At 36.9% G+C, this 281424-nt stretch overlaps 13 protein-coding genes and 1 pseudogene across 18 annotated transcripts; 4 read left to right on the top strand and 10 right to left on the bottom strand.

The window, feature by feature from the left end:
• Positions 1–2648: 2648 nt before the first annotated feature.
• On the bottom strand, positions 2649–8195 carry LOC129351198 (ALK and LTK ligand 2-like). Its single transcript, XM_055020061.1, has 6 exons — positions 7475–8195; positions 6898–7259; positions 6716–6769; positions 4765–4845; positions 4562–4644; positions 2649–3481 (listed from the first exon to the last, which is right to left on the bottom strand). The coding sequence occupies exons 2-5, from the start codon at positions 7169–7171 to the stop codon at positions 4580–4582; spliced, it is 474 nt and encodes a 157-aa protein (XP_054876036.1). The 5' UTR covers positions 7172–7259; positions 7475–8195; the 3' UTR covers positions 2649–3481; positions 4562–4579.
• Positions 8196–37589: 29394 nt separating this feature from the next.
• tmem18 (transmembrane protein 18) lies at positions 37590–40484 on the bottom strand. Its single transcript, XM_055019940.1, has 5 exons — positions 40320–40484; positions 40085–40202; positions 38304–38358; positions 38095–38188; positions 37590–37964 (listed from the first exon to the last, which is right to left on the bottom strand). The coding sequence occupies exons 1-5, from the start codon at positions 40410–40412 to the stop codon at positions 37866–37868; spliced, it is 459 nt and encodes a 152-aa protein (XP_054875915.1). The 5' UTR covers positions 40413–40484; the 3' UTR covers positions 37590–37865.
• Positions 40485–41308: 824 nt separating this feature from the next.
• LOC129351195 (required for drug-induced death protein 1-like) lies at positions 41309–43703 on the bottom strand. Of its 2 annotated transcripts, XM_055020056.1 has the most exons (3): positions 43588–43703; positions 43379–43461; positions 41309–41981 (listed from the first exon to the last, which is right to left on the bottom strand). In XM_055020056.1, exons 1-3 carry the CDS (start codon positions 43643–43645, stop codon positions 41844–41846), a joined length of 279 nt encoding a protein of 92 aa, XP_054876031.1. In that variant the 5' UTR covers positions 43646–43703; the 3' UTR covers positions 41309–41843. The 2 variants fall into 2 exon arrangements, with proteins under 2 accessions (XP_054876031.1, XP_054876030.1); XM_055020055.1 differs by having other exon boundaries at positions 43379–43703.
• Positions 43704–44697: 994 nt separating this feature from the next.
• On the bottom strand, positions 44698–58391 carry si:dkey-119f1.1 (Structural maintenance of chromosomes protein 6-like). 2 transcript variants are annotated; one of them, XM_055020121.1, is made up of 27 exons: positions 58311–58391; positions 57818–57996; positions 57020–57155; positions 56544–56649; positions 54896–55032; positions 54743–54804; positions 54522–54602; positions 54245–54346; positions 53743–53862; positions 53535–53633; positions 53175–53321; positions 52518–52606; positions 52262–52426; positions 51790–51968; positions 51475–51676; positions 50841–50955; positions 50460–50620; positions 50080–50215; positions 49772–49852; positions 49492–49662; positions 48932–49069; positions 48121–48266; positions 47854–47979; positions 47561–47666; positions 46305–46457; positions 45893–45990; positions 44698–45689 (listed from the first exon to the last, which is right to left on the bottom strand). In XM_055020121.1, exons 2-27 carry the CDS (start codon positions 57956–57958, stop codon positions 45602–45604), a joined length of 3285 nt encoding a protein of 1094 aa, XP_054876096.1. In that variant the 5' UTR covers positions 57959–57996; positions 58311–58391; the 3' UTR covers positions 44698–45601. The 2 variants fall into 2 exon arrangements, with proteins under 2 accessions (XP_054876096.1, XP_054876097.1); XM_055020122.1 differs by lacking the exons at positions 56544–56649; positions 57020–57155; positions 57818–57996; positions 58311–58391 and adding an exon at positions 55425–56376.
• Positions 58392–59621: 1230 nt separating this feature from the next.
• Positions 59622–74056, bottom strand: ak9 (adenylate kinase 9). The gene is made up of 34 exons (XM_055020033.1): positions 73743–74056; positions 73192–73255; positions 73068–73120; positions 72877–72973; positions 72568–72680; positions 72233–72391; positions 71897–72019; positions 71448–71522; positions 71258–71359; positions 70966–71105; positions 70561–70877; positions 70004–70122; positions 69172–69319; positions 68982–69078; positions 68830–68894; positions 68403–68591; positions 67448–67587; positions 67100–67303; positions 66734–67012; positions 66486–66604; positions 65764–65983; positions 65564–65632; positions 65275–65484; positions 64880–65098; positions 64519–64732; positions 64230–64431; positions 62556–62702; positions 62217–62434; positions 61928–62124; positions 61618–61787; positions 61417–61515; positions 60329–60431; positions 60094–60208; positions 59622–59993 (listed from the first exon to the last, which is right to left on the bottom strand). Exons 1-34 carry the CDS (start codon positions 73833–73835, stop codon positions 59788–59790), a joined length of 5085 nt encoding a protein of 1694 aa, XP_054876008.1. The 5' UTR covers positions 73836–74056; the 3' UTR covers positions 59622–59787.
• A 224-nt stretch (positions 74057–74280) lies between these two features.
• Positions 74281–117321, top strand: fig4a (FIG4 phosphoinositide 5-phosphatase a). Of its 2 annotated transcripts, XM_055020035.1 has the most exons (24): positions 74334–74366; positions 74666–74757; positions 76281–76379; positions 77112–77235; positions 81990–82146; positions 82843–82893; positions 84481–84644; positions 85734–85862; positions 87532–87632; positions 88303–88465; positions 90426–90523; positions 94060–94193; positions 95520–95636; positions 96818–96863; positions 97535–97683; positions 97870–98036; positions 100543–100681; positions 101442–101500; positions 102643–102790; positions 102984–103067; positions 104697–104892; positions 110492–110580; positions 112813–112887; positions 116798–117321. In XM_055020035.1, exons 2-24 carry the CDS (start codon positions 74695–74697, stop codon positions 116973–116975), a joined length of 2730 nt encoding a protein of 909 aa, XP_054876010.1. In that variant the 5' UTR covers positions 74334–74366; positions 74666–74694; the 3' UTR covers positions 116976–117321. The 2 variants fall into 2 exon arrangements, with proteins under 2 accessions (XP_054876009.1, XP_054876010.1); XM_055020034.1 differs by having other exon boundaries at positions 74281–74757.
• A 5688-nt stretch (positions 117322–123009) lies between these two features.
• Positions 123010–125875, top strand: LOC129351199 (G-protein coupled receptor 6). Its single transcript, XM_055020063.1, has 2 exons — positions 123010–123313; positions 124434–125875. Exon 2 carries the CDS (start codon positions 124443–124445, stop codon positions 125442–125444), a length of 1002 nt encoding a protein of 333 aa, XP_054876038.1. The 5' UTR covers positions 123010–123313; positions 124434–124442; the 3' UTR covers positions 125445–125875.
• Positions 125876–135452: 9577 nt separating this feature from the next.
• On the bottom strand, positions 135453–137806 carry ccdc167 (coiled-coil domain containing 167). The gene is made up of 4 exons (XM_055020052.1): positions 137682–137806; positions 137417–137511; positions 136615–136667; positions 135453–136171 (listed from the first exon to the last, which is right to left on the bottom strand). Exons 1-4 carry the CDS (start codon positions 137730–137732, stop codon positions 136053–136055), a joined length of 318 nt encoding a protein of 105 aa, XP_054876027.1. The 5' UTR covers positions 137733–137806; the 3' UTR covers positions 135453–136052.
• A 4376-nt stretch (positions 137807–142182) lies between these two features.
• Positions 142183–194268, bottom strand: wasf1 (WASP family member 1). The gene is given in 12 exon segments (XM_055020029.1): positions 142183–142465; positions 143428–143928; positions 143931–143998; positions 145676–145855; positions 146826–146989; positions 147678–147734; positions 152483–152566; positions 158162–158279; positions 162338–162491; positions 172241–172375; positions 172964–173118; positions 193863–194268. Coding segments are annotated over 11 exon segments (1752 nt in total). The 5' UTR covers positions 173097–173118; positions 193863–194268; the 3' UTR covers positions 142183–142307.
• A 1364-nt stretch (positions 194269–195632) lies between these two features.
• On the top strand, positions 195633–211229 carry LOC129351240 (pre-mRNA-processing factor 17-like; annotated as a pseudogene).
• A 373-nt stretch (positions 211230–211602) lies between these two features.
• On the bottom strand, positions 211603–245780 carry LOC129351216 (probable methyltransferase-like protein 24). Of its 2 annotated transcripts, XM_055020093.1 has the most exons (5): positions 245201–245780; positions 227937–228035; positions 224339–224472; positions 215310–215529; positions 211603–212999 (listed from the first exon to the last, which is right to left on the bottom strand). In XM_055020093.1, the coding sequence occupies exons 1-5, from the start codon at positions 245534–245536 to the stop codon at positions 212646–212648; spliced, it is 1143 nt and encodes a 380-aa protein (XP_054876068.1). In that variant the 5' UTR covers positions 245537–245780; the 3' UTR covers positions 211603–212645. The 2 variants fall into 2 exon arrangements, with proteins under 2 accessions (XP_054876068.1, XP_054876069.1); XM_055020094.1 differs by lacking the exons at positions 227937–228035; positions 245201–245780 and adding an exon at positions 226103–226516.
• Positions 245781–247374: 1594 nt separating this feature from the next.
• Positions 247375–251681, bottom strand: LOC129351217 (uncharacterized). 2 transcript variants are annotated; one of them, XM_055020095.1, is made up of 3 exons: positions 251558–251681; positions 249822–250161; positions 247375–248445 (listed from the first exon to the last, which is right to left on the bottom strand). In XM_055020095.1, exons 2-3 carry the CDS (start codon positions 249861–249863, stop codon positions 247588–247590), a joined length of 900 nt encoding a protein of 299 aa, XP_054876070.1. In that variant the 5' UTR covers positions 249864–250161; positions 251558–251681; the 3' UTR covers positions 247375–247587. The 2 variants fall into 2 exon arrangements, with proteins under 2 accessions (XP_054876070.1, XP_054876071.1); XM_055020096.1 differs by having other exon boundaries at positions 249822–250114.
• A 2727-nt stretch (positions 251682–254408) lies between these two features.
• On the top strand, positions 254409–267251 carry LOC129351215 (solute carrier family 22 member 16-like). The gene is given in 10 exon segments (XM_055020092.1): positions 254409–254452; positions 255763–255823; positions 255825–256240; positions 257549–257666; positions 259246–259807; positions 261332–261459; positions 263930–264039; positions 264277–264376; positions 265627–265678; positions 265681–267251. Coding segments are annotated over 10 exon segments (1731 nt in total). The 3' UTR covers positions 265821–267251.
• A 776-nt stretch (positions 267252–268027) lies between these two features.
• Positions 268028–280202, bottom strand: LOC129351249 (uronyl 2-sulfotransferase-like; the record flags this gene model as incomplete). Its single annotated transcript, XM_055020147.1, has 5 exons — positions 268028–270371; positions 271272–271429; positions 271522–271619; positions 279832–279985; positions 280096–280202. Coding segments are annotated over 5 exons (810 nt in total), but the record flags the coding sequence as incomplete, so codon positions are not given.
• Positions 280203–281424: the final 1222 nt, after the last annotated feature.

Here is a 281424-nt window from a genome sequence, read left to right as displayed (position 1 = left end):
CCTTGGTTTTAGTGAAAGGATCTGGCAATTCCTCAACATACCAAGACATTTTGAACCTTTGAATGCTCCCCAACTTTGTGGGAACAGTTGGATGATAGCTTCCTCTTGTTCCAGCACCAATGTGCACCGATGCACATGAGAAACAGTTCGGTGTGGAGTTCCTTCCCAGATCAGATAAGACCTTTGAGATGAAGTAGAGCAATGGCTGTGAGGTAGATCTTCTTGTCCAACATTAGTGTCTGACCTTCCAAATGATATGAAATAATGGTTAAAAAAAAAAAATCATAAAGCCACTTCTAAACCTTGTGGAAAGCCTTCTTGCAGAAGAGTTAATGTTATTCCAAATGGTAGGATAACATCACTTAAAACCCTACAGTTAAGAAATGGGTTTGACAAACAAATCTTTGTGATATTCTGTTTTGCAAGTGGCTACCGTTAAGATTGTAGTGCCCTGGGATGTGAGCCATATTGTCCATATATATAACGGCTACAAATTTTTGTCTTGTATTGTGCGCCTATAATCCAAGTTAGAGTTTTAAAATTTCTTAAACATTAAAGAAGACAATTAATCACTGCCATTAACTGTCATAAAATTATTCTGTTTTTTGTCAGTCACTGCTTATTCATCAGGGTTGGTGTTACTCCCACAATCTGTGTCTTTCCACTACCGACGCAAATGACCTATCAGCCTCCTCGTGGTAGATTTATGATTTCATCACAGTTGGAGACGGGGAAACAGATGTAAATCATAAGTGGGTGGGGTTGAAGGAAAGATGAACCAGCTGCTGACTGGACGGTCTCCATCCATTGAAAAATGAAGAACCAGAAATACCAGAGATGTTCAGGCATCTGTCAAATCATACATATTAGAGTCAATGTCCTGTTCATATTGGAAATCAAACGTAAAATTACATTTCTAGTCAAATTCTTTTTTTTATGTTAATTTTGACACAAGCTCAATTCCCAATCAGGGGGGAAAAAAATCAAGGCATTTCTAAAAACGGTGGACACCCTCGAGACTGATGCAGCATACTAGTTCAAGGGGAACCAAATAACCTTATGGTGCACCAGACAGGTGTTGTAAATTACAGCCAGGTCCGTCCAAAAGCTGTTGGAGGAAATGTCTTAACACCAAGAACACCTCAGCAAAATGAGCCTAAGGCTGCCACAGGTGCTTATGTTTCTAATAGATTTCACAAAGAATATAACTTTGTTTAAAATACTTTTTTCTTTGACAACTGTTGACAGCATGTTAGATGGCTGTGTTAGCATGGAAAACATTTCCATCCCTGCGCCGTCATTTCTACTGCAGAACATCTGTAGGCTTAACCAACATTTGAGGGCATAAAATGTTTGGTTTTGGCATGTACAGTCTTTGTCTTACCCTTGAAACTTTTTCAAATATTTTGTCACTTTACAACCACACACTTCAGGGTAAGTGAAAGAATACATGGGTGGTATGAGTTTCTCTCAATTGGTGGGTTGCTGGTTCGATACATCCTCTTTATCATGTCTTTGGGCAAGATGCCTTGCTTGCTGGTTGTGGGCAGAGGGACTGGTGGCACCTGTGAATGGCAACCTTGCCTCTGTCAGTCTGCTCCAGCATGGCTGTCTGCTGATATGGATGTGTGTGAATATCCGCAATCAAATACCCAAAGTCTTGCCAAAAGCCAGTTGGCTGTTTTGTCAGGATCTTCAAGTAAGTTCAAGTCTAAATGATTAGTTTGGAGGGTGTGTGGTAGTTTTGACTTAGGGATGTGATTTAATTATTATTTCTTCCACCACTTTTATGAGGCCAAATGCAACTTTATTTTCTTTCTTTACAAAAAAAGAAAAAATATACTTACTAGTATCAATATTATACCCACGAAAACATGTTTCATTATTAAAGATGGTCTTTAAGAAAGTATTAAATGAGAACACGTAGGGTCAAACTTTAGAAAGCATTACAACATTTAACAAAAGATGACTTAAGTGTTCTTGCGTTTCAGATTTTTGTTGGCATCAACAAAAATTTCAGGTGCCACTGCAGGTTGTTGAGGTGTAATTCAACAAAAGCAAATCAGTATTTCAAGTATCATGTAATGAATATTCTCCCTCTTGCAGGAAAATGTATGTAGGGGTTTCAAAGTAAGGGGGCTGAATGCCTTTCCATGCCACACCATTCAGATTTTTAAAAATTGTATCATTCTTCCAACACTTCTGAAGTATTTGATAGTTTGTGTTGGTCTTTTAAAGCAAAAAATACAATGACAACTGCTAATAAGAATAATAATTGGTGTACTTAGTTTATCAAGCCACTACAAATAAAGGGTACTCAATGAGTAAGTTAGCAACCCTTTCAGAAATCTGTCGTTTTACAGTGTCGATGCAATAAAACATGGAAAAATATCCTCACACGCAACCTGGAAAGTGATCGCAAAAAACTGATTTTGAAACACTATTTCAAACGAAACGAGGAAAAAAAAAAATCCACGGCTCTCATTTGAGTTTGAACTTTTTTAGCATCTCCGTCTGAAACAGCACTTGGGAATTTCACCGGATCAGCTGTCCCAGGGCTCAGTCCAGTCATGCGCTCACTCAGGCAGCATTCCTCATTTTAAAATGGGAACGCAATAGAAAGTACAGAAAAGCACAACAAAGACAAATTATTTTGTAACAACCTCATAATTTATTTAAATATATCTCATTTTTAAATATATATAGATATACACTTTTACATATGTAACACCTTTTTGCTAAAGGCCAGCCACGTACTTTAATGGTGGATTCTTTCTATGGTTGTGTTTACCGTTATATACATTACCCTCCTGGTCGGACAGATCATGACCTATGATTTATGTACCGCTAAGCCATTTGACGAGTAAAATACATAAACATGGTCGTTACCACATGGTACCCAGGGTTAGTCTATCCACAGGTTGGCTGTGGCTTAAAGCCACCACTTGTGTTTTGCAGAAACATGTTCTTGCAATAATTTAATGACAGTTCATTCTGAGCACAAGTGGGTGACGACGCTGTCACTAGCTGGGGGTCAGCGAAAACTTCTGTTTTTAGATGGTGATAGTGCAGTCGAAGGGCCAATGTCAACCTAAAACACTCAACAAGGGCAAATGTCTCAAAAGGACAGTGATTCTTGTTTCTTATTTGTTTAAGCAACATCCTTTTGAATTCCAGTGCAGTGGAAGAAAAGCGCCCATTTTGCTTATCTTTGCCAGCTCCTCCTCTCTTCACTCTTCACCTGCTCTCTGTTTTCCTTGCCTCAATGCTCCCGTGTAACGACAGCTAACCGTTGAGGCCCAGCCAAAGTTAGCTGCAATTTTCACCTCAGCAGAAGGGATGCGGTTGAAGCAAAACGCTGTTGCCTAAAGTCAGACAGGGCGGTCAGATTTAGGCTTCCCTCTCACTGTCCAAGGCACTTTTTCACCAATATATCTTGTTTTGTATCTTTTCTTCTGAAGTACACATGTTTGACTTCAACCTGCAAAACAGAAGAGGTAAATGTCAGCATGGCCTTCAGGCAAGCAATGCTATGAAACAATCACAAAAGATAAATGAGGAAACTTGATTTGTAACAGAGCTGAAGCTCTCACTGTGCCCTGACAAGGGTCTGTGTGTGTTGATACAGCCAGCATGTTAACACTAAGAGCAAATGTCTGGGTGTTTCTTGAGCAACATGATCTACAATCTGAACCCAGTTCCAATTCATGCTGAGTTTATGAGCTACACCTGATTGCGATCATTTGCTGTTTATGAGTTTGGCAGCGAGGTGGGAAACATCTTAATTATGAGAAAACCCCTCAGTTTTAGGAATGCTCCAGTGCACATAAAAGGCCTGCATGAAAAACCTAACTGGCTTTGATCCATTCTTCTTTGGCAAGTTCTTGAGTTTGTTTTAAACCATTTTAGCACTAAATACTAAGATAATTTTTAGCTCAGAATAACTGGGAATTATATTGTCAGTGTGTTAATTTGTAACACAGTGCAGAGTGATTTCCATAAATAGTCTGACCAGATATGAACGTAAACACCAGTGATCCATAGTTTTGAGGAGCATTTTAGAAAAAAAAAATTACAGTACAACCTTTTGACCTTTTTCTAGATTGTGAAAAATCCTTGTTTTAAAAATGGACCAATAATCATCTGAACAGACTTTTCACCATAGCAAATTCCAATTCAAGTTATTTATTTACAGATTTAATAGCAGTAAACAAATTGTGGAGGCAGTCATTTATCTGACTTGTATACATTGGTTCAGACGGTTTTCAGAGTGTAATGTTTCAATGCAATTCAGAAAAGTTGAGCAGGAAAGGCTGTTGGTTTGCAGTTGCACAGACAAAAGCAACAAAGTGACTTAACTACCGACATAAAATTTTGATTGTAACATTATCTGTCAAGCTATGAATACCTTCCTCTCTGTGATAGTTTTTTTTTCTTTTTTACTATAGCTGTAACTAAAAAAGTTTGATTTTTAGATCTTTTTACTGCTGAAGGCTTGATCGCCTCAAGCAGCAGTGACTTCTTTAGCTCGTTGTGTGTGTGAGTTGAAGCATTGTAGTACCTTTTGAGTATGCACGCGCTACCCCACTGTGCACTGCGGGCTGCCTGCAAGCCGTGTGAGAAGTCGCGCACATCTTTTGAAGTCTGAGAAAGAGAAAACATAAAGAGAAAGACTGAATCGTTTTCTTTTCACGCAGTGTGTTGACGTTGGACGGTGATAGCTTTCCCTCCTGGTGCATGAGGGTCAGGGCAATCATGGCTTACATGCAGGTATCGTGCAGTCTCTGGTGTGATGGTAAAGTCTGTACGCGTTCTTCCTGCACTGGTAGCTGAACACAAGTGGACCTGGCAGAGAAGGAAAAATAGGGTCTTTGAACACATTTCTAACGTTTGCATCCATCTCCATCAACATCTGCTTTGTGGCTTTAGTCTAACTTTAGGAACAATGCATTTTATGTGGGATAAAAAAAAGTATAAGCTAACATTCAAATTGGTAGATTTGTGGTGTGCAAGTATTAGAAAATTTGAAACTAGAAAATATATCATTTAAAAACATCCTAAGCAGGATCAGTTGTTTATTCTATTTTCAATTAGACAATAAATGTAAGTTTAGCCACAAAAACCCTAAAACTCTATCACCTCATAACTAAAGTTGAACCATTGTATGGCAAGCCATTAGAAGTAACAGAATTATGTAAAAATTGCTGTTTAATTAGCCAGATTGCATTATTTTACACTGGTGAGATGAAGTTTAAATGACTCCAAACTTGATGAGCAAAAAAAAAAAAAAAAAAAAACATAATTTCATCAAGTCACTGAAAGCTTTGTTTTATGTCATGCAGCTTATCAATTAATACCATTTAATGAGTAACAGTAACAGTGGCATTTCTTTTACTTCTTAGCAGCAGAGAACAATGTCATCTAATCAATGAACAGCACTTTTCACATTAAGAAGCTCAACCATTAACACTTAGTTACAAACTGCAGAAAAATAGCCAAATAAAAACAATTTGTTTATCTTTTTTATTTTTTTTTCCTCTCATTAGAAAAAAAAGCTGTTTCATCCCTTCATTGCTTTCTACCACTTCCTCCATAAACAGGTTATTCAATAGGAAGCTGCTTCATATAAAATGCCTTTCTGTTTTTTTACCCTCGACACAGGGGCGCTGCCAGGAACCTTGGGCCCTATGACAAATAATTTAATTGGGCCCCCCCACACAGCTGCTGTTACAATTTCTTGGGTCTATCTGTCCCTTCAAAAGCATCACAATGTTAAAGGCTTGCGACTGCCTTGCCTCGCTTTCTTTGGTCCAATACGGATAACTAGCACAGTATTTACTGCTCATGAATTTTACATGCAACAGTCCACATCCAGTATGCAAGTGCTTAAATGTTTTCTATTAGTTTTAGCTTCCTGAAATGTCTCTCCCCATGAGCAACAGTCAAATACAACATGCAAAATACACATGAAGCAATCCAGACTTCTCAAAAACGCTATGTAGTTGCATTTTATTCAGGCTGCAGTTTATAACTTTAATTTTAAAAAATGTTTCCTCCATATTTGTTAAAGCTGTCACCATGTCAGATAATATGTGAAAACAATCAATCTTCTCCACCTGCTCCCTGAGCTACTATTACTGGCTAAAGTAATGCAGCGGTCTGACCAAAACAACCAATCAGAACCGGTAGGAGGGTCTTAGCGCTGTCAATCAACCCCATTCACTCATTGCTAAATGTGCTGATGGGGGGGAAAAACAACTTATCATTACAGGAAAAATTTTCTGTCATTGGTAACTATGCTAACTAGACTGAGTATTCACAACAGGCTGAGCTAACTGCAGGATGAGCCGCCACCTAAGATTGTGATTGACAACTCTCCTGTCTCTGATTAGTTGTTTCTAGATTGTACTGGGAGAAGGCAGAGGAAATAGATTTTTCACAGATTATCTCTCATGCCATACTGTCACAATATAATGACAGTTTTAACATGTAAAAAATTTTAAAAGTTACATACTACAGCTTTAATTTCTCTTAGGAGAGGGAAGGTGAGCAAACCGGAAGTTGTATTTCATATGTTGGATGAACTGAAACAGGAAGTGCAATAATGGGCACAAATAGCTTGCCATAGCCCCCCTCAGCCCCTCCTTGGGATAAACATCAGTCTCAAACTGAAAACACATTCTAGAAAAGAGGACAAATTTGAACAGGTTCTTACCTGTGAAATATTGAATTATTCTCTCTTTCATTTTATAATCTGTGGGGGTTAAAACTGCGGGAGGAGAGAAAAAGAGAGAAAAGGTTACACAGTAATTAAATGAAGGGTATCTCGGCTAACACCAGCACACAAAAGCTCCACCGTGTTGTTATTTATTTGAGCGTCTTCGCCCTGCCACTCACCCAGAGCCTGGTTCCCTTTGTCCGTCTTGCCGCGAAAGTCCCTCCTCTCTACCGACGCGCTGCCCGCCGCCCGCGGCGTCAGCGGCGCTTCCGTTCTCGCTGCGTGTCGACCCCGGTTATTCTCCACGTGCTTCATGATCTCCACCATCCGCCTCGAACTCCGCGGCGCGTCCCCGCCGGCCGCCGCGGTGGGCGCGCTCTCTCCACAGTGCTCGGTCAGAGCGCACATCAATAGCAGCAGTCCCACAACGACGGGTTTGCGCGGTGCGCTCATAGCTCCAGTGTAGTGAGGAAAGTGGAAAGTGGACTCAAGGAGGAAAAAAAAAATAAAATAAAAAATAAACTCTCTTCTTTTTGGGGACCTGAGGGATGAGATTGAGGACGAATTTGAAATATTGGCTCTCTTAAATGACCAGAAAAATATTTTTAAGGATAGAAGCCTAACATGTCCATGCAATTTTAACGCACGTTTAGCTCAAGCATCTTAGGTATTCAATAATAAAATCAGAAAGTAATCGTAACACTTTTTAATAAGTATGTTTTAAAATACAGTTTTAGTTGTGAAAAGTGTCATTACCTTTTCAAAGTTCTCTTACGCTCTGACTGCGTCCGGTGCGTCCTGCCAAAACCATGCACATGTGCGTAACTTTTCTCCCCCTCTCTGTTGCGTTCCCGTCCGGATCCCGGTAAGTGTTCACTTTTTTAAAAAAGTCGGTTCCTGTTTGCGTGGAGTTAAAGCTACGGAAGTCATTTGTGTGGTCGCCGATGGTTGATGATCATCCCTCCAAAGAAGAAGCAGCTGATATTATCCCGTGTGGCGCTCCAAGTTCCAAATTTGCCCCCTCTTGTGCGTCCAGTCGCTTTTTATTCTATCTCCCCGACGGCGGGGTGGGGGGAGGACTGTCCCCTGTGGACTACTCCACAAATTTATGTGGTAATTATAGGAAACGATACCTGAAGAGGAGAGTTAACACGAGTTGTCCGATCATCCCTTGAATACCGTGTCAAGTTTACTGAGGCCCCCCTCCCTCTCCTCCTTTCCGTTACTCCATTTATCTGTGCGATATACGCGGTTACAGGAAGCGTCCGTCTTCCACTAATACTTCCACTGAAATTTCCAATCAGCCCGGCGTGCAGCGCAGATGCAGCGCATGTTAGTGGAAATGCTGCCACATGCTTCCTAGGATCCTCATAACCTCATTTAGAGCCATTGCGCGCTTTACATCCATCATGGAAAATTCAAACCCAATTATGCACCTTTTAGGGGCAATTCTTTGAAAATTGATTGTTTTGTTTTGTTGTTGTTGGGTTTTTTTTTTTTTTTTTTTTTTTTCTCGACAGAGCAAAGCCTTTGGTCGAGGTTCGTCCTCGCTGGAGATCAGTGTGCACTGGCCTGCTGCTGTGGCTGCAGCAGCTTTCTTAAAAGTCGGGGCGTGCGAGTGGCTCCCACGCCCACTGCTTCCAATCTCACAAACCTGCAAGGGGAGACATCACTTTGAGAAGAAAAGATTCATTCACCCCAACTTCTGTATCCTGCTAAGAGAAAGCAGGATACGTGAGCTACTTGGATTCTTTATGAAACCAACCCAAATATCTGGCGCATAGTTTGCTTTTTTTTATGTCATAATCGGATAACATCATTTTATGAACATAGTCTTGTCATTTCCCTGCAAAGTTCAGCGAGGAAACGACCACAGCGCCTTGATTGAAAGAACAGACTCTGGGTGCTGAAAGGACAGCGCACTGTCACCATCACTGAACTGTCTCAGGGCGTCTGCACAAAGTTCTTGAAAGGTTGGCCACAGGTGGAGTGGCCGACGAGGAGAGAGTTACTCTTTACAAATAGACGATGACAAAATACAGGCGATATCTGGTTTCCTTGCTGATTCATACCGTCATCAGCAGATTCGATCCTGTTCTTATGGGAATCGGTAGTCTAACTTATGAGGAAAAAAAACCCCACCGAGGCAGGAACATATTTGCTCTCCAATGAGCACGCATCAGCAGATTTAGAGCAGAGGTTTGCGTACGAAGAGAGTTAATGGGTTCTGACTGCATTTATATATTTTTTGACAGCAAAATTTTTTTTTTCGTATCAACTGAGATGTTCAAACGATGACAGTTTCAGACAGACAAACAGATTTGTTATTCATTTTGGCCTACGACATTCTTTTTTTTCTTTTTACAAATAAATGAAGAGATTAGCAGTTTCAGCAGAGGGCGTCATTCTGCAGTTGCTGCACACACTCATGCTTTTCACGTTAGTAAATCCTCAGCAGTGCATCTGAGCCAGCATGTTTGAGGAAATTTGACTCATGAGATATTTACATACAAATGGATGACCAAAGTACTGTTGTGAAAACCAGTAAGATCAAATTACACCACCGTCTGCTTCGTTGGTCAGCTGTGTGCCTTGCATCATAACAGATCTCACTCACCCAGGTCACTGTGTAGCGTAGGAAGAGTGAGAGGTTTGGAAAAACTTAAATACAAAATAAAATAAAAAAAACATGTTTGAGACACAAGACCTGGGAACTTCCTACGACATTTTCAGAAAGACAAAAAGAAACCCTATAAGTGTTGGCTTAGATCACAAATAAAGACGAACAAAGTTCATATTTTAAGTTTTTTCCTAGCATTTGGAATGAATGAAAAGAGCAAAAAGGGTTTTCGAATCATGCATTTTGCAGTTCACCGCTGCTGGAAATGTCTGAGAATCCTTTTTGTTTCTCACTGTGCCTTTATCGGTCACATTTTTACATGCAAAAGAAATTATGAAGGGCTTAAGAAAACGTGCCATTTGAATATTACCTTGCTTAACCTCAATAATAGCCTTAGTCAACTTTCCTTTGTGGTCACATGTGAAACAGTGCTCTCTGCCATGTTTCATTCAGTGAGTCAGGCTCATGTGAGTTCAAGTGAACCATGACTGGCAAAACTTTCCAGATCTGATGGGGTTGTGTTGCTTCTTTCAACATCGTATTGTCACACTTTCTATTTCCAAAAGACCTTTCTGCAGTTTATCTGCTTGTCATTAGCGGATGTTGTCATCCTTCCAGGAAGATGGTTGTTTCTTGTCCAATTTGATTCTTTCTCTTTTTGACTTTGAGAAAACAGAATTGTTCCATCCTTTCATAAATGTTGAAATTTATTTAGCTTTGATTCATTCTCTCTCACCCCCCCCCCCCCCTCTTCATTTGTGGGGTTGGCTAAACTCACAGCACTAATGGTTTTGACTTTTAAAGTGAACTCTGGGGTTGAAAACACATTTTCTAAATTAGGTGAAAACAGGAAACATGAACTTTCAGTTTCTCAAAGGAATTGGTGTTTCATCACAAAAAAGTGAACATCTGTGGAAAGAATATTCACATAAACAGATGTTTTTATAATTCATTTCTGTTTTTCTTTTTCTCAAATTAAAAAAATGATGTGAATCATTCCCAATTAATGGAGAACACAGTTAAGTTTTGCAAAAGCCTACAATATGGGGAAGACGTTTCCATATACCCATCATCAGATGAGCTCTTGGACACTATTGTTATCAAAAATCAGAAAGTCCATTTGGATTTTGTTTTCTGCCACGGACTCAAGCTTAAGCACAGTTTATATATTTTGACTAATACTGAGATTACCACCATTGCAGAGACCTAATGCAACCAGTTTTTTTGTCCGGTCCTAATGTTAGCAATTTCTTTTTTTCTTGCAGTGGTTTTGTGATCATTTTCCTCCCAAATTCAATTGTCCACCTGCTGGTTTGAGGTAAATCGCATTTACTGGCATTGAAACACAACTTCAGCATGACACTACCACACTTGACATTAGGTGCAGTGTTTCTTTAAGTTTGAAATGCTCCCTCTGACTCCTCCAAACTTTTTTTTGTCTCATCTAAGATATGTCTTTGTGAAGATATATTTTCATCAAGTTTCCTAGTTGAGTATCGCTAAAGGTCGTGCTCATCCACTCTACCTAAAGGAAAAGAAGATGATAATGAATAACTTGTGCCTCATAATAAGTTACAACAACATGTGATTAACAGCAAACACACCCTGATCCCAGCAATGTTCGGGTGCCTTTTCAACACTTGCAGATACATGTAGAAAAGCAATAGAAAACTTGTTCAGTGTACAACTGGCAGAACAATTGAAATGGTTTTCAAATGCCACACTGGGCAGCGGCCCGTTCAGCACACAGCAGAGCACACAGATCCAAAACACAGATTCAATCTGGTTTAGAATGGATGAGGTAGGATGATGATAGATGTCTGAAATTTTTGGACCTTGTTTAAAATTCAAGTCATTTCCAGAAAACCAAAGAATATAAATAAACTAGATCAATTATGTCAATGAGAGTGGTCTGATATTCTGCCACAATCATGCTAAACTCTTATTGATAGTAACAAGATGGGTTTCAATATGACTTTCAGGTACCTGAAAACTGCATGTAAACTGCTGCATACATCTATATATGGTGGTAATTTGAACATTAACTCATTTCAGCATTTAGACATTAAATATTTTATTTCTAATTTAACTTTTTTTTATTTGTTTGGTACAGTAGCAATTTCTTTTCTTAGAATGGCAATCATCCTTTTCTTGTCTAAAAGCAGTAGATATCTGGAGCTTTTATAGTTAAAGATACTTTCATTAACGTAACTCAATCTTTTCATATTCTAAATAATCTAAATAAATCTAAATCTAAATTGGTTTCACTTTTGAAAACAGTTTTATTATGCTCTGGGATCTCATTAATATTCTTATTAATTTTTTAAAAAACATTCTCAAATACTAGCTTCAATGCTGATGAAAATCTATTATTTTGTCCTACACTTTATAAAAGAAAACATTGAACAGTGTGACATGAATTCTCTGTATTGTGTGACATCATTTCACAATGCTGTTCTGTGCAGTTGTAAATCAATTCTGGAGTCTCTGCTTTCACTTGTGACATCATTTGTCTATTATGAGAGATTTTATTATACAGCGAACTTCCTTGAAATTTTGTACACATTCTTGAATCTTGACCTATGCTTGCGACATCATTGTCTTCCAATGGGTGACATCACAGTATGTTTACATTGACTTTTGCCAAGAAGATTTTGGCTGTTACCTGTAACGTCGCTTTTGACTTTTGCTTGAGACGTCTGTTGACATAAGTCTTTAAGAGGTTTACAGAATTTAGATTTTTAACTGTGACTGGATTGCAAGACTCTTTGGTCATGTTCTTGAATTTTTAAAATTATTCTCGAATGCTTTGATGTGTGAGATCATTCTACCACGGTATTCTCAAAATTTCTGAAAACACTCTAGAAGTCTGGTTTTTACTTTTAACAGTGTTCCTTCACTCTGATGGTTTCGGTATCTTGAAGCCAAGTGTGTTGCTGTTCAACCATGTCTTCCCTGGCAGGAACGATTCTTCTCTGCATGGTTGTATTTTTGAAAGAAGCCAATCAAAAAATAAATAAATAAAAATAGTTAAACTCCTTCTGTTAGTTTTGTGTGGACATATTTCAATGCAGCACTTCTGGTGTGTGTTAATAGAAGGAACTCACACAAGCGCACTGCTGCGTATTTAAAGTCTAATTTGATTGCTTTACACACACTGTTAACATGAACATGAACATGATTCTGTTGTTTATTCCTTGCTTGTTGGACACTCTCAAAGTCTTCCTCACTGCAGCAGAGACTTTTATCCTGAAATATTTGTTGTCTTAAAAGCTTCAATATCTGCACAATACACTTGAAAGCAATTTTCTTTCACATGAGAGTTTTTTTCTTTTTAATGCAAAATAATAATGGCTTCCTGCTTTATTTAGCGATGACTTAACCAAAAGAAACAATCAGTTTTCTAGTTTCAATGTGATCTCAAGCACTTTAAAGACTTTAGAGCCTTGCGTGTGCATATAAAATAATTGCAAAAAAGGAAGAAAAAAAACCATCAACAAAGTTTTGTCGCAAACTTTAATCTCTGCGACAAATGAATCTGTTCATTCTTCTCCCTCATCAAAAAAAACAAACAAAAAACTGCATAATTTCTTGCCATAGAAAATACTTTTTTTCTTTGAATTAAAATCTTAACCATGCAAGACATACAGACAGAAGTTCGTTGCTGACAAACTAACAACCATTTTATGGGCTATGTAAATTAACAAAAGATGTATTTTGTGTGAAGAAAAATAGTCAAAACACTTGACAAAAATTTCATGTTGAAGGAGAAACCGTAATAAATGTTTTCTGCTGATATTTTTTCCTGCTGCCAAAATCTGACTTGTAGATGACGACTGTGCTTATTATCCCAACTCTTATTCTGTATAATAGGTAAAACTTTATATTGTTTTCACACTTCAATAAGTTCATGTCTTCTTTTTATACAGACATCTATAACAATCACAAGCAAATGCCTCGTTGAAGGATGAACATAGTTTTTTTCAAGCTAACATCTCACAAAGTAGCTGAAATGGTGAAGTAGGAGTATGAAGAGAATTATTCAGGGTTAATGTCTGTTTATAGACTCTTTGGATGTGAGCATTCAGGAGCTTCTAAATGAGTAGCTTGTTATTTTGTTTATTTTAACATATTTTACACCAATCTAGAAGTAAATCATTTAAATTCATCCATAGTAAAAAGTTGATTTGCTTTATGTCAGAAATCTGATTGCTGCAATACTGTTAACGTTTTTTTTTTATTTATCAGACCTCCACTTTATGTGTCAAATCAGAGTTTAATCAAAAATGAAATTTAATGGATAGCAGGGAATGTTTACAATTATCTATAAGTTTCTTGCATACTCAAAACTTCCTTATAATGTTAAGTCATTATAAGGAAGTTAAACAGACCTCCTATTTTCACTCTTCTGTTTTCACTCACACCAGGTGATTGATCTTTTGACAACTGTGGAGGGAAATAGGGGCCGTGTTTGACTTATTGCTTCCAGAAAGATCTAAGGTATTTAAGTAGATTTCCCAGTAAGGGTCAATCAATTTCCCAATGTAATATTTGACTAGCCCCATGCAATTGTAATTTGTTTAAGATGTTTTTCATATTCAATAATCTTAAAATAAATGTCTGATGTCAAAATGAAAAATGAGTGTGCATTTTATGATTGCAAAATCACACAGGTTGCAAGTGGTTGTAATTTTGGCATGGCTATGAAAATAAAATTTTTCATCTAAAATGGCCAAATGCAGGCAATGTGCTAATATTTGTCGCAGGGAGGTTAGATTTACAAATACGCAAAGATTAGTGCAACCATTAACACCTAAAATAACAACAATAAACTGCAATGGATATAAATCTTTAAGAGCTAATCTAATGTCAGAAAGTGAGAATGGAACAATATGTTTAAATATCTGTTTTTTGCTCAAAAACAGATATTTAAACATAAAACCCCAATCTTTTAAGAAAAAAGAAAAGTTCCAGTGAAGATTCTGTCAGTGAAATCAGTATTTACCATTAAAAAAAATCCATCTTGTTCTAGTGTTCCCTTCAGATTCTCCAGTGCATCTCTGCAGAATGTTTACACTTTCCTTTTGTTGTCAATGTGTTCCTAGACCTGTTTGCTTGTTGCAAACAGATTTTGTTGCAAATAGATCTGCATAGATCAGTCTATCAGGTGATAGACTGATAAACAGTTAGTTGATTAGTGCTTTGAAGGAAAGGAGAGTTTTACAAAACAGATACACAACTTTCTCGCTTACCACAAGATCCAATTTAGGCTGCATGAAAATTACTCCTTGGAAATAAATTCCAGTCCTTGTCTAGTTGAAGCTTTGGAAATCATCTAGTAAGTCGTGATTACCAATAGCATGTACATGTGTCTTCAAAAATCTCAGTAATTTTTTTGAAAGAGAACATTCTGCTGATAGTCAAACATGGAGTTGGTAGTGTGATGGTGTGGGGATGGTTTGCTAATTGTGCAAGTTAGGTATTCACTGATCAAACACTGAATCATGGCATTTGATTTACTGGTCGGAAGATTCCTATGTTCATTTTGGGACTGCCACCCTGTAATAGTTTTGAAGTAGATGTTAGCACTTGTGACAGAACATGGACATTCATTTGGTTCTGGTCTTTCATGCTTGTCGATGCAGCTGCCGACATTATGCAGCACAAGTCTGGGCCTCATGTTCCCACAGTTTTCACCAGTCAAAAACATTAAGGAGGAAATCATCTCCACTTGAGCCAATATTGTCCCATTTCCCTACTCAGTTGGCTGCCTTTTTCTTTTGATCATTCTACAGTTTATCTTCTTCCGCCCCGGCTTTTCTTTGAATAATCACCCCTAATGTGTGTTTGCCATTATCAGATTATTATCCTGTTGAGTGCATGTGTGCGATGCTTGGACTGAACATGAATTTCTTGCTTGCAGACATGATTGGGATCCTGTCTTTGGCCCACACTTGAATGGAGTATTTGTTTGCAGCATGTTATTAGGGAGGTTTTTGGGGATAATTGCTAAGACATGCTTTTTATATAAATATATAAAAAAAATTTTAAACTTATATTCTTGTCTCTAACTGTAACAAAAAAAATACAAAAAATTTGGGGTTTGGTTTAGATCCTTATTTTCTTAATTATTAAAGTCTTTTAACCAATATTCCTCAATGCTCACAAAATAATTGTTTATAAGTTCACATTCAACCAACACTATCAAACAATGATTGCATATCAAAAACAAAAAAGTTGGCCATTTAGCTGTTTAAACTCCAGAGACCACCTCAAAACTGCAGGTAAACCTCTTGATTGGAGTTAGCACATCTGACGGGAGGAGTATTTTATCCTATTTGACAACTCTTTAACACAATTTTAGTATTACAATATATTAGAAGATGCTGTTTAAAAATAGCAGTCCCTCCACATTGTGTCATTTTAAACAGTGAGTGGGAAATAAAAATGCTTGCAAAACAGACAATTTTAGCAGAAACATCTGCAAACAGTGAGCTCTGTATGAGCTGATGATAATGGCTACACAGAGGCTGCTGACGTTTTGCTACACTTACTCATTGTCATCTCATGAGCAAAGAAAAGGTTTAGCACAGTTTCTCAAATTCCCCCCAAATTTCTGTTTTCTGTTTTGTTAATCATCCTGGTCCTCATCTTCCTCTTGGCATGCCACCTGCCGAAGTGCTTCACTGATTTGCATCCATCCTCACTCCACCAACGCTGCTTTTCCTTCTGGAATGGATTTTCCAAAGTTTTCAAAATGTGACTCACTTGAAGCCAATATGGGTAATCAATGACATTTGGTACACCACTGTTTAACTTTTACCTTTTGTGCTCACCACAGGACTCCATTAGTCCACCACAGGAGGAAGCATTTTACACACAGAGAAACTAGATAATAGGTGTCTAAATAGATAAAAATTATCAGCCTATATAACAAATGGTTTCCAGCCTCCTCTGTCTAGAAATGCATGAAGTTCCTTAAGGGATTCAAACTTAAGGTGTAAACAATTTTAAATCAATTACAGGTGTGACTGCTATGTCTGTGATGAAATACACCTTCAGTTTTGCATTGTGGTCTGTTCATCACAATAAGAATGCACTCTCTGGACAACATTTTCCATTGTGTTTTCTCGTCGTCTGCAAACAATCAAACTGGTTTTCTAATGATCAGATATTTTCTCTGAGGCAAAAGCTTCATCTTTCTTCATCTTTGTTGACAAGCCTGGATTTGGGTAATCCACGATTATTAGTATTAAAGTGGCTGAAAGACAACAAAACAACACAGAATACAGTTTAATAAAGGACCACACAAAATAAAAACACATTTAACAAAACTCAAAACACAATGATGTACAGATTACAGTAATACAAAATATATCTGACTGTATAAAAGTTTCTCAAACAGCTCAAATACTGAAATGATTTGCTTGGGCTGTCTGCTTTTTCTTTGGTCTTTATGCCTTTGGCATAACAGAACCACTGCTTGGCTTGCAAAGCTACAAATCAGCAAGAGGGAGTTAAGTCAAAGTTCTGCCAAAATCATTTGATGTCTCATAAAACAGATGAGAAAAGGCTGTGGAGTCTTCTTGTTTTGGCAGAATTGCAATTCTTGATTTCAGAAAGTCAATGAACTGCTTATGCGTAGCAGTTTTCCAGGCTTAGTGATCACTCAAAGCAAATGTAAAACCATACGCACTGATTTACACACATTCATACCACATGGTTGCTGGAGAACTCTTGAAAATGCTTACTGGGGGAAACTGGGATTCCAACAAGCTTCTTTATTTGACCAACCTCTCATCAAATAAGTGCCACTCCAGTCAACCAGTCCTGGGTTGATTTAAGTTATCAGGTCAGTGTGATTGGTTTGTACACAGGGTTAGTTTTCCAACATGTAATAAAGTTACTTATGTCTAAGGCTAAGGCTACTAAACGGTCAAATGAAAATAAGAGTAGCCCATAATCTGGATTATTAAACTAGCATTTGTTGAGGTTGATTTTTTTATTTATATTTTTCTGCTTAATTCTGATTTTAAAAGGGAGCAGATTGAGGAAAATAAAAACAATAACCACAGGCACGTGATTAACACGTTTCTCCCACAAGAACAATTGGTTCAACCCCCAGCCCAAATTACTCAGAACTGCTGACATGGGATTGATCTAAAGGCCTGAGGAAGAGAGAGAGCAACAAGCAAAAGATGAGTTTGCATCATCTCAACACTTGTCCTGCGAATGTTTGAGAGAGTGAAGGCTTTTAAAATGAAATTTCCCCAGAGAAAATAAGTGGTATTGTTTTGTATCACATTAAAAAGGAAAGTGTCCTTCCTTTGTCTTGCATGCACCCGTGGACATCTGCAGGATGCCAGAGATAGGAAGCAGAGGAAGAAAAAAAATCTGAAATGCTCTCAGAGGAATACAATTTGTATCTGATTTGGTATTAGATCAGAGGCTTTAATTAATTCCTAGAAGCCTCTTCCTTGACAACAGTGCATTCTCGAGAAAAGGTTTCACCATCACTGTGCGGAAAATGCACTCAGGCATGGATCAGTTACTTCAGCGTGCAGCATTCACTGGAACTGTGGTACCATTATCTGTGATGACACAATTCCTAGATTTTCAGCTTTGTGATCTCATAACAAGAAGCAAGTTTATGTTTTAATCTGTAAAACTGACTAGTCATTGGGCAAAAAATTAGAAACACTCTTGGCATCATTTACTTGATTAGCAAAGTGCAAAAAATCTTCAAATGTTCTACAGGCCTCTATGTGAGTGATGAAGGATTCTTGATCTTAAATATTTAAATGATAAAATAAATGGGAGCCAAATAGGTTGATTGCAAATGCAGAACACAGGTCTTTGTCTCTGTGAAAAAAGTAGATATGTAAACATGGATTTGTATATGAAACTATGTTCCAATCTTCATAAAATAAGGCAAATCAAGGTCATTTGCATAGCACATTTCAGATAAGCAAGTCAAAGTGCTTTGCATGATGAAATCATCAAACAACAACAATTCCAGTTACATTCCAGCAGGCATGAAATGAGAAAGTAATAAAAAGTTAGAATGCAAACAAAAATTATTGATTTTCTAACAATACTTTTTGTTTCTAACTCGAAACAAAAAGGTAAGGTAAGGTCTTTTTTTTTATATATAGCACATCTTCAGCAAAATACCATTAACAAGAAGTGAGAAGGTAAGAATAAAATAGACAATTTTTTACATGCTTTGCTCCTTTTAGAGAAAATTAACTAAAATAAAGACAATATTTTCTTCTATGTCAGTTTTTCTTTGCCTAAACTGAGAGAATCATTGATCCCTGTTCCTGGAGAATCATCTGATTCTTTTTCATTTCAAAGTATTTAATGGGTTTTGTGGTTCACCCTTCCCACAGCAGGAACATGAATTATACTGTTAAATATGTGATATGTTCCCATCCCTTCCCATCATCTTCATTTCAGATGTACAATTTCCCCCATTTTCACATGCAGATGCTGAGTTTATGTTGCATCATCATAGTGTTGACAGAATAAAAAAAAAAATTCTTTCAAATCTCACAAATGAAACCAGATATTCCCTGTGGCTGTAATGCAAACTCATACACATAACAGATGATGCAGACACATAGGAAATGCAAAGTCATTACACTCCATTCTGCTGTAGCCGATTTGGACAGCCAAGAGATGCAAACTAAATGCCATATATTTGTTATTTCCTGATACTTTTCTTTCTGTTAAACCTTACAGATGTAATCCCTATGATGTTGAGGTTAAACAAACAAAAAAAAGTAAAAGGGCTTCTTAGAACTTTGTAAAGATATGGGTATTAGTTCAAATTAATGCTGAATAGTTTAGTAAAAGGAAAGCGATAAATATCTCATTGTCTCATCGTTCTTCGTCAGTAACATTTTACAATGTAAGAAAGTTCTTTCACTTAATCACATGTTAGAAACGTAAACAGCTTAATAGAAAAATGCCTTGAGTATAAAAGCAGGGATTAATTAAAAATATATATATTGTGATAGCAATCTCCTTAAAAACATAAACTGCGTGAGCGCAGGTATTTCTGTCAAGAAAAAAGTACGGTAACATATGTTTGACCATTTTATTCTTATTTGAGTTTATGAACGTGAAATTAAAATTGTGACATGGCTTTTGCCAAACTCAGGATGTTATTGTTTGTCAATCTTATGATGATTAAGCTTCTTTAAACATTTGAACAGCTAAAATGCTTCCATGGCTGTACCAGTGAGCTGCATCGCGGCCCACATTCATTCAATATCCCTTCCATCTCCAAGGTGGTCAATGTGACCCCTCTGCCTTCAGGAGACGTATCTCTCAAAGCAACTTGTTTCACATAAAATTGTGGTTATTTGTTGCTAGTTCTCTAAAATGAAGAGTCAGGCTCTGAACAAACTAATGTGAAAAACTCGAGCCATTTTGGAAGAAGACACAATGACCCCCGAAAGCTCTCCTGAAGGGAGTCGATCTCAGCATGTTTAATAAAGTGTTTTATGATCTGTTTGGGAAAATGGAAATTGTTCTTGTCATCAAATGATATGTGAGAAACATAATTGTAAAATATTGCACACCGAGGACTTTAAGAAAACACTGATCTCTTAAAATAGGTTTTAAGAAATAGAGTAAAAGCACAGTTCAACTTCTTGATTTTATGGGTCTTTCTCCAAATGAGAACTCATTCAAACTATGGATGAGTTATTGGAGAAAAGGGAATGTGAATTAAAAGACATTAGATAATTTAACAAATGCCATGTTTTTTCTGCTGGAGAATAATAATAATAATAAAAAAGTTAGTATTACCAATGACTTTTTCATCGCCAGAGAATATTATCCTTATCTCCATTTTCCATTTCACCTTATGTTCCATATTCCTCATTATCACACTGACTTCCTCTGACCTCATCATCCACAGTGGTACATATTCCTATCACTTTTGTGCTCTGTGCTCTATGTCCTGGCTTCACGTTTAGTGGACAATGTGTGCATGTACTGGGATTGTTCATTTTCAACACCTGGATTCCTTGTTATGTGAAATCCACAGTATATTGAAGTGAAGCTACTTAATCATTTGACTACAAACTCTGGTCATTGTTTATGTAACGATTATTTTAAAAAAATCATTAATTACATTTTAAAATGCTTTTTAAGAACATTTAGTACAAATATTTGTGATAACCCGTCGTCAGGTCTAAAAGGTCATAGTGTATTTTATTCTTTTTATTACGCCCTGGTACTCCGTGTTCCTAATCATAGTGATGAACTAATAAATTTAATCAGCGGCACAAAACTCTGGAATTATCTGATCAGATTTCTTTACCACATTACGATTCAAAAGTTCTTATCTCGGCAAGATATTGGTGATATTTTAATGGGCTCATGATTGGTCATTTTACATATTTTTGTAAGGCGTGACACTGTCTTCTTCAACTTTTTGTTTAATGGTGGTTAGCAAATATCTTTATACAGCATCATCACCCCAAGCTGGTATCGAGTGTAGACCAAGTCTTACGAGGAAAAACAAAACAAAATAAACATCCTATCATACATTTACACAGTCTTAGAAATAGAATATAATGTGCAAGCTTTTACACATTATATTCAGACTTAACGTCTTCATTCCCCCACTTAAAATCTGTGTGTTTAACTCTGGAGACAGAGATGCCATTTACTGCGATGCAGCTGGTAAGCTTTAATCAAACCCTAAAAGTTAAATCTGGTATCCTTGTTTAATTTTTTCACTCAGTCATTGGTAAAGAAGTACATTCTCCAGTATGTCTAGTTTAAAGCTTTTCTTAGTGGAAACCTTACATTTTTAAGTGTCACAACCAAAAACATCAATACTATTTATTGGGATTTCATATGATAGTTGAAAACAAAGTAATGTATAATTCAAATCCAATTTTTTAGGGAAAAAAAAGAGTCAAGAAAGTGCTTTGGTTTGCATTTATGTTCAGCCCCCTTTAATATAATGCCTAAAAAATAAAGTCCAATAATTTCTTTCATGTTTTATGTTTTAATTTTTATTGACTTGTGTCTAACTGGGTCTTAGCAATATAAAGTCTAACATTATTTAAGAAGAAAAAAACCCCACAAAATCAAAACCTAATGTCCCAACTTTCTTCTTCTCTCCTGATGATATTTAATTCATTTTCCAGATTTCCAATTTCATGGGAGAGTAGAAATTTAACAGCAAGAAAATTGTGTATCAGATAGATATTGACCTTACTGACCTTACTGACCTGTTCTTTCACTTCATTCAAAAGCCACAAAGCCAACACACACACATGCACACGCACTTCGTCAGAAATGTTTCCTTACAACAATTTGTGGGAGTGCACAAGACAGAGAGAATAGGAGTGTCAAGAAAAGTCGTGACATACAACTCATCTTGTAAATTTATCCTCTTTCACTGCCTTGTCAGCCCCTTGGTATCAAAGGACGTTACTCAACGCTTCTTTCCTTTCAAGCCATAATTGAGAAAATACAAGAGAAAAATGATGACACACAGGCTTTTAGTAAAGAGGTGGAATGACATACAGCAATTTTAGGGAGTAAAGACAGTCACTGTTATCCTGAGTTACTGCAAAGAAAAGCGTGCTCTTAACTAAAAGGCATCATCATTTTTTGTTTTTCAATGTTTCAATTCCTAAAATGAATTAATTAAAAAACAGTGAAATTTTGCTATTTTGCTCATGTTTTTCAAAATGACCTTTCATGAAAAGATGTAAACATTATTTGCATAATGTTGACGTTACTAATGTACACTGACGATAATCAAGACAGCCTTTCTTATAGTTTCCTTCCAGTGAATGAGTTTGAGTGTTTTCTTTAATATGTGTTTTCTTTCTGAAGCTAACTCAGTCCCATACATGAGGGGACTGAGTTAGCATTTTTTGTGAAATAATATGCAGAGTTTAGTGTCAGAAATCTGCCTTGAATTGCTTCTCCAAACTGAACTCAAGCATGTTATCTACCGTGGACAACAAGCTGCTGGTGAAATGTCCACTGTTCATGCTGCGGCCCGTCAGTAAAACACTGGATTAAGAGGAAGATAATGGATGCACAGAATGAGATCCCCAAGATGAGAGAAGATGTAAGTTGCAACCTGTCCTATAAAGGACAGCTTACATTGTCCATTTTAGACCACAGATATGTAAGCTGCCAATTTTTTCTACCAGCCCTTACCAAGACCATGCAGAGACAAATTTTCCGTGTTTTCCTGGCTGATTGATTCAGAATGTGAACTTAAGCTATTTCATTTTTTTTCTAATTAACAAAATTAATCTAAAGATCTCACTTTAGGTGATAAAAAACACTATGCAGAGTCAAACTTCACATTCATCACCTTGAAATGCATCTTTCTAAAATTTCTTCACATCCCATAAAACTTACTGACACAAGAATCAACAGAAATAAAAGTTGCACAGACAAAAACACTTGGAGATAACATCTTTTCGTATTTCAGCAAAGCCTTTTTTAAACTCTATTTGAATTATTTATCTTCTCATAATAGCTGCTGTTTACCTGACTTCCTTAAGTGTTTGTGTTCTTCCATCTATTATTAATGAGGCTTTTCATGGGGTTTACGCTTGTGGGGAATCCATGTTTAAGCTTTTTAATAACCTAAACGTAATCTCTAATACTTAAATTATTCACAATTAATTCAGAGAATGGAAAACAAACTGAAAATATTTATGTTAAGTGCACTAATTTCTTGAAGAAATTTCCCTTGCATGTTATTATGCCTTTTTGGTGGTGGGTGAGTCTCACAAATTGCCAACTGAATGCACAAGCTCAATCTGTTGTCATTTGCAGGACATCAAACACTGGTGCTCTGCAGCTCTGTCTGATGGTAACTTGAACATCGTGACCAGCCTGGAGGCTGAAGAGCTGCCAGTCGGGGTCATTGACGTCCTTATTTTATTAGTTAATGTCAAACAGAAATCTGTCAGCGTCAAAATGGGCAAAGCGTATTTTTTTTCGTAATTTTATTTTGTCAATGCAGACCTGCTCGTGATGTACTTTTCTATGACATCATAGTTTCTGTGGACCATGCAGACAAGTAGCAAAATGGATGAGCCATATTGGTGGCTGAAGTTTGCAGTGTGAGTTAGATTTTTAAACTCAAGACAAACAGAGATCACTGGGGAAAACCTGAATAGCGCTTTCTCTAGTTCAGGGGATTCATTCAATTATTCACCCATTCATGCACACATTGACACTCTGATGGTGGGAAGCCAATACACTGTAGCTAGAGCTAACATTACACTTAGCCATTATACTTTTTGAATGACTGCTCCTGCTGCATGGGGCAAGGGTGCTAGCAGTGCATACACGAGTTTGATTGACACTGCTAAGACATTCCCTCTAGCTTTGATTGGTTGTTTCTGACCAGAAGTGGTGTATTTCTGCAAGTGGAAGTCAAGCTAAAGGAGCTCAATCTTTTCCATAAATTTTCTGTCTCATATTCAACTGCAAGGACATCATGATTGTCTTATGTAAAATTGCATTTTTGTTAAAATTATTTATTGAAATTTTAAATAAAACTATAAGATTCTGATATTATTGTTTAGCATTGAACAAAAATTGTTGTTTGTAATGTAAAGCACATGGAAAAATCTGTTTTCAGCTGACCTTGCAGCTAAAAAGCCTGGGTTTGAATTCTATCCTGTTCTACCTTAGTGGTTTCGTTTCCTGTATGCCAACAGTTACGTTAATTGAATTCTCTAAATTGTCTTTAAGTATGAGTGTGTGTTTGCATGACTGTTTGCCCTCTGTGTTTCTGAGAACATATCCAGTCCCCTTCCCTGCAACTCCAGATAAGCAGGTTTAAACAATGGGTGAATTATTAAAATTGAACTTTTTAATAATTGTAATTCAGGAGCTATCACTGTTTATTTTCCTTCGAGGGTATTTTTGCCTTTTCTCATCGTCAGTGACATTTATTCAGCTTTGGTCATTTATTGATTTTTTTTTTTTTTTTTTAAAGTTGAGATCTCTCTTTTCTGCAAAAATGACATCATCTAAGTGATTCAATTAAAGTGACAGGGGGGAGTGAAGCATAGAACCAATAATTTTGTTTGACAGGATGACAAAGAACTGCAAGTGGAACCCACAAACCAACAGACAGAGACTCATCATGTTGCTATTCATCAGCACAGCATGCTTGCAGCTTGTGTGTGTGTGTGTGTGTGCACAGCTCAATGGATGCGGGTGGCTGATGAATGGGTAAATACATCTCCTGAATAGATACGATAGAATCCAATCTTTACTTATCATTATTCAAACAAATTCTTCCTTCACTTAAAAAGCGGTGCATCCTTTTCTCATCTCCCCTTTCATGTCAGTCTTCATAAGCAGACACCGTGTTTTGTTGGAGGTGTTGGAGGTCACTGATGTTTGCAGTCAGTCTTGTTTTGGGAAATTAACCAGGTGACAGGAATGTCTTTGGAGGAGAACCATCAGGAAGAGGAGATCTCCTCAGCCCAGATGGAAACCTCTGCAAACAAGGATGATGACGCAGGAGGGAACAGCAGGACTCCGACCTTGCAGAGCAAAGCTTAAATAAAGCACTTGCCAGTGCCTCCCCAGAGGTATTAATGGAAGCAAATTTGTTCTCCCTCATAGATGCCTGTTTGTTTTCAACAGTTATTCTATCTGGACTTTAGAACATGGAAAAGTGTTCAGGGTCATGTTTTAAGATGCTTTTTTTACCTGAATAATTAGAATTTTGGAGAACATCTCTTCAGACTATTTAAATAGTATGTAGTGTGCCTTGCCATCATGCAGATATGGCAGAAAGCTCAAAGCCTGAAGAAGGTTTTTGACAATTTTCTTCAATGATACCTTCTTTGGAGCAAAGACCATGACCTTTGGTCACATATACTTGTAATTTGTGAAATTAGTGCATTGATAGAAATTTCTATTGTGGCAATTATATGCAGCGCATACCTTTATGGCTTGAGCATATTCTTGAATTAAGCCCTGCGTTGTTTAGTCTCATTGTCAGTGGTGACGTCATCCTCTCCATTCGCCTCTCTTTTTATAAGTAAGTGTTGATACTAAGTCCAGATGTATGTGATAATTCACAAAAATCAAAATCAGTTCCAATGTCATTTCTTCAAGCTTAGGCTATGTGAAAAGTATATTCATACAAAATCCTAAGCTAGATGGAAAGATATCATAGTGATAAAAAAAGTCCAATTTACAGAATGAATACCACACTGCTGAAGCACAAGAGGAAGTAAAACATAATTCAAATTGGTTAAATGTAAACCAGCTAGTTCTGAAATGATAAAGTATTTTACGTTGTTGTCAGGAAACCAGGAAGAAGTTAAAAATGAAAGTAAAATGTTCAATCACATTTTCACACTCATTGAAAATCTAGAGGTAAAACTTCTTCTGTTATACCTAAAGATGGATTAACAACCAATATCAATAATTGATGGTGAAAGAAACAAGGATGGAGTTGTTTTCCAGGGGTAGAGGAAAGCTGTAAGGAGTTATCAAATAAAACAGGAATACATGTTTTATTTTGTAACGCGGATAGAGGGACCTGGTTCTCTTTAGTGTCATAGTCATCTGGTTCCTGAGTAGCAATATGAATGTGGCATTTTGTCCAAGTTTCAGGATTAGTGTTGAAGGATAAAGATTGCGCACTGCAACAACCGAACTTTATGCTCTTGCCAGACCACACACTCCGTCTCCTGTGGCTTCTATTTCTCATGAGCTATTTGTCAAGTTACCATGCGAGTGTGTTTCTTTTTCATCTGAGATTCATGAGCTGTTTGAGAAAATGCACCTGCAGAAACTCTCGAGGCCAGGCCGTCTGTCTCATTTTGCTACTTTTAATGTCTTCATTAATATCACTGTATTTATTAACCATTTAAAGGTTTGCCTCCTGTGTGAATAATCAGAACCTACAGTAACAGGCCTTCTTATGAGCCTTGTTTTCAGTGACAGGGAGATCAATTATGCACTAGATTTTGTATTTATCAAAATGAAGAACCACAGATGTTTAACCAAGGTAAAAAAAAATGTACATTTATCTTTAATCTCTGAATTAAACCCAATAAATATTTATTGAAGATTTAGTGAAAATCTTGAAGATTTAGTGAAAATCTTCAATAAAGGTCAGATATGTGGAGAACACTCCAAATATTCATTTTGAGTCCTCATGACTGGTGACTCTGGAGCAGTAACTAATTATTATTCATAATGGCCTCCATGATATACAACTTTTGGAATATGAGTAATCTAACCCTGGTTTAAATTTTTCTGCTTACTCGTCTGATGTGTTCCTAGTTTTCATGATTAGGTTTCATAACAATTGTTCAGACCTCTGAAACAACTGCATTTAAACAACAACGTGATTAAACTATTTCCTGGTTGCATGACCTCTAAGGCGATTGGTTGGTTCTATCATTTTCACTGCTGGTGGACTGCGAGACAAAAATCCCAATAAAATGCATTAAGGTTGTGGTTGTAATGTGATGTAAAGTTCAGGCTATACAGGAAAAAAAAATCTAAATGGATTGCATCAATTTATTCATATTCCTTAGAGGTCTGGTGGGGGAAGGGAACAAACCACTTGACACAATTCTGATTGAACCAAGTTATGAAATCCAGCAACATTTTTCATTTTGGATGTTCTGAACTTTGTTGTTGTTTGCCATCTCCTATTTGTTTTTTGGTTCTTTTCACCCCTTTGATTAAGGCCTAATTAGCTGCTTTCTTCTCAAGCAGGGGTCAGAACCCCAAACTTTCTGGTTTTGGTGATAGTTTTGTTATTAACTTTTTTCATTTTTCATTGTTTTTCTTTGACTAGAGGTTTTCTCCATGGCTTGACGTTCCTCAAAAACAAACTCTTTTAATGAGAAACCAGCAGCTCTGCCTGCGGTGCAAAAGGAGTCGCAAACATTATGTCTGACAAACAAATCATGATAAGAGTGTATCTTGTAAAAGTCATATGAAAGAGAAAGTCAAAGTTCTTTTAGAACACACGTACACTAAATGTGTCATTTTTATTTTGGACTGCTGATATTAAATTATTACGTAGACAGAAATGTAAACTCCAAATCAACTTCATGTCCTTGTCTGCTTTCTATTATTTCTGGTTTCGGAGAAACAGACATAATATGATCAATAAATATAATCAATGTACTTTGAGCTTTGGGTACCACACTGAATCAGTTCAGCATGTTAGACGGTCTGTGGCAAAACTTTAAAATGAAACACATTAGGCTTTATGTAAAAAAAAAAAAAAAAAAAAAACATTTGCATTTATTGTAATGAGCACAATGCAAGATCTGGACTTTGTCAAAGTGATCTCTTCAAACCAGGGCAATAAACTATATATTATATCAAAAGTAAAAACTCTCAATATTATTTTTAAGGATGTTCTGCCATATTTTATTAGGTAAAGATTAAGTGAAAATTTTTTAGATGTTCTGTCTTTCACGTTTTAAATGTACTTTGTTAATTCAGCAAATATGTTCAATATGCTGATGTTGGAGGTTCAATGCCAAACCAAACAACATCATGTGGAGATATAAATATGTTTCTGTTTCACACCAGTTTTGTACAGCGCTGCATTTACCATGGGTCTGTCAACTTCATCATTTTCCTACAAGTTGATCACAGGCTTCATACAGACAGCACAAAAACATCACCCTTCTACAGTCAACATGGCTCAATGAAATGAATACTGAACACAAATAAGGAAACATAAGTTTTGTATTATATTTGATGCATGTACACTGTACATACAGAGTGGTCAGGCTTGCTTTGGACAAAGGGCATGCACAAAATCTGCAGACCCCTAAATGGTTTATGGCATTCATTCAAAGAAATGTGTACTTCTCCATGTGGTGGGTTGATTTAAAATGTAAAAAAAATAAATGTAATCTTTCAGTGATTCACCGACAGAAGTATTGCTTCCTCCTCTAACGTCTTAATTTTTTACATATTTAACCTTGTTGTGAACTAAATACTTTTTGACTGTTCACCAATGGGAGATGGTAGATTGCACCAACGAGCGAACATCTGCAGAGAGACTGAGTCAGCTTTGAGCTTTCCATTTAGAAACAAACATGTTTAATCAATTACAAAAACTCCAATAAAGAAAGATATGGTATTTGTGCGTGTGTGTTAATCATTCAATCATCCTGTGAATGTGGAAGTATTTTTTCTTACCGTTGAAACATCACTAAAGCCTTATTTCACATTTAAGTTGGATACAATGTGAAATGTGTCAGCATAAAATTAGATAATTTGATTCATTTGTTTCAAAGTTTATTATTGTCTTGTAATATCATCAGAACATGAAAGTTGATGCTGAAAAGACCTGAATGTCTTAAAACTGAAACAAATGGTTCATGGCTGTTGTCCCCCCCGCCCCCCTCCCTACACACACCCCAGTTTTTAAGCAAAACTGATTTTAAAATATGCTTTTTTGACACACAAAAAAGCTTTTTGTACTTCTCTAGAAATGCAATCATCATTAGCACAAAGAGAGCTGATTTTTATTTTTTTTTGCCACAGATACATTTTCATTTTCTTTTGCAGGTTAGATGAATCAATCTGAAAACTGACTTTATTCAAAAGCAAGAAAAAAAAACTAATATTTTTTATTGCTAAGATAATTTGCTCCAGAGGGAGAAGTAGAAAAATAGTAAGCAAAATTTAATGATTGTTCCTCTTTCCATTGTTGTGTGTGTGATTTTTTTTAGAAAGTCTAATTTTGAGCTGGAAGCCAGTCAGTCCTTTCAGACTTTATTTTAAAGTTGTCTTTTTATGGAAGCTGATAGCTAAGGAAAACGGGATCCTTGGTATGTCACAGATATCCAAAATATCAGCCAAATTACACATCTACTACTATAATCGTGTTTTTTAATAATGAAAACCTATTAAAAGAAACTGGTTGCCCTTTAAATAATCAACTTTCTGGACAAGGAAGATACAAATGTTAGTATAATGTAACTTGGGAGTCTCATTTTCCATAGGAGATTTAAACGATCTTTCTCGTTCTTTTCTACCTATGACTCATCTTGATCTCCATCAAACGTAGATGATCTACAAGTGTCATATTAAAACCTCCAACCACCTTTTTCTTATTTTCACTTGAGCTCTGAGAATCGGACGACATGTTTCACCCCTGGTGACATTTATACATGTACTTTCTTATTATTTCTGATATGTTAGACATGAACTGTAATCTAACACTCTGTATTTCTTCTTAGTCCAGAACGCCTTTAAAATAAAAGTCTCCTCTCATGAATTGAGTGCATAAATGCGATGAAAGCAGGTGGGGTGAAGACAGGGGTTCGGGCTGCTTGCAGACGTTATACCACCTGCCAGAAAATGGACTGCAAAGTATACAGATGTATCTATATTCTGAAATAGCAACTGAAATTCTCAATGATTTATGCTGTTGAATCCTGGCATATAACAGGAATGTTATTGCTAAAGCAGCTTATCAACATTTATCATGGTTTGGTCAAAAAGAGAAAGAAAAAGATTGACAAAAGGAATTTTGTAGAAATCCACAACTAGTATGAAGAAATATCGTTGTGACCTGTGACTGTCTGATCATACTTGGCTTATAAAGGACTCAACAGCTTATAAAGACTGCTTTTTAAGTTTATAAGTCTTCATAAACTTTATAATTTGCGTCATAAACTGACTTATAAAGCAGTTACAGCTTTCTTTCAGGATGGCTATAATCAAACCCAGAACAGAACCAAGACAAGGGAGACTAAGATAACTGAATAGAGATGAGAGTTGACATGAGAACTAGATAAGAAAGAGACTAAAATCTAATTTGAATGAAACATTACAAACACAAACAGAATAAAACCTAGAGAAACAAAGCATGACACCAGAACATACTGCGAACCCAAACCCACAGACAAGCAAGCAAATAAACCCATGGAACACAAAACCCCATCACTAAAACACCAAATATCACGACACTGGAGGCGACTGCTGAGATAATGCTGCCATCGGTTAATCTTTTATTAACTTTTGTCTCTCATGAGCATTTTTTAAACACACTATGCAATCTAATTCAACATTACAAACACAACATTTACAACCAAAATGACCCTCTGGAGACAACAACTTGGACATGACATCAAACCTAAAGCACAAAGGAAGCTCAGTGCGTCAACAAAAAAAGCAGATGTGTTGACACAGAGTTTGGTGGAAAGACTGAGTGAAGAACTAGCAAAATGATAGATTCTCTTCCTTTCTGCTGCTCAGAAGAACTGATTTGGCATTTCTTCCTTACTGACAAAGTCCTATTGCAATAATTGGCAGTGATTCATGCATTTCAGATAGGAGTACCAAATTGGCATAAGTGGAAATGTAGACACTGTCCCCTTGAGTGCACATGTTGACGAGACAGATAGATATGTTTGAGAATGGACATTAATGGGTGGATTTCATTCAGCATGCACACTCCATCCACATCTCTTTTTTTTCTATTCTTCTACTACATATTCTCTTCCAGGACTGTGGGATTGAGAGTAAAGTTGACTGTGTTCATTCTTTTTTTCTGCATGAATGCACAGTCAATGACCTCAGATATCTTTTGTGTGTTTATATAAGGATACTTGTTTAAGTCCACCCATAGATTTATGACATTATGTTGGGAGTTTTAACACTCTTGGCTGCATCTTTCTGGAAGTCGATACAACAAAACAGCAGTTTCCTCTGATAAGCTTGAAGGGGTGACTGAATCTCTCTCTCTATGACATCTAACATTTATAACATTTTGAATTCTTCAGAGTATATCATGACCTCTTTCATACCAAACAAAAAAATGTTTCTTTTTTTTTTTTATGGGTTGTGACTTTCCACATTACCGTCTGATCAACATTGTTTGCATTTTGGACGGGTTTCCTCCTTTCTGCTATCTTGGGGGATCAAACTCTGTACTATACAAAGATCACTGGGACTGGGATGAATGCTGTAGTCTGGTAGCAGTTAAAGAAAAAAAGCATTTAAACATTTCTGAACAAGTGTTTAATGGAAACACGCTTGTTTATTTTTTTTCAGTAAAACAAATACAATCAAGGATTTCATCAGAGTACAATACAACACAATGTGCGAAAAGATATAAGATATAATTTGTCTTTCAACTTAACCTCCCAGTTGAACCTCAATGATCATGAATCATGATCAGGCTGAATTATGTCATAGAGCAAAAGATCTACAGCTAAGGTGAGATATGGGTGGCACATTTGAGTTCAGTTACGATTAATGAAAATGATTTCTCCTCGGGTCTCTTTTTGTCTCTGTGTGTCTCTGTGTTGCCCTGTGTTGGACCGGCGACCTGTCCAGGTTGTACCCCGCCTCTTATGCGTTGACTGCTGCTGAAAGGCACCCGCAACCTGGGCAACCCTAACAGGAGAAGTGAGTTAAGTGGTTAGTTGGATTTTTTTTCTTGCTAAATTCTATATCAATATTTCTGGCAATTAAAGAGAAATTCTAAATTACCAGTATGTTTTCTTTTTTAATCAAAATGTTGTTTTTTTTATTGCACTGTTTTGCGTTAACATGTGTCCCCCAAATTCAAATCCATGACATCATCACACAGACTTTCCTTAAAAAACATAGTTAACTTAAGAGAGAGAGAGAAAAAATTGCTCAGTCATTATTATAGCATTTAACAGACAAAAACTATTTTGGTAATCCTTACAGATTTAAAAAGGAAAATATTTCCTTGGATTTCCCGTCAGACAGAAATAATTGCCATATGTTCCTTATATAGTACATATTTTAGTTGTATATCAAGGCTTAAGCATGTCGCTGAACTAGCAGGACTGCAAACAGTAAATTTTACGGCCAGTACAATGATATTCACTCCCAGCTCCTCTTTACTGCATCTGTTTACAGTCTTGACGATGTAAGGAGTTTATCGTTGTCCATATGTCTGAAGTGGTGCAGCAACTCTCAACGCGACTGGAAATCTGTAACAGAGGGATCAATGTGGGAATGTCAGTGGATTCACAATACAGTTCCTAGTGAGTGGATTCAGATGGAGCTCCAGGGAGAAGGATTTTTGTCATGATCTCACCTAAAATCATAAATCCAAATTTATCAGTTGCTCTGGATTTCTTCCATCTAGCATAAACATGCCGTGGAAGAATGCATGACATTGATCTCACCTGGACAGTAAATCTTACAGAATCAACTTTAGTAAACGTATTTGGCAGGGGGGCGGGGGAGGGGGACATCAATAAATAGCTTTCCTTCCAAGAATGCACATCTGCTTGAAGGAATATGCTGCTGCATGAAGGGATAACATAAGTCTCCCAACTAGAATCACTGGAGAGCACCGCCGGACAGATGGTGCTTCAATATTTTGATCAGATGGAAGGTTTTAAACTTTCAATTCAAAGGATTCTGCACAGAAAACTTCAGATAAAATGAAGGAAAAATAAATGAATGACCAAGTATTTTACAACTTGTTGGTGACGTATGTAAAACAGTAAAAAAAAATTAACTCTATACCTCTTCTTACCGTCATTATTAACGTCATTCCATTTCCTCAATCTTTCAAACCGACATCCTCTTTGTTAACTAAATATTCCTATACATTTTTTGCTTCACTGCTTCCTGCATGCATGACTGTAAACCCCATCATTTCACGTTTCCAACTGTTTGTTTTAATTTATTGTCTTCCTAAAGTTTTGTGAGTAGTTTCGATGTCTTTCTGACATGGCCACTGTTTCTTGACATTCCTCATGATGTTGGAAACAGATTGTTTATCCCTGGCTGTATTTTTTTATTGTAGTAGAGACTCTGGATTTGAGTGATGATGAAAGAAGGTGGTAATCCTCTCTGTGGACTGAAGTAACTGATAAAGGCTGACTGATGACTCACTGAGCATAAGCTTGAGCTTGAGTCATGACTTTGAGGCCTCTGCGACTTTTAGTCTGAATCCTGGAGACAGACTGCATCTGAGAAAGCATAAAAACACATTAGTACAATCGACTGATCGAATTTGTACCTTGTAAATGTCACAGTATGTTGTTTTAAACTATCTTGGTCATAGCAGCTGCATGTTGAATCACATGAGGACAGTGGTTGAACTTATATTTTTATATATTCCCATGTACAAATAATATGTCAACTAATCATGTATATTACACGATTAGTATAATCGTATGATCATGCATATTACACAGACTTATTCACAAGCACACACTGAATGAGTCATCTCTCTGTTTCATCGTTTCATTGCATTACAGAGCATGCTCAGTAACACGGTGACTCAATTGGCGGCGAGACGCTGTTGATATACGACACCCCTTCCAGGACAGCTGTACGTCACTTCCAGTTTTCAACAAACATTAAACTTTGCAAACCCACTTTGAGACATTTATATATTCTGGTCATATTTTTAGAAGGCATGGTTTATGCTCATAAAAAGCGCAATGAGAAATACAGCCACTTAAAAAACCATTATACACGTTTTATTTATGTCTTTTTCAATTCGATTTTTAAAGTTCGCTTTAAGATGTGCACTTTGGTTGTTTCCGATCATCAGAGCCCCTGCTCAAATTTATCATTGGAATTAAAGTAAAGAATGATGTTGTGTCTCTTGTTCTGCAAAAGCATTGATGAACCTTTCATTGGGAATGTTTTAATTGCAGATGACTAAAGGAAAAATGTTCAACATACCTAATAAATGTATGCAAGCATCTCAGTTTAAAGAAAAAGATCCAGCGTTGTTTCAACTGTATCCTTTTACTGGATTTTGATAGTTACATTCTGCTTCCATTTTACAACTTCTTCAAAGCAGTGAGTCACTTTACAAAATTTAGTGTTCATTAACAGAAAAAAATCTTGCATTTTGTTTAGTATTTTAAATAACTTTAAAATATTAAAGTTATGTAAATCTCCTCAGTCATGCAGGACTGTAGATTCAGAGCCGTCACCAGATTTATGAAAAGGCGGCTGGAAACTGTTTTAATGAGCGTAACTCCGAAGAACACACAAAGTCCATGCTAAACATCCACACAAGCTCATTAGAAAGTAACAGATGTTGACATCCCCAATGGGAGCCAATACAAACTCCATCAAAAGAACAAAAGAATGCCTTGACAGAATGAAATAAATGTCTTGATTTCCTCTTTGTGCAACAGATACTCCCTCACATGCAACACTATTGACAATATCATTCAGAGAAAGTTTTCTCCTGCATTTCTTTGGGGGCTTAAATTCAAACTTCACTCAGAGACATCTGCTGAGATGGATGGATGGCTTGCAGGTTTTCAGGTTTAGTCCAACTGAACAATCACCCTTAAAGGAAAAAATGTTTATGATGCAAAAAATAAAAACACTCCAAAATTCAAAAATTTAGATTTATATGCATGAAAAGAAATGCTTGCTGTGCTTTGAGTGACATAATTTATTATATTTTAAACATCTATTGCTTTTCTATGCGAGAGTAAAATAAATATTAACCTTTTTTCACAACATATTTCTGTTGACATGAAATTCATTTACATGTCAGTCAGAAAAAAAAAGACGAAAATATCCAAACACAAAATTCTAAACAAATTAGTCCATTTATGTAGATATTAGAAATGAAGTGAAATTGAATTCAACACATAAATTGAAGAATGTGGAGAAGTCACAGAAAGCCAAGAACTTAGCACCAGGAATGTTTTCTAGATACTGATTTAAGCTAAATGCAAATCAGGATTAGCTGGCCAATCAAAAGGGAAATTTTAAAAAATGTTTCCTTTTTTACCAGTAAAATCTCTGATAGAAAAGAGACAATCTAATGAATTGTTTAAAAAGCAAATGAGACATCACCAGGCTTCAAAATGAAGAAGAAAAAAAAAAAGACTTGTTAAAAGTTTATTTAAGGTTTGGGGCAATATGGCTCAGTGGTAGTGCAGGTGCATCATCTGCAGTCCTGAACACACTTATCACCAGTTCTATTCCCAGTCCGTCCTCTCTGTCTCTTTCTGTTCAGGGCTGCTTAAAATGTTTCATAAATGCAAGGAAAGGCTTTTTTTCCCCACTCAAATGCTACATTTTACATGTAGCTGGAAAATTATATTTTTGCAGCAAGACTTTTGAAAGACAGCTTCTTCCCTTCTCCCTTAAATTTCCTTTATTTTTGAAGCAAACTGGTGACTTACCTGGCAGATGTCATTAGATGTTATTGACATTACCTCATTTGAATGTTGCAGCTTATCTGACTCAAAATTCAGTAGGTCCATAATGTACTGTGCAAAATTAAGTCTGCAGGCCTCCATGTAACAGGTGTTCATGCTTTCATCCAGGTTTTCATCCCAAGTGTTTTCACCCTCGGGACAGCAGCTGACTGGATGTTGTGCAACATACTGCATTACATGAACAAAAGGAAGGTGCGCTAGTGATACATGAACTGATAAATTTGGCTGCCGCTTTGACACCAAATTGTAGAAGAGGATTTTAGCAGATGATGTCTAGTCCAGGTTTCGTAGTGAAAAGGGGAACACATCCAAGCATGGGAAGCTTTATGACATAATTATGCTGGATGTACCCCGTGTGTGTGTATGTGTGTGGTCAGTGATCTGACAGCAGAGTCTGTTTGTGTGTCAACACCTGCTTTTGCGCTCTAGTGTGAGGTCAGGAGGAAGACTTTATGTGCCTAATGTCTTCTGAAGTGATGCGGTCCTCCTCTGAGGCTCCTACATGAGGGATGGAGCTCTGACCAGGCAGCACGCAGGCACACCAGCATCCACCGAACAACAGCCCCATTCTTCTTCCTCCTTCTCCCCCTCCTTCTTGATAAGTTCCAGTGACTGCTGTCCAATCCCTCATGTCCACACCTAATGCATCCTGACAGATGGATTGTGGGTTATGTATGCCTATGCCTAGCAGCTTCATCTGAGAAAACAAATAAGAAAGGAGGGGAAAAGAGCAGGGCAGTCGGGTAAGACATCTTGTGAAATTCCAGGAGATAAGAGGTGAAAAATAGAGTGTGAGTGAGAGAAAAGTTTGCTGAAGTACAGACTGCTGGATCTCTCATGTGGTCTAGCTCATGCTGCTGTCTAGTGGTGCACTATTGTTCTCCTGCAGGACTCCCTCCCAAGCCACAGACACTGTGCATTGGATTTGCATTGCAGCATAATGTTGATAACTCAGTTTGAGAAAATTGCAGGGAAGAGTGTTCCTACATTTACAGATATACGTCCAACTAAATGTGCCGGAAATAATAACCAGCAGGAGTGGGAAAAAAATATATTGTAGGAGTCCAGCTAGAAGGAAAACAAAGGAAAAGGAAACGGCTTATGAGTTTGCTGTCCAAAGCTTCAGTAAAGCCTGCAACGATGATAAAACATCATCAACAATAAACATGCTTTGAAATAAGAAGGAAAATGGTTTATTAAAGAAGTCTAAATGAAACCCCAAATCAATGAGACACAAAATATTCATGGAATCACAATGGAACATTAGGACTGCAAGTTTGGAAAAAAACAGGTTTAACTCGGTGAAGTCTACATTTACCGTTAAATACACTCGACACACTGAATATGGAAGGAAAAAAAACGTACTTCTCATAAATATCACTTTCTCACAAATCTCAATTTGAAGCTGTGGTGGGAGCTAAAGATTAGCGCCAAGGCAGGGAGGCCTTTCAGCCTCCAAAGCTTTGAATCTTCTTGCATGGATGATTGTTCAGCAATTCAAGGGGAAACATAAAAACACCATTTAATCACATAGCCATTTCTAGACGCATTATTTGCATAAATGTAAGAACTACTAAGGTGATGTAAATTGTATATTGGGCTCTTCTATTTTTGGGAGATGTCTGTATCATTTTGACCAAACTTCCTAATAGGATAATAATGACTTTAGAACTTAATCAAATATTACTATTAAATGACAATATTTTTACTAGAACTAGTGATATTGAAATTCAAATTTAATAAAGATAAAAGTCATTACATGGGTAAATAAATGAGTAGATAATACTGGATCCCTGTTATGGAGCTTCAGAGTGTGATCAAAGTCTATCCAGGGTTGATTTGTGGATGGAAGATCTGCAAAGTCAGGAAAGGAATCTCTCTCTCACACACACACACAAAGAAAGAGGAAGTTCTTTATACACTCCATCTTAAGAAGTAGCAAGCTGCCTCAGAATCTATGAGGACTGGATTCCTTTAAACATCCCCACATGACTCCTTACTCACTCGTTTTGTTAAAGAATGAATAGCAACAACATGATCTTTAGAAAAATGTTCTTTATATTTCATTGTAACACACTTTGAGATAATACAAGTAGAAAATAATAATATCCTTTGGTCTACATAAATCCCATTGAGTAACTTCCACTGCTAAAAAAAAAAAAAGGGTAAGGGAGATTTCTGCCCTGAAAGAAAGTAGGTCCTTTTAAAGTCACAAGAGCAAATCTGTTTTCCTTTTCCAAAATTCTGGATTAGCAGGGGAGAGATTCTCAATTCTCCCGGTGAAGGCCATGTACGGACATAGGGAAAGGGATCAGTCGTTTTTCTCTCTCTTCTCTCGACGGGCCCTTCTCTTCAGCTGAAGCGTCTTGAGTTCAGTCATGGTGGAAAAGGTCCTGTAAACCCACACCATCTGTCAGCGAGGAAGGAAAAAGAAAAAAAGAAAAGACTTTCACGCGATCTGAGGTTTAATCTTTTAGAGAGCACTTCTAACATATTTGTTTGATGTGACAAGTTGAAGGAGAATACAGTTGAAAACTTACCACAATGATGATTGCATTGAGAAGGAGAGGAATTGAGTAAACCATTGATATGAACATTCCCTTGGAGTCAAAATACTGGAAATCAGAAAAAGATCTAAAAGATATAAAAAAACTTTACATAAACAATTTTTTGTAGACAAAGTTTTTTTTTTCTCCAATCTGTACAAACATTAATAGATACCTAAATGCACAAAAATATTAAGTCTTACCTCCAGTTCATCGCTGCCAGCTCATTTAGATACTCAGCACTATAAACCAGGCCAACTGTGGAGAGATCTTACATTAACTAATTTATTAATACATAAACAAGTGATGGCACACTATGATGTTATCAATACCATAACATCTTCATCTCTACACTTTTCTGTCCTCAAAATTATGTCCTCTAGTTCAAAAGCTAGGTTACTTTATCATTAACTGTCATGATTTAAAGTCAATATACAAGACAGAGATACAAACAAGATATGGTTGAAAGGTTTACGATAAACACAACTGAAGTATTTTACAATGTGTGTAGTTTACTTTTACATTGGCATTAACTAGTCTTCACCATTTTTCACATCAAAACTTTTACAGCTTTTTACTTAATAGTATTTATTAAGTAAATACCCTTAATAAATCTGCACCAATATTAGTTTCCTAATTAATACATAATGTTTTAAACATATACACTGCAATTTTAATTCATCATATATTTTAAAAAATCTGAATTTTAATAGTTTCTGTGCCACAGTTCATAATGAACTTGCCTCTTCTGTTCATCATGGAGCAGAGATGCATGTTTATGTATATTCTTAACATATCAAGAATCAAGTTGGAAGCACGTTGCTGCCATCTGGTGGGCAGTGTCCAAATGGCATCCAGCTTACAAAATCAAGCAGTATCTTAAATACTTTGATGATGATGATCCAGATTCAGCCACATTGTCTGCACCTATTGCTGCCATTAACATTATGCTCACCTTTTCTTTTCTTTTTTTTTTGTCTTTGTAAAATCTACACATGGCTCGATGTTTCAGTGAAGTTGCCACACCTTCCTGCAGGAGGCCTTCAGCTGAGCAGTTGCTGCCAAACCGTTGGCTTTCTAAATGTGATACATTTGGCCCTACTTTCCTGTCTTTAACTCAGTCTCTCGCCTCGACACATGAGCTAACCACATGTTATACGTTACTCATGCCGTAAATTACAATGCTGGCTCACAGGGCATACCAGGAGGATTCAACTCCATTCCTATAAGGCCAGTGCTCTGCACCTTTCAGATAATTTTCTGGACCTGAACCAAATGGCTGGATTAACTCCTGAGTATGCAGTCGGGTTCTCCAGAGTGCTGCTAATGGCAATCTCAGTCTGAAAGGTCTTGATCTCACATCTACTTACTAAGAGCTAAAACACTTTATCTCACCATCCTAACTACTTATATTGACGGGTAACGTTTATGAATAAAATGAACGCATGCTGTGAGTCAGCTTTGGACCTTGACATAATTAAATTTATCTGTCCAGCAACATTTGTAATCATTCATTTCCTATTTTGACACATTCACTGAATAAAATTGAGTTTTATTGAAATCGTGGCATTGTTCAGCTGCTGAAGGATTACTCGTATAGAATCTTGTATAGTCAATGTTTTGACTTCCAATGATCTAATCACAACCTATATTCATATGGTTTTAGGCCAGTAGAAAGGACAGCCAAAACAACAATAACTCTGAAGAATCCAGAATTATTTACAACTCCTTACATAAGGGGGCAAGAATTTAATACTTGCCCCCTTATGTGGAGCAAGTATTAAATACACCGTTGCTTTGGCGCCTCCTGTTTACTTTTCCTGAGTGTTCCTGAAAGCCAATAATTTGCTGATTTCCAGTATTTTGTTACTTTTGTATTAATCTATCAGACGTAGGATCTTTCTGCTTCAGATGACCCAAATGCACAATCGGTAGTTTTCCAGAAACTGATCTAGACGCTGATGGGATGTTGCAGAACACGTACCGATGACCAGGAAGTGGCAGATCTGAGCTCTGTAAAACCTGCAGGTCACTGCAGTCAGGAACAAACACACCACATGAAATACTATGAGCCCGATTAGCCATGGTTCCGACCACTGCACCTGTGAACACACAAGTCGTTCATTGTAATAAATCATTGTTTTGAGTCAGGCAGAGATGGCTAACACCTGGATTAGCTAGTTAGTCAAGCCATTTTGGCAAAGAAAATTAAAACTTACCGACATTAGAAACGTCCATATCGACGTTATTCTTAAATTACTGAATCCGTCGATGGGTATGGAGCTAATATTCTCTGGTTTTTGTTCTGCCATCTTCACAAACAAGACAAAGCTAACCGTATAGCTTAGCTGAAGGTAAAAGAAAACGGAAATGCGAATGAGGCGGATGAGGTCACAGACATCCAGCCAATCAGCTTCCTTCAAAGTGTACACGTGAACGAGTCTTCATAAGGGTCTGTTTTGATTCGTTTTAATAATGTTTTACAAAAGTTCTTTAAACGTTGAAAATATGAAAACACATTTTGTTAGTAATAAATAATAAAAAACGAAAATTAAGCTAAATATTTTAAAATCAGTTTTAATAGACGACGTAGAGTACAAACAATAGAGACAGTTTTGTCTTTTACTACACAAAATCTTAGTCCTAAAATCTATATTAGCAACATATAGAAAAATACATTTAGTTAATATTGCCCTATACAAAAAAATAAAAAAAAATTTTTTTTTCTTCTATCAGTTGATAGTAATGGCTTTGGAGGACTGGAGCTGTCCTCCCTTTCTCTAAAGCAGACCACAGTACACACTACAGAGCAGCAAACCAATTTCTGAGATCATTATTCATAGAACCTCATCCTTCAGTCATGATCTCTGATATAACACCTCTCCGACTTTGCATTTTCAACTCCTACCACATATCTCACCACTGTTTCACTGTCCTTGTGTATGTTAATAAAAGCAGATATGCTTCGACTCACTTTCATGCATGTCCTGCAACTCTTTGCCACAATTGACTTCAGAGCTCCTCCTAAGGTTTCTCCTGATCTATAAAAATACAGAACATCTTCTCTTCTTCTTCAGGGCCTTCTTCATCAACTTTGCTAAACTTCTCATCTTCTATGAGATTTCCCAGCATGTGAACACATTGCACACTCTAGCCTACCCAAAGCAATTGTGTATTAATGCAATTCTAGGGCACAAATTGCAGAGGTAAAATTGCTCAAATGTGCTATTGCTTATTTCAATATATGGTATCTTTGGTCAGCTGCATGAAGTTATATAAAGCTGTTGGAAAGAAAGAAGTGTCTTCTCACTTCCTACTTAATTAGGTAAGTGGTTTAAAGAGTCTATTCCAGTACAACATGCTGTTAATCACTTTTTTGTACAACTTTTTCTGTTCCTAAATATTTATATTCACAAAAATACATAAATTTTTCAAATGCTACTGCTATCCTGCAGCAGGAGACTTGATTAAACATATGAAACAACAAACTTGTGGGAGGAGGTTGGGGGATCCCCTAAGTATTCTATTCTAAAATATTATACTATACAGTACATTGAAATTTAAGCATAACAAGTCTAAATAGGTAGAATTTATAAAAAGAAAATTCAAAAAAGACAAAACTACTGTTATATATATATATTTTCAAATACAAGAACATAAACAAAATACAGAGAGTTTGGTCAAGGTCCCAAGGTTACAACTATTTACAACGAACTCCAAAGGCGGCATCCTTGAAGCGCAGCTCATGTCCTGTTTCTGCTGGGGTGAAAATCCGGAACAAAAGTTGCTGCTGCTGCAATGGGGGTGGAGTAGGCGAGGGCGAAGTTGTACAGACCAAGCATCAGACACTTCCAGGTGGTGCGGAGTGCCTTCCCAACGTTCTGGATACAGAAGAAAATGATCAAAAAGTTGTTTCTCAACACAAGGGTGTCAGCATTCATTTAGCCCTACCAGTCGCTTCAAGACAAGTCGGTTAAAGTAGTAAAACGACTACACTTAGTTTTCAAGGATGTTATATATATATATTCCTTTGTGGCACAATAACAGCAGCAGGAAGAGAAGCTAGTTTTCGTCCTGACTGCAACATCAACACAAAACGTCCTGAGAACTCCATTGTCTCTCGCATCCTGGACAGGAAAGGGCTGACCGGCTGCAGCAGAAACAGGATGAACTGAGTATAACTCTATCTACAAGTGGAGCTCACAATTTAAGCAGACAATCTTCAGTTTGGATATGAAGCCATCAGGTTTATGTTGATTTTATAGCTACATAAATACACTGTAATATCAAATCTTCTTCAGAGGCCTGATCTGGATGAGTTAATTGCTCAGATGATAAACATCTTTCAAAAAATCTTTGTTTCCAAAAATCAGGTTTACTAATGGAACAATTTTGCATGACAAGAACATTATCAGACTTTGTACGTGCACTCAGCACGTAGCCTTAGCTTGTGACATTTAATGGAGGAATTTGTTAAGCCTTAGTGTTTATTCCATCTCACTATAATTACCTAACCTGTTTATTGTTATCTGTTAACAAACACTGGCACCTTATTTTAGTCTCTGACAACCTACCGGAACTTTTCCAAGGAGAGGTCAAAAGGAAACCTATCTAACTGATTCTTCAAAGACTCCTTGACCTGCACGTTTTAACAGACTGAACAATACTAGTGTTAAATAACTAACGAATTAAAATAAAATTCTTTAAAGAAATAATTACACAATTTTTACTTCACAATCTCACAATGAGAAGTATCTTTTTACCAAATATTGTCAGTTTCTTAACTTTAATCTTGTAAAGTCCTATGGAAGTACAGCTACTATATTTCAGAATGAGGTTACTTTGGCAAAAATAACTCATACAAGGTTCTTCAAAAATTTATTGTACCATCTGATTGCTGTGGGTTTTTTTTCATTTCTTTATTTATTTGATTATTTTTATACATTGCTTGTTTTGATTCTGTCCTTTGAGCTTTAAAGATATAATAGGCCTTATAAATAAAATGTATATCTATATTTATATTGTATTTCTTCTTTTACTTATTTGACTTTCTGTTCACAGGTTTGAGGGCAAATTTTGTAAATTAATCTACAGAGGATTTCTGACCATTTTTAATATATCATCTGATGTGAAAGAATCTTAATGAAAATATGATCAGATTATATTTAGTTGTTGTGTATAGAAATATTTAAAACTTAAAAGTCTGCTGCGCTCTCCTCTTTGTTGCTATATGTAAACAGTAATCAGCTTTAGTTTAGTTAAAATATACATTACATACCTTTTTTACTTTCTTATGCTTTTCTTTCTTCCTCTTTTTCTTCTCTGCTTTAGCGTCATCATCTATCAGTGGTTCATACCTCTCTGGCAAAAAAGTAAAATTTAGGTCTTTTTTGGCTTTCTCATTTCGACTGCTGTCATCAGAAGGTGGTTGATCCACAGAGTCAACTTGTCGTTGATATTTTGCTGCACAACTATTCCTCCTTTCACCTGATATGCCTGATGAATTCCTGTCAAACAGTCGGGAGGGAAAAGATTTGGGCTTCATGTTGACTCCTGGTTGCAGATTTGGGAGAGGTAAGGAGAAGCACCAGTTTCCTCTGGGAGGTCAGCTTTGTTGTCAACTAGTGTTATGTGCATCAGGCTGAAATGCATTCCAGTGGTGTTGGGGGGTATTTGGCACACAGCCCTTAAAGGTGCAAATCCCTTCTCCTCACAGAGCTGACCTTGGAAGAGCGTCAAGTGCCACGTTTTAATCAAAGTGACCATTATTCTGAAGCATACAGACTTGAGGCTATGTGCAGTTAATACTGATGTATGCAAGTAGGCTAATGCATTTTTCCTAAACCTGCCTAAATTCAAATCCAGTAAATTATTTTTTTACAGCTTTTAATAAAACCATTAGCAGCAGAAGAAAAACAAACATTTGCAGCATATCCTTTAAGTAAACTAATAAATGTTTCTATATTTGTAATCCAAAAACAATATACTGGTTTGCCTCCAATGACATCTCTGGTCTCCTACCAGAACTCTGTGCCAGTTTCTTAGGGTTCTCAGCAACCCCATTTCTTAGGGTTGCCAACTTAAAATGGGTGATGTTCCTTTCAACAGAGCATTTCTCAACATAAATTTTGCTTTTATACCAACTTTCACTCAAAATTCAAATTGGGGATTTTGTGTAAAACTAAGAAATAGAAAACAATTGACATTAAGCTATTCCATTATGGCTCTACCTGTAATATTGTCTTTCTTTAAGGAGAACCTCCTCAAGTCTAAATTATTTTAAAATCTGTTTTTCTTCCATTGTCATTTAGCTCTCTTCATTTTCCCACCAATGCTGACCAGTTTCCCCTTCATTCTAACGAAACGAGTGTGTACAGACCAATGTGTCGTTTGTTTTTAAACACAACATGTTTTGCTTAGGGCCAAATAGTTAAATTTTGGTTTCTGACTTTCGGCAAACAGAACAACAAACAGTTATGTCAAGAAACAGTTATGTCAAGAAAATTTTCCACCTCAGTTTTGCATCTCTGTATCTCTTCCAGTCAGAATTATTCAAAAACACCAATACACATTTGCAGAACAATTTATAAACTTTATTGTTGTGAAGCTGCAAAAATATTTAACCTGAGATAAATAACACATCCACTGAAAAGAAATGAGATCCTGAAGAAAATGCTACAAATACGAGAGACTGTTTCAGAATCTGAAATGTGACCAACCTTTTTAACTGATGGCAAAACGATACAAAAGTAGCAGCAATTTTTATTTTATGCCTTAACGTAAAAGTTCATCATTCACTTTTAAGAGCAGCTGTAAGAGAAGTACAATGACCTGCTGAAAGTCACGTTGAAAAGCCTAAAAACTACAAAACTTCTCTCTCCTGCACAATCTGTACAATTGTTAACGTGAAAAGGTCAAAAACTCAATTTTGACATGTAGGAATTTGCCTTATTGCCATGTTCGAAATCCCACCAAAATTGTCTTTAAATAATTGGAAGTAAAATACAAATGAGTAATTAACATTAACATCTTCAAAGTCAACTTTTCAGACAGTTTGCATTTCAGATGTCTTTCTTATATAACCAACATTAGAAACGTGCAATATTGTATACATCTTAAATCAATTTTGCCACTTTTTTAATCAAACAAACCTTTATACAATTTTACATGAAACAAATTAAGTCTTCATGGGTAAAACTGAAAAAATATATACATACTTTTACTAAAAAAAAACCTTTACTTTAGAAATATAAACAATTTATATTTTGTTTTGTTGAGGTTGTTTAGTGGTATTCAGTATTTCACCACTAGATGCCACTGTGTTCCAGTAACTGAAGCTGTAACTTGCTCTGGTTCTAGCAGTTGCATTGATCATAACCTTGACTTTAAAGCTGCAAGCAGCTTTGTGTGGCCATATTTATGAGAATAGACTCTTTAGTGGCTACACTTTATTTATTATTAATGCAGCTGGTTTTAATACTCTTCACTCAGATGAAGAGTATTACTGGTCTTCACTGCGAAAGTTGTTCTGTCCTCGGTCAGGGTCCTTTAGGCGGAGGATACGGATGGTTTTGCTCACTGGAAGAGAACTGAGCAGGAAAGAAAGCAACAAAAATATTGACAAGATTTGAAGTTGCTTTGTGCCTTAAAAGAATGAAACAAAGTTCTTAAAAGTAGTGTCATTTCAGTTAAGCAGTTCTGCCAAACATAATTTAAAACACAAGTAAGACAGTCAAAAGGTGTGGGTGGAATTGATTTGCACTGCAGACAAAGAAATGGTTCTGATGGTTACCTCATGTTCTGGGGTGTGAGGAAAATGAACTGTCTGTAGCGCTGACTGGCAGCTACTTTCAACATCATGTCCATCGATATCCTCCTGTTCACCATGTCCTCAAAGAGCAAAACAGGAACAAAGTCCAGTTTATTTTTTTCCATCTTAGAACAAGTTATGCTGCAAATTCTGGTAAGTTAGGCTAAGAATTTATTTTAATAAACGTAATAATCATTATAATAAAAATTATTATTTTTTTATTATATTAAAATAAATATTTGCATTTAGCTGGAGAAACAAGCAGCCCATCCACTCGTTAAGACAGCAAGCACATGACCCATGTCCGACCTTTTGATGGGAGTCTACACAGCCAATCATATCATAATTGGCAGACAAAAACACAACAAATGTCAATAGAACTGTATGACATTACCATGTAAACATCAAACTCATCAAGGCAGCGAAAAGGCGACTCTGTGATTGCCCAGAGAGAGAGGACAAAACAAACAGTGGAGAAGGAGCGCTCGCCTCCAGACAGAGAACGCATGTCACTCAAATCCGCTTTGTTTCCTTGGCCTGGCTGGACCTAAATAGGAGTGGGAAAAAAAAATAAAATAAAAATAAAGAAAATTCCTTCTCTGAGGTAATTTTATTTATTGAATTTCCCTTTGGGATCAAGAAAGTGTTTTTGAATTAATGACTTAATTTGTAAAAACCAGTGGAACCAAACTATAAGAAACAAAATGGCCAAATACTTCTTCTGTTAACTGTAGTTAGACTTCACAACTGAACTAAACAAAAGTAAGTGCTAACATTTCTTTTTTTAATTTTTATTTTTACTTTTTATAGTTGAATCTAGGTATATCAACCAGGATTAGTGCTGAGTCAAATCCACAGATGTCATGGGAAGGATAAGGGAGTGGGACCAGAGCAACTTGTTCACATAACATCCAGGAGAATTTGAGATAGCCAGGGATTTAGCGGCAGTAAAGGAGGAACCAGTTCAGATAATAACTGTTTTAGGTCAGGCCAACTCCGTTAATTTTCCATCTGCCTTAGAGTCTCGCTGGCACTCCCAAATAGTCAAATCTGTGGTCGTTCCTGCCAAACTGAGCTTATATCTGAATCAGAATCTGAAACACATCACTTCAATGAACACAGAGTGACATACATCAGGGCTTTATTTGTTTATTATGCTAATGATCAGATAATAAAAACCATCACTAACTTTCACTCGTCAGCAGTACCACAGGTTAATCACCTCAATGGAACATCAATGTAGTAAATCATACTTTCAGTAAGACTATGGCTTCTGATTTACAAGAAGTAAAGACTTGAAATATTTCAACCTGTAATAAATCTATGCAACATATCAGTTTCATTCTGATATAGGTGACAAAAAATACTGAGTATTTTTAGATATTCTCATGTTTTGAGCTGTACTTATAAAGATCAGAGGCAACCTCATTCTACATTTGTGTGAGGAAAGTTTCTGGAAAAAAAAGGGGTTTTAAAAATGTTTTAAGACAAAAGCAAAGTAAGACATAGTTGTCACTTGTGACACCAGTGGTTCCCTTACATCTCTGATGCCTAAGTGATTCATGAGCCTAACAAGCAATGCCAATCTCTTGGTGCATCTTTTTCTGAATACAAACTTGAGGCTGCATCAAACAAACAAAAGTTGCTTACCGAGATGGTCAAGGTCTCATTCTTGTGGTCAAACGTCATGCTTCCACTATAGCCTCTCTGAGCCAGCATACTATTAAAGTAGTATTTACAACGGGCTGAGAGGAACCTAATGTGGAAAAATTAACAACTATAAATAAAAAAATGTCCAGAAGAAAAATAACAGTATCTAAACCAAGAGTTAATTAATATTTTTCTTTTGGAAGTACAAAGAAATGCTCTGTCAAACATTAAAATATTTCCATGTAAATGTTGTGCTTCACCGCTTAATGAACAAAGGCGTCGTCATGACTTACTTTCTGAGATCAGCGTAAACCTGGAGTCTGTAGTTCATGACGTTATCCAGACTTCTGATGAAGCTGTTCAGGCTCCTCATTTGCTGAGACATATTTTTGTAGCTCTCTAAAGCCTCATGGTATTGCCTAGACAAGAGTGTAAAGACAAAATTAGGGGTACTAGTATTTTGGTGTGTTGTCAGAACTGCATTCGGTTAAGTAAAAGTGGAAATTGTACATGGCAGTGGTTCCCAAATACAAAGCTATTGTAAAACATGAAGCTATTACCTCACAATCTCCTCACGGTCCCCTTGTTGTTCCTGCTGAGTTGTGATCTTGACTTTGAGACGATTAATCTCACTGTCAATACTTTTGGCAGTTCGACGAACTTCAAGGCGTTCTGGACAAATCTCAGAGGCCTTGGCAACAGAGGCCTGGGTTGAAAAAAAGGCAGCCGTGAAAAAGGAAGAAAAAAAAAAAAGCTGAGGCATGTTGCTTAGACAACCAGTTTGCATACATAAAAACAGAAACGAGAAACAGAAACAAGAAGTTAATATGTGCAACAGGAAAAGCTCAGTTGAGGAAAAACATGCAAGCTATAGTTAAGTGGTCAAGTCAACAGACTAATCCTGCGTTTAATGTGTCTTGGAAATCTGGGAATTATACCACATGTAAATAGAGCATGTTGTAGTTGCGCTTGAAGAAACAAATCAGTGCTGACAATATATAGCATATATTGTCTTTATATGCTATATATGTGTGCCACCGGTTTACAATGATAGTAACAGTCAGAATGTTTCATACGTGCAGCAGCGTTATTGGATATTGGGCTTGGAGTAGGTCAGTTACGTTTGTGTTGATGTAGAAACTCTAAGTCTGTGTTTGATTTTTTTTCCCAACTATAATACTTAAGATTTGCAGTTTAAAAAAAAAAACAAACAAAAAATAAAAGTAGTACAACATTTAAAACATTGCTTAGCTTTTTATCCCTGTGTCTAAACTAACTGTTGTTGAAACTATTTAATTTTATTTTTCACTTTAAACCGTCTCGACAACCACTTGTTAACAATCAATGCCATATACTGACAATCTCACGTACCGCAAGGTTTTCCTCCTTGTTTTTAAGTTGAGCTTCAAGAGTGTGAATGTTGCGGAGATGGGCACTGCGTTTGTCATCGTAGTGTTTCTTGTGATGTTTGCACTTCATCACCTCCTGGTCAGTTTTACTCAGTTCATCCTGTAGTAGAACAAGAAGTGAGAGACAACATGTATGAATTGGCTGATCGTGCCAGATCACAAAGATACACAGTTGATATTTAAATGATGATAATATTTTCATATGCAAAACTGCTCAGAATATCCATTTACTGAGACAACGCATGGACAATAGGATCTCTGTTCCAACAGCTAACTAAGGCAGGTGGAGAGTAAAAGCAAAAAATCCTGTGCAGTATATTTGAAAATAAAGTTTCCACACATGTTACTTTATCTTGAAAGCTCAAAGTTTATTGTTGTGCACAATAAAGATACATTACATATGTAAATATAAAACTAAAATAGTTTGAATTCCCCACCACAAGAACCACATGAAAAGGATATGCGGGTAATTTTTGAAGACCCCTTAAGCCATTTTTGTCTGCCTCCAACCAGAATCGTTACCTTGACAGAATCAGCCTCCTCGGTGATGGTGCTTATGTTCTCTTTGTGCTGCTTGTATTCCTGGTCTGCTCTTTCATAATCTGCCTTCAGGTTGGCCATTTTGGTTTTAGCTTCCTCGTACTCGGCACGCTTGGATGAAATCTTTGCAACGATCTCCTGAAGTTCTTCCTCCTGAGACAGACAAAATATAACAGTTTAAGACCACGAGCCTGTAGCCGCTGGATAACGCATCCAAAGGTTTTTACGTATGTGTGAAGGCAGAAACATGATCTGTTCCTACCAGCGGCCTGAGGTCCTCTGACTGTGGCTCTTCCACATTCTCCAGGTCTGTCAACTCAAACTGGAGCTTTGTGGTCTTATCCTAAAATAAATAAACAAAGTGAGGCATTAAATTAGATACAGCTTGTAGTAGAAATATATTTTAAAAATTAAATTCTGGAATTTATTCATAACAATTGTGGCCATTTTAAAAGAACCTAAAATAAATATCTGTTTTTAATAACTCTAGATTAAAAGCTGTTCATAATTTTCTTGCAAATAATTATAAGAACACAAGAATGAAAAAAAAATATTTGGAAAATGATTTACTTTGGTAGTCCTTTGCTCCATTAGCACTTTTCTTAGAAGTCCCTCATTGTGTTTGATGTCTTCCTCCAACTTTCTCATTTGTTGCTGGAAACGAGCTTCCTGACCTGCCTGGTTTTCCAGTTCTTTCTCTAAATGTCTGATGGAAAAAACAGAAAACAGGAAAGGGAAGAAAAATAAAAGAGGGTATAAGAATGGTAAAATACAGTTTTAAAGTACAGTCTTTTAGATAAAATAGATATAGATAAAGCTCTAAATACCTGGAGTCAATTTATTACAGCTTTGCTCTTTTTTGTATTTTCGCATTTAGCTAAATATGAAGTGTTTATGTTCTTGTATAAACAAAAGCACGCTTAAAGAACATATAAATTTAAGAAACTCACCTGATTTCTTCCTCAACATCCCCTGAGAGGTAGTTTGGTCTGGTCTGATCAGAAGTGTAATTACGGTTGGTGAAGATCTGATCACCATCCTTAGAGAAGGCTTGGATGCAGTTAGCTGGAGGATTATTGCCCTGCATTATTCTTCGAGCCTCTGTGCGATTCTGAAAACACGCATAACGAATGCAAATAAGGACAAACAACAACACTTACCATTTTTTGAAACATTTCAGTTTTAAGGGAAAAATACCAAAACCTTACAGATAGTTCTTTATATAAAAGGATACACAGCTGATGTTTGGTTAGTTAGACTTATTAAAGTCTAACTAAAGCTGCATGCAGTGAAGACATTAGGACATTCACTCCGGACAACAGACTTCTCACCTTAATAAGAAGAATGCTCTCAATGCTTTTTTGATCAATAAGGCAGTTGGCCACAACAGGGTCTTCAATATCCAGAGCTTGAAGCACAGACGGATATTGGGGATGATTCACAGCCCTGAACAAAATAAACCAATGTTTGGTCAATAAAATGGTCAACTTTTTTTTTTAAACATGTCCTGCCTGGAATAGTGTCAGAATTGTGCCAGTGTGAAGGCCGACAGATTTACTTTCACAAGTGGAGGATTACAGTTTTTGCTATACTGCTCCACTTTATAGTATTGTATAATACAAAAAAAGACATCTTTTGTTATAAGATCAATCATAAGCTAATCATTAATCATTAACAGAAACAAAGGAGTGCCTTTGTAAAGATTTTATGTAATAATGACTTTCATGTTTTGATTTGAATTACATTAAAACCTTTTCATGATACTGTAATTTATTTGGCTAGACCTGTATGTTAATGCACAGTATTGGCTATATCACAGCTAACAGACAGGCACCCTTATCTTTCCAAACATCGAAACAATAAATAGCTTTTTTGCCACATTGTATTGCAATTAATGTGGCTTAAAAGCACCATATTTATAAAGAGGAAGAATAAATTAATGAGTTTGTAATTAAATGTATTCACCTTCTTCTTGTATCGTGGACATGGTGGATGAATTGACTGGTGATGATGGTTGGCCTTTGACCAGATTTGTACACTTTGGCCATGAGGCCCTTTAGGACCTTTTCATCCTCATAGTTGTCACATGTGAAGGCCACAAGCAAGTATTTAAGACATACTTCCACAGCCAATGCCAGCTCTGGGTCCTTCAGACCAATAAGGTAACCTGCAGAGCAGAATAAATAAGTAAGGGTAAAGCAGGCTTTCTCTAGTCATTATACTTGCTTTCTGACTTTTAACAATCAAGACAAGCACTTAAAACGAGAAACCAAATTCTACCCAGAGGTCCTCGAGGTTTGTGTCTGAAATGCCCTTTGCTGTAAGCTTCCTCAATAGCACTAAGCAATGCAGGCATATATTCTCCAAAACGCCGAAGTCGATTTGAGCGACTGCTCTTCATTGTCTGTAATTTCCTTTTGTTTGTGTCGATGGATTTCTTGAGCCCATTATACTCCATTCTGGAAAGGTAAAGAACAATTGATTTGAGATGATAAAGTTTTAGACTGTGAAACAAACATATCCAGCAGAATTGATTCCGCTCCAAAAGAAACAGATGTGTCGTAAAATTTTGTTGGAGTTTAACTATTAGCAGGCAGAGGGGTGAATCCAGTTTATTCTATTTACATATATATATCAGGCTGACCTGAAACCCCTACATTAAAATTTGTGTTCCATTTTAGTTCTATTAAAACCTTTACTATACAACATCCAGAAAGAATAGCATAAATAACGTCTTTTTCTGTTTACATACCTCATCTTTTCTTGTTCTTCTTTGGCACGGTTGCAAGCGTGTTGAAACTGGTTAATCTGTTGACCGAGAGTGGAAATGTGAAGATTGAGGTTTTCCTGCTCGGCTTGAATCTGCGCCATGCGTTCTGCCCTTGCTTGGCTTTCTGCTCCAGTTGTTTGGCTGATGCTACAGAAATTAAAAGGTGATCAGAAAGGAGAACAAAAATTAACCCACCAGTCATATGGTTTATTAAAAAGACTGTAAGCAAAGCTCACACCTCAGAGTCAGCTCCTTTATACGCGAAGACAGCTGGGCTTTGTCTTTTTCCAGGTCCCTGAGGTTAGTTCTACACCTGTGGACAGTGAGCTGAAGAGAGGAAAAAAAAAACAGGATGAATTTCCTACATCAAAATTACAGCAAAAATTACAAGACTGTAAGATTAAAAGACTGCTATAACTGATTAGCATAATTAATAGAATTACGTTAGGCGCTAGTACTTTGTTGGCTCCATCTGTGCTTCTAATTAAATAAACATGTAATTCCTAATTACTTCCTAATGAGCTGGATTGGCCAAATAAACAGTGATTTTTCAAAATGCTATTACAGCTCTTTCTTCTGAACCGCTGCAACACAAACAGCTACAGGAGATCCTTCTTGGCCACACGATCAGAATCTACAAGTCTTTGAAGAAACTTGTGTAATATGAGTCAGTCTTGAATTTTGTTTTGTAGCAAAAGGCAACTATGGGAAGAAAATGCACACACATATAGTAGAGAAATAGTTTATCATGAGTTGCTACTGATAGTTCTACTTTCTTTGCTTTTGTGACAGATTTGTACAGCAATAGAGTAGCCATCAGAAAGTCTATTAAAGGTGAGCACCAGTGAAAACAGAAAATACAAAAGTGTGTGCAAAACAATGCTTAGACTCTGACCTCGCAGGACTTGAGAAGGCTGTTGCGTTTCTGGGCTTCAGCCTTAAGCTCAGCACATTTAGGCTGGAGTTCCTGGACTTGCTGAGTGATTCCCTCCAGCTGTTCCTGAATCTGCTTGTACTTTTTCTCAGATTGCTCAACCTTATTCTGTAAAAACATACATGTTGCAAAAGACAACAAGAATGGAGTCAATAACCATTACATTTAAAGACTAAATTATTGATTTAAGTAAAATGAGCAAATGGTGCAACAGGTCATCATTAAGATCCAAAACAAAGGGAAGAAAAAGTTCAGAGACTGGTTACCTTTGACTGGCATTTAAATACTATTTAAAAAAACAAAACAGCAGACATATCCTACCTTCCATTCGTCAACCTTTTCATCATATTTCCCCATTGAACGTTTGTCTGCCTGTAACTTCTCCTTCACTGGTTCTAGCTCTCTTTCCATTTCCATCACCTGAAAGATTCAACTCACTTGGTTAACAACAAATCCTACCAAAAAGCGGAATTCATGCTACTTACACAAAAAAATTATATTTATACATAAAAAAAAAAAAAAAACTTACCAATGACCAAGCCATCTGTTTCTGCAATTCTTCCAGTTTGGTGTGCATTTCCCCAAGTGAAGCTAAGCTCTTGTACCGGTCCTCTTTTTCAAGGTATTTACGCTTCAAGTCTTTCAAACACTGAAAAGAAAACAAATAATAATAATAATTCTAATAACAACAATGTTATAAGATTGTACAAAGTGTTTAATGTTTTGTTACATTTTAATTTAAAGAGGTAAAAATGATAAAAACACATATTTTTTTCACAAATTTCTGAAGATCCTGGACAATGAATTGAATTAGTTCATGGCCCAATAAATCCATGAATATGACTTAAGATCAGAATAAATAACTGTGGAGAATATTTATCTCACTTAGTCAAGAAAATGTAAGTTAAAACTAAACTTTAGCTAAAAAAAAAAAAAAAAAAAAAAAACATAAAAAAAGGGAAAACTTTTTTGACATATTGCTAATAAAAAGTTTGAATAAATAAAAACTTGTAGGTGAAACCGAGCCATACTTCTCCATGCTGCTCGACTTTCTCCTCTGTGACTTGCTTGGTGGCTTTAATATAAATAAAGTCCTCCCTCATCTGCTCTAGTTGCGTAGCCTTCATGAAAAACTTTAAGGAGAGAAAAAAAACAAAACAAAAAAAAAAAACACACACACGTACATCTGTTTTTAGTTGCAGAAAAATAAAATAGCTAAATCAAAATTATAACAAAATTGAGGCCGTTTATAACTAACACTGTGTCAAGACAGATTACTAGATAGAATATTAACTTCTCTAAACAGACCTTATACTTGTCTCCTTCTCCTTTAGAGTGCAGGAAATATTTGCTCATTTCCTGTGTGAGAACTGACACAGGATTGTTAACCTATAAAAGAAAAGCAAATAATAATAATCAACAACACAGATTTTGCTATAACACAGGGCCATCAGTTACACAATCTCACCTGGCTGGAAAAATACAACTTTTGGTGCCAACATTCTGATGTAGTTAGATGTCCAAATTACCTGAATGTTGAAATTGTCCAAGATGGAAATTAGCTCTTCTTTTTTAGTAGAGATGATCTGACCTATCAGAGAATATAAAGCATGGCTTTGAATAATTATATTTTCCTTGCAAATCCAAAAACAGAGAAATCTAAAAACATCTCATGCGTTTACCTCCGTTACTCTTCAGTTTATAGGTTCTCAGTCCCTCCCGTGTTATTCGTAGGTCTATGGTGATGGCTGGGCCGTACACATCGTGCTTGTAAGCATCTCTGCCTTTGTTACGCAAGGTGATTGACACATCAGCAGAACTGAACAAAAGGAAGAAAAAAGTATTCGAAAATTTCTTGAGTAATTTCTTTCTGAAATATTGCTTTTAAGTTTAATATTTAATACTGGTTTACATAGTTTGTAAAACAAGTAAACAAAAAAATCTGACTTTGAAAATCCGATAAAAGATAAAGAACCTCTAATTAGAAAAGACAATAAAATTTCAACTCAGAATAATAAAAAAAACATTATTAAATTCAGTTGTTTAGATAATACCTTTATCTAGGTCATATTGAGGAGTTTTTATAACAATTCAATCTTTAATTTAAAACTGGCAGAAACAATTTATGCAATTGTTTTCAAACAAAATCAGTTATGGCAGTCATTAGTATTTCTAACAAACAAATAAAAAAACAAAGAAGGCCATGGTAACCTTCTTGAGTTCATGGCATCATTGACTCTAAATTATTAGAGTCCATTAGCATTCGGTGGCTTCGGGAGACTGAGCAAGAAGAAATGGTCAATGGTCTACTCCATGGAGAAAAGCACAAACAGTTCGATCTGCAAGACAACTCTGTCGCAGGGCAGAACGAAAATGGCGTAACACTCAACTTCACGTTCATAATGACATCTATAAAGAAAGACTACGTAACTATCACTCAACACTAAAACATGCAAGGAAGGCTTTCTTTGTAGATGTCATAAACAAAAACATCAACAATGCTCAAACTTTATTTGCAACAGTTGACAGGCTCACAAACCCTCCTGTGACGTTTCCACCTGAACTCCAGTCTAATGCTGCCTGCAACAAGTTTTCCAGCTTCTTTTCAGAGAAAATTCAAAAAAACAGAGGATTAATTTGCACATCAACTCTAAAGCCAGAAACATTGCAGTACCTAAACAAAACAAATACAGAAAAAATGACCCATTTTCAACTACTTAATTATAAAACCCTAGAAGAAATTATAAGTCAATTAAGTTCAAGCTCCTGCTGTCTGGATGTCCTACCCACACATTTCTTTAAGAAAGTCCTGTCTGTTATTGCTACTGATCTGATCCAAATAGTAAACTCATCAGTCACATCAGGTTTTTTCCCCCAGAACTTGAAAACAGCAGTCATCAAACCACTGCTAAAAAAGAACAACCTGGACAAATCGCTATTGCAGAATTACAGGCCGATCTCCAACCTCACATTCATCAGCAAAGTTATTGAAAAAACTGTGTGTAAACAATTAAATAGTTTCCTCATGATGACCAACTGCTTTGACTCTTTCCAATCTGGTTTTCGTGCTCACCACAGTACGGAGACTGCCCTCGTAAAAGTATTCAATGGTATCCATATGTAAGTATTAACAGCCGTGGTATCAGTATTTAATTTGCTGAAAGTGACATTTTCTTTCCTCACTGAGAAATGGTATTCAAAAATAAAATAATAGATTAGGCTCTAGGCTTTTACAAAGTAAAAGCCTAGAGTATTTTGTTTGAAAACTCTAGGCTTTTTACTTTGTAAAAGCCTAGAGTAATCAAAAACTATACATTTGGTAAACTTTACCTTTCTCCTTCTTTCACAAAACCCTTCAAGGACGATCCTCTATTTGTAGCCTGTGCATTCCCTCCTAAGGCTACAATCAGAGCTGTCAGAATGGCACTTTTTCCACCTGTTACAGTTTGCATACAAATCAGAGGTTATAGAAAATTAAAGACAAACAGCGGGTTTTGTAAAAAGATAGCTGATCTACATTGTCAAGTTTAAGCCACTGTATGAATTCAATAAGGCTGAGAGACTGTTATTTACTGTCATGTGGGATCAACTCGTGCAGAAACATATACTTGTACTGTCACTTAGGAATGAAATGCTTACAAGCAAAAAGTAACAACAAACTACACATTTAGATCATCTGTAAACCTGGACTTATATCTGGTGTAAAAAAATACTGTCTGAAATATTAATTTTAATTCATCTAAAAAATGATCTCCAAAATATTATTTCAATGAAAGACATTTCAAACATTTTAGTGGTCGACTTACTTCCATTATTACCAACAACAAAGTTGACATTGGAACCAAATGCAAATGGTCCAAGAAGTGAGTGACACATGAAGTTCCTCAGAGTGATGCTCTCCACTATCCCTGCATCACTCACCACATCACCAGAACACTGAAACTATACACAAAAGGTTAATGAGCTTATGGTCTTATTTCCTCAACACTTTGAGAAATATTTCTTGAACTTTTCAACATTTTTTGACCTCAGACCCCCAAGCTTCAATTAATTTTTTGTAGCATTTTATGTGATAGACCAACATAGAAATAAAATGGAAGTAAAGAAAAATGAGTAATGGTTTTCAAAATGTTGACATGCAACAGTCATTTTCAATCTCATAGCATAAAGAAAATCTACTGCAATCAAATTCCATAAGAAAATTTTACCATAAAGTAAATAGTCTGCCATTGTTTACGCTCATGTGTCAGAATAACCCAGTCAAAAGCCCAGGGATAATTTTAAGTCAGAATCTGCAGCAAAATGAATGTAAACTAAATGTTTACAAAAGCTCTCCATGCATTTTATCAGAGTTTAAGAGAATATGCTCAGAATAATGAGTAAAACTGGACGTGGAAGGCTGGTAGAAACATACACCAAAAGATTAGCAGCTATAATTTCTGCAAAAGGTGAATCTATAATGCCGCACTTTTAAGATAATCCACTCCGACACACACACGTCATTTTTAAACTTCTTTGTTAATGAGCTACTTTATGTTAATCTAGTACATACAATTTCCCCCAAAATACATTGCAGAAAAAAAAGTAGCAGCGAGATTACCTACCCGTTTACTCAGAGCGGAATCTCCTTGCTCACTTTCAGCAATATCCTGATCCTCGTCGTCGTCCTCATTTTCACCATTCGCGGCAGATCGGGGACGTTTGTTTGGGGTTTCACTGACAGCTGTGTTTCTTCGCTTAGACATATTGGACGCCCGACCTCACTTTTAAGGGCAAAACGAAACTGAAAGAAAAAAACGACGAGCACAAAGTCAGAATGAGCTTTTATAAGCTTGTCTCATCCTTCCACTGTACTCCCGTTTATTGAGACTCATTCCGACGGTTATTAGGAGTGAAATGTTAGTATTTCTTTTGCCACAGGTATACGTTATATATTATTGCACTCAGTTAGCTTGTATGGCTAACCAACCTTGCCCGCTAAACAAAAACAGACCAGGGTTATCTATTAAAGAAGCAGCTAGGAGCATTGTAATTGACTTTATACTATTAAGCGTGACAAAGGAAAGACGTTAATTAACGTATAGGCTAACCTCTTACCTAGTTTGTGTGGCTCAGCAACAACACACTGGACCGGTGTCCATCGAATTCGCGCTATTTCCAACAAAACATCGCGAGAACAGATCAGATCAAACGGTGCAAGAAGTGCCCCTTTCTACCTTCCAGGTGGAGTTGAATGGTCTGACTGCATCTTACGGCTTTAAATGGCATTTCTATCTGAAGGTATATGGAAGCAGTTAGCTGTGACATAGCGTAGTTTTTAGCAGAATTTTTCAGAAAAAGTTTCTTATGCCATAAACACTGCGGTGCAAATAATTTTTGTTATGACACGCATACAGACCTTTTATTGTGAAGGGCTTAGTTATTTTTTTTATTTTTTATGTTTGTTCAACTTAGTGTTTCTATCTAATTTGTGAGTACAACAGGGTAGACAATAATTTTAGTCGCTCAATTTACAGTGTTGACAAAATATTTTTAAAATAAAAATTTTATTTTTTTTATTTTACAAAATTTACTGCTTTAGTTTTTTGGGTCACATTTCACACAGCCTTTTGTAAAGAAATAAATCAAGTTTATCAAAGTTATTAACAGATTTTGAAATATATTAATTAAGATCTTGGGACTTTCCTGTCTGACCCCCGAGTTGCAATATTTTCATGTCTTAGCCACTTTCTTGCCATTTTTGCATTGTGGCACAGTGTTAGGAAAAATCATTGTGCATTATCAAATTCCACCTGAATCATCGGTCCAATTCTTTTACTGAAGGTAGTGCTTTTATAGGCAAAATTGTAAGCAATCCCACTCCCTTGGATTGAGGCTCAGGCAATTAGCCTTGATTATCCAATTCAGGCTAATTTCTGTCAACATTTCTGTCAACATGAGTTGTGTTCACCTTTTTTCTTTGTACAGTCTTTTTTCAAAACATTGTAGATGATATCAAGGAGTCTTCGTCAGAGAGAATAACTTTATAAATGTTTTTCCAAGAGGCTACTTTTGCACGCATCTTCACAGATGTACGAAACAACTTCTTTCTTCATGCTTTCTTTTTTCACAGCAATTAAACCTCTCTCCTGAATTTCTGCACAAATCAATGAGTTGTTTAGTGAGATGCAATCTTATGAACAGCAACACCCTGGACCGTAAACCTTTTTGGCAGCTATTTCCTTGGAGGGAGCCATATAAGTGAGAAAAAGGATTCAGCTCTTCATTTAATTGCATTTATTCTGTCATGTTTTATAGCAACCTAGACTCAGTTCAAATTGCCACCATAAAAACCAAAGCTAAAAAGTGTTTCAATAGCTGTATTTCTTTCAGACTCTTTTAAAGCTTTTGGATAGAAACAAGATTGAATAATGATTGAAGCCAATGTTTTTTTATTTAAAGAGAAATATGCTTCATTACAGATCGCACATTTCTAAAAGTCATGAATTAAAAATTTTATTGATGCACATACAGATACACTGAACTGCACTACTACTAACTGGCAATGCTGAAAAAACACCCAGAAAACATGTAGCTACAGAGTATCAGTGGCTCCTGGAGACCCCAGTGCCAGAAACCTGTTGAGCTTGAAGTCAAAATCTATGGGACGTTCGCCGGGAGGTTTATAGTCTCCTGACATTGCTGAACTGAGGTAAGTTATGAGCTCACAGTTGTCCTGAAACGATGCAAGTTTTTTCTTGTACTTCTGACGAAGACAGCCAGTGGATTGCTGATTGAAAGCTTGTAAAACACAACAATAAAAACCAAAAACACTTACAATCTTTGTCATCATAAAACTTGATTAATGATTTAGTTCAAGCACCTTTGACAGTCTGCTCACCTTTCAAATAGAAGGCCACATACACAAGAGCTGATCTTTTTACACTGACAAAAGGGTACTTTGGTTTGAGAGACCCAACAGCTGTCATGGCTTTGATCACTGCTTCGGCCACTCCCTAAAGAAACAAACTAGTTAAACTCGAACCTGATTCAGAACAGCAAAAACACTCATAAAATGCATGCACTGAACATTTTAACTTTAAAAAGACATAAACCAGGGGGTCAGTGTGTCTAACCTGCTCCAGGTAGCCCAGTGTTGGAAGAGAAGTGAGGGGAACAGGCTCATCGAGAGGAGGAATCTTACAGGGCAGCTTTTGGTCACAGTACATTTCAGGCATCCTTTGGTAACATATACCAAGACAAAATGTTTAATTCCATTGTTTTTCAGTGTATAAAGAAAACAAAACCTGTAACTGTTATTTTCAGACAAGAACAGAAATACAGTGATATAAAAACAAGTTTACCCTGTTACAGATTTTCTCCAGTTTTTGCCCTCTTGACACACTTGGATATTTTGGATCATCAAATAAAATTTCAGATCAAACAAAGATAACCTGAGTAAATACAACGAGCAGTTTTCAAAAGTAAAAATAACTACTGCCAAAACTTAACTATTTGTGCCACTCTGATTTATTTTAATTCTGCCAATCTGGCGGGTTCTCAAGCATGGACATTTTTATGTTTTCTGCTTTTGTGGATGTCTATCATTGGTCTTATAATAAATTAAATACTCCCAAATATAAGAAATGGTTTGTTAGCTCTTTCAGACTTGCTGCTGTCAAAGACTTTGTTTCTCATTTGTTCTTTAATTTCTTTAAATCAGTGCATGAAATGTTGCTTTGTGAGCTCTTCTAGGCCACAGCTTGCCAGATAGGTTTAATTTTAGTGATCCTTCAACATTTGCAGCAAGATGTTGCATATTTTCTAAAAGGATGTTGATAGTGTCATCTGCAACTCTTATAAGAACATTTAATTTCCCTTTTGGATCAATAAAATATTTTTGAATTGGACCTGAAAAACTGTTCCGCCACCAATTAAGGATGAATATGGATACCAAAATTCAATTTAGATTTCAAAATCATTCATGACTAAAGAGGGGGTGGGAGGAAGGGACTTGTTTTTTCACAATGGGCCAGTTTAGTTTGGGTAGTTATTTTCCTCGATGAACTAAATCACAATTAAAGACTTCTTTTCATATTTACTGAACTTACATTTGCCTGATATTAAATTGTTTGATTATCAGAAATAATTAAGAGGGAGTACATATAAAAATGAAAGAGCAATGAGAGTATGATATAGCAAAAAGTTGTTTTGCATCGTCTACCTCATGAACTTCTCCTGCTTCTCTTGGGTCTCAAAAATGTAAAGTTTTTCCTTGTATTCCACTGCATATTCCATCATTCCTCGAACCAGTGCATCATACCTACAAAAAGAAAAAAAAAATGTTCAGACATATTCACAAGATATGACAAAGCAGCTACTTTTTTATGTATGATGAATTATAATGTTTGCCAGGAATGCATACCTTTGGTTTCCATCCTTGTAAGTGATAGGACAGAATCCCTTCAATTCAAGCTGCTGTGGGAATTTGTTCTTCACCTGCAGCTCTGTCAACTTTCTTGGCAGTAGGTGGGCCTCAGGGAGGTTGTATGGACAATAAGGCGCCAAAAACTCATCAGGATTCAACAGGAATATCTATTGTGAAAAAAATATAATGCAATTATTATCTTTCTTAAGCACAATTTTAGCCATATATTTGATCGTAATTTCAATTCAATACAGGAAACGCGTGTAAAAGACAATGTAATCATGTCGTGTAAATGTCGTACACTGACCTCCTGATGGTTTCCGCCACATAGACGATAATACAACTTCTTGTACTCAACAGCATGAGTCAAGTCTGCAGTTTCTGAGGAATCCACCAGGTGATAGTACAGAGCAAGACAGACAGGACAGTAATGGCCAAACTCTCCAAGGCGACTTTTAAGCTCTTTGGGTGTGATGCACAGCTTGTTTATGCAAGCAGCTTTCCCTGTTAAGAAATAATGCTTGGAATTGAAGGGTTGCATATAAAAAGTTTTAGCATGTTTTTTTTTTTATTTTACAGTTCTTCCAAAAACTTACCACTTTGTCTCCTCTTCAGGTAGGTATGCAGACATTTCATACTGATGTTGACTTGTTGTAAAACATTTTTCCATACCCACCATTTGTTTTTAGAGCCATCGAGTATGACCCAGTTCTGATACTGTTCTTGGAAGTGTGGCCTAACATGTTCAACCTCTTTCTTGTAAGAAGAATCCCAACTGTGCAGGATCTCAGAGCTGTCATGTAACAGGTAAGGTCTAAAATGACGAAAAATAAAGCATGAGAAGAGTTTGTATTGGTTTTCATTTTCTTGCTTCAACCAGCTGTCAGACTTCCAGAATTTAAGGAAACTACTGTTTTTAATAAAGGCTGTTTTACTTGTTGGGGTTCAGCTTGTCAAAAAGGCCTCTCAGAAGGACCTCTAAGGTACTGATTTGGAGCTCAAATACTAGCATGGGGACGATGTTCTGAGACTCCATGAGTTCTGCCTGCTTAAGGGTCATTGGAAAGCCATCCAGTACATACCTGAAACATAAATTACACCAGACACTTGTTTTTACACTTACATAACTAGAAATTGCACAGTTTTTTTCTTGCATAACAAAAACAAATTCTCTTGTTCAAACTTTAGATGACGGAATTAAAAAAAGAGAAAAAACTCTTAAGACTTACAGTGCCTTCTAAAACTATCAATAACACTTGATGTGTTTCAAAATTCATGTTACTACCACAAATGTGGGATTTTGTTTGTAAGATCAGCAAATAATTGTGAAGTAAAAGAAAAATGATACATGTTCTTTTTTTCCTTATTTTTTTTTACACTTTTCTTCACATAAAACTGGGAAAACTGTGACATTATTTTGTATTCAGTTCCCTTTGCTCTGGAATCGCATAAAAATGACATGTAACCCGTTACCGATAGAAGTCACCTAATTAGTGAATATTTCTGCTATCAGTTTAAAGCCAGGATAAAGATACATGTTCTGTGAAGGATTCAGAGGTTTGTTGACAACATTAGAGAGCAAACAGCATCATGGAGAACAGGGAATACAGCAAACAAGTCAGAGACAAAGTTGTGTGGAAGTTTAAAGTAGGATCAAATCATTAAATAAATTGCATGCTTTTGTACATCTCACAGAAGCAAAGGTCCATTCAGCCATCTACCTACAACAATTGGCCAGGTAAGAAGAGCATTCATCAGAGAAGCAGCAAAAATAACTTACAACATGGAGAGCAACAGATATCTGTTATTTGTGGAGAGAAAAACCAGCTGTCAGACTGGTTTTTCACTCCATATCCATAATTTGTCTGTCATTGAGCAATAGGTGGGAGAAAGCCATTGTAAAAAGAAATCCAAAAGCAGTTGTGTTATTACACAATATAAAGATTACACAAAATAATTAGCACTAATGGGAAGATATAAGGAGCAGAGAAAGTGTAGTATTGGATGAAAATCCCATGGCGTTTGCAAAGTCTTAAGAGCAGAGTAAAGGTTCACATTCCTGTAGTGGTGAGACTGAACATAATGCTCGATCTAAATAGAATGATGTAGATAAAAACATATGCATGTGTTAAAATGTCCTAGTTAAAGTTTAGATTTAAAATAAACAGATAATCTGTGACAGGACTTAAAAATTTTCACTGAAATTTAGATCCCATCTGGGTGAGTTTAAGCAATGTTGCAAGCAAGAGCGAGCTGAAATTCAGCACCTAAATGCAAAAAGCTGGTAGAGGTATACAGCAAAAGAATTGTACATGCAAACTGCAGTAAAAGGTGGCTCTACAAAGTGTCAATTAAAGTGGAATAAAATCAGATGCGCCTCTTTTTGAGGACGAGAAGATAGGTGCATTCTTTTTCTCTCAATTCATAATTTATAACAATTTGTTTCTGTGCTTCTGTCTTGGTCTTTCACATAAAATTCTAATAAAATATGCAGATATCTGTAGCTGAAATGCAACAAATTTCAACAAACTGTAAATGGTATAGATACCAAGGTACTGTCATTTCAAAAAATATTGTATGAACATAAATAAATAAAAAAAATGTCTTACCCTCGAATGCTACATACAGAGCTAAGTAGTGCCACTTCCAGACACTGAATAGCCAGTTCATCAGGCACAACAAGGCCCTGTGTGAGATACGTTTTCATCTCCGCAGCCAGGTTGGTGTGCGCCTTGTAGTTCAACACCAGGCGCATTGCTGTCCCAATGGAAAGCCGAGCTAAACCATACTTCTCGGCAAACATTTTTGCCACTACAGACATAATGGTTAACAAAATTAAAAAGTCATTTGACGCTTTCTTGACATATGAGAATCATCTGCAGCTGCCTTGAGACTTACCAGTGGTTTTTCCAGATTTAGGAGGTCCAGTTACTGCTATTTTAATAGGGAGGGAAGTGGTGGGCTTTGGCTGTCGAAGGTATTTTAAGGGGTTCAGTGTGAACTTGCTGCGGTTTTCCTTGGTTCGAAAAAAGTAAATATACGGACCGAGGATGAGGGAAAATGCAGAATTTAGAGGCCAGTGGATTGGATGAACTATGTCCTCTTCATATTGCTGGGTTGTACATGAAAAAAAAAATCAACACAGGCAATCAGTCAGTTTCCAAACTCAAAATAGAAATAAATATAAATGAACATCAAATCATTTTTAAAATCTCTAGAAACACAGCGTTTACTTCTCAATTTCCTTAATTATACTAACCTGGACAGGGTCTGCACAGCCGAAGGCACTATTACTCTTATAGGAGTGGAGCAGCAGACTGTGTGCAAGTCTGTATGCGATATGCTGGCATGATAGGAAAAGTGACTCCCTGTTTATTATCATGGGCTTGATTTTGTAGAACAGGCGATCCTGGAGTTTTTTTAACTTTTGAGATGAATTGAATTCCAGCTTGGGTATGCCATTTTCACTGAGGAGTTCCTGAGATTACAACAACACATGTAAACTCAGAAGACCGTTAACAAATGCAAGGATGTTAGGATCTTCACATTAACATGAAAAGAGAGGTGGAGAAGACATGCTCAGAAGTCATACAGTCTCCAGAGTGCTTATTAGACTTCCACTTATTAGCTTTTAAAAGTTTTCAGTATTCATACCATCACAGTCATAAGGTTTGCAGAATCTTTTTCAAAGCGGTCTTCTATTTCCTCCTCAATCCATTCAGTCGCTGCCTCTTCAGTCTCCTGGTCCTCTATGTCATCAGTGAAGCCTGTTTCAGGAAATTCCACCTCCAATATAGCATCTATCTCGTCCATGTTGACGGAATCATCTACTTCTTCCTCGTTTTCTTTTGCCTGGTGCTTAAACTATTTGTTTAAATATAAAAAAATTAAAGAACATTTAAAATCCAAAGTGAGATAACAAGGTATGGATGAGTTTGCTTACGGTAAATCTGGATTCATCAGCCTCTTGCAGTTCTATGAGTTCAGCCCTTCTCTTGGTGATCATTTCTTCCTAAATCAAAGCAGTAAAAACAAATGATTTAGATACTGGTAAAGGAAATAACAGAAATAATTATTAACATAAATTATTAAAAACTTAATCTGTCATCACACACACACACACAAAAGAAATCACATGCATACTCGATTCTTTTGCCGCAGATGTTTCAGAAGCTTTATCTGTTCTTCATGCTTGTTGTAGAGCATGCGCCACTTCTCAAGGTAGGCTGGCAACAGGCGTCTTTGGACATCTGTTGCTTCAACTTCCATGACAACAACAACATCAGGAAATAGCTGTCGTTCCAACATGTACTCCACCTGCTCAGGATCATGGGGGAAACCCTCTAAGATGAAGCCTGTAGACCTAGAAAGTACATAGTGGTATATGAAAAAAAAATCAAGAAAAAGTGTTTACTCTAACCAAAACTACTAAAGCTGTAAAAGAAAAAGGTGCACGGTGTTATGTACATTAACTACATTCGAATTCAAAATAAGATTCAGAGCATAGTGTTCGATAACTCAGACAGTGCCTAACATAATTCCCCGAAGACATATAGGGCAGCTGAAAATCCAGATCCACACGCTTGCCTGTCACCTGACTTGCATGACACTCAGCCCTGATGTCCCAGAGTGCAAGAGGTCAAGGAGGCTTCCATATATGTCTTCAGGCTGTTTCCAGCCAATCTCGACAATGGTATAAAGCAAGCTCTCCCAGAATAATCCAAAATAAATTGTTATTGCCACATGGGGTTAATAAAATGTATATATGGATTTGTAGATGGGTGGACAAACAAACAGCTTTCGTGTAGTAAAAAAGTACTCCCGTCAAGTACATCCTAAAATGAAGAATGTCTGGTAATAATTACTTGAATGGTTCGTCTTGAAAGTAAGGTAAAAGGATCATATCCAAAACTTGAGGAGTCATTGGCTCTCCATCGGTTAGGTAGGCTTTGATGACTAATTCATCTTCAGTCAAAAACACCTCCTGTTGTGATTACAAAAACACAGAGGTTCTGTTCAAATATTTTAACCTGACAACAAAATTTCTGCTTTTAAAACTTGGAGAAAAAATACGTAAAAGTCAATATCAAAAAAACAAATAAATGAACCAAACCTCCTCAATGTTCATTTTGCCAGATGTATTTTCTTCTTCTGTTTCCTCTTCGTCTCCCTTTTCTGCTTTTATTTGGTTCTCCACATACTCAGTATCACTCTTTAGGTACACGGCCTCATCAGAAGAGGGAACTGGCTGATTTGTCTTGGCCATAATTTTCATTTGCAGTTCCTCTCTGAACTGAATATGGAAAAGCCTGAGTTTCTTTGCAAGCCACTCACCATTAGTTGTTTTGCCTGACCCTCTAGCACCAAGCATAAAGATTCGCAAGGCAGGAGGCTTGCATAGGAGGAAAGCAGAAACACGTAAGTGATTCTATCTTATTCTGAAAAAAATACTTCTTTATTCTTATTCTTACTGCTTCACCTTAAGGAGCTCTCCTTGTGTAACAAATTGGTCAGGCTCTTCAATGAATGACTCTCTGGCCTCAGTGGTGGAGAAGTAATAAGTCCGCTCACGGTACTTGGCTGAGATTCTGTCAGTCATTGGCCACAGGACGTTGTTGTTTTTGAAGGTAATAGGGCAGAAATGCTTGGTGTCGCCTAACAGCCTCTTGCTTGTTGGTTCAAACTGTAACATTGGTTGAACAAAGATGATCTTACAGCTGAATGAAAACTATATCTATCTACAAAATAAAAAAAATCTACATCTTAAACTTTTAAGGTTTCAAGAGATTTGTAATATCAATTTTAAATCAAAAATATTTGTCAGTACATCCTCTTCCTCGTCCTCTTCCTCTTCTGTTTCGTCACTTTCTTCCTCTTCATTTTCAAGTGCTACTAAGGCCTCATGATCTTCTTCCTCCTCATTCAGGTCAAGTGAAGAAAACTCCCAAGCCATATACTGAAATGGTTCTAGAGGTGATGGAAATAAAAATGAAAAGACCTTAATATCTCACAAATTTTCTCTATTTTTGTGCTTTGTCACACTTCTATATTTGAGAGTATAATAAATATCAATATCAGGCAAAGATAAACTTTGAGTAAATACAAAATGCAATTTTCAACTGTTTTGTTTATTAGGGCAAAAGGCTTTCTAATCCAACCTGGCTCTGTGTGAAATAGTGATTATCTGCCATGTTTAATCCAGACTAAATTTAGATTATCCACATTTTCTTTATAGCTTCGTCCAAACTTATTCAAACTATAGTTTATTAATGCCAGATCTGTTCACTGAATAAATCACTTTTAGTCGGTTGTATTATTGTTTTTATGTTTTTTTGTGACGTATGTAACATGTCTTTCTTCTAAATAAGACGAGTCTCAAGAGCGAAAAGGTTATGTATAACTTGCACCTGTCTAACAGCATGAAGTGAACAGGTTGTTCATGATCAAAAACTTTTGCAGAATCCAAAAAGACATTTAAAAAGGATTCCTTGACAGTTTTTTCTTATAAATGGTGGTAGTTGCTATCAATTATGATCGTTGCCAAGAAGGGTTTATTTTTTCACACATGTTTAGGTTGTTTTGGATTGTTTTTTTTCCCCCTTAATAAAGAAAATCATCATAAAAAACAAACACTTTTTGCACATACATAAGTTAGTCTTTGAATATAGCATTTTTGGCAATTTGAAATATTTTAGTACAAAAAAGCCTAAAAGGCACTAGAATTAAAACTGCAAAACCTTAAAAGTTCATTGTGATGACTTGAAACAGGTTTGTACACTCACTTTCCATTTTTTGGACAATTTCTTGAAGCAATTCGTTAGGGTTTTTGCTCCCAATCTCAACATCGAAGTGGCTTACTGTTATACTTGATTGCATTTGATCCCATTCCGACTCAAACATTTCAATTTGCTCTCTATACTCTTTCATCTCTGGAAGGCCGGCATAGTCCATGTCTATGCCTTCTGGTAATTCTACAAATACAGCACAGAGTAAAAGGAGAAAAGGATTCAAATTTAAATCTTTATCGTTGGCGCTTCTGTTAATTTTTGTTCAAACTGTCCCAATTAATCCAAATTATAACAATCGACTGCTTGGTCTATTTTGTCTGTGACTACTGGACAGGCAAAATCAGTATATTTAGGTTCTTCTGTTTATAAAAATTATCTTAGAAAAGGTGATGCTACAGGTTCTATTATGGAGACATAATACCCTCTTCCTCTTCGATAACCGTCAGTTGGTCTGACTGTGTCTCTGACTCTTGCTCCTTTTCTTTGCTGAAGTGGGAAGAAATTTAACATTGTATCAGAAATGTGCAAAAACACTTACTCTAAACTGAAGAAGGCTACTGACTCTGAACTTACAAAACTGTCTCATTTCGCAGAAACGGTTGGTTCTGTAATCTTTTCTCGATGGCTTTGTCCACGCTTTCTTTATTCTGCTCATAAACTCTCTGCAGGACTGTTTTGCACACATATACAATAAAGTGTACACATTAAAGACACAATCTAAGGGGAAACTTGGAAAAAACAAAGGTATGAGTAATGCTCCCACGGTAATTCCTTTCAGTATCTCTGAGACAGATGATTGTGTCTGGCAGGGTTCCGACTTGCTGAAGGACTTCCATTTCAGAAAGATTCTTAGGAAAGTTGTCAAGCACCCATCCTGTTTTGAACTCAGACATGGAGTTCATTTCCTCTATCTGTAACATAAACACTTTAATGCTAACATACTAAGCGGCGAAACTGACAACATAATGAAAATAGCACACAGCAATTAAGAAAAGAATACTCAGATTTACAAAAAAAAGTGATGCATGAGTGGGTTAATTAAAAAATTGAAGATGTGTATGTATTTTGTGAATTAAAAAAAAACAAAACTGGGTAACACTTTATTTGATGGGTTGTGAATGATACTGTCATGACACTGTCATAAACATGACATAACACCTGTCATGAACATGAGTAAGTCTTCATGAATATTTATGACTGTTGTCATAAAGTGTCATTCGGTAAATGACGACACTTTTAATATAAAGTTGACATTATTTAAAATGTCTTTGTTGACATTAGCCAAGAAATTATGATCTGACATAAATTTGTTATAAAAGTATTGCTGATGAAACTTCAGCTTTAATAACATAAAGCTACATAATTTTTAAAGTTTAATCAGTAATACAGGAATAATATATACAGGCTTTTCCTGTGTGCATCGTAGATTTTCTATTTTCCACTTCTACATGTTCAGGATTTTAAAATGTAACACCATTACCCTTATATTATCTTAATATTGCATACATGAAGCAAAAATAATAGATAAGAATAAGAATGATAAATGAATAAAACAGGAAAACAAGCTCACTGCTAACATTGAACTTGAAACTTACCTCTTCCATTCGACTTTTCAGTGCATTAACATACATTTCAAAGGGCGGTATGACCATTTCTTTGGCGTTCTCAATGGCTTGTTGCACCAGAGCAATTACTTGTGGATTATCCATTGTCACTGAAAGCAGCATACAACATAAAATTAAACATACACACATACAATGTATGTGTGTGAACATACATATACATACATAAAATATATTTTGGCTGTAGAAAATGACATATAACTTTATTTTGCAAATACATTTTTGAGATATTTATTTTAAAACAATCATAAAACCAAGCATCATTCTTTACTTAATGATTTTGATTTTGGTTAAGTCTCTTACAGAAAGCAAAAATGCAGTGGCTGTAATATGATAAATTGACAAAAAGTTAATGAGTTATAAATGTGTAAAGTCTAGTTATTTTTTATTAAGAAGATGAAAGCTCCATTTGTTCACATAAAAATATAAGGGTTTAACATATGATCAGTGATAGCTTGCATAAATATCTACATAACACATCATGGATATTTTATGTGAAAATCTGACATCTTAGATAAGGCCCAACTTGCCTGAAGTGTTTTCACCATGCGCTTTCTTCTTCTTGGAACTCTTTGCAGTAGGTGTTGTGAGGTCTCTAATTTTTTCAAACCTCTCCTGGTCAGCCTGGGCTAAAAATGGCTTTATCAGGTCTTCTAAATCGAGCATCAAAGCACCGTAGTGCTGAGCTAGAAGATTACACATGGTGCTCTTTCCAGCCTGAGAAGAGCCAATGATGCAAACCCTGCAAGGGGGTCTGGGCATTGGAGGCAGTAGGTACTGGCGTGGATTTGTGATAAACTTCTGGTAGGCATTCTGAGATGAAAGTATGTACAACTTGTCCTGAAAGCTGTACAGTAGTTGAGCAAATATCCAGTCATATTTGTTAGTGGTAGGCCAGTCAATTTAAGGAGAATAGTTCATTAAAGAACACTCACCCCACACACAAATCTGTCACTCCTTCAATAATGTTGCCCTCCTTCAGAGCAACTGGACAAATTCTTCCCCAGCGGCTTCTTCTCCACCGAAAGCCCGGAGCCACGATTCTGATGGAGTTCATGAATCTTAGAAGATTGTCCTATGAAAGAGAGAAATGCCTGCTAACAATGATTCAAGTTAAATTTGCAGAAGTTCAGTCAGAGAAGGAGTGTTTAAAGACTCCACCAACAAATTAGTAGGAGGTTTTATTCATTAATAAAAATTAAGATAAAACTATGAGGATGGCCTTGCTGTGGCAATGTTGTCTGGTAGTTCTTCCTCAACATGTTGACTGAGCAGGACTGGAACAGCGACAGGCTTTATAGCCATAGTTTCAAGACGAGCCATCACAGACTGTACGGTAAAAACAGAAATAAACTAAAATCAGCCCACCAAAGAAATCAGGTGCCAAACTTTTCTAAATGTACATTTTTAACTTTACCAAGTACAGTTCTTCAGGTGAATCGTTTCCATCTAGTTCCAAAAGGTAGATGGGGTTGTGGTCTGCAATAAAGTCCTGGAAAAATATTAAGTAACACCAAACATGGTATGTGTTCAAAGACGTTTTTATCACTCATGTTGGTTGCATTACTTTATTTTTTACTTAAGTTTTGCAAAACTTTGGCTATGTTGATGCAAATCACAAGTTTTGTCCAGAGTGTACATATGTTGTGCTGAATTCTGATATATGATTTTATTATTTTTCATTAATTATATATAATTATATATATATATAATCAAATCAATATTATTGTGGTGATCGTTCAGGAACATAAGAGGAACAGAAAATATCTGCAGTTCAAAACACACTTCTGTCTGAAATGAAAGGAAGTACAAGACTTTATGTCGGTACTGAGTATTTAAAAAAATAAAAAAGCCACTCTAACTTGCCTCCAATTGTCTAAGCACGATGTTCTTGTAAGTGTTGATTTTAGCAAAAATGTTTTTGGGCAGATTTTCTGGTAACCACACCATCTGTTCAAACATTTCCATAGAGAGAGGTTCCTCCTCAGCCTGAAAAAAAAAAGGAAAGTGGTGCATTCGAATATTGTAGTTGAGCACATTCTGTTCAGAAGCTTGTTGTTGTCTTATTTTATTTATTTTGTGCTAAAATGATAAACCTGGTTGCAAATCCAGGATAAAAACCACCACCAACAACAACATTAAGTGATGTATGATTTTATGAAACAGCAGCAGAAGTAGAAAATGTTTTTGTAAACTAAATACCTCCTCCTCATCATCATCATCATCTTCGTCCGACTCCTGTTCCCTGCCCTTCTTGAGAAGCTCCTCTTCCTTTTGCCAAATATTCATGTTGTGTAGCTGCCCAGTTTCTGGATGCTGCTTCAGACCAGACAACCTTTTGACCAGGTCAATGTCTGAAGACTGTTATAAGACAGGACATATTGTTTATAGACTATATTAGTAACTCTGAGGAGCATTTTTAAGTTATTTAAATTTTCTAAATATGTTCTGTTATTACACTTTGATTATGTAAACTACAAATGAAGAACTATAAAATAACTAAAGAACAAAATACAACTTTCAACTCTGAATTTGACCTTCATGTTAATAATAAAATCTGGCGTTAGCTTGAGGTTTTTGATCAATTCAATCTGATCCTGGATCTCTTGGGGATCTTCTGTTACATATGGGAGGCAGCTCAGCACATAGCCTGTACAGAGAAACGAAATGATCAAAAGTTGGCACAACATCCATGCTGTTTTAATGAAAACAGTGTTTTTCTGCTTGCTTAGGTAATCCCATACATTCTGGTTGATAATTATTGGACTTCTTATTATCAAAAACGATGTTTGGTGTTTAAAGAGCACAGTACTAAACCGTTTTAGTTTACTATTAGAGTAGTTTACCATAGTGGTGAACGTCTGGCTTGTTTATTCTGTCAAGAATCATCTGCAGTACCACGTCGTTTGGGACACTTTTCCCTTCGTGCAAGATGCTCAGAAGCTGAAATGGTTTAAAATTACAACATGGACATTATATTAGTTTTAAGATATATATAACCGCATTAATAAAAAATAATAGAAATCATCTTTCTTACCTCTTTTCCTTCCTCAGTTTTGTTTCTAATGTATGTGTTGATTATATCAGTAGCTGAAATGTTTTGAAATGTATTAGGTGCCAAGCAGGCAAGTATGAAAACAAAGTATCTGAGAAGAACATACCATCAATTAGAATACACCTCCAAGAGTCTGCAATATTTTTGGCCAATGTTGATTTCCCAACACCCTGTCAAGAAAAGAAAATCAAAAACATTGAAAATGAGATCAAGGATACAGAATGTCTTGGAGTTTGTAATTGTATTAATTTTGAGTAGTTTTTCTTCAAAAGCTTAAATGTGATTTCCTGCAATAGCTCAAACTGATGCCTTATGTACAATGATAAATGAGGTGAATTCTAACCATAATCATCTGGAGTAATCAATTTAACTTTTTTACATGAGGAAAACACCATGCCTATTTCTTCCTCATCGTTAGTTTCCTTATTTTATGAGTTTGTACAGATAAAACTACTTGATCCATGAATCATTAATTAACTAACATTAACATCAACATTATTAAGAGTGATATAAATTGCCGTTACAGAATTCTAGAAACTTTGTGGAGATTTTAATCTATTCTTTATATTTTATGACCTGTTATCATTAGAAAGAAGCCTACATAATTTCCAAAGGGTCCACGCAGATAGTTATCTGCAACTGTCTCATAGAACTTACTGGTCGTCCAAATATAATGAAACAGGTGGGTTTAGCAAGAAGACACTCTCTCTCAGCTTCATCTTCTATTAGGTTGTCCACCAAAGCGTCCATTTTAGCTTGTCCAACGGAGAGACTACCGAAACATTAAAGTGCTTTCAAAGAAGACCGTTTCTTTTTTTAACCATATCAACTGTCACACATTCAACCGTTTGTGCTTAAATCATCGAATGACTCCTTCTATGTGTATTAATTGTAGGTAACGAACACGGTCGACGTTGCTTTTGGAGAAACAAAATAGCTGTCTGCTGGTTGCCATAGAGACAAGCTTAAACTCAGAAGAAGGGAACAAGTTGCTGCATATTTTGCTAGCCTTTCGATACGTTTGTCAGATTATATAAATATATATATGTGTGTGTGTGTGTGTGTGTTATTTCCTGAACACACACAGATAGATATAGATATGAAAGTATAGACATGAAAATGGGGAGCAAGTATCTTCACGCATTTTCGCCCGTTGGAACTTTTGACTTCGCCCTTTTAGTGTTTTGACTTCGCAGGGCACCGTATCAGCTGATAAGCGACATGACTGTCACATGACTACAACGAATTAATTTAGCATGTTTCTGGTTTCTGACCGCTAAGGTTCACATAAATATATCTGTTAAGATTATTTTCTAAAACATTTGCAACTGTAGTTTTAGCAGAAGTGAAAATAAGATTAATTCTCAATGGGAGCGACTGTTGTTGTTGTTTTTTTGCAGCTAGCTAGCTAACTCATTGGGGAGTTATGTTAGCTCGTTTGGGAGATTTAATTAGATTTTCTATAAGACAACGATATGAATTAGTTTCTTAATCAGGGTTTGGGTTTAGGCGTATATTGTATAGCTTTGGACTTATATGTTTATTTTCGCTTTGCAACTCTTGCATTATCTCCTCTTCAGTTTGACTTTTTAAGGCCAAAGGACCAAACATGCCTCCAACAGCGGCTGTCATCAGTGGGATCCAGAGGATGGTTTTGTACGAAACAAGAGCAGTAAGTTTAAATTAACTGTATAAATTGTGTCCCATACAGTAAGCCTATACAGCTTACTGTATGGGTTTCTTACCTCCATGATGTTGATTTTTCTTGAGATTCCTCCTGAGCAAGGATGTGGTGACAATCGAATAAATCAGCATAGAAATGCTAAATGCTCCCAACTCTCTGTTTGTTGATAAATTGATTTATTATTTATAATGTTGATATTGCTCTGAAAATCGACCAATGTACAGATTCAAACTGAAATACCTACCAAGCCTTGTGGTATCTTAATTATGAAAGTAAGAATTTACGTGTCATTAGGTAAGTTACTCTGCTGTAACTAAATGTTAGGCTGTATTCATATTGAATACTGGATGATAAAGACAATAATTAAAACTCGTAAACAATTATCACTTAAAACTGCACTTGTGTAAACTACTGCATTAACATCAGTTGATTGATATGAGTTTTAAAGGTCTTACATTTTCTGGAGCAGTATGAAATATGATTTTTAGTATTTTCAAACTTTGAGAATGTCTATTGTTCCTTCTATCTCGCTGTTTCTGTTTCTGTTTTTTTTTCTTTTTTTTTGTAGGTTTCATATGCAAAACCTCATCGCTTTATGGAAAATTTCCAATGATTTAATCATGAACTTTTGCAATTATTATGTAAGAATGGACTGAAAATGCCTGAGAACTGAAATCTTGATTTTGAAAAAACATGGTCATCAAAAATGTTGAGGAAACATGGAACGTGGAGAGACACTAGACAGACACTAGATGGCAGTAGATGTTTACTTTGGATAAGTGTCACAATCTTTCACGCTTAATCAAAATGTACAACCTTTAGATAGTTTTAGGTAAATGGTGTGACTTTAATTTCTCATGTCATATTGCTAAAAGGAAAGTAGATATTTTAATTAATTTCTGTGTTTATCACTCATTCAAAAGTGGAACAGGACAGAATAGGTATAATAGTCACAGAATGTACAAATGCATGACTTTTTAATTTTGACACTTCTTACTGGCCTCTAAATCTTAGGCCATTTTGCCACTGAGTATGACGAGGAAAGGAAGAGACATAAATGGAAGTTCTGTTCAATATCTTATGGTATAGATTTGTTATCAGATATCTAACATGTTCAAATTATTCAGTACTGGTTACTTTATATTTTCCATACAGTGTATTGATCAATATATTGCTTAATAGAATGTTATTATATATAGTATATCAGGCCTTAATATAATCTACTTTATGATTGCACTGACTCCAGCACTGGTTCATCATATTGATAAGTCAAAATGGCCAATGCTGTAGAAGGGAGGAATGCCATGTATTTCTATGAGCTGGATTTATAAACTCGCATGTCTTTTCTTTGAATTTTATAAATGAATTTTGTGATGTGGTAGAAGAAAATAAATATACAAATTGATTAATGCGTATGTTTTTTAAATTTTTTTTTTTTTTTTAAGTATGTGTTTGTGTTCAGTGTGCACTCAGACGAGGCTCCTCATTAATGATTTATTTTTTCTTCCCAGAGATACTTTTTGGTTGGCAGCAACCATGCACAGACCAAGCACAGAGTCCTGAAGATTGACCGCACTGAACCAAAGGATCTGGTGATAATTGATGATAAGGTAAACTGCGACTTTTCTTCAGAGCCAGTATCATGTTACTGTATATGCATATGCAACACAGTGCTGTGGGCCTCTGGTGACTTTGTTCAATCACTGAGCATGTCACAAATGTAATATCGACGACTTCTTCCTATTTAGTTGCCAGCTGTTTATTTCGAGAATGTATGAGCTGGATGTTGATAAAACTTTGGTCATGTACTTGTTTTCTATTACGTGTGCGTTATCAGCCATGATAATGCAGCCATGACTAAAGATGTATCATCTCATGCTTTCAATTTTGAATACTCAAAAACTGTGACGATGATGCCATTGGTTGCAGAATTTAATCTTGAAATCTCTCTATATTGAGCTTTCCTCCAATGATGACAAACCTTATGTCATCATTGTGTGTATATATATATATATATATATATAATATATATATATATATATATATATATATATATATATATGAAAACTTAATAAATATATATATTAAAAAACAAGTCAAAAAACAAAATAAGAAGACTTCTCTGACTGAAAATAAGTACAACCTATGTACTCTGTTTCTAAACTCACAGAAGCATTTTCTTTACACAATTATGGGTAAATAAACAGGCTTTGTAATGGTTTCAGATTTCTTAACAAAAATATGTTTCATCAAAGGAGTTAAATTCATTCATTCAAAGATAGCAATCTACTCCCAGTAGAATAAAATTTGTATTTTTGCTTTGTATGTTTTTCTGTGTGTAGCATGTGTATAGCCAGCAAGAAGTTCGGGAGCTACTAGGCCGTCTGGACCTGGGAAACCGCACCAAAATGGGTCAAAAGGGCTCGTCTGGTTTGTCCAGAGCTGTCTCAGCTTTTGGCATTGTAGGTGAGTAAAATTTGTGCACTTGCCCTAACTGGCATTACTTTGACTATTGCTTTGTTACACAAAGTCAACAAGTAGTTTATTCTAAAACAGAAACGGTATGGGGTGACCTGGTTTTGCTTTTATGCAGAGGGAATTGAAAGGACAAAATGAAAGGAGCATCTGCTTGTGTAGTGCTGTTAACTTTACATAAATAGGCAAAAAGCAAACACGTTGAGTCTCCTGTCAGGTCAACACATTCTGCACCAACACATTTTGTGCAATAGACAAGATGTCTTATTCAAGAATAGTTAAGATTTTACCAAAAATGTGGGGAAAAAAAGAAAGAAAAAAGAAAGATCAATTTAACATATTATAATGTTGTAACATGTAGTTCTCATTTTGGTTTAGAAGGTTGCACAACACAACATAGTTAAATTTACACAATAATATGTGTTTATGTGTTTTTGTTTAGATGGTCTTAATGAGGTAGGCCTTGTCCACATAGCTTTTTTTTTTTTTAAACCAAATTCTCAAGTATATTAACTGGCTCAACAAAACATTACACTACATTACAGCATTGCAGTAATCCAATCCCCCTTAAGCTTTTTTCTGACCTTTTTCTGTGTATAGAACTACTTTATGAGAGAGTAAAAGGCCAACATTGCTGCAGTAAACAAAAATACCTCGATGTTTGGGTGAACTCTTCCATTTTTTTTTTGTTTTATAATGTCGGGGTTTAACATAATTCTGTTTTTTATGACATCGTGACTTGTTGGTTTGCATTGTTACCTTGCAGCAAAAACATTATGGGTTTGTCTTGGCTTAGGGATTGTCAAGAGTTTGCATGTTAAATACTGTTTTTTAAATGTCTTAATATTCTGAAATAACTTTGTGATTTTACATTTTAAATAAATAATGTTGTTCAATAGAAAACATTCTCAAATTGAGATGCAATGAGTTATGGACAGAACGGGCCAATTAGATTGTCTCTGGTTAGTGATCATAAATAAAAATACGAGTATATTTATTATTCATTAAATGCATAAAAATGTTGAACTTCTATCATTTAAAGGTTATAACTTAATTAACCATAACCTTCAATGCATCTTTTTCACTTAAATGAAAAATCAGATCAAGTTTATGGTTTGAAGCATTAATGAGGGGATAATCTTGTCATTATCCGTTGGATGTAAAACTGCAGCTTTTGATACGACCCCATTTATTCTGTATACAACACAACAATTTGTGTTGAATGACGTTAACATTTTCAAAACTTTGAGAAATTCATATACAAAATGACCCACTATTGTATAGAAAAATATTTATGTAGAAAAATAAATAATTAAATTAATGTGACCTGTGAGATGCAGCTGTAAAAGCATTCGTTAATCGGCTTGTTATGTTACACAGAAAACTAATTTTCCCTCTCTATGGTTTTCATATTGACCTACAGACCTACTTACAGTTTATTATAATTAATGTTTTTCACAGCTTTAGAACTAACCACTTTTTCTTTAATCAAAATCCAAAAGAAGCTTCTGTAACTCACTGCATAATAAACATTTCCAGTGTCACTGAGGTGTGAATTCATTCGTGGGATTGTGAAGTATACTTATCTCATCCAGAGTAGAGTATAAGAACATGTACTACACACATCATAATGGATGTAGCTCTCGGTAAGGTATCTGCATCCTGTGACTCCATGTGGGTCTCCAGGACCCTATAATGTGATTCATATTTGCTTTGATTGAAATCACTAAAGATTGAGAGCAATGTTTCAAAATTTAAAGTTAAATAAATGCTAACTTCAGTAGTTTTTCTTGGCATTTGTATGTAATAAGTGCATGGCATTTTCCACAAAGAATGAATAAATGCTGCTTGTAGTTTCATGCGTTACAGCTAAGCTGTTCAGGTTGTGGAGAAGTAAAATAGACCCAGAAAACTGCAATACGACCACCATCGTTGACTATGGGTTAAAGTTGCCTTTTTCTAAACATTGTCAAATGCCAGATGTTGTAGGATGTACACTTGTGAAATGTGCCACTTTTGTCTTATCAGTTCACTGAGTATTTTCCCACAGATCTTGGGATTTATTTATTTATTTATTTTACTTTTTTTGTGGTTTTGGCTTTAAAATTCTCTGAAGGAAATTTTTGGAAGATCCATTTGCTTTTGTTTATTCATGAACCCTGAATTTAAGTGATTTAAATTAAACTGGAAATACTTTATATGTTTTGGGATGATATCACTTGGAGTAATTCTGTTAGTAATTCTTGGGAAAATTTCAAAACTGTACCATTGTTTGTTCATTTAAGGATAATGGTTCTCACAGTGGTTTGCTCAAATCCCAAAGCCATAGAAACTGATTTAATGCAAACTGACAGATGTCAATGATCTTGTTTTCCGACTCATCTTTGATCGCTTTACATTGGGACAAAATATGTTGCTTTTTGAGATCAATAGACACTTAAAAGATTTTTTTTTATTTTATGCCAACACTGCTCATTGTTGGCATAGTTACCTTGAAAAAGTGACTGATTACTACAAATTCTTTGATAAAGTGACTTAGTTGCTGCTCTGATTTAATAAAAAAATGCTGAAGTACTGAAGTTGGATAAAACGTTATTTTACTATTTACACTAGTTACACACATGGATAGCAGAAGGGGATCATGTTTATTACGGCACAAAACAAAGACGAGTCAAACATATTTCAAGGCAGATAATTCTCTAATAACTATTTGACCAACTTCTTCAACTCGCCACCACTGACTGAATTTTCACCGAAGTCCAGCTTTTGTTGTTTGGGTGGTGGAGGACCTAGTGTCGGTTTGCACCACCTAGCAGGACTTGCTCTCTCAGTTCGACAGTGTTGTCCTGTGACTCCAAATGTTTCTTTGAATTTGATGTGGTATTTTTGATGCCAAATAGAACAAACCCAAGTATAGTGCTTGTTTTTTCAAATAGAAAATATGCATCTCTGTAGAAAGCAACAGAGCAAGTTCTGTTGCTTATGTTTGTGTCCAGCTGAGTGATGTTACACCAGGGAAATTTTTATATGTTTTAGAATTTTCCCTGTAATAAATAAAATTTTAATTTGCAAGAAAAGGCATTTTATATTTATTCAAGCTATCTTGATCTGTAGTGGGGCAAATATTTTGTCCACAGCTCTTTATACATACAGTAGTATCTTATTTCTTTAGCATGAACAAAAAATGCCCCCAGACTAAAATTTGATTTCTTATTTTAATTTCTGGAAAATTTTCTTAAAATCATGACAGCTACTTCTCAAGGAGAAGCAATGCATGGATGATTATTTCTTTATGTTGCACTTTTTATCATTTTAAAGTATCATATTAAATGGTCAAACTTATTCTAACAAGTTCTGTTTTTAACATTTAATTAGATGATCTACTGGTAATTGTTTATTTTTCACCTTTGTTCACAAACCATTTTTATGCCCTTAATAGTATAAGTGATTCACCCATGTGGGTTGCAGTGCCTCTTAGGAGACGCTTTGACTGGTACAGTTCTTATTATAGTATTTATTAAGGATTGTCATTCTAAGTATATTTTCATTCAGTGTCATTTGCTGGGCTTGTCATTCTGACCTAGTATCCTGGTAACACAACAAAGCGTTCTGAAAGAAAGAGAGTTCTGAATTAAGCAATAACTATTTAAAAACAGACATTATTAGCTTATTTAGAAAAAAAAAACTATTAGCATAAAGCCTTTTTTTTCAGGGATAATTTTAAAATTGCATTATCAACTAATAAAAAACCTTGAATGTCTTACAGAAGACCAAATTATTTATTTTCAGGGTTTCTAAGCCATTTTTAGAAATAGCATGCAAACACGTTATGCATGAAGTGTGATATTTGAGATCTAGGTGAGCCATGTCTAAAAGCAAATTATTAACCTTGCTGCAGGTCATATCTTTGAGAGATTTCAATTATAAAAGCGTAAATGCATCAGTAGTCCATACTTAAAAAGAGAAATGAGTCATAATAAACCCCTGGTAATGGATTAAATAAACTGAAACATTGACATACGTATCAAGATGTTGAGAGTTGGTATTCAGCTGATAAATTTTAGATACTCTCATTGAGAAAGAAAATCTATTTGCAAGGAACCTAGTAGTCCCTAATCCTTGCTGATTAGTAGTCCTTAATCCTTGCTGATTAGGGACTACTAGGCTCCTTGCAAATTTATTCCAACCCCTTGAAGTTTATGACATTTTTGTCTGAATATCACTGCAAACGGCAATGTTTTAATGGAATGTATGTGATACAAAATACGTGGATTCAAACCCTTTCACTCTGATATGCTTAATGCAGTTCAGTGACAGTAAACAAGCTACAATGAAATGGTTTAGTGCAAACCATATATGTGTTAGAATGACCTTGTCAAAGTTCAGTCTTAAAACGTAAGAATTTCTGATAATACTTAAAACTTGATATTCACAGATACTTTTGTTCATCCAGTTTAACTGAGCTTGAACAAAATAGTAAAGACTACTGTTTTCATCCTACCAAACATGTGCAGTGGTTGTTACAGAGAAAGGTACTTCACCAATATATTGAGTTAGGAGTGTTGAACACAGATGACTGTAACACTTTTTACAGTTATATAATTATGCACTACTTTATATTGGTCTATCTCATAAAATCCCTATATATTACCTTAGAGTTTATGTTTGTAAAATAAACGTGTTCCTTAAAAAAAAGCTGTACTTATATGTGTGTTATTATTTTTTTTCTTTCTTCTTTTTTGCAGGGTTTGTGCGTTTCCTTGAAGGGTATTACATTGTTCTCATCACCAAGCGCAGAAAAATGGCCGACATCGGTGGCCACTCCATTTATAAAATAGAGGACACCACCATGATCTACATCCCTAATGACTCTGTTAGAGTCTCACATCCTGATGAAGCAAGGTGTTGTCTCAATCACTTCATCATCCCTTTTTGTGCTTTTTTAAAATAATGAGTGTAAATTAAGATGTCTAATACTAAAGGAAAGTTATTGATATGTTTTCCTATTTATGTCTTTATAATTCTAGATAATATCAGCTGGATATAATAGACATTTCTGAAATGCATTAATGTGTTTTAACCTTTGGCTTAAACACAAAGATGACCACCTATAAAGTTAAACCATGATTTGCTTCTAAATTAGTGTTTCCTCTTAAACTGTTATTTAATAAGCTTTCATTAATACGAGTTCATTAAGATGCTTTGATAAGTTCGAAGCAGCAAAGCAACAATTTACTAATTAGGTTTCTTTTGGTATTTTCCGGCATCAAAATGCTTTCCTTCACATTCTGTCTGCATTTCAGTTCATTCACACCTACAAAGAAAGTCATGAGACAAATAATATTCCAGCTTGATGAAACTTCTTGAAACTAATCACTCTTTATCGGGTTATTCCATATGAAACAAGAGAACTTCATAAAAGTTATACTTTATAGATCCAACAGGACATATACCCATATGCCAATTTCTCCACATTTAGACCTACATGATGTTATTAGATTTGATGGTTATCTCCTGAAGCTTGTAAATAAGTACATTACCTCGTCATTGTGTTAAATTTGGGACAGCTGAGTTGATGACTGTGTTTTCATGTTAAAGGTACGTGCGAATCTTTCAGAATGTGGACCTTTCCAGCAACTTCTACTTCAGGTATGACAAACCTGAGTTTAAATTCTTTAAAACGTTCTTGAATTTAGGTATGTATTAATGGGAAATTACACATCCAGTGCCATACACAGTATTAGTTTGTCAAAAAAAGATTGAGTCTTAATTTCAACAAATTAGTTGCAGTTTATCACGAGTGAATTTTTGACTCAACTGTTTGAATTAACATAAAAAAATAAAAAAAAAAAAAAAAATATATATATATATATATATATATATATATATATATATATATATATATATATATATTATAGTGGTTTTTTTCGTTTTTTTGACAAGGTGCTTCGTAAAATTTAAAAAAGTAGCTCAATTTGTTTTCATCAAACTGAAAGTAGAACCTTTACAATATAACTCGTATTTGCCTATTTAAGACAGTTAGCTCACAAACATATTAAGATGGTGTCTTTTGAAGGAGCAAATGCGTGTTTTTATTTCTTTCTGTTCTGAGCTTTTGAAGTCTAAAGATAGGAATGAAATTTGCATGCATCACTTTTAAAAAGGCAATGTTTTAATGGAATGTATGTGATACAAAAATACGTGGATTCAAACCCTTTCACTCTGAGATGCTTAATGCAGTTCAGTGACAGTAAACAAGCTACAATGAAATGGTTTAGTGCAAACCATATATGTGTTAGAATGACCTTGTCAAAGTTCAGTCTTAAAACGTAAGAATTTCTGATAATACTTAAAACTTGATATTCACAGATACTTTTGTTCATCCAGTTTAACTGAGCTTGAACAAAATAGTAAAGACTACTGTTTTCATCCTACCAAACATGTGCAGTGGTTGTTACAGAGAAAGGTACTTCACCAATATATTGAGTTAGGAGTGTTGAACACAGATGACTGTAACACTTTTTACAGTTATATAATTATGCACTACTTTATATTGGTCTATCTCATAAAATCCCTATATAAAAATCCCTATATATTACCTTAGAGTTTAGTTGCAGTTTATCACGAGTGAATTTTTGACTCAACTGTTTGAATTAACATAAAAAAAAAAAAAAAAATATATATATATATATATATATATATATATATATATGACTGGCTCATATATGACTGGCTCATGTACATACATATATATATATATATATATATATATATATATATATATATATATATATATATATATATATATATATATATAAGCGTTTTTTTTTCGTTTTTTTGACAAGGTGCTTCGTAAAATTTTAAAAAGTAGCTCAATTTGTTTTCATTAAACTGAAAGTAGAACCTTTACAATATAATAACTCGTATTTGCCTATTTAAGACAGTTAGCTCACAAACATATTAAGATGGTGTCTTTTGAAGGAGCAAATGCGTGTTTTTATTTCTTTCTGTTCTGAGCTTTTGAAGTCTAAAGATAGGAATGAAATTTGCATGCATCACTTTTAAAAAGGTTTACCTCCGCTGAGTTAACAAGTCATTCTTGTTTGATGTAAAACGTGCTCGATATTTCTTACTGTTCTAATCTCTATTTCTGATCAATAGCAAATGGGTGAAGATAAATTACGGGACTGAACAGCCTGTTCTTTCTTCACATGACACTGCCATTGTGCCCTGCAGCTACAGCTACGACTTGAGCCACTCGTTGCAGTACAACCTGACATTGCTGCAGAGACCTTACGAACTGTGGTCGGCGGCGCCCCCCCTGACTAAGGAAGAGGAGCACACACAGGGCAAGCAGGACAGCTTTGACATCTTTGAGGATGAAGGTTTGCCTACACAAGGTGAGCAGAGGTGAATCACTGTCACTTTTGTTGAATATCTTACCTCAAGAATACCTGGGTGGCCTCTTTTAGTTTTCATGTTGAGGCCATACTGTTTGGTACAAGATAAGGCCAGCAGAATAAAGGCAGCAGATTGCTTGAAGAATAATTAGATGGAGGCGAGCCTGAAAAGAAGGAAAAATTTGAGCTAGAAAAGCTAATTGAATGACAAATACAGCGTACTTCAGTCACAGTACAAAAAAAGCAAACATCCACGATGTGATATTAATAAATGTATTCACTATTTTAAGTATATATTGGTTGTAAAATAATTACATTGGCGATCGTTTCAGGATCTCAGAAAATAATTCACTGAATTAGTATTCTAATAAGATAAGTTGTTGCAGTAACCAAATGTAGCACTGTAAAATTATGTTTTCAAATACCCCTATCAGCCTTTTTTTTTCTAGTGATGTAGGAATGTGCATGGTTTTCACATGACATTAAAATATTTTCCACCACTTTCTGCCTATAAACACAATCAGCAAAATGTATTTTGTTTCATGTTTTTGTTTTTAGTTTAATTCAAATCAGTTTAAGAGTAGCTGTAATGCTGTAATGACAATTATGACAAATTTTACTTATAAAATTTGTCAAATTTTTTAAAACCTTTTTTAAAAAAATTACATTTAAAAAATTTTATTGACATGTCACACATCAAAGAAAAATGGATAATTCACAGACATAAACTGTAAATTTTTTAGTGAACCTGCAAGATGTAATTGTAAAAACTTTTCTTTAGTTACAACCATTCATTTTGTTATTTAAGATAGTTACATTTTTAAGCTCTGTCGTCTTATAGATACTGGTACATCAGAGCGGATGTACTTGTAAATAAACAAAAACATTTTCTAACAAGCCACTGATGACATTTATATTGCAATACACACACATTTCATTTTGTACCACCTTTGCAAGTTTTTAACAGCACTTCATAGTTTATGATGCATATTTTCCTTTGAATATGCAGGTTTCCAGAATATTATTTGGACTGAATCCATGTCAGTAAAATGACCCGCTTGTTTTATGTCCTCTGATTTTCCGCCACAGTGGTTTATGGTCTCCAGAACGAGCCGTACTACAAGTACGTGTGGAACGGGAAGCTCCTTGAGCAGATCAAGGACATTGTGCATCCTGACTGGCTCATGTACATAATCCATGGCTTTTGTGGCCAGTCCAGTATCCTTTTTAAGAAAGGGAGTAGTTTTGTTTGGTGTTTTTTGTTATTTTGATTTCTCTGATAATTTTTTTTCTCTCGAGCTTAACTTTCCTTTGTTTCTACTGTTGTTAAGAAAAACATGAAAGTTTATTGCTAATACATAACACACAAAGTATCTTGGTGAGACTTTGAATGGAGATTTAAGTGAACACACATACCCAGCAAACACAGTTGCATTTGTTTTTGTCCCAATTTCTCTCTTTGTTGAGCACATAGATCTCACTGAGCTCCAGCGTGGGAGTCAGAGTGAAATTTGCAGGATTCGGTAACTAAACTGAAGCAAAATAAATTTGATGGATTTTAGCAAAGGTTATCAGGTGTAAAGACACTGGTGATTACATAACCTCTCCTTCTGTTAGTGGCTAGGAGCAAGTTAATTGTGCATGTCTTTTTTATTTATTTATTTTTTTCAGCTCAAAGGGAAAGTCAGTGTTTTGACCTAAGCTTTTGCACCTTTTAATCCAATCTTTCTGAATCTTTTAAATAAATATATTCTGGATGCAATTGGTTCCACATGAATAATTTTCTCTCGACTTATGAACAGCTTTGGTTATAATGATTTATGATTTATTCTAACAAAGCATCAGGAGACTGATTGATTCGAGTAGCAGTCTGCCTTAGGCTCAGATTAAAATTTCAAGTCATTCACCATCAGCACAAATCATATCAAACCGAGTGAAATGTGTTACTTTTTTATTAATATTCTTTTCAGCTGTGACTGATCCTGAACAAATAAATATTTCTAGGCCAGCCTTGTTTGCTCAGTAGTTCTTCATTAAAAGTACACAGACTGATAAGAGAGTAAGTGCTTTTCTCAGCATCTCAGTATATATTCTTTTTATGAATTTGCACGTGAGTTTGTGCTGCCACACGCTGACAACGTGTGGGTGAGTTTAGATGATTCCTAGAAACTGCTTGGCCTTCACTGGAGTTTCAGTGCAAGTGACAAGAGAGCCAGATGGTGTAATGCAGCGAGATTCAGTAGATCGGGTATATCTAAAAGTATGAAACAAAAGTAAGAAAAGTACATACTCCAAAAATAATGTGCAAGACAAGACACTACCTAATCTTGTTGGTGTTGCATATGCTCTATTTAACACCCCCTCTTCTTTCTCTATAGCGTGCATACACATTTTAAGATATTTGCCTTCACAATGATATGCTTGTTTCTTTGACTATAAGACATGAAATACAAAAACATTTATAAATCAAAGCCTGTATAAAAGCATAACATCAGATTAGAATAAAAGTGAAAAAAAGTATTGGAATATTAAAAGTGTGTCCCGATACCGTGTAGTACATCGTCTCTATAGTTGGTTAGGTCGCCTCTTGAATGATTTATGGCATGAATTGTGGTTTGGAGGTAATCATTCTGAGGCTGCACTGAGTTGTTCATGAAGGTTACTTTGATGGCAGCCTTCAGGTCGTCTGCATTGTTGTGTCTGGAGTCTCTCATCTTCCTTTTATCATATCTAACATGAGTCTTCTTCAGGGTTTGAATCAGGCAAGTCTGATGGTTAATCAAACACAGAACTTCCATGATAACTAATTGATATATTGATATTTTTGTTGAGAACATGAGATCAGCCAGCATGCTTATTCATTTAATCCTTAACCCACTGACTTCAGAGCTTCTGATCTACGGTCGACCGGTTCACATCACCCTCATTGCCAGGCGCTCCAGCAAATTCGCCGGGACCCGCTTCCTGAAAAGAGGTGCCAACTGCGAGGTACAACCGTTTCCGCGGCAACGGGGGCAATTGATAGTGGAAGCAAAGATGAGGGCTATGAGTATGATTGAGATGACTCAAGTTGATCACAGGGGGTTAATTGGATCTCCTGCCTATTTCATCAGTATGCATGAGTATCTGTGTCGGTGTTTTGTGGAAGGAAGGATGAACTTAAGAAACAAATTTTGTTTTTCATCTTCCTGCTTTGGACTGTTTTAATTTAAAAAAAAATGTTTGGGATTTGCAGGCAGTCATATTTTTGTGGACATATTAATGAACATGAATGGATATGTGTATAGATAGTTGCAATCATTTAAAAAAAAAAATCTATCATCAATTTTAGAAAAAAAATACCTATATCAACCTTCACCTTTGCTTTTTGCTTTTTCTGTATGAAAATGAAAGAGGATTTTTGTCCCATACTGCTACAGAAGCAAATGGTTCTGCAACTTATATGTCTTAATGTACTTTCAAGATTGTGGCAATTTCTGAATAAATTTCTGAAGATCATTGTCAGTGCACATACCATAGCTGTTGCTGTACCAGTATTTTTCAATATTTTTCTTTAGATTCAAATAAAGCGCTAAAGACCATCTGCTCTCTGTATTTTAAAATGTCTTCTTTTTAATCCTTTGGTATGGTTTAATTAAGTTTTTCTTTCCTACACCAGGGGGACGTAGCTAATGAGGTAGAGACCGAGCAGATTGTCCACGACGCCTCGGTTATGTCTTTCACAGCAGGAAGCTACTCCTCGTACGTCCAGGTCCGAGGTTCTGTCCCACTCTACTGGTCTCAGGACATTTCCACCATGATGCCAAAGCCACCCATAAGATGTAAGACTTATGGGTATCTCATGCACTGTTAAAGAGAGTCTTTTTCATTATTCTGTGCATATATATTTAGCTTTACTTGACAAGAAACACAGACTACTTGTCGTCTTAATAAGTTACAATCTCCTTATCTTTCGTTTTTAAAATATTATGAGGTAGCAGTGAGGTATAGGAAATAAAAAAGTGCCACTGTGAATTACATTTTGCTTCTCAAAACCTAAAACGACCTGTTTGGGAAATGACAGTTTTATATTAAAATAAGACTTCGGTTTCTTACGAAGGCCTTTCTGTTTCCTGTACAAGCCTACGTAAGTAGGATTTAAAAAGATTAGTAGATAAGGGCAGGATGACCCCCTCATAGTTTCCATATTTGTATCCGTCTCATTACGAATGTAATAAAATCTCTATAATCTCAACCAATGGGAGGTGATTGGGTGAGACTGATGATACTGGAGACTGATATGGTTTACTGTGTATGTGTCATCAGAAATACACTGAGGCTTACATTAGTACAATGCCTGTATTAACTTATAATCCCTTGCTCCTCTGCGAGGGCCTCTTTTTCATCCTCAGATGACTTTTAGTTGCTATCCCTCAAAATCCCTCTTGGCTTGTCTTATTGTCCTGGTCCTCCTCTGATCCTAAATCCTTATGTGACTTTTGGAAATCTAATCTCGGCCTTGGACAGTCTGGTTATATTCCATACTATATGTTTGTATATACTGTCAGTATATTTGTGGATTCTTGATACTCTGTTTTGATTCAAGCGAAATCTCATCTTATCATTGAAGATGCCATAAATTAATGAATTAATAATTTCTCACCATTTATGTTTTTTATATTTTGGAATGTTATGCCTTTCAGCTAAAATATCTTAATCATAAAAATTGAGAAAAAAATTCTGCTTGTGTTTGTATTCTGACTCTTAATAGCTTAAATATAGTGCAACCAATTGCTGTCACAAAATACCTAATTGGTAAATAGTCTACCAGTGTGAAATGTATTCATATTATAAATATCTGTTCAGTGAAGGTTTGTTAGAGAACATTACTGAGCAAACTGAAGATCATGTCACACAGAAAAGAGTCCAGGGTTCAAAGCTGGTTTAGCCAATAAAAGAATTAAACAAAGTTTGAACATTTCACTGAGTACTGCAAACCTAACAATACATTATTGTCCACCGAAACTGTCAGATTTAAAAAAAATAGCCTCTGGTTATTCACACTGCCAGTGCCAGTGCTTTTCATTAAAAGCTGAGCTGCTTATTCAAGACAGCACTGTAATTATTTGGTTTTTAGACCTTATGAAACAGCTTCCGTCTTTGAATCAAAAGAAACTCAAAGATAATTAGTGTTTAAATGAACCCACTTTTAGTCATATGCAAAGAATCTTAACTAAGTAATCTTTCATACAGTTTCTTTGTATGTGCTTCTGGATAAGTGTTGAAATGGGTGTGACCAAACCAACACAGATGTAATATTTAACTGATCCTGCTGCTGCCTGACATCTGTTAGAAAGAGCTAGGTCAGCGCCATGGCTGTAAATGCATACCCATCCATTTCTTGCTATAACATTTTCAAAATGACGGCAAAATCTCTAAATTTGCATCTGTAATGTAATGGGTAATGACTGGATTAAATATGGCATGGTAGTGAAGTTGATAGCCTGAAGTTGGAAACTATGAGCTGTCAATTTTAACTTGCACCAGTTTTCACAGTTATTGTCCTGGTGTAGTCCTGTAAATAGAATGAAAGCAGATCAGGCAGTACTATAAGAATTGTATGTCTAAATTCCCAACATCCTTAGCACCGCACTTGTTACCATATTTGGAACAAGATAATAAGGTTGAATTCCTTTAAAAATGAATGATCAGAGAAGGATTTTTTTTATATTCTTGTAGTGCATCCTATCTCATTCTGATCTATTTTTTGTTTGTTTTGTTTTTTTCCTTCTCTTTTTACAGTGGACCAAGCAGATCCATATGCTAACATAGCTGCCCTGCATTTTGACCAGATGCTGCAGCGGTTTGGATCACCCATTATCATCCTCAACCTGGTTAAGGTGATAAGCATTTACAGAAATGTCCCTCTGAGATCCAAAATCTCATGTGAAGGGGAAACCTAGCTAAGGTGGTACCCCACTAAACCATGTCAATAATTGTCCTCACCTTTATGTAAGGCCAAAACATATGCAGATTAGCAAAATATAAGTGTGGTAGTTAATTGGTGACTTAGATTGAAAATATACAATATAGGTTTAGCAAAAATGTCTGTACTTCCCTTTTAAAATTAATGCACATTTTAAAATTACACATATGGACTTTCATGGCTTGCACATTGCTGAAGTATTTTTATGGTGATTTACAAAAGCGATTTGTATTATTCTTAAACTGAGCCAACAACTTTGTTATTATAGTATATAAAGCTTTTTGGACCCTTTAAAAATTGGGTTTTACTTTCTTCTGTTTGTATGATGAACAGTTTAATTTGTTCAAGTCTGCAAAACTTTTAATTCTCAAAAGCTTATGGAACAAAGAAAACACAGAGAAAAGCCCACTATGCTTTAGATTCACATTATAGATACTTGGACACCTACAGTAATGTTTGCCCTGAAACTGTCAAAGAATCTGACAAACTCTGGAGAATAATTGCACAGCATTTACAATTCATTCATGTAGAGTAACTTTCATTTACCACTTCCTACACTGAATAAAAGACAATTCACAAAAAACTTATTAAATCTATATTCACACATGTTGATTAAAGCAGAATGACCTTGCTTATGGTAACATAGCAATGTTGTGTTTAATTTACTAATTATGTTCAGGATAAATTAAAAGTTATTCATACTTAATTGTGCAAAAAACATTAACTCACAGGAACCTTGATAATTCTGTCATTTTCACTCAATTTTAAGCACATTCACTATATGAGTTGATTCCGATGCATACTGAGTTTTATTTGCTGGTGTTATTAGTATGGATGCATGGCAAGATTGATTTAAGCTTGGAACTTCTTTTCAGTGATTAATCCACTTGTGAATTTTAGATTAGATGTATTTGATCATAAAACTTTTAAAACTTTGATTTCTCAAATATATCTGCTCACTGTAAAAGAAAAAAATTAAATAAAATCCCTCCCTTTGTTATTTAGAGAACTGGCATTTTACTCTGTGTATTATTCAGGAAGCAATCAGGAAATATTCTGTATTCTTTAAGTATTTATTTTTTTATCTTCTCTGCCTGTGGTATCACTTGACCGGTGTAATAGAGCAAGGTGGAATGTGTAATTTCTGCGGTATTCAATTGATTGCTGTTCATTAGCTGTGAACTATTATGGTCACAAGAGACTTTGTGAGACTCAGTGGTTTGAGATCACCAGCTGTGGAAATCCTACCCAGGGCAGTGGTAATATCAGTATTTGAACTACTCTTAGTTTTAAAGTAGGGATTCCTGCTATAACCTTCCCCTCCTAAAAGGGGAGCAAACAGATTGAAGTGTGCATATTTCACTTTACTTCCACCCGGCTGTCCATCACATTGTACAGCTTCTGTTGGCTACCCAGACATATGATTTGTAGCTTGGATTTCCAGCTCACGTTGTCACTGACAAGGGGAGCTGTGACATGAGGGACCAATCGCAGGACACCAATGTCCGCACAAGCAACAGCCATGTGAAATCTGCAGACCATAGGGAATAGAAGAGAGATTTGCCTCCTTCTTTCAATGTACACTCCCTCACTTAACCCAGAGAGACAGATTGAGGGGGGAAAAAAGGAAATTAACCATAAAGCCTCGACAGCCGGCCCCCCTCAGTGGGGACGAAGGGGTCAGCAGGTATCCTGCAAGTCTAAGATATGTTTTAGAGGAGGAAGCACATGGCCAAGCATGTGAATGACTTTTACTATAATTATATTGGAATAAAATGTTTTAAAATGTCAACTGTGTGCAAGAAAAAAATATTTTTAGATAAGATAATAAAAGGTAATTGTTTTAATGTGATCACAGTTATTTGATTATTCACACACACAACTGAACTGGTAAAAAAAAAAAGAGAGAGGGGGGGAGGGGTGAAACGTGTGGAAAAATACGCTTTTGTTGCCTCAGAATTCAATTTGACATAATTACTCCCATTATCTACAGCTTCCTCATGTTCACACATGTGCTTATTTGACTGCTGCAGATTCTGGTTTAATGTCAGAAGCTACAGCCTCATAAACCACTGACCGTCATGTTTTTCCATTCAAACATGTTAACACTTCATTGGGGCCTTTGTGAGTGTGTGCACTTATATAGGATACTTATAGTATCTCATTTGAGTGTAGAATCTGTGATTGTGTCTGACAAGCCCTGCAGAGTAAGTGGTAGGAAATGCTCGGGTAAGTTCGCTGGTTGCCATGTTACTTTGCTGCTGCTGGATGGTGTGAATGGAGATGTGAGCCTGCTTAATGATGCATCCATGACAATTATCACCTTTATGAGTGAAGGGTCATAAAGGCACAGTGTGGGGGCACACAAATAACTTAATGGATGGTCTAAGTCACAGAGACAGACTGACTGCATTCTTTTTTATTGAAATAAGTCATTATCTTAAGGCTCGAAGCACATGCCGTTGAAATCAAATGTTTACGTAGACTGCAAAAATAGAGAAATAACTTTTTTTTCCCTGTCATCTTACATAAATTTATGTAAGATGTAAAGTTTTCTATTTTAGAAAAGCACTACAGGCTTTTATATGGGCTAAATGCCAGAATAATTTAATCATTCTTGCATACTGTTATAACTTTCTTCTACATCAAAATTTACATACATTAAATTTGACAGCATTGACTTTAAATTATAAGTAGTTTGCTGGGACTTTGGCCTTTTCTTCCTTACTATTAGAACTGATTCAGGTTTTAAGGTTCAAACACAAAATGTGTTTAAATTTTCATTTTTCATTCTTTCCCACTAATTTCTAATAGGACTGAGATCAAGGCTTTTCAATGGCCTCTCCAACAATCTGAATTTGTTTTCCTTAAGCCATTTTGGGGCCAATTCTGTGGTATGCTTTTGGTCGTTAGCCAATAGGAAGTCATATTTTTGCCCAAGTTTTAACTTCACGGTTGATATCTTGAGATATTAAAAATGTGCACACAATGTCTATATGATTCCATCTATTTTCTGAAGCACACAAGTCTTCTATGTACCGATTCCACAATGAATTATGATGCTACCAACATCATAAGTTGGGACAGTGTTCTCAGGCCTTCAAGTTTCTGCCTTTTTTCTCCAAACCTAGCAATGGTTATTGTGACCAAACATTTTAAAAATGTTGGAATAAGGGCTTCTTAAAGGAAATATGGAATTCTAAGATAATAAAGTTTGATCTTTTTCTTGCATCAAGAAAAATATATTTTGTTTTTAGCTTTTATCTGACATCAAAAAAAGTGCATCAAGTAGATGTAGTTGGTTCATAGATTGAAAAGCTGCCTGATGCCATTTCCATCGAGTTTACTTGGGCACTCTCCATAAAGTCACTTCTCAGTCTTATTTTATCTCTCTGGTGATGATATCTGTAAATGATGTAACCTGGTGTACATCTCTTTTGGATTCTACAGAAACGTGAAAAGAGGAAACATGAGAAGATTCTCAGTGAAGAACTCTACCCAGCTGTGATCAACCTCAATCAGTTCCTCCCTCCAGACCATCGCATTGACTACATTGCCTGGGACATGGCCCGCTACACTAAAAGGTAATTCATTTAAGAATGTAAAATAATTTGTACCATACAATTGCCCCTCAGTGGGGAAAGTCACAAAGTTATAGACAAATAGAAGCTGCCAGGGTGCATGCTTATAAACTACAGATAAAATGAAAAAGTAAAGAATGTGTGTTAAATTACACATTTAATAGTACAATTATTCAAAGATTGCAATAATGTTGTTCTTAGAATATTTCTGTTGAAACAACAACAAACACTGGATGATTTGGTCATACTTAAATTAGATACATGGGGAAAAACATATATATAATAACATATAATCTGCTGAAGACATTGAGGTTACATGAAATTAGTTTTATACAAATAAATGTCTCAGTACTCTTCATCTTCAACTCCTGACTTTATTATGAGGCCCTTTGTTTATAATCCATTTATTATAAATGAAAATTCCCATTTTGGACTAAGCTAGACAAGATGTGCCTTTTTCAATAACTCGATCTTGTGCCCATCTAACTGCACAGCCAAATCATCTCAGTCTGCCCAGGCACCTTTATCAAAATGCTAAATGTGAATAAGAGCATCAAAACAGATAAAAAAGAGAGAACGGATTTTCAAGTTAAATGCGTACTGAAATGCCCTCAGTAGAAATAGTGAAGCATGAATGAAAGAGCTTGCTTTGCAAAATATACACAATCTGGAGTGTGTGTATGGAAAATAGCAATATCAAATGACAAGTCATCACCAAATTAGGCCAGAGTATTTGACCCCGACATTTCCACATCATTTAAATGTAGACAAGCCCAGCTGTCAAGATAAACTTGCTTCCCTTCATTTGTTGTCTTATTTAAAAAAAAAAAAAAGAACCGTGAAGAATCCCTGTTTTTCCTTGACTTTTCTAGCTGGCAGTTTGAGGTGATTCTCACACTTCAATGTACCTGCCAGGAACAGTTTTCAGCTCCAAAAGGCTGTGACAGGTTTTGCCAGGCATCACACATGACATCTTGTACCTGTACACAGGTAACACAAGCCTAGGTGACCATTAGTTTTCTTTCCTAAAGGTGAGGAAAAAATAAAGGGACTCTCCTTTTTTGGGAAAAATGTTGCAACTTTTGTGTTTGTTCAACTGATGAAAGTAGAGTATGGAAAGAAAACCCAAAGTAACAAAGTAGATAGTTTTCAATAAAACACTGAATTAAAACTTTTTTCAGAAGAATTTTATAATTTTTTAAAAATTTATTTACATTGAAAAGAATCCAGTTAAGATATTCTGATATAAAAATGTATCTTTTGAAAATCTTTTGAACAACTTACCACTTGTTTACTGACATGGGCATAAAAATCTTTTCTGTTTTCCAGCAAATTATGCAACGTTTTAGACCGTTTGAGCATGATAGCAGAAAATGTGGTGAAGCGAACAGGTTTCTTCATCAATCGCTCTGACTTCTACTGCCACACCCTGAGGCCGGATGACAGGTGAATCTTTGTTTTCACACTTTCTACTGGTTATTATCATTTTCTTTCAGTGAAAGCAAATGTAAAACAGACAAGATTAACACACCCAGATTAAACAAACTGCAAACGTTTGTCAGGAATTTTTTACTTTCAAGTCCTTGCGAATGTGATCAATCTTTTCTTCTTTATGCTGGGTCAAGTGTAGGCCTATTAGTATTGCTTGGATTTGAAAGATATTAATTTATAATGGAAATTATGCCTGATGGCAGGTCTAATGCAAGGAAACTTTTGCTAATAAGCCAAGTAGATTGCCATCTCTCCTCTGAGAGTCTGGTTCCTTCACCGTCTGCATATTTTAATCGCTTTCAGCCGCCATTACCATCCTGTTATGTAACCTAGCAGCCATACCCCGGCCAATATTTATTACCCTTTCTTCTGCATTACACAATGCTTGCCCACTTGCTTTTTCACTCATATGCAGGCACATGCAGCCACGATTCCTCTGTACACACACATTGCAGTGGATGAATGACTGATGGCACCTGTAGTCTTCATCTGACACAAGTTCATGTCTGAGTTTTTTATTTATTTATTTATTTTAAACGCCTTGCTTTAGTTTTATCGTTGCTTTGGGATATATTATTAACCACATTAGCCAATTCTGTCTCAGTCTGAATGAAGTCATTGAGTTCATCCAGTGACACGGTACACTTTGTATTACAACACTCCTTAATTTCTGTTGTGGTTGTCTTAAATCTTATTTTAAACAGTACCCATTCGTTTTAAAGTGCCTCGTTTAAAAAGCAGATATTGAATGATCGTATTTAACCTAAGAAAATATATACATTCAAATACTTTTTGGCCTTTCAAAAACAGAGGTGAGTAGTTAGCAATGGCTTTTATTCGGCTACATTAAATTGAGTAACTTTTTGGAAAAATTTACTTTACTTTGTCCTCTTCATCGTCCAGCAGTCCAGACTTTTAAAACTTGTTGGTGAAAATCCACATATTGGTCACACCAGGCAGTGTTCAAAGTATATTTAAAAAGTAGTGGCTTATAGATGACAGCATTTTATATATTGAAAATTACTAAAACTTTCCTTTTATGAAATTTTATTTAATTTTCCCTTGGGATCAGTAAAGTATTTTTGAATCTGAATTAGAATTTTTATCTATTGATTTTTTTTTATTTTAAATTTCAGGTGGCGAGATGTTGGAGGATCTGTTACATCCACTGGACGACTACAGGTACATCACATACTGGTAGTTTTGGTGTAACTTTGTAAATGGTAAAAACAACTTTGTCGAGCAAAGATGTATTTAAATGTGACCTAAAGAGATGAGATTAAAATTTTTTACTACTGCTAGGGTTTTGTTAACTTACACGTATGAATACTGTTTTAAGGATAGCTTTAAACCATAATCTGAATGGCTTCATAAATATTTATCATTTAAAAAATATGAAAAAAAAACATTATAATAAGGGTAGAAAAGGCTTCTTGCTTCATAAAACTACAACAAAACTGAAAGGAAAGTAAAAGAAAATGAAATTGTTATTGAAAATAATTTGCAAGATTGGATTTTTCAAGCATGAAAGTCATTGGCTAATTAAACCCTCTGTCTTAATAGGTTTGAACTGAGAGGATGAGCTTTAAAATTGCTGAAAGAAAGCAGAAAAAACATCCTTGTTTTGTGGATGGCTAGTTTAAAAGATACAGTATAAAACTGGTCTGAAAGCAGCTCACAGAGAAAGTATTGCCTCTTAATATTTAAGACTTTGTTAACTAAATTACCCAATAACTATTTTCTTATTTTAAATATTCCTCTCCCATTACCAACAATTCCATTACCAATATTTCAGTTTTGGTTTTTGAAATAAATAAACTTCTTGTAGGTTAATGAAGACTTTGTTTTTGCAGACCGGTGTGTTGAGAACCAACTGTGTGGATTGTTTGGACCGTACCAATACAGCCCAGTTTATGGTGGGAAAATGTGCACTGGCTTGTCAACTGTATGCACTGGGAATGATTGATAAGCCCAAGTTACAGTTTGATACAGACTGTGTCAGGTAAAGCTAGTTTAATACTTTCACATATTTACCATGATTGTAGATTGTACTTCAGTAAAAGTGTCAGAGCCACATCATTTTACATCTGTTTAGCAAAATAAAATAATGATAATAAAAAAAAACTGTTCTCATGTATAATATTTTCATCTGACCAACTTTCTTTAATCTGTCACCTTCTTACTTTAGGTTATTTGAGGAGCTGTATGAGGATCATGGAGATACTTTATCTCTGCAGTATGGCGGTTCTCAGCTGGTCCACAGGGTGAAAACCTACCGCAAAATTGCACCCTGGACCCAACACTCCAAAGACATCATGCAGACGTTGTCACGGTACTACAGCAATGCTTTCTCGGGTATGTATGGCATTGACACATGCAGCTATGCACATATTATTATCAACATTATTATTATTAAGAGCTTTTAAAAATAATTTTCTTAATTACAACTAGAAAAATACTTGATTTGTAACACTTCACTGTTTAAATTAGAACAAGTTTCTAACCAAGACGTGAAAGCCTATGAGTTCTCTCTCATAACAAAATGGTGCTCTTACTTGTGACTCATGATAACATAATTAACACCCCAGTTTGTCACATGTTGGCTACAAAAACACAATTCTGACTTGACAATGGTATTTTCATGACACCCGAGTGAATCAACCAGTTTTAGGATGGTCGGGTGTAATTTCAGATAATCACAGCTGCTTTAATTTACTTGCTTAGTCAACTTCCGACTTTGTGTCTTGGCTTTTATTCAGGTCAGACAGATATTTTACAAATCTAGGTCAGCTATCGGTTATGTTTGTCAGAGTGAAATGTCTGAGACTGTCCGTTAGCCCTCTGTCATGGCAGCGCAATGGCAGTGGCTGATTACTGTCTAGGGCCCTCACATTGGCTCAAGCCCCGGGGCCCCCAACCTGTAGTTGTGTTTGCTTTACTGCTAATATGTTTTTGTTTATGACATTATTGTCATATGATTGCTTAGTCAATATATTGACACTTTTCGATTCATACTTGTCTGTGTGGACTTCATTTTAAAATTTTTGTCATTTATATTTCCTCCCTATCTGCCTGCACATGTTCGCAAGGTTCAACTTGGTGGGGTTCGGTCTTTCAGTCATACACTTTTCTTTATGAACCTGCTGTACGTGGGTCTTGGAAAATTATTCCAAAGGTCATGAAAAAGTCATTAACTTATGTACTAGGTTCTCTGAAGCAATATCACAGAAAGTGTCCCATTTCTTTAAAATTATTAATTTGATAATTTCCAGGAAGCTGACAAAGATCACAGAGGAACTAAAAGAAGTTCTATGTAGATAATAAACTGAAAAATGCCTTGCTGTCCCCACTCACTACCTGGTGTCTTCACTAAGCCTGTCTTCTAAAAGGAAAACATTAGATTACTATGTAAGCATGACGCCCTTTATTTTTTACTTGGCTTGCAGACCAATTACATCTCATCAAACTAATTGCCACTAAGAGAGCTCTAAATAGCGTTGAAATTGTGCCTTTCTGTTGCTCAGTGACTATTAAAAACACATCACGATTCAAGGCCCTTTGCCAAAAATGTTGTCACTTGATCCATTTCTAATATTGAAAGGGAAAAATTATTTCTTTCTCTAAGTCCAATTATTGTTCACCTGCTTTTGTGGTTGTTGCTGGTAAAATGTTGGCCAAGAAAGTAAAGATGTTAATAATAAATTTAAAAAAAATTCAACTAGATGTATATATATATATATATGTGCGTGTGTATGCATGTTCTTCTCTTACTGAATGTATTTTGTGGATAAAGTAGTCTTCAATTATTAAATTTGATCAGAGAATTATCTTATTGAAAAAATATTTTTAAAACAAATTTAGCAGTTTTAAAGTTAAACTGCAAGTTTTGTTGAAAAGCTTGATAAAAGATTACTCTTGACACATTTTCTTCAGAGCTGCACATGAGAAAAGAGATTTCTACTTTAGTTATCACATTATGTGTAATCTTTATTCATACTGCGTAATGAACAAAGATTCATCATGCTGTGATCTTCTACTTTTACATTATCTGGTACAGTTTGTCTCTCTACCACGGGAAAAATTGGAGAAATTACAACTGTAAAATTTGTGCGAACAGTTTCTCAAGGATTCCCTCCATCATGTCTGCACATAAGTGCAAAGACGTGAGCCATAAAGGCATAGATGGTCGAGTTAGCTGCAGAAGAAATTGATTGACTTGCAGAGTCCAGGTCTCACCCTGACATAAAACCTTTGGGTTGAATTTGAGCATGTGGGCCAGACCTTGCTGTGCACATCAGTGATTCACCAGTAACTCAAGTCTTATCATTACCTGATAGAAGCTAACCAGCCTTTTTTTTTTCTAATTATCCACTCACACTGCTGGAGCATTATGCACGTGACTTCGCAATTGAAAGTGGAATAACTGGCACCAGACTGGGCAACATGCGGAACATGTGCCTCAGGCTCAGCATACAAACCGTTATTGGGATTATGCTGCAGCTGTACAGCCAGAAATCAAACTGCTGCAATTTTTATTTTTTTGTAAGGTTGTTAGGAGATTGATTTATTGTTGTTTGATTGGACAGCCAGAGCGATTTATTGGGAAAAGAAAATGTTCGTTAAGATTTTTCTACTCATATTTATAAACGTTTTGCACCTTTTTTTTAAAATAAAAAGATAAAAAAAAACATCTACAATCATGGATTTTATGCTATCTGGAAAACCACTGAAAATTTACAATTTGATTCAAGCATTTTTTAAAAAATATTTAAGAATTTCTGGACAGTGAAATATATCTCTGTTCTCCCTTGTTTATATTTTCTAATCTTGTGTGACTGATGGTTGTGGTTGGATTCTTCAGATGCAGACAGACAAGACGCCATCAACTTGTTCCTTCAAGTTTACCAGCCGTCAGAGGGTAAGGCACATCTGTGGGAGCTTCCCACTGACTTTTATCTTCATCAGAAGAGCACCATGGCCCTTCAAAACAACAGACGCAGGTAATGAAATGACTTTAAGCTTTTAAGTATAATTCCACCTTCATGTTACACACAGAGACATCAATCTTATGGTTTAAAATACTGGGAATTGCTCATTAACACAGAGAGAGTGTCTTGACAACAACTCAATACATAAAGGCATCAAACATGACAGTAGCGTCAGTTATTCCTTTCTTCCAAAGAAAGGAATAAGAAACACATTCTTGTTTAAATTAAACATAATAATTTTAACAAGAATTCACCTGGGTCATAAATAAATTTGTGCTTAACTTTGTGCAGTGTTCCTGTTTTATTGGTAACAGGGATAGTTTCATTTTTGAGGTGATGACCCAGTATCACTTGTTACATCTATGTGTATTCATGTTCTATGCTTTCTTGTTGTTTTCATGCTTACAAAAAAGTGGACCTAATTTTCTTTCTCAGACCAGTAGCTTCTGTAGCAACAATGACCCCAGAAACCAGACTCATTATTCCAAGAAATTAGCATGACTGCAGCTATAATCAGTTGAGCTGCCACTTATTGTCCAGTTTCTCTCTGGCTAGCATAAGGGGCAAATCACATGGAAAAATCACAGTGAATGCATTTCTTCTTTCATAATGCTGAAAAGGAGTCGAGTGTATTCAGCACTACAGTAGGCGGTCATGACAAGCCAATTTCTAAATCTGGGTTAAGTAAAGGCTCAGATGAGTGCAGTCAAAAAGAGAACACATCAGTGGTGCTCAGAAGAGATAAATAAATTTTTGTCTAACTTGTTTCCAGCTACACATTTTGGTGGTCAGAGGGAGTCCTGTCCCACCTGCCTGTACCTTATGATGAAGGTAACTGTGTCTGTGCATTCAACTGATCTCTTTACTTTCTAGGCTCCACATCATTTCCAAACGGCACAAAAATGTAAGAAAAAAAAAGCCAGATAATTTTTTGGAATTGAAATTGTGTTTCTAGAAAAAGCGCCCTCTGAAAACTTTGGCAAATCTATATCACCCTTGTTTGTTATGTTTAAAGCAACAACAAAAAAAAAATAATTACAAGTTGTGCCTTTTTAGACTATATCTGGATTTGATTATATGATTTTTTTTTGTTTTATTTCTTTCTACTCTTTCTGTTTCTTTTTTGTTTAACTTTAAAACAACATGTGAGGATGCACAACAAAATCATGCATCAACAAACATATGCGAGATTTATAATAAATAAAAAAGAGAGAGCGAGAGAGGGAAAAAAAGAAAGAAAGAAGCCAGAGGGGGCTGGATGTCATGCTGAGATCCTTTGGAAAAGCCAAGCATATAATAAAATTGTGGTTTTTAAAAACTCTAAAAACATGCTGTGAAAAGACCTGAAGCATGCTGTGAAAAGACCTGAAGCATGTTTTAGTGCTTAAAAACCTTCCAAGCGGTCTGAAATAAAAGATAAGATTGGGACATAATTTTTTCACAGCAACACAAAAAACTCTTTTCCTGATGGTAGTTGTTGCCGTCACGTTGGTACAACAACGTGACGGTTATTAGATTTAAAGGACAATTACTTTTTCACTGTTTCTATTTATTTTTTTTAATCCTAATTAAAAAATAATATTGTGAACTTTGCTTGTATTTATTCTTTTTCTATTTTATGATCTGTTTTATGATCTGAAACGTGATGAAAACATCCTCATTTTAATTTATGATTAAATTACATTGTTAACTTTACAATGTATCTCATTGTAGATTAACCTTTTTTTTGCTTCACATGACAAACTTTTTACAATATTGCTTTTCTTATCAGCAATATTCAATTGTACTGCAAGAAACCATCCACTTTTAACCTCATTTCACATAATTATCTTTTCAAATGTTGCACAAAGTGCTCATTAATGTGGCACATAAGAACTCTTTATGTCATTTTCATTTTGTGTCTGGCTGTTAATGTTTCTCTGTATGTGTTTTGTTTTGTGTGTGTGTGTGTGTGTGTGTGTGTGTGTGCGCAGTTGCTTGTGAGAACACAATGAAAACCGTTAAAGTAAGGAGGATGAACCAGTTTGATGAAAGTGTTGACATCTACACAGAGTTCTTCAAACCTTATGAGCTCTCTTCCTTTGATGACACTTTCTGCATTGCGATGACCAACTCTGCAAGGTACATGAGTACAAACACCAAAACAATGAAGATTTTGGAGATGAAATCGATTGTAACATACTGAGTTTACTCATTTGTTGATGTAGAAATTGCAAATGAACCAATTTCAAATTTTTGATGAATTTATTACCTGTTTATTAACGAGATAGAAAAGGATGTTGAGTGATTATATTTTCTTATTTTTTTCATAAAGGGAATTTATGCCAAAATTCGTGGGAGTGGATCCAAGTCCATTCACAGTCCGCAAACCAGAGGAAACTGGAAAATCAGTGCTGGGGTGAATCCTTCTTTAACTATGTCCATAGTAGCTCACTGGGGATGATGTTATTGTTTTGCTTTTTTGTAAGGTGAATCCTATGTCACCATGCCCTTATGCACACACTCACACACGCACAAACACACACAGCTTCATTAATCATCATGTTCTCAGGTTACCAGAAAATACGGTCTGTCCTTTTCCGTGTTTTTGTTGAGCGGACACATTGATGAGCTCTGTTTGTGAATGCATGCATTTCTGATATCAAAAGCTTAAACAGACAAACATTACTCAGAAAAAGAATAATGCTTACAGCTTTTACGGTCATCTCCGCATTAGTTCAGCGCAACGTTACCGTAAGAATATATTTATGGGCTGTCAAATGTTCTGTGTTGAGTCATAGTTTGACCTCAAAACAAAATATTATGAAGTGATTGAGATAAGTGGTTACCTGTGTGTGTACTTTAATCTCTGTACGAACACAACTGTTTTTAATAGCCTTACGGTAACTTTGGAGGACCAGTAGAGCTTGACAGCTCATGTGGAATAATCTATTGACAGGACAGAAATTAAGAAAATTGTTGGTCTTTATAAAATAGTGGCAAAATGAAAGCTGTTGTTGTGAGTTAATGATAAGCAGTCCCATATGAAGTTGTCACAAGTCATGCAGGATATATAACGATCATGTGCTTTCTAAAAAAAACAAAACAAATCTGAACTTTAAGCCCCAGAGAACCCTGTGTGTAGGGACAAAATGGCGCTTCATTTAATCTTGAACACACCATCCTGTCTGTGACGCATAACGTGGTCGGCATCACTGTGGCCATCTGCAGCAACCTGAAAAAGACAACTCTATGTCTATAGTCAGAGCTAAGATGAGACACATGTATCCTTCCCTTTCCATGCTACATATCTTTGATGTATTTACCCCCAAAACACATAAAAATTTGAGGAAATACAAATAAAGAATGAAGAATTTTTCAGGGTCTTTGCTTCTTAAAATGGAACAATATGCGGTAGGTGCTCTAGTTGGAGCACAGTATTCTTAAACTCAAAATCATGGTTTTAGAGGGAGATACTATTTTTTTTCCAGACACATAAGAGCAAATAAGAACAATTATTACATATCAAAAATAACTTGCATCATTGTCCTATCAGATGCATTGAAATTAGACTCTTTCTTTCGTAGAAGCTCTTGCCCTTTCTGACAATCCCCCTTTCAGGACAAAATCAAAATCTCCATGATACAGTTTACAACCATTCTTAGGAGCGTTGGACTGAGAAGTAGCATCAGTAGGCTCGCATTCAGCCAGGTGTCTGCTAATTACTGCTGTTGCTAGTCTGCCATTTCTTGCATTTTATTTAATTTTTTTATTGAAGGGAGTTACAAGCTACAACCTCAATTTACAGTATAATGGATACAGGCATTTTTAGTTGATTAAGTAGGACTTAAAATGGGGAGAGATTGTTTGAATTTATCTAAATGTTTCTTCTGTACCAAGTGAGAAGATACTTCAGAGAGATTACTTGTGCATAATAAGAATGTCTCATCATGGCGTCTTTGTACTTGTTGGTATTTGAGACATTTACTTACACCTTAATAAAGGTTCAAATAAGCATTTCTAATAATGTGTTTTCTTGTTGGAACAGCAAGAGCAGTAAGGAGGAAACCATTCTCCAAAGGAAGACAGCAGCCAGTGCACCTCCTCCCCCCAGTGAGGAGGTCATCTCTAGTACGTCTGAGGACGACTCAGAGGAGGATCGGGACGATGAAGGGTCTGTTTCACAGCGCTCTACTCCGATCAAGCTGCTGACAGAGTCTGGAGAGAGCGGTCGCATGCAAGAGGTAAGATGAAGCCCATTCCGACAAAATAAGTCAATGGGAAATATTACTGCAAACAAATGTGACTTCCTCTGAGATCTGATGTGTTATCTACTAAATGAGACCTAAATTACATCTCCTACCAACTGAATAGTTTTATAACTGTTGTGACTATTTTTTTTTATGATGAAGAGACAATTGCTTCCTTCCGAGTGGCAATACAAATATAAATAATGGCTCCTAAAGGCCTAAGGGAAATAAATGCAATGGTAACTGCTTGTATTTTAGGCCTTAATGGCATTCTGCCTTGCAAAGTTACCTCTCCTTATTTCCGTGTTTTGGAAACAGGCATTTTTCCAAAAGGTTTAAATCTCTCACAAGAAAATTATTCCCTTTGGTTTACATCAACCTGAACTGGAAGTATCAGCCTAGTCACTCTCTGTGAAACAGCATGAAGGTCAATAAGGTGAAGTTAATGTTAATTTTCACAATCCCAATTAATGTAATTCTCTTTTTCCTACCCTAAAATGTCAATAGCAGTGTTGCTCGGTTGACGTTTCAGCCTCAGTTTGGTGCTATAAGAAGCCTCAGATAATAGCATTGCCAGTATGGGACAGTCTAAAATGACACACATGGTACTTTTAAGGATACATAAAATAAATTCAAGCACCATGAGCATTTTCTTTTCAAGGCACTATATTTGGAATGTTGATGACACACCAAACCAGTTAGTCATATTGTTTATGGTCTACAAAATTGCAGAGGTGATGAAAGTGAAGATTTCTTTTAGCACTTTTAAGTTGTTTATGCGTTTTTGTGTGTACCATCCACACATTAATTGGACTTTTTTTTTCATGGGCTTTCAAATTAGGGGCATTCAAATTACACCAATCAATTTCTGTCATGGTCACAACTTTTGTTCTTTTTTCTTTTTCTGCTAAAGTTTGATTGTGTCATTGATTACTGTCCTTCAAAGTTAGTGTAAATGAGTCCCAGCAGACCTCTGTGTACTGCACTGGAAACAGCTTGACAGATGGAATCAAAAGTCTAGATTAATCATTTACTTTTCAGTAATTCATAAGGTCTCACATTATGAATTATATGAGATGTTTGATGTTTGTTCATCATAGTGTTGATGAACAAACACTATAGAGGACGTAAAACAAAAATATGTTATTTTACAATACCAAATTAATTTGTAGATAAAGTATTTATTTGGAATTTTATGAATAATTTAATAGGTATTATTGTGAAGAAATGGTTGTTTGAAGTTTTTTTTTCAGCACCTTACGTCTCTCAGAGGGAGTGTGTCACAGTTACATCTGTTTTCTCCTTTAAATCAAGTTGTCTTTATGGAGTCTGAAGCATGTAGGACACGTGCAGTGGGATTTGTCTGCTTTTAGTATATCAGGTGAGAGTCACATGCAGGTGCCTGCTTTTTTAGGCTTCACTTCACTCCCCTCGGTTGATTTCTTAGCTTGATTTTGATCTGGCTCCTGAAATAATATTAAAGTAGGTTAGAGTTGGTTGTAATCCTAATTCACAGATTTAGGATTTTAGATTTATTGTGCCAAGGCTTTGATTTGGTTTCTACAAGTGTAGTTCTTTTTCTTTTAGATAGTTCAACCACTGCAGACGTACTTAAATGGAAATCAGATTGAGACATCCATTGGTCCATCTGTCCATTCATCCATCAGTCAACCATTCATCCATTAAGTTTGTGTGCAACTCTGGCCATGTTTCCCTCCATTCATCAATCTCATTTGTCCATCCATCACTTCAGCTATCTATCCATTTTATCATCTGTTCATCCTTTCGCCTGTCAATCCGGCATTCTGTCTGTCCATCTTTCAACTCTTCTATCAGCCTGTCTGTTTCTCTTTTCTTTCTTTCTTCCTTGCTACAGTTTTCGGCTTTTACAAATTACATGCTGGTACATCTTTTAGAAAAAATATCTATAAAAAAAAAAAAATATATATATATATATATATATATATATATATATATATATATATATATATATATATATATATATATATATATATATATATATATATATATGTATGAGAATGTAAAAAGTTGCGAATTCCATTATTTTTTTGCCCTTGAACCTGAAGTACCATCAGTGAATCTAAAGTTCATTGATTGTCTGAGAGTTTTAATGAGATCATTAAAACTAAATTTTATCTGAAGAATTGCTTGGGACACAAACAGGATTTGCAGCATTTTTCTCTAAAATGTATAGAGATGGAAATTCAACTTTCAATGTAAAGTATTAATCTCAGTGTGCGCATCATTTGAATACTGTTCCCCATCAACGCTTTCTGAACCAACACTTATAAGTATATAGGTTACCATATGTTGGCTGATTGCGGAAGCCATGAATCTGTGAATCTGCCCCGTCTATATCCGTATCCGTTTCATGCCCCGTGTGAACTGTTCGCTCGTTTCCATCCTCCCATTGACCCAGATTCTGTATTTCTGCAGGAACATCTAGCACAGGTAGAATATCACTGTGTCAACAAGATGGATCAAATGTACTATGGGAACAACATTCTTCAAGAGCACTATTCATAAGAAATGCATTAGACATATATTTCAAGAGCAAAATACAAACAAATTAAATCCTCTTCATGGCATTCATGACATCAGCTCACACTCTATTCTCCTGTCCTCATTTACATGTAATGAAGCTGTGATTCACAGTTTTTGAGATGAGGTCTGAAGTGCTTTCTTGGCTGGTGACTCAACAGCTGTTGAAGGATTTTGTCGTGTCAGACATATGCCCTCTGGTTCTGTTGTATACAGAGGATTTCTGCCCCTACTTGTAAATAGTCTTTATGTCTTATGAAACTAGTCCTGCTCCAATTTCATGTCACCATCAACTAATTTCTTACATTAAAGCTTTACTTTTCATTGGCATATGTAAAAGTACAACTGAGGCCAAAATAATTCATAATTCCTGCCAGATTTAGATTCAATTATTAGTTTCAGTCAATCAAAAAGTTAATTTTTTATATTTTTATTTGATAAGCATCTCTTAGGTACAGTGGAAAAAATTAAAAAGAAATAGAAAAAGAAATAATTGTTACATTGTATTAACACTGGCATGTTAAAAATGAGGACTAAATAGTGAGCAACAGTTACTTGAGCTATTTATAAAGTTCCACCGATTAAAAATAATTGTTTTTATTTGAGTCAAGTGAAATTCCTTGAGAATAATGAAAAGACTCATACACTCATCCATTCATTCCTGGGTCTTTGTGTCATGAAAAGCAACAGGAATTTTCAAAGAAAAAGGATTTTATGCACTTTATTAGCTGATTCATATACACTTGAATCAGCTAATAAATGAAGGACACTTTAGAAAATTATTTCTTTTTCAGTTGTTTTTGTAGTAAATTAACAAGCCTCCTGCTTTGTCATTTCATATATGTTTTTGTTTTTTTAGCTCATTACTAAAAGTTATCTGAATTCTTTTCAGATTGCCTTAAATTTCATCAAAAATCCTAGCTCAAAATATGTTTTAACATTATAAAAAAGATCAAGAATACAGTGTTCAGATTTGTTTTTGTATCTATCTCTAGGAATGGGCTGGCATGTAATAGCTTTATGTAAAAATAATGGGGGAAATGGTAAAGCTACACTAATAGTAATGTAATTGATAAAATAGAGTTGAAACCAATTGTTTACATACAATGGATAAAGACACACATAACTATAATTACTGGGGTTTTTTTAAGTCAAAAGTATACTTACATTATTAGTGTAAGATAGTCTCGAAGCATAAGAAAGTCCACTTAATTAAATATCTAATTATTTTGACATTTACCTAATGGAAATTATTTGGTAAATCCAACTGACTCAAAACATATAATGTCTATTCTAATTTAATTTAATACAGTGAGAAAAAGGTAGATCCTTTTTAAAGAATGTATGTGTATCTGTAAATATGGGACACCCTTGTGACATCTTATGAAAGCTTGTAGAAGATGTTTGGACACAAAGATATATACTATCAATTCTAACAATAGAATTGAATTAAACTGAGATAAACAAAAATAAAAATAAAAGCTACTTAAGAACCTTGTTAAAAGAAGTTGAAATTAGGTCACTCCCTTGTGTATTTAGGAGATTTGTTCCATTTTAATCTGTCACTTCAGGTGCTGAATAGCTGGCATTTGAAGTGAGAGTTTACACACAATTTTGGTGAGCCATTAACTTCAAAGTCTGCATTTAGTTAAATGGATTTTAAACAAAAGAAAAGCATTGTGCTCTTTTCTCTCTTTTTATTGACTACTTTAACACAATGTCGATTAAAACCTTAAGATTAACATTTTCTGAGCAGAGGAAGTCTGCTTTGAGAAATCTCAACAGGTCTGACTGTGATTAGAAAAATGCCTGCCTCTTTTCTCTCCATCCATTTGTTTCCAACATCATGAGTCATGATGTATTGTTCTTCAGTTTTCTGTCTTGTCAGGACCTTGAGCGATAATCCAGTCATGAATAAATGCATTTGGTGCTGGACATGGAGCTCACGTGTCAGGCGCACATTATGTGTGTTGCTGCCTGCAGGCAGTCTCTGAGAATGGATTTGGTGCCAGCACAACACATGAAAACGCTGAAATATTTAAACATTAGATCATTACCGCATTTGCTGTTAAACTATGTTATTTTTTCTGCATTACTATGGATGTATAAGTCCATGTTTGCCCTGTAGTGCTTGTCCTAAATGTCTTAAATGTCCTATTGTTGTCTCTGTCTGCTTTGGACAGGATCTGTGGATCTTTGTTTTTGTGCCGATATGTTTTTTGTGTTCAGAGCAGCTATTTCTTGTTCATGGGCCCCTATCTGTGCAACTCATTCACCTGTCTATGCAACTCACATTAATACAAAAACAATAAGATCAAAAGCATCGTGCTGAAGCTATTGCTGCAATACAAAGAAGGATATTGGCCTTGGTTGCTGCTTTATGTGTTGTTACATAAGAAGCCGTCTGCTGTTTCTTTAGAGGCTCCTTTCAGTTTGAAACGAAGACATGTAAATCACCTCCAGTTCATAAAACAATTAAGTGATATATTTCTGAATATGCTTTTTTGTCTTATGTACACATTACAGATCATAAAACAAGTTTCAGCAGATTTAAAGATGGATAAAACAGCCCTCTGTAACCTTTTTTCAAGTGGCATAACTTAACTTTAGAGGTGTAATCGAGTTTATATTCTGGTGCGTCATTCTTTTTAGTTAGCAAAAATGAATTCTTGCAAAAGATTAGACAAGTGGTCATAATTCTATGGATATTTTGTGTTTCCACGAATTGGGCACCATGTCAAAGAACCCCAGGAGGCCACAGGACACAAACATGAAGAAACCTAAAACTGTCTCATCAGACACCACTAAATTACTGTTAAAGCTGCCTATATTAAACTCCGTGGGTGGCCGTAATTGCTGAGGAAGTTGCACAGGAGCATCTAAACTTGATGACCTTGTCTGAATGGGTTTATGTTCTGAGAAGAGCGTCCTGAACTGGTCTTCTTTGTACCTCTTTGGTAACATTGATGTTAACGTGTCAATAATACTTCAACACATTTATTTTCATTTATTATTTGTCTTACCTCTGCAGGAGGTTCAGCCACTGCAAGCAATGAAGGAGCCTTATGGTCGGATTCTTGCAGAGTGTCCCGCAGAGGAGGATTTGCTCATTTATGAAAGGTAAAGGTTATTGCTACAGATTACATTTGTGGACCCACCTTTTTGCAAACTGTCCACATCAGAGGCAGAGTTATTATTATAGAATGACGTGGTTTATTAGTTTTTGAGGAATTCTGTTGTTGGATGCTTTTATTTTCCTCTGAACAGATTTTTTTCTTTTATTGAATGAAATAAAAAAAGATGTTTGCGTCCATCTAAACAGTAGAAAGGGAAAGAAAACTGTCGAAATATGGTTAAAAAAAAGTAGCTTGGAGTTGATTAAAGAGGCTAACCTGGTTTGAATTTTAACAGGACCATGGAGCAAAAAAAGTATGCTAATTTTATGGGTGGGTAAACAAAACTAAGTGCAACTCAACCTTATAATTGTCATAAAAATATGTTCGTAGATGTCCAGTGTTCAGTTTTTTTTTTTTTTTTTCTGTCTGCTTATTTCTTGCCTCATTTGCATCAGGTTTTACTGATTATTTCAAAACACAGCTGGAGAAGCTCGACAACCAGAAAACCCCTTTACACCAGATTAAGACAGTGAAAAATCATTTTGGCCATTCGTGGTTTTTGTATGCATCATGACCCATCACCTCCGCAACTTCAAACAACAGAATCTGACCACGCAATTTAAGGTTTTATTTCCCTTTATATGTCCCCAAGTCAGCAAAAGATGAAACAAGGAGTCTGTGTCATTCACTCCCTCAGGGCAAAATAATAAATTTTGATAAATGGACATAGTCATATTTGCCCTGCTCTGTGCATCACACTCCTGACCTGACTGTTCTTTATCCACCTTTGTCCCCTCATTCACTCGTCTGTTTCTCTTCTGTGTTACATCTTATTTTTTGCTCCAAAGTGCACCCAGCAGTGTTGATAAATAGATCCCCACAGGCTTCGAAATTGAACATAATTATTTCTTCCTCAAAAGCTAAATTAATATTTCATGATAGCTTTAATAATGTCTTTTTCAGACACAGCCTTCTCATGTCCTTGGAAGACCCTGAACAGTTTGGAAGTTAACCGCTGGGCCGATTATTTTTATTTGTTATAGTTGACTTTTTAAGTGAAGTAAAGGTCATCTAGCTGTTTGTACTTTCAGGACGAACAGCCCTGAGGTCTCCTGTAGTTTTTCTTTGTTTTGAGTTCATCAGACGTTTAAGCGATCGCATATCAGAATCAGTCTGGATTTTTTTTCAGCACACTTCTTCCTTCCTTTTCAATGCACAGGACAATTCTTAAGCTAACGTTTAGTAGTTTCCATAAAATCTCCATAAATGTTTCCTCTGCTCAATGCATGAAAATGACCGAAAACTCCTTAAACAACATCTTTTCCCCAACTAGACGAGATGTTTCTTTTGCTGTAAAAACTGAGAAGCCACTGATTGCTTAATTTGGGGTTAAATAACTGGTTGCCAGCTGACAACGGTGTGATTACCCAGTAGGAGGTTCATCCTTATTCGCTTAATTAAACCCAGGTCACATGTTTTATTTAGGCCAAGGATCATGTATATACAATTTATTTTGTAATGTATTATAAAACCTATGCTATTTAAGGAAAATGTTTAAAGAAAATTTGTCCTGGGTTGACTATTTAATATAACAGTTACATTGTTGCAAATATTGCTTATTTCTCTGTGCCTGGTGTGACATTTTTGGGGAAAACACGTTTGTGGGTGGGGGCGGCACATTTCACTCGGTGAACTGCCCCGTCAGAAACTTGCCCAGTGCTCTGTGCCAGTGGTGGAGGCGTCTGCTGTTTCTTCTCTAGTGCCGACTGATTCCTTTCTCACACATATCGCTATGGTCTCCCCGCCCAGGCTCTGTTTTGTATTCCAAACACCTTCAGTGCTTTCTGTTTTCTGTTTCATGTGACTTTGATGGCAGACACAGATGTAATTGGAGCAGGGAATTGGCCTCCAAATTGTCGTGAAGACTGATGTTCATATCCCTCATAATAAGAACAAAATTGCATTCATTATTGAAACTGGAAGTATCAACAGCTCTAAAGATGTTAGTGAAAGCCAGAGCGCCACTAATCAGTGCATCAATAATAAAAATCATAAGCAAGAACAAGAAATCCCCTTATGATTTTGCACATTATTGCCAGTGGGGGGAAACAACCTGATGAATAATTAGAAGTAAAAAGAAAATAACATAATACTAAAGTGTTAGGAGTTACAGTTTACCTTTTGGTTTATTTTAGAAAGTAATATTTTTTTTAATGTTTCTTTTTTCTTTCTGCAGGTTTGCACATCTTGGTGAGAACCAGCACAAAGTGGAGAAAACAGAACGCATAAACTTGGCGAATATCATTTGCTTGTAAGTAAAACATGTGAACCATAAACAAAAAGAAATGATGCCGCTGTCTAACAGTTCAGCACAATGCCAGAGTTTGGCGTTTTTATATCAAAACATAACATGGTTTCAGCTTTTTTATATAAACCTTATTCACTGTTTTTCACTGGATCTCATTGTACTGATGCTCTATTTGACTCTACTTCTCCTTTCTCTTGAGCCTGTGGTGTTTTTAGGGCTGGCTGTACAAGCACAAATGATCTAAATCCATAACCTTTTAGGAGAGCCCTTTGATTGGATAAAAATGGTCCAGAAATACTCAGAAAGAGAAACACAGCAGAGGCAAACACACAGAAAACAGCAGAAATAATGTTGACTCTTAATTTCAATGCTTTTGCCTTCTAGCTAATGAAAATCCAAGTTCAGACTCTATCAAAATTTGGATATTAAAGCTTTTTAAAACGTATCATTTTGTATGTAGCCTATAAACTCATGTGAAATACGGTTGACTTAACCATTGTCCAGTAGAAACTTCTTGAAATCTTCCACAAGGACAGAAAGCCACACATAGTCTTTGCTAAACAAGTTAAAATTTTCTGATTACTTTTTGAATTCAAACATTGTTACGATTTGTTGAGATACACACGAAAATACTCAGACATGTGCAGCTTAGCAGTTCAAACTCACGTTTTGTTAACCGTTGTCATATTAGCTTTTAGTCATAAAAAACACTACAAATACAAATTCGTCCCCCAAGTCTCCTTGGGAGAAGAGCAAAACTGAATACGTTGCCGCAAGGCCGCTAGCTGTGCACTCATATGGTACTTACTTTATTTCTTTTCATTCCATGCTTGGTCCAGCCGTCTTCACGCTGCGACTGCAGTCGCAACCCAGCAGGAAGTGGAGGCATGATGCACAAGCACACGTGTAATTTCAATATGCAGCCATAGAAAAACACTTTTGACCATAAATGGAAGCACATATTCCATCCCAAGATGTAAAATTTCTCTGCCTATAGATTAAAAAGTAAGAACATCTCCACTCTCCTATTTTTTCAGATGCAACTTGAAAGCCTTAACATATTTTTTTAGTAATTTTAATGTTTTTTGTAATTTAATTATTAAAATAATTTGCCTAAGTATAATTATAATTAATTGACAATATGAGGCATTAGAAACAAAAGGATGCATGACTTTAACAGCCAACTGAGCGCCAAGATAAGCAGCCATCACATTATTTATCTTTTGTCGGGAGCAGAGTTGATCTAAAATGGATTAAATGCATTTTAATTGATGGGCAAAAAGGCCTTGGAATTTTCAAGCATTAAATACAAAAGTTGAATTCAACATTTCCTGCTTAATACTTTCTTTCCGGCAGCCGTAAAATGCAGTTCGAACAGAGGTGTCAATTTTAGCTTTTTAAATTTTTAAAAGCAATTTAATCTACACACAGAACATCTATGGATGGGAATGTGACGAACACCTGGCCGGAAAATAATCAGGCATTCTGGACATTGCAAGTTTTAGTAGAATGGGGAGGAAACTGCATAAAAGAAGTTCACATGGCAATCCTTTTTTACTTGTCCCGCAATTGTACATTGCTTTGTGAGGACAAAGGCTGCAGAGCATGTGCCGTTGAATCACAGTTTAACAAATTGCAAGAGATGACCCTGAAAGAAGGTTTTCTTCTTTTCCAGACCTTTCTGAGCAAACCTACGGAAGTTAGAGGTTGAGATATTCATAGATGGTACAATTTTTATTATGACGTTTCTTTTGTATTTTTATTCAAAGAATGAGATTACCTATACTTGTAACTATTCACTTTTAGACCTCCTGAAGAATGTTGCACTTTCTGTGGTTAGAAAAGGCATTGATATTGAGCTGCTGATTTACACGCTACTATGTCTTCCAATAATTATAACATAAAACTTCAAGGGTATAAAATAGATTATCTTGGAGGCATCTTTTCAAGATCCTTTTTTCCTTCGTCTGTTCTTTTTCCTTCTTTCCTTTTTAATTTTTTGCACCAGTTCTCTTTCTTTCTTTTTTCTCTATTTCTCTCTTTCTTTTCTGTTTCCATGTCCACTGGTTTTGACATAAATCCAAAGTAATTTATATTAAAGTTTTACATTGATCACATCAAGCGCCAAACCGTAGCGAAAGCCATAATGCTTCACTAGTGAATGTACATTTATTGTGGCTTTTCATTGGTACTAAGATAACTGATTGCTACAAGTTAGACAAGAAAAATGATTAAAAAGGAAGTTTTCTATAATATCTGATTGACTATTCCTTTTTTTTTTTTTCTTCACCTTTCTTCTTCTCCTCCTGTCTGGTCCACAGGGAGTGACAGGTGTTTTGGCTGTTGCGCAACCGGGCTATTCTAAGTTGTTACGCCACCCTGAACGTGTGGTTCCTGTTAGGGGCGCATTATTCATTCACTTCCCTCTGTGCGGTTCCTCTATTGATCCATCCAGAATAGGCAACTGGATATTGTCTCCATTGGTGGAGATAAAAATGGAAATTATATGAATGCTATTACCAATTCCTGTTGTTGGGCATTAAAAAGACGAGAGTGTGAATTTCATTTTCAATGAAAGTCACTGATGTGAATTACAGTGCAGACTAACATGATATACAGGAAAAGAATCATGTGTTCAATTAGTGTCTGCACACAGAAAATATCGTTAGGAAGTATTTATATTTAGTGGCCTTTTGCAGCTGTTTTCTCTGTAAACAATGCAAATGTCACAAAATTGTAACACTTGAATATACTTTGATTTAATACAGTTTTTAAAACCAAGAAACATGCCCAAATTACACACACATAGTTTGTTCGAGATGTAGATGTAAATTACAAATTGCATTTGTGGCGAGAATTGATTCAGTGAATTTCACAATTAGAAAATACAGCTCTTGTTCCATTTAACTGAAGATTTCTGAATAGTGCACCAAAAAGTTCAAAGCTATTAGAATCTAAGTTTTGCAACTGAGAATAGCTCTATATGATGCTCTTTGTGATTTACATTTGACATTACACACTTAAGGTCAGAAAAAGTAAAAAAAAAAAAAAAAAAAGTTGGAAAATTATACAGCATTCTTAATACAGGTCCTGATCCCATTCCATTAAATGTGTCTGTGATTTAAAGCTGAAAACTCTTTTTGTTTAAGAAGATGCCAGAATTCTATATGTAGGAGTTATTTTAAGCAAAAAGAGAAAGAAAGTTGGATCGTTAAGTATAAAATCTCTGGCCTTAGCACAATGACTTGTAATGTGATGCGTTAAGTCAAAGCTCAACTTAATTTTTTTTATTTCAACATTACGTCCAGACATCAATTTCACCTTTTTCATTCTTTTTATCAGAAAGTTTTGCTCCTAACCTGTAGCCAGCAGTTGCTTTATATTCTTGAATTCACAGCATTGAGTCTAGTTAGAAGAGCCGATGTTTCCAAGAGTTTCTTACATGAAGGCATGCTTTTGTGTCTACCTGAAGTTCTGTCATGGCTTTCAGAAATCTCATTACTGGAAACTCAGTTTTGCTTTTTTTTTTTTTGTTCTGCTCCTGTATGATAACCATCTGCTGTCAAACTGACTGACTGAGTGGACCATCTGACAAGCAGAAGCTTGTTAATCCATTGTTTGGATGGAGAGACATGCTTCGGTGTTTAGTTTCTGAGAAAACATGGCAAAACATCTAATATGCTGCTGAAAAAGTGTACGTCTCCACAAACCCCGTGTTGCTTTCATTATCACTGTGGCCATTAGCTGCTGCTTTAAACACGTGATATTCACAAAGTTTTTTTTTTCTTGGTAACACATAAAAAAAGCTTCTTTTTGCTAAATATGTGGAACGTTTTTTTTTCCACTTGTGCTAGTCTTCTGTTGCTAACTGATTGGTCTGACAGTTTTTATTCTCTTACATGTCTACTTCCAGAGAACCAGTGTCTCACTTCAAGGATGACAGCATCTATGCCGTCTCTCTTCCTCAAGTGGACAGAGGCAGTCACGAAATGTTTGTGAGCCATGTAATGACGGGTCACGGTCAGGTGAGGCCGCTGTGCCGGGAGGATATGTTGATGTACAGGGAGTACGTGAAGAACAGATACATGTGAAATGTCTGGAACTGCATGATGACAAAAATGTTTGGTTTTTTTTTTGCTCGTAACTTTGGTAAGTTGTATGCATTTCTCCTGACCATGTACAGAAGACCTTACACAGCTGAATTTTGACTTACAAAAATAAAATCAAAAAAGCCTTTTGAATATTTTCTGTTTTATAAGTTTTCAACTATTTTATTTTTTCAAACCTGCCTGTTACAAGGCTGTAATGGTAACAGGCATATAAAAATGGCATTTATATATATATGTGTGTGTGTGTGTGTGTGTGTGTGTGTGTGTGTGTGTGTGTGTGTGTGTGTGTGTGTGTGTGTGTGTGTGTGTGTGTGTGTGTGTGTGTGTGTGTTGTGTGGAGAGAGAGAGACAGAGAGAGAGAGAGAATGAATAAAAAGCAAATATAAGTTGTGCGATTTGATGTAAATAAGTTGCTGTAAATAATTTTGCACGAGGAGCTGACATTGAACCATCTATAAAAATATTGTTTGGAGTCAGTTTGTCTTTTCTGACTAATCTGTTGTCTCTTTTTAAATGTTTTATTTTGCGTATGTTTATCATTCCAAAAACATGTCTGCTTATTTTTGAAAATATGAAGTGTTTCTGTAAACATGAACCATAAAACTATCATAGACTGCAAAGTGGTATACGTTTTTAATGTTTATTATTTTGTGTTGAACATATGAGATGTGTTTCAATAAATTAAACACCTAATTATCAAACTTATATGAAGGGCTCCATTGTGAAACTGTTGTTTTCGAGGTGCAAATGCATAACATTAATGCACAAAAACTGACCCTAAACATTCTTAAGCATGCACAAATGTGCCCTGTGCTATTTTGACCAGTGCTGTTGAAAATCGTCATGTAACGTTAGATAAAATCAATATTATTTTAATTCGGCAGACTGTTCACTTGAGATTGTCCAAAATGCAGAGATAGTGAACATGTTAAACATATTAAATGTCTACTGAAAATGTAAATGTACAGGTTTGATACAATAACATTTCTGTTTAGCCTTCCAGATGAAGATGAATGTACCCTAGGGTTCCTCTTTCTCTTATACTCTACATGCCCTCCCTTTAGCTCAGACTATAGCAAATGGTAATAATAAGTACCATAACTATGTAGGTCAGAGATGTCACACTCATTTTCAGTTTTTTTGTCCCATCCTCAAAGGTTTGGTTGTGATGGGATGTGATTTCATGTATGTTTATGTTAGCCAATGAAGCTTTATATTGGTGGGAACTAGTTTGAATTAAAACATTATTTTCAGAGACTTGATGCATTATTCAGATAACAACTGAAGCCTCCATATTGTATTTCTGATGGCTTTCATCAAGGGTGCGATCTGGTCTCTAATTCATAGATCTAGTATTTTACCTTTCATGCAGCTTTTTTAAGTGTTAATTTCCCCCTATCATTAGATCCTTTCTCCTCTTTCACGTCCTTGCTGCCCTTACACTTTATGTTCCCTCTCCCCTCACACTCTCTCAGTACTCAGCTTTCAAGCGCAGGTGTCAGAAAATGTGAAATGTTCTCTGTTGTAAACGCTCAGTCGCCATTCAGACTGACCACCAATCACTGCCTTAGTGCCACGTGAGAGTTGGGGAGGAGGAGCAGGGATGAGCATGGTATGCATATGATGTGATGAATGAAGAGGTTTCTTTTTAAATGTGAATGAATATTTATATTTTTTGACACACTGCAGGGACATTTAATTGCAAAGAGTACAGATTGTATTGCTTATGTCAGTAATGACATATTTCACCCAATGTGACAAGAGCCTCTTGGTGGACCCAGAAGGCTTCTTGTCCTGCCTTGGTGGAGATGCTTCAATGATTTTGGGTTGCGTCACGGCCGCAGGGTTCTCATAGTTTCTTTGTCGACTGCAAAATAGTGAGGTGATGGTGCTCGCAACACCTCGGGTGTGACGGCATATCTTGCACCATGCTCTTAATAGGTAAGACTACATAGGGCAGAAATTTCTTATTCCTTTATTTAAGCTCTTCTTTGGAGGCTGAAATACAGGGAGACACTGAATTCATTCAACATGTAGCTTGAAAACCAATAAAGAATTGTCAGTTGTAGTTATTGGTTGCGTTTTCTGTAATTCTGCCCAAAATGCCAACAATGGGACAGGACTCCTGTGAAATGGCTCCTATCAACTCTTATTAGCTGAATGTCTTATTTCAAAGTTTTAACCCTTGTTAGACATATTTTCATCGAGCTCCATTTCCAAAAACGTTCTTCTGCTTGGACAGCTGCACTTAAATGCCTCATATCAGGCAACTCTCATTATCCAATAAAATGCAATGAAATGTAGAAGAGACCAGTTTTAATGTGAACATAGTTTTCTCTCTTTGTTTTACTGAATAATAAGAACCCGCACAAGAACTTGTGGAGAAGCTTGGTGAAAATAGATCGTTGATTACTCAGGATAAGCCACAGGTATAGAGGCGGTAGTGTGATTATACGTAGCTGCATGAATTTCTGTTTGTGTACAGGTTGAACTGTTCAGCTTTGAAATAGAACAGTTGGGTCACAAAGTTTTCCTTTGGATAAAGAAAAGTCCTTGAGATTACCGTTCCGTGAATGCTTTGTTTTTTGTTTTTTCTTCTTAATCCTAAAACAAATATGAAAATAAAGGCAGACTTTCAGTCTTACTTCAAACCTCTATGTGTTTTTATATGATAGACTTTTACATTTTGCTCTGGACTTTGAATGGGCCACTCTTAGATGTTTGTGATCTGTTGTTGTCTCTTTGCATGTTTACAAGTCTGCACAAGTGTCATATCGTTTCCACATCTATACGGATGTCCCCGCTCCAGAACAATTATGTCCACAGCATGATGCTCCCCCCACCTTGTTGCAGTGTGTGAATGGTGTTTTAAAATTATGCAGAGTATGAATATGCAGTGTTTGCTTAACTGGCAAAGCCACCTTTTTTCTCTGAATCCGAAAGCAGAACTTCTCACAATTATTATTATTTTTTGGACGTTTTTTCATAAAGTTTGAATTTGTGAAGTTCACAACAAACGGTTAACAATTACATTGAAGCTGCAGATGTTTGTCGTTCTGACAGAGATATCATGGGCTCTTTTGCTGCTTCTCAATCTGATGTATTATTTTCTTTCTGTTTTGCAATTACTCTCTGCTTTGTGTTTGTCCATCATGTGACACCACAAATTTAAAAAATAAGGGGTTTTTTTTGGTTAAAATGTGTTCAAGAGTTACAAATGCTGTATCCCATAATATTGTAACCTAATCTGAAATTTCAAAAGTTTACTTTGTCATATAATGAAACAAAACTGTATCAATACATTTTGTACACTTGTGATGATTGTCCTGTTTCATACATTTTCCAGTTTTGAAAGCAGACTGATTCCTAACCTCAGACAGATGAAACTATACAGAAGGAAAATCGGCGATCCAGACTTTGAATAACAATAAGCACATAAAAACTTTGATTAGCAAGAACATAAAAGGGGAAAAAAATATATATCTTCTTGTTCATAAAAATTTGTTTTACAGGACAGCTGAACATCCACTGTGATCCAAAGACATTGGTGGTCTTTGACATGGACCATATAGGCAGTGAACCATGGGGGGTGTTAGAAAGGATGCCACACAATATAAATAAAATATATATGTATAACTCGTGTTTGGTGCACCTCAATAAGTTTTCTATTTCTTTTAAGCATTTGCTGTCAATGGAAAATTGCTGCTGTCAATTATTTCAATACTCCCAAAATTTAGATGACCCCCCATGTTTTCAGCAACTAAAAGAGAGGATCTCAAGGGGCCATTCATGCAAAGACTGTCACTTTCCACTGCTTGTGCTTAAAAACATAAACATTATTTACTTATTTCTAATATCTGCACTGTTACTATTACTGGTTAAATGATGGAAATTCTGTAGAATTTGGGTCAAGATAGCTTTTACTGTAAACTCACTATTGAACAGTGGGTCAGGATCTTTTATCTAATTATGTGACATCTCTAGTAATGGAGGCATCCAATTTGTATGACTGATGTGTTGCATAAAGAGCACCAGTTTCCTTGGGTGAGTGCAGCAGCTCTTCAGATAGGAAGTGGGTCAATTTTCTGACAGAAATTGAAGTGTTATATCTCTGCTGTGTCTGTATTTAGTCACCACCGGCAGATTTTTGTTTTTTGCCGTCTCCAGCAACCCCATTTCTGCATCTACCTGTCCATGCAATTTAGTTTTTACACTAAATCTGTTCACCCATTACTTAAGCGTAAACTTATCATCGGCACACTGAGTTGTCTCTTCATTTAAATTTTCTGAGGGAGCAGGCTCTTGTTATTGACCTTTTCGCTGCCTATTAGAGACATACTCAGATTCTGCTTTTGTTAAATATCACCAGAAGGGCATTCCTGAAATGAGGGGGGAGTTACTGCCTTGTGTTTACATAGACAGGTGTTTGCCCCCTTGTACTGTTCTGCTGTTTGTGTTTGCACGCTGTTGACAGGTGAGCTTTGCTTCCCAAAAATGGACTGTTTTGACGGAACGGAGGCTTTTCATAAAATAGTCCTATTTTTCTGATCCTAATGGCAGATGTCTCATTACGCTGAGAACACTCTCAGAGCACATTGGTGTGGGTGAATAAATGCAAACAGCTATGTTTTTTTTTTTTTTGTTTTTGTTTTTTTTTTAGCTCATTACGGGAAGGCCCCTCTAAAATAGAGCAGAGGTTGAATATTTGGATTTAGCAGTGGAGTTCTTTGGTTTTGGTGGCATTTTAGCCCATGTAGCATTCTAGCAAGGCAAATAAAATGACTTGTTTTGTTTTGTTTTTTTATCCTGTTTGGAGTTTAGAGTCTTTGATATAAAATGTCACATGTTTCATGTGACTACTCAGCTCATGAATAAATATTTCTGCAGCCCCCAAGCTTGACAGTGGTTGACCAAACCGCTGTTACCAGGAAACCAAGGCTAGTTTACATATTGCTTTACTGCTGCTTTGGTTCTCTTTCCATTCTCTCTATTTGAATTCAGCGTTCACTAAAAGCTCAAACACATCACTGATTAGCTAGAAATAATACACTCCTTTCACACAATGAACGTAAAAGCATGTAACTGTTTGAATGTATGCTATATTCTATGTAATATAATTTCTGCTACATATAATTAATGTATAAACTCTATACGAGGAAGAACTGAAAAGTTTATTTTACAATACATATAGACACACTTAGTGGCCACTTTATTAGGTACACCTTGCAGCTACAGTTACCCATAGTTACAGTTCTTCATAAGATACATTCAACAAGTTTACTGGTTTAATTTCCATAGTGTGAATGTGCAGTTCCACGCTTGCACTTCCCTGAAATAGAATAAATATTCCAACTAATAAAGTATGTATAATTAAAGTCTGAAGAAAAAAAAATACACAGGTTTGTTATTGAAAAATTAAGTAAAACATTTGCATGAACAATTTTTTAAAAAGTATTTCCTACTTGACTGTTACAGAGATGATATTTTGAGACCAATACGTGACTGATCCATTCAAAGTTAAACCTACTTCGATTGGTAGTAGGTTCAACTTGTCAACAACCGTGATAACGCTGAGTACATTTTATTTAAAGATTTTAGAATATTGTGATTTATTCATCATGGTTTTACTTCAATACACATGACTGACTTTAAACTTTTGTTATGTTGACTCAAAAACAGCAGGTAATATAAACAGTTTGAGCTATTCCTTGCTTTGTGGATTCCTTATTTTTAGTAGTACGTTTTATAGTAGTTAAAGTAAGAGTGCATTGTTGTTTTATAATAAAAAAATGACATGTACAAATGGATTTCTGTTGCTTCAAACAGGATGGTCTCCACAGAATCTCTGGCAGAGTTGGATGCAAAGCAACATTTTAACTGCTTGCTTCAAATCCGATATCCATCAGTCTCTTCTAGAACCTGTCCAGAGTTTCTTACATTTGCTGGATTAATGGAAGGGGACGGACAGAGAGCCACGTGCTGAGTTTCGCTCACTCTCTCTTTCTCTCTTCGTCTCCCTCCCCCTCTCTCGCTCGTTCGCTGTCTCCACATTTTGAAGCGCTCCTTGCATGACTCTGTCTCTCCCCTCTATACTGCTCCTCAACCTCCTCCGCCTCCTCACACTCACCTCTTTCCATCGAGCTGAACAGCAGCCAATGCTTCACAGCGATCCTGCCCTGGGTGTGTGTCCCATGCCTGGGAAGCACAACAAGATCAAGGGCTTCACCTGAGAGGGACCCAAGCACCTTCATTCTCCACCTCTTTATGGTTTGAAGCTCAATTTAAACGAAAATTCTACTTCACACAACTTTGTCAGAAAGGTAGGTTGTCTAAGCCTTTTATAAAGTACCAAAAACTGAAAAATAGAATCCTTCTATCATCTTTCATATTATTGTTTTGTCTTCAGATAATATGAGAGTAAGAACTATGGGAGTTTAATCTTTTTAAAAACATAATGTAGAGAAATGCAAGCAGAACACACCAGTTTTATTTTTCTGAAATTGAAATATTTTTTTTTTTTTTTTTTTTACTGTCAGAGTATTAAAACATTTCGGAATATTTTTCATAAGCTTTAATCTTTAAGCTAAGAAGTACCCTAACTTTTCGAGACTGATCTTTCAGGACCAGGGACAGTTCACTATGAAAAGATATGCCAAGTTTCAAGTTACTGTTCATTTTAGGATTATTTTTCTTTGAATTTGAAAGGTTAGTTTATATAATTTACTAGAAAAGAATATGATAGGCATCTGCATGTCTTTTAGAGAGTACTCTCAAGCAGCTGTTTTATTTATCTGTAAAGAAAGCATTTTGGAGTGATTTAACTCAAGGCTTTAAATATAAAGAGCATCACAAAAGTAAACTTTGTGGTGAAATTTCACATTACTCTCCTCTAACAGACGGTCTATTGTGCATGTTCCTATTATCACTTTGGGATTTGCTTAGTTCAATATTTGCTTGTTCTCTACATATACTGCTGGATGATTGATTGTGTTCTTTGTTAAATTTAGTGTAGTACTCAGCTTGAAGCACTTTATGGCTTAGTATGAGGGATTGCTGCATAGTTAGTGACTAAATGCAGTGAGCTATGTTGCCTTTTCGCCAACTACCACTTATTTGACCATCAGAGTTTTTACTGCATAGCATTAAAATCAGAATTAAATTGGAGTCTATGTCACATAATTTCAATCTTTATATGTGATTTAATTTTGGGGGGATTAAATTGATTCTACATTTATGGTTAGAAGTTGGATCTGTTTGAAAGGGGCATTGAAATAATGTTTTGTAAATTAACAAAACTGATGTTGAAGCACCTTTTAAAGCCATTGCAACCCTTTAACGAAAATCTTTCATTTTGAGCTTCCCATATTTTAACTACTAAAGGTAAATTCATGATAAAGTGATAGTTTCCTTAAGAACAACCTTGCTCTTCCTCTTTGGCAGTGTGGAGCTATGAACGAGTCCCTGGTTGTGAATGACTCCTCTGCAGCCGGAGAATCCGTCCCATGGATGGAGGCTGAGTCTTTGGACCAACACAACGCCAGCTTAGAACTGTCCACTGCTCCCTTACAGTTCCCTGTCAACCCGTGGGACATCATGCTGTGCATGTCAGGCACCGTCATCGCCTGCGAGAATGCTATTGTGGTAGCAATCATCTTCTACACTCCCACCCTGAGGACTCCCATGTTTGTGCTGATCGGGAGCCTGGCCACAGCAGACCTGCTGGCTGGCATGGGATTGATCCTCAATTTTGTGTTTCAGTATGTCATCTCCTCCGAGACCATCAGCCTCATCACGGTGGGCTTTCTGGTAGCATCTTTCACGGCATCAATCAGCAGCCTCCTAGCTATCACTGTGGACCGTTACTTTTCCCTCTACAATGCCCTGACGTATTTCTCAGACAAGACGCTGCAGTGCGTGCATCTGATGCTAATCGTGACCTGGGGGGTGTCCCTGCTGCTGGGTCTGCTACCAGTGCTGGGCTGGAACTGCCTGCATGAGCCAGACTCCTGCAGCATTGTCCGCCCTTTGACCCGGAGCAACGTCATGCTCCTGGCAACGTCTTTCTTCGCCATCTTTGTGCTCATGCTGACCCTGTACTTTAAGATTTGCAAGATTGTGTGCCGACACGCACACCAGATCGCTCTACAGCAGCACTTTTTTGCCACATCCCATTATGTTGCCACCAAAAAGGGGGTGTCCACTTTAGCCATCATCTTGGGGACTTTTGGTGCCAGTTGGCTGCCGTTTGCCATCTACTGCCTTGTCGGCGAGAGGGAGTATCCATCAGTGTACACCTATGCTACGCTCCTTCCCGCAACTTATAACTCAATGATCAACCCCATTATCTACGCCTACAGAAACTCTGAGATCCAACGCTCTATTTACATGCTTATGTGCGGCTGCTTTCAGGCCAGCGGATCTTATCGCTCTAGGTCGCCAAGTGAGGTCTAAAAAGGTGCTTCTGATGTGTTTGGAGGAATGTGTACATGCGTGAATGTGTTATAGAAGAGATAGAGCAAAAAGACAAACCAGACAATTGGCTTACTGCCGACAGTGAATGCTTTTCAGACACAAATGAGGCGTGGATATCGTACCTGCACTTTAATATGTCTCGAAACAAGTTCAGAAAAGTTAGAAATGCTGTGAACAAGAATTCTTGTTATTAAAAAAGGACAACAAATCTGTGAATGTATTTAACTGAGAGAAAAAAGAAGAGGAAAATATTTTTGCACTTTATTGAGTGTTTTGTTTTTAATACCAAAGCAGTATTGTTTGACTTTGGATGTGTTTAAATGTTTTGAACCTGTGTGCATCCTGTGCCATTTTTTCTATTTTGTATTGTATTGTCAATGAAGTCCGTTTTGTATCAAACAAATAAAGGAATACAGTCCTGCCTTTTCGCCATCCTGTGTTTTCACTGTTGCATGTTTCTTTGCTTCCTGTGGCTTGTTTTTGTCTTTTTCTGCCAGGTGGGTCTGTTTGAATAGACTAATAGCCCACTGTGAAAGCAAGTCCTGGAAAATAACTTAAATTGACAGCCAGACACATTCAAATCATGCTTGCTTAGTGTGCTTGTGTGTGAACACGAGTGTTTGAGGCAGAATAACCCAGAGAAATATAAGAACTGAAAATGTGCTATTTGATAGAATCTGCAGACATTTGCATTTGCATCTAAATATATCAAACATATCTAACTTAAGTCAGACTGGCAAAACATTTAGTACTTAGTTGAATTTATGAGACATGATCCACTCAACATGGCTGCACATCATATAATCATTGAGGGAGTTTTATGTTTTTTAAACTCTTCTCATCTCTAGCATGTCCAGCTATGACTCAGGGACAAGTGGGCAGCAGGCACGTGGACGTGTGTGTGACAAAGCAAGGCCAGCAATGATAATAAGCCTTTTTGCCTGTTCTAAGAAGACTGTGCAGCCACAAACACGGTGGTTTATCTGGCACGCTGTTTAAACAGCAGAGAGGCATCAGTGTGCCAAAGGGGGTCGAAATCACTGCTTAACAGCAGGAGAGCTGAAATTTATTCCTCATAAATGTTTTTACACCTGCCTTTATCAGACTTTATCTAACACAATTCAGGTCCCAGTAACCCTGAAGTTGAATAGTGAGAAATAGGTAAACTCTGCTTGAAATGCTTGAATTCAATAAAGTCTTGCTTAGCAATAAGAATGAACAAGTATGTGGGAGGATTTGATGAATCTTCTTTTTAAAAAACATCAGCAGCCGTCTAAGATTCGCTTGGTAAACACAGCAACTCTTTAGACAGAACATTTTTACTCCATTTGTTGCTTCAAATCTGTGAATGTGCAGGAACTGATCTCTTAATTTTTTTCTACCATATATTATATTGTTTTGTCATTATGGTACACTTAAAGTGACTTGTAAAAGTATTAAGGCTCCTTGAATTTTCACACAAATTTATATGGCATACAAACAGCTACAACACGATATTGTGAAGTGGAAGGATAATAATACATGGTCTCAGACTATCTTCACAAGTAAATATAACAAAGGGCTAATGTGTAGCCTGTCCTTTTACTCTGACACCCTTAAATACAATCCAGTAAAATCAAACTGCCTTTAGATGGTGTCCGTTGAAGGCCTTTGAGGTTTCTTGTGACCATTAATGAACAACTCAAACTTGCCATTGTTGTTTTCATTCCTTTCTTTTCTCTTTCCTGTAATTCCTGTTTAATCTCTGGCGTAAAGTACCATTTTAAATACATTTTAAACTGGTACTTTACACAGAGCTTTAATAAATATCTCCTCTGTAACAGCCTCCAGTATCAAAGCTGCTTTCGGTCAGTTCTTGGCAGAACATTAGGTGGGAGAAAGGTGAGGGACACTGAAGGCCACTAATAGTCCATAAACGTAGGTCTAACCACTCAGAAAGGTCATGTTTATTCACTCAGTGTTTTTTTTTTTTTTTACCTCAACAGATGTCTCTTTTGATCATCCACTGAATCAGATAAAAACTAGTTCCTTCACAATGCTTTAAAAGTAACCAGTTGAACTGGCTGTAGTATGATTGCGCAGCTACTCATGCCGGTTTTAGTTTTGTCTTGCTCCAACACAGCTGGATTAAATTGGTCCAACTACCTCGTCAAAGTTCTGCTGAGCCCTGCTAATGAACCAGTTGTGTGAAACATTAAAAAGTGGTAAAACATGCAGGACATGCAGTTATAAGTTGTCAATTTTCAGAAATTTGCTATCCTGATGTTATTATATAGGAGAATCAAATGAAAGCATAATATGGACATAGAATATAACATAAACCCTTTAGAACCTATCAAGGACATTTTCAGGAAAAAGTTAATTTAATCAGTTTTATTCTTTGTCATATATTATGATTGAAATATACAATGAAAGAAAAAGAGTTCAAACTAATTCTATCTTATGTAGTTATAAGACCTCTGTACTACTAATTCAATCAGGGTAAAATCAGAACTGGTCCAATTTATTGACAATATTTTAATTGTCCTTTTTGGTATATGACTCAAAGTTTTTTAAAAGGAAATGTTTCATGTTCCTTAATGTGGTCATATGACCCAAAAGCAGTCTTACTCAGTTTCATGTGTTTTTTTTTTCTCAATTAGTCACAGTTGAAATCCAACATGGCTGCTGCATGATAAATGATCTTGTTTTATTTTCTTCTGCTCCAGATGACTTCTGCAAGCAGAGCAGCCTTTCAGCATTTTTGCTGCATGACCTCTTAATATTTTTTCTGATCCAATGATACAGAAAAATAACCACATTTATTATTGGTATGTAGAGGTCATAAATCAGGTACTTCTTGTACATAGCATCCATTAGATGAAACAGAAGCTGGTAGCTGTGTTTGAATTATGTAATGCTGGACTGGCTGAGACCTGAGTGACTCTTTGGGCAATCACCAAAGTACACAGTCAAATGATTCCCTCATTAATAACATTATTACAGGGCTGCAGCAAATGTTCTCCATAGAAACATTACTATTACTGACTTCATCATTGGTTTGATGGAAAATGCTTAGGTGTTATGGATTATGTAATCCCTTAAACAGGTGCTTTTACTCCCTTACTGGTTTTTCTTTTCCTATTCATATGAATATGATCTCCCAGGAAAGTCACAGAAACAAGTGATAAGGGATAACACAGCTGGAAAAGAAATGTTTGCTCCAATCTGTAATCTCTTTCTTCACAAACAGCCTTCTGAGAGAACCACAAAAAACATAAGAGTGACTCTCCAACTCATATGTACATCTTTGATTTCACAATTATCTAGGCACATGCGTAAACATAAACAACGTCAGAGGATATAAGTTAACAATTGCAAAAAAAATGTCTTGATTTAACTCTAAGTGGGGATATAGAAAACGCTTATCTTTACAGAACAGCTTGAACTCAGCTTACTTTTCACGTAGAACCTTTTTACACAAGGGCCAGGTTGGCCTGGGTGGCTTTTCTTCCCTTAATAGATCACGTCATCATTTGTACACTCCTTTTTATAATCCTTCCAGCTAACTTCGACTAACACTAAAAGTTATCAGACGAACTGAAGTGTTTAACTCTGAGAAGAAACCTTGACAGAATAAATCTATGAGCGCAGGAAAACTTTTTAACAGCATTGTATTTTGGTTCAGTTATAATCATAATTTTTAGGTTTTGTCTTCAGCAAAAGCCACATTGAAAACTACTGAGCATAACGATCTGACTGAATGATCACTGTATAAAGAAAAAGATATTCACATGCAACAAATTCATCTTAGACCATTTCACAACTTTTGAATACATTAAAGTGAAACATATACACTACAAAAGAGGAAGCAACCCTTTTATATATATCTTCGAATAACTGGTTTGAAATATTACAGTAACTCCTTGAAGCATTTAGTTTCAAGAATTCACCTCAATATCAAAACATGCTTTTTATCCCCTAAACAGGATGACAAGTCACCATAAAGGGCCCCAAAATGAGTAATACCCACGCCCACCAGTTTACAAATCCAAAAAGCTTTGATTGAAAAACAGATTTTATGCTTCTCTCAGAGGCATGTTTCTGATTGCCAGTAGATGCCGTTTGCGTTGTTGTGTGTGTCGGTGTGTAGGCATAAATTAGCAGAGGACTGAGTCGCTTGAGTGTGCTTGTTAGCAGCCTGGCACCTGCAAAGATTTGTCATTACTGAATTAGCAGACTGAAGGTAGGTGTGTATGTGCTGCCTGAATCCACTCTGTGTGCAGCATGCAAAAAAAAGCGTGTAAAGATCAGAGTATGTCTGAGAAAAAAAAAAAAAGAGAGAGAGAGAGAACGCAGCAGCAATAAACTGTTCCCTTCAGCTTCTACTTTCTCAGAAAAACACTTTGTGACGTAATTAAGAGACATTTTTCAAGCTACACTGAGCTTAAGTATTATGGGCACTCAGCATCACGTTGTTTAACTACTGCACTCTCTGCTCCAAACTATGTTTGTCTTAGAGGTTCAGCTACAAGTAAAGGGGCAAAAGGTCTTTCCTAAATAGATTGTTCTAGTAGGTATAAGTGTTGCTCTATGTGGGCTAAGTTTGGACCACATTAGGTCTCTGTGTAATGACATTTGAGTTGACTGAATCAAAAAAAACACAACAAACAGCATGATTAACAGCATCGTTGTTTTGTGCTATACAGGAACTAATATTTGATTAAAAAGTGAAAAATACATTTTATTACAACATATTTTTTTTATTTCAATAGTAAAAGGAAATCTCCAAGAAGAATATGTGCAAAAAAGGAAAAGAAAAAAAAAATCCATGTTTTGTCAATAGGTGGCGCTGGTATCAAATATAGCAATAAAAAAAAAAAAAATTGGGGTAGGGTCAAACAGGAACCCCTCCCATAAACTGCAGACTGCAGCTTGAGGTTTCTCTCTATTTTAGTCAGTGTTTTAACATTTAGTTCTCATAAATGTTGTTGGTAAACTATCATTCAAAGCATGTGAGAAAATATTTCAGGGTGCAGAAAACAGTTGTGCCATTGTTTTCACATCAAGCAAACACAAAAGCAATACAGGGTTGACTTGAAGAGGGGTTTTGATGTCTTTTAAAGATCCTTACACACTACAACCTGATACTTTCCAAAGTATCAGGAAAATTCTGCAAGTGCTATTGGGTGCACATCCAAGGCTGCACAGTGGCACAGTTGGTAGCACTGTTGCCTTGCAGCTAGAAGGCAACAGGTTTGATTCTTGGTTCGGGGTCTTTCTGCATGGAGTTTGCATGTTCTCCCTGAACATGCATGGGTTCTCTCCAGGTACTCTGGCTTCCTCCCACAGTCCAAAAACATGACTGTCAGGTTAATTGGTTTCTCTAAATTCTCCCTTGCTGTGAGTATTTATGTACATGGTTGTTAGTCCTGTTTGCCGACCTGTCCGGAGTGTACCCCTCAGATAGGCACCAGCACCCCTCTTGGGACAAAGGTGTAAAGAGGATGGATGTAACATCCATTGGCAGCAGAAAAAAAGAGTTGGAACAGGGAGAAGATTGAAGCTTCAATTCTGTCTGCAGTTAGTTTATTCAGTTCATTTTATTGCTAATTTTTTTCTGTATTTTATAACATTGTCTCATAACTCATTATATTTATTTTGCTTGTTTGGACATAGCTTTTGTCTTTTTCACAATTTTTTTTGGAAGACAGCCCTAACTCCCTGATTGCTGCGACTCTACGATTGTCGTCATTGTTTCCAGCTGTGCCTGTACACCCGGCTTGTTTACCCAGCCTCTGTTCGCCTTGTCTGTGTCAGCCGTAGATAATAGACCTGTTTGCTCATCATCAGTAATGTTTGATGTTCTTTGGATTTGTGTCCATATAGAATTTTGGGCTAATTGAACCTTGCCTCACATGACCTTGTGTTTTTCACATTCATTGAAGTTTCTGGTACTTACCTGCAGGCTATGTTTACATTTGGGCACTCTTAGTCCTGCCTGCTCAAAATACATAAAAAATATCAACAACAACAAAAAACAAATTCTGAGGAATATTGAACTCCATCTCAAGTTAGAAAACAGAAAAAACTGGAAAGCAATAGTAATAGTAATCAATAGTCTTCTTATTATCTGTACCAAGTTGTTAAAGCAAGCTCTTTGAAAAAAAAAAAATCAAATGTATGCAGGACCTAACAACAAGTTAGTTTTTTCCCATCTGGTGTGTATGTGCAACCTTCGCCCCTATGCTACTGCTGCCCTGGGAAACTGCCAATTTGGCCTATATCAAACACAAAATCATCCACCAGCAACAAAATACAATCTGACAACTGTATCACTACCTCATCCTCACAAAGCATTTCAGAATTGTTTTAATGCTCTTTTTGTAGTGTTTGATAAAATGCCATTGGACTGGTTCATTGCACTTGGTTCTCAGGTTCATTGTGACTGAAATAGAGGGAACTTGAGCCAGCCTTTGTCACAAAAATTTAAAACATGATGGCAAACTGGAATAAGTAGGGGGCTTATTCTTCCTTTAGTAAAGGGATAGGAAGCGGTATTTTTCTCACGATGGGGCAGATATAAAAGGGGATTCAAAATGAGGTCTAAATTTCAGAATAAAAGTCAAATGTAGTGGATAACAACATTTACAATCTGTTGAAACCAAACTAGATCAAAGTACAATTTAATGTTGCTTCTACAAAAAAAAGAAAAAAAAAGAAGAAGAATATGCCGTTTTGTAAGCAAGAGGACAGGACAGAAGAAACACAAGCTAGTCAACTTGAGCTGCACCGCTTCACATGCATTGTTCTTCATATTCTACATAACATCCATGAAGCGCTCCCAATCTGGACAGCTTCATTAAGATTCAAGACTTCCTCTCTGACTCATCATGTTTATGCTCCTGCTGTTGTTGCAAGCTTCAATTCTGCATCCTTGCATCCACCTATCCAAAACGTTTTGCAATAAAGATGTTCTTATAACTTTTCAAAGTGTCAAGAAGCATGATCAGGAAGGGGTGGGAAAGCGCATTCTCCAAACTTGAATTACGTTCTTCAATAAAGATCTATAAATATGTATGCATGAGTTGTCAGGCAGAACATCTTCAAATGCCATGATGTTTTCCATCTGTTGGGAGAGCGGCATCTGAGCCAGTGAGTCAAAAAATATGAATAAAAATTAGAAATGTCTCCTGTGTTCTGCTTGGTGCTGATGCTGACTATGGAAAGGAGAATGTTGCAAAAACCTGCTGAACAACATGACATAATGACGTCTTCATTTATACTTCACCAAGAACTGAAAATGATTTTTACAAATGTATTTATCTAATGGAGAATCATATATTGACTTTATGACCTTAATTACCCATACTGCTGATCAACTTAAACATTTGGATTTTCATTCAACCAAGAAATTTATTCTTTGTGACACAAATGTCACAAAGAATAAGAGCATATAAGTAAATATTGATTAAAAAAATAATCAATTTTCATTCATTTTGGTAAATTGTTTAGATGTCAAATGTTTTACCAACAATTTTCTTCAAAATTCAATCTTCAAAAGAGGAAATGCATGTTTAACTAACCAGAGTACAGGATTTCTTTGCTGAGGACAAGGCGAGCAAGTAACCTCTGTGACCTCTAAACACTGAGATCTTCATTCTAATTATTACCTGCTGTGTATCAGCTGCAGTTCTCAGACATACAAAAGAAAATCAAAAAACTTAATCACCTGCGCAAAGCACAGAACTTCAGAAAACATGCAATCAATAGTTTCTCCCAGAAGCCCCATTAAAACTCCATTTCCCAGACAAGCGTCAAGCTGACCAAAACACCACTGTAGTTTTTCTGCCAAATGAAGCAAACCTGAAATACTGAATGAAATATCTGAATTAATGTAATGTGTGAAAAAAAAAAGTCAACTTGACCGGCAAGAACATAAGGTTAAAGAGATAGAGTGAGAGCTTTCATTCACTCACACCTCACTCCCAACATAATTACCTGTCATCAGTTTACTTTATCACACCCTCCTTTGAACCTTTAAAGAACCGTGCAGAAAAGTATGCCTCAAACGTGTGCCTCACCTTGACTTTCACCCATCACCCCGATATCCTCCACGATTTACTAAACCCTGCTATCATCCAATTTTAAGGAGAAATTGTTGGGAGATTGTTCCCTTCACCTAACTGTAGCGATGATGACTAATGCAGAAATTAAGCATGGAGGAGCATATTCAACCACAAGCTTCGTGACACTCTCATGAATATGACTTGCATCACTCCCAGCGCACACAGACTTAAATATTGATGATTATCTGCTGTTGCAGCTGCTGATTTGAGAGAAATTAGTTTCAAATGTTTGTACATGTCACTCTGGGTGAGTCTTCAGCGTGAGTTCTTTACTGATTATCTGCGGCTTGCAGGCCTGGGGCATTACAGTGCCTTCCAAAACTAATCACATGTCCACAAACGTCAGTGAATTTATGAAGATCTTGCAAGTTGAAGAAAAATGACAGTTTAAAACTTTTGGTGCTAATACAAATCACAAAATGATGTCAAAGATTTGTATTCAGTGCCCCTGGGTCAATGCTGTGGAGGACTCCTTCCTTTAAGTCTCTTCCAGCTTTGCATGACCAGAGATTTTTTTAGAACGGTAATGAATTCCCTATAATTGATATTTATACAAATATAAAAATTCCAAGTTATCTTTTCTTTGAAAAAGCTCATGTAACATTTGTGGCTAAAATGTCGCTTTGGATTCTAAAGGTTATAGACCCCTGTTTGATTTCATACTGTGTAGCTCTATGAAAGCAGTACAATACATTTTACTACTCTGTCAAACTTACTGAAATATTGTATTTATTCATTTGACTGCTTTCTGTCTTCACATATTGAATATTTACAGCAGAGATTAGACTTCCAATTTTCAAGGAAAGCTTAAGCATCTTTCAATACTAGAGAAAGACAAATTCGAAGAGACAGAAAACAACGTAATACAGTATTTATTAAGTCTTATTCCTTGTCAAACTTCATTAGCTTCAGTCAATAAATCATGAGTTTCTGAAGTGAACATGGAGACATGATGTAGTTTAATTGTATCGACAAGTAATACGGTTGGTTTGCGTAAAATGTTTTTTATAGCAGTCTCCAGCCTGACATCAAGGTGATTATTCAAATTAATTCAGGGATGGTGACAACAATAATAATCTTTTAAATCCCACAGAAGGATTGCATAATGGGTTTGTTGATATTTGTTTTCTCTGGGAATAAGAGAGCAAGCAGGCAGAGGGGTGACAAAGTCTGCGTTGGTGCTAACAGAGTGTAGGAGGGAGGGCACACAAATATTTCCCAACAAAATAAAAGATCTCCCACGGGAATAAACTGAAAATTTGCTCTGACCAAATATTCAGATTTTCAATATTTTACATTATTTTCATTTTGTATTTTTCTCAACAGGAACTCCATGAAAACAGTATCACATATTAGCCGGCCCTATCATTTTTGCATCATGTAATGAGGCTTGCATTCCTTAATTCTACAGTAGACTGAAACATTTCAACTCAATTTATTGTGCTTTTTTACTCTTCTAATATAATCATAATGAAGCTGGATTTAATATTTATTTTCAGAAATCTGTTCCACAACATTCTTCAACCTAAGACTGTCAGAAAGTCCCCAAACTTCTTCCTTTTGTGAAAAAAAATTCCAAATACTTTTATATATTAGAAATATATATATATACGCATCTTTAAAAGGGGGAAAAGTCATGTTGATACTCAATGACTTACTCATAAATACAGAACAGCAGTTTAAAAAGAACAGTTTTGCTCATTTATGACATTTTTGCAGAGATAAAATGTTAAATTAGACATCAATATGCTACCAAATTTTTCATAAATGTGCTATTGTAAAACGTTCTAAGACTCAATAAATATGTTACTACTAAAACAACATGATCAGAAAGTAGTACACAGGAGGTCACGCAAAAACTGACAGATGACTTCCAAAACTGGATAAATATGAATTTATTTACAAAAATGAATTAAATCAAATCCATTATTTTATATTTGAAGTAAACATAACATTTTTTCTGTATGTTTGTCAGTTCTTAGTCATTTTTTATGAAATGCATACAGGAAGCAACAAAAAGTCAAGCACATTCACTGATAGGTGTAGTTTTTGAAAGGCAATCATGCATTCACTGTAATTAAGAACTGGCTTAGATAAGGCAAACTTTACATTCAGTGTGCTAATTAGGCTGCCTATGTGTAATAAGGGTTTTCTAAACAAACACAACAACAAACAGGCCAAGGAGTATGTTCATTCATTTCACAGGCAAATCTGTCCAACAAACTTTAATATCACTGTTGGTCCACAGGATTCAAAAATGGTACAGAATCTCTAATTAAGAAAGTTCGGTAAATTTTGGCAACTTTAGGGCACCATTTGAGAAACTTTACATGACAATGACGCCACCTGGAGGCATACCAAAAAAAAAAAAAACAGTCCTTAGTTGTTTTTTTTTGGTAGGTGCTCAGATAATGATCCTATTCCAAGGCTGAGATGAACTTGTTAAGAGCAGCAGCTTCCTCTAAGGTTCTCTGTGGCGTCATGTGTCATCCTCATTGTAGAAAAAGACGTAGTAGAAGAGAGCACTGATCGTAAGCAGGGCCACTGACAGCACCATGTTCCTTCGGTTCTCTCCTCTCAACATCGCAAGCTCTTTATCTAAGGGGAAAAAAAACGTAACAAATTAACATGTAATGTTAGGCAACCCGCAGTCTGCAATGTAACTGTGACTGATTAGTGTTATTGTGGTTTTTTTGCACAGAACAGTAAAAACTACCAACATTTTTTTTGAAATAATTCGATGAGGCTTTTCATTATTTTAATTTGCCATTTTGTTAGTAAACGTGACCCACAACTCAACTTTTAAGTGTTAATTAAAATGTTGCTAGCTATGGGTGAGCACTGCTGCAAGAATACAAAAGACGCTGGCTCTAATGTAAGGAATGTGAAAAATGAATCTAGAATCTTGAAAAGTTGTGGTCAGGGAGTCCCTTAGCTTCACTTTTTAACAATGATCATATATCCAAATCATACATTAACATAGTTCAGTAATCAAGTGGAGTGTATCACCAGGAAAAAATATTTTAGATGTATCAGCTCACCGAGCTTTTGCACCCTCTCATTTATTATTGCCATTTCGTTTTCCAGTTCTTGTCTGTGGATAAAAGTGGAATGGGAAAATTATAAGCATCCATTGCTAATACAAAATAAACAACCAAATATACAAACATACATTCCCAAAAATAGAGTGTTCTGCCAACATATTCATACCTCTTAAGGCAAAATGTAATGTTTCAATTATTGACTGAGTGTTCTATGATTTTTGCATGATATAAAGCACTTTGAGTTGCCTTGTTGCTGGCATGTGCTGGACGAATAAACATGATTTTGTAACATTACACTCACAAACAGTAATGTTTCTTACCAGGATTTTATGTGATTGACAAACACCAAGTTGTGTGTAATGATGAAACGGAGTTGAAGAGATACATGGTCTGGACAGTTTGATAATATGTTTACATAAGTCATTTCTGATTTGCTATTTTTTGAGTTTAGTTTGTGAATGTTTTGGTTGACGGATTGAAAAGGAAGCTTCACAGAACAGCATCTCTATCCAATGACCTTTTGACAACACTTGAATGGTATGAGTAACACTGATATTTAATTTCCATTTGGGACAAATAGAGCCTTTTTAATTGAACTGAATGCAAGCTGATGCTTTTATGCTCATGCTTTCTTATTTTCTATCTGTTTTGCCTATGAAAATGCCCTCAGGTGGCCTTGTGTATGAATGGTGCACTGCAGCTGTAGAGTTTAATGTCTCCAGTTTGACTGTGGTGTTATTTTTCCACAACAGAGCACTTCGCAGACACGGCTGGACACCTCCACCTCCTCCACCCTCACCTCTCCTGCTCGGACAGCTTCGCCTTCCTGCTTTTAAACTCCGCCCTCTCCAGGTTGTCGTGGCAGCGCTCCCGTCTTTCCTCCAGCCGGTCAATCTTTACACACACAGAAGCATCAAACGACGTTACTAACAACGTAACGAAATTAGAAAGAGAACGAGCAGAACAGTGAATGAATGACAAACACCGTCTGGGATTAAAAAAATATATAATTAAACAAAGCGACTGACGCATAAGTTCCGAAAACAAAGGTTGGAAAGTTTTACCTCGGAAGCGATGCTGACATTTTCTCGTTTCTTGTCTTTCATTTTAGCCATTCTGCGACAAAAGCCACAGAAGGCAAAGTGCAAGTCGCTGCTGACTGTGCGGAAGTGTTTCTCTTCTTCGTGATGTTTACCTTCCCGCTGTGACAAAAAGCTCTGCTGCCCTCACTTGGTCAAAACTCATTACTACAGAACCACCACCTGCCTCACTTGATCTTTTTAGGATAAATCAACGTCAATAATACGGAGGAAACCTCGATATTTTTACTATCTGACACCTGTTGTCGTACTATAGTTGAGAGGATACTTTAGCAGGAGAAGAAGAAAGAGGCCAGCTCAGCATCAGCTCTGAGTTTTTATTGTTTCATTTGGGGAGAAAAATATGTCGCTTTTCATAAACAGGGAGCAAATAGTTGCACATCAAGTCCAGTGAACCTATTGGAGCACAACCTGAGGGCAAGTGCTTAATGATGATGATACAGAATAGAAACACTCATTTATCCGTGATTAGTTATCTCCTCGGACATTTTTGATATAACGTGATGTGGAAATACTTGAAATAAAGACGGAGAAAGTTGTTTGTAATTTAAAGCTTGCTGAGGTAAAATCACCTTAATAAGAATAAAAATAACTGCTAAACGATTTTCATGCTTTACAAAAGCATCCACATCCGTTGACATTCACAATTTCATGTGATAGAGTAGAATTGTGAAGTTGATTGAAAATGGTGCTTGGTTTGAAAAATCGTGACAAAAGAATTGAAAAGTTTGTGATGCATTTGTATTCCTGAATATTTTGTAAAACCACACTTGATATATTACAGCTGTTTTGATGTGGTCCTATAACACAGATATTTATTTTTCACTATGTTCAATAACAATAAAAAAGAACATCTTTAGGAAACTATAAATTATCTTTATTGGATTTTCTATGTACTTAGTTTAAAAGTTTGTATTTAGTTATACTTTGATTCTAGTGGCATATTAGTTCCAATAGTAATAATGTGCAGAAACATGAAAAATCTTAATTCTCACTCAAAAATGGAAAAACAAATAAAGTGAACATTCAGTTTCCCAATACAAATATTTTGAAACTGAATTCCCCATGCTGTCCACCAGGAGGCGATGTCAAACTGCTGGTGATGCTGTGTGTTTCTCAGACACAGAGCCCACCAGATCCAGAAGGAGAGACCCCAACACAGGACTATTACTCAGAAAGTTAAATGATGTGCTAGAGGAGGAATTACCTCTGAAGATAGTTTGCATGTTATCCACTCAGGATGAATTTGATTAAGCGGTTTGCAAAAAAAGAAAAATTGTCACATACAATCCAGCACCTTTTTAAAACAAGTAATGCGACGCTAATCAGTGATCATATTGTTTTTAACATTTAAAAATGTTTCTTATGTGACTAAACTGTGAAATGTACAGAAATCAAGACCTTTACCAGAAACTTTCAAAGGATTTAATTTACCATCTGCTGACTAGCATTAAGTATATATTGATTTAATTTTCCAGCTGGAATTTTAGCACCTTCCCACACTACCAAAAGTATTTATACCCACTTTAATGAAAATTGTTAAGCTTGATTGGCCTGCAAACTACTCTGATCTAAATCTCATAAGGAATCTATGAGGTAACATCTGGAGGAAAATTAGACACATCAGACTCAACATTGAAGACAAGCTGATGGACAATAAAACTTTGATGACTCCCTCAGTAAATCTGATATTGGAAAGATATCCTTCACTTTTCCACAGCCCTGACTAAAGCTAGATTCCTGCCTTTTTGGTTCAACAGTTGGAATGAAGAGCTATTTCCAGAACCCTAGAGACAACTTTCCCAGGTGTTTGTTTCCAGTTACAGAAAATACTAATGTTAACCAGCGTTAATTTAATTTGTCAGTTTCATGTCTGCTAATTTTAGGAAATATTATTCATTGTATTATGAGTAGAATACTAAACTGCATGTGGCAATCTGATATTTCTCACCACCTGTTTTTAGACAAACACATTTTTAATTGGCACCATGTCAGCGCTCAACAAACCTCAGTGAGATCTCCTCACAATGGATCTTTTTTTTTTTTTTACGTATGCGGTTCTGAAGCTGACAAGTGCAGATGTGATATGCCACGCTGTGATGAGCATTAAAATGTTGAACGAATGATTTCTCAACATGACGCTGGGAAAAGTCTAAAATGATAATAGGAGAAGTCACAGGATAAATGAAAACAATGGAAGCATTTTGTGTTTAGATAAGGGGAGAGAAACACCTACAGTAGATGTGAAAAGATGAACAGAATGAAAATCACAAGATAATGCATGAGCGTGACGGCACATCGAGCAGCAACTTTTTTTATGTTAACACTGGCATCTTTAATTTTGGCAGACCAAAAAAAACAGACAATTTCTTACAACTTGTGTTATTACTGGAGACCAAGATGTGGCTTCACAGAACTTCTCTGTGATAATCCAAAGTATTCATAATTTGCCTTCTTATGGGATTTATATGTATATTTAGGAAAATTTCTCTTCAGCATTTATGAGCGAGGGAAAGATAGGAGTAATGTGCAATTAAGGCGAAGTTGGCAACAAATACAGTAATAGCTACAAACCCAAAACTTACCCATATGTTACAGTCAGAGGAATGCTTTTGAAGTTTAGAATGGTGGCATTCAAGACTGAACGAGGACAAACTTTGTCAGCATCTCTGTGGACATCCTCATTCGTCCAGATCGTGATCGTTTTCCAGAAGTTTTAGTCTTGCCACATGCGGGTTAGAAACTCACAACTATTTTAAAACTTAAAACTACAGACTAAACTTGCATTCCTTTAGACTAACTGGGGACTGCATACAATTTCATGTTACAAATGATGTCTTTATGCAGTCACTGTTTTTTGTTTTGTGAAGTATGCAATTATCCAACCCTAAAAAGACTTTTAAAGCCTTACAAGGTGAAGCTCATTTAGGCATAATTTCAAACTAAAGGCAAAAATGGATCAACTACTGCAAAGTTTACAGAACCTCATTTAAAAATCTTCTGCAATATCCCTTCCAATGTTCCTCTGGTCTACCGGGAGCTTTAGAACAATTAAAAGTGTGATAGCAAATTTTTTTTGTAAAAAAGGTGAAACTGAGCCTAAAAAGAGGCATGTAAAGTATGGGGAAGAAACATAACATTAGATTTTTATTAATTCAAGCAAACTGTTACAGTCAACAGTTAGATAAGTTATGATATACAGTAATGTTCTCATCTTTTTCAATTTTTCTTTAAACCAGGGTTTCTGTCCTGTTGTGCCCCAAAACATAGAAACAGCAAATCCAAACAAGCGCAGGCAAGTAAGTAGTAACAGCACAATACATTCATCAACTCAATACGTTTTGTACGAACAATAAGGCAAGTTGAAAAAAATGCTAAACAGAAGAAAAACAACCAAACTCAGAGCGATGACGGACATTTACTTTGCAATGAGCCAAATCCAGGCATAACGCTTCTGTTGTTCCGTTTTAGATCTTGCAAAGTCAGCAGTGTGCAGATTTTCCTCTGAACAACAGCTGCAGAAGCAAACGAGAAAAGCTCTGCGGTTTGGTGGGCTGGTACATACTAAAGTGGGAAGAGGATCTGACAGAAAAGCTGCCTTCTGTAAGACTTAATGGTCTGTACGTGGTGCTGCTCTGGTTCGTGCACATGAACAATAAGAAAGGCAGGAACTCTGATTCACTTTCAGAGTAAAAAAATCACTCCCAGAGTCATGAAAAATTTTATTCTACTTTAAAAAAAAAATCAATGGCTTAGTGTTTCTTTTGTGACATTTCCATTATTTGTTTTATAGAGGTCAGGAATGGCAGAAGTGGCTCCATCGAACCTGGACAGACAGAAAAATGCAACCTCTTGTCAAACATTTCCCCTGGATTAAAGGTAAATGGATGGATATGCACACATGTCGTCACAGCAGCCATATGCTTCTTCATCTTCACTTTAAAACAAACGGTTGTCTGTTTTTGCAGTAACGTCAGTTCTGATTTAAAAGAAAAGAAAAAAACACAACCCAACGGGTGTTCAAACTGTTAACGTAGTGCTCGGTACTGGAAACTACTGGCCTGCTAAATTAATAAATGTTTTAAGACTATAAAAGACAATAAAACAAAAGCAGCACTCACTCAATGCCAAATTCCACCACCAGGTGGCAAAATCATATAGGAGAACTTAAACGAGAAACATGCCTTCACTTTTCCTTCTCATTTTGTCCAACATTACTACTGAACAGATAAAAACAAAAGTCATTATTCAAAGTGTCATTTTCATGTATACCAGTAAAGATGATACAAACCAGAAATTATTACTGCAGAAATAAATGAAGGATAAAAAAAGAAAGAAAGAAAAAAAATCTTTTGAAACATTAGACAGTCCGATGAGAGTGGAGTCTCTCCACCAAAAACAAGCCACAATGAGACAGAGATATGAAGAGATAAAACAAAACGGAAGCTCGATTGTGGAAGTGGGGGTTGACCAAAAGGCTCCTCTTCTTTGATGGTGAGCCAAGGAGCGCTGATGGAGCATGGGACACCTGAACATGTTTTATAATCAATAACCAGCAAATCTCTTTTTCCCCACCCCCAATGCGCTCTGTCATTCCATCCAGTCCCCTTCATCAAATTCGGACTCGTCCTCCGAGTCTGAGTATTCCACGGCGATGCGCCGAGAGAGGATGGTGGCCACGTCGTTCCCAACTCGCTCGTGCTTAGCCTCCTGTTCTCGCTGCTCTTCCACTTTTCGCAGCTGGATTCCTGCAGCAGGAAATTAGGAGGAAACCTCAGTATCTGAATACAAAATGGTCGCAGCAAAATGCAGACTCTCAGCTAAACGAATAAAAGGACTTCAGTTGCAAATTAAAGACATTTCGAGATTAAAAGTATAACTTCTCTTTGGGTAAGAAACAAAAACGAGAGATATCTAGACATACTAAGCAGGGACATTTCTATAATGACCTTTATATCTAGTTTTGTTTTGTCTTGAAAAATAGGTCTGTCCATTATAAGAAGAAAATCTGCAATTTCACATAACATGAATGTGTTATTTCAATTGGTTTTCACCTTGAATTAGCTATTTTAAAACAGAAATACTTAAGTTGTGGTTGAAAGTCACTGTTTAGGTGCAAACACCATGGAGAAAACAAGTAGATGGACTTAAAAGAGTTTTCTATTTCATGAGTACATGACAGGATTCTGAATTCTGACAGGATTTTAGTGTTTCGAAGGTCAGTTTATGTCATAATCAATCAATCACTGTGGTTAATTACATACAGACTGTTTTTTACCATATAGTCTCTTGGAATCTCTCTGTCTAATCCTGGTTTATTAAGCCTCCAAACTGCTGAACTCAGACAATAGTTATGTCTTCCTTATTATATTAAATCTTCACTTGACTCAAATTTGAGCAGAAGACTTTGCTATCAATATGTTAGTGTTAGCTAAGCATAGTGTTATGCACTGATCATTCAGTGTTTCAGGAACATTATTCTACTTTTGCAGCTTTGGTCCTTGCTGGTTTATGCTTGCTTTTCTCTCGCTTTCTTACATATTTTGTTTTATTTTTTTAACACAATTGAGAAAGAGAAGTTGTACTCTAGTTATATATTTCAAAATGTAACTAGTGTAAAATAAGTGGATGAACATTTTACAGCTCTGAAAAACAGAAATAACTTGTAATTGCACAGATATGCAAGTTTTGTCCATGACACACATCTGACCTTTCCTGATAGCTTCCAAGAGCACGCTCCGCGCGTCGCTGATTGGTGGCAGGTTGGATGGATGGTGCCGCTTGGTGCCCACATCGTGCATGGCATGAGGAGGCGGGGAAGCCATGGCTCCTGCTGAGGGAAAGGCCGGCACAGGTGGGGGGCCCGACTGACAAGGCGACGAGCTTCGCACTCCAGGGAGTGGCAGTGGAGGTGGTGGGGGGGGAGGGGGCAGGATGGTGCCGTCTGACAGGGTCCCAGAGCTTCCACCCAGGCCCTTGTCCTGGCCGTGCTGGAGGCGGGCCGGGGATGAGGAGTGGAGAGGCGGCGCGACGGGCGGTGGTACCGGGTGGAGCACCCCAGGCGCGATCTGGAGCGGAGCAGGGGGAGGAGGGATGGCTGGAGGCTGATGCTGGATTGGCAGAGGAGGAATGGGGGGAGGAGCAGCGCCTCGCAGGCCCATGGAGGGCAAGGGAGGAGGAGGTGGGGGGAGAGGGGGAGGTGGTGGAGGGGAGTACTGGAGTTGAGGCCCGCCGTCCTCGCCGGGGACTGAGGTCTGCTGTCTGAGAAACCTGAACTGGAGCTGAAGGGAGCAGAAAAACAACAATGTGGTTCATTCAGCTAAAGCAGATGTTCCTTTCCTTACATACAGTTCATCTTTAATATGATGATGACTTTTTACAGTGAAGCATCAAGATTCCCAAACATTCTCACAAAATGTACCCACATTAATTTTTTCAAATTTTTATTTTTATTTTACAATTGCAGGCTGGAACATATTTTGCTAGGATTTTATGCTGAAGATCAATTTTAAGTTAGTGAACCAAAGTTTTTTTTACCAATGAAAATCTGGTTCAGTCCCTCATACACAGCTACTATTAAATAAAACTTGGTGCATTCTATAGTATTTGTATTTACTTAATCTTGGTATAAATATAGATGTTCTGTAAAACACCATCATGAAAACCAAAGAACACAGCAGGCAGGTTGGGGACGAAGGTGCATTTTCTTGCATGGGAAGAGAAGCTGTTCACATTCGATTAGACCTGGCGGAAAATCCTTTTAGACATTGTGAAACACTTGAGATAGCAAAGACAGAATGGTGCAAAAAAATGTTTGATTCTACATGTGCAAAGCTGTTAGAGGCATACACCAAAAGATCAGGGAATGCAAATATAGGTTTCATTTGTACTTGCTTTCAAACCACAGGTCTTTTTGCTTCCAGTTGACAATTATACACTATTTTATGTTTGTTTATCATGTGAAATCCCAATAAAACTTCACTGAAATGTGTGGCTATACAATAATAAAATGTGAAGGAGCTCAAGCTGGACGAATACTTGGACCCTCGGGCTTTGTAACCAGACTGCAGCTGATTACATCATCAGTGTAATTTTGAAAATCCAGCTCAATCAACTGATTATATGCTGTGGGAAAACTAAAATCCTTCCTCTGGGAGGAAGCAAATGTCAACATCTTTGTTTGTTTCATTCAACTAAATCACAGCTCTTCTTAATTAAAAATGAGCAATAATGCATGAGCAATGTGGACTGAGCATCCTTTCTAAACTCCCCACTGTTATCAGACTTCCATCAGCATTTACCGACATTAAAGGCAGAATGCTAATCATGCTGGCCATTCACCGACGCTGAAGCTGTGAGGGTAAATATAGCTGTGAACCACAACACTGCAAAGATGGAAAAGCTCACAATAATGTTTCCTCCTGCAGAGAAAATTGCACTGCAGAAAAAAAAAAACAGTAAGAGGCAGAAAATAGCATAGAGCATATTTTCTACAAACACACTCGAATGAAAACTGAAGGAGGTGAAAGTGAGACACAGAGCACATCAAAGACAATTCATGAAGAAGACAACACGGCAAAACGTCAAGCAAATGCTGAGAGGGAAATAAGCTTTTATGCAGGACCGGTGTGAAGTGAGACAAAGCAGGGGAATGCTTATGGACAACTGCGAAAGAAAAATGTTGGTTGTGTTTAATCAATCCGTTTGATCCATAAAAGAGCAGTAGAAGCAGAAAACCAGCAGTTAATATGCTCTATGACCTTAAACTATTGATCATGGCCTTCATCTTTGACCAGCTGAATCCACTCTCTATCCCTGTTAACCAGGATTTCCGTGGCATGAAAATAAATCTTTAATTTGACAAACCAGAATATAAAATGGTGAACAAACCGATATATGTTGTATTTGTAATAGTGCAGATGTTAAAAACAAACTTCTGCAAAAACGTCAGAGCCGACCTGATCACAGAAGGGGGCTTGATTTCACCCAGTGGGTGTCCAGGAGGAGGCGGGGGAGGAGGGTCGTGGGGTCGGGAATACATTCTGTCCCCGGTGCGGTTCAGCAGCTCGTTCATCTGGGTGTAGGGCAGCGCTGCGAGCGAGAAGTGCCCGTCCAGATGTTCCATGTACAGGGCAGTTCTGAAAAAAAAAAAGCACTCATTATGATCATCAACACCACTTTTATTTTATTGGAACCTTTTTTATGTCCCACCCACCATTGTGTAAGTATTTCTCACATAAGTTTTTGTGAATAGAGACAAAAGAAATGCCGGTTCTCTAAAATATATATATATTATACACTTCTATCTTTTTTCCGTTTTTGTCGCATCATGATTGCAAATGTCTCTCACCTTTTTCTCACATTGTTAGAGCATGATGCAGCCACCACCAAACTTCACAGGGTGGTGCTGTTTTGAGGACATTTCTATAGCATCCCATCTCACTTGCTTTCAAAAATTAACAATCACTCTCCAGTTAATGACCAGATTTTTAGAGTTTGTAGTGTCAAAGTCCAGGTCTAAATTCAACTGAGAATTTGATGTAAGACATGGAAGCAGTGGCTCACAGATGCTCTCTATCCAATAAGACTGAAGAAGAATGACAAAATTTTTCAGTGTGTGTGAAAGCCATGTTTCCATTTCAGTCCATTTCATCACCACGCTCTACTCTGTATGTGTCATATTATATTCCAATAGAATACCTTGAAGATTGTGGTTGGAAGGTGACATGTGAAAAAAATGAGGTATGTATGGGTTTCCAAGTTTTTGTATAAAACGGATGAAAATTAGAAGTATTTCTTACATGTTTTCAAGGTTCACATTTGCATTAAATGTTTTCAGACTCAAATATCCAGGTGTATTGAATCCATTAATGCCTATTTTAAAGAATAAAGTATCCATCTGCCAATTCATCTTAGAGTGAATAGACGGATGGATACTTATTCGGCTGTAAAACTATTCACACTATTCCAGATTTTGCAGGAACTCTTCACTCACCGTTTCTATCAGAGGAAACATCGCTAGACGGTACGTTTTCCAGTCTCTTTGAATTGAGAAGGGGAAGTTCACTCAGACAACTTCCAGCTGGAAACAATGCATCCTGCACTCACCTGCTGTCGTGGTAACCAGTGGATCCGTTGGCCTCCCTGTGCTTGTCCTCAGGTGCGTCCTGGGCGAGCTCCGGCCCCTGCGCCAGCTTCTGCCACTCCTTCTTCCGATCGTGAGGCTGCCGTGGCACCTTCTCTGGCTCAGGCGGACGGTCGATTGCCTTCAGCTGTGAAGGAGCGGGCGATGGAGGGGAGGGAAATTAATGAGGGAACATGATGAATGAGAAGGGGGTGATTTAAATGGAGGACAGAGCCACAGCAGATGAGGATGAGTGAAAGAAGATGAGAGGAAGAAAAAACAAAACTTAGCTATTTGGTAGAATTGATCACAGCTAATATGTCAAATAAGGAAAAAATAAAAATCAAACCGTTAAAGCTTTTTACACACAAACAACAAGCAGCAGTGAGATTTAGAGGCTGGCTTATAAACAGAAAGAGAATCACAGTTATTATTATTCTAAATGCTGGGAAGCCTTTCAAATTTAACTTAAAGCTCAAAAGTATGTGACTTTTGTCCTGCTTAAAACTACCATTGCAGTTGTGTTAATCAGAAAGTTTGTTTATTTAGATATGCAATAATAGAAATCAGTTTTTTTTTAAAGAAGTCAGTAAAGAAAGAAAGGGAAAAAAATCGAAAACTGGGAGTGCTCATCGATCAACTCAATCAAAATACTCAGTCAATAAAAAAACTGAATAATAATGAAATATCTGTCTGAATAATCAGCACTCTGTCCCCAATACTAATTAATGTATGAAGAGCTTAAGCACAGAGTTGTAGGGAAATGAAGCAGCAAGTTGCTAAAGCAGAAATCACACACATTTCAAAAAGAATCAGTTATTTTTTCTTTCACATACCTGCCCTGGAAGGTCTAAGTACCTATAGACCTGATCATACATGCGGGGGTCCTGCAACTACAAGAACAAAAAACAAAAGCACCAGGGGTAAGGGGAGGGGGCTCAAATAAAAAAAAAAAATGGTACAGCGACGAGCATAGCACTGCCTCACAGTCAACAGGGACATGGACAATATTCGTGTGTGGTAGGTACAAGAGAAACAAAAACGAAACGGTAGAAAAAGAAAAGTGCTGTTGAACAGAAAATGGCAGCACATGCATCCTGGGGGGGAGGTGTTGTGACAATGCAGATGGGTAGTAGAGACGCAAACAACCAGTCTCTCACACACGTCCAAACAAACGCGGGGGGAACAGGGCTGAGCTTCACCCCTCAGAAAGAAGGCCAAGACAGAAAGTGGAAGAGTGCACTGGAACTAGCGAACAGAACTGGAAGAGTGGGCATTTGTGTGAGAGCCAGAACAATTCAGAGCAGTAAAAGACAGCACAGGCTGAAGACGTGCACAACCAAAAATGCATAAACATGCTGACCAACTTATAATAAAATGGCAGATTGATACAAAATTAAGGACAACAGAATGCAGCATTTTAAACTGAGCAACACATTAAAGTACCAAGCTGTCTCTTGCTAGGCAGTCTGATGAAATGCATTCCTGCTGACAAAAAAAATATATCACAAGACCTAAAATTTCTTCTTTCATTCAAATATTTCATGATATTGTGGAAATGTAAATTAGAAACAGCCCATCTCTTACCACTTAAAACATAAAACAAATCATAGCCATTATAACAAACAGTTAAATGTCATAATGTCTTACAAATGTAGATCTATATGGTTTGTGGTAAGATGATGTTTGCTTGAATAACATTATTGTAGGTTTGACTGTACTCATTGTAACAAAGGAAACTGACATTTTCTGCAAGTCTTGTGAGCATCAGTTCACTTTTATGGGGATATTTTCACAAACAATATTAAATTTCTTCCAAGTCAAATCAAATCTTCTGCAAGGACTGAGATCGGAAAATGAGTGAAGTTAAAAAGCCTTTATCCGAGAAGAGAACCAACAGAAGTTGATCTTTTAGCTGACCTGGTAAAAATCAGCTAGCAGTTTTATGCTATTTGCTTTGTACAGAGGGTCAGGACTCTCGGCTACTGAAAAACTATTGCTTCTGTTGAAGTTTAAAATTTTACCCAATTGCTAATGTTTGACTGTGACAAATGTGGTGAGCAAGTTCAACACTGTGAAGCTTAACAAAAATTGCCTGCCCTGTAAACATCTGTCCTCTGCTGCAAAGAGGGAAGTGCTGAGCTGAATGAAGGGGTTGTTAATTCAATATTTGGAAGCATGGCCAAAGTGGACAGAATGGCTTTGTTCATTTCCTCCACTGGCATTTATAAAACAACAGGCAGACTGCAATTCAAAAATCGCAGAAAAATCGATGTCATCCTTCATGACTTTTCCTTCCGTTTACTGATTAGCCCCGGTTGAAATTGTATCAGAAGAATCCAAGTCAATAGGAGAAAGCTCAGACAGAGCTAAGACGTGAGATTTGAATTGAGCGCATTTGTGAAGGAAGGCAGTAACCAGGATAACTTTCAGCAGCACAAGAACACTAAAATACAGCAAGAACCTTAATACAAGGGTTAGGATTAAAGCAAATTCATCTGAACACAATTCAGTCTGAGACTCTGTGGAGCAAATATGAGTTATGAGTTATCTTGCAAAGAAAAAAATGGGCCATAAAGGATTAACACAAGATGCTCAACACATAAATGTACCCCATACTTCTCAGGTAGTGTTAAAAAAAGGGATGTAACTTTATTTTTTTTTCATTCCATAATTATTCACTGCTTTGTGTAGGTTTATCACCAAAAAGTGCAATCACTGTCCACTGAAGTTTGAGTCTGTGAAGTGACAAAATATGAAAAAGTTAACATGTGTGAGGCACTATACATGAAGTAGCTTAATGTGGTTTTATTGTCCGCAATTTATTATTGCGTTTAAATTCTACTCGATCTTTGGCCTGCCGTGCCTAATTAATAACTGTGTAGATTTTCCAATGAAGCACGATATCTGACAGGCGGATGATTCAACGGCATGGGCTGAAGACAAGCAGTTCTCTGCTAAAGCTAAATAATGTTGACTTTGTCCGTCCACTGCAGTGGCTAGCGTGCTACGAGGGAGTGCAGGGATCACTCCTAATGCATATTGATTAGGTTCTCATTTATCATTGCACATTATCAACTGATGGGGTGGTTCCTGAAGGAAAGTCTCTGTGTTCAAAACACACATACAAACCCACAGCTCAGACATGCACCATCTTGTCATGTGCTTTATGTTCTACAGAAAACTGTATGTCAAAAACAGACGGTTATTCCAGTGTTCACCCTTTGCAATCAGATATAAAATTTCAGACAGATGGACAGTAACACTTCAAGTGTAAGACGAGCTTTTGTAAGTTATGTGTGGAGTTTTATAGTGCAAGTTTTATAGCTGCATTAAGAGTGACAAAATTTGGAGACACAACAAAGAGGAGCGAAAACAACAGAAAAAAATACGTTTCGTGTGAGTGTATCCACATACGTGTGAACGTTTGTCACATTAGTTTTAAATGTAGCCAATTTCACGGAGCTTTGTGGCTCAGATGAACTGTCATCTTTCACAAGAATGGACGGGTAATAACAGAGAGAGCTATACTTGTGAGACACAGCAATTCGATTTATGCATTTCTGTGTGTTTGAGAATCTCTGCACACATACGCACCCACACTACAGGCGTGCGGACGGCTTTGTGCTCATGTATACAATAGTGACAGACTCAGCAGAACTGCTGCTATCTCACCCCCCTAAAGCAGGCCTGGGGAGGAATGCAGGCACTGGACCACCTCGATGCTGACAATAACACAACATAAACCCGGACAGCTGCTGCTGATCTGCTGGGTTTCAACTGAGTTATATTTCAATTAAAAGATCTACAACCATTGGTAGAACTTTTATTAGAAAGCTCCAGGTTGATCCACAGCATCCTCCACACATACAGAACTGTGGAAATATATTAACAACTTCTTGTTTTTGTAGTTGTAGAGTGTCACAGTGACTACTTGTTTTTTTTTAGAACATTTATTAAGTGCGGGAATGGGAAATAAATATACAGATAATGTACACCTGAAATATTTCAATCCCCACTAAAAATTTTGTTTATTATCAAAATGTAAAACTGTTTTGAGCACTTCAAATTCATATGTACATTCAGTTTAAAATCCTTGGTGACTACAGCAGTCTAAAAGTTATCTGATTCTAAAAAATTCTTTATGAAAGAGAATATTTAGAAATCAGGTTTGGTTTCAGGTACACCCATTAGGGGATCTTGAAATTGAACATCTTGTGTACTTGGACTTTTGACAGCAACATTATTTTGCATGAAAAACAACTACAGACCAAAAACAGTTCCGATGTAGTTATTGTAGCTGAATCTCAACACTTCTTCTGCACAGAGCTTTTTTTTCTGCACGCTGTTGGACATATGTTGTGTGATTGGACAGAAACTGGTTGCTGCACTGACAAACACAGCAGTACGGAGGATCTACCTCCGAGTTCTGCATCTGAATTTTTGTGAAGTTCTTCTGCCAGACACTGCTGTCTTGCTATAAATCATTTAGCTAATTACTAAAGATACTTGTCAAGAAGATGTTGATTTGCATTTTAGTTTTGAAAAACTATGTATAATAATATTTGGGATAAGCATTCTAGGTTGTTCTATTTTTGATATTTACAGTTCTATCAAACTGTAAATAGAGTGTATATCTTCCCATAGAACGTAATTTATAGTGAGGGCTGAACAATTATTGGTACATTAATTATACATTAAAACCATTTAAGAGTAATTCATGACTTCATAGTTTCTTGTAAAATGACTATAAGAAAACTGTGCGTATTTTTCTTCAAGTGATGATTTAGTTAAGATTTCCATGTAGTTATTCACCTAAACCTGTGCAGCTGGGACTGTGACAAAAAATAAGACTATAGGACTCGAGTTAACCTTGTCACCATAAAGTGGGGCACAAGACACGGGAAGTGCAAAAAAAGAACGGACAAACAAAAAAACATTTCAAGATTTAATGTAAATATGGAAGGAGCGGTATGGAAATGTGATCAGAAGAAGAAATCACTATTTCATGTTAGTTTTTCTGAAAACCAAAAGGCAGGAAGACGTTGATAGCAAAACGGGGCGGAAAGTTAGTTTGACAAAATAAAAATCTGCTAGAATTCACTCGTTGTTTCTAATGAGTTTATCTACTGACCGTATCCCAAATACACCATTGCATGTTCTGACCATTAAGTGTCCAAGATCGATAACAAATAAAGGTACATTTCGGATTTTTACCAATATTTACTTTTCTTTACTTTGAGACTGAAATGTGAAATAGTCATTTTTAAAAATAAAATAATGGGGTATGCTGTGTTTAGGCCACAGCTCTCTGCATACTGTGCCTTCACAATGTTGATAACATCATGGAAGATTAATCACAGACAGCAATCAATGTCTGGAACTGCCAGATATTGGCGATCCCAAAGGTAGGACTGGGATGCAGGTGTGCTGAAAGACTGTTAGTGTCAGACTGAAAGTGGGCAGCTTGCTTGCTGGGAGCAAACCAGAAGGTGGAGGCAGAGGGGGTAGTGGGTAGTTGTGGTAGGGGAGTGGAAATTAGTGGCAGTTAGTGGTTGGAGAGTAAAGGCTGTAAAGGCTGCAGGCTGCTGCACAAGAAGCAGATGCTCTGACAGAGTGAGGAGAAGGCAGACAGTCTTACCTCTGGGGGAGTAAGGAAAGGAGGAGGGGTTTCAGAGAGTACTCTTATAAGACTCTTGGGGCACACAAGATAAGGCATTTCCAGCTGCACAGAGTTAGATACAGAAAAGGGTAAAAAAAAGAAAAAAAGATTGGAAGGAAAGAAAATAGGCGAAGAGCGCTCTGAAAGCAGTAATTAAGGCTATTTTTCAAACCACTGATACCTCATAACTGTCACATAGTCGCCTTGTGGTGTGAGACATCACTAACAGTAACACTAAAAACAAACAACAAAAAAACACATGGAAACTGAACTGGTTAAAGTATCGAGAGCTCAAAATGTGTAAGGTTTAATTTTTTCTTTTACATGATTTTAGGGTGAAGAGAGGAAGAAATTAAAAAGACAACTGACAATCGTTTGAGCATCTCAAGCCAATTAATGTATCTAGGTGAAACAATTTTCCAAAATTTGTTATATATTGATTTACGTCCATCTGTCAGCGGTGACAAATTACACCACTGAATATTTATGCATCTCAGCAAATAATTAGAAATTTTTACAGTTCAACAAATTCACTTTTTCTCAAGTACTTCCTCTTTGCAACAAGCTCAACAATGTTTGGTGTTAGAGTCTTAGTGGTGGAAACTTAGAATGGGCAACTTTGAAGGTGTCCATCAATCCTACTGCTTCTGTGCAGCATCTTATTTTATTTGTTTATTTTGAACATAATAGAAGTATAAAATCACACACATGCACAAGCAATGCAAAAGACATATTTTTGTACCACAATAATCTTAACATGCCTGTTGTTTTACGCTGCCAAACACTCACACCACATTCAGCTTGGAGGGGTAGCTGTAGACCGTCATTGGGGTGAAAGCAGAAAACTGTGTTGGACCAACTAAATTTTTTTATTAGCCTTAAGTGTGGTGCTACACTGCTGTTCTACAGAATAAGCTCCATATAAGTGTGTGCATGAGATTTTTCTACGGTGACATCGAATGGATTATCCATCAGTTCAGACATTGTTCTCTTTGTGCTTCAAAGTTAGCAAAGTACAGTATGAATTAACTGCAAATTTTCACAGGGAAACACAGAAGTACTGACTTGATTTATTGTTCCTCTCCAATGCATAAAGCAATATCACTTGTTTCATATGTGTGTTCAAAAACTGTAGTTTGTTTACCCCCTTAAAGGCTGTTGTTGTGAATTATGCTATATGGAGTATATGAAATTATCTATTGGGCAGCATATGGGTTTGAGATTGATGTCTACTCTATAAAAGATCATCACACAGCAGACAAAATCAATGTCTGCACATTTCAGTGCTCATAATAAAATATTGTATCCTAAACTTCTTTAACAGTTGAGAATATTTTCAGAACTACATTGTAGTGCATGTATTTGATTAAATAAACAGCCTTTCTTGCTCTGTTCAGATGTCTGAATATATCACAAACCATTTGAGACATAATTTTAATTACCAGAATTTTATTGTTCAGCTGATATGAATGATTCCCATCCATGTTCTACAGCAGGAGGATAATAATTTTCATCACCATGACTGCACCAAGCTTACCCATTAATAAAAGGAAAAGACTTCCCGACGACTAATGATTAATAGTCCAACATTATTTTGAGATTAATTTATAATTGCATGGGAGAGAAAAAGCATCAGCAAAACTAAACTAGCACATTTAATTTCCTTATTGTCATTTTTTTTTAACAATAGCCTTACCAGATATTTTATCAAGTAGAATTTCATGACAGAAGTTGTGTGAAACGCCTTACTACTAATTGGTATGACTGCAGTAGCTTATTCTTAGATGGTTTTATTTTCACTTTACTTTTGTTACGGTTCTAGTTGTTTTAATTTCAAAATAGGAAATCGGGGATTATTAATTACCGCAAAGTCTAAACTAAACACCTGGTTATGTGTGCTCTGACTAAACAAAGAGGCAAGCTATACCAGCTCAAATAATTGCTTCCTACAAGATTATTATTTTTATGTTAAGGCTGTTAAATGCAGGTTAGAGCAGAAACCAATTTCTTCAAAGATTCAACAAGATGCTGATGTGAGCAGATGTATAGAAGACAAAATTAAAATGTATTTTAATATGCATCCAGTTAAACTGCAATCCAACTGGATGTAACTACGCACTAAAATCGTAATTTTACCTTAAGTAAAAAATTTGATTCTTCCATAATTATGCAGAAAGAAAGCTCATTAGTAGAAAACAGTTGGCAGCCACTTTTAATGATAGCTGGCAAATGCTTTTTTTAGTTAATGATGGCCCAATTGCAGAAAACGTCTGTCTCTTGTGAAAGTCAATTCAGGGAACGAAAACAATTTTAGTATATTCCATTAGGTTCCCAGAGATGTCTATATTACATTGGAAATCAGAAAGGAACAGCAGGGGAAGCTCAGCAGCGATTCAAATGTCAGACGGACATAACAAAAAACTTGCACCTCAACGCTGAAGTCAAGGAGATTGAATATGATCTTTGTCCTCCTGCTCTCACCAGCCATTCTTCTCTCAGTCCATCCTGAGCACTTGACTCTGAGCATCTTTCTTTTCTCTGACTCACTCAGCAGTTCGTCTGCTGCTAATCCACTGAGGATGAGGCTAACACAGAACCTAATGAGATTAGGACACAGCAGCCGTCTCAGCTCCTCGCTCTGTCCTGTGCTGTTTCTCATTTATTACTGGCTCTTAACGCTTTGTGTCTGTGGGTAACGTAAATCCGGTTTCAGACTAACTATCAGTAAAGTGACTTGGTTGGAAATTAGCTGGTTGCAAAGGAGAAGGAGTGCTAAGAAAAAAAATGACATGGAAGTCTCGCTGTCTGCTTAGTAGGAAAAGTAATTTAATGATTGCAATCATTTTTTAATTATTCAGCAGTTTTCATGCTGTTGTCTTCAATGACTTAATCAACATTCGCACAAATATTTACATTGACTAAGTTATTTACTAGCAATAAGGCTAGCTAATTACATTTTTGATGTGACACCTGTTTTATTTTCAATTTTATGTAACTCACAATTACAACTGCAGCACACCCTCATTAGGAAGTTTTAATGTCAAATCACAGCATTTAATGAGAAAACTTGTGTTATTTTAGTAATAAATCTGTCAAAATATTTCAAATCAAACCAGATTTAAGTGTCCAAAACATTATTGCCACTAACCACAACTGTATATTCCAATCTCATAAATTAACTGTACTTCCATCCATCATCTTCTGCTTAATCTGGGATTGATTTCATGGGGCAGCTGCCTAAGCAGAGACCCAAACTTTCCTCTCCTCAGACACTCGGGCCAGCTCCTCTGGGGGAATCCCAAGGCTGTCGCAGGTCAACCGAGACACATAGTCCCTGCAGCGTGTCTTGGTTCTTCTTCTGGGTCTCCTCCCAGTGGGGTGCACCTAAAACACTTCATCAGAGAGGCGACCGGGAAGCATCCTAACCAGGTGCCTGAGCCACCTCATGTGGCTCCTCTCAGTAGGGAGGAAAAGCAGTTCTACTCTGAGTCCCTCCCAGACAACCGAGCTTCTCACCCTACCTCTAAGAAGAACCGGGACACCCTGTGGAAAAAGCTCATTTCAGCTACTTGCATCCTCAGTCTCCTTCTTTCAGTCATGACCATAGAAGAGAGCAGGAACATAGATCTATTTGTAAATTGAGAGCTTCGCCTTTTGGTTTCAGCTCTCGCTACACCACAGTACACAGTATGGTGCCTGCACCACTGTAGCTGATGAACCAATATGTCTATCAATCTCTTGCTCCTTTCCCCCCCTCATTTTTGAACAAAACAGTGAGATGCTAATCTTCTTAACTGTGAAACCATGCATGTATATTTACTTCATTATTCAGATAGTTGATATCAGTATTTCTTCATATATCTATTTTTTTCATCTGTAAACTCTAATGAAAACTATATCAATGTTATGAACCCTGGTGCTGTTTGTGTCATAAGCTAATTACAATGCAACCCATTTTTGTTGTCTGAAGCATTCAATGTTATTTTGAAAGGTGGGAATTTACAGTCACGCAGCTGTTGTCACAAGAGTACAATTTCTTGGCTCATCATTTTAAATTTTGAGAAGAGGAATTGGTGAAATAAATAAAGAATAAGAGAGCTGGAACATGGTGTGCCATTAAATGTGCTGGCAGCCAGTTTCGGATGCAATCACAGTGACTGACAGGTGTTGAGGCATTTCAGGTCCCTGACACTGCAGCTGCATGGTACATCATAGTCTATTAGATCTTTTTAGGCACTCATGCGTGCAGTCATGCCCCTGCGATGCTGTTTATGTGCGGTCTAAAGTAACAACTCAAGAGATGCTACTAAAAAATGTGTCTGGAGTCTCCTAAGATAATCAAATGGAGTACAAAACAGTCACAAGAAAACTAATTGCAGTGGCTGAAAGGCGTGCTAAGATAAAAGCAGTAGAGTGTAAGGTCAACACCCTTAGATTCAAACAATGCGATTTTGTATTTCTCACATCTCTCTTTTACTGAGTAATTTTGAATGCTTTCTGTGAAAGACTCTCTACTACGCATTTGCACTGACCCTCACTCTGACCATTTACCCACCATGATGGCTACACAAACCACCAGCTATGCGCACATAATTCCCAATTGGTCCATTTTGACCCAGTGAATGTCTTGCAGGTCTTTCCATGGGGTCTTTCTGACTACCACCTCCCACTGCGGCGAGGAGGGGAAATGAACATGGCTTTATATGTTGAGCCCACCCGGGGCTTTAATTAGGATCAAGTCAGAGAAATGAGCTTTGACTCCAGCAGTGACATCAACCCAGTCCTCTAAAGCAAATGGGGTTCACCTACTGTTGGAAATTACCTCCAATTTTGCTTTTCAGGCACTGAAGAAAATAAACATAAGGGCAGACTAAGATACATTAAATGGATCAACAGGAAGGTAAATCATTGCATTTACCCTCAGACCTGGAGAAACTTCTCCGTCCTCTCGTTGCATTTCCCACATTCATTAAAAAACCTCATAACCGTCCAATTTATATCCTGTGTGCTCATATAAACCCTCAGTGGAAAAAAAACAAAAACATTTGCTTTGCTTCTTGCTGACCATGACTGTAATAAGCTCTGATTGACTGCAAGGGGCAAAATGGGAAGCCACTTCCCACGCAGGGAACCGCAAGCTGGAGTTGATTAGCGCTCCTGGTGCAGAGGGTGGGAAACCCCTGGGTTTTGAGCTCCTGCAACCGGTAAGAGACCAAAGCTTCTTCAAATACTTCAGCAACCCTTCATTTAATCTGATTTTGTCAGAGGAAAAAAAGTCTAGTCAGATTGGAAACCCTTCTTCATGCATGTCAGCAGAAGGCAGAAAGATGACGCACAGTGCGGGGGCATGCAAGAAGCAGATGCTCCCATTAATTAGATCTAATGATCACACAAGTAATAACTAACGGGGCTGACGAAGGGAACCTTTGATTTATCTATGAGTGGTGAATATTTAAAGGAAAAGGCAATGCGGTATGAATCAGAGCTGCAAATCTATTAGTGAGTCTCCCTGTCGATAAATTCATGCAGGGCTAGAAAATACAAGAAGCCTCTTCAATCACTGAAAGTCATTCTAATTAAAAACTTCACTACTCCACAAAGACTATTTAATCTACTGCGGCAATATGGAAAAAAAAAATGGTCAAAGTGGAAACTTACCTTCTGCTTCCTCCTCTCTTTTCTCTTGTCCTCAGTGTCCTGCAGCATCTTTTCCCTCCACAGGTCAAAGAAGTATGACGGATCCGTGTAGAACTTCAGACCCTCCTTACCATCATCCCTGCAGATACACAAAAGCAAAGTCGTCACATCTTTTTCTGTGGAGCTATGACATGGGCTTGTTGCCTATATGTGAAATTTTCAAAACCTTTTAAGTTTTTAACCCGACGGATTACGTCGGGTTAATCTGCGAAATTTTGTCTGCTTACAGCAGACTAAAAAAGTCTGCTGTAAGCATCACTTCAATGATCTTCTTGTTTATCTGAGGTAAGTGTTAATGAAGACAGGAATGTCGATATACACCCTGTTATTCTAAACGAATTGAAATAGCAGAATTGTTGTTTTAAATGTGAATGATTCCCACCGACTATCTTTTTCTGTCAATCACTGTTTCCACTGAAAAAAAAGTAATCATAATTAACTTGCATCAAAAGACCTTTATAATCAGAGAGACTGTTTTACCATTGAGGTTGATTTCCTCTAAAGCAGGTTCAAAAAAGTCCACAAGTTTGTATTGAATTTAATTCCACAGACAAATACAGAAACTATTACACATTTTCATGTTGTTCCAACAAAAGAGCAAGGCTTGTAACTTAGTTTGCCAAATTTTTCCTTCCAATTCTGCCTCAACATGTTTCAACTCAATGCATTTGTCACTCTATCTTTTCCTAATACTGTTAAATTTTGTTATTTCAGGCATCATTGTGCTGGACACCACAATAAACATCTTTGTCATTCAGTTCCTGCAGCTCAGCTTCCAAAGCCTCCATCTTTTTTTCCATGCATGGCACTCACTCCCTCTCTTTAAAATGTTCCGGTTTTACCTTTTCCACATGTAAATGATTTAGTTGTTTCTGAATCTGGAAACACTGCCTTGAAGAGGTGTTGCGTAGAGTTTAGCTCACGCTTAAAAAAATCCAACTTGTCCAAGTTGGGCAATTTCTTTTGAAAAATTTAACCCATTTTCTGATCCAACACAACTAATTAACTCTAATTAGAGGCCCAAACTTTTACTGTTTTGGTTTTTATACCACCGTTTAAGTAAGAAGCTTAACTTATTCCATTTTTAGCTTTTGTTTGACATCTCAATTTTGTTGCTTGTAACTGAAGAGTGATTAAAGTGCAAATCCACAGGGGTGTGTGACTGATAGAAGCAGAGCAGAGCAGGGCCACATGCACATTAGTTGTGCAGTGCACTGTGCTTACAGTCTAACTTATGTTTTTATTTCCTCAAGAGAGTAAACCATGATAAGTGTATAAACACAACTTTATTATCAAGTACTCTAGTTTAGTTTTCTATGTACAATTTGAATTCTAGGCTTATTAGAAAGCCTTATGCTACCTGACCATCGAGCATATAATTGTGCAGTGACCTTGCACAAATTTTGTCTCTGGTATTGTCTGCAGTCAAGCTGGTGCTGCTCTGATTTTCCATAGGAAAAGAATGGAGATTTTAGCTCAGGGTTCCCAAAGAAAATCTGCTATTTTTTCACATCAAAAGAAGTTAGCTGGCGTGGTTCAGGTATTTGGTGAAGATCTCCTTTGCAGGATTTCCAGCCATGTCTCACTGGGATGAGACTCCAGAGTAAAGCCTAAAATCAGTGGCAAAAATGTTTCACTTCCAGCCTGGAAATACCTCAACATCCTCCAGAATGAGCTGGAAAGAATTATAACTGGGAAGAGGAATGTCTGGGTTACCCATTACTTTTGCAATCCGGATCTTGAATAGATGAAAATTGATGCGTTAATGGATTGAGAAAGAATAATAAATTCCTTCAAGAAGAAACATGGTCAGTCTCAAATAACTTGGCTAAGAACAATTTAACTTGAAAACCAGAAAAACATTATCATGATTTAATGATTTGATCAATAATCTTCGGTGTCATTTTTTAACACTTTGGAAGATAGGTTTAATTCTCTGGTGTATTTTCATCTTTCACTATATTAAAATTATTTTCTGGACAAGCCTGGAGGGCACACTGCTGCCTGTTTTTGAGATCCAAAAAAGGAAAGATCTTAATGCTTCTTGGCCGTTGAAACTTTAATCTGCGAGTATTTCCCTATATCCAGCCTTGGCCTCGTCTTGGGAGGCAATTATATGGCAATGACACCAATAAGAGTGAACACATAGAAGATGAAAAGACTCCACTTCAAACGGCAGGAGTGGAAAGTTTAATGATACATAGCACAACAAAGGAAACAAAATTGAATTTAACAAAGTGATGAGAGAGAACAGAGGGGAGACCAGTTTAGTGAGGGTTTGTGTTGCAGCAGGTACAATTTGACTCACTAAAAACATCAAAGCGTAATGATTTATTTAGTTTGGATTGTGTGTTTACATGGTCATGCATAAGAAGGAGGAATAAAAAGGATCATACATATAGAAACTAGGTTCTGGGTCCATCTAAAGAATGGGACCCTGGGGAGACCTCCAACAGAGATTCAAGGTGTAAAAAAGTAGAAAATAGAAAGAAAAGAAGACAGTGGGTGACGAGGATGAGATGGGATGAATTAATGAACAGCAATAGAACTAGGAAGATGACAAAAATTCAAGTTGGACTTTGAATCATTAATCAAACGCATAAAATCATCACCCCTGATATGCCCAATCATCCATTCAGCACTGATGAACCAATCAGCTCAGGAGGAGGAGCTGGGAACTAAAATTCAGACGGACTCAGAGAAAACCAAAAAGTAGAACATAGCAAATTGTGATCTTTATAATTACAGAGATTCTGTCCTTGAATGGAGTTTCTTTTTACTTCGTGTTTTTTTTTAAACTTGGAGAAAATTTGAGAAAATTAATTCCACTGAGCATCAACCATGAACATCATAGCGGAAAACTAGGTCACATGCTGGAATGTGCAAAAAATTTAAAATCATCCCTGATTTCTCCATATTTTGTTTCCAAAAACCAAGATTTAGTACATCTTTTGTAGTGATATTGTTTTTTTTTTGTGTGTGTTTTGTTTTTTGCCTTTTCTAAAAGTTTCAAAAAAAATATTTCTTTTGGACTTTTGGCACCCTCCATCCCCACATAAACCACATATTTTTGGTTTGCTAAGCCATTGACCTCTAAGCATAAAAACCCCTCTAAATATTAGCCAGTGTTGTATGGAAACATAAAATACAGGACATTATTTAATTTGGCTTTTTGAGCACTTGCAGCCTGTCACAAAGGCACAATTTGTTTTCGTTTCTCAGGCTAAATTTTTGAAATATAGCCAAGATAACGTAGTCTGATCACACAGTATATTAGCAACAAAAAAGAACTAACCCAAGGAGATGGCTTAAAAACGTTGAATAAGACTCCTTCCACAAGAACAAAAATGCCTTAACAGAATTACAGCCTCTGGTTTATTCTGAGACAATTTAATTACACAAATCACACTTCTTATAGCAATCTGCATCTATTTACAATATTCCAGTAAATAGATGCCATGATATAACCATCTCAATTGATCAGTATTGCTAGAAAGCAGCGACATTTATGAAGCCATCTCCATCTCAGTCAACTAGGACCTTATCAGTACAAGAAGTAAAAAACAGACGTTAACTTTTAAAGCAACATTTTTAAGCAACATCTGGCTATCTTAAAAGACCCACAGTGTTTAACACAGTGCTTAACTTCATGGATTCAGAAAGTTTTGTATTCAGGGAAGTTCACCAGATTTAAAGTCAAAGACATAAACACAAATGGGATAAACACGAGGTAGTCTAAATATTTATAAATCTGGAAACTATTTTGCAATAATGTTCAGGCCTTGTGACGGGAAGCGCTTCAAAAAAATGCGATCTGAGCAACTGTACTAACTTCTTAACCATTCAAGGTTGCAGCTCTCTGTGGTTCGAAAAGTTCACGCTGTGAGATAAAGAAATGTTTTGAAGAGTGAAGGAACTCAAAACAAAAAAAAAAAAAAAAAAACAGAGAGCACTGTTTACTATTCAAGGTCATTTGAGTTCTACGTGTTAACACTGTGACCGTTAACACTCATTAGTCATTTACACCATTTGCAGAGTGTGCATAAAAAACAACAGTTAAAGTCAATTTAATTAGCTTCATGCTGGCGACGCTGATGAGGTGAAATGTGGTTTTGTGCATAACAACATTATTCAGACCTGTAAGGTGTGAGGATGTTGAGAGGTGGTGGCTCCTCACAGGTGTGGAGGCTCTCCTGCAGAGGGACGGGCAGAGACGTGCGGTCAAACAGCTGCTGGTCCTGAATGGTGGAACTCCTGAAGGCCTTCCTCATAGTGATGTCTTGAAGAGACACTGCAGAGAGACAGGACAAATGGAGGGCGCTTGGTAATGGGGAAATTATGGGTTTCACTTATTAAATGAACCTTGCTCTCAAGTCTTTGGTACATATAAGCTTGTCAGGAACGTCACTGATGAGCTTGTGATTATCAATTGGTTCTGTTCCATCAGCATTCTCATCAGTTGTATTGACATTAGAGCACAAACATGCGTCATAAACAACTCGTCCTCCTTCCTCCTTTGGGTTACTGCCGCATTTTCGAGGTTCATTTCAGTTCCCCTTGAGGAAACCCAAATTTGATGACTAAGATAAGCTAATTACTTTCCCTTTCCTTCATATGAAGGAAGAAAAAGACATGTAAAGACAGAAAAAAGAAAAACAAAAAATCAATGACGCTCAGCTGAACCTCTTGAAAGAACAAGTAGGAAAAAATGCCCTGAAGAGCAGGGAGGTGGGGGTAGGGAAGGGGACTCCACTAAAGGCAACTCTTGATGTGGAAAGCAAAAGTCTTGAGAGAAAAGCCAGAATGTTGCAACCATATGTGAATTATACATGAGGGAGAGACAAATAGACAGTGCAGCCCAGGGGAGGACAGAAGGAGTGTGGCAGGCCTAGAATCATTCCGTTAGTTCCCTGTTATTAGCAGGCTAGCATTGAGGAGTGACAACATCAATTTAAAGACCAAAATAAACATGATTTCACCACACAAAAGCTAACAATTTCACCTATAACTTTTTTTATTGTACGTATTTTATCATGATTATATGTGCTATGAGACGACGGTGGCGACAGTGGTAGGAGTTCAATCTGCAATCGGTGGGTTGCCAGTTTGACTCCCGCTCTGCATGTTTCCATCGTTGTGTCTTTGGGCAAGACACTTCACCTTCCTTGCCTTGCTGATGGTGGTCAGAGGGCATAGCGGTGCCAGTGCATGGCAGCGGCGCCAACAGCGTGTGTGAATGGAAACCGGCATCATCAGACAGCCGGTCCGAGAAGCACCGATGTGATGACATGCTGAGGGAGGAGTGTTGGAAAGGATACAAGGTTCTTAAAGAGACAGAGGCCAATGTCAAGATGTCGGACCAAAACTGATGAAAATCCATTCGAGAATCTGTACTGGACTTGAAGATTGCAACTCACAGATGCCCTGTCTTTAATCTTGTGATGATCAGAAAAAAACATTCTGTGTTCCTGCAGCAAAGACATACCCCCCAAAAAACATGGAGGCTGGACATAAATGCATGGCAAAATTGTAAAATTTGTGTGTTGTTAAAAAAAAGACCATATATCATTTTCTTTCAACTTTCAATTATGCATGAAATATCTTGTACAAAATACACTGACATTTGTTACTATAATATGACAAAATTTTAAAAAGTTAAAGCCAGTTCAGCTTGCTCATCTGGAAAATCACTTCTGCAGACTCAGCATAGTAAGTGATCAGCCACCTGAAGCATGGACATGAGAGATTTAACAGTACCAGAAGTTTGGAACATAACATGACAAAAGTTAAAAAAAAAAAAAAAAAAGAAAAGATAAACAAGATTATGGAGACAGTATACAGATAGCAATCAGGAATGAGTTGGAAGGACAGAAATATTTGCATAAATTGAAATGGAAAGTAATGTGCAAGTAAATACCAGAGTAGTGTATACAGATACATAATTTTAATGACAAAAACAGCAACATATGAACTTCTCTTGGGATAAGTCTTGTAAGCTGAACATAGCCAGAGGGTGGATTGGACTGAAAAGCCATTAAACAGAAAAAAAAGAGACCCAGGGATGGAAAACAACCAGAAAGAATGAGATTTCTCATGCCTACACATAGATCTACCTGGAACACAATGAAGGGGTAGCAGAAGACAGAAATTTAATTTTCTTTCTGTTTCAAAAGGTGGGAAAACTACAAACAAAAAAAAAGGTGAATAAAAGACCAACATGGTACAAGATATTTGTCATAAATTTTCACTCTCTACCCACAAATGTCCAAAAATACATTCTCAGAGAGGATTTGATGCCAGGATTCCCTATGCTCTGTCTGCCACTTCTGGTGAAACTATTTTCTATGAGCTTGGTCTATATCATAGATACAGAATTTCCTGGCAGGATAAGGAGCAGAAGGTTTCTGACAGGTTAGTGTTGAGAGAAGAAAGTGCTGTGCACACTGCTCAGATGGATTTAGACACTTCCTGGGCTGTCACGTGGTGCAACAAGTAGGCCGAAATAAGAGACAGCAAAAAAGTGAGCACCCAGTTCTGAGATTGATGCACAATGAGATGGTTTTAAATATTTACTGACTGACATCGAGGCATCAGACATAGACGAATATGTTGAAAAGATCTTTTACTTAGCATAAGATTTAACTCAGCTATAAGCTGCCTGTTTTAGCTTAGATTGAAAGAAGAAATGTTGATAAGTAGCCCAAGACAAGGATACTGCAAAGGGGACTGAGTGTATTAATTGAATAAATTAGCTTAAGTACGTAGGGTATGCTTAACATGGACAAAGGTCTTCATAAATCCAGAAGTAACCCTATGAGTGTTCACGCTGGTTGAGGCAGAACCAGGTGTTCCAGCTGTCTCTGATCTCAGGATGCATCTTATCAACAAGATGTCCTAAACAGTTTATTTCTAGCCTACGCATCTTCCACTTTTAGACAGATACCATCTGGCTGAGAGCCTTCAGCTACAGTGAGGTGAAGAAGTTTTTGTCACCTACATGTACCCCCTGGCTTCAATAAAAGAAACTTTCCAGATTTGTTTTTCCTCTGGTGTCCTCTTTCTTTATACTTACTATCTCCTAGCTGTTCTAGTGCACAAACAGCGTAACAGATAGGAAAAGCTGAAGGCCAAGTTTTACCATGCAGACACGGCTCTCTCCCGTTTTACTCTGATGCAAATGCTGCCCTATATTTTTGCCTATTGCACACTTCCTCCTGCAACCTTGAATCGGTTCAGTCTTCAATTCAGCTTTGCCTCTTGTCTTTGTTTTTGCATTTGTTGCAGAGGTAGTTGTTTTATTCTAGATACACTGAATATCATAGGGTCTGATACTTGCATGAAAAACTCAACACATGGTGAGCAGAAATAATGAGAGTTGCAAAATGAAAGTCTTCATTTTCTGCTTTTAAGCTCCATATTATTTGCAAAAACAGCAGCCCAATGGCTATTTTCTAAAAAAAACCGAACCAAACCAAACTTGTGACCTCCCACACTAAACTATAATATTCTATTCTACGAAGTTAATGGAATATAAAGTCTCTCATATTATTAAACATATTCGAACTAACCATAGGGATGCATTTAATCATCAATTACAGACCTTCATAAGTCAGGACATAACCACAAGTTAATAGCGCCTTTCTTAATCTTGCTTAAAGTTTCAAACAAAGAAAACTCCCCTGATGACTTTAGTAAGCTGAGACTCAAAGTTTATACTGCTGAATTATAAATCTTATCTGAAATTTTACATGGCTTATAGCAAATAACTGATTTTGTGCGCGCCGTCTTTTTTGTCAAAGGGGAAACTAAGACGACACCAAATACAATTTTCTGGGATAAAATGAAACCAAAGACCATTTTTAAAAGTATGTCAATTCAACGGAAATGACTGAATGCAGAATTAGATTAGGAGAACAGAGCCGCATATCCCGAAGAACATAAAAAAAGATTGAGATGTTGTAAAAGCACCATCAGCAACAGAAGTAGAAACCGTTTAACAGATAAGTTCAGCAATGAACATATCCTGAAGGACTGAAAGAGAAAATAAGACAGTAGATAAAGAAACCAACCCCGTTGGAGCCCCAAAGGGGTTGGTGTGGCTTCATGGCCTTCCATAATGGCCTGCAGCCTGTCCAGTGATGTAACAGTGCTATTAAGTAGTGGATACAGGCCATTAGTTTGGCTGGCTGAAGTAAGGGGGGAAGAGTGCCTGACACAACACAAATGGCATCCATGCAGGATGAAGGGAAAGCAGAGATCAATCAAAGATATGAGAGCAGGCTGGAGCGGACAATAAAAAACAGATATAGGTGTGGTGAGGTAGTTTGTGGATTGAAGTCTAGGAGGGGGTGGGATCCTAAAGGACAAAGTCAGGGGTGATACTCTTTGAAAGGTCAGCAGAGTACAGAAACTGTGCATCCATTCTTCACATGTCACACTGGGCAGTTATAAATTATTAGGGTAGATAAAGCCCTTGTGGTTCGATGACTGGATGAAACATTGTGGGCCATGCTGTGACCTTCAATCATTTGTTAAAATGTGTTCAGCAGCAGAGTGAACCCATTTCAGCCGGGTGTGTCAGATCTTTGTGTTTTCTTTGAATGCATTTACAGATGCCTAATTTTGAGCTACTCACTCAGATTTTAACACACCCAAAGGGTGTTAAAGAATTATGTTTTATCTTGAAAAAGCCATTACTGTCAACTTACAAACAGTACTTACAGGTATATGTCACAAAGATCGATGTCTTAGCCTCAGTAAAAGCTGACAGTTTCATCAGTGTTGTTTATACTGCAGGGCATCTCTTTGTTCATTGTATTTTTTCCTGCCACAGCAGCTTATTGTTACACTGTCATCCTTATAGGTGTCTAAATCAAATCACCTCAAAATAGCACTGGATATTTCACCGCACTGGCTTCCACAAATGCTGGTATCCTCCCTGTTTCCTCCTTGCTTTGTAATTTTACTTTGCTTCACCTGAAGAGAAAATCCATAACCAGATGAGGTTCTTTCAAAATCAAATGCTGTAATTTTTTTGGTTTCTAATCTCTTGATTAGCATCATCCCCCTCCAAAAAAAAAAAAAAAAAAAATTATCAAATTTACATCGGAAATCTTTTTAATAGTACAATTTTTTTAGAATAAAGAATCTATCTTGAAATGTTATTGCTAAGTGTTCTTATAAGTACTGATAGACATGTTTTTAAGTTTGTTCTTATGATTCACAAAAAAGCTTAAAGTATAAATATTGCACATACAATAATCGATTCAAACTACTTCTCAAAATAAATTGCTGACAAATTGCTTCTCTTTACTTATCCGAAAATTGTTGGCATGCAGTAATATGTTGAAAAGAAAAAGGAAATTGTGATAAGTAAGCTTTAACATAAAATTTGTTTTGCAATCTCAATGTTTCCCTGTCAAAAAACAGTAAAATCACAGCCTGTTTGCTGAGATTTAGACATATTTTCCTACATTTTCTGCTGGTGTTACGCAACGGGTAACTACACATGCACCGTGTTCCAAATTATTATTCAAATTGGATTTAAGTGTCATAAAGATTACATTTTTTGTTGTGCTATTAAATTTATAGACAATATTGTGTTCAATCTCTATAATTAACTTCAGAGAATTGGGTTGATTAGTTTTTCTGGTGAGCTAAATTAAAGAAAATCTACATAAGAAGGATGTTCCACATTATTAAGCAGGCCACAGGTTTCAAGCAATATGGGAAAGAGAAAGGATCTCTGCTGATGAAAATCATCAGATAGTGTAGTGCCTTATGACAAGATATGAAAACATTAAATATTTAACAAAAACTGATGCGTTATCATCGTACTGTGAAGATATTTGTGGCTGATTCCGAGCAAAGATGGCTTTGTACAGAAAAAAAGCATAATGAGGAAGGTTTCTGTTAGACAAATTTATTAGATTAAGAAAGCAGCTGTTAAAATGCCCTTACAAAGCAGCAAACAGTTATTTGAAGCTGCTAGTGCCAGAATTGTGCAGGTGATATCAAAGAAGGGATTCTATGTTAACATGTAAGTCGGTCTGTTAAGATGTTTTTGATTGAAATAGATTTTGATTTTAATACATGTAACCACTTAATGCTGCACATTCAAAGAATGACTGCAGTTCTTTATACTTCATAAAATGTTTAGAAAATCCGCTGTGCATAATAATTTGGAGCAGTGAATTTTGCATTTTTTTATTCTTGAATAAAGGAGCTTAGTTCAGTAAAATTTGATTTATACTATAATAGTTCATAACTTGAAAATTATACTGACCATCATTTGCATTGACCATTTGAGAAAATATCATGTGCATAATAATATGGAACACAATCAATTCTTGAACCTCTTCTTCCAATATATTTAATACGATAAAGTGGTTTAGAAAACATATCGAACATAGTTTCTTTTTTATGGATTATATAAATAGAGAGCTGAATATTTTCTTTTACGCCACTTTATGTGAAGAATATCTGGTGATTTTAGAAAAGCTAGACGCTTGACAGCTTGTGCAGGAATGTCTCTGCTCGAGACATTCACCACCAATCACAACAATGAAGATGGTGGCCAAAATCAATAAATCTATGTGTTTGGTGTGTGTTTTTAGATCAGCTATCAAAGAGTTGGATTAGATGAAGACCCTGGTACGAAGATTATGATGCACAGCATTAAAGAGAGACAGATAAACTGCTTCCATTATTAAGATCAAGAACAGAAACAAAATTAAAAACAAATTCCACCCTACGTGCACCACATGAATGTGTTAAATTGTGTGATGCTGATGCTACTATAATAATATAAGAGCAAGGTAAAACTCCTGGAAACTTAATTATAAATACTACATGTAGTCGCCGTATGGTACTGCCAGAGCAAAACAAAACAAAAAAACGGTGAGTTGTAAGGATAATGAATTAATCCCGTGCTTTCCAAAAAAAAAAAAAAAAAACACCTAATGAAGGGACATTAGTGATTCCTGCTATTCTACATAATACCTTTAAATTAAAGTCAACTCCAGCCACAAGAGATAAAATTGGGTTGGTTTGTAACTTATCAATTTTAAAGTGATAATCTAAGCTTTTACAGCTGCAAAGAACTTTGTAAGACTTGCAGCCTGTTCATCTATAAAACAGCCATTGTCTCTTTCAGCCTCCTCCTTCCTATACCTGACCCTCATCTTCCCATCTTCATCCCTCCAGGTTCCTGATTTATGGCCCTATTTTGCTTGCACCAATTCTCCTTCTCCTTCACCCCTCCACTCATGGCAACCACATAGCCACACAGACAATTACAAGGAGAGTCTTAGAGTAAGAGCATCCACTCTGACAGCGTGAGGGTAAAGAAAGGGTTGAGATGGAAGATGTGGGGTGGCAGTTACTGGAAACAACCCCTCTGGTGAACCCCTCCCACAGATGTTCATCTTTGTGTGAAATTCAGTCCACTGGAGCCAGACTGCTGTATTGTCACACGATTGTACAAACTCAAATAAACAACAAATGAAGTGTGATTTTTTTTCTTCTCCCCATTTTAAACACTTTATCAGGCCATAAAAGAATATAAAGAAGGTTTGAGGTCTGAGCAGCAGAAAAGTCTGCGGTACAATCCTTTTACACTCCACTGCTTTTGCTGCAGTGCCCTGTATTAAGCACCCTTCCCTTGAACCTTCCATCTTTCTTACTGTCCTCCCTCTTGACACCCCTCTACCCCCACTTCTTCCACCACTCACTTAAACTGCAACTGAGCTGATTCTTATCCACAGTCTCTAAAGCCAACTCTTTAGGCAATGAAGGGGGAATAGTCAGGATTATTTATGAAGTCAGATAAAGGCACGGACCACAGGCACAGATGCAGACCCAAGCTTAAAATATAGATTTGCAACAGCACAAATCCGCTGGAGCACCGTGGCTCGATATATTTAAGTAATAAAAAGCAAACAGACAAATTGTTGCCAAAAAAAATCCAAATCTCTTATTGCAACTTGGTTCAAACTTATATGAGCATCTAAAATACTGTACTTGACATTCAAACACTTCAGAAAGATCTGTACACTGGTACAACATTCCCCCTGTGAACCAGACTTCTAAAACTAGATCACAATTGTAATTGACATCTGAGATTTATATACACCAGATTAACAAGTGAATATTGGTTAGATTTTTTTAAGAGAAACTTTCTTTCAACTCCAAAGTTTACTTGCATTTCGTGACACTCCCTTGACAACTTCAGCCAGCCTCTTCACATAAGCTTCTGCTTTTATTTGGAAGTTGATTTGCATATTTTGCACCAGAACACATTGGTGCAAAAACATGGACAATGTGATGGTTTGTAACCTTAGTGGGTTTAGACATCTGAAAATAATAAATTTCCTCCATTTATTGAGACATTTAGAAAATAGTAATTATTTTGTTAATGACAAATGACCTAAAACAGGAAATGTTCAGTTTGATTTAACGTAGGACAGTGAGAAAAATTGCTTTGTGGCCCCTCCAGCCATAGTATGCAACTTTCTGGTTTAAACTGAATCCCTGTGGGACTCAAAACAAGGGAAAGGAAAGTGATACAGGCAAACGTGCAAAATCTCAAACAATTCATTGCCTTGTGAAAAAGGGCTACCGATGCCTCTGGATGCATTCAAATAGGCAATAGCCACAGAGCATTTCACTGTTTGCCAGTGACAAGGAAGCAGTTAAAGTAGCATTGTACAAAGCCTTAAACACACTGCAGGCCCATGGGAAATCGATACAGTGCCTTGAAGCGTGGTATTACACTGCTGTGATTCTCCCCATGTTTTTTGCTGTACATTCTCTGCTGACTCTACCCGATGCTCTATCTTGTCGTTCTGCCTCTCCTCTCTCAGGATAACCTGGCTTACTTGACAGAAGACACAGATTATTGCATTTTCTTTTTATTGCTCACAACAAGGATCCCAAAGATCGTCTTCACACAAGGAAAACACATTTATCAAGTAAATGAGCAGCCAGTCAAACAGAAACTCGAAAGCAATGTTACTAAGGGGAGCAAAGGTTTTACAACTATGGCAGCTGAAAAATCTCACAGCTACTTGTTCCTTCACCAAGAGCCTTAAAAACTCATGGCAGACCGGGGAAATATTATGGAAAACCAAAGGAAGGAAACATTTTAATGTGGGTTTCACATATTCAAATTCTGCTAATTTCAATAAAACTGATGATTTTTTTTTTTTTTTAAGAATAAGTGAATGAGTTGTGCATATATTATTTCGTTTTTTTTGGAATTTTAAGCTCAAACACCAACATTAATATCATCTTTAAGTTGAAGAAAAATTACACATAGGTTTCCCAAAACTAAAAAATACAAACACACACACACAAAAAAAAACATGTGGTGAGCATTTGTATTCAGGCCCCCTACTCATACAACTTTAAAGTTAATATGAAATTACCTGATTTAAACAGAGTCTACCAGCTGGTAATTTAATTAGACTTTAAATGCAGCTGTTTTATGAACCGATAATCAGAAGCAGGAACATGAAGAAACACAGCAGGCAGGTCAGGGAGAAAGTTGCGTAACAAGAAGCTCCTGGTAAAGTTTGCTACAAACCATTTAGGAGAGACAAAATCAAGTTAGATGTAGCCCAACTGAAAAATTTGACTTGCATTCAAATCAATCATGTGTGGTAGAAAATTAAAACTGTAACACCACTGAGGAACTTAGTGGTGACAGCATCATAATATTGGGGTGCATTTCTTTCCAGTAAGGATAAGGAAACTAGTCAGAGTTGAACAGAAAATTGAAGAGCTAAAATACAGGATAGTTATGGAGGCACACCCAAAAATACAACTTAAGCTATCTAGAATGATTTTGACTCATAGGAACTGAATGTAAATGCATGCAAATCATCTGATTTTTTTTTCCTTTTCCCTTAACAAGTGTGCACTATACTGCAGTGGTACAATACATGAAAGGCAACTTAAATGAAGCTTAAAAATGTGACAATGTTCAAGGGATTTTAGTCATTTTTCCTGGCTCTGTATTGACATTGGTATGAAACTCACACTCTTCTTCTTTGGGGTCCAGTTGTGTGACGCTGATGGAGAGTCGGTCCACCCTCTCCTGCAAGGAGTTGACCCGGAAAGAGAAGGAGTGGGCTTCATTGAACAGCTCTCCAAAAAGGTCCTCTGCATATTTACCTGCAAACACACAGGAGGAAAAGAAATAATTTTACTCTTCCAAAAGATCCAAAATAAAATGGTTAGAAACATTTTACTGGAAGATATGAGCAGTTATTTAGTGTGTGGGGCAACTGCTTGCTGTCTAAACCAATAGCTAGCATTCACTCTATTGTTTGAAGTAAAACATTTTGCTTTTGTAGAACATTTTTGCTTATATGTAACTGTCAGTTATGGTTACTATCAACTGTCTCTGGAGACCTTGGTAGTTTGCAACATGTACAGCAGATCTGTTGGTAAGACAACTCAAATGCTTTTGTCAAACACAATCAACGCAAGCCTTGCTGCTCTTCCTGTCACAGCCTTTTACTGAGATTTGAAGAAACAAAGTGACGACTGGGTGTCTGTAGTAGAGCAGGCCAACTTCTAACGTTTGGAGCTGTGTGATGTAGACAGGTTTGTTAAACAACAGTGTGCCTTCAGGTGTCTGCTCTGTAAAATATAGACCTTCCTTTCCTGAAGTGAGCTTTCTATTAAATTCTTCAAAACCTGCAGCAGACGTTTTTATGCCAATATAAGGATATGAGTGTATTTATGAGTGTCACTGACTGAGGCTGCTGAGCTGGCGGATGACATTGGCCAAGGAGATATTGGTCACACATTCCAGCTCATTCTTGATGTTCCTTGGCAATACCGTGTGGCACAGGTGCCTGGGCTCGATGGTACGCTTAACCAGCGGCATCGTTTTGCTGCAACGACACTACCTATAGGAGGAAGATGGAAGAGGGAGATGGGGCAGATAGGGAGAAAATTTCATTAGAGTACAAAATTATAATCTTGATTCTGCACAAATGTAAGAATAATGCGTCACTCACACCAAGCAAAAATTCTTTCCACCCAGAAGTAACGCACTACAGCAAAGAAGAATGAATTTCATTTGTTTACAAACTGGAAGCATTCAAGTAGCTTAACTTAATTAACACAATCTTGTGCTCATCGCTTAACATATACAATCTGTTAACATATCACTGCACTTTGTCTATTCACTCAGCCATGCTAATTACATTTAGCTGCATTACAAGGTTTTCAGAATCAATTCTCTTCCTTTTGCAAGAACACAAAAAAGAAGAAACAGAAGGGCAAAACAAAATATGTGTACAGAAATCAGACCACTTGAGGTGGGCACTATTGTTTTCTAGACAGTCTTAATGGATTGAGAAAATGCTGAAAATGCTGTGCATTATCTATATTTACCAGGACTATTTCAACTTGCAAATGAGGACTAGTAATGATACATTATTGGGTGAATCAAATAGTGCAACTTCACGTGTCATGAGCTTGTTTTTGGGTTTCTTGATGGTTTTTAGTTTCGATCCTTTGGATTCATGTTTTGTCTTAGTTATTCTTTGTTTTGATCTGCTTTGTTTTTCTTTAGATCAGTCTTTTCTTGCATTTAGATATTCTTTGTCAAGTTTTGATTTATGTTTTCTCAGTTCCACTGTTAGCGTTTACTTCTCCTTGCTTCCCTGTGTCAACTCTTTCTCTCTCCCTCAGCTTGCCTTCTCCTCTACTCCCACAGCTGCACTCAGTGATTAGTCTTGGTACATTGTTCCAGCAATCACACTCCCAGTATTTAACTACCTCTCTTTCTCATGCACCTCACTTATTCCTTACTGGTTCTGCATGTTCTCTTCCCAGTTTGTAAACAGTTATTTTGTATTTTTATTACAACTTTAATCATATACCTCCGGGATTCTGGGTTGCATTTTGGCCCACTTCATACATACAATATGTTATTGTTTCAGATTTAGCTTACTGATGTGTTTGTACAGTTAGAGCTGTGAGATCATTACCCTCAAATGGTTGTGGATTAGGTTTCTACATACAAATCTAAGAAATCACAAGACAACTGCTGCATCCCAAAAACAACCCAAGAATATCTTCAAGTCTCTCATCAGCCACTGAAAGACCCCATTCAGTGCTGAAATGCTCAATCTAGCAAACTATTTTGACATGCCACATGATTGTGAGAAATATGCGCAATGTGACTGAAGATGTGAAGAGAATAGTGATAATTAGTGGGAAGCAAAGGTGAAAAGAAACACCAGGATAGGAGGAGAGCTAAAACATCTTCCAACATGACTCCCTCTGCGACAGCAGCAGTTAATGCTGCTAATAACACCGTTTCCCTGCTGCTGGCTTGTGCTTAATTAGAGCAGGCATGTGAAATGATGTGGAGATCAGGTGTTTTGATGTAAACTTACTCGACAGTGATCACAGCTTCGTTAAAGCATTGATTAAGCTTTAATTGACGTCTGGCATTTTAATATTCTACGGTATTTTTTGTGCTGGCTCATCTGATATGCAATAAACATGATTATTGACCGTATCCTAAGAAATGTAGGGCAAGAAAAGGCTATTCTCAGAAGCTGGACGGCGATAGGATGGTGACTGTGCTGAGGTGAGTCATCCTGGAGGCATCTCAAACGGGGGCCATCAGTGACAACACGCACCTCTCTGAGCTTGTGTTGAAGCCGTTAGAGTGAAATCTGTCGGCAGTGTTTATACAAATAAACCACAGAATGAAATCCCTGTACCCTTTTTAAAATAGAAACATGTTCTCTATACTCTATTTTACTTCATGAGTCTTCCAACGGTCAGCATATTACTTACACATGCATATACAGATGCTCATCATCAGTGCTCAACACCACTTTTCATAACAACCAGTGATTTCTGTGCTGCAATACAATGATTACAAGTCAGAAATAAAGCTACAAAGTGGACTAAACTATAGTCATAAACGCTTGATTTGTTTTTGTGGTGGTTAAGACTAAAAGCTTGCAGATATTTTCTTGATATTGATCCATCCTGTATACCTTTAAAGAGTAATTTCAATAATTAATTTTAATAGTTGACTTCAACATCAAAGACAACCAGATTTTTAAAAAGTGTCTGAACTACTAAACCTTTGCACACTACAATTACAGACAGTATGAAATTTTCTTTTGTTATAAGGAGTATAAAATAAAGACTCCTTGCACATATTTCTGAAAGCTTTCACCTAGCTTATGACCATAGTCACATAATTCCCCTTAAATCTTCCCCTTATGCAGCAAAGACAGCGAAGAATTTAAGAAATATTCTGGGTGGTAATGTTTTTTTGTCAGTCATGGCTTAGCCACCCGAAAAGTTAAGAAAAGCTAAACAGAACCAATCTGAAAACATGAAGTATTCCTGGACCAAAGCATCTGTGTTTTGTGATTAGCTCTGCTGCATGATGTTCTATTATATCATAATGACACATGAAAAGAAAATCAGATGTAAAGATCTAAAAACAACCTTAATCCAAATTAGGTCCTTTAAAACATTAAGCAGAGTTTATTTTCTTATTGCCATATTATAAAAACTTTGAAAAAGATGGAAACCCAAATAAAATCTTTCAGTCATAACTATTTGTACATTCCAGATGGGCCTTCACGGTAGCCAGTTTACAAACATGTTCTTAAACTCTTTGTTATTATCCATAAAACTCAAGGCTTTTCTCCTGTCTGTTATCTTGATAAAATAAACTTTTCTCCTACGCATAAGTCCAAACTAGGTTTGTATTTGTCTGCTATCGAGAAAACGTTACCCAAAGGTTGAGGGGGTTAATGATAACGATTCCAAAAACTGAACAGTAGTAGCTGAAAATGAATTAAAGGAAATCAATAAAAAAGGGGAAAAAAAGACATGAAATAGATCTGCAAGTGATATCTTTTCTAAATGTGAGTTTTTCAAAACTTTGTCAGAGGGGCTAATTACATATAAGTATATGTGTTGGTACAGCATGAAAAAGTGATGACAGCAAAGCCTTACTTTTTAACTTTTCTACTACAGTGAACTTGTTCGGTATGCGATGAACAACTGCAGGACACATTTACAGCCTCAGACATACAAGCACCCCTGCCTACTGAGATTTCCAAACCGAGGTTTGACATGATAGCATGTGACAGCTGTATTCTCACAGGGAAAATGATGCATTTTCTTCTCAAAAACCCATTCAAAGCTTCCTACATAGCTTTACAGATGTGACAGATTCTATCATAGAAGAAAACTAAAATTTTTCACATGGCAAGAAGAGCAGCTCCATAAAACACAACCTCATTTAGACTTACAAAAATGAACTACAAACAGTTTCATACAAGAGCAGAGTCATCTTACTCTTTTATACGTGGACTAATACTTGGAAAATATCACAGGATATTTGAAACCATCTTGAAATACAAGTTTTTCTCCATAACAATAAACTCAAGATATTCAACTGTTCCAGTAGCACTTTTTTTTTGTTTTGAAATCTTAAAACAAAGCAAAGTTATTATTTAGGCAGATAAGAGATTATATTCTGAATGTTATATACTTTGATTTAAATTTTACCTTCCATTAATTGGGATGCATCAACATAGCATTTTGTTTAGTTTTTATACATTTTAATATGCATATAAAACAAAAAAGCTCATCTTAAATGTCTGCATCAGAGTTGAATAATTGGTGTGCATCAATTATTTAACATACCTGCTTTATTTAATTTTTCTTCTCCCATCTAATGTGTGGCTCCTTTCTTTTCTGCTCACCCCTTTCTGCTCTGTTACCACTTTTATGACCCATTCATCTTTGGTGGTGCTTCCCACTGTCACCAATCACCATGGTAACGGCTGCAGTGGGATGTCACTGGTCACTTTATATCATCCCAAAAGACACATAGACAACAATGAGGCTTTAGGGGGCAGGGGAGCAGCAAGAGTGAGAATAAAAGAGTGGGCTACGCTTGAAGTCAAACATCAGAACTGAGATGGTGAGTGGAATGAATACAATATTAAGGGACAAATCAGGGATTGCTTGTCTATTGTGTGCAAACACAAAGCAGGGTGAGGGATGGCACGTGCCAGAGGGGGGGCAGGGAGACCTCAAGTGGTGCAGATCTTTGCACTCTGAACAATATGTCCTACTAGAAGCTTTAATGAATCCTAATAGAATATTGTCTCACTCACAATGCAAATCCAAATCGTGCAGTACGGTGGAGGTCAGGCGTCTTTTATCAAGATGGAAAAGCTGATATCTAAAACTATCAGGTTTTTTTTGTTTGTTTAGCATTGTTTTTTTTTAAGAATATGAATTATATATGTACATAATACATGTGTTACAGCAATACAAAGAAAATCATCTTTCCACTGCTAAAACAGTTTTTGACCTTACGGGGTGGTATTGTGTATCTTCCAGGCATACAGTGTAATTTCATAACACAATTCAGTAACTTTTACTTTCAGTTGTTATAAAAATTACATATAAATCAAATATGACTCATACATGGTCTCCGTCTCTTTAAGAAGCTCCTACTCTTTTTCTCTGCCCTCAGCATGTCATCACAAAAATGCTCTTCCATTAAGCCATTTACAGCTGGTCTTATGAGGATTGGATATTTTGAAATATAACATTTTATGATAGTGAAAGAGAATACAATGCATTTTGTCCCAAGTCCAAGCCAAGTCTTGAAACCTTTTCATTGGGAGGCGAGTTGAAAATCTTGTTTTTCAAAAATAAATGTACCTAGTTTATCCACACAACTATAATTTAATACTTATAGGTAGATGCTTATTGATATTAAACATGAACAAACTACAGTAAGTTTAACTAATAACTTTTACAACGAAAAGTTATTAGTTAAATCACATTCATGTGGACATTTGTTTATTGCACTTTTCTCTCATACTATAGATCACTATGAGACAGTGTGTCCTATCTTGCAGATGAAAATGTAACAAATGTTGTCCTTCACTGCGGAATAAATTACAACTCATACATTCATAACTGTTTTGAGGGAAAATTTAGTTTTTTCAGACCTTTAAAAGCTCTTTCCATAGTGCTGCATAACCTCTATAAAAGCAGCTTTAAAAAACACTTTCGGGGCTCAAAAATAGTCAATAATTGTTGCTTAAAATCTACATGTACATTGAAAGCCGTGAATTATTTAGCAGACACTGTGCATGTTCCTTGAAGACTAAAGAAAACAAAAAAGTGGAAAAAAAGTGAAAATCGGAAAATGAATTCATAATAGCACATCTCTGCTTCTTTTTCTGATCTCCCTTCGTGGAACTAGTCCCTCACAGTGTCAAACTGGCCTGAACATTGTGTGCTTTGTTCTCTGATTTTGGAAACGTAACCTACATCTGTGTACTTGTAATATTTTCCAAACCATGAGTGCAGGCATAAAAACAGAGACATCTAATCAGAGACACTGGCAAAACTGGAAGAGCCAGTGCCAAGGGCAAACAAGCTGGTAAAGCCAACAGGCACAGGTGGTTTGAATCAACAACAACCCCTTTACCCCCAGAGCTGGGGGTAAAGGGGTAAAAAGAGCCCCTGTACATGTAAAAAAAAAAAAAAAAAAAAAGTCAAGCGTCCACCAGAAAGACAAAATTTCATTTCAGTCAAAATATATTTTGTCCTTGCAACTGGCAACATTCAAATCGACACATTTTGTTGGAATTTATGAATGTACTCACTTTGTATGTCTATTGTTATTGCCAATGAAACTGCAACAAGTTGGCATCTCAAAACTGATGATAAAAAAAAAATCTGGGATCACTTTTTGCAAGAATTTCAAACATAAGTAAGGAAAGATTTCTCCCACAGGATCTAATTATTTCATAATTCATTAAAAAGACAAACTTACCAAAGAAGGGGACTGCACATATAAAAATTTAACATAGCCTCTGGGTATGAAAAGTGAGGCCAATATTACAGTGAATTAAACCTGAACCTAAGTTGATAACCAGTGGGGGTGATTTCTTTTGACATGATTTAACACCTGATGGTATAAGATTTTTGATGAAAAAATTACCTCCATTCTCACTTGATGCCATATTTAAAGCATTCTCCACAACTTCTTAGAGAAAGAAGGTGGCTTAGGAGGTCAAAGTTTATCCTGTCACTCGTGAGTTGTCAGTTCAAACCCCCAGTTTGTCCACCTCAGTCACTGTGTCCTGCCTTGCTTGCTGGTGGTGGTCAGACGACCCGGTGGCACTGACAATAAGACGACCTGGCGGCACAGTCTGACTCAGCGCAGCCATGGCTACAATGCAATACCACCATTAAAGTGTGTGTGACTAAATGTAGTGGGAAGTGTTTTTTAGAGTTGTTTGAATTAGATAAAGTTGTGTACAGGCCATTTTAAAATGTACACAATTAAATTCGATGAAACTGGACAAACGTGTCCTTGGAAAAACAACCTCTGTACAATCATGAGGAAAAAAATAATATAAGGCAATTTCTAATGAATTTGAAGTCCATCATTCCACAGTAAAAAAGATTACTCACGATGGAAAACACTCGAGAGACTGATTTCACCTTAACTCTCTGAATAATACAAATGCAGAAGACAAAAGGCATGACATGTTAAAAGGTAAAGCTCATGACAGGACAAATAAAATAAAACTGAACAAGTAAGGCTTGCTCAGAGAAATAAATTGCAGCGTTGCATCTAAATAAAAAAGACACCTGAAACATTTTCCTTTGGACGGCTGAGACAAAATTAGAGACATTTGTCCACACTGCAAAGCAGTTATTTATCAAATATGTATTTGCCATATTACTTTATAATATTTTACCTGAGGTAGTAAGAAGTCATAATATGTGTAATATCACAATTAATAAACCAATGTCATGCAGGATTTGATAGGATGCCATATTTAAAGCCCAAATACTTCAATTAGAAAGGAAACGGCCATTATTACATTGCTACATGAATGTACCTCTACTCTCATGTGAATAAAATTTCTGGATTGTCTACCCAACTCGAGTGACTTTCATGCATGAAGAACAATCATGTTTTAACCAAAAGTCCACCAGTCCACCAGACACACACCTATACTTTATGGTAATGTGAGGCTCTTTTTTTGTTTTAAACACACAAGCTTTGTTACACACAAGCTTTCTATTATTTTCTATCTGCTGAGGGAAATGTACAAGTGCCGTTACAAAGCTCACACAAGTGAGTCACTGCCATGAAGTGATGAATGGACATTTTAAGCCATAACTATCTGTCACCTTCAGCAGACATTTCATTCATTGCAAACTTAACTCAACTTTAAATTTGTAGAAACGTGACCTGGAGAAAGCTGGGCAGCTCATTGGTCAGGTTGTAGAAACTCCTGTGAATGTGCCTGTGACACACTAGTGTGTGTGGCCGCAGGTGGGCTACAGGTTTTGCTTAATGCAGGGTTGTAACTGTTTCAGGGGCCTAGGATTATATCTGCAATCAGATATCTTATGGGAATTAATATTTAATTTCAAAACAAAAAAGACCTCTGGTCAAACAAGTTTTTAGTTTTTATAAGTATAATTTTAAGGACCATGCACCTTGCAAAATACATGTGTTACAGCAATACAAAGTCATCCCATCTTTGCGTTGATCAAAATCTCCTCATCAAGTATTATACTCTGTCAAAAGGCCATAATTAAAGCATTTTAATGTTGTGCTAAAATAATTATCTCAAGTGTTTCAGCAAATTTACAACAAAGTGACTTAAAGTAGAAAAGAAAAGCCCTGCTCAGTCAAAGTCCAAACTGGAGAGATACTTTTTTTTTCACATGGAGAAAATACATTAGAAGTGAGAGTTTTGTTTTTTTTTCAATCAACTCCATACCTAGAATTTCAACAATAAACTTCACCTCCACCAACATATATTTAAATAACAACCCTCATTCCCCAACACCACCTCCCGAACCAAAAGTCACAACGGAGCGAGCTTGCAGAGTATATCACAGCATAAACCTGTGTTTCTTCCTGCCAATTAAAATGTTGTACCAGCTGACGCCCCTTAGGGAAGTGCGATGACACCTTGCTGGCTCTCACCAGTGTAGTGCCATTAAAATTTATGTACAGACACATCAACCTCACACAAACAAACATAACCAGAGCCCACTTTGGCCTAAAAATACACCTGCAGCAGTGTCAGGGTGGTTGGAGACAGCTATGCTAACTAGTTTCTCTGTTTGGGGGAACTTGTGTCAAGGCATATGAGGGGAGATAAACATTATTCTAAAATTGTGCCTGGGGCCTTTCGGGGCCCTAATGGAGAACAATCCTACTGCTTTGCTCAAGAGTAAGAGAACCGATAAAATCAGTGCCGTCTCCTTTTTACCAACTTCTCACAAAAAACCAACAGCAAGTTTAAATATTTCAATCAGGAATGAGAAAGAAGTTACTGTGACCCCCCACTATGATTTGCCTACTCCCTATTCTTTATACTAGTAATGAAGCTCACAATGGCAGAGTGGCGGGAGACAGACCACACTGTATTTTGTAAGAAGATTGAATCCTTTTAAACATTCATTTAGCAATCAGGCTTTATCCCACAGTAGATGAACGAGCCCAACTAAATATTCATGGGCATCTGTGTGGCAACATCAATGAGTAAAGTGTCTGATGAACAAACACACTCACAGAGGTTTATCTGCTGAGCACATAGAAACCCACTGGTATGAATAATGAAAGCCTGCTGCTCAATAATAAATGCCTGCATGCTTGCACTGTGCAGCTGCACTTGTTTGGCCTGTGAGGGAAATTCTATTACACTAACTCCCTTGGTGTTCGTACAGATGTGAAGGACAAAAACTGAACCCCCCCTCAGACTCACCACAAATAGGCAATAAACAACAAAATAAAAAAAGAATGAAAAAAACAATAATAGCGACTTTGTGACAAAATCAAATCTTCCGAAAGCAAGGAAAAAGTTACAAGTCCAATGTGCTTCGATCAGTCTAATGGATTCATGTTAATAGTCAATATTAGGGATTTAAAACATAATACACATTGTGCAAATAAAAAACTAGAGTAATTATTAATTGCTCCTGCAATTGAGCAAACTGCACTCACCATCGGACATGATTTTACTAGAATATCTATTTCAGTTTTTGCCATGAAAAATACAATTGTACAAAGTGAGGATGTAACAATCCATCCAGTTCATAACTAACTAGGTTTAAGAGAATTACACAACAATTGAGGAACATTTTTCCCCAAAAAAGCTCTGAAATTTGAGATTTTAAAAGAAAAAAACACTTTAATATTTGATGATGAGCCATAAATCTGCAAGAAACAAATTACTGCTTTTCAATAAAGTCAGTCAGTTTTGACAAGTAAAGCTAAAACTCCTCAAAGATTGATGTGGTACATGGAAGGGATGCGCATCTGGATATTTTCCAAAGCGTAAGTGGTAGATCCAGACATGTCACAGGTTCTTCTTTCCCATTTCAGGTGTGTATCCTGGATTCCATTTGAGATGTTGAAGAGTAAGAACAACCAATTGTTTTGTTTTCACTGTTATTCGTGGCATTGATTTTGATGAAGCATTACATCTGGACTCTGTATCTACAAATGCCAATGTTTCTTTAAATTACTTAGCATCTGTGACAAAAATTCTTGATTGGGACATCTCTAAATTAGGTTGAAAACAGGAATTTCTTGACCAACTTTGCTTTCTAGGTCATCTGACACACAAAAAATGTCATCACTGTTTATAACCCACTTTAGGGATGTCTTGGGAAAGATATGTTTTTGTCCTAGATACCAAGCAGAGTCATTTAAGAATGACAATTTACAGATGCCCAGTCAAACTGTTCAGAAGGAAAAGAAATTAATTGCCAAATATCTACTTGTGATGTAGATATTTTGAAGCTACTAAGCTGGAGCTTAGTAGCAGGAAGTTGCAGCACTTTGAGGGACTTCAGCGTGATTGACACCGAGGGGTTTGATATGTGGGGAAGACGAACAAGAAGTGAAGCTCGCTGAATTTATTGGATGAAATGGACCAATTAGCCAGTGCCCAGGGCAGCTGTGCATGCTTCTCACCGGGCGTCTTAAGTTTGAGTGCACTCTCACCATAGCTCTGGATTTGTTCATAAGCGATGGTTGTGAGAATTAAAGCTCCAGTAGAGCAAAGCACTGATGGTCAGAGAAGGTGCCCTTGCTGTAAGGAAGCCTAAGGCGGTGCCGGTTGGTACAGAACAGCAAGCTGGAGCAGTGGAACGAAACTAAGTGGCAGCCTGGTCAAGTCTAATCATGCTAATCTAATAGGATATGCATTCAATCTTCACATCTTATGTTTTATGTGCTATTAGGTACTTTAAAGCAACTATATCAAATCATCTGTGTATTTATCACACATAAGCAAAGAAGGGGGAAATGGGGACTTCCAGTTGCAAATTGTAATAAAGTCATACTTCCAACAGTTCGGGAATAAAGTTCAGGATATCAGTTTTCTAAAATGACGGAACAGAGTTTTCATTGCATTACTCCCGAACACAAACAGTACCAAGCTTACAAATGGCATGTCTGTTTGATAACTTCATTAAATTTGCACAATTAGGGGTCAAAAGGTCAGTTGCATGGTTTAGTAAACTTGGTTCTCATGACCCTTCATGAACTTCACTTTGGCTCCATTTTTTGTACACTTAGCTATACTTAGAAATCCCACTGCATTGAAAAGTGGAGCACTTTTATTCTCTTAATGTTCAATTTGTAGGAGGGAAGGGGGAAAATAATCCTTTTTCCAAGTAATAGGGGCAAAATAAGACATTTCACTTTTTACCAGACCATTTAAGAATCACCAATAACTTCAGTTGTTAACTTAGTCTGACATTTTGTTGAATTGTGGTCCAGGCAGCATTTTGCCAAGCTCTGCTGTTCATCCGAGTACTGAGAAGAGAATTTTAAATCGTGGCAGACAGTTACTAAAGGTGTCTGCTCAGTTCACTTTACTTTATTTAGATGGAGACTGAGTGCTGTAAATTTAATGTCCAGAAAAATCACAGTGGAGTGAAAGTAGACTTCCTCCCCCCCCACACACACACGTGTCTAAACAAGAAGAGGGCAGGAAGCCTGACAGTAGCATATTGACTTCTTTTTTTTTCTTCTCATGTGTTTGTGTCTACGTGGCTACAATCAACACACTTCCAACAGTTCGGGAATAAAGTTCAGGATATCAGTTTTCTAAAATGACGGAACAGAGTTTTCATTGCATTACTCCCGAACACAAACAGTACCAAGCTTACAAATGGCATGTCTGTTTGATAACTTCATTAAATTTGCACAATTAGGGCAATCGTGTTTGTGTCTACGTGGCTACAATCAACACACTGAATGGACGTAAACCCAAATTCTTCCAATAGGTAGAACTGTTCTCTCTGGAGTATTCTCCTTTTTATTAGTTTGTACATATGCAAATCCAAGTTCTTTATTAGGACAGAAATGTGATCTTGTAAGGGCTAAAATGGACTAGTAATGGAAGAAGATGAAATCCATGGCAGCTGCATTCCTAGTCTGACAGTTTTTTATGTTATCTGTCTCAGTCAGATTGACTCGTCTGCTGCCCCGTTATCACTTTACTGTTGAGAGTACAGAGGTGCCAGAGTACAGAGGTGCCAGAGTCCTTCTGGCATTGTCAAATACAATAATTATCAATCTACTACTAAGAGACCTCTAAAGCTGCTTTCACAAAACACTTTCACATAAAGCTTCCATTGCCTTTTTTCAGTCGGTGCGAGTTTTCTTAAAGGACTAAAAGTCCTAGTTCAGTGAGATAAACTCAGTGCAAAGACAGTCTACCTCAACATTTTCTAAACAGGTCTTCAAATCAGTCACAGCTCATTTATTTATCATGCCATTAGTTGATTAATTCTCTGACTGAGGTAAAGAGGCAATTCACGTAATTCAAGAATGGAAGCCAATTATATTATATATGAACCAGTTATGCACCAGTTAGGCCTTTAGAGAACAGTATTGGCCAGACATTGATTAATTGGTTCTGATCAGTAATCAGTAGGCCAAATATTGGGAAAATTTGTGTTTTTCTTCCAGGGCAAAATCCATAAAGTGCACAGACAGCTCAAAAAATATTATCAATATGTATATTAATGTTAATTAACGCAGTCAAAATATCCTCCTAGAATAAAACCATGTATGGAAATTCAGAGGCAATACATAAACTTTTTTTTTTTTTAGATAATCTGGTTTGGATGAAAGTAAAAGACAGTTTTTAATAAAGCTGCAAAGCATTCTTCTTATCCTTATGCCTAATATTTGCCCCATTTGGGATTTGTTTTAAGCTCTGGGCAATAGCAGTTCTGATTGTGGTGTACTTATTTAGTCCTGATTACCCTCCAGTGAACTCACTGTAATTTTGCATTCATAAATGAAACAACAAAAGTGAACATCTTTTCCGATGTGGTTGATGTTCAACAAAGACATACTTCTAACTGCAGTATAGAACTTAACTTTTTCACTGACTATACTGAAAGAACATCAGTATAGTCAGTGAGCAGCAGTCGCACATAATAAACTAGAAAACGAAACCAGCCTTGAATGTAGAAAAGTAGAATATCTGCTGCAGACCCAGAGGTGTGAGCAGGCTACATTCCCAGTATCCTTCTTTTTAAGTTAATATCTCACTCTAACGATGGAACACAAAATAAGCATGGTTAATGATGTTCTAATTCTTTGCATCACAAACATCTGACTCTTCAAACAACCTTTGTACACGACTGACATCACCCTGACAGTTCAGGTTTAATGCGACAAACGTATTGCTCCAGTCAAACCCTGATTTAATTTCAAATTCCAGCTTTTCAAATGGAATTTTGTTCAATACAGATAAGCCAGGGGTTGCATTGAATCTGACGCATAAGACTGCTATAGCTGAAATGATAAACTATTCCAGTAATGACAGGTTTAAGCAGGCTGAAGCTGCTATTAACAGAGCTGAGTATATGAGAATCCAAATAGATCAGTGATGCAGCCAGCAAAACACATAACTAGGGTGCAAAGAAACAGTGTTTCTCTGAGGTAAAAAGAAAAACGGGAAAGCATTTCATGCTTTTGAGTAAGGCAATGTTATTTAAACATGTGATAACATAAGTGAATGTTGTGAGGATTATAGGTCTCGGATTAAAAATGATAAGTGTAAGTATACTGCGTTAATGAATTTCTGCTTTGGGATCACTAGTGCAGACTTCAGATAATGATCAATACATAATTTTTATTATAGTAACATTGTTTTAGTGGAAAAAACAAAACATTTGTCTACAGCTGCTGTAATTAACGCTGCTTTGTTGTGTGGAAATACAGTTTCTTACTCACTTCACCACAACATCTTAAAAACAGTCTCTCCAGCATTAAACAAGTGCCACCAAAATGTTCACTGGTATTTAGAGCAGTAGAGTTGGAATTATTTACTAAAGTCCAATCAGTATCCAATCAGTATTACACAATATCGATATTGTGCAATGTGATATTGGCATGACGATAAATTTGTGATCTACTCTGCATCCCTACACATAGCTCCTTTTGACTGACTGCAATGCAAATCACTTTATTGAATTATTCAGACTACAAGCCGCTTCTTAGATCACTGTCAGTACAATTAGCTGCAGCCTACTCAAGCTATGCCCAGTAATCAACTGCTCAGCCAGAAGTATTTAGGTTTGTAAAAAGTGTATGGTAGCAATCGGCTGGGTCAAGGGGACGTCAGTTCACAGGCAGATCTTTCAAAGCAGCTACATGCTGACCTCCAAGGCAATGAATCACAGTTAGTCATCCACCATCTTGAGCTTGGGTCAGAGGCAAAAAAATATTAAGCAGGGTACGTGTGATGTCATGCATGATATGCAAACATTGACACATGGACGAAGACACATTTACAACGCCACACAGTGAGAGATGAAGAACAAGAAGGCGATAAGAGAGGACAGAGTCAGAGTCCAGGAGTGTGGTGGATGTATGCGAGAGAAAAACTGTGTTTTCCCTTTCTTACATAACCCAACCATACAGTAGCTGTGGGGATGTGCTTATAAACGAAAGACAGTTATGTAAGCGACTATTGTGTCTCAAAGCTATTCCTACAACTTGTCATGATGGACAGTTTTAATCTTCATCAATTTGGTGAAAGCATTAAAAATTATATTGTCCACCCGTTTTTCAATCAAACGTGTTTTTCTATTAAGAAAATTTTGACCTCCATGAGATCCAGCTAAATAGTACAAACAGAAACGCTGCATGATGAGTTAACCCAAAAGAGGCTGCTGAATAAGGATGAGTACCATAGATTTTCTTGCTGAATATTTAAAGTGAGTTTCGTATTTTCTTGTAATCATCAAACAAAAAAAGGCGATCTTGAAGAGGCCGAAACTTACACTTGCGGCCTCTGCTTGGCTTACGTCCAGCACAAATCAGACGAGCCCCGTACTCGGGGTCTCATGCAATTCAAAGCAGAGCTGGGGTTCTTGCTGAGAGCTGCAAATGAACAGCCAAACACTGGTTCCTAATTAAAGACAGCAGTTGTGTGCACAGGCATTCCTGCTGTGAAAACAGTGGACAAACACAATAGGACACTAAGAGCCTACATCCTTCCCTGCTCCTCTTCCCCTTTCTCACTACTTTATTATGCCTTTTATGTGTAGTGGCAGTATTACTTGCTTTCTTTAAAGGCTGTTTGCCCTGATATTTGTCTGGTTTAATTTGCAATTGGCAAACATGTCGAAGGAAATCAATGAGAGGGAGTTAAGCGCAGCTACAACGTTGAGGTGATTAGAAGCCAAGTAAACTGTATTGCACATAATGTACCAGAAATAAGTCTTTTGCTTCGTTCTTGTATCAAATCCCACAATGTTTTTTTCCCTCTGAACATCTTACTTGCAATCTCTTCTACTGTAACCAAACACAAGGACAAGAGCAGACAGAGAGAAAATGAGCACTGATGAAACCTAATAAAAACTCAGAGTCTGTAATTAGAGTCAAATGCAGAAAAAAGACAGCAAAAAAAGGATATAGACAACAGATTTAAGCTGTGGGTTTGACAAATAAGCTGGCCCAAGTTTGATTGAGATTCTAAACAGAATCAACTACAACTTGTTTGTGGAAACAACAAAAAAGGAAATAAGCAACCGCCATTTTACAATTTTTGTGAATGATTACAGAAGACCATGGCTCACAAGCGATTTGGGATTGTGTACTTCAAAACAAGAAAACGGAGAGGGCACAGGAGAAGAGGTGGTAGGAGATATGAAACAATGCACCATGCTGCTAGAGCTCAATGTTTGCTTAACTTTGAATATTAAAATCTATTCAAACTCATTGAAGCTCTGAAAGAAACATCAGTATAGTCAGTGAGCAGCAGTCGCACATAATAAACTAGAAACGAAACCAGTAGTAGAAAAAAAAGAAGCTCAGTCCAAAACTCCATCATTGTTGACATCTAAATATGCAACTTGAGACACGCCTACCGACAGCTGAAAGCATCCATGTATTTAAGTCATCCCTGGAGCAAATCAAGGCTGCATTGTCTCGAGAAAGAGATCAGACTACATTTACCTAAGCGTACACATGACACCAGGGGAGTGGCTTCAGTACCCTGCAGTTTACTCCATTGTGCAGCTCACTTTGGCTTCCATCTGACGGTTTTGGCCCAGTTAGTGACAGAACTTTGGCGCTCAGCATCTCAAATTACTCCCCATCACAGAATGACAATGAGTGAGAGATGTGTTATTCAGTTTGCAGCGTGCACTCATGAGCTCAAGATGGAAAATGAGAGTCCTTTAAAAATATTTGTGCAAACTCAGCACATTTTTATTCATATGCTTAGTTCTACTTTTTTTGATTTGACAGAGCTTTCTGCCATGTTAATTTAAAGTAAGATACTTTAAATTTGACTTTTAAAAAAAAGGGGAGAATATTCTTATAGACGGAGCAAAAGAGCATGTCCGTCCCTTTCCCCAAGCTGCAACTGACAGATATGAAATCCAGCTAAAGGAAGAAAAATCCTTTCCATAACTCATTTGAACCTCCAGTGATGTTTTGAATGACTGACCCTTTGGCAGAAGCTGTGGTTCAGCTTGTTAGCAGCAAGAGGGCTGCATCTAATAAGAGCATGGCCATGCTGTACATGAAGGCAAAATGGGTGAAACAGAACAATCAAACAAGAAATGTCAGCTACTGACATTTTTTGCTTGCAACGTAAATAGATTAGATCAATGTTAAAATGAAGAAATGAGGAATCGGTGTTGTAAACAGGTCACTCTGATGCCACTTGGGACATTTTGTCTTTTAGCCATCTTGACAGAGACGGTCAAGCAAATCTTTTCTGGAGATACCATGTCAAGTAATTTGAAGAGCCTGTCAGCACCCTCTCTTCCTCTGGATGAGAACTTGAAATAGAGAGGATGAGGAGACAAACTGGATACTGTACAAGACAAGAAAAAAAAAGATAAAGCTGACTACAAGGGTGCAGAGGAAAATGAAGAGTCATTTCTCTACCAAACAGCTACACGCATAATAATAAGCATAGATTGTGATGGTGATTTATGCCTGTCAAAATGTGAATGAGGCTGGAGTTTTATTTCTCTCATTTTTATAAAATTACTTTAGCAATGGTTGCATTTTTACAAAGATTTTTTTTAAAAAGGCACTAATGACATGTAGAAAAGGTATATGACTTCTGCCATCTTAAGTGTAAAGGAATAGCATTAGGTACAGTGGAGTTCAAAAGCACTCAATTTATTTTGTGTGCGCAGTTGCAGGCCTTTAGGGGTATATCTCTACCAACTCTGACATCTAGAGACTGATGTTTCTCCTTATTCTTCTTTGCAACACATCTCAAGCTCAATCAGTCTGGACAGATTGTTCTGTGAGAAGCAATTTTCCAAGATTACACAAATTGTCAATAAGATATAGGGTTCCAGTTTTGACGTGAGCCATCAAAAACAGTTTGATCCAAACAAATTTCACTCTCCTCCTGTTTGTGTGCTGAAGATTGTTGTGGAGAAATTTGAACCTCTCTCCCAGTCTTGAATGTTTTGCAGCCTCACCAGGTTTTCTTTCTGTATTGATCTGTGTTTAATCAAGCTTTCAATCAACCCTAATAAGCGTCCTTGTATATGCTGAAGAAAATACGCCCACATCATAATGCATCCACCACCATGTTCCAACATCAAAATGGTTTGTCCAGGGTGGGGTGCTGTTTAAGTTTTAACGCATAGAACTCATAAAATGTAATTTTCATTGTTGTAATGTCACAAAATTTGAAGTTCAAGGATAGTGAATACCTTATCAAATCATTGTAAAACATTTAATTTTATGATTTTTTTTTGCAATTTTGCTACCTATTTCAATAAACAAAGCAATAAAATATTTCAAATCTTTGTTGTAATTTTGATGGTTATGACTTATAAAAATTAAAACAAAATTCAGTTTATCAGAAAATAAGAATATTGTGAAAGTTAAATACAGTATTCATAGAAAGTTGAGTGGAAGTAAAAAGTCAGGTGCACACACGCCACAAGGATAGCTGTAGCCTTGTGTCTCACAAAATCAATTAAACTATTTGGAAGAGATTCAAAGAAGAGGATGGAGTCAGTGGATCAAGAATCTCTATGCATAGACACATTTTACAAATGGGCTATAAAGGTTGCATCTTTTTTGTGTAACGCCACTCCTGAATCACAGACAACTCAGATGTTTCTTAGCTGGGCTTAGTGTAAAAAGACAGTTGCTCACAGTTCCAAAGTCCTCTTTTCAAAAGAAAGTCAAGTTTGCATTTCATTTGGGAATCAAGGTCACAGAGTCTGGAGCAAGAGTAAGGGGTAAAGAACTCACGTTGAGTCCATGTTTATCTGCTGGTGTTGGTCCACTGTATTTTCTGAAGTCTACAGTCAACACAGCAATCTACCAGAAAGTTTCAGAGCACTTACTGCTTGCTTCTGCTGACAAGCTTTATGGAGGTGCTAATTTCTCTTTCCAGCAGGATGTTGCACCTGCCCCCACTCCTAAAGGCACCAACAACTGGTTCAATGATCATGGAGTTAGAGTGCTTGATTGGCCAGAAACCCCCCTGACCTGCACCCCACAGGGAATCTCTAGGAGAAACAGGAGAGACACCACCCAACAATGCAAATGACCTTGACACCTCAGCAGAATCACAATGCAAAGCCATAATAATCAAAACTACAAGAAATCAAGGCTTGAATTTCTTCGCTCTGCGTGATGAATTGGTATCACCTTCTGAAATGAGTGACCAAAACCATCCACAATTTTTATTCCATTTCATTTTTTAAGCTGTGCTTGGAGCCAGGAAAGCATGGAAAACAACTAAATCCTACTTTGATGAATTCTATTTCAAAAAAAAAGAAGGAAAAGCACAGAAACTCTACCTTTGCCTCCTCCCACTTAATTCTCGGGAGGTGGTAGATACAGCAGTAGTAACACACACAGCACCAGTCAGGCTAATCCATGCACTGGTGTCTCTCTGTCAGACCAGTTCAGTCAGAGGACAGAAGCAGCATTATTGAGCTGTGGGATTGGCCAAGAGGAGGAACAATAGCTCCTGTGTGCCGGACCCTCGGGAGCATCCGAGCAGCTGGGAGATAGGAGGTCCGTCTGTGAGTCCACGAAATGCCACGTAAATGGGAACTGCAACGTTGCTCTCTTTGACTTCACCAGAATCTCTAGCACACTTTCTCAGCTTTTAATCATCTTTTCGCTCCCCCTCTGGGCATGCTCCGTCGCTCTCTCCCTACAAGTTTATGCCTCCCCTGTCGCCCCAGCACACCTCAGAGGAGAGACAGAAAGGAGAACGACAGAAAGGGAGAGACTGTTCTTGGTTGCATGAGAAACTCAGAGACTGGCAAAGGATCAGAGCAATGTCAACAAACAAGAGAAGTCCAAAAAGCCTCTGCAGGAGGCTTGCCAAAACTGTTCTCTCACAAAGAAGAGTGCCAGCCAAGCAAGAATTCCATATCTCAAAGCAAAAAAGGTTCACAGGAAACATCAGATAAACATGGGAACAGTCCGGTTCAGTTGTGGGAATGAAATCAGTTTCAGTGCATCTAAAAGTGTTGTTGTGGTGTCATGATGCTCGACCATAATTTAACAATGTCAGACCTGATTGGGAGTGATTGTGGCATCTACACTTCTACACCCAACTAACATGATGAATATTCTAGTCACGTTCTCCTTTCAGACACATACATCTCTGACCCCATATTTATTATTGATATTGATGAGGTGTTTAAAGTTTGAGACCTAATGTCTTCTGAAAATGTAAAAAGCTGATCTGAGCTGAATAAACTGATTATTGGGCAGTTGGTGAAATGATTAAGTTCTTTCATATTATGTTCAGCTACAATCCCAGCTAAAAATAAATTAATAAATAAAAAAAATAAACAGCTTGTGTCCCTGTTGTATCTTCGTTTCATTTGATTGTTTCAGTTCATAGGAGACACAACTTATCCATCGTCATAAGAAGTAGGACACCATGATATCTATCTGCGGACAGATAATTCATTCATTGTAAGTCATAGATCTGAACCTAAAATAACTTTGCACAGGGTGTTTTTGCTTTAATATTATGTTGTGAACAAAAAATATATATTTGGTTATGCGTGGAGCGGCACAAGCAGAGGCTCTGCATCATTTATACAAGTTTTGAATACGGCCACTCTGTTGGTTAGGGGGACCTAAGCAGCTGCCAAGTTCACATATGGATCAAGCTGGCTTTGATTCACACAATATTTAACCCTTCCATAAGGTTTGAAAGAACATGTTTCCAAAGATATTCTTGATAGTTGTAAAGAGAATACCGTGAAGGATCACATCAACTGGATCATTCAGTGCAAAGGAAATCTTACAGTTGCACGAAAGATTTTTTTTAAAAAATGCACACAAGTCACAATAGGACTGGGTTCAGTGTGCATGCTTTTCTTGTCGTACTTCTAAAAAGTACAAAGACGGTTTCAAATTTCAGAAACCATTATTTATTTTTTTTTCTCAGTGAGCTTCAACCTACCATCCCCCCATGACAGTATGCAGACCGAGCAGGCTTGCAGAAAGACCCCAGCCCCTCATCGCGGAGAAATTCATTCCCAGCGGTTTGACTCCACCGCTCTGAAACTCTCCGTCCACCATTCCCCGGCTACTGACATAGCAGCTGGCGCATATATCTCAGGACGTTTCTATCGTGTCTGGAAATTTGCGCAGCGTCGTACATATGTGTTCTCCGGCTCTCTTGCCAATAATTCCTCAGACTGTACATACATGTCAAGACACTGCTGCAGCGGGAGCTCATGCAGATGTGCGGCTGAAATTGATTACCCAGCAGTCCCTTTATAAAGCTGACCTTTACTTAAGCAGCAGAAACACGCATTTGGCACTTTTTCGACAATTGGATCACTTTGGAATCGCATCAATGTCACGTTTATCACCTGTATGTGGGGTTAAAGTGGAAGTGGGAGTCACAGTGTTGAATTACCAAGACCGTTATGAGTCTAGCAGTTCCAGTTCAGGTCTAATGTTACAACATGGTGACTCTGTTCTGAGCCAGTAAGTTCAGCTGAATGCTGTTGAGATCCATTAAGGTCCATGCAATGTTATAAGAGCAGGGTTTAAAAGTGGCTGCAGCATTACACGATGTTCAAACATTACCTGATAGGTTGGTTAAAAAATCCCACTTATTTTCTTTCCATCCTCACGGAGCTGCACAGCGTGCCACAGAATCCAAGTATTTAAATCTCCGGGTCAGATCCATGGCCGCAGCGTCTCTGATATCAAATGAGCTCGTGCTGGAAGAGGCGGCGGCGCAGAACAATCCAGCCACTTTTTTTTTCCTGCAAAGGGTTTCTTTGGCAAGATATCGCTTAAACTGACATCAAATGTGTTCCGGTCCAACTAGCAGACAATTTTGTAACATGAACCCGTTTTCGGGTTTAATCCCTTGCGACAAAGGTTGTCTCGGCAAAGTAAGGAGAGTTGTGTTAGGTTTGTTTGGAGGAGAATGTCCCCGCAACAATCAGCGCCGATGGTATGAGCCACTCCATTGTTGGGGCGCGAGACAGCGTCCCATGCTGATGTGTGATCGTGGGAGGCTCGCGGACAGCGCGTGCGCTCGCAGTATTGGCTAAAGTGCGGAGTCGTCATACTGCGCTGTCCAATCCATCCTGCTGTTCAATTTATTCGTTTCCTATCCTTTGGATTATTATTTAGTTAATATATTAGCCGTATAATACAAAATATAGCCTATATATATTTTAGAAATGACTGAATGGAGCTGAGAGATAATTGTAAAACTAGTTTCATTGATTTCATATATGGGTCATGTCTTGAAGTGCTTTTTCAAATAGCCAACATATTTTAAGCAAAAATTCCAAATCAATAAAGAATATATATATATATATATATATATATATATATATATATATATATATATATATATATATATATATATATATATATATATATATATATATATATATGATTACAACATGGTGACTGTTCTGAGCCAGTAAGTTCAGCTGAATGCTGTTGAGATCCATTAATGTTATTAGAGCAGGGTTTAAAAGTGGCTGCAGCATTACACGATGTTCAAACATTACCTGATAGGTAATGTTTGAATTGTCTGCTAGTTGGACCGTTTTTTTTTGTATAAAGAAAAACTGAAGATAATTGTAGCTTGGCACTTTCAATAAAATACAAAAAAAGTACAACTGTATGAATAAAGGAATATTCCTTTATTCATTAAAGGAATATATAAACAGGTCATTTTTATTACGACCAACGTGGGTCTTTAATAATGTGTAGGAAACTTACTGTGAAATAAGCAAATTAAATTGTGTGATAAAATTTGGCAAGATATTGCACTTTTCTATCATGACCCATCCGTTTGTTTGTTTTTTTCCTACTCCCTTTTAAACATATCGTTCACAGCATGATATATTAATAATGACTGTGATTGTTATGATTATTTTGTCAATTCCGTTTTGATGTTTCAAATAAAAAAAAGAAGTTAGCCGAACAAAAATGTGCTTAAAGCTACTTGTTTAAATAACTAAATATAAAATCTAGAACTCGCTACAGACTGTTTTAGTAAAAAACAATGTGGTGACAAAATATTTGTAACTTATATCCTTAAAACTCTTGAACTCTAGTCTTTCTTACCTTAGGTTACAAAAACCAGGCAGTTAGTGATCTGGAAATCGCATTTGTAGCAGCTTCTATCCATTTCCCATGCTTCACTTTCAGAAATTTTCTGAATTGATTCAGCTACTTTTTACCTGATTCTTTTTTTCCAACTGAGTAGAACTATTGTAACAAAATTAAATCACAAGTTTCAAGTTTTATTTGAAACTTTTTTCCTCTTTCTTTTTTCGTTCAGCGGATGTCCCGCCTCCTCTTTCCGGTGACTTCACAACATTCAACATGTCTGCCGCCATAGCTTCCCTCGCTTCGTACGGGAGTGATTCCGACTCCGAAAACGAGTCAGAATCCAAAACCAGTGCCAAGAAAGTTGATCCGAATGATCCGGATGCTACGGCTCACCTTAAACCTCTGCAGTCTGAACCACAATGTCTTTGGCTGTTCTTAATTCTGCCCCGGAGGTCGCTGTTAAGGTAAGCTAAGAGATGCAGGCTAGCTAACGTTAGCTTGACGTTGGCGGATTTGTATTTAAGCTATAATACAGCCAACTTCATCTACTAAGTAGAGAATGGGTTGGAGAGGATAAAGCGTTGAGCTGTAGCTTAGCTTACAAGTTTACTATTGTTGCTTTTTACTTTTCGGATAGAAGTATCTGGAGGTACTATTACAGCATTGATCGCTATGCAAGGTTTAGTTAATCGCATTTTTTTCCAAATAGAGCACAAACTTTCAACTTCTAATTGGTTTAATATTTTATAGCAGTGAGATTGGTTGGGTAACATTGTTGGCTAATTATGCATGTCTCCATGTCAGGAGTCTGTTGAAACTGGCGTACACTTGGACCCTTCACTGAAAGAAGTCATTTATAACCCAACATATGAAACGATGTTTGCGCCTGAGGTAAGTTCATCAAATATATTATACAACTACAACCTTACATGTTTGCACGAAAATGTACACATGAAAGTGAAACGAGCTTCATGACTAATGTCCAAACTTTTAAGTTATAATTGAACGTTGAAGCAGAGACCTGGTAGTAGCTTTGTTTTAACACCATTCTCCTCTATGCGAATGCTCAGTATGCATTGATGAGTTCACTCACCCCAGTCTTCTTAATACTTAATGTGACTAAGTTATTAATTCAGTTAATTAATATGCTGATTGACATACCAAATAAAAAAGATGATGTAACTCAACGTACATCTTAAACTTTAACCCACTGTAGACCTCCTACACAGAAGAGAGTTCATTACCTACTGAAACAGGACAGGACATGGTGTTCCTTCAAAAAATACTCATATAAAACTCATTTTTAGATATGTCAACATATGTGGCAGGATAGTCAGTTTTACAGCAGCAAAATATCTTTCTAATTAGCTGGCTTTTTTTGTTTCTGTTCTCATTTTTTTCTGCTATTGATCATTTAATGATGTAGCAATCAAAAGGCAAGATTCTTTTTGTCCTTTAGTCCTGAAAACGTGCACCTTCTGTCAGAGCAGCAGTGGCAAGTCCTTGGAAAATTGCATGTACAAAAACAGTCCATATTGAATTGAGCCAATGTGCTGAGCTTTGCTGTAACCACTGTGAATTATGAAGATAATATTTTCTTGGGAAAACATTAGTTTTATTGCTGCACTTTGAATACAGTTTAGTTTATTTTGTTCTCGAAGGCAAGATATTTTTGAAAAATCCTTTGGTTGGATCATAGCATCTGTTTTTTTTTTTGTTTGTTTTTTTTTAAATCTTGTTCATTTTGACATCTGAAATGATCTTTGTTTCTGACCCTTCTGCCATCTTAGTCATTCATTTTCTCTTCTGTATATTACAAAGTTGGTTGCTATTGAAATCCATGTTATTTTACAAAAAAAGAGGACGACTTGTTCTAGAAAACCATTCGGTCAGAAACGCATGAATTTTCTTAAATCAATAAAAGCACTGTGCTAAGTGTTACCAAGTAACACGAGAAACAACACTTTTTGATGATAATGATGATGATGATGATGATGATAATTGTTGGCTAATTTCATTTTAGTTTGGGCCAACGAATCCGTATAAGTCCCAGCAGATGTCGGCCCCAAGGAACATGCTGTCTGGCTATGTAGAACCTGCTCACGTCAATGATTTTATGTTTGAACAGCAAAGGAGACTTTCTCTACTTATGGTAAAATTATCTATATTCTCTATGGTAAGTAGCACACCATTATTTTTAACAATGTTCTTCTGTCTGCTTGTAGGTTATGCTTTAGATCCTTCTGTTGACACACACGAAGCTTCCTCTTGTAGCTATATTGGTGCTGTGGAAGAGGCTGAAAAAAACAAAGGTGTGCATTAATAATGATTATCTTTTACATTACTTTGTTTAATAACTTGATCTAAATATATGTTACCATTAAACAACTGTAATACCTCTGATGTAATCCTTCCTTCCTCCAGGACTGACTGTCTTTGAAAGTGGTCAGAAGAAGCCAGAGAAAAGGAAGAAGGTCAAAGGTGGGGACGCAGGAGAGATTGACAACTTCCTGGGGCCGTGGGCGAAATATGTGGACGAAAAGATGTGGCCAAACCGACAGAGGTGAAATATTGTTTCATGTGCTAGAAAACATGTTAATGTAACTTGATTACTGGCTTACAGAAAAATTTACCGATCATTTATAACATAATAAATTATATGTGATTGTCTTTAAATCACAATTATCAAGCAGACTGTCTGTACTTTATTCTTTAATATAATTCATAGGAGGAATGCTGAAGTTAAAGACCTTCTAACAGGACTGTTTTTCTGCAGCTACTGAGAGACATCTGTATAGGCATTTATGTCCAGTCTAATGTATTTTTGTACATTAGATCAGACATTTGGTGCAGCAGATGCTACTTATCACTGGCTTTGTGGCTCCACTCGCCCACACAGCCATGTTAAAGCCCTCATAATCGAGCATTCATTTGAGATTAAACTGATTCACTTTGCCGGTCCTGTCTTTGTAATTATATAAAATATAACAATTGCTGGATTGTTTCCTCATAATTAATTTTATTGTACAGGAAGAGCAGAAAGAACTCAATGAGATCACTGCTAAAAGGCTGAAGAAGGGAAGGAATGAAGATGAGGCTCCAGGAGAAGAGAAAACCATTCTTCATGGTAATTAGGATGCTTTTGTGTTTTCAATGGCTTTTAGTGAAATTAATCAAAAATAATCTTTTTCCACAGTTAATGACTAAGAGGAGTTAAATTTTCTCTACGTTTTTTGAAATGTGTTTAAAACATCACATTTTATGTCTTTCTTCCTATCTGCAGTCAAAGACATGTATGACTACCAGGGCAGGTCGTACCTCCATGTTCCACAGGATGTGGGCGTCAACTTACGCTCTGCAGATGCTCCAGATAAGTGTTACCTGCCAAAGAAACAGATTCATGTCTGGTCTGGACACACCAAGGTAAAGAAAAGGAGAACATGGGGGTTTGTTGCTAATGAAGTAACCTCAAAGTGAACTTTGTTGGTATTTTCTATGGTTTCTTTCTTTGAAAATATAATATTGGTACTGACAAATACTATCATAAGAAGGAGATAAATAAGTAAATTCTTTCTTTCCATGTCTGTTTATTTCCAGGGTGTCAGTGCTATCCGATTATATCCCAGGTCTGGTCATCTTCTGCTCTCCTCTTCCATGGACTGCAAGATCAAGGTATATTATCAAATTATCTAATAACACCAGAAGGTAATTTAAGCAGCACAGACTCTTAATACCCTCAAGATAATAGATGTTAATAATTGTACTGTTACATTTCAAGGTGCCTACCTATGTTTACGGTCTTAAATATGTTAATTCGTGGTGCTCTAAGAATGCATTGGACTGAATGTAACATTTGTAGATGGGCTTGTTTCTTTCACAGTTTAAAGACATCTGCAGTTTAATTAAATGTGTTTAATTGTGCATAAGAATGGAAATATTAAAAAAAAAATCAAAAGCTTTGATTTTATTTTAATATTCTTAAATCAGTTTTTTCTGTAAATGTAAGGTTACACTAATTTCTGTTTAGATTATGATTTCTAGTTTGGGTTTGGTACATCACAACACATCCAGTGTCCATGCACTGTAATGTACTTGTGCAACTCAAGGTAAACTGTATTCTAATCTGATGAACACACATTCATTAAAAAAAAATCAAAAAATGCCATTTCATAATATTTTAGGCCTCTAGACACCTCAGTTATAGACTGTCCCAGTGTTTTTAATCTGGGACAGTCTATATAGCTGGCTATATTTATTCATAGCCAGCTATGAATAAATATTTACTTTACATAATTGTAAAATTTATATATTTCTGCTTACACATGATCTGCATTTATCTTAGGATAATAGAACCCACATTTTTCAATATAATATATTTCACTTATCACTCTACTATGATGTTGAATCAGAAACCAACAATGTTGGATGAAATGACTAGAAAATAACAGATGTTAAAACCAAACTTATGTTTTGTGCATGTCCATGATGTCATTTTATATTTATTGAAAAGTATAAAACATTGAGTATGAGTAGAAAATGTTGGAATGGAAATACTGTAGGAACCCAAATCAGAATATGCATTTGTTTTACCTTCATCCAAAAGTGGGAAATTTACTTTTTTGTGAAAATGTCAAACTTCCACTGTTTTGATCTATAAGCACATTAATCAGAAATGTGTGTTTGATTCACTTTTTTGTATCTAATGAACTATTTAAGGTCATTAGATACTTTGATGTGCTTTGATGTATAAATGGGGTTAATTCCTTTGTTTTCTCTTGGATACAAAAAAGCAACCTTCATCAGCCAGCCTGCAACACATATTTTTCTCATGTGGAATAGCTATTAGTTTCACCCTGGAAAAACCTGATCAGTGCTTTTGATTATTTGATTGACTATTTTAGTCAAGACACAGTTTTGTACAAATATGCACAACATTGAGCACATAAATGCTCTGTACTAATCAGGCCATGTTTTGATGTGTCTAATTCTCTCTAGCTATGGGAGGTATATGGAGAGAGGAGATGTCTCCGCACATTTATTGGTAAGTAAGCATTTTTTGTTAAATCTGTTTTATTTTGAAGTTGTCAACTGGTGAAAAATCTTTTTTTATGTAAGTTTGAGTGCTGCATCCCTCAAGAGTTCCTGAACAATAGCATGTCATCTGCAAATATGCTGACAGAAAATATGCTCAAGCTCTGAATAAACATAGCCTGTAGGGAAATACACAGCAGTGACACATATGAGCTCAGCGTAACCGGAACATTTAAATCTGCTGACCACTGACAGAAATGCTGTGTTTTAAATTTAATTATACATACAGAGAAATATTTATTCCAGGTTGAGTGTTTTTAGGCTAATGCATGCAAGAGACTCTGCTCCTCCTCCCTGACAGCACACTGTCAGGATAGAGATTGTTTGCAGCTTTGGTTCTGCTTGTCAGCTCCTTCACAGAACATGCATAATTCAGCAGCCCAGGGGCTGAAGGGAACAAGGGGCAAGGGAGGGCATAGAACATGGAGAGGCGGTGTGGAGGGGGAGAGAAATCCCAGTCATTAATGAATGAAATAACAAAAGAGTCAATATGTAAGGCAATACTGATAAAAAAAAAAACTATATATATATATATATATATATAAAATTTATCTAATGCAGTTTTAGAAGTATTTAGTTATGTTGCTGAATGAATATTAACATTGCTCTGCATTTAATGATCAGCTATGTAATATTTATTTTTATATTCTAAAGCTGTAATATTTTTCTGAGGGATTGGACTCTTTCCAGTACATGCACATTTACCATAAATTAAAATATACGACTTACTGGCCTTCCATTTTAAATGCACGTGTCGCTTGGTAAACTTCTGCTTGAAGTACCCACTTTGACTGAATGCTGCACAGAATGTGGACTGGTTTGAAGCACCCAACCCGAAGGATCACTTAGTAGAACAGGGAACAGCGAGGGTAGGGAAATTCATGAATATCAATCAGTGATATTTTCATATTTTAATTCAGCCTGGGACACGGGGGATATTTGCTTACTTGTGTGACCTGTTTTCAGTGGTAGTAATGTATGTGCGTTTCTGCACACATCATCAGCAAGGCTTTCAGCGGCGGTGCTGTTGCCTTTGGTCTGCCAGCAGGCCTGGTTAGAGGAAGAGTGCAGACAGGTGCTTAGCCTCAGTGGGCTCTGTTATCACTGTGGAAACAGCATACCTCTGATAAAAGCTGGTTTTAACAAGGAGACAGCTGCAAATAGTCAGACTGCAGGGATCTCAAATCACCTTCCTGTATGAGGAAGAGCCAGACAGTTGAAGACAGGAATTGGAAGAAAAATAGCGCATGCAAACATTGAAGACGTAATTATGGCTTGTAATTTTTGTTTTAGCCTTTCCTCATTAGGCTCTGCTAAACATTTGCCCTTCCTCATCTTCCCCATGTGAAATCATGAAATAATTTTGCCACAAAGCAATAAGTCATCTGAGGCAAAATTTGCCACATTTTTTATTGAGGGTAAAAATATGATTTTTTTGCGGTAGTTGTATGCTTATAATTGCTATGATTTTGTTGTGTGTTAGGTCACAGCAAAGCTGTGCGAGACATTTGCTTCAACAACAGTGGGACTCAGTTCCTCAGTGCTGCATATGACCGCTACCTTAAACTGTGGGACTCTGAGACAGGTAAGCTGCATCTCTTACATCTCTGCACACTTTGCTTCTGTTTACCAAGATGCATTTGGTTCCTTCAGTTTTGTTTCGGGCCGTTCCGATGTGTTAAAAATGTATTAATGTCGACTGATGTAGACGCTAGTCCCAATATATTGTGTATTCCTAATTTAAATCTTGATTAATCCATGGATTTGAGGGAATCAATGTATCAATTACACAAAGAGAATAATGTATTTTGTCACAATTTTCTTTGACAACCTCTTATTGAATTCCCCACAAGCAGAATTTAGATTTTGGCACTTGGAATTTAATATCCTATCAAATGTAGGATTTGGTAGAATATTAAATTCCATATATAAAATTCTACCAAGTCATTGTGACTCTGTTATTGCACACATGGATATTGTGATGACACTGTGTAGCCCTAAATGAGATGTAGTAGAAGTATAACAGCCAATGTAAAATAAATAATAAAGAAACTGACATAAAAATAGGTTGACCGTCTTGGTCAAACATGTAAAAAAAAAAAAAACTACAACAAACCTTCCAAATTTTTCAGAAAGTGCAATTGTGAATTCTAAATATAATGTAAAATAAATATTAAAGCATGCCATTGTTCAGAGCACTAAGCATAGAATTAGACTGAATAGATCTCTCCTTACAGATCGGTCACACTGTCACTGATATCTAGAATTTCTTACAGTATCGGGACCAATACAGACATTAATATCGGATCGGTGCATCTCTAATTTGTTGTTTACTGACCAGTCTAAGTGTTGATTTAAGATGGCTGAACAGACATGTTGTTTTGCACACATCGCCAGAAAGCACTTATTGACATTTATTGGTGTGAAATGCATTTCGTCACCTTTACCTTCAGACTGAGTCTTGATTCAAATAAATACCAAACGAACAGCTGCGTTTGTCTATGCCTCTGTGTAAAATAAAGCTTTTTCTTTACGTCCTCCCTCTGTTCTGTTGAAATTTGACACCCTTTTAAATTGAAGAATGCTTCTCCAGCAGAGGGCAGAAAAGAGTTAAATCCCCCACTTGTTGATTTGCTTAAAAAATCATATTTCTTAAGTTGTTGTCTGTTTTGTTGATTTTTGTGTGATAGAGATCATTTACCTAACTCTGTCCCAGTAGCAGGTAGATTTGATTGAAAAGTCCCCATTGCAGTTTTGTATTCCTTCATATTCCTCGCAGAATGAGCAGAAGTAAACAGCATTTTCTGTTTTCCAGCTGACTTGTCGCTCCTCTTGCAGATTGAGCTCCACAGCAACAAAAGTTGCAGACTGGGTTCTCCATTAAGCTTTAATGTGCCTTAACGGAGAAAAGAAAAAAAGAAGAAATAATGGATTTTTCTGGAACCCTGACTTTCAGTTTGCTTCCCTCTCCACAGGCCAGTGTATCTCTCGCTTCACAAACAGGAAGGTACCTTACTGCGTCAAGTTCAATCCGGACGAGGACAAGCAGAATCTTTTTGTGGCCGGGATGTCGGATAAGAAGATTGTTCAGGTAAAGGACAGCAAGCAGTCCACTTGTGTCGGCGGGGCAGATGCATTATAGTTTTTATGTTTTGAGCCTGAGCTCACAGGAGCATGAAATACACTTCTCTCTCAAACTTCTGCGCTTGTGTATATATCTGTGTGGGACTTCCAGGGGGATCAGTGGATGACAAGACTAGAGCAAGTCATTAATCACAGGCTGCACACAAGCAGTGAAGAAAACAGTGTAATGTAGTACAACCATCACATCACATAAAAGTTTGTGTGGTCATGACATCCAGAGGACAAATGGAGCTGAAGGATTTTATCTATTTTTCTTCTAAGAATAGACTATTAAAAGATATATAAAAAGAAAGCACCAGCTTTGCTCCCTAACTATCGGTATGAACTGCATTTGTTATCTCAATCAGGGCTAACGTTAAATCATGCAGCTGTCCTCTGGGTGATGAGCACAGATGGCTGCTGGCCCCAAGGGGGGATTTAAATAAAAGAGCACAAATGAAATTGGACAGAAATGCATGTATGTTTTGTGTTTGTTTTTCTTGCCTGGGGTGGGAGCATCTGTGTGGAAACTTTTTTACATCTTAATTCATGCAAGATCGTCTCCAAAAATATATTTATGTTCAAATCCGGGGCCAGTTTGATTGCTAATCGCTGTCATCACTTCACTGTAGTTGAACAATTTCTCAGCGCTGACATAGATTGAATATTTCCTCCAAGGAGGAAACTCCCACAGTCATCCATCTGATCTTCTCTTAGAAAAATGAATGCTGACACTTTTTTATTATGGTTGATTCTTTCCTGACTATTCATATCATCTTGTTCGTTTAGACTTGTTTGGGGTTTGAGTGTTTACTTCCCTTGTTTCTGTTTTGCTTTCTGCTCATGTTTGCTGGACAGTGGGACATCAGGACGAGCGAGGTGGTTCAGGAGTACGATCGCCACCTGGGTGCTGTCAACACCATCACCTTTGTTGACGAACATCGGCGCTTTGTCAGCACATCAGATGATAAGAGTCTGCGAGTCTGGTGGTGGTGAGTAAAGACTAAAAAGTAAAGGATGCGGTATCTTTGTCTTAAATGCTCCATTCTGAATATTCTTAAGTTTTATAAACTTTTGTTTATAAAATCCTATCACTTTTATTTTCGCTGTTGCAATGATAATGTGTCCTGGTTTGTTTAGTGTCAGCAGACAGTCAAGACACACCACCAACAATGATATGTTTATTGGTTCCACGGTCTATGGGGAAAATTAACAAGCTCTGCTGTTTCCGACTCACAGATTGTAAATATTTATGTAAGGCTTAAATATTTAGAATAAGGAGTTTTATCCTCTGCTTTATATTTTTAACGCTAAGAACCTCTTCTTTTTTTCCCAACTGCACAAAAAAAGTCTTATATTTTAAACATTCAGAAACAGAGAACAAATGTTGATCTTGAAAGACCAGAAGAAGCCAATCAGCTGTAGCCTGAGAGTTTGTTTTTCACGTTGTCTCCTGGGACACAAAACCGTGGGAGTAAATCAACGAGTTGTTGACCAGATTAATTCCCTGACAATTATTTGAATTGTACAGAAGACAAAGTATTAACTGAAGAGAAAGGTTGGGCACAGATTTATAGATTAAAAATCCACAAGAGATAAATACCTATATTTATCTAACTCTGTCCCAGTATCAGGTAGATTTGATTGAAAAGTCCCCATTGCAGTTTTGTATTCCTTCATATTCCTCGCAGAATGAGCAGAAGTAAACAGCATTTTCTGTTTTCCAGCTGACTTGTCGCTCCTCTTGCAGATTGAGCTCCACAGCAACAAAAGTTGCAGACTGGGTTCTCCATTAAGCTTTAATGTGCCTTAACGGAGAAAAGAAAAAAAGAAGAAATAATGGATTTTTCTGGAACCCTGACTTTCAGTTTGCTTCCCTCTCCACAGGCCAGTGTATCTCTCGCTTCACAACGCTTCAACGAGTTGTTGACCAGATTAATTCCCTGACAATTATTTGAATTGTACAGAAGACAAAGTATTAACTGAAGAGAAAGGTTGGGCACAGATTTATAGATTAAAAATCCACAAGAGATAAATACCTATATTTATCTAAGTTTACATGTTTTTTTCCATATATTTACAGACATCAGATGTGTCTGGGAAATAAATTAATCTAAAGCAGTGGTTTATTATTAGGGAATAAGTATTGATGAAGGTTTTTAGGATAATCAATCTAAGAGCTTAGCTTAATATTTGTTAATATGCACCTGAGGAAAAAAATAAATTTATAAAAATAACTGTAGCAATTTATGGTAAAGAAACTTTCCAACCCGACTTTTACTATGGACCTGATCCTTGTAAAAATCATGTCTTCTCACTGTAGACACGTTTATTAGTCAATAACATCCCTTAGACGAAAAATGTATTTGTTGTTCCATTTCTCTCTACAGTTCTACTGCAGGACTTCAAAAACTTTACTTGCTGAATTTAGTTTGAGTCCTGAAAAACCTCAAACTCCTTTTTATATTTCCAGTACTGTCATAAATTATATTTTAAGAATTTGTTTTTATACATTTGAATATAAATAAGTAAAAAATTAAACAGGCAATAAAGTTCTATTTCCTAAATGTGTTATTTTTATGTTTAGGGGATTAAAATCAAATGTTACATTGATTATCGATTCATTTGTCATAGGAGAGTGTCTATTTCTGTGCTTCTTTTAAATTGCTCATGTTATTAAATAAGGTAAATATTAGCTGACACAATTAAGTTCTGAATTCCTGTAGTTCTTAAATTATTATGTAGTAAAAGTCTTAGAGTTATCTTCCAGAAATCTGCAGAAATAATGTTTCCCATCTCTTACTTTCTTATTTCCTCTTATTAGTTTGTTGAAACTGCTTTCATTTAACTCCAGCTGTCCCCCGTCACGTTAGAAGACCGACGTAACTCATTGTAAACAGATGGCAGGATCAGTTCAGGATTAAAACTCTTAAGCACACTTCCGATGCAAATGTGCTGAGAAAGACACAGAGACATTAGTGACATTGAGTAACTTTATTTTTGAATACGTCCCCCAATGACCGAGCAAAGCCCTTTCCATTCATAATGATGGAGACAAACACAGAGAGCTGTAAATGTGAAAGATCTGCTTCAAACCAATTAAAATCAAATAGTTGCACATCTCTGCCAAAGCAGGCAAACAGAGAGAACATGAAAGGACTGGCGACAGTGTGCGGAGAGAAAATAAGGATTTCGTAAATAATTGGTTGCTTGTACAGTCATGGTTCAACATCAAAAGCTTTCAGATTTTATTCAGATATTTACATGCTCTAACTAGACCGATAATTTTGCTGTTCCACAGCTGCTGTTTTGCTGTCGGTGTTCAGTATTTTAAAACTTACAGACAGAACAGCAGAGGTTAACAGAGAGGTTTATTAGCTGTTTCCCTTTGGGGTTACAGAGGCTGAACCGATGTTTAATCCGTCGTCATATGGGATCACTGGGCTTTGTGTCTTTTTCAGGGACATCCCTGTGGACTTCAAGTACATCGCTGAGCCAAGTATGCACTCTATGCCAGCTGTGACTCTGTCTCCCAATGGTGAGTTGCCTGATTATTGCAAAAAAATAAAAATTAAATCTCAAGCACACAAACTGCAGCATAGAGTGGAGTACTCAAGGGAACACAACCTTTATTACCACACTGATGTAAATTCATACTGCCCAAGGTTGGCCATTTCTCAGAGGAGTAAAACAACACGAGATCTGAAGAACATGTTGCATAAACTGAGCCAGTCTACAGAGTTTCTGGTCTGTATATTGTTGGTTGACTGGATTTCTGAGGTTCTCAACCTGAAGCTTCCCACCTGGTTACAGCTGTGTGAAGTGCTATAAATAAAGACCTCTGCATCTGTTGCAAACTATATTATTTGGCACTGGGAAGGGCCGTATGTTTTGTTCATTTTCATGATTATGAAATGATAATACCAAAGTGTTATACAATATTACAGAAGACTGCTGACTGTCATTTGTCAGGCTGGCGAATATTGAGACTGGGGCTGGACGACACGGCAGAAATCACAATAGATGTGTTTCATATCTGTCTAGATTGATTTGTTTTGTATTTATTAGTTTTCTGCTTTAAATATATGAACTGGTGATGCCACCTTTTACGTTTTATCTACAATTTTCTTATGAGCTGTTGCACTCATTTTCTCCTTGTCTTTTCTGTATAAGCACTTATGAGGTCTGGCTGCACAGGTTACTTAATGGGCTGTTGCTAGGTTACCAATGAGTGAGTGACTTAATTGATACCACCAGAGGTTGAGCTACTTAAGCTTTTTCTCTGACTACATCTCCCAGAATGCTGTGCGGTTCCGTCAGTGAAATTCTATTGGAAATATTTTCTTTTTGCATTGATGACGTATTTGTATCATAATATGTTGTTTTTGTTTATTTATTGCCCATCTCTAATTGATACCCACTAAAAGAGGCTAACTCTTGTATTCAAGCATAACAGTAAGTGAAAAGAAAACTTGGGTTCATAAGCAATGGGGATGGATGCAACCCAGGCTTCCTTAAAACCTCAGCAGAACCGCAGGCCAATCACCTCTTTGTCACAAAGTATGGCGCTATAATTATTCATGCAGAACAAGCCCTGACTAAGTAAACAAGTGCTTGAAAAGAATCATTGTGTATGCAATGAATCTATATAACAGGAGTTTCACTTTAGAACTTAATTACAAATTAAAGAAACTTTAAAATGACTCTCTGATTTATTAAGGTCCACCTGCACACCAAGACATAACATCGTAAAGCATTTCAATACCAGATGTACCCATCCACCTAAAGCATCTAAACCAGAAACATTTGAAAGTGCTGATAGGGAATTTTTTTCAACCAACAGACTCAGGCCTGCTGCTTCTCTTTCTCCCCTTTTTTCTTTTTGCAGTGATAAGCAAACTGCTTCCTCGGTTTAGCGTCATAATTAACATACAGTTTTGAATGCGTTATTGATGTTCCCATTAAAACATGCCAAGGAAGTGAAGAAGTGCGTCTTTCCAAATGTCAGTCTATTCCTTATGGGCAGATCTATTGAGCCCAGGCATGTTGGAAATTATTATTATGATTTATGTAGCGCAGGCTTGCTGCTGGCACTGTGTCTCAGTTGTACTGAATATTGATGTTGTCAGATGCTTATTAAGAACAGATCAAGATGTGTGACAAGGGCATTCTGGGTTATTATGCAGATTTTGCACTCTGGGTTAGATTAATCTTGCCTTTTTCTATTTTGTTTGCAAAGCTTTGAGTGGGAATAGAAACTGAATCTGACAGCAACCAAGTTGCATAAGGAACACTAACAGAAATGGACATTCCACTTTAACTCCAGCTCTTGGTTTTCCAATAGGCTCTGTGTTGCAGCCCATCATCTTCAACTAGGGCCTTACTCAGCTTTTTCTCTCTCCTTTCCACCTGCCTAAATCCCTTTCCACTCATGTTCTCTTTTACTCTCTTCCCTCATTCTGGTCGACGTTTGTATTTGTCCCAACATGATTTGTTTTTCCTCAGCGTGTGAATAATGAATGTGTTCTCAGTGGGAAACCATTCAGTTTTCTCTTACGCCTAAATGACACCCAGACCTCCCCCCTCGCGCCACATCTGCAGTCTCTTGTTCCCCGGATCTTCCTATTTTACTAAAAATTGTTTTTGCGCTCCTGTACCTATTAGAGTAGACATTTCAGGGCTTTTTAAAGCTTTTTTTTTCTGAAGAGGGTTGTAACATGCACATACACACCGACTGGATACCTTGCTTTCATACCTCATTAATAATCATGTTCCTGTTAAGAGGTGCAGTGAGTTGTGTGATGCTGTGAAAGTGATTTACTGCTTCCCTTTGCTGTGTAGTGACTTGAAACTGTCGTCATGTCAAGAGCTGAAACACAGCGCGAAACAGATTATAATTGAGCACCTAATGATGAGAAAGCCTGTGCATTTTTTCTGAAATTGCTTCAATCTTTCTAATTTAGTGAAGGTAGAAGGATGGGTCCATGCCCTTCTTGGGGAACTGTCCTCCTTTTATTTCAAAAGTTTTCTTCTTGAGTCAAGTTTCTGCTGTTTTTCTAGCTAAAATGTTTGAGTCCTGAATTTAGATGTCAAGTTTACAACTCGACTGGGAGCAGCATAAAAATATGACATCAAAGATCTCAGTGTGTGCTTGTTAAACCTCTGGCTGTACAGAGCCATGCAAATGAGCCCAAGTAGTGAGCTAACAGGCAATTTAAAATGTTCTGTACAATCGTGTCGCTTTAATGCTGCTTCACTTGATAATAAACATTTTTTCCCCTCCATTTTTTCCCCCTCCCTTTTAAACATCTTCTGCTGCATTGCCGACACTTTTAAATTGTGGTCGGGAAAGACGAGTTTCTCCCGTTGTTTACACATGCTGGTTTCTAATTTCAGGTAAATGGCTGGCGTGCCAATCCATGGACAACCAGATTCTTATCTTTGGAGCCCAGAATCGCTTCAGACTGAACAAAAAGAAAATTTTCAAGGGTCACATGGTGGCTGGCTACGCCTGCCAAGTGGATTTCTCCCCAGACATGAGGTAGGGTGTTTTCTGATAGAACGCAGCAGTACCCTCACGGAAACCAGAGGAAGTTTTTACAAATATCAATGACAAACAAAGCCTATGATTAATGAAAGTACAGCAATAAATTAACAAAAAAAACGACAAAAACTGTCATGGTAATGTTGAAATGTACTGCCTGTCTAAGGACAGAGAAAGTAGACTTTAAGAGAAATTTACTACATGGCCAAAATACTGATATCTTGGCAAGGCTATGAAGCCTGTAGTAAGCTTTTATGAAATCACAGTCTACTGAAATTTTCCATCATGCTGTTCTTGCAGTTTAACTGATGCTATTGCTACAAGAAATCCTTATTTTTTTTGTAAGAGCTTCCATTTACTGAAGATCTTAGAATAAAATAAATCTATAATTGCATGAACTTTGGCAGTCCAGCTTCCTTTTCATTTAATTTTGTCCATGTCTCACCCACCACTGTCCACATTGGTTTACAGGTGCTCCAACGTCCTGTCATTATTCATTGCATCCCCACAACTTCTGACAGAAAAAAAAAAGACTAGATTTTAAAGTCACGCCTTCCACCTTTTACTTCCAACTGACCTGTTTTTATTTTTCCAGTTATGTGGTATCGGGGATGCAGATGGAAAGCTGAACATCTGGGACTGGAAGACCACCAAGCTCTATCACAGGATCAAGGCTCACGACAAAGTTTGCATCAGTGCTCTGTGGCATCCGCACGAAACCTCAAAGGTCATCACCTGTGGCTGGGATGGACAGATCAAACTCTGGGACTAACTCTGATGGCGTCTAAAATTATGTGCAGAACTCAGTGATTCTTGGACTTTATTAAATAATTTTGAGTGAAAGCCCACAGGCTGGTATCCAGTCTATTTGTTTAAGTGTATTTTTGTATCTTGAGATAAGAGCTCAAATATGTACATATTATATTGTGTGTGTACAAGAATGAGCATATTGGAATCGTTAACAATGATATGGCGAAAGAAACATGATAGGGTCGACACTTTTTTTTTCTATTTGTAGTAGTGTTCTATGTTCTTTTTTAAATGTCTTGTTCTACAAAGTGTTTTTTAATAATCTAAACATCCTTTTGTGGAAATAAACATTCTGCCCATTACCTATTCTAGACAACAAAACTGATTTGTGGTGCAAAATGTATTTCTTTAACCATAATCAAACACAAAGTCAGAAAAAGATATATAAGCTGAGCGTGTGCAGCATTTGGTCTTATCCTCACTCAACAGCAGTGTGATTTGATGTGTAATTGAAAAAGGTGCGCATGCAAACAAGAACAATCACCTTCAAGAATTTTTGAAAAGTGGAGCTGCAGGAGGGAGGCAAGCTGGCTGAGGCACTTAAAATAACAAAACATGAGGTCTCACTCTCATGTCAATCAAATTCCTGAATTGGTCTACTTTATTACAGGTAAATATTTTCTGATCCTTAAATTTTTTTTTTTTTACAAATGAAATAAGCCAGTCAATATTTAATTAAATATCAAAGATCTTGCCATAATGTGTTCAAATATATCTTGTACATCAGAAACTAATATGATTTTACAGATGAATGCAAGTTTATTGCAGCAGAGACTGAAACAAACTTTAAATCAAAGATGCCTGCCAGTTCTCAGCACTCAGAATAATGTTGGAAATTTAATTAATTCATTAATTCTTTTCAAAAACATTGTCACAATATATTTTGAATGATTACACAACTGAATGCATCACATATTAAACCTTGAAGCAGATGTGCTGCTGCCTCAGATGGCCCTACTAGGTGATGTTCGCAGCCTGCTAGAACAAGAATTTGAGGCTACGGTTTGAACAAACTCGCCAAAGAGAATAAACATCAGACCACTTGGCCTTTTACATTCAGATGGTAGATGGTCAGATAACATAGAAGTAAGATTTCACCTTCCAGGTGGTAGGAGGTGGATGACTTAGTACCACATGGCCCAGCTAAAACCCTCCCAGGCCGGTTTCTTTAACAATACTGATCTTGGTTTACTCCACTGACTGCCAGTCACAGTCCAGCAGAGCACATTTGGGATGTGGCAGAACGAGAGATTCCTATCATGGATGTGCAGCCAACCACTCAGCAGGATTTGTGTGATGCTGTCATGTCAATATTCAAGAAAATCTGTGAAGAATGTTTCTGACACATTGTTGAATCTGTGCTCTGAAGGGAAAAGGAAAGATACTAGCAAGTTGTACCTTATAAAGTGTCTGGAGAAGGATTGTATTCTTCTAGATAGCATACTGCTATGCTATAAATTGCTTCTTTTTTATATTCACTTATTTTCAGAGTGGCAGGTTCTTTCTTTTACCTTGTCCTTGGAACATTATGTGTGTTTTTATCCACTATACGAGCTGTGTGGTCTTTTGGCCATAGATGTTTATGAAGAGGGAACGGCTGGCTGTGAGCCAGGCTTCAAGAATGTCTAAATCAGGCTGACCTGCAGCCAACAAATACAGAGTCGCTGGAAGTAATTACTCCATCTGTGTGAGAGTTCATCACAGACCAGACACCGAGTCTAAAAAATAATTTTTTTATGTTTATGTACCATCCATGAAGGCTTCCATCTTATGTTCACCCAGCTCACGGTGTATGCGCTGCTGGCATTCAAGATGTTCTTGTGTAAAAAAAGATGAGGTTTGTTCAGATGGTTGTGGACATGAAAGAGGCGAAAACCGGCTCGTTCGAGCTCCTTCAGCAGGCTGAACCAGTACCGCACCACAGACGGGTCATCGCCGGCCACCTCAAAGCCCGCCCAGTGCAGGTGAAGTTCCAGCAGCAGCTGACCCACAGACTCCAGGACTCCTTCCAGAACAAGGTTCTCCAAAATCTTCCACTCCGCGCTCTCCATGTCTGCTTTTAGTACATCCACCTAGAACACAGGGATACAAAAAAAAAAAAAGATTTGGAAAAAATTTTTTCACACCTAGATAATAAATGAGTTTTATTGTAGCTTAAAGGCGTAACGAGTTATTGAATTCAAAAGCTATTAAAGGATGTAAAAGGAGTAAGTGAAGCTTGGCCTCGGCTGTTGCTTCAGCAGTGCTGATGATGGATTGAGCCGAGGCACAACTTGACAGAGCTTGCTGGGATGGAATGGGGAGGAGTTGTTTCCTAAGATGAATGTTAATAGCACCCTGAGGTCATATTTATGTAAATAGACTCGTGCATGCTCAGTGCTTAATGCATCTCTCCAGGACCTTGAGTTTGATCAGAGGTTTAGCAAACTACTAAAGTTGCCCTGTTTCTGACCTTTATGAGTTTAAATGTTAAAGATAAGTTTTTGCTTTGAAGAGTAAATTAGACATTATAGATGCACCAAAGATGACATTTGTGCATTTCTTAGTGTAAAATAGAAAATTTCATAAGTATATATATAAAAAAAAACTGTTATAAGTGCTCTGCAAAAAAGTGTTAAACCGTCTTTTATATATATAAGCTTCAAACTTTTTTGTAATTTTTCAAGGTAGTTATGACTGTTCATTAAATCTTAACTTTAATAATGCTTTTGTCAGCATTGAACAGAGAAGTAGTATTTTTAATAAGTTCCACAGTTCCAACAGCGGTTTGCTACTTTCTTCTGGCTAGTCTGAAGGAGTTGAGAAGTTGTGGGACTGGTGTCCCTCCAGTCTATAGAGTTGTGGTGAGGAGTAGTGCTCGGTCCCACCAGGCGTTTTGCACAGCTTAATGGTTGCCACGGGTGATAAAAGGATTTCTCAAATATGCATGGAAGAGACAAGGCAACACTCCAGATTTGTTTTTTATGAGGGAATAACATTATAACCTAATGTGAAGATCAAAATGTCGATTTTACACAATACTGCCCATTTAAAGTTTGTTTGTTTGACTTTAGTTGGTTTTTTACCCTTTCTCAGTACAGTCCTTCAATTTGAGGAGCATGTTTTATAATGAGGACTTAAGTACAAAAGAAAAAAATATAGAAAGTAAGGTGGAATACCGATATATTCCACAAATGAATACATTTGTTGAGAATTTTGTCCCACTGAACACATCATCCCAGTTGTTCTACATGATGGTGGCACCTCAACTGTGGTGAAAAGCGGCAAAGTTTGCAAAGTGTTGACTATTTGGACCGCCTTGCACATTCACACCACACTTTTCAGATTTTTATTTTTAAAAGATTTGAAAACTGTGTACCCTTCTTTTCACTTCACATGTGAGCTGCTTGGTGTTTATATATTGAATTTCAATTAGATCTATCAAAGTTTAGGGATATAACATAAGGACTGGGCAGCCCTGATATCGGGATTTTATTGGCTTTTTGTGCAGTACATTATCCAATATGCAGTTCTTTTCTCCAAACAAGATGCAACATTCGGCAACTGACATTTGTTTCTTTGTGAGTCTTTGGGAGTCTTTTGTCTCAGTTGGTAACCAGCGCTACGTAAATAAGTCATTTGGAGAACGTTTTTTTTACCCATTGCAGATCAATGCTCAAGGCAGCACAAATGCAGGCGTTAACCTTTCTGAGTGACTGTTTCCTGTCTGAGGGGCCTGGCAGAACCTTTTGAGAGGAAACAATTCTGCTAGTGCCTTTGCTTGCTCCATTGGCACACTGAGTACTCACATTAAAATCTCATTATGAGGGCGTGTGCATGGTCCCGCATCTAAAATAGGTTGACTACTGTCTTCAGTAAACCAGCACAGTGTGCCCACCCACACACTACGCACAACAATGTCATATTTGTGCATTTCACAAACTGAGTCATTCCAATACATTGGCAGATTCCAGAAAATTGGAGTTGAATTAAGATAAAAAACGCATCTATATTTAAGAAGAGGCTTTCTAGACAAGAGTCATCTTTAAATTCGTGTCTTTCAGCTGCCAGCCTAAAAAAAAAATAAGGAGGTTAACAGAGTTTACTTACTTCATAATACAAAAGTACCAGCATGAGAATGCAATATGCAATTTATTTGTAATTAATATAACACTACTGGGATTTCAGCAACACAGTGATGTGAAAAAGTATTTATTTGTCTTCTGGCAGATTTCTTGGTGAGGCAGAATTATGGACAAAAATAGAGAAAGTAAGATGGAATACCACTGTTTTCCATAAATACATCGTGGAATACATCCCACAAAGAGTCAGTACTTGCACGCAATGCCCAAATAACATTGAAACAACAAAATGATTAAACACAGGTCTGTGTTGCCACTTACGTCTCTGTGTCCAAAGTCATCAAGAATGGTGGCCAGTTTCTTGTTTGCTTGTCTTTTAGGGACAGTTGCTGGACTGGGGTCCCTCCAATCTATAGAGATGCTGTGGAACCACATTTCAGCTCTTTGTAGGTGAGGTTGCTCCAGGCTGGGATCAAAGCAATGGACCTCACAACCCGATTGTGCAAGAAAATGCTCCATGGAGTGATCATCCACTCCCAAACTGAAGACCACAGGAACCAAAAAAAAAAAAAAAAAAAGAGAAAGATTTACAATTACTACTAAAAAACATTTCACTGTGATGGTATTTTGACAGATCTGCAAAATAGGGGATAGCTTGAATGGCAGATTTAAGACCTAATTTTACACTAGATGTAATGGGATGCACTTCTTCACAATGCATTTATATCTTTCTTTTTGGTCAACACAATGTTTTCCTAAGTCTTATTAATGTTTTTATTATTATTATTATTATTTGCAAAATGTGAGTGAGGCCATATTGCTTTTTTTGGTCTATCGTCTGCCCTACTGCTGCTGTTTCTATAAGTCTCTTGTGGCCGATTTACATATGAGTGCTATATGAGTGATGTGTTAACAGTACAGGTCTAAAGAAAATTAAGAGAAAAGCAAAAAATAGAGGAAACCTATCACGAGCTAAATCTCTTCATACATCACTGTATTGACTCAATAATGTCAAAAGAAACCAAGATGTACAAGCAAAAAATTACATAAAAAATTGGAAATTAGAAAAGCATGACATGTTTCTGTTAAAATGATCTCTAAAGCATTTCTTTCTAAAGAGGGCAAAACTGTCTGCTCTTCAAAAATCATTTCAACACACCCAGAAATGACTCATTTAATTTTTCGTTTAAAATCAAAAACATGGGGACAACCCATAAAATGACCATATTTCCAAGGCCTTATTCTCTGAGGATCAGAAACATCTGTACTAAATATTGTGAGAAGCTAAAAATTTACGAATGTTTAGGATTTTTACAGCATAACAATCCACTAATTCCTTTCCTTTCTTAGACCAAATTTTAACATCATAAGACAGTGGGAGTTGATCGTACTAAAGCCCAGTTCACACTACACGACTTAAGAAAAGTCGGCCGATTCTGGAAACGTGAGAGACCACACCTGTAAAATTATAGGTGTAACGGGTTCGATCGCAGAGTGTGAGGATTCACTCGGAGACATTCTAATTCCAGATACGAAATCCCATCAAAATAAAATTCTGCGCTGCCACACCTGAATTTAGAGTAAACAAGCAAACATGGACAACGACGTTGAAGTGGTAACTTTAGTTTGCGGACATATGTTAACTCGAAAAGAACGTAACCAAAAATCAAAGCTGGATCGCGAGCAAGAACTGCTCTTCTCAACCAGATGTACTCTGTGCAATACCCCCGCCCCGCCCCACGGGTGCGGGGCCAGGCCCGTACTGCGCATGCGCGGGGCCAGGCCCGTACTGCGCATGCGCGGGGCCAGGCCGTACTGCGCATGCGCGGGGCTGGGCCGATACTGCGCATGCGCGGGGCTGGGCCGATACTGCGCATGCGCGGGGCCAGGGTTGAATGTGCGCATGCGCGGGACCGGGCCGGTACTGCGCATGCGCGGGGGCCAGGGTGAATGTGCGCATGCGCGGGGCCAGGGTGAATGTGCGCATGCGCGGGCTGGGCGATACTGCGCATGCGCGGGCCAGGGTGAATGTGCGCATGCGCGGGGCCAGGATGAATGTGCGCATGCGCGGGGCTGGGCCGATACTGCGCATGCGCGGGGCTGGGCCGATACTGCGCATGCGCGGGGCTGGGCGATACTGCGCATGCGCGGTGCCGGGCCGGTACTGCGCATGCGTGGGGCCGGCGCGGTACTGCGCATGCGCGGGGCCGGGGCGGATGTGCGCATGCGCGGGGCCGGGGCGGATGTGGCGTTTGTCAACTTCCGGTGGCTATGGGGTTAGCATTAAAAGGCTAGGAAAATGGCTCAGTCTCGGCGCAGTTGTTTTTCTTCAGTCCCTGGTTGTTTGTGGAGCAAGAAAACAGCTTTATCTGTCATATCATGCGTTCCCGACGGACACGGACCAACGGAGGCAGTGGATCCAGGCGATCCGAAGAGACGAAGGTCCGGACTTTTGCATAAAGTCGGGGAGCACTTTTGTATGTAGTCGCTACTTCACACCGGAGGATTTTGTTAGCGGATCCACCACCAGCCGCCTTAGAAGTGGAGCTGTTCCTTCCCTGTTTGCCTGGAATAACTTCTCTGAACCGGCAATGAGAGAGTCTGCTTTCGAGAGGACTAAGAAACGGCAGTTTGTCCTCTCAGAAACTAGCCAGGCTGAAGATTACTGCGGACCATGACTACACGGCACATCCACCCGCAGGTAAAATATAGTATATTGTATATATTTTCCATGTATTTTAGTGAAAGATCATTTCACTAAAATATAACTATTACTATAATAACAATATTATTATTATTATGATCACATAATTATGAGATTATGTGGTTATCTATATTGTGGAGAGATTAAGTCAATGGCTGTATACATACATGCTCCGACTCACAACATGTATTGATCTTCACAGAAGTAATGTTTCAAATATATAACTAAAACTTATTGCTAACCGTATTTTGCTATTTTATTTAGTGGTTTTACAGGTGCACTTGATGAAGCTCTGGATTATATCAAGGAGTTGGAGGCCAGACTTCAAAAAGTGGATTTGTCTGCCACACTTTTTAGCCGCTACTGTGCCTCTGATGACCAGATCCGGCTCTACACCAAATTTCCATCTGAATGTGTGTTTCCGGATCTTCTGGGAGTCCATTGCACCCTCTGCATCATGCCTGGTGTTCTGGACCAGAGCACAGAAACTTGGAGAGGAAGCATGTGCTGAAGCCAGCCCTGCCGCTGCATGCCTCTGATTGATGAGTTCCTGATGTTCTCATTCAGGGTAGCAGTGGGCATGAAGGAGCAGCTCATTGCTGACATGTTTCAAGTCAGCATAGCTACTGTCAGCCAAGTGACCATCACCTGGGCCAACTACCTCTTCATTGTGTTCTCTTCCATCAACCTGTGGATTAGTCGTGAGAAGGTAAAAGCCAGTATGCCTCAAACATTTCTGAAGTTCTCTCCAAATGTCCGTGTCATCTTGGACTGCACAGAAGTTGCTCTGGAAAGGCCATCATCCCTCACCTTACAGTCTGAAACATTCTCTGCCTACAAGAACCACACCACTCTGAAAGGGCTGATTGGAGTTGCTCCCAGTGGGTTGGTGACATTTATTTCAGCGTTGTACACAGGCTGCATCTCCGACAAAGAAATAACGAAGGTCAGTGGAATCCTTCCTCTGCTTGAGCTGGGACATGAAGTCATGGCAGATAAAGGCTTCCTCATTCAAGACCTCCTTCATGAAGTTGGTGCCAAACTCATCATTCCACCATTTAGGCATCCTGGTTAGTTCAGCAAGGAGAGAGAAGAGACCCAGACCATGCTCGGCTGCAGATCATTGTAGAGCGAGCAATCGCTAGAGTAAAGTGCAACCACATCTGGGATTCCCTGGTGCCTCTCACTTTAATAGGAATCAAATCTGGCACAGCTGTTGTGTTTTGGTAAATTATCAAGGCCCATTTTGTGTTGCAGACTAAATTATTTCTGCATGTTAATTGTTGTAATGCTATGTAAAAAGTTAAATGTCTAGACTTTTGCAAAAAATATTCAATTAAAACACTTTCACTTGAATTGCAAGGAAAACAAATCAAGTACAATTTACAATATCTAGTAAAAATAAAAAAAAACATAACTATTTCATATTTTATAATTGTACACCATACATTGATTTAACAAAATACTTAAGACAACCTCAAGGAGAAAAATTTTAAAACATAAGTTTCAAGACAACTGCAGTTAAGAAAACACATTTTTGTAAATTATCCAAGTGTGAACTGGGCATAACTTAGCATTTTTACAATAGCATAAATTAAGTGAACAATACTCTAACTATAATCTCAACTGAATATTTTTGTTACAGTTCTTACTCTTTTACCACACACGAAGATATGGGAAGAAATAAAAATGTGAAGGATGTTTATGGTAGAGAAAATTTTGTCTTGGTTACTCCTATTTCTTTAGTGTTACTTTTTTGTACTTGTTGCAGCTTGATAGGGCCATACATTACTCATTTTCTCTCTCTGTTAACCTCCCATGCTGTCATGTGTGCACATGGTGGTCTCAGGTTGTGGGCGGCATTTTGTGTGTGGTAAGCGTTATGAGTTTGAGTGTGTACAGGTGCATAAAGAGGACCTGGATCTTGTGCTGAAAGTGAGCAACTTTCTGCTGAGGTTTCTTCAACCCTGTTGGAAATGTCATTACTTGGCCATGTGAAATGCAATTATCAACATAAGTGTTTGTTCTTTTTTAAGCTTGTGAAATGGGCCAATAAAGTCCACAATGAGAAATGATGCAACTCATCTTGATTATACACACTCTGCCTTTGGTGATCTATTTAAGGTTTATATGCTGCAGTAAAGCTCCTTAGATCATCTGTTTGACGTGACTTTGCCTTTATTTGGAAATTACTCCCTTCTCTAATCCCACATTATTCCTTTCCTTTTTCTCCTAACTCAGGTTCTCCTTCTGCATTCCCATGTCTCCTGTTTGTGCTGCAACTTTACCCTGTAATTGTGGCAGTGGGAATACAATTCACTGACGGATGAAGCACCAGATCCCTGAACTCATCCCACTTGCAGGAAGATGAGAGATGAGTAGATGCGAGGGACTGAAGACGATGTCTCTTTTTACACCACTAAATGTGTCATTGACAGCTTCCCATTCTCTAGTGTGAATGACTGCAGTAGCACTGTAGATGATGGGTATCACCCACATCCCAGCAGGGAGTAAAAAGGGGGGCTTACACTGCAGCAAAAGCCTTTCTGACTGATGATAGTGAAAAACGCTGTCATTTCTTAACATTAGAGTGGCGTGCAAGAGCAGAGACACTCTGGGAGGAAGGTACCATAAACTGGTGCAGTGAAGAGAAAATTCTTTTAAAAAGGCATATTACATATTTTTTGAAGTAGTTACCTCCTGAAGTCTTAATTTATGAATTTCCGAAATGCTGTTTTTATTTCTGTCTCATTACTTTAAGATTTTTTTATTTATCATAATATTGTTCATGGTCCTCAACAATTTATTTGTTTTAGAATTTTAAGTTTTTAATATAAACTTACTTAAAAAATTCTGACCTTAAAACAGATTTAGAGATGATCAATGAATTCTCACTGAATGTTTTTTTTTATAGTAGGAAGCTAAATAATCATGTCATTTAATTCTACCTTCTCTTACACTGTTTGCATCGAAGAAAACACTTTGCCCCATTAACTTGCTTTGGATTCAGTGATAATAATTACAGGGTTATATAGCCTGTACACAGTGTGTTAGAAACTACATTTCCTCAGACAGCAAACATGGTCCATTCATAATAAAGTGAAGGTATTTTTACTTCCCTGCTGAAGAGCTAGCCTACATAAGTGTTCTAAATTTGTAGCTGCATGGCCTTGAATCTTCAAGGACGGTTGTGCATCAATTTCAGGGAAGAAGCATCTTTTCTGCACTTCAAGACAAGTTGATCGTAGTTCAGCAGGAGATGGTGAACTCTGATGAAAAAAATAATGACTGCTTTTGTAAACGAGGTGGGTCTTTTCATACCGTGGTAAAGGAATGGAAAAACCTCCTCATATTGTAATGTAAATTATAAACCGAAGTGACAGAGCTCATCAGCAGAGTGACATCTAGACTGCTGGCACAGACGCACACAAGCTTGGAACGAAAGAGGATTAAAAATTCAAACACAGACAGACCACAAATCTGTCTCAATCAGTCCATCTGTTTAAAAGGACATAAGGGAGAGTGCTCTATTGACCAAACATGGAGTCAAATGTGCCAGTCCTTCCACTGCAGACATTAAACAAGCGGCAAGATGAAAAATAGGCATACGCTAGATTTCTGCTCTCATTTTGTTGAGCCCACCAAAGGTCACACATGTCACTGAGGTTTTCATTCAATCATGACCAAAAGACTGTAAAGAAAAAATAAGTATGGTACATGCAGCATAAATCCAGACTTGTTTGCACCTCTGATAAAGATGAGTAAAAGGTGGTGGAACAAATCAAGCTCCTCGCAACATATTATCACCTTGAAAAATCCAACCTTTAATTTGAGTCTGTTTATCGAGGATGAAAAGAATTAAATCTCAATTAAAAATTAAATTTTAGAAAATTGTGGTATGACAGCTACAGTACCTTTACTGCTGCTGGAAACACTTCTTGATACAATGTGTATTCTACTTCTAAGACATTTCACAGGGTTGGGTCATAGATAAGGGTTGTCTCTCACCAGTCCACCTATACAAGGTTTAGGTCTGGGGATGAGAATAATTAATTTTTTTTTTTTTTTTTTACAATTTCTGTGTATATTTAGCCATATTATTTTGATCAACCTGTGTAAAGACACAATGACAACCTAGTCTCAGTTTTTTTTCTCCGAGTCCACCAGATTTTTATTTTTAACTACCTTGTGTTTCCAAGTTCATGAAGTCATACCCCAACAAGGTTTAACAAACTCCACATGCTTATGTTTAAGATGGTAGTGCCATTGAACATAACTGGTAGATATTTATATATCATCTAGTGGTTGTTAAAAAGCCTCCATGACCTCCAAATGTCAATCTTTGTGCAGCCTTCTAACAGTAAGCTTTGGAGATTTGGCTTCACTTCCTTACTTTTGTTCTCATTGTGTGCAGTGACAAGATAAACTTTGGTACATTCTTGCTTGTCACAGTTCAAGTTGATTCAAATGTGACTTATTGCTCTAACTTTGCACATGGAGTAGCTTTGGCAAGGAGCTATTGTCATATAGCCATTTCATAACAAAGTTCAATACACATTTGCCTTATTTGAAAGTAATGTTCTCTTGTATTTTGTATTTTAAATAATGTATAAGAGAAATGTGTCTCTGTGTCATATTAAAAATGCAAGGAAATAGGATGTTATAGATTATTAATTAGAGGTTCCTGACAATTATTGTCATAATTGTTGTCAGTAATGATGCAACAAACATGTAAAACAAACACGCAAAAATACTGTATAGTATTTTTCTCCCATTGACTAATTGTATAAAAATTAAAGGCAGTATACTTTCTCAGAATTTTTCAGTATGAGATCATGCTACTGCAATAAATAAGGAATTTATTTTAAGCAGTTGTAAAAATGAAAAATGATGCTCATAAACTGAAGTTGACCTTCAGTGATCAAGTCTCTGCACTTCCATTCACCTATTTACATCCAACTCTTACATCTGATTATCTGGGCGACACTTTTCTTAGACACTATGCAAGAAAGAGCTGTTTCATTCTCAACTAGAAAACATCAAGTCAAAGAGGGAAGTGTAGGAAGGTTATGGAAAAAAATGAACTCTAAATATAAATAGTGGGGGGTTTAGAAGGTGGATAAGTGATCTTTCATGTGGAAAAACATCCTGAATCCATCCCTCTCCACACACAAGCGATAAGCAGCCGACCAATTAGAGGGCAGCTGCTCATCTTGTCCAGACACAGCTGCCTTTAGCTCATTATCGACTGAGCAAATGAGGTCCATCAACTGAAAACAAACGGGGCACAGCTAGTAAATACATACTCCGAGATGTGATGACTTCAAGGCTGTACACACAGACACCTGTGTTTTGCATTTCTTTATAACCCAGCTCTATGTGCAGCTGTGAACTGTAGCTTGAATCTAAATAAAGTGGTGGAAACCAGTCCTGATAGCAGGATGTTCAGCATGCCTGGCTTTGTGTCAAGAACATGACCAAGAACTCGGTTGGTGTGTGCATAATAGTAGGAGGTCAAATTGGGAGCATATCAAACAGCACGGCAGAGTGAAATTTTCAAGGAAATTTCTGTCGTCGTCTTCCTTTTATTGCCTTCATTGCCAGAGTTGAGGAGTGACTTGAGCGTATTGATTTCATCGCAAAGCTCTCCAAGGATTAATTGGACTGCAGAAAAAAGTGAAAAGAAAGTCTTTGTTCCCTTAAAGCAAAGAAGTAGTGACTCACATAATATTGCCATTCAGATTGAGTATCCAAATGTTTTCCATTGGCTGTTTTTCCAGTTATTGTTTTACTTTTCTGTCTTATAAGCTAAGCCTGGTCCGCTGTCTACTAATATGATCAAAATATTAGTTCTTACATTCATTTGCTACTTTGTGCTAGCTTAAAATACAAAAGGCAAAACAAGTTTGTGATTTAACCAGACGAAATATTAAAAAGTTCAAACAGTGTGAATATTTTTACAGAGCATTGTCTTTTCTGATAAATAGAGATTTTCATCAGTCAGCCTGAGAGTGTCACCATCTAACTTGTTTCCTTTTTTCCAGTGAGAACCAGCCATGAAGAATCAGGAGTGAACTGACCCCATTGAGGGTCTTTGTGTCTTCATTCCAGGACACCTGTGCTGTCTCTCAGTAGTCAAATTAATAAGCTCTCTCACTGCAGAAAACGCCTTTCAGGTGTCTGTTAACCCCAGCCAGAGGGAGGGCAGGCAGGGCAGAGCCCGCCAAGATAAGATGATCCTCGACATAATTCAGCTGGGAGGATTTAACCCTCAATCCTCAGGGAGGCCAAACACCTTAGTGATTCGGTGGACCTCATTCAAAATGACTAGATAATAAAATAAATCTTAAAAAAGGTTAAAATGATTAAGTGTGATTAAATCACATTCTTTTGAGGATATAAATACAAAATATGATAAGAGATAGACATGGGAACAATTCTTTATAAAGAACTAAATAACTAAAAAAAATAAAAGGGATCATATTTTTGGATGACAATGAGTGATGTAGAGATGGTTACATTATTTTTTAAATATCTATATGTATTTACACATAAGGAATAAATCATTTTGCACTTTAGCTTGGCCCCTTACACAAATATATTAAACATGCACAGCATGGATGAGTAAAGGTTTTCTTATACCCACCCGAAAGAGTACACTCTACAGTTCTTGCTCTTCATCCTGTGGGTTATGCTGAATTTTGGATCGAGGCACACAGCCCAGTCACCAGTGGATGCTCCTGTAGTGGCATCATTATTAACTGCTGACGCACAGGTTACCTGGATACAAAGACACACAATATGTGCAGTTGTCGATTTGGAACAGTTATTAGTTTTAACATGAGAGTATTTCAAATACTGAAGCATTGCAAAAGCCGTATTCACAAAGCGAAAGCAGGCCCTGATTTGGAAATTAGTACTATTGGCTCACTTTTGAGTTTATGTTGTATTAAAATAAATCATCTGTTAACAGATAGTGGAAAAGAACTGATGACTCAATCTATTAATCTGTGATCTGTGTTAAATTATACAACATAAATCTTCCTATAAAAGTCAACAGTGGCTGTTATATTAGTATTGAATCTAATATGAGTTTATTGTGTGTGTATTTGCATGCATATGGAGTCTTGTCTCTTTTGATTGAACATACTAATATCAACATATTTTTTTATTATTGCTATAAATAACTGCAAACGGCTGGAGAATTTGACCACAGCAAGTGAAGTGTGACCTCTGTAGTTCGATCTCATTATGATAATACTCCACATGACGTACAGCTGGGGTTGCAGCTCAGAGATTGACTGACATTTCTTGGTCTTCCAGGGATAAAACACAGCAGGACAGCAAAGATGATGAGAAAGACATCAAGATTTCAAGGTTTTTATATTCCATATAGTAATTCATTCCTTAAACTATGATGGATCATTTTTCTTTCTGGCTCTCATGACAGAATTTGAAGCCAAATTCAGTATTTAATGTCTTAATACATTAAATACTGAAGCTTTTGGAATAAAAAACTAACAGGGTGTTTATAAATATGTATTAAAAAACCCTCGAAGAAATATTAAAAACATAGATCGTTAGTCTATAGATCGTTAGTTAGTCATAGATCAACTGTTTTGCACATAGCTGAGGTTTTAGCATGAGAGCAGGTTGTTCAAGCTAGTCTCTTAGTTCTTCAGCTTCAGTTTGCACAAGGAGGAACCTTGTTGGCACTCACATCATGATGCGGAGCTAACATCTAACTCTGTCTTACACTGAGTGCAAACACAACGGCATGCCTGGAGATATGTGTGTGTTCCTTCATACTCTGTGGTGTATAATTAGCTTAAAGTGAACAATCAGTGTTAACATGCAGAAAAATGACTGAGAATGTGGGTGTGATTAGCCCTTTCATAAAATAAATGACTTGCAATCTCTTACAGTCACTTGTAAAATTACAGCCATTGTTGGCTAAAAACTGACATTTGAAGCCACATTATGTATGTTTGCATCCGCTGCCAAAATTGACATGTTTACAGTTTTGAAAGATCACCTTGCTTTGGCATTAAAGAAATTCCAATCATGTTGTTCAAGCAGAGACGCACCAGGTTAGTCAGGCTTCCTGTCATCTCTACCTTCAGGGTGTTTTGTTGTACCTAACATTGAAATAGCCCTGGTCTCAGGTATTACTTGAATTAATTTTTGAATTTTAAACATGCGCCACAATGTCCGACACTGATAATGTGCACCCAGCTGCAGGCATCATCAGCATATAATGTTCTGAATCGGGAACTGACCTGCTGACTTACAAGCATTGTAAGACAGAAACATCACTTAGAAAAAGTTATTTTTTTAAGCTTATAGTTTGAATTGAATACCAATTTCTGAGAACATACGAGGAAGTGTCCCTGCGGTGTTTGTTATATACCTTTCAGAGAACGCTTTCTCCTCTGTGTTTCCCAGTGTCTGCTTAGATGCTGCTGACTGCTGTTGATTGGACAGTTGTGTTGCAGGCCATCTCTCAGAGTAGCAGCTTCACCAGATATTGTGTCAGTCAGCATTACAGCTGAGGATGCAGAGGATTCCCGCATAGACAGCTTCCACCCTCGTCTGTCACTGTCAATGACGGACAGCTCCCTTTCACTGCTTCCCACAAAACACACGCTATCTTCCTTCTTCTTCTTGCCATTCTCTCTTGCTTTCCCCACATGCAAATAACCAAAAAGTACCCATTTTCTCTCTCTCTCTCTTTCTCTCTCTCTCACACACACACACACACACACGAGCTGAATCTGTACTTTGTTGAAGTTATAAAGTGATGATTCTTAGTAATTTGGACCCAGACTCTCTTTGTTCCTGCTGCCTTACAAAAGAGACACAGATAAGATTCCAATTTATCTCCAAGACAAATTCATTAAAGTGAAAATGCCAAATTTAGTTTTGGGTGATGAAAACACAAGTCTTCAAATGGGTTTGGTGTGGGAACAAAGAGAAAATTATCTCTCAGTGCCACAGGCCTACAGAATTTCTTTTTAATCATGATGCAGAACATCTCTATTGATTTGCTGTAATTGATACTGATATAGAAGAAAAAAACAAACTACAGCATCTCATTGATTCGGTCTGAATAGAGGTGCTGTGAGATCCATCTATGTTGTAATCAATAGAGTAATGAATTACAGTGCACGACTGAGTGAGACAAATAGCTGAGCTGCATATAGAAGAGATCTATGTGTCACTTAACTGTAGCCTGAGTGGTACAACCTTGTTCTGGTGTTAATTATATGACCTGTTTCTCCTTTAGCACTAATGTCGCATTCAAATATCTGCGTTGGCAAATAACCAGAGTCAAAGCTGCCATTTTGTGTTTCTGAAAACCACATATGCTCTCAGCATTAACAAAATCCCCAATTTTTAGTCTTCTTCAGGTGACTCAATGGATTTTCTGTCGACTCTGAGAAGGCCATCAGACTCTGTGATGCTAACAACTAAAATTCCTCTTACTCACCTTTCTTGTGGACACCTACAATATCAAATTTGGATTCATCAGGCCGTGGCACATTATCCCACAAGGTTTTAGCTGTGGAAGAAAACACCTGCCTTGCAACTGTGCACCTTGTTCCAGATATATGGAGAGGGTAGGAAATTGTTATTCCATGTAGAAGGCAACCATTGTTTGACAGAATTTCTTGAAGCTCTCTTAGTGTTACTGCCGACCTCGTGGGAACTTCCCTGACAAGTTGGAAACAGATTCTTACAGGTTTTAATTTTTTCCTTCCAAAGGATATGTTTGTTTTTTACTTTTACTTTTAAAAGATAATTACCACAACACAGAGATTCATTAAACTTAATGATATTATAGAACATTTATTTTACTTTAGTAACACATTTCATTAACATGAAATACATCATAAAGAGAGTTGCTAATTGTTTAATTATTTGATAAAAGGGTGGTATATATTTTTGAAAAACTGAGATTAGTAGCAATGGATTAAGCAGCATTAGTACCTCAAAATAAGATTGAACAGTAGAAAGAATTCAGCAAGATAAAGCTGGGTCTCCATATTGTGCTGCTTTGTGTTGTATCAAGAAGTCTATACTTTATATGCAGTCTTCTTGAGTTCAACAAAAAGAAATAAGAGTGTCTCTTGCTGTTAATTGCTGCTATTACTAAAGAATCACATGTACATAAAAAAATAAAAACTGCTTCATCCTACAGAAAATTATTTTAGGCAACAGTAATCCTTTGACCAATGATTCACCTGTGGGGTTGTGATGTAGCTGAGGAACCTTTTAGCTTCATCCTCCAGAGAGTGGTGCTCACTTGCCCAGGGCTGGAGATTTATATGCCAACGCAGAGCCTGTAGGTAAAAACACAAACATACAATGTGTGGGGGACAAAAAGAGAAAAAAAATATAATTACATAACCTAAGTGGGGCACGCTCAAGACATTCACTGCAAGGGAAGGGGTAGAGCTTGATTATTTCAGGTATCATAACCCACTTGTGCATACCCAGTGATAGAACTGGGTCATAATGTACTCTGAGAGGACGTGTAACTGCACGTACATAAGTAACAAACTCTCACCATTTGCTACCAATGTTATTTTACTAAAATGATATCTGGCATTTCTGTGAGTTTACAGTCTTCACAGTCCTTGAATTTTTTTATTTTATGTTTTTCAAATTATAACCACAAACTTCAAAGTACATTTTGTGATTACATGTGACAGAAAAACCAAAGGGAAAGAAAATGATATTAGTTGTTTAAAGGAATGTGAAAAGTTAGACTCTGCTTGTAGAGTATTTGCTCCGTCTTAAGTCTTTTGTAGCCTGAAGCAACTTTTTCTTCCCCAGGATTGCTGTGTATTTAGGTAGTTTGCAAGTTTGTTGAAAATAATCCACCTGGTTAGGAGTTTAACAGATTAAACTCCAGACGTCCTAGGAAAACTCACTCTGGGAAGACCTGACACAGCTTGATGCTGCAGTTGTCACATTCCAGAGAACTGGTAGCGATCTTCTTCATGGCCTGCTTTATTTCTACTGGAATGTGTCTGTTTATGATTACAGCAAAGGCTGTGCACCAGTGAACAATCTTTAAGAGAAGGAGCGAGTTATGATGTATTAGTTGCTTGCACAATCATTTTCATGAGCCAAAGGTGCATTAGCAGCAGCGGTATAAATTATCATGTCTGATTTTACTGCTGAAGACTTATTCCTTTCTCCAAAAGTGATGTTTAGATACTGCAGCCCAAGTAAAAATGTTCTAATATTTCATATAAATGGTTTGAAACGATCATCCTTGAGATGTATTTGACATATTATTTGTGTTTCTTTAGTTCTGAACAATATCCTTTAAGGCCACTCACTGCCTAGTGAGGTAAATAATCGTCTTCTGGGAATTCACTTGAGGTGCCTTTCTTGCTTTTCATTCAAAGCACAAGGATGCATTAAAAGCCATGACACTTTAATCTGTAATCACCTTGAATGCACCGAAACCCTGTGCTTTCTGCTGATAAATTATCTGACAGCCCCATATGTGTCATTTCTTCCTCCAGTGGTGCTGATCTGGAATCTGCTAGGGCACAGCCTCAGCTATAAAGAATTAATGGCTGCAGAACCTTAGCAGCCATTTGGCTTTTTGGCATTTAGTCTTAAGCTGATCTCCAGACTGTCACATTTCTGAAGACATGCCACTTGTCGTTTCTCCCCCCCATCTGCATTTTATCCATTACTTTTTGTGATTCTTTAAACTCTGTTCCTCTTCAGCTTATCCAGAAATTGTGTCATTATCTGAACAAAGACACAGTAATAAGTTGTTGGGAGAAAAAAAAAATTACTGTATATGGAGCTTTTTTAGACAAATCTAATTTAGCAAAGGTTGCTGATATCTTTTATGGATATCTTAAGTTTTAGCCTACAATGAAGGAAAGAATTGTCCACACAACTGGATTGTTGAGTACATTATAAGTGTTAGGATGTCAGATTGTTCTATAGTTTGATGTGATTCTAGTTTCATTATTATTCTGTTAGTTTCTTATTTTCATTAGATCAATCTTGTTTCTGCTTTTCTTTAGTTCACTTCATCCTGAGTGATTCCAATTTATTTTTTTTGTGTCCAGTTTTTCCTGGTGCTTTAGTTTAACTATGTTCCTTATGCCTACTCATTCTTTAGTGTTAGATTTATTTCCTAGTCCCCTGTGTACTCTCCCTTGCCAACTTCACTTTCTCTTATTCTCTCTCTGTCTCGTTCTCGCCCCTCACACCTGCAGTCAGTTAGCCTTTCAGCCCAGGTTCATTGTTCCACATTCACTCTCCCCGCACTTAAACACTTTGGATTCTCTCTTTGCTAGTTTCTCCTGCTATAACCTGTTATTGTCCCCTGTTTCTTCCCCGTATTCCCTGCTGAAATGTACAAGCCAGTAGTTTGGATTTATAGCTTTTTTTCTTCCCTGGCTCCCTGTGGTTTTTGTAAGTTTTTTTTTTTTTTTTTTTTTTTACTCCAGTCACTGATGCCTGTCATTCAGCTTTTCTGTAAAATAAAAATTCTAACTGCAAAAAATATTTGAAATCTGTCTGATAAAGTTGACACTGATAAATAATCCCTTGCAAAAACAGGGGATGTGAACCATTGGTTCCAAACAGAATTGCTACAAAGAGACAGTAGTAAAGAAAGAGCAGTTGTACAGATGTAGAGTTCATGCATAGGTAGACAAATAACATCCACTTGTCAGTTTTCTGGGAACGCAGAAAGCTCCCAGGCCTCTCCAATTCTGAGCTGCCCTTTTCATCTGAGTCCTACATGGACTGCTTAGCTGTCAGATCCTATACATCACTGGAGTACAAGGTTGGAACTGATCAGAGGGCTGCTTTCTGGGACAAATGACTCTTTGCGAGGTTGGAATATAGGGTAAGACACAGTTCAGTAGATATGGAGAGGAAAAGGACAATGAGATTTTTTTTATCTGTTTCTGCTTGCAGTAAATACTTGAAAGCAGTTTTCCACTGTGGGAGTCATATTAACCCAACAATTCATCCAAAGCAAATATTCTGTACAGGGTTCAATATTTGAAAATCTGATCCTATATTTATTCAACTGCAACTTCCCATTCTTAAGGGATTATCATATTATAATTTTGTCCAGGCATGCATTAAACAATGAACGATTATTGGTTTTCATTGACTGAAGAATCATCGGTGAGCTGTGATGAGATTTGCATTAAGACACCAAGTTCGTTCAGGCGACAACAACTCATCAGCACCTCTGGAATGAGAGTGTTAATGAGCAGCGTTAATAACAAATGCACCAATGTGTGATATGAGCTGTGCTAATTCTATTATGTTGGAGTTTAATACCTAAAGTAATTGCAATTACCAAAGTAGAAAACCTTTGCACATCGACTACAAATACACATAAATGGCAGTGGAAATCGAATACCAAGAAGCAAAATTGTCAATTGTGTTTGCACAAAGTTTATTTGCTTGAAACCATAAAAAAAATTACAGGTTTAATTTGAAATTAGAAAGCTAAGAGTGCTCAAATGAAACATTTACAGATATGAGCTTCAGAAAGTCATATGTCAAAGGAGGTGTAGCGAGACATTCAGAAGAAATTCAGAGGAAATGAAACATCTTAAACTTCAACTGAGACGGTGGTGATAAATTGAACTTTAGGAGCATGGTAACGATGCCGACCAAAAAGAATGGTGTGCCATCTCAAGAACATTAATCAGATTAAGTACTCACTGTAGCACTTTCTCAATGAAAAATTGCAAATAAAATCCATAAAATTGGGCTGTAAAAATATTATTGACCAGGTCTTCAAAACGTACTTTTCTGTGTGATTCGTCCTATTCTTGTATTTATGTCTTCTCTTTTAGCTTATTTTTGAGAAAGTGTTCATAAAATTTTTATATGTTCTGTAGTGGTGCAGTTAGGTTTTTACCTTTTGGCAAGTGCTTGGTGTAAAAAACCTCTGTAGACTGTATATAGCTGTATTTATCTACAGTTACAGCTTTTCTGGCAGTACTTGTTTATTTATATGTTAAGACATTTCAATGAACCATATTCTTGGTAATCCGATTGGTCAGTGTTACTTTTATAATACTGTGTAATCTAAAAACTTGCACAGAAAGATACTTCATCTGTCTTCTTTGCATGTTAAATATTAAATAAACATGGAATCTGGCCTTCTGCTCAATTTGCATGTTTGGATGAAGCTGTTTTTGGATGTGTGCCTTAGAGCCTGGGTGTGCAAAGGTGTGAGAAGCTAGGCCAAGCATGAATAATTCCCCAAAGACAGAAGGACGGATGAGTGAACATGAGAAGGCTGGATAAAACAAGACAGGACTGTTTGCCTCAATGTGCCAGGCGGCTAAAAAAAGGAGAGAGAAAGGTGAGGGGCGGGGCTAAAAATAAACAAGACCGAGATGAATGCAGAAATTCTGTGAACAGAATGATTTTTGTTGCTGGTTTTGGATTTATGCCAATGACAAAAAAGCCTTTATGCAATGATAATGTAGGATCAGCGAAATTGAAGGGACAAAATCAATGCTTGCATAAACAAATTTATATCATTTTGTCAAATTATGTGCCGAATCAAGCCACAGGTGAGTTGACTTTAGCAGGTTGGGAATAATAAAACAGGGATCGCTGCCAAATCTGCTCTGTGAAATGGTTCAGAGCCAGAAAAAGGGAGGCTCAGAACCCCTGCTTGTTTTTGGCACTTCTCTGTTCCCATCACTGTCTAGAAGCTTTTGTTTGACATGGCCAAGCTGCACTGTTAGGACAGCGGTCTGTAACCTTAATCATCAAAGGAGTTTTTTTTTTTGGCCTTCTCACAGTCTGTCTGGAGCAAATGCCTCTCTGACTCATAGTAGGCACATAGGAAGGCATCTGTTCAAGAGGGCGAGCAAATTAGAAAGTTTTTTTTTTAATTTTTTTTACACAGAACTAGTTTCTATTAAAACCATGAAAGCTTTCTGAGAGAATGTTGATGCCTAAGATTTTCCGGTAACAATTTATTTGACGGGTTGTGGATAAGACTGTCATGATCATAATCTGACATAAATTTGTTACAAAAGTATTACTGATTAAACTTTAAAAATTATGTAGCTTTATGTTGTTAAAGTTAAAATGTAATCAGTAATACTTTTATACCAAATTTATGTCCGATTATGATTTCTTGGTTAATCACAAGTTGTCGTAACAAAGACATTTTGAATAATGTCATTTTCATATTTAAAGTGTCATTATTTACCAAATGACATTTTATGACAAGTCATAAATATTCCTGAAGACTGTCATGACAGGTTATGACAGTCTTATTCACAATCCGTTTAAATAAAGTGTTACAGATTTTTCCAACAGATCACAGAATATCAATGCTAGAATAACCTGTTTTTAATGCTTGTTAAAAACAGCTCAACATACCAACTTTAGTAATATACAAAAATGGATATTATGTTGCAAAAAATGGTTTGTCAGTCATATTTTTTGTTCATATCTCTAACTAATGTAGTGAAAATGTAAAATTATATGAAAAAAGTTTGCTTCTGAAACCTAATTATTACAGATTAGGAAAAACTAGGATTATTTACTCACAGCCTGTACTGAAAGATACTTATTAATCATAATATAAACCATAATATATACTATGTTTTTTTATTTTTTTTTATTTAAGGTTACATTGGTTTTTGATTCTGTATAATAAGATTGATAAGCTATTGGATTCTGCTGGAACTCACAATATAAAAACAACATTTTTCTTTAACATGCATTGTTTTCAAATTATCTTAATTGTTTTTCAATGACAACTCAGTAAAAGATCTGAGTTGTCAGCACTGTAGGCAGCTCTGAACCTTTAGGATTCTCGTTCATGTGCGTTCATAAAAAATGCGTAAAATCTCAACCTCCTAAGATAAAGTTTTTTGACTCATTTAGGTGATTTAGAGGCTGGCTGTCAAACCAGATATGATTCTGCATTGTGCAACGTCATGGCGGGCCTGACTCATCAGCCTATTCCAGCTCACTGTCTCTCATTGAGTTGAAGAGCTCATGGGATGTAAGAGAATTAAATCAGGGGATTACGATGATCCTTTTTTCTTATTAAAGGCAATAATCCTGAAAACGTTAATCTCAAAAGAAGAGAAAGATTTTGAAGAGCTGAAAAAGTGAATGAAATGCAAACTGGAGGCGAAAGAAAATATTTGCATAGTTAGAGGCATTGATGTTTGGTTGGAGAAGAAAGAGGTCTGTCCACAGCAACCGCTGCTTCTCTTCTTATGAACGTCTAACATACACACAGACAGTTTATGTAAAAGAGAGATCTTGAAAAATGTCACAACTGAAAAGATCTTGGCTAAATAATGAGGGCCAGCACAAGCATTTTTTGTCATTTAGTCTTGCTTTGTAGAAACAAAACTACTGCAGGTTAAAAGGCTAACTGACAAGAAATATTTTCCATTGGATTAAATGAAAACTGAAATGGAAAGTGACAAGAAGAAAAATGATGTAGCAGCATTGTTTTAATTCAACCCACTTCTGTCTTATAGATGATTTAATCATGGTTCATCATTATTATTATTTTTTACCAGAGATGGAATCCTGGTAATCCATGTATAGAGCTTTTATTAAAGACTATAATTTAAAAAAAATCTATATTCTGAAACATAACTTTTTCTTGCTGTTCCTGCTTACATAGAAACTACTGTTTTCATTGCTTCTGAGCCAGATTCTTCAGAAACTTTGTTACTGGTTTTCACCATTTGTGATGCCAAGGACACTGCACCAATATAATACTTTTTCCAAGAAGTTTTATCATTCTAGTGTTTGGGGAACATTTCAAGCAAAGACAATGACTCTTGTTTTGCAGACCTATGAGGTACTTCATGGTACCATTTGCTCTGTAAAATGTTTCATTCAAGTCTGTCCCATGTATTTGTGACATAACGTGTGCTATTTGTGTTTGCAAGTTTAAAACTGTCATTTTCTAAACTCAAAACATAAAATAGAATAACCCAAAGAAGTCAAAATTGCAACATGGAAAGATGAAGTTCGCATAGCAACCATGAGATAAGTTTCCAATATGGCTTCCACATGTGTGAAAGTTTGTCAAAGCAGCAGGAATAGATATTTTCTGATTCTGTTAGGACAGTACAATCTTTGTGCTAACTGCATTTTGTATTGTAGTCAGCACCAGCATAAAAAACATTTAGATCCCAGTGATCCCAGTGTTTCTATAAACATCTAATGAATTAGATGTTATACCCAGATCTGTTTTTTATGTCTGAGACAAAATGAAGATAACAATAATGCAGCCACCTGCTCCCTCAACACACTTCTACACTGGTACATTCAAGTAGATTCAATCAAAGCTTGTCTCTGTGCTTTTGCATTTGCTTAAATCTCTACGATAGCTTCTGCCTTCGAAGCACATTGCAGTTCAGAGCGTCATATACAATTAGACACATGAGATGCTAATCATCGCAGCACTGAATTGAATGCTACTATGCCAGATGCAAAAATATGATAAATATGAACCAAGCTGCTATTGAAAAGCTGTTCTGCCCTCATTGCATCTGGCCTCCTTGGCCAGTATCTCTCGAGACAGATGGGGGTCTTATTGTTACCACTGTGCATCCCTCTGTGCAAAGCTTTCTACTCAAGTGTTTGTTCGGCTTCCTGGAAAATATCCCAGCTATGAGATCTGTCTTTGATGCCTTTTTGGGAAGAGCAGAGGGAGCACGCTGAGCACCATCTGACACTTACTTCCTGAAAAGGAGCTGAAAACAGAGATCGTGTCACAGACTGACAGCCAGATGGACCGGCCGAAGGAGGCATGTAAAGTCAATGCACGGCTCATTTTGTTACCCCATCCACTGCTTTTTTTCTTCCCAATATGTTTTGCATTTTTACATGGTTTATTGTAGCAACTGTAAACAAAAACTGAAAGTGGCAGCAGTGGTGTTCAATAAGTCATTATATGAGAAAATGTTTTCTTTAGTGTACTTAGTATCAAGCTGTGGTATCTCTAACAGCACTCAGCTGGGGTTTTTCTACCATATGTCAATTAGTCTCAAATCACTTACTGTTAATCTGATTACAGAAAGGCTGCACATACAGGATGTAGATTAGAAACATCTAATTTGTTTTCAAAAATAGACCCAACAGATTTAATTTAAAACATCTTCATCAGTTACTCTTGCCTCTCTGATTTATTTTAATCATATATTTATTAAGCCTGTTGAGCTGTCTCGCTTTGAAGTCTTTTATAATAAAATACAAGGTAAGTGTTTGTATGAGCTGTGTGTCTGTAGCAAATTAATAAAGTCAGGCTTCTCATGCTGTGATGCCACTGTGAGTTTTATCCATCTAGAATTGTGAGATTAGACTTGCTTTTTTGACTTTCTTGTTTTAGAGTGACTAACTACTCTAAAATACTGCAACTACTCCCTAAGGTATCTTAGCTTGCCACTATATTACCACCACCTCATTTTACTGTCACCTTTTTCAATCAGATACAATTTCATATTGGTCATGCAGTGTTACTACTTCTTCATTTGCTTTGTGCAACTTGGATAACTCAGCTTTCACACTTTACCATATCTCTCTTTTGAGGTCAGGAAATGATTCACTCTTAATGAGATGCCTGATAATCCGTCTTTTACATTGCTGTGAAGTAATTTTGATGCAGAGCCTGTTTAATCTCAATCCAGATTTAGTGAAGGCCATTGCAAATCGTTCCCCATGGAACACATTAGTGCATGTGGAGGGTATAGCATATATAACCATGAGTCTTTTCTTGGCCAGCTGTTGTTCAAGAAAGTTGAAGGCAGAAAGCTGCACTGTAGGAGCTTGTACAGCCTGTTTTTGCTCTGACTACCCAAGAGCTGCAAGAACAAAATTACATCATTCTGGTTTTACAGATGGGGTTTGTGCATTTTTGCAGCTTGTTTTTGATGGATATTCTGGGCAGAATTATTTTCTTGAGTGCAATCCAAGAAATATGAAGTGGCTGTGCTGCAGGGACTTATGGGAGGGACCCATGAAGAGTTCCATGCTTCAGTTGTGAATAATGAAATGTTTTTGCATACATTGTTTTGGGTGATTAGGAGTGATCTCAAAAACTGTCAGAATTAGGTAGAGTGGATGATGACATGAAAAATAGGATTAGACAAAGAAAACTTAATGAAATTTAAACTTTGTAATAAGATCAGCAAACTATGCTGAGTGTTTCAAGTGGAAAATAAGGTGCAGTTGTTAGCCTTCAAAGAAAACCATTTGTTTGTAAACAATTGCAGTAGTTTAACATTATTTGAAGGGAAATCTTTCTTAATGCAAGTCAAAGACCAATGAATGCAGATTGTTTCAAAAATACATTCCTGCTTTCCTGACATAATGAGTTAGAGGAGGAAGTGATGTTTTGTATGTTTTTAATAAATTGCCATTACATTTGTTATGAGAGGAACTGAGGCCTCCAAATGTCAATGTTCTCTTTCATATAAAGGAAGAAAGAGGCCCAGAGCTTTTGGGAATGTTTCAGACAAGGCGGACATGTCTGAAGGGAGCATTGTGTGATTTGGACTCTGGATCTGACAGCTTAACCCTTTCCCTCCTACCTTCAGTTTAAGTCTTAGCTTTTAGCATACATAATAAACCAACTGTTCCTTAAAGTGGACACAAAGCATTTTGTTTTTCCGCTGGTAGCATCTGGTTGTGATTTCCAATCATGAAAAAGTTACAATTTTTCTAGGAACAAGATGAAAATTATGCCTAGCCTCAAGATGTCACATTTGAGCTGTTTCTGTGAGCCGTCCAGAGAGAGAAAGATTAATTGATTAACTTAAAGCTTTCTTTGTGCTGCTGCAGCCCCCATAACTTGGCACAAATTCCTTTCTGATCATCTCTTGGTCAATAAATATAAATATATTTCAATAAAGTGACCTGAAGGGGTTTTAATATAAATGTCCTATTTAATCATAATTTGGTTCAGTTTACAACAATTTGATGCTGAATTGACAGTTGTTGTATTTGACTAATGAACAAAACATTTGCATTTGATTAGGTTATCTTTCTCTCATGAAAATCTACAAACTTCTATTTCAACCAATAAGCTTTGGGTCATTGCCATTCTTGAAGACCCAAACATAATCTGCCTTAAAGAGTTCCGACTGAAAACAACCCCCTCTTTTCCAAGATTTTAAACTCTGCAACCCTCTTTATGTATGCTTTTTTGCTGATCAGCGAAACAAAACTTTCCCAATCACCTGCTGCATATTTCTCCAAAAAAATACCAGATATTTCTTTTCTTTCTTCAAGAGATTAGAGTTAGTGTCAAATTGAGCAAGGTGCAAAGATGTTTACAGTCAGCCATGCAAGAGCTTCATCTGTAACTCAAGAAGAATTTTCACAGGCACATGTTTGACACGTAGCTTACAGAAAACAAAACAACAAAAACAACAGGGAATGAGAATTAAATTTATCTTAAAAGCATAGAAAAAAAGTTCAGCATAACAGTTTGACAGTAGCAAGCACTGTAGTTAGCGTGTCATTTCAGAGCAGGGAGGGGGTGTTTGACCCAGGCGACATGTCTGGATTCTAAGCCACTAATTTCTTGTGACTCACTGCTTCCATAGTTAACAATAATGTCCGCAAACTAACTCCAGTCACACCTTTGGGATTAGATAAGTCAACCTCTCTCATTCTTTTCTAATAGTCCTCTTTCTGCCCCCATCAGTCGATATTTATTGACCAAGAGACGATCAGAAAGGAATTAGTGCCAAGTTATGCTGATTCTTCTAGTACCTGGAGAAATGGTCACTGGGTTCTGTTTTATAAATTCCACTAGGTGCTCACATAGCTGCTTGACTGTTACACACAGTCCAGGGCAATCTATTTCAGAAGAACTCTGGCACAAAGACAATGACAATGTTGTTAGTTTAAAAAAAATATATACATTTAGCAATAGTTCTGCAAAAAAGAAAAATGGATGCAAATTAAAATTTGCTAATTAAAATGCTCATAGTTTTTTACTTTTAGTTGTAAGACAGATTTATTTAACATAAGTTAAAATAATTCAAACTTTGCATAAATGTGTCCACTCATTTTAAAAACATTGAGGCATTGAATGACATTTGCTCATTGCATCACTACATGATCATTTCCGTGGGCTGTCACTATTTGTCATGTCAGAATCTGGAAGGCTGTCTTAAAGAATCCATGGTTTCACTTCGTTTTATACTTCGGATCTCTGCACTGCTTGTCATTGGTCTTTGAAGTTCAGCGCATTTGACATGCGAATGGCATTTAGATTATCTGGGAGAAATCTCAGGGAAAGAATTCATGTAGAAAAAAAAACTTTGCAGTGTCCACGTTCTTGCAGTGCTTTTTCTGTGAGATAAGACTCATGACAGTGAATGCATTTCAAAGGTTTTTATATGAAGAAAATCAAGATTGTTAAACATTTTTTATTGATAGATTGTGAAGCGAGTGTCATAGAAGAAGCGTAAATTAAGTTGAATAAAACATGGGGACTAAAATGTTGTATACTATTTTAGGTACGATTAGTTCTTTGCAAAATCTGTTTAATTTCAAATCTTTTTTCAGATGAGTTAAACTACTATGCAGGAGAGAACCTAAAAATTCTGTCTTTGAAGACAGACAAATAAGTCATTTTTAGAAATGTCTCATACTGTAAGTAGATTCCATATCAATGATGTTGAGAAAACAAAATACAGAGAATTAAAACACTCTGCAGCATCCAAGAAGACAAAGAATCAACTCAGTGCAGTATTCTACGTGATGCAGAAAACTTTGGAGCTGAACCGCCCTTATCTAATCATTCATTGTGGCTTGTAACATCTGACTTCCTATCTGGCATCATCAATTTAAAATCTGAAAAATCCATACCAGGCTGGTTCTCCTTTTTCATTTGCAACCTTTGAGACTTCAAAGGTTGCAAATGAACCTGTTGCATTTTGTCAAATCACCACCACCTTCAATGTTTTGCTTCAAAATTTTACATGACAGAGCAAGATGAAGTATGGTATAAATTGTGGAAAATGGCACATCGTTTTTCAAAGAGTATTCAAATCAAACGTTAAAGAGTGAAATATATTTTTATTCAACCCCCTTAATTCTGTAATTTAAAAGGAGCTGCAAAGATCCTCAGCTCAGCTGACAGAATCTATTGACTGGACAAGCTAATTTTGCATTTCTCAAATCTGGGCTATGAGGTAAGGAGAAAGCCCTTGTTGAAAAGAAGCTGAATATGTCTTTCTTAAAGTGTTCACCACATTAAAATCGTCCATCCAGTCATTCTCTGTACACAGCCAAGATAAAGGAGTGACCTTAAAAGCAGTTTGTTGGCTTAAATCCAACTAAGCATTTCTGGAAAGACCTGAAAATCTGTTGATGCTTCTCATCAAACTGTACTGAACTAATGAAACTCTGCAGAGAAGAATGTTCTTCAATATTAAGTCTTGGATGTGAAGAATTTTTGCACCTATTGTTCATGTTTTCTTTAAATACATTTTCAAAAATATCTGAAAACATGTTTCACTTTGACATTACGTGCTATTTTGTCTCCATGTAACTTCTGTTTCATTCATATCAGTTTTAGAATGAGACTTACAGAGGAAGTGAATGGGTATGGTTGCAATGTGGCACCATGTGTATGTGTAATACTAACAGAAATGAGAAAAAGAACAAAACTTCCAAGTGTAATACTAGCAAGGGTTAGATACAAACGTAAATTTAGATATTGATCACTCAGAATGTCTGCTCCACTGATGTAAATCAAATCCTCCACTGAGCAGAAAGGGGATGTTGAGCTGCTGAGACAAAGGTAAGGTTCTGCAGGAGGTTGTCAGTGTTGAAGCTGTTCATACTTTAGTTGGGGTAGTCATTGCTTTGATCCAGGATACGGTTTTTGGAGAGAAAAGAATGTCTCAGCACAGACTCCACGTCAAATAAAACAAATACAACTGGCAGCCAGATTTTATATGGTGAAATACAGAAGATCTGGAAGAGCTTAAGCATTTCTCTCATTAAATAAGAGTGGGGATTTTTTAACTACTCAAAATCCCCACCAAATAGGGTCATCAGACATGATAGACAGAGATAGTTTTATTTATACTTCCACTGGTTTCATGTTATGGAAGAGGAAAACTTTGCAAAATTCAAAGCAATCTCTTACTCTTCTGCTGATAAGTTCCATATAAGGCTGAGTTCGGTAGCGTTGATCCAACTTTGGCTCATGAAAATAAGCAAAAAAAAAAAAACAGCACCTTCTCCAAAAAATAACAGGAAATCACCAAAAAAATCATATACTTTCCCTCTATTATCACAGGAAAGGACTGCCAAGATGGTACTGATCCCTCAGTTTGTTTCTATTTAAATTTATTGCATCAAAAGTTCTCCTAGCCGCAAAGCAGCGACTAAATCCCATTTTCATGGAGTGACTGGTGCCTATTTACATTGCTCATTGGAAAAGAACAGACCCTCTAGATAAGTTTCCAGTCCATCACACAGCAATACTCAGACACACAGGACCAACAACTATTCAACAGTGTCTAATCAACATAAGTGATATTTTTGAACAGTGATGGCAGGACACTGAAATACCCAGAAAACTCATAAACATGAGCAGAAGGAACGTGGAAACTCCTTACAGAATTTAAACCTTCTACTTGCAAGGGAACACGGATCTACTGTATATCTCTCAATCAGATAATGTTCATTTTTGTTTAACGTTATTCTCAGAAAGACATCCAACCACTCTATTCTTCAAGTTCTTTTGCAGTAATAATCTCACATTAACATATTCCTAATAAAGTCTGGCTTTTGTCTTTAGAATGTATTTAAATGAAGTTATTTTAAAAAGAATTTCATTGGATTATTCTACGATGAAATATACTATCATTAATCAGTTACTTCACAGCTTATAGAGGCATTTTATTCCTCATGTTTACCTATGTGTTGTGTATCAAGCTGTATATTTGTTTCCACCAAAGAGTACTGCAGGCATTTAAATGTACAGGCAAATACAGCCTCTCTTGTTTCTTTTGGTCCTCACTTCCCCCATCAAACAAGGGTAAGGTTGCATCTCTATACCTGCTGTTGGCAGAAAGTGACAGCAGTGCAGACAAGGAAAGCAAAGGCCTTTAAATCAAGATGTCATGTGGTCACTTCTCATGACCCTGTAGCTTCCCAGCAGCTGTTTCCTTTCAGGCTAGTGTTTCATCCAGACCAGGAGAAGTTCACTGAAGTGTGTAGGCACCATATTTTCTAAGTGTGTCATTGCGTGTGCGTGTGTGTGTTTCTGCAACGTTAGAGCAGCACTCTGTTTATCACTGTATATAAGTCAGCGGCTGAGTCATCAGCTTCTCTTCTCTTTTTGCCGTCTCTTCTGCTCCCTTTCTTTCCATTGTTGTCGCTGCTGTTGGGGCCAACACATCTCACGTTTGTCTATAATGTCCCAATTCATCCCTCTCATCTTTCCCCAGTGTTTAAGAAAGCCCATGTGAAGTAAATGATTAAAGAAGACGTCTTTGTATTTATTTGAGTGTCTGAGAGCTAAGAAAATAGATTTCCTTAAGATTGATTTTCTCAAAAAAAGAACCCCATAGCAGTCTCTTTTAAACACACACATACACACACCAACACACGCAGAGTTCATTATTGAAGACAGCATTTGTCAGCTCAGCTTGTCCTGTCATCTTTCAACGCTACATGCTCCAGAGTGGAAGTTTGAAAATAAGTTTTCCTGCCCTATTTTGTACAGGTCTGCTGATGTTTTTGGAGAAGCAGTTACACATTGTATTTTTATTACATATGTGTATAAGTACTGTCAATCAAAAAGCTACGCATCTGCAGTAGGTATATAATATATCTGATAACTATACTTTCAATATATTTAAATGCGTTTACTTAAATAAGCATATTAATCCTCAATACTTTAGCAAATTTTTACAGCCATGGAAATATACTTATCTTTCTTAAAACAGTGTATCTAAGTAAAAGACTTGTAAGATTTCTCAAATTCTTTTGCACTTATGCTGCCGGCATTGTTGGATTTTATGTGGATTTTTTTACATAAATGAATGTATTTATTGCAAAAGCATTTGTCCCTGTTGAACTTTATATTTTGTCACCTTACGCAAAAGACAGACATAGAAAGATTTTTATTGTCATTCAATTGTAAATTTAATAATGTACACATTGGATTTTATTTGGATTTCATTTCGTAGAGCAACTAAAAATGCATTGCAAATGAAAATCTGAAAGATGTGGTGTGAATTTAAAGCCCTCTTTAATCTGATTTCCCTAAATAAAATATAGTGCAACCTTCAGAATAATATATTTAGTACATAAAATATAGATTTGTGTATTTTAATCTCAGCAGATGTAGTACATTTCAGTAGTGCTGCTGTTATTTGAAGGAATAAAATTAGGTTGAATCTTCACATTCAATCCTTAAATGCCTATCATCCTCCTTCCAAAACATCAACTTTGCTTTGCAGCTTATTATTTTATCTGCTATGCATGAAATAATGGTGAAGAAATAAGAAGTGGACACAAAATGAGAAGTGTGTTCCCATGACACAAGACTCGAAAAAGCAAGAGAGAGGATGAGAGTGGGGAGTGCTAAACATGGCAGAGCAAAAGAGGTGCTGTGATCTTCAAGATGAGAGCCTAAGGGGAGTGAAGAGAAGGAGAAATGAAAGTAGTGAAAAAGAAACACTTAAAGAGGAGCAACACATGACAGAATTTCTTCTGAGGCCCCTCCGAGGCATCTTACGAGGCAAAATTTGAGTTAAGAATCAGAGAAAATCAGCATATGGCATTCTTGTATTATTGATGGCGTGTGCATGTGCTCATCTCACATTGCAGCATGATAGCCTTGCGGTGATTTTTGTGGCATTTAAAACTCACCGTTGCTCATGTGTCTCGAGGTATTTTAGGTTGTAAAAGATTAAAAGGCAAAACTCGAATGGGTGGGGAATGCTTTAAAGAACATAATAAGGAAAAGCAGTGGAGTGGAATGAAAGGAGGCAAGATCGGGATAGGGCAAGGGCGAGCTTGCCATGTGTGTTTGAGTGATTGTGCATCTTGTGTGAAGGAGGATGGGACGGGAAACCAAAGGAAGATGAATGGATGAGGAGATTAAACAATCACATAAAAAGACATGAAGAGGGTCTAAAAACAAAGGAGTTCACGTCTCACAAAGTTACCAGGTTCAACCTCCTGAAGTTTGTGTGTGTGAAGTTTGTGTGTGTGAGCTGTTTGTTCCAGAAGACACTGCATTTTAACAGATCTTTACAAGGGATCTTGTAGCTGATACACAGTGTATGAGTTGCATTGTTTTGCAAGAAATGCTCAGACCGCTTCCACTTTTTGACATGTTACTGAAACTCACAATGTTTGGCTTAGCAAGGTTTTCACAGAATAAAGTCAGGACAGTGAATACATTGCACAGTGGAGTACAATTCATTCAACCCCTCTTTTCTATGACACCGCTGTTTACAATGGAGGAGAAAAACACAGCCTTCAAAGTCACAAATGAGGGCTATTTGGAAGAGTGGCAAGAAGAGAGCTATTGATAAATGATAGGTCATAGTATGACTGATTTAAAATTTACCTCAAGACATGTAGGAATAATCCAAACACGTGCAAGAATGCTTTCAAATTTTATGCAAACTACTATGTGAGGTTGAAAACTTACACTAAAAATTCTTCTGGACACTCCGTCACCGCAAACATACCTGGAGCAGCATCATGCTGTGGGGTTTTCTTTCCCTTAACAGGAATAAAGTGACTGGAAAACTTGAGGCTATATGTATCAACACACCTAAATCCAATGAAAAATTTGTGGCAAGCCTTAGAAAATTGGTTTTCTCAGATGCTCTCCAATAAATATGACTGAATTTGGGCTATTTTACAATTGAAAAAATTTAGCTTCTGGTTGTTCAAAGCCAGTAAAAAAGTTCCCCTGGCAGACTTGCTGCTGTTATTACAGCAAGAGGAAGCTCAATAATACTGACTCAGCAGAATTGAATACAAAAGCTTCACACTTTCCAGATTTATTTAGAGAGAATGGAAAAACATAATGATAATACTTTCATTGTCTAACCCCATAAAGTCCCAGTGAAATACACTGAAATTTATTTTGGAATGACAATATCATGCTAAGAAATTCAAAAAGTATAATTGTGCAAAGCTATTCATGCATGCTAATCCATACCTGTTTAAGCGCTGGACATTTCTCAACAAAAAAAAGAAATACTGAGCTTTGAAGTAACTAAAAGCAGAATGACAAACCCTTCCTTGAAGCTTTTCTAAGAGAACATTGAACATGCATTGATTCTGCTGACTGTTCTTCCTTCATCATCGCCCTCTTGGGATTAGCAAGTGATTCACAGAGATGAAGCAAATAGGCCCACACTGACCCACTTGTTAGATTGATAACACTGAATTAGGATCCAATGTGGTCACAATTATAATCTCACTGCAATCAAGACCATACCTTTCTGTGAGGATTGAGAGGTGGGCAGCATGGTGTCAGCAGCTGTTCTTTGTCCACGTTTTGCTTCCTGACCTGACCGTCCTTGATGAGTGCGTGGAGATAAGATGTTCTGCTTTCAAAGTCTTTATCCTGTTTGTTCCCTGGGCCATGTTTCATCCTGGGTTGTTGGTCCTGGTTCAGGTCATGCTGGGTGGGATGTCCCAAAGCTGAGGGTGGGGGGGAGCTCTGCCAGCTGGTTTCCAGGTAAACGATGTGAATGCACCAGCACAGTGCTGTAAGCAGAACAGCCAAACGCAGGAGCAATCCCATGTTCACTTTCTCTCTGCACATGCCCATCTCTGGTCTGTCTGGTTCTATTTACTCCATCTTTTTGCTTACTTTTTGCTGTTTTTATCCCATCTTCCATTCCCCTCTTGAGATCTCCGTAAAAGAGTTATTGAATCTCTAACAATTCAAGATGACTTCTGTTCAGACTCAAACTCACGCACAAGTATGCATCCTCTCAAGCAGGACCGTGTTCATCTTAATGACGCATTCCTGAAAGCAGATTCTGTTGCACATGTGTGCAGTCCACTGAACGTTTTGGTACCTCCCTCCTCAAGTTCACAAGCCCCACTTTTAGCAAACACACACCCCTCTTCTTGCTCGTCTTAGTCTCACTGTCAGGCTACCATCACATAAATACACACACAGACACACCTCTGTGTGTGCCCCCTTCATGGAGTTTCTTCTCCCCCCCATTTCATCTCGGGTTTCTTAAAAACTCCAGATATGGGCAGGGCCAACTAATCAGCTCCAGCTTTAAACAGGACTTTCTCGGCCTCTGTTGGTTGTCCCGTTGACTGACGATGGCTAGTTATTGCATCACATTCCTCACATTCATTCTCAAGTTTACTGTTTTCTTTCAGGCACATAAATAAAGATGTAAGTTTGATTAAGAATGCATTAAAATGTGTTTCTTGTTGTATCACCCTGAGATTTTGTAATTAGAGAAAATGAATCATTTCATCATAATTATTATATGTGCTTCTATCAATATATTTTCTCAAAATATTTTTGTTCTTCTGTAATTAACCTCCTCGATGAAATTCAATATGCATTGGTTTTGCAGTAATAGCAAAACAGAATTTATAGCTTTAAGTATCTCTATATATTTACAATTGTTGCATTATCTATTACTATCATTACTGATGTTTTGTGTAGCACCATTAATAACAAAGTTTTGCACTGTTTCTACTTGTGGAACTAGTTTTAAATGCCCGTATGTGAAGAACTTACTAGGGCCTAAAATAGAGAATTATGTTTTAGATGGAGGAAAGAACCTCCATCCAATGTATATTTTTAATACTTCTGGACTGAAATCCAACGAGGTTTGTGCTGACAATAAAGTTGATTTGCTCCAACTGTTAAAACTCACTGACTAACTTGATTTTGAACATCATCTCACAATAGCTCTTTGATGCCCCCTTGAGGTAGAGGAAAACATGTCCAACAAAATCATGGTCATGATAACTCCTCTGATACATTAGACTTGGAGATCAAGCTGAGATTTTAATGTTTGATTGAGATTAATAAAAAATGTTTAGCTACTATTTAAACAGAAAACATGACTAGACTATTATGCAGTTTGAGATGTAAAGAAAAGAAAGCAAGTTAATCAATTTGCCATATTCTTAGTGATCTTTATTGATTACATTTATCTACCCTCCTTCTTGTGGTGTGTAATCATCAAATAGACTACACATTGTGTGGTTAAGCTCCATGCAAACTACATATGGCAAACCATATGTAGTTTTCAATTTTACCTCTTATTGGAGTTTGGCATAATGCAACTGATTTTCTTCTATAAAAAATGACAAGCTCTGCTGCCACCAGGTGTTACAATGATAGCAAATTTTTGCTCCCATATGGAATGCATTAAAACATCACTTCAGGTTGTAAATGTCCAATGCAATGCAGGTCAGCCCAAAAACACAACAGATGATGGACATTTTTCTCCTTGAGGTTGTCTTAAGTATTTTTTTAAATCAATGTATGGTGTACAATTATTAAATATGAAATAGTTATGGATTTTTTTGTTTTAACTAGATATTGTAAATTGTACTTGATTTGTTTTCCTTGCAATTCAACTTAACACAAAAAGAAAGTCAAGTGTGCTGCTAAAGTGTTTTAATTGAATATTTTTTTCAAAAGTCTCGACATTTAACTTTTTACATAGCATTACGACAATTAACATACAGAAATAATTTAGTCTGCAACACAAAATGGGGCTTGATAATTTGTCAAAACACAACAGTTGTGCCAGATTTGATTGACAGTTCCTATTAAAGTGAGAGGCACCGGGGAATCCCAGATGTGGTTGCACTTTACTCTAGCGATTGCTCGCTCTACAATGATCCGCAGCCGAGCGATGGTCTGGTCTCCTCTGTCTCTTCCTTGCTGAACTGACCAGGATGCCTAACTGGTGGAATGATGAGTTTGGCTCCAACTTTATGAAGGAGGTCTTGAATGAGGAAGCCTTTATCTGCCATGACTTCATCTCCCAGCTCAAGCAGAGGAAGGATTCCACTGACCTTCGTTATTTCTTTGTCGGAGATGCAGCCTGTGTACAACGCTGAAATAAATGTCACCAACCCACTGGGAGCAACTCCAATCAGCCCTTTCAGAGTGGTGTGGTTCTTGTAGGCAGAGAATGTTTCAGACTGTAAGGTGAGGGATGATGGCGTTTCCAGAGCAACTTCTGTGCAGTCCAAGATGACATGGACATTTGGAAAGAACTTCAGAAATTTCTGAGGCATACTGGCTTTTATCTTCTCACGACTAATCCACAGGTTGATGGAAGAGAACACAATGAAGAGGTAGTTGGCCCAGGTGATGGTCACTTGGCTGACAGTAGCTATGCTGACTTGAAACATGTCAGCAATGATCTGCTCCTTCATGGCCACTGCTACCCTGAATGAGAACATCAGGAACTCATCAATCAGAGGCATGCAGCAGGCAGGGCTGGCTTCAGCACATGCTTCCTCTCCAAGTTTCTGTGCTCTGGTCCAGAACACCAGGCATGATGCAGAGGGTGCAATGGACTCCCAGAAGATCCGGAAACACACATTCAGATGGAAATTTGGTGTAGAATCGGATCTGGTCATCAGAGGCACAGTAGCGGCTAAAAAGTGTGGCAGACAAATCCACTTTTTGAAGTCTGGCCTCCAACTCCTTGATATAATCCAGAGCTTCATCAAGTGCACCTGTAAAACCACAAAATAAAATAGCAAAACATACGGTTAGCAATAAGTTTTAATTATATATTTGAAACATTACTTCTGTGAAGATCAATACATGTTGTGAGTCGGAGCATGTATTTTTTTTTTATATGCGAACAGTATACAAAGACTCGTTGAGGTACAAAGAACATTACAACATAGGTAAATAAGAAACAAAGAGAACAAGGGGCTAAAAATACAGACAGAAAAAACAAACAGCAAGGCAAATGACTAAAAAACCGAGCAAGATTCAAAACAAAAGAAAAGTAGAGATACTGTCAGTTACTTTTTTGCAAACCTAAAGTTTCAGGGAAATGTAAAACAGCTTAAACTGATTAATAAAAAATCAAAACAAGGAGTAGAACCTCTCCATTTACAGCAATGTATATGATACTTAACAAGTAAGAAAACAATATTTACCACATCAGATATTTGATCATCAAGGTCATCAACATAATACAATATGTGGGTGATATTTATCTCAGGGATGTCTTCAATTTTAAGACATAACCAATTTTTAACATCTTTCCAAAGTTTAAAAGAAAAAGGACAGGAAAAAAAAGAGACGACTTAGAGATTCTTCTGCACATTCGCAAAAGGCACAACATGTTAAATCAAATTTAAATCGTTTGTGCAAAAATTCAGCCACGGGGTAAATATTGTGAGAGATTTTGAAATGAGTCTCTTTCACCTTGGGTGAACCGGACATTTAACATACTCAGAAAACGCTTTCTCAATTAAAGACAAATTAGTTGTTACCAAAAAATTATTATTGTAATTATTAAATAATTTAGATTTGAAAGCAGTCACAAGCATACCATTATTACACTTTTTATCAGTCACAATATATTCTCCAATTTCGAGTTGGACCATGTATGTATACAGCCATTGACTTAATCTCTCCACAATACACTCCTGATCAAAATGTTAAGACCAGTCAAAAATTGCAAGAATTTGCATTTTGCACTAATGAATCTTAAGAAGGTTCTAAGTAGAGCTTCACAATGTTAAAAGAAAACAATCAGTGCAAGAGACAAGAACATTGAGCAGGGAATTTTCTGAAAACTGCATTTACACTCAAACATGATTTTTTCAGCTGATCAAAAGTTTAAGACCATAGCTCAAAAAACCCCAAAACCCCGAAAACAGAAATCAAAGTGCCAAAAAAAAAACCCTTTTTTGACTGGTCTTAAGATTTTGATCAGGAGTGTATACATAACCACATAATCTCATAATTTCATTATTATGTGATCATAATAATACTAATACTAATAATAATGATAATAATAATAATATAGCAACAGTTGTATTTTACTGAAATTATCTTACATGGAAAATATATACAAAATGCTATCTTTTACCTGCGGGTGGATGTGCCGTGTAGTCATGGTCCGCAGTAGCATCTTCAGCCTGGCTAGTTTCTGAGAGGACAAGCTGCCGTTTCTTAGTCCTCTCGAAAGCAGACTCTCTCATTGCCGGTTCAGAGAAGTTATTCCAGGCAAACAGGGAAGGAACAGCTCCACTTTTAAGGCGGCTGGTGGTGGATCCGCTAACAAAATCCTCCGGTGTGAAGTGGCGGCTACATACGAAAGTGCTCCCCGTCTTTATGCAAAAGTCCGGACCTTCGTCTCTTCGGATCGCCTGGATCCACTGCCTCCGTTGGTCCGGCTCCGTCGGGAACGCATGATATGAAAGATAAGGCTGTTTTGTTGCCCCACATGAACAACCAGGGAATGAACAAAAAACAACTGTGCCGAGACTGAGCTATTTTCCCAGCCTTTTAATGCTAACGCTATAGCCCACCGGAAGTTGTCCAACGCCACATCCGCCCCGGCCCCGCGCATGCGCACAACTGCTACGGTCCCGCGCATGCGCACAACTGCTACGGTCCCGCGCATGCGCACATCCACCCGGGCCCCGCGCATGCGCACATCCGCCCGGGGCCCGCGCATGCGCAGTACCGGCTTAGCCCCGCGCATGCGCACTACTGCCCCGGCCCCGCGCATGCGCACTACCGCCCCGGCCCGCGCATGCGCACTACTGGCCCGGCCCCCGCGCATGCGCAGTACCGGGCCACCCCGCGCATGCGCACTACCGCCCCGGCCCCGCGCATGCGCACTACCGCCCCGGCCCCGCGCATGCGCACTACCGCCCCGGCCCCGCGCATGCGCACTACCGCCCCGGCCCCGCGCATGCGCAGTACCGGGCCCCCCGCGCATGCGCACTACCGCCCCCCCCGCGCATGCGCAGTACCGGCCCAGTCCCGCATGCGCAGTACCAGCCCGGCCTCACGCATGCGCACATCCGCCCCGGCCCCGCGCATGCGCACTACCGCCCTGGCCGCGCGCATGCGCACTACCGCCCCGGCCCCGCACCCGTGGGGCGGGGCGGGGGTATTGCACAGAGTACATCTGGTTGAGAAGAGCAGTCCTTGCTCGCGATCCAGCTTTGATTTTTGGTTACGTTCTTTTCGAGTTAAATAAGTCCGCAAACTAAAGTTACCACTTCAACGTCGTTGTCCATGTTTGTTTACTCTAAATTCAGCTGTGGCAGCGCAGAATTTTTATTTGATGGGATTTCGTATCTGGAATTAGAATGTCTCCGAGTGAAACCTCACACTCTGCTATCGAACCCGTTACACCTACGATTTTACATCGGCTAGTGTGTGGTCTCTCTCTCACGTTTTCAGAATCGGCCGACTTTTCTAAAATCGTGTAGTGTGAACTGGGCTTTAGATGAAAGGGACGTCAGAGTGTCTGACGTATGAAGAGCATCAAACTGTGTTTCTGTTATTTTATTTTTTTATGGAACACAGTCGGGGTTTTCTGTGGTGACAGATGAGTTACACATATTTCAGTGATTCCTAAAAATGTAAAGCCAAAATCTGCCACGTGGAATACATCTGTGCCTGTTTTTTTTCTTCTACTCCTTCAGAGAACAGATGTCATATAAACTCATTCATCTTGTTGAAAAAAGTGCAAAGTGTTATTACAGATGAGTCACAAGTTGGTTTTTAAATCAATAAACTATTTAACTAACACAGAAACTTTTTTTTTTCTGTCTAATGCCACTTGAAAAAAAAAAGTTGAAAACCCACCTGTTGAAATAGCTGTTTGGATTAAGTGAGATACACTGATGATGTGTTAAAGAAAGAAGGAAAAAGGCAGGGCAACTCTATTGAAGTTTAAAGAAAAAGCAAAAAAAAAAGAAAAAAAGATGAGTGTCTTCCATGTATTTAAAATGGAATCTAAATCTAAATGCAGCATGTCCTGCACTGTGCCGAGGTTCTGTAAATGGTTAAACTGGAATCAGCTTGACTAAAAGAGCTCAGAGTTGAAGCTACCTCACAGCTGGTGGCCACACTGCGAACTGGATGAACAGTGTGACGTTTATCCTTTAACCTGCTGCTGCTGAAGTGGGAAGAGACCAGTTGTGACAGGAGCAGGTGAAGGTTAGACAGTGTTTGCGCTCCACTGGGCTCCAAGTTATCACTGACACACACAAGTTCAAAGAGCTATATCCCCACAGAGGTACATGCGCTGATGCAATCTGAAACTAAGCCACACATTGGACATTTTTGTCAACAAAGCGTAAACAAAATGTTAAAAATGAGTAAAGCTTCTCCAGCACCTTTAACTTTTGAACATTTGTTATTTTTCAAACACAACCTTTAATATGATTTATATAGTTTGCATGGCGCAAACTACCGATGGTGAAGAACAAGGACAATTATATTGTGCATGCTTTTCTAATTGTTTTTGCAATAGCAAATCAGAAAAGGTGTGACAAACATTTTTATTGAGTTGCTTTCACTACGACACTTTTGAAAAACTGTCATAGCAGCCATTTAAAAACTGTACTTATAGGAGGATGCACTGACTGTATGGGTGCTGTTTTTACAGAAAACACATAAACAGAACAGGAAAATATCACAATGAGGTCAGCAAGATTTACCATAACGACATGCTGACATGTCACCGAAAAAAAAATATGGAGGAGGAAGTAATTTTCTACTGCTGAGAAAATTACTTATCAGATGTGATATATAGTGTTGCGGTGCTGTGTATGTTTCCATTTACTATTTCGATGTTACAACATTAATGTTGTAAAGCTCTATGTTTTAGAATACTTTACTTTTTCATTTATTTATTTTTTAAAACAACAATAATCCAGTTACTTTTTGGATGAGGATGACACAGGTGTTGGAATATTTAGTAGTTGTTGAAACTCAATATCTGCCACTCAAAACATTTTGGAAATATTTCTACTTCAGGACAAAATAAAACAAAAAATAACTTTTCTAATCCACAAAAAAGGCTCCAAACCTCTAAAAAAGGTGGTGAATAAACATTTCAATGACACACACAAAGAGAAAAAAAATGCTATTTCCTCTTGCTCACACAAAATGGAAGAGCACATAAAATATCCTCAGATGGAGGATAATAAAGTGAAAAAGAAGATGCAGTTTACTTGTACGTACAAAATGTTTTACTGCTGTCTATAAATGTTTGAAAAACTAACCTCTTTTGAGAAAAATGTCCTCTGCAAACTTTTATATTTTGCTAACAGAAAAGCAACACCCCCAATCATGACTTTACTTAATGGATTTGGGCAATCAGTCAGCTGTTTTGATCAGTCCACGATATAAAGGAGAGAAAGTATTTTTCAAAGAAAACTATTTATAAATGACCTCTTATCAGTTGCCAGTGGTGATCAATTTTATTTATTTTCCATCTGACAAAGTGCACCACAGATACCATCAGCACTCCTGCTGGATCCAGCCAAAGCAAGATGCACCAAGTCAATACAGTGACAGCTGCAGCACATATTAATCATTAATCAGATAGGATCAATGCATAGGCAAAACTGGCAAAGGCTACAGTCTCAAAATCGCTCTAGTGACGCGTGAGAATTGTTTTCTCAATGTATTTCTTTCAGAAGATTCTGTGGTGACAGACGAGTTACACAGAAGATTCTTCATAAACTTTATTGGCACAATAAGATATTGACAACACAGATCCAGTTGCAAATAATCTTGTGATATGTGAATTAAGACGATGTCGTAAATACAAAATATTAAAAAGTATTCACACTTCTTGAGAGTTTAGTGTTACAAACTCAAACTTTCTCTTCTTGTAGCCAGTAACAACAAAGTTGAAGAAATGTTACAATATTCACTATTTTCTCAGTTGCAAAAAATTAATAAAACATATTTCTTTTTAACCAAGGAAGAGTGCAAACATAATATTGTTAGAGTTAGTGACGATAAAATCAGCTGTTCATCGTCAGTTTTTCTCACTCTGTACAAGTCTGTCTGTACAGCAGTGAGAGTCTTTACAGGCTTTAACTTTGCACTGGTAGCAGATTACAGCAGAAATGTGTTTATAGAAAGCCCGGGACGCCCAGGGGAAAACATGCTTGGTGTTTACAAAGGCATGTTTACGAGAGGAGCTTCTCTGTCTTTATATTGTGTCCCTAAAATAAGAGCTCTCCGGTTAGATTACGTGTTTGTTTTCCCCCTTTCTGGAGGTCACTATCAGGTGACTGATTCTGAAAGCTCGCTGTCATTAGTTGTGTCAATTTAACACGATTGATGGTCGCATGACTGCATCAAAAGCCCCGATTATTCAGCCTCTGATCACATTGGAGTGACTTGAGGGGGGATGGAAAGAAACACAGATGATCATATTGACAGGTCCGGAACGAGCTTCATTAGGCTGAAAAAGTACAAGAAGTACAAGAAGAAGTTTTGAGAAGACATCTGCCATGCACGCGTGCGTGCGTGTTGGCGTGTGCAATCGGTGAATAATACATTTTGCGCCCCTCCTACTCACCGCGAGTGAAAGTCATCTTGAACGTTTTCAGCTCCGAGCCGCTCAGAGAGAGCTGCGCTGTCTGCTCGGGAGAATCGCACCGGGAGCGCCAAGGCGCAAACACAGACCGCAGAGATGACTGTGGAGAGGATGTTCGACGAGTATGGACACTTCAAAAGGTAAACACTGACTTTCCGTCCTTAGTTGTCCCTCACCACCCCACGTTTTTGTTGGCTTAATGAGAGCCAGATGACAATATTCTGAACATTGTTCTGATTGAAATGGATTTCAGACCGTTTTAGTAACCCTGTTTTAAAAATAAACACTAGTAACAGCTGTTTCACCTGAAATCATTCATTGGTGATTTTAATAAACCATATTCCATATATATATATATATATATATATATATATATATATATATATATATATATATATATATATATATATATACAGACAATAAAAGGACCGGAATTATTTCTATATTTTGGCTTCTCAGCAAAGTGCTCTGAGAAAGTTTCCATTATCTTTCCACCATTTATCAAGTTACAATCACAGACTACAAATTGTTGTGTACGTTTGTTTTCAGCACTTCTGAGTCAATTTCATGTTAACTAAAAGTAAATAATACTTAAAGTATTATCTGCAAAATAGTACCAACGGAACAATTAGATTGGGTGGAGAGCACTTGTAAGCAGGACCTCTGCTGACTTTCTTTCAACAATAGCTTCTTCTTGTCGCTGTTCAATAAAACAAATCTCCTCACAATTATCAATTGTCCCATCCTCCACCTGAGCTGTGAATATTTGCAGCTCCTTCAAAGTTACCATGTTGGTTTTGGCTGCTTCAACAATTAATGTTCTCTTTCCCTGTACTGCTGTCGCTGGTGCCTAATTTTACTTCATGTCCATGCAATAATCTGAACAGTGATGAGTGAGATTCTGAAAGCCTGGGCTGTTGCTTCATAACCCAACCCTTCTTTTAACATCTCTACAAGCCCTTATCCCTGACCTGTTTCCTGGACTCATTGGTGTTCATGTGCTCTTTGTTCACTCATGTTTTCTAGCAAACCTCTTAGTTCTTAAAACAAGAAAGCTTGTTTTAAGACGAGCTGGATTTATACTGAGACAAAATGACATCCTGGTGAACTCTATTTTCTGACTAGTTGTTTAATGGGAATAATTGGTTACACTTGTTCTGTAGTTAGGGGTATCAGAGCAAAGGGGTCAAGCCACAAATACACAATATTTTGAGGTCAAGAACAGAACAAAAGCTACTCTGCATTTTTTCGTATTGGGCTGTGAAATAAAGTGCAATGTGACAACCTCTGAGATGGTTCAAGCAGTATGAACACTTTTGTAGTAGGTTGTTTTTATTCAGTACACTGTCTCCTTAGAAAGGTATACCAACAATCGTTAGAAGTCAGGAACGTATAAACATAACAGAATGACTTCCTCTTTTTAACCATTTACATTTTAACTTCTCTCCAGGTTCCAGGCCTGTCTGTATTTTGCTGCTGTCTTCCAGGCCACAGCATGTGGAATCCACTACCCTTGCCTCAGTTTTTCTGGTCGAGACTCCAAACTTTGTGTGTGGTGTGCCAGGCAACATCACCGATGTCCTGTATGGTAATATAACTGGATCCAGTCTGGAAAGTGTCTTGCCAGTCATCAAGCCAGCTGGCGGGCCTTTGGTGGTTCGAACATCTGACGGGGAGCAATGGGAACTCAGCCGGTGCCGCTCCGCCCTGCGCATCAATCCCCAGGACTTTACATATGATTTTTATGGCAACAAAACTATGACAGACTGCAGTGGGAACTTTATTTACGACCACACCGAAGTTTATAGTAGCATTGTGACAGACTGGGACTTGGTGTGTGAAAATGAGTGGCTGGCCAAACTGTGCCAGCCAACTTTCATGCTTGGAGTCCTGATCGGAGCACTGCTGTTTGGGGATATTGCTGACAGGTAAGCAATGGTTCCAGAATGGAGTAAGAAAGAAATCAAAGCATTTTATTGTGAATTATAATTCATTTTTTTTGTTTGTTTTTTTGTCAGAATTACAGCTGTGGAAAACATATGACAACTAATTATGAAATGTTCACATATTGATTTCTAATTCTTAAATAAAAGATAGCCTTGCATGTTGTTGTTTCAAATATGCTCTACATCAAGACTCTTTTTCAAACAGTGTAACAGCTGATTTCTCTTTTAAGCCCCACTAAACTATGATCACTTTCAATCTTGTCATGTGATGCACTCTCTCAAACTGTCTGAAGCAACACTAGGAGAGCTCCGACAGATAAATTGACATGGCTTAACAGCTGAGACTTGGCTGGTCAGCATTTATAGGAGAGCATGCTTGGCATGTAGTCTACTAAATCATTTAAAAGGGTCTACACTGACAGATCACAGATTACTTTCTTGGAAAATTTATTTTTTTACCGATTTTACATTATTATTTGAGATAACATTTGGACTTGCATGTATAAATTCAAAGTGACAATTATGGTCATGGTTAGTCTTCCAACCCTGCGATAAACCTGCAAAACAGATCTTTTAAAATAAAATGCAATAGAAAATTTATATTTTTGTATTTACAGAAAGAATATTTGGTAAAGCTGACTCAAACATCTTCCTTTACATATTGCTCTTCCATACTGGAAAACAGCATCAACACCTTTCATTTTCCACATCTGTCTTACTTTGTCCTCATGGTTTTCATTGAACTTTCAGATGTTATTGACAGAGAGGAAAGCACGAACTGCATTAAAGGGAACACAAACTCTTCCTCTACTTTAGCCATTCTCAGAACCTCCATCTTTTAAATTCTGACATTATCAATCTCCACTATGTTGCATCCTGGTGGTGCAATAAATTTATTCACAAATTTTGAAATGTAGTACAATTGACCAGAGATCCTCAACTCCAGTCCTCAGGGCCCACTGCTCTGCATGTGTTAACTGGTTCCCTACCGCTGAACACCTGCCTTGAATGAATGGGTGATTATCAGGCTTCTCAAGCAATTGCAGGCCTGTTAAGTAGATAATGATGTCAATAACATACTACATGAAACAATGGCGTTATCGTTGTTTGGTAATAATAACTCCATCAAATAGCCTTAAATAAGTCTACCTGCTGTTGCAACCAACTAATTCCTTGATGTTTTACTGCAAGTCTGACCTAACATGAAACCTCCTCTATTCTTCTGTTTCTCTGTCCATGTCCATCTTCCCGTGCCTCTCTGCACTCTATCCATGGTTGTCTTTTCAACAGAATTGGTCGTGTGAAGATTCTGATGATCACAAGCCTGTGCCAGTTTGCACTTGGGGTGGCCGTGGCATTCTCTCTAAATTACTACTTATTTGTGGTGCTTCGCTTTCTGCTGGCCATGGTGAGGTCAAGGTTTGTTTAAAATGACCAGTCCTTTATTATTTGGTATTTAAGTTAACTCTTAAATTCACAACTTTACCATTTACTAGAAACTGTTTCTTACTGTAAAATCCAGATAGACACTGAGTGATTTTAATATTTAGTTCTTTCTGCTTATGTTACTGTAAGTGTCAACTTTATTAACAAAACTATTTAAAGAGTGGAATGATGTTTTTATTTTAACTTGAACTAAAGAAAGAAGAGAACTCAAATGACAGTGTATTTCAGTACTGCCATAAAATTTGTGAACTCTTAAACTGTATGCCACTGACACCTTTTAATGGGGCATTTAAATTAATTTTGAACATTTTCTTAAGCTGAAACTGCCAATTTACCGTCTTATTGAAAATATCTTTTGTCACTCCACCCATATATATTTATATATATGTTAATAATTGTAATAAAAAGTCTCTTAAACTTTAGACGAAGATCTAAGAAAAAAACTTCAATTTTTGCCACACTGTGTCCAAAGTAGTACTGGATGAAATCTGATTAGAGAAAACATGAAAGACGTTAAGAGGTCAGAGTACTTTTGCAGGTCTTTGCCAATGATACAACAACTGGACACTGACATTTTAAATTAATATATCACAAATACACCATTTAATAATTTGAATCAGTCTTAAACCTGCTTTATCTTATATCTGCTTTCTTAGCACTTGGCTGTATCAATGTAGATCCTTATAGCAAGGGAGCATAATCACTTGTATAGGCTACCAAGTGAGAAAAAGAAAAAAAAAAAACAAGAAACAGCCAGACTTGTTATTTTCCCACTAAGATCAGGATTTATGAAGAAAACACATGTATCTAAAACAATATATATAGGATATTTTAAATGCATGTATCTATGTGGCCTTTTATTTTAGGTAAAATTTTTCAGAGTTGGACATGTTAAAATGTCTCCAATTAGCAGAAAAAATATTTAACATAAAAAACATGTTAACAAGAGAAAAAAATAGACATTATAGTCTGAGAAACAAATAAACATTATAGGATGAGAAACAAATGGTTTGTGAGTTGTGCTGGAAGAAAATCTTTGGTAATTTTATTCTCCATCATCTTTTTCCAATCCCCCTTTCCTCATCAGCAGCAGCTGTTGTTTTTCACATAGAATCAGGCGTTCAGATAGTCCCAACTTACCAACTGTGACTGTGCAGCTTTAAAGCCATGAAGCTCAGCTTTGAATCCTAACCACACAATTTAAAATTATTGAGACAGTGTGTCATGGAAGGATCTAATTAATATGGCAAAGAAAACAGTGACTTGTGCTGACAAATGTTTGGAGGTTTAGGGAAGATAGGAGTCTTTATAGATTCTTGTTTTGCACCCATTTTAAACACTTTCTTATGTTGGCAATGTTGTATGGCAGTAAAACTTTTAAACACTTAACAAGCGGACAGTTTGCATTTGGTGCCCACAGTAGAAACACAAAGTACACATAAAAGCAATTTAACTCTGCAAATTCTGTACTGTAGTCATTGCACAAATTATTTTTCCTTTAATGTTAGTCTTCTTCCTTTGTTCCCTGTTGCTGTTGACAGGTGTCCAGCGGCTACCTGGTTGTTGTATTTGTGTATGTGACAGAGTTTACGGGCAGCAATGTGCGTACATGGACTTCTATGCACATCCATGCGGCCTTTGCAGTTGGCATCATGGTAGTGGCTCTGATGGGTTACCTAGTCCGAGTCTGGTGGATCTACCAGATCATCCTCTCCATGTGCACCTCACCCTTTTTGCTGTTTTGCTGGAAGTTCCCAGAGACGCCTTTTTATTTAATGGCCAAGGGCCGTTACCAAGAGACTCAGGCCCTGCTGGACACAATAGCCCGATTCAACGGACTTGAGTGCCGACTCAAGGCGGAGGATCTGCTGGAGCCAATGAAGTCAGAGAATGGCAAAGCGCTGCTTGAGAAGGAGGAAGAGGAGAGGCCTGCACAACCTGAGAAGAAGCTATCCATCCTGGATCTGTTTTGCAGCTGGAGGATGGCAGGCCGTACTTGCACAGTGTGGGCCATCTGGTTCATCGGCAGCTTGGGCTACTATGTCTTCTCTCTAGGTTCAGTGAATCTGGGAGGAAACCAGTATGTTAATCTTTTTCTGGCTGGTGAGTGTCAAATCAAAAATAACTTTAACTATGTATTAAATATATCCATTCTAAAGCTAGATGTAAACAATGACATATTTTAGTAAATATCTTTAGGGAACAAAATCTGTTTTACCAGAATCTAATTCTGGCACTTTTTTTTAATTATTATTATTATTTTTTTTATAATGGATGCTGTTTAGCTTTCAATACTTAAAACCACAATTTACATCACTACATATCTGCCATGGATTTTAATAGTGTATTAAATATGTGCCTTAATGCAAGTTGTCTTTATCAGATAAATCTGAAACAGTAGCACACACAATTCAATAACAGTTTATAACAGGTAATATATATATATATATATATATATATATATATATATATATATATATATATATATATATATATATATATATATGGGTGCAAAACGTTTATATAATATATATATATATATATATATATATATTTCATATATTAAAATGAAAAAGGCCTTCAGATGTTAGTTACAGCAGCATTGGTGGGAAATCAGTGTCTGTAAATAACTGCATCAGTCTTTGTTCCTCTGTAACAGTTTGAAAAAGATCTTCAATTAAAATCCTGTAGGATTTTCTTCTTTGAAGAATTAATTATTTTTCAAAGACGGCCAAACACATGTTTGATGGAACAAATGATCTTTGAGCGAGTAACCTAAAAATATTTTCTGTCCTTTGTTATATTTTGTCTGTGCTACCAAAGAAGTAGTTTTGGTTTTATATGTACAGCATATATATAGCAAAACCCAAAACTATTGAGAAGTATTTTTTGTCTTTAACTTGTTTACCTTTGTCATTATTTGGTTTTCTTAACCATTCATTAAAGGTTTTGTCTGTGGTGTCTAAACTTTTCCATGCTGTAATACTTCAGTGATGTGTGTTAGAAACATGTGCTGTTGTCCAATTTGGGGTTGTTAACAGCTCTGTTTATGGTAACCGAGAGCCAAGAATGAACACAAACTGTCCTCGGCTAAATGGTTTCCGCATCGCATCTAATAAAGAATAAGATTTGTTGAACAAATCACAGATGCAATGTAATGCTATCCTTAGAGTACCGGGCTCCTCCCAGGTCCTGGTTTAAAGCTGTCAGTTCTTCTGAGAAAAACTGTATTATTTTTTGAAAATTTGCAGCCTCTATCCATTGACTAAGTTATTCCTTTACTAAACTTGCATTGTCAGTTAAGCTGAATGTTTTGTTCTTTTAGTTTCCAGTAAACTATTTTAATTTCTTTTAAATCCTGCAGTTAAATTTATCTGCTAGGCACATGTTGCACTCAAAAATTTGGGATGAAGCACCCCTTTAATAACTCTTTTTCCTTTAAAACAAAATTAAAAGAAAACATCTATTTTTTCCGTTCCTGGATCTCAGGGTCTTCGGTGAATACCTTGAAGTTTCCTTCATTGCTCAAAAACTGGCTGGCTATTTTGATCTCCGAGATTAAATATCACTGTGTCAGTCGCATGACAAACCTTTGACCACATGGCTGTTTTGATTGGTTGTTTCCAGGGGCTGTGGAGCTCCCTTCTTATCTGGTTGGCTGCTTTGCAATGGAGCGGATTGGGAGGAAGAAGACATGTGCTCCGGCTCTGCTCCTGGCCGGGGTTGCTTGTATGCTCATCATCGTGGTTCCTGCTGTATGTATGCAGATGTTTTGCACAGTTTAAGCTCCAATGATGCAGCAAGTTGTTCATTTGTGTGCCAGTTTACATTGCTTCTCCATTGTCAGTAAATTCAACCACATTTCAGCATTTTACGGCATTAAACAGAAAATAGTTCTGCAGCTGCAACAATGTATGAAGTTGTAAGAGAGTGTAACAGGAAAGTAGCTGTAATAACATGTAAATAGGGGTATTTTAAAGTGTTGCGCAATGCATTTTTTTTCCTTTCGGTGCTTAATTTAAGAAAGTGCTCTGAGGTTCTAGACGGCTACTGTCACCACTGTGACATATGACACTTCCTGTCTGCAATGTGTTTGTGCTCTAGTCTCTGACCGACATTACTCCTGTTTAAGTCACTTTAGCTAACAGCTTGCACTTAATGTTTGAGTAAATATAACCTTTGACCATTTTGAATTGAGTATGTCCAGCACAAGGTGAATAAATAGCAACAAAAATACAGCTGAAATTGAATTGACACATTGCCTGTTTTATATTTGTTCTACATTATTCTAGATCCACTCACCAGAGTATACACAAAAACACAAATATATGATATTTTCACAAACATAAAATTACTTCTGCTACATAAGTGAAAAATTAATGTGAAAAATCACTTATAGAAGAACCCTTATACAATATTATGCAGTGCTCTTGATGTCACAATTTTGTTTTCAAACAATGACAAAATGATTTGCTGATATTTTAAAGTCTGCAGCATTTTAATATTAGCATTTAGTATGACTATGACAGTTAGTATAGGCTAAACTGCATCTGTTTTATTCGTGTAGGGAATGCAGACTCTTATCTTCATTCTTGAATTTCCCCCCCAAAAAATAAAATTAAAGGCTGTAAAAATGTCAATTAGTGAGCTAAACTCCTACACAACTGTGAAAACTAAACAAACAAAAAAAAAGAGCTGCATTACCTTGGCTACTATGTGTGCTTCTACAATCAGTGCAAACACAGCAGAAAGGTGTAAAGTTGAACATCTGTTCTGTTCAAGTGGTTTCACAAAAACTTCTTGTTTGTTTTTAAACTGAAAATTACCTCCAATGAGTTTTGCGACATAGTTAGCACTATGTTTAGACTTTTTGGTGAAATTTGGCAGCTGCATATGATGGAGAGAAACACTCCCACCTTTCACAAGTGACCTCTTTGAAAGAAATAAGATTACCAGAGAAGACTGCTTTCCTGTAAACAGCTCAGTGTGCAGCATGTCACAGCACCAGCACCACATATGCTAGATAAAGTGACTGTTTGTTCACCACATCAGTACAACCCAAATTTAGCTTTACTGAATTTAGGGCGGACGGGAAAAAAAGCCAAAAAAAAAACCATTTGGCACCATTAAATCATACACCCCTCTGTCAGCGTTTTCAATTGTGTCTACATGTTGCTTCAGAGTAAAAGAGATACAATTACTCAGCTCAGTTCCCAGAAACGTATTTTTGCACAGCAGCACACAGTGGTGCAATGAGGCCAATACATTGTAATTTATTTTTGCTTTTAGTCTGTGCTTTTTTGTTTTATGCCTGCAGACAGCTAAAGTCAGGTACATAGCTTCATTTCTTTCTGCAAAAAGCGTGAACTCAATTTTGAGATGTTTCTCAAAATATCATTGGCTAATTAGTGTTTACACTTTAAACACCCAGGTGCATTCGGATGTATACATAAAACAATTTTGTTTTCTTGTTTTTTTTTTAAACAGCACCTCATTTCAGATTCTTCCAAATGGAATGGAGAAATTGATATCATGATCCAGAACACTGTTAAATTGCTAGTTTGCTTACATACAAGCAAATATCTGGGTAAAAACAGATTAGAAAAATATTTGTTCTTTAAAGTCAGTGAAATTACATTTAGATTTTTTTTTGCTTGGCATACATTTCAATTTCTATGAATAATTAACATCCAGATGAATACATGATTCTTACAAAAAAGATTCAGTTTTGCCAAGCAAAACAGCATTATTGTGAAAATTAGAGATATCAATCATTTATATTGATGCTTTAATCACTTATAAAAAGCATAGCAGGAAAACTCTGGTCAGCATTGCTCAATAATGTGGCTAGTTTTCATTGCAAATAAATCACTCGTAGTGTGACCCTTCAGCTATTTGTAATGCGAGAGCCTTCAAGGGGAAGAAACTCATGTTGCCATAAATAACATAAGAAGGGATCTTCTTAGGGTAGGGTAGGGTTAGGGTTAGGGTTAGGGTTATGGGTAGGGTTAGATGATGAAGAGTTAGATGAATTATGTTGGTGAATCAGTGAGTCTGTAAGTTCAAAAGTCTAGCTTTATTCTAAGAAATAAAAAAAATTGCATGCAATATAGCAAGTTAAAGTCTTTGTATATAATGTGAAATTATCACTATGTCACTTGTTTCTTACGGTCTTGTTCTGTTTATTGTCTCCTATCAACAAACTTTACCCAACCCGACCTGAAGGAAATAGAGTCTCTGGCCGTCGCTCTCAGTATGATTGGAAAATTTGCTGTGGCAATTGCCTTTGGCCTCATCTACCTGTATACCTGTGAGCTTTACCCTACTGTCATCAGGTGAGGAAAAAAATACAAATTCTAACATACACAAAACATATGACAATATGTGGCTTCCTTTTATAACTATTTCTTCATAGAAATATCTTGCAAATTTAGGAAAGAGCTCTTATTCGAGGTTCCATAGCTCTTCTAAAATAGCTGTAATCAATAATTTGCACCAATGGCAATTCTGTTCTCTTGATTTGGTCTATCTGGACTAAGTTAATGCATCGTGCTTGAATGTTCCCTCTGCAGGTCTCTGGCAGTCGGTAGTGGCAGCATGATGTGTCGTGTTGGTAGTGTTGTGGCTCCTTTCTGCGTTTACCTGGCTGATGTCTGGGTTTATTTACCTCAGGTATGACCTTTTTTGTTCTTTTTTTTTTTGCAAGCTTTTTGAGGGATACTGTTTTTTTTTTTCATTTATATCTTTCTGCATCAAATCCATTAGGGTTTAAGTGACTATTATAGATTCCACAAGGATGCGTATGTCTAGTTAACTCCATTCACATAATTAGGAAACCAGGAAGGCAGAATCATTTTCAAAGGTTTTATTGGCTCTAGTGGGCTTTACTTGATAGTAAATTGACAGGAACGTGGATATTGAGAGACGGGGGAAGAGATGCGGCAAAGGTCGCCAGACTGGGTATCAAACCTGCGACAGCCACGTCGAGGATTAAGGCCTCCATATGTGGGTTGTGCTTACCCCCTGTGTCACCACAGCACCCTCAGGCAGAAACATTTTTTTAAAACTTGTGTGCCTTTATCTGTTAATAAAGCCAAATGTTGCTTTCACAGCGTTCCATCTGTATGCATTCTCTGTGGGACAGATGAGAATGTGCTAAATATCTATCAGCCTCAATGTGTAGAAAACTGGACCTGTCACAACAGCATGCCTCTTACCCTTTCTTTATCGGTCAGATCCAAACTAAAGATTGCAATCCCAGACATGCTCTCAAAATCATACCCGCAAAGTTTATATTTATTGGCTCAAATTGGTTTCTGTGGTGAGGAGTTGCAAAAAGAAGCCACATTAGTGGTGGCTACGCCTCAATCCAAGGATGAGTCTTCCTGGTCTTTTCTAACAGGATCGACTGACTCAACAACTCAAGCTGATTTATTCTGTTCAGCGCTTGACCTGTAGCAAAACATCCCCTACATGAAGGGATTTCTGCCCAGAAACCTAATTCATTACTGGGTATTTTTTTCCTCTGGCAGTACTAAATCTGAATTCTCAGCCAAAACAAGAAAAAATGAAACAGATATGTTAAATATCTGTTATGTTAAATATTTATTCTTCCTAATCAAAATCTTTAAACTCTTCAATGTTGTTTTTGCTCTAACATAAGAATCTAACAGGTCACAATTTGCATATGCAATTTTTAGACAGATTTTCTTAGTGAAGCCATATATCTGATGAAATAGAGTTTTAAAAAAAGTTCCTGCATGGTTTTGAGATGAGTCCACCTTTACTGAGGAGCTCAGCATGCTAAGGAAATTTGTTTAATATGTTGTTTAAATGCATCATAGTCTGTGTCCCTCTTGTCACAATATTCTCATTTTATATGCTTTTTCAACAAAAGATATACTTTTACCATCTTTTTTCAGCTCATTGTAGGAATCCTGGCATTTATAATTGGAGTACTTACTTTGCTCTTACCTGAACCTTGGGCAAACCTCTCCCCACCACTTTAGAAGAGGCTAAATCTCTTGGAAGCAAACCCAGAAAGAAGAATTCAAGCCCTGGCAACAAAGATGCAGAGGATGGGATGGAGCTAAACCAACATGAAGCTAAAGCCTGAGCTTCCTCACTGCTGGGAAACCAGGCCATATGAGGAAAGAACTGAGAAATGAAAGATAAACAACCTATCAATGGTTTATTGTACTGGTGGAAAATTTAAAAACCCAAAACAAAAAAGCTTTTATGAAATCGTTGGAGCTAGGGTTTGTTTTTTGTGGACATTTTTTTTGGCAAACTGACCAACAATTCAGTACAAAATGGGGCCCTGAGGACTTTTCAACTCAATGTCTTCTGCTTACCTACATGGGTCAATGTTTGATCAACGAAAGAGTACGAATGTGTGAATGTTAAGTACATATTTTGAGACCACAGGAAAATGAATAATACTTAAAGGGTCAGATCAATTTTAGTATTACTTTTGTACTTGACGCTGATTTTTAAAGACGACAATGGTTGGACGGATAAAGATGCCTACAGAATTACATTTATTGTAATTATTTAAGTTAAAACAAAATAGACTTATTGCTTTACAAGTAAGTTATTTAAGATATAGTTTAGGCTGTTTGCACTGTGGAATGTATCATAATAGGAAAAGTGCCTTTTTTAGAAATTATTCTCAGGGCATTCAGACGACTGTGAACAACTTAAAGTATTACAGTTTAACATCAGTTTGACAGCCTCATTACTTCCTTGACCTTGAACCCATATTTACGGGTTGTGTATGTGGGTGTGTTTTCTGGTTTAATCTATTGTTGAGAACTTTAGTTCAGTTTTTCCTCATGCTTGTATTTCTGTTAGCAATCTGTATGCTTGACATACTCAAGGATATGCACGTCATTACTGTGTTCAGGAGCCAAGATATAATCTCCAGATGTTTGGACCAAATCCAAGAACAAACTGTTGTGTTGAGGTGATGTATGGCTTCCTATAGCCATAGAGAGCATTAGGAGGGTAAATTATGAAATTGAAGCATTGGTGCTCGGAAATCAGATCTACAATCATCACAAATGGCTTCATTGCCATTGTTTTTATCATAATAGAGAAATACATGTAACACACTGAGAATGTATTCCTCTTCATGCCTACCGTAGATTTGCTTTTCAATTCCATTTATGTTTCTGCTTTAGGAAACATATTTTACAATGATATCAAGCAGAGAAAATAAATAAAGACTGTTTCATAAATACCACATCCACAGCTTATTTCAATGTCTTCTGCTAGAAAAGAAGAAGTAAAGAGACAAAGCTTTTCAGTTAAATAATTTGTCTATGCTCTTTTGTGAACATCTGACATACACTGTTTCCTGTTTGTTGCAGCAGACGAAGTTCAACTGAAGCAGTAGCAGAAAGTTCACTCTCTCTGCATCACCTTTCACATGAAGTAAATCTTTGTATTCAGCCTCTGAGTGGAAAAACTGCACATGGATTACCTGAAAAGTCTGTACCAATGTTTACATTTGTGTGGATGGAAAAAATTAAAGAAGTCTGCTGCAGTTGGGGCTGAAATTTTCCTGCTAATGTTAACCACTCCTTCTGTCAACTGATGGAAATTAATTCAGTATACAGAAATTACACTGTACTGGAAAAAAGCAGAAAAACAAAAAAAATGTTGCCCATTCCTTATTACTGCCAGTTTTGTGGAATCAGGAAATTGCGACAATAGAACCTGACTGATAACATAAAAAAAAAAAAAAATAAATAAAAAATCTTAACCTGCAACACTGTTTTTAAATAAATTGAAGAACAGTGGGTTGAGACAGCACTTTTCTTTCTCCCCTTTATGTCCTATTCCATTAAGTAAGAAGTTTCACTCCTCTATCTCACACTCCATATTCAGACTGCTACAGAAATTGTGTGCTTCAGTGGCCTTTTCATTAACAGCTTTGGATCTTTCACTCAAATCTGAGAATTTTTTTGTCTTCACAGCATTTTACAGGTTAAACACTTTTTTTTCTTTTACACTGGATTTGATTCAATGAACAATATTATCTATTTATAAATTAAACTCGCAGTCATAAAAGGTCCCTTCATAAAGTCTAAAGCATCGGTATAAAGGTATGTCTACTAAAATAAAATTATGCTTAAGAAAGAAATAGCAGGACATGTATTATGGTATAAGTTCTCCCTTCTTTGTGAAAAAGAGACCTATATTGAGGTTTGGTAAGATGAGATAAGCTGGAGCAATCAGAGCAGGATAGCCACAACAACAAAAATATCACGTTTGCAAAAATACATTCTTAGCCAAAAAAAGCTGCAAATTCAAAGGACATTTATCTCAAAGGCCTTAAATGATGAAATGAATTTATTATGAACCAGTTTCCCACTGTAGACACATTGAAATGGCATGTGTAGTCTCATCACTTTGAGAAACATGATACACACTAAACACTGTTTTCCTTCCTGAGAATTTTATCTTGAATGCAAATGATTACAAAATAATAAATTAAATTGATATGAAATAAAACACTTAGAACATAAATGCAACAATACCAAGAGGACAGGTTATGAGGAGTTGATTAAGTCTGTAGTTGACATGTTAGCTTATGGCTATGTGGGTTTTATGCTACTTCTACCAGTAGCTAGAAGTGATTAAAAAAAAAAAAAGATAAAAAAATAGTTACTGTGAGTTGACATAAACAGATAACTCAAGTTCAATTTTTTAATGTGGCTCTTTTCAAAGATCCTAAGCAGTTAACAGCTTTTGTTGGGTGTCTTTATTTACTATAAGCAAAATAGTTAGCATCGGAGCTGAAGCACTAGTAATATTTACCTGTGTGAAACATCTGTCACATAGAAAAATAAAGCGTTACAAAAGTTTGTAAATCAGAATGGAGACTTTTGCTTCTTACATTCATTAAATCTTCTTTTATACAAGTTGTCTGGAAATGTGGCCAACTGTGATCTAAGTACTTGCTTGATACAGGAACATTATTGGTGATGCAACATCTCTGAGCTTCATTATCTCAATAATTATCAGCTCCTCTGTAAACAACAAAAGTCAAGCAAACCTAATGATAGTTTAGGGTTTCTCAAGTGATCTAAAAAAACAAAAAAGAAACTTGTTTAATGTTATTGAGATGTCAGTTGCCATAAAATCCTTTGGTGCTTGACAGTTTCTGCTTAGCCTTTGCATGTAGTGACAGCAAATCCAAAAAACTCTAAATGAAGATATGTAGAGTTTTACTGAGGGTGAGATATTAACTGCTTATAATCTTTTAAAGAACATCACTTTAAGAATTCAGTACTCTCTAAAACACAAAAGATCACAAACACTTCCATACCTTGCAAGCAAATATCATTCATAACCAAGTCAAAATAAAAGGCAAAATGCTATCCAGTTGTGATCAAATCCCTCATTTTGCTGCAGATGTTCACAAAGCATTATTTCACAAAATAAAAAACCCTGCAGGATATTTATACAGTTTAAAAAAGCATCACAGCAGAATAGTTATTTGGTAAACTCTGATTTCTTTTCACCTTTGGATTACAAATGAGGCACCCTAATGCTTTTAGCATGTAACTCATACCCCTGACATACTCTAAAAGAATTGTATTTCCCAAAACTATTCTAAATTACTCTGTTGGCAAGGTCAAACTCAGTCATTCATGTACATCTAGGTGGAATTCTCTGAATTCATAATAGATGTGTTTGGTTTAACCCTCATTCATACCTTACAACATTTGACAATTCCTTAAAATGTTATAAACATCGTATAACAACTGACTTAACTTAATGCAACTGTTACCAACTGTGATCCCAAAGCTTCCTGTCTCACAGTTACTGGACATCCTAATGAGATTTGGCACTTATAACAGTCCTGCACAACTAATATACATATAATACTTTTGGCACTCCCCCTTCCCCCCCTCCAAGTCATTTTTTAAAATTAAATCAGCACTTTTATAAAATAAAAGTCTGACTGGAAATGTCTCTGAAATCCTCTTCAACATTTAGTGTATATCCCAACACATTAAATTGCCCTCTAATCTCTCCTGGAGATTATAACAGTTAAGATCATAAAACCCTCATAACAAGCTCCAGTAAAATCAATTATGAAATAACTTGAGCCTGTAATTATTTTCATCTGTCCTTGTCCAGTTCTTAAATAGATCATTTTTGTTTCTTTCAGTTGCGTAAGTCCAAAGTGCTGGGTCTTTCATCATAAGAGCTTGAAGACGAAAAACCGAACTCTCCAAAGTAAAGGTGCCAACATCCAAAAGATGGGACATACTGCCACTATTCCTGTGGGTTTCTCAAGCTTTCTTTAGCCAGTTTTAGTCGACTCTATTGTTTGGCTTTATCCACTGTTTACGCTTTCTTCAGGGATGAACCAGCCAGCTGTTGGCATCCTCCAGGTCTGAGTCTAGCTCTTCATCTTCATCTAAAGGTTCAGGTGTTCGAAGGGCCAGTTCACGTAAGAAATCTGGCGGGTAGACCGGCGGGCGAGAGGTGGATCTCAGGCCAATTTTCTTCTTCATGAGGTGAAACTGATCACGGATGAAGTCATAGAACTCGTACTCGTAGCGCATGCGGTGATACAACACCTGCAGGGCCTCGAGCGTAGGGGTATGTTTTCTGACCGTGCCGGTCAGGTTTCCCATTTTTCGATATTCTTTGATAAAAAAGGAAAAAAACAAACAAACAAACAAACAAACAAAAAAGACAAGTCAGTTAATACAGTTGAATTCATTTAATAAACCACTTGCTAAAACTTTTTTTTTATACATATCAAGCTTAATTAGTAAAACAATTGTATTTTTTTATTTATGCTGAAATGGGTAATTTCATCACATTTTTGAGGAAATGAAATAGCATGAATGAATGAAATTACCATGCCTGGATGTTGATGTTGGTGTAAGGTGAAGCAGAACTCTACAGTCCATTATTTTAATCAGGAACAAATTTTTTAAATATTTTAAAATAAAAAATAGTTATCTGTAGTGAATATCTTGAATGAATGCATAGTCATTTAGGAAAGAATGGAGAGAGCATATGTACTTTGGTCAAAGGTCCTGTACTAAGGGAACATGGGTAAGCTTCCTGAAACTAAATAAACATGTCTGACCTCAGTGTGTATTTTAAACACTTCCCATAAACCTGGAAATGTGGCCATCTCTGACCTAATTTCTCTAATTTCACTAATTTAGGCAAGATAACATGTAAGAAACCCAACTTAATGAATTAATGGTTCTGCATAGTCAAGCCAAACTGCCAAAATCATTTTTGATTGTTGCAGTAGAATGACATAAATCACGTCATGTTGTTCTCAGCCTCATGTCGCCCCTTCTTGTCACAAAGCTCCTTGCAAACTTTTGACCCCTTTCTGCATACAAAACTATTGTGTGATTGGTAAGAACTTTGTGAGTGGGTCTTTTCACATATTTCTCGATTTGATATAAGCATCATGCCCAAACAGAATTAAAAAAATAATAATTTTATCAGATGGAATTAAAGTCTTTGCGTCTTGTTTTAAGAATGACAAACATCATGATATTTATTAGTTAGCACCAACCTGGACTCTTATAAATGTCAAGTACTCCAGAAAAGTAATGGGGTAAGAGTCTCTCCAGCATAAGCAGAACATCCTCCAGCTCCTCCAAGATCCCCACAAGGAGGTAGTTCTCCAGCACATTCTGCTTGGCCCTCTCCAAAGCCCACACTCCAGGTTCTCTGTGAGGCATTCAAGTAGTACAAGTGAGCAGTCAAACAATATTTATGTCAAAAGAATTGAAGTGAAAGATTCCCAAAGCAGTTAAATCTACCTGCACTTAGGATGTTGTCCACAGAAATAGGGAATGATGTAGAAAACTCGAGGATTGGAGCACTCAGGGTAATTCTCGAGAATGCACACATTTATATCCTGAAAGTAGACAAACACAGTAATGTTAGTTCTGAAGCTCTTATTTCTACGTTTATTTTAGTTGTTGTTTAGTGGCCGGCTTTATCCACTAGATGGAGTTCTTCACTTTGAAAAACCCAGTCAGCTTCACAATGGCGAGCCAAAGCGCATTACGAAACAACATTATGTGCAAGAAGATAAAATCAGCCCTTCATCTGCTATCAGTGCACAGATAACAACAAAAAATCAGTAGAACACACAAAAAGATTTCACAGTTTAGATGCTGGACGTGTAGTGATCAGGGAGAGTTGTGACTTTTCTGCCTGAATTTGGAAGTTCTTAAAAAATGATATGGGGAAACATGAACAAATATTAAAAACACACATGCAGCAGTAAAGCAGGCCAGCCACTGAATGCTGTGGAACCTGGAGTCAAATCCATGTCAGGTGACGTAAGTATTCTGCGTGGAAACAAGTCCTGAGAAACAAAACAGTCTAGGAAGCTTTACTTGGCAGCATTTGTTTGGGAACAAACATGTTCTCAAAGCTGGTTCTTTTAATCACCACTTTGGAATATTTTCTAATGGCAGAGCTCAACTGAGTAATTGATCAAAATCAGCACTGAGAATAACATAGATTCTTAGTGCTGAGAATCTGTGTCATTTAGCTGAGTAGACAGAACCAGAACTCTGGCCTTCCCCAAATGATTCCAGCTGCTGATGAGGAAATGATGTAAAAGACCTACGGATGAACAGGCTTTGTTTTGGAGAGTTTGGTTTCTATGAGAGCTAGCGAGTGGCATTTAAGTCATATAAAAAGTGATCAATTGCCTTAAGCAAAATTTTAAAAAAAAATTTAAAAACACTACCATATAAAAATCACTGGCCTAGAAAAAACAAGAAGAAGCAAAAATCTATCTATATTTATTGATTGTCTATAGGTTTTATAAAAATGGTTAAAAAAAAGTAAAATAAGACCGTATGGGCAAAAATGTCCAACAGAGATCTAGATACATCATTTTATTGACCAGTTTTTTTCTGATTCAGCGAGGAGCTGTGGGGTTTTGTGAACTTTATGACGAACTAGTAAGGTTGTGCTCAAGAACTAAGACTTCCTGGTTACCAATGTAGCAAGTAAGTGGGAAGCTCTTCATTGAAATTACAACAAAAGCCCAGAAGACCTCTAAGAAAGAGTTCAACACTGGAGTGCTGTGCTATTCAGGTCATGTTTGCACTAATAACAAGTTGGCTGTTGTTTCAATTTAAACAGCACCCTGTATATGGGACATCCTCAAGCAGTCTCAAGTGGCAATTCAAGGTCCTGTTAAATCATTTTTAAAAAATGTGTATTTAACTCAGTGTCGAAACCAAGCAGCCTTTTTTTTATTGCATGAGCAACTTTTTGAAGTCATTGTTTGATTTCAGGAGAACAACTTGAATCAAACTTGTAATAGCACACATATGTTTGTGTTATTAAATCTGAGTTTTCTCAAATAATTTAGATGTTTTTCAATCTTTGCGATGATGTTACTGCTTAAAGACAGGATGTATTGGCTGACACAACTCCCTGACTGTATCATATGATCTGATTGGCAATATGCTCAAACACATGCAGACAGCTGCTGGAGTAGTAAAAAAGCAATGAGCGGCTGAAGCACCAGTCATAATGTTTTACAATGTACATAAAGTAAAATGTGCTAAGTGTATAATGAAAGAGAAGATATTTTATTTATATTATATTTTTCTGCTCATGATTTTGGCCCAAAAAATGACTCCTCCTCCTTCTTGCTGACTTCACAGCCATGTTGGTATGTGGTGGCCATCCACCACCAATCCACAACTGCATCCATCTGGACCATCCATGGTTGAACAGCAGTCATCAGTGAACAAGTCTGTTTGAAAATGAATCGTCATGTACGGCTGGGCCCACTGCGACCGTTTCTGCTTGTGAGCTCTGGTTAGGGGTGGCTGAATAGTAGGTTTATGCACTGCAAGCCTCAGCTTCAAATAACTGTTTGCTGCTTTGTAGGGGCTTTCATCAGCTGCTCTCTTAATCCGATGAATATGTCTAACAGAAACCTTCCTCATTATCCCTTTATCTGTACAAACCCATCTTTGTTCTGAATCAGCCACAAATCTCTTCACAGTACGATAATAACGCTTCAGTTTTTGTTAAATATCTAATGTTTTCACACCTTGTCATCCGGTTCTACGCTATCTGATGGTTTTCTTCAGCAGAGATTCTTTCTCTTTCCCATATTGCTAGAAACCTGTGGCCTGCTTAATGATGTGGAACACAGATTTCCTTTAACTGAACTCACCAGACAAACTAATCAACACAGCTCTCTGAAATTAATTATAAAGATTGAAAGAGCCCAGACACACAATACCATCTATAAATTTAATAGCACAACAAAATATTTCATCTTTATGACACTTAAATCCAATTTGCATAAAAATTTGGAACACGGTGTAATTGGGATACTGATCATTTAATATGTTTTTGTAATTTTCACTCAAGAACTATTGACATATTTAATTTTCTTTATTTGATTTCCATTATAATTCTTTCCATTATTAAATTATTCTCTGTTGCGCTAACACCTCCTTGTGAGTAAAACTTTATATCTCTGCCAACAACATGAAACACATTTGCATGATGTCCTCTTATTAAGTAGTTTGGCAACCCTTAAAACAAACACAGAGCAACTAAACAGTGAACAGAAACAAAGTTGATAACATCAACTGATTTTCATAGGCAGATAATGCTTTATACATTTACATATTATAAAGACTAATTTATTGTATTTATGTGACTAGAACTGAACCATAATTTAATAAGAAATTAATTTCTCTGCACATGCAGCATATTCTTCTAGATACTTGTGCATATTGCTTCAAGTTATTATGGATGCAAATGAAATGTCAGAGTTTAATGGTTCATTTATGTCAATTCTTTTTGAAGCATTGGAATAGTTTTATAACCTTCAGTGCAAGTTAAGAAAATAATTTCATGTTCAAGTTTGGATTTATTGTTCACGTTCTTTTTCCGATATGTGGCATCTAACTGGATAAATCACCAGTCTCCTTAGCGAAACTAGTATGTCTAATTTAAATTGGTTGGTTTTCATGAATGAACCCAGATCTCAACCATAGTACACACATTTTTTTTAGGAGGCTTAAGTTTGAGGCTTTGGGAAGATCACTTCTGCAATTGTTTATGCATTACTGAAATAACCAACTGTGCCTTAACTGTGTCTGTTTTTTTAATTAATATTGAAGAAATATTAATTTTCTTTATTAAATTATTGTTTCTAGATTTCATTGCTCTTGTTTATTGTCTAATCATTCCATGATAGAAGAAGGTTCAAACTAAATCAAGAAAACAAAAAGTGATTATAAAATTTTGTTTTACCTGTTTTAGTGTATTAAAATGAATGAGGATGAAATGTGGAAAATTCCATATGTGGATGAACAGTCACTCTTTTGTTCTCCCAGATCAGTCTCTGTCACACATCCTAGACCTCAGAATGACCTGCTTTTGAACAATGTTGCAATGTTATCCGATTATTTCCCTATGTCTTATTCTATCTGTCCCCAGGGATGTTTTCATGCTGAAGATAGAATGCTGACCAATGTTTCTTTTTTGATAATAAGGAGAAGTGCAACTCTTAGTTCCCTATTAAATAGTGACTATATAACCTTATATTCTCTTTTAACAATGCAATACCACATTCAAACTTTGAGGGTTACTTGCATTACATTGTGAATGAATAAAGAGAAGTTAAAATGCAGTATTTAAGACATGATTGCAGCAGGCACCAAATGTGTGCACCATAGAAATGGTTCTTTGGGCTGTTTTAAGCTGAAATGATCTTTGTACCTCAAGAGGGCAGTGGAGGAAACTCACCCCCAAAGGTTTATCTGATGAATCATTGACAACAGCACAAATCTCATGCACATGACTTTATAAAATTTTATCGATGAGGAAGTGTGCCAGGCTTCCCTTCTACCCATTATCTAACATGCCTATCCCAGCAGTCAGTAGTCAAAGACAAACAATTTTAATAATATGGAGAAGAACTTCAGTCATATATATATAGGCCATAACAGTAATGCAATAGGATATCTTTAAAAACAGTAAGTGCAGAACTTGAAAATAACTATTTGATTTCATTCAACACTATCAAGTCAAAATCCTAATTAACCTCCTAATTGTTGCCCCCAAAACACTTGCATGCGAGTCAATGAATCTATGAGGAAAAAGAATCTCATAACAGGTTATCGGTTTTGAAGTCTTCCAGGGAAATCACTTTATGTCATCTTTTTGGACAAAAAAAAATCTGAAAATATGGAATTCTAGTACTCAATATTAATAAGAAAGCAAATTTAGTGAGTTGGTCACAAATTAGGCAATCAGGGAGACAACGAGGGAGACAGTGTCATAGTGTTCCCAATGTCAAGGCTTGTTGAGACATGACTGATGTCAGTAAAGCCTCTTTCTTTGTGAGTGCAATTATTCTTTTCAAGGTTCTTGTAACTGACAGTTTAACTGGAAACAGATGATTTTTCAGTTAGGGTGGGAATCTCTTGATCAGACAACTGTCTTTCAACAGTGAGAACTCCCCAGGTCTATTTCATTTATTCTTTTTTGCTTCACAAAGTTTGAGCCCTAGTTTGTGCAGCTGTCTCTAGCGGAGGTGTTCATAAAAAGTTGTATCATTCCAAAGTGTTGAGTCCATAGCTCTTCTTTAAAATTGCTGACAACAATTTCCCCAAAACGGGGCTTTCAAATATAAGGTGCTTTTTGCTCCAACACCTGAACAAGAAAACCCTGACTCCACTGATGACTGATAATTGATGAGCGCAAACACTGGGGCTGAACTATGAATATATTGCATGCCCTTACATCCATTGCTGCTATTTTGTATGAGTAATCACATGAACCAGCAGAAGTAGGATTGTTCACATTAGCAAGGTTGTACATTAACAGAACATAAGCGAAGATCTGTGCACAATTGTAATGGAAATACATTGTTTCATAAATTGTCTAATGAGATTAAGCAGACCTAAAGAGAGAAATTGGCAAGTAATCTGAAAAACTTAAATCAAGTTGCCATTTCATATGTGACCTAAATTCATTAAAGGTTCAATCGATTATTATAGATTATGAATGATAAGCGACTTGACAGACGCTTATCTGAAGTGGATATGTCATGAGGTCAAGTAACCATTACATCACTTTGTAAAGGACAGCTAATGTGTATAAAGAGGGGTGTGGAGACTGACGGAAAATCCAGTTGGACCACAGGAATGTCTCTGCAACATGTGCATAGGGTTCCCTTTGCACATGTAGGCAGACTGACAGTGTTCTTTCATTGACACCTTTGAAATTCTTCCAAAAGGAGGGCAGCGAAGGCTAACACACACCAGGCAGGGAGATACATCTGATAACACTTTAAACTTTAATTGGTGACATGCCTGGGAAAGAATCCTGATTCTCTATTCTCTATAAGTGTTAATAAACAATGTTGGTCAGAACAATAATCTCCTGGTCAGAATTGCTACTGACATTTACAGTGCTATGCAGAAGTTTTCCAAACACTTTGAACAACTTCAATGCACTCTGTTGCAATGACATATAATACGCCAATCCAAAGGTGAACCTTCACACTGGTTATAGGGGCATTAGAGGATAGGCTCTAACAAGGTTTCCTCTATGATTGCCCTGTATTTAACTCCATTCATCTTCCCATCACCTCTCACCAGGTTCCTTGTCCCTGCTAAAGAAAACCATGTCCACAGCATGCTTCTGGCACCACCATGTTTCACTATAAGCATTGAATGATTGAAATGATTTGATGTTAGTTTTCTTTAACTCCTTGCATCTTGTCTGCAAGTCAAAATGCTACATTTTTGTCTCTGACCACAGCTCCTTCTTCCACAAGTTTGCTGTGTTCCCTATATGACTTGTAGCAAACTGAAAATGGGACTTTCAAAGCACAGGTAACTTTGTATAACACCACGGCTTCTCCTCCCCCTAAACTGTAGGAAGGGGCCCCTGTAGTCTGCATACTTTAATAACTCAACTCACATGGTCTCACTCCAGGGAAAACAGTGCAACACTTAATTACATCCCGTCTGACTCAAGCCAGGCTGACGTTTATTGCTGCTCTTGTTAGCCTTTTGAGAATGACCCTTCTTAGGTCTCTGACTCTGACATGAATATATGATCAGGCTGGGATAATTATTAAATACGTTGAAAATTGTAATTGCAAATTATAATTAGATAAAAATAAATCTAAATAATATCACAGGAAGTGTCAAAATGCATTTAAAAAAAACATATGTATATATATTTTTTATCTGGTATTAACGGCTGTCAGGTTAATACCTGACAGCCGGTTTACAAAAAATATATATACATATGTTTTACAAAAAATATATGTACATAAGTCTGTCATGGTATAGAATAGATAATGTCTGTAATTAAAATGTCTGCCTCGGTTTGTTATGATTTGATAAAAAGGCTGATATCAGGTTGTGACTTGATTTTTTGTATACAACAATTTACTCTGTCAATATTTTCTCAGTATCTCTGCTATGCCTTGCTGCAATTAAATGGTTGGTGCAAAGCGTCCTTTAGTGTTGCAAAAGGTAAGTTTTCAAAGATAATTTTCTGAGTGAGTTTTATCCTATTTTCTACATTAAATGTACGTATTTTTCTTTTTCTGTTAGTGAGACACTAACTACTCTCAGATAACCTAGGCATTCACATTAAAGACATTCCTTCAGGATCTGTATGAATGGTAACACAGTATTTCCTGCTTCTGGAACATCTTCAAAGACCTTTTAGTGTCAAAGCACTGTATAATTAGAGTTTACATGAACGCCACGCTGGAATCAAACATTAGCATTTTCTGTTTCAGTTCATATCTGAGCAGAACTTCAGGCTATCAGAGCACCGAGTCCTATCTCAAAGCACTGTTAATGCCAAGAGAGAGAATCACTCACAGCACAAACATGCAGCAATAGTGTGTTGAACATTCTGAATGCATTAGCTTTTTGAATAATAAGCATCTGTAAAATTGATCTTGCCAAAGTCAATAGGAGAGTTAATGGGCTTGTGGAAACTGGGACTGGGATAAATAGCAGAAAGAGAAGAGGAATGCTACAAGATACAGTTCTTGCTTGGCTCATTAGATGTGACTAAAAATAGATTCCTTAGAAAAACCAACTGAAAATGTAGGATTGAAACAAAATGATAAGAAAGTCAGCTCTCTCTTCAAAGGTGCCAGTTTAGTGTTTTGCAAATAAGTTGACCAGTTTTAGTACTGTTATGGTGAATCATATTTCTACAAAGCCTTTCATTCCCAGCGGGCATAGTAGAAAAAACAATATCATAAAACAACCCCACCTGATGCTAATTTTCTTTTATTAATTATTTCATTAATTGAAAGGGGTTATAAATTGGAGCAGAATGGTGTTCAGTCAGGGACGTCATTTATTCTGTGGAAAAATAGGCCTTAATTAAACAGATGGTTTTGATTTAACGACTAAAGGAGCAAATGCTTTATATTTGGTTGTAGTACATAACTAAAATCAGTCAAATGGCCGTTCCAGACAGTCCTCAGAAGAGAAGTACATTTTGAAACCCAAGAAAAGCAAAGGACTAATAAAAGCAGTTTCCAGATAAAGGATGACTCCACACAATCAAGAAAAATGAGCTCCATCTCTCAATCAAACATCCACCATCAAAGAGGACATGAAAGAAACTTCATCAGGTAGGAAGTGCAGAAACAGTAACAGACACTTTGCTTAAACCTCATCAGCCTGATGAGGACATATTTCCACTTCTTAGGACATGCAATCACATGCAGGAATACACTGAGTAATAGTGCTTTTCCATCTGTCAAAAGGAAGTGTCCTCATTATTCATAGAAGCTGACTGTTTTAGAAGCCAAGCCTGGCTGTAACCCTTAGACAGGGTCAAGCATTTAGATTGGTGAGACACAAAAACTCCAGAAAGCATAAAACTCCATATCCAACTGAGGCACAAAGCCCTTAATCAGACAGGATGTTTTTCTCTCACAATTTTTTAGCATAATCAAATGTGCACTAACCTACAAGAATGGGGATTAAAATTAAAAATCAATGAAGTGAACTGTGTAGTGCATCTTGCACCTTAAGCTGAAATGATTTTAAAGTCCCAATTGCTGAAATCAAAGTACTCACAAGGTATCGCTCATCATCTTTCATCCCTGGCGTTCGGATGAGGTGGTTCTGCTCCCCTCTCCAATCACCAAAGCGACGGAAGAAATAGTTGGAGAGGAACCGGCTTATAGGATCCCGGATTATGTTGATGTATACAGGCTGCTCTATCCGGAACCTGCAAAAAAAGAAGAAAAAACCCCTCATATCTCGAATACTGTATATTAGCCAATAAGTGTTAATGAACAATGTAGCTCAGCTTTTTATTCTGTTGCTGCTCCACTGTACCTGGTGAAATTCATGAAGTGAACATGTCTTGTGTAGAGAAATGGCTGAGGGATCTTACTGATGTTCTTCACTAGATCCACCTGCACAAGAGCCACACACACACAAACACACACACACACACACACACACACCCCCACACACACACACACACACCACACACACACACCCCCCCCCCCCCCACACACACACACACACACACACACACACACACACACACACACACACACACACACACACACACACACACACACCCAGTTATTTATTTATTTTAAAAAATAAAGTTTGCACAACTCTTTTTCCCTTTTGAATTCCTTTTCTTTTTTGAGAACCAGATAAGTTTGGAAGACACACACAAAAAAGAAGGAAACATGCAAAATATGAATTGCTCTGTGTTGGATGCTACAATATGCTAAGATCAAATAATGAACACTTCTAATTTTCTAGGTAATTGTTCAATCAAAACGAACCTGGACCTTTCGGGCGCTTGATGTAAGCATACACTTCAGGCAGAAGATAAGAAAATGCAGCAATATAAGACACATGTATTCATTAATAATGTCTATTAAGCCAAAAGGGGTAAATATAAATAAAATCAAATAAACATTGAATACAAGGTTGTGGATCTTTTGCCATTTTTCAAAAATATTATTTATTTTAAAAAAAATAAGTTGATTTCCTTGTGTAGACAGCAAGGAATAAAATCCTAAAACCAAGCAGCATAATTAAATGTGAATTTCCACGAACGCATTTGCCATAATAAATGTTTCACACAGAAAAAATAGCCATTTTGATGTATTTGTTTCCAGTTTGCTGATATAAAAGGCCACAGAAATTAAGCTTATTAGCTAGCACCTATAAAAAGAATTATGGCAGATAATCATGCTTTGAGACATTTTGATTTTTATTGTGTAAGTTGCAGGCATATTTATGTAGAGTTAAGTAGATAAACTAATTTAGCTACATTGTTCTAAAAGTGTTCTAAATTGAGCAAGAGCAATTTTACAAGACATTTTGGGGATTTCCACCAGTTGTTTACACACAAAACAGAAATAAACTCATCTTTGCTGTGGTATTTATAACAATAAACTGAGAGACTAAATAAATGAATCAAAAACCTAGCTTAGGTTGGTCTGACACAATAGGAGAAATTGTTACATTCAAACTAATTTCATACTAGTGAAACAATCCAGTATCACCATAATGTCCTGATTCTTTTCCAATATGCTTCTCACATATTTTCTGTCTTGTGTTATTCACACGACAAAAGAAGAACCCTTGGGGCTTTCCAGGTCTGCTTGGAGAAACTTGCAAGAAGCAGCCAGAATCCAC

Source organism: Poeciliopsis prolifica, unplaced genomic scaffold (assembly GCF_027474105.1).
Source record: "Poeciliopsis prolifica strain line A6 unplaced genomic scaffold, Auburn_PproV2 SCAFFOLD065, whole genome shotgun sequence".
NCBI classification, from domain to species: domain Eukaryota; kingdom Metazoa; phylum Chordata; class Actinopteri; order Cyprinodontiformes; family Poeciliidae; genus Poeciliopsis; species Poeciliopsis prolifica.
Note: the sequence above shows the minus strand (reverse complement) of the source record. Positions and strands in the feature narration are given on the sequence as shown.

Bases quoted from the DNA above. Each gene is read 5' to 3' on its own strand.
- LOC129351199 (XM_055020063.1), top strand. From the start codon at position 124,443: ATGAACGAGTCCCTGGTTGTGAATGACTCCTCTGCAGCCGGAGAATCC.
- LOC129351195 (XM_055020055.1), bottom strand. From the start codon at position 43,645: ATGAAGCCCAAATCTTTTCCCTCCCGACTGTTTGACAGGAATTCATCA. The intron at 41,982-43,378 runs GTATGTAATGTA...TTCTGTATCCAG, and splicing joins AGCATAAGAAAGTAAAAAAG to AACGTTGGGAAGGCACTCCG.
- ak9 (XM_055020033.1), bottom strand. From the start codon at position 73,835: ATGGACGCTTTGGTGGACAACCTAATAGAAGATGAAGCTGAGAGAGAG. The intron at 72,020-72,232 runs GTATTTAGTTTA...TTTTTTTTTCAG, and splicing joins ATGATGATGATGAGGAGGAG to GCTGAGGAGGAACCTCTCTC. The intron at 60,432-61,416 runs GTAGACGATGCA...ATGTTACCAAAG, and splicing joins AAGCAGGAGAAGTTCATGAG to GATGCCTGAAATGTACTGTG.
- ccdc167 (XM_055020052.1), bottom strand. From the start codon at position 137,732: ATGGCTAAAATGAAAGACAAGAAACGAGAAAATGTCAGCATCGCTTCC. The intron at 137,512-137,681 runs GTAAAACTTTCC...GTGTGTGTAAAG, and splicing joins ATGTCAGCATCGCTTCCGAG to ATTGACCGGCTGGAGGAAAG. The intron at 136,172-136,614 runs GTGAGCTGATAC...TTTTCCCCTTAG, and splicing joins TGAGAGGGTGCAAAAGCTCG to ATAAAGAGCTTGCGATGTTG.
- tmem18 (XM_055019940.1), bottom strand. From the start codon at position 40,412: ATGGCAGAACAAAAACCAGAGAATATTAGCTCCATACCCATCGACGGA. The intron at 40,203-40,319 runs GTAAGTTTTAAT...GTGTGTTCACAG, and splicing joins TATGGACGTTTCTAATGTCG to GTGCAGTGGTCGGAACCATG. The intron at 38,189-38,303 runs GTAAGACTTAAT...TATATCTTTTAG, and splicing joins CTGGCAGCGATGAACTGGAG to ATCTTTTTCTGATTTCCAGT.
- LOC129351217 (XM_055020095.1), bottom strand. From the start codon at position 249,863: ATGCTACTGCGGACCATGACTACACGGCACATCCACCCGCAG. The intron at 248,446-249,821 runs GTAAAAGATAGC...GTGGTTTTACAG, and splicing joins CACGGCACATCCACCCGCAG to GTGCACTTGATGAAGCTCTG.
- LOC129351216 (XM_055020093.1), bottom strand. From the start codon at position 245,536: ATGGGCATGTGCAGAGAGAAAGTGAACATGGGATTGCTCCTGCGTTTG. The intron at 224,473-227,936 runs GTGAATCATTGG...CTTTGTATCCAG, and splicing joins GCTACATCACAACCCCACAG to GTAACCTGTGCGTCAGCAGT. The intron at 215,530-224,338 runs GTGGGTATAAGA...TGTGGTCTTCAG, and splicing joins TGTAGAGTGTACTCTTTCGG to TTTGGGAGTGGATGATCACT.
- si:dkey-119f1.1 (XM_055020121.1), bottom strand. From the start codon at position 57,958: ATGTCTAAGCGAAGAAACACAGCTGTCAGTGAAACCCCAAACAAACGT. The intron at 53,863-54,244 runs GTATGGCTCGGT...TTTTCTTTTCAG, and splicing joins AAGTCGAGCAGCATGGAGAA to TGTTTGAAAGACTTGAAGCG. The intron at 50,956-51,474 runs GTGAATACATTT...TATTTTGTTCAG, and splicing joins GTCCACGATACAAGAAGAAG to GGCTGTGAATCATCCCCAAT.
- LOC129351198 (XM_055020061.1), bottom strand. From the start codon at position 7,171: ATGAGCGCACCGCGCAAACCCGTCGTTGTGGGACTGCTGCTATTGATG. The intron at 6,770-6,897 runs GTGAGTGGCAGG...CTCCTCCCGCAG, and splicing joins CAAAGGGAACCAGGCTCTGG to TTTTAACCCCCACAGATTAT. The intron at 4,846-6,715 runs GTAAGAACCTGT...CTTCTCTGCCAG, and splicing joins AATAATTCAATATTTCACAG to GTCCACTTGTGTTCAGCTAC.
- fig4a (XM_055020034.1), top strand. From the start codon at position 74,695: ATGCCTCCAACAGCGGCTGTCATCAGTGGGATCCAGAGGATGGTTTTG. The intron at 90,524-94,059 runs GTGATAAGCATT...TGGATTCTACAG, and splicing joins TCATCCTCAACCTGGTTAAG to AAACGTGAAAAGAGGAAACA. The intron at 95,637-96,817 runs GTGAATCTTTGT...TTTAAATTTCAG, and splicing joins ACCCTGAGGCCGGATGACAG to GTGGCGAGATGTTGGAGGAT.